The 288358-nt window shown below is 46.1% G+C and overlaps 3 protein-coding genes and 1 long non-coding RNA gene across 5 annotated transcripts; 2 read left to right on the top strand and 2 right to left on the bottom strand.

Annotated features, from left to right (window-relative positions):
* Positions 1–116723: 116723 nt before the first annotated feature.
* LOC142804263 (uncharacterized) lies at positions 116724–123196 on the bottom strand. The gene is made up of 2 exons (XR_012894557.1): positions 122151–123196; positions 116724–117224 (listed from the first exon to the last, which is right to left on the bottom strand). It is a non-coding gene; the product is annotated as an uncharacterized LOC142804263 (long non-coding RNA).
* Positions 123197–137174: 13978 nt separating this feature from the next.
* Positions 137175–162933, bottom strand: LOC119168026 (large ribosomal subunit protein eL22). The gene is made up of 4 exons (XM_037419478.2): positions 162784–162933; positions 162439–162570; positions 150143–150264; positions 137175–137388 (listed from the first exon to the last, which is right to left on the bottom strand). Exons 1-4 carry the CDS (start codon positions 162898–162900, stop codon positions 137241–137243), a joined length of 519 nt encoding a protein of 172 aa, XP_037275375.2. The 5' UTR covers positions 162901–162933; the 3' UTR covers positions 137175–137240.
* A 700-nt stretch (positions 162934–163633) lies between these two features.
* Positions 163634–252604, top strand: AP-2mu (adaptor protein complex 2, mu subunit). Of its 2 annotated transcripts, none has more exons than XM_037419487.2 (8): positions 163634–163765; positions 169568–169651; positions 180204–180585; positions 200345–200592; positions 216557–216679; positions 224402–224537; positions 231733–231942; positions 252265–252604. In XM_037419487.2, exons 2-8 carry the CDS (start codon positions 169578–169580, stop codon positions 252397–252399), a joined length of 1308 nt encoding a protein of 435 aa, XP_037275384.1. In that variant the 5' UTR covers positions 163634–163765; positions 169568–169577; the 3' UTR covers positions 252400–252604. The 2 variants fall into 2 exon arrangements, with proteins under 2 accessions (XP_037275384.1, XP_075747126.1); XM_075891011.1 differs by lacking the exon at positions 163634–163765 and adding an exon at positions 164161–164189.
* An 18735-nt stretch (positions 252605–271339) lies between these two features.
* Positions 271340–273649, top strand: LOC142803205 (uncharacterized). The gene is made up of 5 exons (XM_075888300.1): positions 271340–271880; positions 271943–272002; positions 272069–272131; positions 272282–272429; positions 273634–273649. Exons 1-5 carry the CDS (start codon positions 271652–271654, stop codon positions 273647–273649), a joined length of 516 nt encoding a protein of 171 aa, XP_075744415.1. The 5' UTR covers positions 271340–271651.
* The last annotated feature ends 14709 nt before the right edge of the window (positions 273650–288358 follow it).

The raw sequence follows: 288358 nt of genomic DNA, 5'->3' as shown, positions 1-288358 counted from the left end.
CCAACCGTCTGGCTGGATGAAATCCATTAGTTGGCCCGTCGACATGCATGGACTGACGACGTGACGCTATCGCTAGCCGTGAGCCGACTGCGCGAGTCCGCCAAAACGTGGCAACAATACGATGGCTGCAAGTAAAAATCCTGGAGTGACTGGACTACAGCCTTCGTCACGGCCTTCCCACCACTTCCATCCGCATACGACGACCATTTCATGCGCATGCGATCGCGTCGGCAGGCTCCATTGGAAGACGCCCGTAAATACGTCTACGATAAGCTCGGGCTTCTCGACAAATGTGGCATTACATGGATCTCTCCGGCTGCCCGCCAGTATGTCGTTGATGGCTTGGCTGACCCTACCCATGCTGCCATCTTATCTTGCCAGTCACCTGAAGCGTCACCCCAGGTTTTCGCTCAAAGGGCAGCCGAACTTCAGCAAAACTCTCGTTGTCGGCCTAGCTTGGACACATTACCGACTGTCCGTTCGACTTACGCCTCCACACGACACGGATGCTTCAAGTGCGGTCGCACTGGCCACAACGCCAAGGAGTGTCGTCAACCTTTCCAGACCCGAATCCACCACCAAGCTTGTCAAACTTCTCGGATGTCCATTAATGTTGAGGGAATAGGTGACCTATCTGCTCTGGTGGATACCGGTGCCGAACGAACGGCGCTACACCGACGTCATGCTCCGGACACTATCCGACCGTGGACGCAACCTCCCCTCTGCGGACTTGGAGGAAGTGCTAATGCCAGTCGGAATGCTCGACATTTTAGTCCGGACGGCAGCGGGCACCAAAGTTCTTCTAGCCATTACCGTCTTTGAAGACCTCCCTGCCGACATGATCCTTTGATCCTTGGTGCTGACTTCGTACTATCTGATGACATTGAGCTCACCATACATCGCGGCCACGTCGAGCTCCGGTCTTCGACAGCTGAGACTACCGCCACAACCATGCCACCACCGACAGTTGAGCCGTCCACTCCACCTACCTTATCTTCTATATTGCTCGCCATCAACCAGTATTCGCTAGCAATACAGCAGAACTGCCAGGCACTAATTTGCTACTCCATCGCATACCAACGGGAGATAATCCGCCAATATGCGTACTACTGCGACGATACGCTGAACGAGAACGGGCAGTGATCGCAGAACAAGTAGATGAAATGCTTTCCGCGGGCATTATTAGGCCGTCATCGAGTCCTTGGGCAGCGCCAGTCGTTTTTGTTCGCAAGAAAAACGGATCACTACGCTTCTGCGTGGACTACAGGCAGCTCAATAAGTGTACAATGCCTGACTTCTACCCTTTACCCGCATTGATGACGCTGTTGATACAGTACGCCACTGCAAGTTCTTTTCATCGCTTGATTTACGCGCAGGGTACTGGTAGATTAACGTCGCGGATGAAGATCGATGTAAAACGGCCTTTCGCACACCTTTCGGTTTGTATGAATTCAACCACATGCCGCTTGGAATAAGAACGGCTCCTAGCACTTTTCAACGTGCGATGAATTCAGTGCTCGGACCATTGAAAAACCAAGCCTGTATGGTGTACTTAGACAACATCCTGGTCGTTGGCAGGAGAGAGGATGAACACCTTCGCAATTTGGACGAAGTACTACACAGATTCTATGCAGCAGTGTTTCGTTTGAACAAAGAGAAATGCCAGTTTTGGCTGTCCAAGATTTCGCACCTGGGACATAATATATCTCCTGTCGGTATTCAGCCACTCCCGGAGCGAATAGCTGCCGTGTCGCAGTATCCCACACCAACCTGCTTGAAGCAGGTTCAGTCATTTCTGGGTATGGCGTCGTATTTGCGAAGGTTTATTCCCCACTTCGCTTCGATCGCAGCTCCGTTGAGCGGACTTCTTAAAAAAGACGCGCGGTTTGAATGGGGCGTCTCACAAGAAAATGTTTTTTGAGCTATAAAACAAAAGCTCACTTGTTGCCCCATACGAAGTCACTTCAATGAAGACTGGTCCACTGAAGTGCACACTGATGCCAGCCAAGTCGGCCTAGGAGCTGTGTTAGCGCAGCGTGATCCAGATGGCGTGGAACACGTGGTCGCTTATGCCAGCCGAAAACTTTAAGACCGCGAGCGCCCCTATCAATCACTCCAACGAGCTTGAATGTCTTGCAGTGGTATGGAGCGTCGATGATAAGTTTCGACATTATCTTTTCGGGCGTAAATTCACTGTTGTGACTCATAATGCTGCTATAGCATGGATGTTCTCCAAGCAGCAACTTAAGCACAAATTCGCCCGGTGGATAATCACACTGCAAGAATACGATTTTGACCTGCGCCACCGCGCCGGGGGGCTAAAAAACGTCGCCAATGCACTCTCACGGAACCCCCTTGAATGCGCGCAACAAACCAGGCAAACCCACATTTTTTTCGCCCAGATGGATATATCCCGAGCCCAACAGGAGGATAAAGATTTGGCATCCATTATTGCATCTATCACTGACAAGAGAAATGAGAGAGACACAGTACTTTTGTGATGCGCAATGCCGCATTGTACCGGCGTCACTGGCGAGTAAACCGATCCGAAGAACGTTACCTCCTGGTGATCCCGAAATACCACAGGTCAGAAATATTACGAGCCATTCACGACTCCCCAGAAGGCGGACACACCGGCCAACGAGCCACACTCCGGAAACTACAAGAACGTTTTTGGGCACCGAAGATTCAAAGTAGCGTCCGTTCTTATGTCGCCAGTTGCAAAATTTGCCAGCAGTTTAAGCGACTGCATGGGTGTCAACCTGGATTACTAACACCCATCCAGATACCTGAAACAATTTTCCACACGATTGGCATTGATTACATGGGACCTCTACCCACCACCACTGCGGGAAATCGTTACGTCATTGTAGCAGTAGACTACTTGTCAAAATACGTGGAAGTGGAGGCCATGCCATCTCTTGCATCCACTTACCTAATCGACTTCCTCAAGCACCGATTTGAATGGAGACGTGGCTTACCAAAAAAGTTAATGTCTGATCGGGCTACAACGTTTCGTAGCGGGGAACTGAAAAAAAGTACCTTTGCACAGCAGGCGTGCAGCACCACTTCGCATCCGCGTTTCATCCTCAAGCAAACGGCCTTACTGAGAGAACCAACCAGGGCATCCAGGCACGACTCGCGCCATATACGAAGGCAGGAAAAAGAGGAGAGGCCGATTGGGACGTCCACCTTCCGTCAGCCGCTTTTGCGATTAACACGGCACTGCAGACATCTACCGGCGAAACGCCCTACGAAATTGTTTATGGGAAACTACCACAGCTGAAAGCGGTCCTCAGTCTGGATGCTCCCACTATAATTTCACGTGCCAACGATCGCAAAGCGGCCTGTCAGAAGATCCGAACTGAGGCGATCAAGAAAGCCACCCACGCACAAGAAAATCAAAAGCACCACTATGACAGACGCCGTAGACCCGCTCCTGCTTACAACATCGGTGACGAGGTCTGGGTGCAAAGGGGCACCGGCGGGCCTGGCAAGAAGCTACTCCCTAAGTTCGACGGGCCATTCATAATTACTCAGCGTGTAGGAGAAAATACCTGGCGTGTGAACACCTCAGATGCGAGCTTCACTCTCGATAAACTGAAAAGAAACAACTTTGCCGTGCATGTGTCGCGCTTGAAAAAAGCAGTCGGACCGCTGCACGTGCAATCAAGTGTGATTTCTTTTTTTTTTTTCGTTTTGAGGTCCGCAGTGTGGCTATAGTGTTCTGGAATAACGGGTAGTGAGCCCACTCTACGGGGAGAGGGTACGTTGCCGTGGCGCAAAAAATGTCAACGAGTTTTCGCTTTCTTGAGTGCCCGCGTGGCGGCGCTACCATCGTCAGCTATGGGAGTTTTCACCTTTTCACTCCGCTTCTGTGTTGGCTGTTTGTCGTCGTCGCTGCAGGTTTACGGCCGAGCAGTGCTTTGTCAATACGTTCCATTTTTCAGTTCTTATAGTTGTGAATAATGTAGATTGGTAGTGAACACCTCGCGGTCATCGACACTTAGTGCGGAATGGCACCACGTCGCCAGAACCATTGTTATGCGCCCGGATGCCAGACGGGCTACGTTCACGTGAAAGGTGCTGCAAAACCGTCACTGTTCGTCGTCCCCAGGGATGAGAGACTCAGAAGAGCGTGGGAGAAAAATTTACACCGTGCTGATAAGCCACTCGAAGGCACAGGTGCGGTTTGTGAACTGCACTTCGAGCCTCGGTACGTAATTCGCGATTATGTACACACCATCGGCGGTAAAAAAGTGCGGATCCCACGCGGGAGGCGTATGTTGACAGTGACGCTGTTCCCACTATTTTGCCAAATTTGCTATCATATCTCACCAAAAAAGCAGTGAAAGAAAGGCCGCCTCGAAAAAGGAAATCTGAGAGTCATGCTTCGCCAGTGAAGCGCCGGCTGTGCACGAGTGGCAACTCGACGGTGTTGCACACAAACGCCGTAAATACTCCGGATCCAGACGCTGCAGCATCGAGGCCAGAAGACGAACAGCTGGCCATCGATGTAGAAGTTTCTTCTTCAGAAAATCCGCAGGAAGACCACAAGTCTATGTCGTTATTTAGCTGTCTTGAGGTACCATCGCCGCACTGGACTACGCACATCTTTCCAGATCACAAAGGCATTGTGTACTGCACGTCCGTGTTGACACCGAAGAATGAAGTACGATCGGAAAAAGTGGTCATGTTTTTTGAGTCACGCATTGCGAGCTACTGCAAAGTGTTCATCAGAGGTACCCTGTTGAAAGAAGGCACCGTGGAAAGCAAAGTGTTCATCAGAGGTACCCTGTTGAAAGAAGGCACCGTGGAAACAGAGGCAGCAGCAGAAGAAGTGCTGAAAACAAGTGATCGTATGTGCATTTGAGTTGGAGCAATATCTCACGAAGACTATAAAGAACGATTTTTTACGAAGAAGCTAAGGGACTATGTGGTTACATGCAACGAAATGTACTTCAGCATTGTGTTTTGGCCAGGTTGATAAAAAAAGGGGTTTATAATGTGCATTTTTACTAGTATGACAGCTATAACTCTTGTCGCTACGAAAGATTTCTTGCCAGTTATTGCAACCTAATTTACTGCACCTTTCTTTCAGGTGCACAATGTGTGTCTTGCCGCTATTTGAAACGAGCACTGCAAATCTGATGAGCCCGGGTGAAGCGAACGGCAACAAGGAATTGCCAAAATGCAGCGCTGAAGTTGCGTGTTGTGGCCAGAAGAAACACTAGATTGTTTTCTCGCTTGAAAAGTGTGAAAAAGAAGCTTGAACAAATGCAAATTAGGAATGCTGCTATAAAAACAGAAACTTTAGAAGCACAGATTGCAAGGCTTTCACCAAGACCGCAGGAAGCTGTACGACAGTGCTTTGCAGCTTCAAGAGTAAAACCCAATGGGTTGCGCTATACGAAAAGCTGGATTTTAGATTGTTTAATCATGAAGATGAAGCGCCCTCGCCTGTATGAACACCTTCGTCGCAATAACATCCTAGCCCTTCCATGTAAATCAACCCTGAAGCGCTATGTACATGCATACCGCACTGTGTTTGGCTTTAGTGAGAGAGTTCTAAAGCAGCTAAAGGAAAAGACAGCGGAGCTTGATGTTTGGAAGAAACACGGTGGATTGGTCATCGACGAACTGAAACTGTCAGAACATTTTTCAGTGAAGAAGTCAGGTGCAATTGAGGGTTTTGTGGATTTAGGTCCATTTACAACTTCCAAGGACAAAGGTGTACCATGTGACCACGGTATGGTTATCCTTTTCGTCCCATTTCAAGGCAAATGAAGTCAAGTTATTGGTTACTTTGCTCCACATGGAAATATGAAAGGTGACACACTCGCCAAAGTTGTCATTGAAGCAACCATACTAGCTGAAAAGAGTGGGCTCTTTCTGGATTTTATTACTTGCGATGGTGCAAGTTGGAATAGAAATATGTGGAAAGTACTTGGGATCCAAGCGACAGCTGACTCTACTACTTCGAAAATTGAACACCCCAGTGATGCATCACTGCACCTATATTTTATATCTGACTTCCCACATCTCATCAAATGCCTACGGAACTCGCTGCTGAAGTCTGGATTCAACACCCCTACAGGTCATGTAAGTCTGATGTTTTTTGCGCATATCACACATTGGATTTCATATATTCTTACATTATCTCCAAGCTTAACCAGGTGTATTTCAATATGGTCCACTTAATTTCATTGCAGGTTGATATGCGACATGTAAGGGAAGCTCACAAAATAGACTTCTCCAACGTGACCTTTAAAGTGATGCCGGGCATAACACGGTGTCACCTGGATCCTAATGGATTTGAGAAGATGAGGGTCAGCTATGCCTTCCAGCTTTTTGGGACAAAAGTCCTCCAAGCTTTCCACCTATACAAAGACAAGTTGGAAGCAACACTTGGAAGGATGGATGTAACACAAGAGTTCTTCAGGTGAGTCGTCTCTTGCCATATGCTGGTTAAAATTAGGTAGTGAAATGTCTGATATAACCAACTTGTAAATGAAAATTATATCTTAATAAAATGCATCATTAGCACCGACATTGGACGAGTAGGCTTTGGTTCATAGTTATGAACGGCGCAAAACACACGAGACACAAAATGACGTCCTTGTGTTTTTCGTCATTTTGTGTCTCGTGTGTTTTGCGCCGTTCATAACTATGCAATGTTCATGCAATGTAAACTACAAAATTATGAAAACAGCTGTTTTGCATATTTCAGCAAAATCCACCAGCTCACAAGAGTGATGACATCGCGGTTCCCTGCTGAAGCCCTCAGACCGTGTTCATCAGGAACAGCAGTGCTGCAGGATTTTCTGTCCTACCTCAAAGCATGGGAGCAGCATACGAAAGGCGGAGGAGGCTTTCTGAGCAATTCCACTGCTGCTGGCCTACGTGTGACCATTTCGAGTACACTAGAGTTGCTTGACTCACTGAAAATGTTGGCTTTAAATACCTAATGACTCAAAAACTAGCCTGGATCCTTTGGAAAACCTTTTCGGTATTATCAGGCAATCTTCTGGCAGTAATGATCATCCAACACCAACTCAGTTTTTGATTACAGTAAACTGCATGTCATTCTATGGTTTAGTTAAAGGTGTCAGTCAAGGAAACTGCGAAGAGGGCATGCTAGGTTCCCTTTTGGAAGTTAGTAGCCCACGAGACACATCGCAAAATGCAGCAGGCATGGATTTGGCACCGAGCTCTTCTCCGAATGCGCAGGCGTTGGTTATACCTTCCCAGGATCACAGCCAGCATGTTGCGAGGAGCGACTCGAGAATTATATTTTACATTGCTGGCTACGTGGCACGAAAGTGCATTTTGAAAAGCAATTGTAAAGATTGTTTGATACTACTTACCGCGCCTGCCCCAGACGAAAGCTTTCAGCTTGCAAGGTTGACACTATTTCGTGACAACGGTGGACTCCTCTTCCCAAGTGCTTGCCTATTTCGGTTCATAAAGAAGCTTGAAGACTTGTTCACGGGCTGCTTTTCTTGTGAAAAACTCCATGCAGACAGCATTTTAGATGTGCTGACCATTTTGAAAGCAAGGCTTTGGCAAAGAGGTTGGGTGCCCAAGCCATGTCTCAATGCTCTCTAAAAAATAATACAATTCTATGTTGTTACACGACTTCAATTTTACATTAAGGGGCTAAATACAGACAGAGCAGGCAAACGCCAGAAAGCAAAGTACTTAAAGATAAGCCGCTGTTGTGGCAATATTTAGAGATTTTGCTTTAGAAGATTTTAAAAAATTTAATATTGTTCCTGTGTGGATTTCACAAGTGTAGGTTAAACTTGATGTATGAATCCTTTCTGAATATTCTTTTTCTGTTTCACTGACCCAAATACAAAAGATTGCCAGATTTGAAAAACAAGCAAAATAGTATGTTGCCACTCGCCACGCATACTATAGCAATAAACCCTTGACTAAGTGGCAACTCTGCTTAATTCAATTGTGAATGGTGACTTTGGTCCTTGGCGTACCATCAACAGTGCGATTAATATGATCTACGAGAAGATCTGTAGATCTCTATAAAAATGCATGTTATTTGAATGGAAATGTGTCTGTTATTTGTCATTTTCAGTATTTCTTCTGATTCAGTGTCTTTACTTATTGTGTGAACAATATGTGTTGAGTGTTCATGTGTTTTTGTGAACTTTTTTATGCCAAGTGTGCTATTGAAAATATTTAGCATCTCTTTGTGATTATTTGTAGTTGTGAATATTTTTCTAGCATCTATTGGGCTGTTTTAGGAGACATGCTCTTTGTCGCACACGCTGATAAGTACATAATGGGGCAAGGCCCTCTTCAAGCTATTTCAGCTTTTTCCATCTGCTTTCACTTTGAGAAAAAAAAAAATGAAAGTGATTGATATGCATGGCTTTTGTGGAGTACGGTCATTGTGCTGCCCCACCAAATAAACTTTTAACTTATTCCTGTGAACGGTTGTTGTCTATATTTTTTTCCACACCTTCATTACAAATATTTCTTGGGCATGATTAGGATAGGTCTTTCCTTCTGTGCACTACCACACATTTTCTTGCACTTTTCAGGAGAATATATCAGCTGAGAGCGCGTAAGGTGCTTAAGTTTGTAGTAATATTGTTTTATTTAGCGAGAGTACGACTTCACTAAAGTTACTATTGAGTACAAACGCTAGCATATTGGTGGAGAAATGTATGCCACTCTGCGACTTATTAGTGATCATGAAAACATTAGTCTCTTTTATCTAAAGGCAATCAATGTCAGTGCACGTTAAAATTTCCGGAGTCCTCCACTACGGCGTGCTTCATAAGCAGAAAGTGGCTTCATAAATCAATTATCTAAAGGCAATAAAACTGCGAGAGCGCAATACAAAACTGGTTGTTTACAGCGTATATTGCATCCCGCTGATGACGCGCTCGTGTTTAGCGATACTTCATGCGCCAGAACGACGGCCAAAGCAAGAATATGCTCAGGAAAAAGAAGAAAAGCAACGAAAATGGCTATGAACAGGGGTTGCACAAGAGTAGTTTGTGCTTGAAGCACTGGCAAACTAACCTTCGCGCTGCATTGGCCGAGAGCAGCAACGCGTCGCTTCCATTGCAGGTGGTGGTGGCGCCATCTACCAGGTGAGACAAAAAGTGCGTCAGTGCACGGCCTCCAGTCAGCCCACTACCCCTTTCTAGAACACTTTAGTGTGGCCGAATGTAATGAAGAGCGGCGCGGCAGCTGTGGGCCATGGGCTGGAAATCGAGGAAGAGGCAGAATAGAACAGCTTGCCCGACGAACGGGTGTTGTGTCTGTCTCGCTCATTACAATATATATATATATATATATATATATATATATATATATATATATATATATATATATATATATATATATATATATATATATATATATATATATATATATATATATATATATATATATATATATATATATATATAGCATGTGTCTTCAAAACGAAGCGCTTACACACACTACTTCTTCGTTTTCTTTTCCCTTTTCGGATGTCTAGGGCTTGCCGGCTCACAACTCTAGGTGGCATTAGTCCCCCTCCTTTCGGAGTTGCCGAAGAGACAGCACCAACGCCGACGCATAGGGGTACCGACTGTGGACGAGAGGTGGCGCAAGTTCTGGCGCCCGCTTATCATGTGAGCCAAGCGAAACCACATGGGAAGCACACGAAAGGATCGTCACAGCGTAGATGAGATCGGTGACAGTCAAAGTCCGGTGACATCGTAGGTGAGCCGCGCTCGATTTCGCCACACCTGAAAGCGAGGCATGAGCAGGTGGGGACACTGCAGCGACCAATCTCGCAGCCCACGGACACAGAGGTGTGAGTGAGTGCGACTATCAACGATAGGTGGCGCCGGCGATATGGCGGTGGCTACACGAGTGTGATAGAAGGTTGGGTGATGTAAACATGGTCCCAGGTGTTCACGGCGCCGGGTTGGTGACTTGGACCATGTATGAACTCCGTGCGTCGGACCTACGGAGCGAACTTGATAAGAGAGGTTTGGGCAAAACGGGTTTGAAAGCTGCGCGCATCGATCGACTCTCGCAAGCGATGCGGAATAAAGGCGAGAACACAGAGACCTACCAATTTACAGTTCAAGTAGAAACGACATCAACAACCTTTTTGTCTGCAGAGACAGCAGCAGTAAACACAGACGCTGAGGATTGTGGAGAACAGCTGGCGAAGAAAGCGAAAAACACTCGCAAAACAAGGCCAGAAGAAGAGCCTATCGCTGGATGGGTGATGTGCAATGGATGCGAAATGTGGATCCAGCTCGAACACACGCCTTTCGCGACAAACGATGAGGCGGAGGAAGCCGAGACCTATTTGTGCAAGCACTCTGAAAGGTTGAGGCTCCTGAAGGAGGAGTTCTTGCTGATGATGAGAGAGATGGACAAGGGATGGCGACTGGCCATACAGAACATTGCAACACGACTGACAGAACACATCGACAACACAGCGAAAGAGAGGCGTGCAGTAAGAGAAGAGCTTGCTGAGGAGAAAAACTGGAGGACAGCTCTGTGCGCACAGGTTGAAGAGCTTCGGAAAGCTCCTCGATATGCGCGCTTAGAAGAAGCAGATCAAAACTTAGCCCAGGACGGTGCTGCAGCAGAGGAGAATGCGAGGTGGGTATCTGGATGCGCAACAAGAGGCGACAACACAGAATGACAACCTAAGAGTAGCCTGGACTCAGGCAAGGGAGACAAGGTATTAGAAAGTAATCAGAATGTGGGGACAGAAGGTCCACAAACAGGACAAGCATGGAAAGTTTTAAGCAAGAAAGGCAAGAAGAAGATAGCACAACAGATGCAAGAATTGACAACACCAGGAGGTTCCCCAGCTGCCACTCCACTCACGCAAGAAAACCTCAAGGACAGCACGGGTGTCAAGAGGAAAGAGCGACATGCATTCATCTATGGAGATGAGAGTGCCGCCAGGATGAAACACACAGTCCTCCGTACGGTAAAATGGAACAAGCTGGTTGACTACCGGGTGAGTGATGGTGCCTCTATCCAATAAATCAGCGCTCAAGTGTATTCTGCAGCAGATATTTGGAACATACCTGAAGCCATGGTTGTCTTACACGCGGGTCTCACCAACCTGCACAAAGATGAGGTGCCAGAGGAGGTGGCCCAAACCTTAAAGGCCAACATACTGGCCTGCAAGTCGAGAGGTAGTGGCCACTTCTTCGTTATATACGGGATGCCAGAAACTCTACAAGGACAAGCAAGAGATGCAGCACGGCGTAAAGGCTGACACCAATGTCTTGATCGAATGTGTGCTGAACTGGGAACAGGAGTAGAGCTTGTTATTCCAGGGGGAAGGAGACCTGAAGGTGATCCACAGCAAGCCTATAGACCACAGGAAGTAGGTAGTAGTCTAGGCCGCAGACTTTGCTCTTTTTTAGGACACCGAGCAGCAGCCCGGAGTGGGACGCGGCTTACAAGCAACCCTACTACCCCGATAATGGCAGCCATAGGAAAGGCACTCCTTCAGATGGCCAGAAAGCAGCATTCTCCCAGGCACAAAGTACGCTCACTAGATTCAAGCCAGTCAGAGTGCATGCGGGAGGCAGACGCCGACATCGCAACAGACTTACTTCGACAAAAGTAGGCTTCCTAAACATGCATGGAGCGAGAAAGCTAAGCAGGTGGGAGGAGCTCTACAGGATGTTGAATCTGATGCCATAGAGCTTTACGCGGTTGCAGAGATGCATCTTCGCGAGCTAGAGGAGCCACCAGTTAATTCACAGTGGCAGTGGGCCGGTAACAACCGTGAAGGGGAAGCGCGCAAGGATGGCGGAATAGGCTTCCTATGGCGGAATGAACAAGTATGGGAAAAACTAAAATGCCAGTGTAGTGAACACATGTGGATCCGTGGAACAACCTTAGGTATTCCTACAATAGCGTGTGTACTCAATCTGATGGTCAAGAGTGGACAACACGACGGTAACGTCCGAACTATGCAGTGCATCAGTGATGACATCCAGCAGTGGGGGACGGGGAGTGAAGTGCTGATTCTGGGATACTTCAATGGCCACATACAAGAAATTGATGGATTCCTAGACTTCATGCAGGACCTCATGCAGCAGTGTACAATGGCGGCCTCATGCTGCAGTGTACAAGAAGGCACAACCTAGAAGTGGCCAACCTCCGGCCAGATTGCGAAGGCGAATTTACACGGTGTACCAGAAACAGTTGGACACGTATTGACTATGTACTTGTCTCATCCCGACTGGCACGTCAGGTCAACCACGACAACATTGATGAGGGGGGGGGGGGAACTTCAGCATCGGGAGTGACCACAACAGGATCAGCCTAACAATCTGCTCCTCCGCATGGTTGAAAAAACGAGAATGCCAGAAGTCTGCGCAACGAATCCTGCCTGAAGCGGCCTACGAAGACATTGCCCAGGAGTTCGAGAACAGCCTACAGGTCTCTAAATATCTCAATTATAAAGAGTTCATGGAGGAACTGCGACGCTTAATGCGGAAACACGAAGTCCACTCCAATTCACGAGGAGGGGTGCGACGAAAAGGATGGTGGGATCAAGAAGTGCGGAAAGCCTTCGACGAGCGCAAAGAGGCAAACCGCCAGCACAGGAAAGCAGTGAAAGCCCTTTCCACAGGTGACGCTTTGCATGCATGGCAGGAATACCTAAACTGCAAACAGGCTATGCAGACAATAGTGCAAAGCAAAATCACTGAACACAACAGCCGACAACTCCAATCTTTCACAGCGGACGGACGCAATGGGGCCAGGAAGTTTTGGACCTACGGGTCATCCCTGAGTGGGAAAGCCAAGGTACCCGAAATTCGGCATGAGGATACAGGACTGCCAGTATCAGACATGGACAAGCACCTAGCAGACCACATGCGTAAACTGTACGATTTCAGCAATGGCGATCCAGAGATCATAATAACTGATGATAACCCCATCAATGAATACTGCCTGAGCAACAAGGTGAAATGGGAAGTTACTCATTTCACCTGGACAGAGCAATTAAACGCATAGGAGCACACACCACCCGAGGGCTGGATGACATACCTGCGGGGCTGCTCAAATGCTTAGGAGACGAGACCAGGCAGAAGCTGGCAGATATCTTCTCAGGCATCATGGCAGGAGAACTAATACCAGAGGATTGGCGATGGGGCCGAGTGATCCTGGTGCCGAAGAGAGGAGGAGATGCAGGGTTGCTACGTGAGTACAGACCCCTCACAGTAACCAGCGTGCTACACCGAACGTTCGCACAAATCTTAAAGACGTGGATGGGAGGGTGGGCAGAACACGACAACAAATTGACGGAGCTGCAGAATGGTTTCCGCCGCAGACGGTGCCTTGAGGACAATGTATTTGTGCTCACCCATGCTATCGAGATAGCAGGAAAGGAGAACAGAGGACTGTACACTTGTTTTCTCGACGTCGCGAATGCATATCATAGCGTACCGCATGAACCTTTGCTTCACTGCATGGCGCAGACTGGCATGCCGAGGACATGGGTTTGTCTCCTGTGACGGCTGTACACGGACAATACGGTAGTGGCGTGTTTTGTCGAAACCCAAGCCTAACAAGTGACGGTAAAGTGGGGCCTCTAACAGGGATGTCCATTGTCGCCGCTGCTGTATATTCTGTTTACGGCCAGCCTCGAGAGCGTGCTGCTGACGGATGGAGGTGGATTCCCCCTTGCCCACTCACATGGCGGAGCACCAGTGTCCTGGAGGCTTCCGGGCTTGGTATACGCGGATGATATTGTCCTGATGGCTGACAATCTGGGTGACCTGCAGCACCTCGTTTCATTATTGGCAAAACACCTAAGCAAACATGGACTTTGATTCAATGCCGAAAAATCAGCGGTGGTGGTGTTTGCAGGCACAGATATAACTGCGGCCGTGTTGCTGCCGGAGGGTGGGCAGATTCCATGGAAGGAAGAGTAAAAATACCTCGGTGTCCAACTCAGTACATCAGGGCAAGTTCTAGACATTCACAAGAAAAAAATCCGCCAAACATCACGTAAAGCGGCGAACGTCATGCGCAAACGAAGTCTTTGGGGCTGTAACCGATTCCTGCTGGTTCGGGAAATGTGGAAGTGTGTGCATGTCCCATGCTTGTCGTTTGTCGATGCTGTACTAACCTTCCAACCAGGAACCAGACAGTGGCTGGAACGAGGGCAGCGGGAGGTTGGTCGACTGGCCTTGGGATGCCATGAACGAGTCGCTATAGAGGCCATTCGAGAAGACGTTGGATGGTCTTCGTATGAGGCCCGAGAAGCCAGGAGCAGGATAGCCTACGAGGGCCACCTGCGTCTCATGAATGACAGCAGGTGGGAAAGACGCTTGTTCCGATACACCAGCCTGACAGGAATAACGACTCAGTGGACTGCGCGGGTGTACACCCTGCGCCGAAAGTTTGGTGTCTTCGCGAAACCCATGAAGGCAAGCACAAAGTGCGGATGGGCCTGTGCCGTCCAAGAAGAGGTACGGGAGGAAGAGAACGAGCAGTAGCGGAGGGTGATGAGTTCCTAGGCAACCTTGACGGTATATCGAAGTTGCAAGAATGAAATAGAAAAAGAGCGCATGTACAACAATGGCGGTAGTGGCCTTCTGTTCGAAGCGTGGGCTGGGGCACTACGAACCCTTGTGTACCGTCGTCGATTCGATGAGAATACCGATGACACGAGTGCCATGTGCCGGGTGGGCGGGCAGGAAAAAGAAACCATCCCCCATCTAGTGCTACGCTGTACGTGTTTGGGCCCACACCAACGAAAGAACACCACACTGATCGAGGCTCTGGGATTTGTTCACAAAGATGACCTGAGGCCACCCGCAGGTGATGAAGTGGCTGGTACAGTGAACTATGCGGCAGTACGCACCACCAAAACAAGGCTGGTGCATTGGCGGCGCGCGACGCAGCGGTAATGATTTATGTGGAGAAAATTGAAGGCGTGCAGATGCGGGTGTGTACGCCTGTGGAGTATTTTGTTTATTTACTTTTTAAGTGTTTTTTGGCTAGGGTAGACTAATCTGGCCCGCCCGATACAAAGGGATCAGCCTCAAATCATCATCATAATCATAGAGCATCGACTCGATGCTCATACACAAGGGGACAGCAGGGCCTATAAAAAGTAAGGGAAGAACGATACTTATAATGCTCAGGGCATATGCAGGTGCAAAAAAAGATGTCTGTGGCTGGTCATAAGAAGAAAAAAAAACATTAACACAGTTCGTTCGCGACCCAACGGACAACGTAACACACACACACACACACACACACACACACACACACACACACACACACACACACACACACACACACACACACACACACACACACACACACACACACACATATATATATATATATATATATATATATATCACACAGAGCCATCCAGGGCACCAGCAGTGACGATGTCGCCACTACCACCAGCGAAGCCAGTGAGCCAGCGAGTCCCACCAGTGAGTCAGAGATCGGCGGCAACGGCTTGCACGGCAAACTCCAGTGCCAAACCCACTCAACAACAGGGAGCCGAGGGACACAAAGAGCCATCCAGGGTCCCAGCAGTGACGACGTCGCCACGCCCACCAGCGAGGCCTTACAACACCAGGCGGACGAATGCGGCGAAGACCAAGGCGGCGGCTTCCAAATGACACGGGGAAACAAAAGGTACGGTCAGTTTTAAACACGCATGGTCCCACTCATTTCTATTGATTAGGAAAATGATTGAAAAGCGGGTGCAATACGAAAAACACGCGGAACACCCCTCAATGTCTACACTAACTGAAGCAGAAAGGGGGAAGTGGGAAAAAATATTACTAGAAGCGTCCTTGCAACTTACTCGGGCCATTGCGCACCATAGTCAGCGTAAGGCCACCGAATACAGTGTCACAGAGGCCACGCAGAAATTGGTATCTAATCTCGAAGAGCATGAGGCAAGAGAACTGGAAATATATGAACTAAAGAAGAGAGGCGAAATTTCAGTAGTAAAAGATAGAAAATTCAAGCGGGACTGCAGTAGCTCCACTGCTCTGCAACAGGAAAATAGGGATAAGGCCGTACAAAAACGCCAAGGACCACCCGTACCACAACCTAACTTTGAGGAGAAAAATGCGAACTCGAAACTACAGTGCAATCCTAATCAAAACATCCTTACTCTCGAATATGACGCTGACACTCCCGTGCCACGTGATAGCCAAGAGCAGCCGAAAACTTATGAGAAAAATGTCCTCAATCTGTCAAACACAACACTCACACCCGCTCAGCTTCAATTTTTGTCGAGAGGCTTAACCTTTTGTCCATCATCCGATAGATTCAATGAGTTTGAACTGTACCAAGACCTCAATAACTTTGCGCGTAATCTCCGCCTCCGTGAATACTTTCATGATCGCAAGGACTGTACGGACGAGAATAGAGTGATGAGTGGTGACAAATCATGGTGTCCGGGTGAGCAGAGGGACAAACACCTCGATATGTATAAATCAGCAGTTCAAAAAGATATCATCAGAGCGTATGAAAAAAATCGGCCATTTCGAAACAACATATCAAAGTCAGAACGAAGGGCACTCGATGAACTACGAAAAAACACTGGAATTACTATCAAACCGGCTGATAAAGGGGGCTGCATAGTAATTCTAAACACGTCGGACTACTTAAAGGAAGGGTAACAACAGCTATCAGACACAAAATTCTACAAAGAACTTCCAACGGACTCGACTCCCGAATTTGAAAGGGAGATAAAAGTAACCCTAAACAATCTCCGCCGGGACGAGAAAATTACCGGCAAAATGTTAAAAGCAATGTTACCGGCCCATTCTGTTCCCGTTTGATTCTGTTTGCTCCCCAAAATACACAAGGCAGGTAATCCGGGACGTCCGATAGTATCCAGTAACAGCACATCAACAGAAAATATATCAGAATTCATCAATTCCTTAATAAAGAACATCCCCCCAAATGTTCCCTATTACCTAAAGGACACAAACCACTTCATCTGTGAAACTTCAAGTCTCGACATCTCAGGCGGCAGTTTTCTGGTGACCATGGACATCTGCTCACTGTACACCAACATACCTCACCATGACGGAATAGCGGCTATGGTTTCTGAATATGTAATACCTGACTCATCAACTAGTGTAAGTGGCGAGGTACTGTTTAGACTTCTTGAACTTGTACTAAATTATAACCATTTTGAGTTCAGTGGCAAGCATTTCCTTCAGGTCAGTGGTACTGAAATGGGCACGAAAATGGCCCCAAACTTCACGAGCACCTTTATGGCTTCACTTGAAATCCCATTCATTGAGGGACGCACCTTGAAACCTTTCTACTACAGAAGATACTTAGACGATATTTTTATGATATGGAACCATGATGAGGGAAGTCTTTTCCGTTTCATAGAGGATTTTAACAAGTGCCACTCGTCAATGAAATCCACGCACAAAATTTCCAAAACAAGCATTAACATTTTGGACGTCACTGTCACGGTCGGAAATGACCGCTTGTCAACAAACCTTTACAAAAAACCTACAGACCGTCAAATGTACCTACATTTCAACAGCAGCCACCCAAAGCAATGCAAAACGGGTATTCTATATTCTCAGGCCTACCGGTACCGAAGAATATGCACCGATATGCGGGAATTTGACAGACACGCGGAACACCTAAAGCATTCCTTATTGAAACAAAATTATCCGGAAGACATTATAGACGATGCCATACTACGTGCTCGCAACGTGAACAGGAATGATATAATTAAGGGACCAAACAGAGTATATAAAACGACTTCCCAAACGAACTTTGTACTAACTTACTCCTCATCAGCGCCACGAATCAACAACATTCTTTCCCGCCATTTCAACATAATGAGGCCAAGCAAACGACTAACTTCTATTTTTGCGAAGCCACCTCACGTGGTGTACCGCCGGGATAAAAATCTGAAGGACATTCTTGTCAGAGCAAAAACAAACACCCCCAAATTTCAATCAAGGTGCCATCCCTGCGGAAAAGCTCGATGCAAGGTATGCCCACAGATGGTCACAACACGTGAATCCAAAGCGAACTTCTCGGATTTCTAATTCTGCATAACTGAAAGCCTTAATTATGACTCCAGTAACGTAATATACATGCTACATTGCAACACCTGCGGACAAGAATGTATCGGCCAAACAGACACGCCATTTTGGCTGCGGTTCAATAATCACCGGTACCACGCCACTTCACTGCCGAAGCTACCTTTATCTAGACATCTGCGCCTGCCAAACCACAGTTTTGAAAATATCGGCGTAACTCTTTTGCAGTCCGGTTTCTCAAACAAACGCAAGTGCGAACAGTGTGAGGCATATTTTATTTTCAAATTTCGAACACTAGTAGCCGGCATCAACGAGGACCCCGGAAAACTCAACTGCCACCGAGAAGTAAGCCAGGAGGAAATTGGTGACAAAGATTGATAGCTGGAGACCATGCTTTTTTCTGACTGACTCGTACGTGTACGCTGTCCTTTCTTGTTTTTCCCCCTTCTTTTTCTTCCTTTTTTTCCACATGTACATACAAAGTGTTTACGTTCGCCTACCACTTGATGACCATTGAAGGGAAACGGACGAAGATTAAAGGTAAAGAGCCGACTGACCCATTAACGGGAAACCCTACCTTTACGCACGCCGCACGCCGACTGACCCATTACGGGGAAACCCTTTCTTTACGCACGCCCTCACGTACCCTCCCGGCACCGCGGCGACAATCTTGGGGGGCCCGACACACGTCGAGAACTGAACAGCACGTGGTAAGGACCATATGTAAACGTACACGGACAGTTGGTTTCGTTCTCAGTGTTGACAGTGGTTCTTCCTCTTTTTTACTTTCTTTCTTTTCTTTCTTTTTTTTTCGTCTTTTTTCTCCCCCTTTTTGTTTTTTGTTTTTTTTGTTTTTTTCTTTTTGTTTTCTTTTTTTAGTTCCCTCTCACCCTCGCAAACATCTTTCAAGGCGAGAGGGACGCGGCAGCAACGAAGTTTGGAAGTTCATGTCAGTATAACTCATCCTCTGATGAAGGGAGGACCCCTCCCGAAACTGTTGGGAAATAAATATATTTGTCCTTGTTGACAACGCTCCCGTTGTGCCATACCCCATACCTTCACTATATATATATATATATATATATATATATATATATATATATATATATATATATATATATATATATATATATATATACTGTGAGGAGGTTTATTAGCCGTTAAAGACAGCGACGAGACAGCGTCAAGAACCGTCCAGCGATCGGCACAGCAACGAACCGAAGCACGAGCCGAGAGAGCCAGGCGTTGGCGATGCTGCTCGCTGCAGGCACAACTTCTTCTTCACAATCGCCCGCACTGAAAAAGGAGCCATCCTGGCGACTTAAGAAGTTTCAGGCAAAGGCTCATGGTACGGTTTCAGTCGGGAAACATGGACGATGTCACGTGCACGCCGGCGCATGTCGTCCGATCGGGAAACTGGTTCAATTAGGAAATTAACCGGAGAGGTTTTCTCCAAAACGGTGTAAGGCCCCTCGTATCGGGGGACAAGTTTCGAGGAGACTCCCGGTGTTTGGTATGGGATGGCAAGCCACACAAGAGACCCTGGGGCATAGTTGGGATCCGGAAGAGAGGTGCTACGGGTTTCTTTCTGGCGTTGTTGTTCTTCCGAGGTGAACGCACGGGCGAGCTGGCGGCACTCTTCGGATTGTCTAGCAGCATCGGAGATAGGTGGACACTCGGAAGCATCAGGACGGTAAGGAAGTAGGGTATCAATTGTATGGGAAGGCTCACGTCCGTAAAGAAGAAAGAAAGGTGAGAATCCCGTGGTGGTTTGTATTGCGGTGTTATATGCGAACGTGACGTATGGGAGAACACGGTCCCAGTTGCTGTGATCAGATGCCACGTACATTGAGAGCATATCACCTAGCGTGCGGTTGAACCGTTCGGTTAGTCCGTTAGTCTGCGGGTGGTATGCTGTCGTTTTCCGATGAATGACGTAGCATTCCGAAAGCAGAGTTTTGACGACCTCGGAAAGAAAAGCGCGGCCTCTGTCACTAAGGAGCTCTAGAGGTGCACCATGTCGAAGGATAAAGCGTTGCAAAATGAAAGAGGCGACATCCTGAGCTGTAGCGCTCGGCAAAGCGGCTGTTTCGGCGTAGCGTGTCAGGTGGTCGACCGCCACTATAATCCACCGATTTCCATCTGGTGTCAATGGAAGGGGACCATAGAGGTCAATGCCGACGCGATCAAATGGCTTGGCAGGGCATGGAAGTGGCTGCAATGCGCCAGTCGCACGTGGCAGTGTTGATTTACGCCGCTGGCAGTCAGGACAGCACTGCACGAATTTACGTACAAAATTGTACATGCCGCGCCAGTAATAGCGATGACGAAGGCGTTCATATGTTTTGAACACTCCGGCGTGGCCACATTGCGGATCGTCGTGAAGGGAGGCGCATACTTGCGATCGTAAAGTGCGTGGAATGACCAGCAACCACTGGCGGCCATCGGGAGCGTAGTTGCGTCGATGAAGAAGTTGATCGCGGATGGCGAAATGGAAAGCTTGACGTCGGAGGGATCGAGATACTGGAAGGTTGGGCGTGCCAGATAAATATTCGATAAGAGAGGCGATCCACGGTTCACGACGTTGTTCGGTGGCAATCGAGTCGAGATTCAGCGATGACAAGGTCTGGAGGCAAGTGTTTCCGCACGTCTGATCTGGTGGTAAAGGTGAGCGGGACAGGGCATCAGCGTCAGAGTGTTTGCGTCCGCAGCGGTATACGACGCGAATGTCGTACTCCTGCATGCGGAGTGCCCATCGCGCAAGGCGGCCAGAAGGGTCTTTCAATGTGGAGAGCCAGCAAAGCGCGTGGTGATCAGTTACTAGATCGAACGGGCGGCCGTATAAGTACGGCCGGAACTTTCCAAGCGCCCACACCAGAGCCAAACACTCTTTTTCTGTCACGCTGTAATTAGTTTCGGCTTTCGTCAGAGTGCGGCTAGCGTAGGCTACAACGTATTCTGAATAGCCGGGCTTTCGTTGAGCAAGGACCGCGCCTAGCCCGACGCCGCTGGCGTCGCTGTGCACTTCGGTAGGAGCCATCGGGTCGAAGTGGCGAAGAATAGGTGGGGAAGTGAGCAGACGGCGCAGAGTGGTGAAGGCAACGTCACATGCAGGGGACCAGGAGGTGAGGTTCACGTCACCGCGAAGAAGCTGGGTTAACGGTGACATGATAGATGCAAAATTGCGAACAAAGCGCCGGAAATAGGAGCATAGGCCTGCAAAACTGCGAAGTTCTTTTATGGTCGTCGGCTTGGGAAATTCTGCGACTGCTCGAAGTTTTGCTGGGTCTGGTAATACGCCGTGCTTGGACACGATGTGGCCTAGGATGACGAAATCGCGTGCAGCGAAGCGGCATTTTTTTAGGTTAAGCTGCAGACCAGCGTTGGTCAGACAACTCAAAACGTGCCTGAGGCGAAGGAGGTGCGTAGGAAAGTCATGGGAGAAAACCACGACATCGTCGAGGTAACAGAGGCACATATTCCATTTGAGGCGACGTAGTGTATTATCCATAAGACGTTCAAACGTGGCAGGCGCGTTACAAAGCCCAAAGGGCATGACGTTAGATTCATATAGTCCGTCTGGTGTAATAAATGCCGTTTTTTGGCGATCGGCTTCTGCCATAGGGACCTGCCAGTAGCCAGACCGCAAATCTAGCGACGAGAAAAATTCCGCTCCGTGAAGGGTGTCAATGGCGTCATCAATTCGCGGCAAAGGATAGACGTCCTTGCGGGTTATCTTATTCAAACGACGATAGTCCACGCAAAATCGAATAGATCCGTCTTTCTTACGCACAAGGACGACGGGAGACGCCCAGGGGCTGTGAGATGGTCGAATGACGTCTCTACGAAGCATATCTTCGACTTGATCGTTGATGACGCGGCGCTCTTCAGCGGAGACACGGTATGGTCTTTGACGCAGTGGCTGGTGTAGGCCGGTGTCAACATGATGTTTGACTTGTGATGTGCGGCGCAGTTGAGGTTGCGACACATCGAACGAACTCCTGAACTCATGGAGAAGATCCAGCAGGTCGGCATGTTCGGTGGGAGTGAGAGTGTCGGCGATGACGCTGGAAAACGTATCATTGGACGACTCCCCGAGTGCCGACAGTGCTTTTGGGTGGTCGCAGTAGTCGTCCGGGACATCAAACAAAAACGAAGGGTCGAGATCCTGCACGCGGCCGAGACATTCCCCCGCAAGCAATGTGACAGGTGTGGAAAGCGGATTGCTTACGAACATGTTGCTTCTTCCGGCGGCAAGGTCAATTGTTGCGAAAGGCAGCGGCAAAGCTCGACGACATTTGAAGATATCAGAAGGCATAAAAAGAACTGTAGCGTCAGTGTAGGCGTTGCATGAAACGGGAACAAGGGCGAAATTTCCAGGCGGAATATCGGTATCTTCATGAACGAGCAACTTCGGCGGCTGATGAGGAGCGTCCAGTAATGGGACATCACACAAGGGCGAAAACTCAACTTCGGCGCGTGCGCAGTCAATGACGGCATTATGGCGGGATAGGAAGTCCCACCCGAGGATGACGTCATGCGAACAGACAGGAAGAACAATAAACTGCACGATGTAAAGAATGCCTTCGATAGAGACTCTTGCAGTGCAGGCTGCGAGAGGCGTTACTTGCTGTGCGCTTGCGGTGTGAAGCGACAGTCCCGAAAGCGGCGTCGTTACTTTGCGTAATAAACTGCAGAGATTAGCGGCAATAACAGAAACAGCGGCGCCAGTGTCCACAAGGGCGAAAGTACAATAACCTTCAACAGTTACTGCGACCACGTTAGCAGGAGAGGAGCGAGGGCTTAGACAGTTCGAAAACGGCGCAGTTCTTGCCTTTTGAACTGCGTTGCTTAGTTTTCCTGGTCGGAGGGTCCGGGCCGGCGACGCATGGGGGAGGGCGATCGCCGACGAGGAGAGGGTGCGCGTTGCGGCTGGAAGTCAAGGTGGTCAGTAGGCGCATAGCGAGGTGGCGAGACCGGCCCGTATTGTACGAAGGGTTGGCTGCCGGGATGCGACGACCGGGCATAGTTGCCGAACGTCTGAGGTCGACGGCGGCAGTAGCGAGCAACGTGTCCGGGAGTGAAGCAAGCGTAGCAAATCGGTCGGTTATCGGGCGTCCTCCAGGGATTGGCGATTGGTGCTGCCGCCCAAGGTGCAGTATAAGCAGCCGGGTGTTCGGGCTGTGAGCGCGTTGTGTAGGGTGGCTGCGGGAGCCTACGTACAGCGTCTGCATATGTGAGCGGCGCGGCTACGGGCTGCATCTCTTGCGAAAAGGCGACAGGCGGAGCCACAGGCTGCGTTGCATAGGTTAGGGGCGCGGCCACAGGCTGAACGGCTGGCGGATAGGCGACAGGAGCGCCTACCGGCTGTGCGACACCCGGGCAGTGACCACGGCTTGATAGAGGTGGCTCGTAGTGCGCAAGAGGAACAGCTTGTGCAACCTCTTCCGATATAGCAGTGCGAAGCGGGGCAGGTAGACGGGTGGTGGTCTCGTGAGTAAAGGGCACTAGGGAAAGTTGGCGGGCGACTTCCTCACGGACGAAGACTCGGACTTGCTGAAGCAATGGTGAATTGTCGGGCATGGAGTCGAAGCTGGACAGCGACTCACCACCAGGCTGAGGCTGCCTAGTCAGAGTGCGTTGCTTTTTCAACTCGTCGTAGCTCTGACACAAGCTGACGACTTCAGAAACTGTGCTTGGATTCCTTGCCAAAAGCATTTGAAATGCGCCGTCGTCGATGCCCTTCAGTATGTTTTTGACCTTGTCAGATTCGGGCATGATGTCATTCACACGTCGACAAAGGTCGACGACGTCCTCAATATAACTGGTAAAGGTCTCGCCAGTCTGCTGAGAGCGGACGCGCAAGCTCTGTTCTGCCCTCTGCTTGCGGACAGCCGGCCGACCGAACACTTCAGCACATGACGTCTTGAAGACGCTCCATGTGGGGATGTTGTGTTTGTGGTTATTAAACCACAATTCGGCGACGCCAGTGAGATAAAATATCACGTGGCCCAGCTTGTCGGCTTCATCCCACTTATTGTTGGCGCTCACCAGTTCATAGTGCTCGAGCCAGTCTTCGACGTCGGTCCCATCCGCACCGCTGAAGACCTTCGGCTCCCGTACTTTAGGATGGCCAGGGCAGTTGAACTGGAGCGAAGGCATCGATGTAGTGGCGTTGGCAGTCATGACAGGTGGTAGCGTGCGGCTTCGCAGCTCCAGGGTGTAGCAACGGCGATTAACAGCACCTTCCACCAAATGTGAGGAGGTTTATTAGCCGTTAAAGACAGCGACGAGACAGCGTCAAGAACCGTCCAGCGATCGGCACAGCAACGAACCGAAGCACGAGCCGAGAGAGCCAGGCGTTGGCGATGCTGCTCGCTGCAGGCACATCTTCTTCTTCACAATATATATATATATATATATATATATATATATATATATATAGTGAGCATTTGTTATTACATCGTCATCATCCCTGCATGATCACCATCATCACCTTGTCTCTTTGTCCTCATTACCACTCTGGGTCATCATCATCGTCATCGTCTGTGTACTGGCTCTGCCCGTTCGTTTTGCGAGGTCTTTCCTCAAATAAACGCTGACGCAGCCAAGACTACCAAGACTTCATACGTGGTGGAGGCGGATTTTTGGTCCTCGTGAACTCCCGCAGCCCGCTATACCCCCTGGAGCTTCGTTAAGGCCGCCACTCTCGCCCACAGTCAGGCAGGATGTCCCAAACCGAGCCTGCCGGCACTGATGTCATCAACCACGCACCGCCGCAAGCTGCCACTCCTACTTACATACACGGATATCAGCGGGAACCCCCGCTCTTCGCTGGTCTTCGGGGAGAAGACGTAGAAGACTGGCTTGATGACTACGACCGCGTAAGTGCCGCTAATAGGTGGGACGAGGCCGCCAAACTGCGTTACGTGCCTTTCAGTCTGATCGGAGTCGCGAAGACATGGTATTTTAACCACGTCGTTGACTTACCCGACTGGGCTACCTTCCAGCAGCAGCTGCGACACGTCTTTGGGACACCAGACATTCGATCCAACGTCGCGAAGAGGACACTCGATACTCGCTGTTAACATCCCGGTGAATCAACTTTCGCAACTTTTCTCGCGCTCCGCTGTCCCTCAAAATTCTATTATACCGATCACTAATTCGCCCAAAGCTTGAGTACGCGTCCGCTATATGGGATCCCGTGCAGCAAAATTTAATTAACGCGTTAGAATCTGTTCAGAACCACTCAGTTCGGTTCATTTGTTCTAATTATTCCCGTACTGCTAGCATATCAGAAATGAAATCTAACCTTGACCTACCCAATTTAACTGTCCGGAGGAAACTGGCGCGACTGCATTTTTTTCATAAGATATTTTTTCACAATCCATCAATGAAGCGAGACCTCATTTCACAACCGTCATACCACTCATCGCGCATTGATCATCAGCATAAGGTTGCCATTCCGTTTTGCCGCACCAAATTCTTTTCAGCAGCCTTCTTACCGAAAACAGCCGCCGATTGGAACCACCTTCCCTCTTCCGTTGTATCAATAACAGACCCTTTGTTATTCAAGACTGCAATTTCTCAGCAATGCTTGTAACTATACGCAGTTTCCATTATCTATCTTTGTTTTGTATGTGCTTGAATTCTTATACATTTTTAGTTGACTTATGTTGCCTTCCTGATTTGCGCATCTGATACTTGTTTCTTTATTTTGTCTTTTTTTCTTGTGTGTTATATATGTTGTACCCACCCCCTCTGTAATGCCCTACGGGCCCTGAGGGTATTCTAATAAATAAATAAATAAATCGTACACTTCATACATCGAGGATGTCCTCGCACTCTGCCGGCGTGTCAATCAATCCATGCCGGAATCGGACAAAGTGCGCCATATATTGAAAGGCATTGGGCCTGTTGCCTTTAATGCCCTCGCTGTGCAAAACCCAGCTACCATCGCTGATGTCGTAACAACATGCCAGCGCCTTGATGCGCTGGACTCCGTTCGCCTTCAACCGGACATTGGCGACCACCACTCCACGTCAGATAGCCATCTGCGTGACCTCATCCGGGACATTATACGCGAAGAATTGCGGTCCATGGGCTTCACACCTCCTACACCGCGACCTACACAGCCTTCGGGAATGCCCTTACGGGACATCATCAGGGAGGAACTTGCATCCCTGACTGGCTCTGCGCACGTACAGCCACCTGCTTCTCACCCTTTATCCACGTACCCTCAAGTTCCTGCCGTGCCTCCCAGCGACGCCCACGCGACATTGCCGCGTCCATCCTACGCGTCAGTTGCTGCCGCTCCCCCGGTGAACTACCATTTTGTGCCCCCTGACCCTTCGGCCCACCTGACCGCGCTATCTCCCGGTGCCCCGAATGCCTTCTATTCCCCACCGTGGAGCTCGTCTCGCCCTGTATGCTACTACTGTGGCTATCACGGCCACATATCTCGTTTCTGCCGAAAGCGCCAGCAAGATGAGCATCGGAATGACGTGCGTGAACGGGATTTGTACACTAGGGCGTCTTATCAAGGTCGGCGTTATTCGTCTCCCCTGCACTGGTCTCCATCTACTCCTCCATCGACTGCACCACGAAACATCCGAAACACGAGACGCCGCTCGCCTTCGCCCTTCCGCCGTTCCACTTCTCCACTTCGGCCCGCCTCATTCACCTCTGATATTCAATCGGAAAACTAAGTGATGCAGTTTGTGGAGGAAAAACTTCATTAGGAATTAGAACTGAAATTCCTCCATCAGGCCCGTGTAACATGGTTTCTGTGGAAGTAGAAGGAGTGTGAGTCAATGCTTTGGTGGACACAGGTGCGACATTGTCTGTGATACGTGCTGATATTTGTGAACCTTTAAGGAAAGTAATGACGCCTTACGATGGCCCCACGTTAGTTGCTGCCCAGGAGAACGTCATTCGCCCTTCCGCGTTTTGTACTGTGCGTGTTTTCATCGACGGCATCCACCATCATGTCCAGTTTGCTGTCCTGTCTCGCTGCTCTCACCAACTAATTTTAGGGTGGGATTTTCTATCATCTGATTCCGCGGCGATTTTTGTTGGACAACGCGTCGTTCACCTCGCTGACACCGACTACATGCTTGACGATGACAATCAGAAGCCACTTCGTCTGGTCGCTGCGAAAGACATCAAACTGCCGCCACTACAAGAGCAAATTGTCAGCATTACGTCCAACGACATCTATCACGGGGATGTATTGGTCTCACCGTCACCACTTTGCGTTCGCAAAGGTATAGTTCTTCCGTCCAGTGTCGTTCGTTTTTGCAATGGCTCGGCACTTGTCACTGTTGTCAACTCTACACCGGAGAAGATCTTACTGCCACAGGGCACTACTGTGGCTCGTGTTGCTGACTTCGAGCCTGTATTTGTCACGCCACTTCAGGCCATTGCATCCAAAGAACCTCGCCTCGGTGAGCACGTTTATTCCTCCGCATTTACCACCGCTATCACCAGCGAATTGACATATTCACAGAGGCAGCAGCTGCTCGCATTGTTACAGAAACATGCGAATTCCTTCGATATTTGCTCGTCTAAGCTGGGCCGCACTAATACTACAGCACATCGAATTCAAACTGTTGGGACATCTATCATACACCGCCGACCCTACCGCGTGTCTCTAACTGAAAGAAAAATTATAGAAGAAAGCGTTGCGGACATGCTTAAACGGGAAGTCAACCTTTCCTCATCTAGCCCTTGGTCGTCTCCTATTGTTTTGGTCCATGAAAAGGATGGCTCTGTGCGGTTTTGTGTGGACTACCAGGCGCTCAATAAGATCACACGCAAGGACGTGTACCCTATGCCACGCATTGACGACGCCCTTGATTCCCTACAAGGCGCGGAATTCTTTTCAAACATCGACCCCCGACGGGTTATATGAATTCAAAATAATGCCTTTCGGGCTCTGCAACGCACCCGCGACTTTTGAGCGCATGATAGATACCGTGCTGCGCGGCCTGAAATGGAAAAGTTGCCTTTGCTACCTCGACGACATTATTATCTTTTTGTCAACGTTTCCTGAGCACCTAGAACGATTGGATCAAGTTTTGACGTACCTTGCCGGCGCCGGGCTTCAAATAAACACTAAGAAATGCTCTTTCACTAGCGAATCTATCAAGGTCTTAGGACACGTCGTTAGCAAAGATGGCATCCGGCCCGACCCTGACAAGATTTCTGCAGTCCTTCACTTTCCGCGTCCCGAAAAACCAAAGGAGCTTCGCAGTTTCTTTGGCCTCGCCTCCTATTTTCGCCGGTTTATCCAGAACTTCGCTTCTATTGCTGCTCCATTACACCAACTAATTGCTTCCAACGTCCCCTTTCTGTGGTCTCAAGAATGTCAAACGGCATTCGACCTGTTGAAGCGGGCACTCACCTCTGAGCCTCTGCTCTGCCACTTTGACGAAGCCGCACTGACTAACCTCCATACCGACGCTAGCAGCCTTGGTATAGGAGCCGTTCTTCCACAACGCGCCAAGTCTTCCCTAGAGAAAGTTGTTGCATATGCCAGTCACGTACTCACCCCTGCCGAAAAGAACTACACTATAACTGAGCAAGAGTGTTTGGCTGTGGTTTGGTCGGTCCAGAAGTTCCGTCCCTATCTTCACGGCCGCCACTTCACAATCGTTGCGGACCACCATGTCTTATGCTGGCTTTCTACACTGGGGAACTTGTCCGCACGCTTGGGTCAGTGGATACTACGCTTGCAGGAGTACGACTTTGACATAACTTACAAGTCAGGCAGAAAACATCAAGACGCCGACGCTTTATCTCGTTGCCCGCTTCCAACTACCCATATCAGCGTTGGTGAGAACTCAACCGCCACATCTGCCAAAGTTCATACGCTCGCATCAATAAGGCAACCCTCTTCGGACGACGAGCCAACATTTATCTCCCACCAGCGGTCCGATTCATACTGCAGATGCATGATGGACCACCTTTCGGGAGTTTCTCTCATCCACTTAACGCGCGACTCCGTCGTCAACTTCTGCACTTTAAGCTGGACAATGGAGTTCTCTACCGCCACGTCTATCACCCTGACGGTAAGCGCTGGGTTCCTGTACTGCCATGCTCTCTTCGACTTCAGGTGCTCGAAGCCTTCCACGACGAATTGACTGCTGGTCATCTTGGTTTTAAAAAAAACTCTTGACCGCATTCGATGTCGTTATTACTGGCCTGGCCTTTCTTCTAGTGTAGCGCGGTACGTTGGCTCCTGCTACCCATGCCAGCGTCGTAAACTCCCCACGTCTGCACCTGCTGGACCTCTACAGCCGCTTCCGTGCCCTTTAATGCCGTTCGAGGTTGTAGGTGTTGACCTTTACGGGCCTCTCCCCGTCACATCTGCTGGCAAACGATGGATAGTGACCACCGTGGACCACCTGACACGCTATGCTGAGACTTCCTCTGTTATTACAGGCTCAGCTGTGGAAGTTGCAGACTTTATTCTTCACGCAATAATACTGCGTCATGGGGCTCCTCGTGTACTGCTTAGTGACCGCGGCAAAGTGTTCCTGTCACAAATGGTAAATGAAGTACTGCGCGCTTCTGAAACTACTCAGAAGACAGCTTTAAGCTACTACCCTCAGACAAATGGTCTCACAGAAAGATTTCACCGAACCCTTGCTGACATGATAGCCGCTTACGTCCAACCCGACCACAAAAACTGGGATACTCTTTTACCATTCCTGACATTCGCTTACAACACCGCCGTTCAGCGAACAACTTGCTACTCACCGTTTTACCTCGTGTACGGATGCACCCCGACTACCTTTCTCGACGTCTCCATCTTTAACAGCCATGAGAATTCATGTCAGTCTTCTAGCGAAGAATACATTTCCCGCCTGGCCCAGTCTCGTCATCAGGCTCGCATCAATACTGAAGCGAGACAGCATGAGCGGAAGATCATCTATGATGAATCCCACCACGTTGTGTTTTTCCAACCTGGTGACGAGGTGCTGCTTTTGACACCTATTCGCACTCCTGGTCTTTGTGACAAATTCCAACCACGCTTCATCGGGCCATACATTGTTTTAGAACAGACTTCGCCAGTTAATTATCGTGTCACACCACTCGTCGCCCTAACAGACCGCCGCTACCGCAGCACAGAGATTGTCCACATTTGTCGCATGAAACCTTTCACGCGACGTTCCCCGTCACTTTGACTTACGGCGGCCAGGGTGTCCGCTTCCAAGTGGGGGGAATTAGTGTGGGCATTTGTTACTTACATCGTCATCATCCCTGCATGATCACAATCACCATCATCAGCTTGGCTATTTGTCCTCATTGCCACTCTGGGTGATCATCATCGTCATCGTCTGTGTACTGGCACTGCCCGTTCGTTTTGCGAGGTCTTTCCTCAAATAAACGCTGACACAGCCAAAACTACGAAGACTTCATAATATATATATATATATATATATATATATATATATATATATATATATATATATATATATATATATATATATATATATATATATATATATATATATATATATATATATATATATATATATATGACGAAGGAGGCGTGATGGCTGTACGATGAACCATTTATTTGTCTTCGTCTTCCTCCTATCTACCATTCCACCACACCGTTCTCGTGTGGTTCGTCACACGCTTCCCCCCTCCCCCGAGAGAGACGTAGGTGCAGGGGCGGCTGATATCGTTTAAGTCTCCCGACATGAACGATGTCAGTCTGGCGACCGAGTGAAGCCACGCTGCGGTCGATCTCGTAGTTAACTGCCGAAATTTTGCGTATGATTGTATAGGGTCCTTCCGTGATTGCGCTGAGTTTGCCGCGGTTCGGGTTCCAGGGTGTTTCATATAGAACAAAGTCTCCCACTTGAAGCTCTAATGGAAGGAACTTCTTGTCATATATGATCTTGTTTTTCTCGTGATATGCTACTGAATTGCGGACTGCGTTTGTACGAGCTTCCTGCAGATTTTCGGCAACGCCTGGAAGAAGATAGGGATACGATGGTGTGCCATACATAAGAAAGCAGGGTGGGTAGCTTGTGACTTCGTGAGGCGTTCTATTGTACTCGTCGACAACGTCCGAGAGGAGACGCGGCCACGGTTTTCGGGGTTCATCGTTGATCTTGCATCGAAGGCGAGTAACGATCGTCTGATTAGTGCGCTCGTTTAGGCCACTACACTGCGGGCGTTGTGAGCTTTTTAAAAGCTGATGAATATTGTTGTGCTTGAGGAACTGCTTAAATTTGCCGGCAGTGAATCTTGTGCCGCGGTCGGAAAGGAACTTCCGCGGCTTTCCAGCAGCGAAGATACTCTTCAGGCAAGAGATGTACGCGTCGTAAGTCTCATTCTTGTGTGCGAAAGCCCAGACATAACGGGTGGCATGATCAACGGCAAAGTGAATGAATATTTTGGATGAGCCGTAGTTTCCAAAACCTCCGATAGTGTCCATGGCCAGAAGATCAAACGTTTGTTCCGCTGGTGGCAAAGACTCCAAGGAACCAAATCGTTTGTTCTTCGGTTTTTTGCAGCGCTGGCAGGTATCGCAGTGGCGTATGTACTCGCTCACGTCGGTGATGATGTCGGGCCAATAGTACTGTGGAGAGAAAAACCGCAGCGTCTTCTTTACCTTGACATGACCGAAAGCGTCATGAGCTTTTTGGAGAAGAGAAGACCGGAGGGCAAAGGGCACATAGACTTTTCGTATTCCCCTGCGTGTCACTATACTCAGTCCGTTCTCAATGGTATGCTTTCCGGGTGGTTTGTCGTTGTCATGCTCTCGCAGTTGCTCAGCAGATAGGAGTTGAACTACCGGGCTTCGAGATAGTGCATCAGCTTCAATGTTGTCAATGCCCTTTTGGTGTTTGATGTTCACGTCGTACATGGAGAGTTTCAGGGACCACCGGAAAAGTCGGCCTCGGAGATTCTTGATGCTTTTTAGCCATTGCAACGCTGCGTGATCTGTGATCACAGTGAAAGGTTTCCCATGTAGATAGCAGTGCCATTTATTGATGGCGTCAATAACTGCCAAACATTCGAGTTATGTGATGGCGTAATTAAATTCGTGTTTTAGTAACTTCCGTGAATGGCATGCGATTGGGTGCTCTCTACCTTCATCATCAGCCTACTTCAAGATGGCGCCGATACCTCTGTTGGATGCATTGCAGTATAGCACACACGGCTTAGTGGCATCGTAGATGTTAAGAATTGGCTCTTCTATCACGCATTTCTTGAGCTGAGTGAAAGCCAGTTCACACTCCACATCCCAGTTCCAGGTGGCGTCTTTGCTGAGCAGGCGCGTCAGTGGGTGAGCGATTTGACTGAAGTGGTCGATGTATCGCCGGTAAACATTGACAGTGCCGAGAAAACGCTGCAACTCTTTAGGGCGTGATGGTGTCGGAAACCGTAGGATTGCGTCCACGTTGCTTTGCTTTGGAGTGACGGTGCCATGCGAAACCTTGTGTCCCAGGTACTCAATGGAGGTTCGAGCGAATTGACATTTCTTTAATTTCAGCTTGACGCCTTCGCTTTTGAAAGCTTTCAAAACGCCCTCCAGATGCCTCAGATGGTCTGGAAACGTGTCAGAGTAGACAACAATGTCATCGAAGTAATTCGTGACGTTCTGCAAACGGTGTTTTGCCAATACGAATTTGACAGCTCGTTCGAAGGTGGCCGGAGCATTCCGAAGGCCAAAAGGCATGACGAGCCACTCGTAGTGACCGGTACGTGTGACAAACGCCGTTTTCAGAATGTCATCAGGGTGAATCTTCACGTGCCAGTAACCTGACGTTATGTCTAATGTCGAGAAGTACGTAGATTTCCCCAGAGAATCGAGAACTTCATCGATGCGAGGAATGGGCTGATAATCAGGCACCGTCAATTCGTTCAGCTTGCGGTAGTCGATGCAGAAGCGCGTGCGTCCTTCCCCTTTTTTCTCTGCCAGAAGTGCTGGCGCAGCGTATGGGGAAATAGATAGTCGTATTACACCTTGCTTGAGAAGCTCATTGATCTGTCTGACCATTTCAACGCTGTCAGTTTCTTAGCATCGATAGGGAGCTCTACGAATGGGAACATTGTTGTTGAGATGAATGCGATGCATTTCGCCGTTTATGCACCAAATGTCTGTCTGTGACTTGGAAAAAATGTCATCGTACTTGTGGATAAGCTGCTTCAATGCCAACTGTTGAGTTTTATTTAGATGTAGTACATCACAAACTTCAACACCTTGCAAAGACGCGCCCTTGTTAACCGTGGTTTGGTTCTGTTTACGAGAATGGAGGATGTCTTTCCCTTGGCGTAGAGTCATAGTGTCAAGGTCCAGCGACAAGTTAAAGAGGCAAGCAATATCCAAGCCAAGAAGTAAGTTGCTCTTCATGCCTTGTAGAACATGAGCCTGAATTTCTCTTGTCACTTTTCCTATCTGTACCTTTAGATTAACACGACCCAAAGTTTTGGTAGATGATGCGACTTGTTGAACTGAGATGCATGAATTCCTCATTATTTGCAGGTGAAGTGCCTTCAGCACTGCTTCGTTAATACAGGTAATCGTAGCTCCGGTATCAAGTGTAGCGCTGACAGGGTACCCGTTAATGAGGGCATCAAACTGAATTACATGAACTCTGGGTCACCCTCCTCGTTTCCCTGGTTGGTGGAGAGGGCGGAAATGCTTGCGCGTCGTGGGCATTCATTATGCCAGTGCATCTGTCGGGGTAAGCCATCCATCGCACAGTGTTTGCACTCACGCACGGGTGTTCGTACCGGGGAATTACGTGGATGCTGACTAGTTCTGTCACTTGTTACGTTAATCTGCGTATTCCGAGCTGGTGGAAAGCGATGTAACTTCATTCTCTGCATGGTTGACTCTACACGAAGTGCAGCTGTAAGCCATGCCTCTGGTGTAGACGAGGTAAGCCCAGCAAGCGCCATCTCCATATGCGCAGGAATGCCGTCGATGAGCCCTGATATAAGGTGCGTGTCCTTTAGGTCGGCGAGGCGTCCGAGAGACATTTTTTCATTACAGTATTATTTCAAGCTCTGGCCTGTTCGCAACCGGCAATGAATGAATTGGCGAAAAGGATCCGCGACGCCGCTCGTAAAGCGTCCCTTCATGCGTTCACATAAGCTCTCCCAAGACGCGTCTGTGTCGAAAACCTCGGTGAGAAACCATCGGAAAGCCTCACCTTCAAGGTAATCGGAGAAGCAGCACAGCTTGTCTCGCTCCATCCATGCTGCGGCCGCAGTCGTCACCTCAAAGAGTCGGAGCCACTTGTCAAAGGGGACGTCCATAGATGCTTCCGAGTACTTCGGGATGTTGATGACTTTCCTGGATGTGGCCATGATGAAGGGCACGGTAGATCCTGTCGACTAGTGTGACGCAGGAGGCGTGATGGCTGTACGATGAATCCTTTATTTGTCTTCGTCTTCCTCCTATTTACCATTCCACCAAACCGTTCTCGTGTGGTTCGTCACACACACACACACACACACACACACACACACACACACACACACACACACACACACACACACACACACACACACACGCGCGCACGCACGCACGCACACACGCACGCACGCACGCACGCACACACACACACAAACACACACACACGCACACACACACACACACACACACACACACACACACATATATATATATATATATATATATATATATATATATATATATATATATATATATATATATTCAGAAAAGAAATTCTGTGGGCACACTTACGAAAATTTGATAGTTGTTTACTCTACGTTTCGGCCGTGCCACGGCCGAAACGTAGAGTAAGCAACTATCAAATTTTCGTAAGTGTGCTCCTTTATTCCTAATTTATATATATATATATATATATATATATATATATATATTGTGAAGAAGATGTGCCTGCGGCGACCAGCATCGCCAACGCCCGGCTCTCTCGGCTCGTGCTTCGGCTCGCTGCTGTGCTGATCTTTGCTGGACGGTTCTTCACGCTGTCTTGCCGTTGTCGCTATCGACTAATAAACCTCGTCACATTTGGTGGAGAGTGCTGTTCATCCCCGTAGCTACACCCTGGAACTGCAAAGCCGCACGCTACCGCCCGTCATGACTGACAACGCCAACCTATCGGCATCGTCGACCCAGTTCAACTGCCCTGGCCATCCTAGGCTACGGGACTCGAAGGTCTTCAGCGTTGCGGATGGGACCGACGTGGAAGACTGGCTTGAGCACTACGAGCTGGTGAGCGCCAATAATAAGTGGGATGAAGCCGACAAGCTGGGACACGTCATATTTTACCTCACCGGCGTCGCAGAATTGTGGTTTAACAACCACAAACACAACATCCCCACATGGAGCGTCTTCAAGACGTCATGTGCTGAAGTGTTTGGCCGGCCGGCTCTCCGCAAGCAGCGGGCACAACAGCGCTTGCGCGTCCGCTCTCAGCAGACTGGCGAAAATTTCACCAGCTATGTTGAGGACGTCGTCGACCTTTGTCGACGCGCGAATGACACCATGCCCGAGTCGGACAAGGTCAAACACTTCCTGAAGGGCATCGACGATGGCGCATTTCAAATGCTCTTGGCTAGAAATCCGAGCACAGTTTCTGAAGTCGTCAGCTTATGTCAGAGCTACGACGAGTTGAAGAAGCAACGCTCTCTGACTCGACAACCCCAGCGTGCTGGTGAGTCGCTGTCCAGTTTCGACACCATACCTGACAATTCACCATTGCTTCTGCTAGTCCGAGCCTTCGTCCACGAGAAAGTCGCTCGCCAACTTTCTCTAGTGCCTTTTGCTCACGAGACCGCCACCCGTCTACCCGCCCCGCTTTGCACTGCTATATCGGAAGAGGTTGCTCAAGCTGTTCCGCTTGCGCACTGCGAGCCGCCTCTATCTAGTCGTGTCCACTGCCCGCCTGTCGCACAGCCGGTAGGTGCCCCTGTCGCCTATCCGCCAGCGATTCAGCCTGTGGCCGCGCCCCTAACGTATGCAGCGCAGCCTGTGGCTCCTCCTGTCGCCTGTTCGCAAGAGATGCAGCCCGTAGCCGCCCCGCTCACATATGCAGACGCTGTGCGTAGGCTTCCGCAACCACCCTACACCACGCGCTCACAGCGCGCACACCCGGCTGCTTATACTACACCTTGGGCGGCACCACCAGTCACCAATCCATGGAGGACGCCCGATAAACGACCGATTTGCTACGCCTGCTTCACTCCCGGACACGTTGCCCGCTACTGCCGCCGTTGACCTCAGACGTTCGGCAATTGTGCCCGGCCGTCGCAACCCGGCGGCATACCCTTCGACCAATACGGGCCGGTCTCGTCACCTCGCTATGCCCCTACTGACCACCTTGACTTCCAGCCGCAGCGCGCACCATCTCCTCGTCGGCGATCGCCCTCCCCCCATGCGTCACCAGCCCGGACCTTCCGAACAGGAAAACTAAGCACCGCAGTTCAAGAGGCAAGAACTGCGCCGTTTCCGAACTGTCTAAGCCCTCGCCCCTCTCCTGCTAACGTGGTCGCAGTAACTGTTGAAGGTTATTGTACTTTCGCCCTTGTGGACACCGGCGAAGCTGTTTCTGTGATTGCCGCTAATCTCTGCCGTTTATTGCGCAAAGTCATGACGCCGCTTTCGGGACTGTAGCTCCACACCGCAAGCGCACAGCAAGTAACGCCTCTCGCAGCCTGCACTGCCAGACTGTCCATCGAAGGCAATCTTTACATCGTGGAATTTATTGTTCTCGCTGTCTGTTCGCATGACGTCATCCTCGGGTGGGACTTCAAATCCCGCCATAATGCCGTCATCGACTGCGCTCGCGCCGAAGTTGAGTTTTCACCCTTGTGTGATGTCCCATTACTTGACGCTCTTCATCAGCCGGCGAAGTTGCTCGTTCACGAAGATACTGATATTCCACCTGGAAATTTCGCCCTTGTTCCCGTTTCATGCAACGCCTACACTGACGCTACATGCCTTTTTATGCCTTCCGATATCTTCAAGAGTCGTCGAGCTCTGCCGCTGCCTTTCGCAACAATTGACCTTGCCGCCGGAAGAAGCAATATGTTCGTAAGCAATCCGCTTTCCGCACCTGTCACTTTGCTTGCGGGTGAATGTCTCGGCTGCGTGCAGGATCTCGACCCTTCGGCTTTGGTTGATGTCCCGGATGACTACTGCGAGCACCCAAAATCACTGTCGGCACTCGAGGAGTCGTCCAATGCTACGTTTTCTAGCGCCATTGCCGACACTCTCACTCCCACCGAACATGCCGACCTGCTGGATCTTCTGCAAGAGTTCAGGAGTTCTTTCGATGTGTCGCAGCCTCAACTGGGCCGCACGTCACAAGTCAAACATCATGTTGACACCGGCCTACACCAGCCACTGCGTCAAAGACCATACCGTGTCTCCGCTGAAGAGCGCCGCGTCATCAACGATCAAGTCGAAGATATGCTTCGTAGAGACGTCATTCGACCATCTCACAGCCCCTGGGCGTCTCCCGTCGTCCTGGTGCGTAAGAAAGACGGATCTATTCGATTTTGGGTGGACTATAGTCGTTTGAATAAGATAACCCGCAAGGACGTCTATCGTTTGCCGCGCATTGATGGCGTCATTGACACCCTTCACGGAGCGGAATTTTTCTCGTCGCTAGATTTGCGGTCTGGCTATTGGCAAGTCCCAATGGCTGAAGCCGATCGCCAAAAAAACGGCATTTATTACACCAGACGGACTATACGAGTTTAATTTCATGCCCTTTCGGCTTTGTAACGCGCCTGCCACGTTTGAACGTCTTATGGATAATACGCTACGTGGACTCAATTGGAATATGTGCCTCTGTTACCTCGACGATGTCGTGGTTTTCTCCCATGATTTTCCTACGCACCTCTTTCGTCTCAGGCACGTTTTGACTTGCCTTACTAACGCTGGCCTGCAGCTTAACCCGAAAAAATGCCGCTTCGCTGCACGCGAGCTCGTCATACTAGGCCACATCGTGTCCAAACACGGCGTATTACCTGACCCGGCAAAACTTCGAGCAGTCGCAGAATTTCCCAAGCCGACGACCATAAAAGAACTTCGCAGTTTTGCAGGCCTATGCTCCTATTTCCGGCGCTTTGTTCGCAATTTTGCATCTATCATATCTATCATGTCACCGTTAACCCAGCTTCTTCGCGGTGACGTGAACCTCACCTCCTGGTCCCCTGCATGTGACGTTGCCTTCACCACTCTGCGCCGTCTGCTCACTTCCCCACCTATTCTTCGCCACTTCGACCCGACGGCTCCTACCGAAGTGCACACCGACGCCAGCGGCATCGGGCTAGGCGCTGTCCCCGCTCAACGAAAGCCCGGCTATTCAGAATACGTTGTAGCCTACGCTAGCCGCACTCTGACGAAAGCTGAAACTAATTACAGCGTGGCAGAAAAAGAGTGTTTGGCTCTGGTGTGGGCGCTTGGAAAATTCCGGCCATACTTATACGGCCGCCCGTTCGATCTAGTAACTGATCACCACGCGCTTTGCTGGCTCTTCACTTTGAAAGACCCTTCTGGCCGCCTTGCACGATAGGCACTCCGCATCCAGGAGTACGACATTCGCGTCGTATACCGCTGCGGACGCAAACACTCTGACGCTGATGCCCTGTCCCGCTCACCTTTATCACCAGATCCGACGTGCGGAAACACTTGCCTCGAGACTTTGTCATCGCTAAATCTCGACTCGATTGCCACCGAACAACGTCGTGACCCGTGGATCGCATCTCTTATCGAATATCTATCTGGCACGCCCAACCTTCCAGCATCTCGATCCCTCTGACGTCAAGCTTTCCATTTCGTCATCCGCGATCAACTCCTTCATCAACGCAACTACGCTCCCGATGGCCGCCGGTGGCTACTGGCCATTCCATGCACTTTACGATCACCAGTATGTGCCTCTCTTCACGACGATCCGCAATGTGGCCACGCCGGGGTGTTCAAAACATATGAATGCCTTCGCCATTGCTATTACTGGCGCGGCATGTACAATTTTGTACGCAAATTCGTGCAGTGCTGTCCTGACTGCCAGGATGGATGGATGGATGGGTGCTATGAGCGTCCCCTTTATAACGGGGTGGTGACAAGTATGCCACCAGGCTCGACAAAAAAAAAAACCTTTTTTCTTTTTTTTTATGTTGGCCTAATGCCTCTACTTCGATAAATTCTATCTTAATGGAAAAAAGGTAAATTTTCAGCTTAAGTTCTCTGCCATTTACGGCACACTGTCCATATTTTATTTTTCCAATATTTATTTTTGTCCTTTCTCTCTAATTTTCTGCCACCAATACTCTAACCGTCTCTTACTTATTTCAATCGCGGGTGTGTTCAGCTTTCCATTGTTGTCCCTAAAACCCAAGGCTTCCTGTAGGCTCGTGCCCAAACGTACACCTGGGTGGATATCTCCACATTCAATCAGAACATGCTCCGCCGTTTCCTTATCTTTCCCGCAGCATGTGCATTGTTCTTCTTCTTTACTGAATCTTGGTTTATAACTACGCGTTCTAAGGCAACCCGATCTCGCTTCAAACAGTAAAGCGCTTCCCCTTGAATTATCGTAAAATGCCTCCCTCCTTATTTCATTTTTGCCCTTTCGGTAGTTACTCAAAGCCGGTTTTTTCTCCATAGCTGCCATCCAGTAAATCCTCTCCGCCTCCCTGACTTTTCCCTTAACGCTCTTTGTTGACATATGGCTCACAATACCAGCCGTATATTTACTAGTGAGTCTTCTAGTTCTTTTTCTCCACTGTGTGTCCACGCTCTTCTTATACAAATAACGGAACACCTTCTCTGCCCATCTACTCTCCTTCATATTTCTTAGCCTTTCTTCGAACCTTATTTTGCTCTGCGCTTCCCTCGCCTCAAAACCTGCCCACCCCATATCGCCCTTTACAGCCTCGTTTGTCGTCTTCCCGTGAGCACCCAACGCGAGGCGTCCCACAGTCCTTTGATTTACATCCATTCCCGATTGCACCTCTGCCCTCATGCACACCACTGAGTTCCCAAAAGTAAGCCCTGGAACCATTACACCCTTCCACAGACCTCGAAGCACCTCATACCTATTGTATCCCCACAACGCTCTGTGCTTCATTATTGCCGCATTCCTCTTTCCTTTTGCTGCCGAGGCTTTTTCCTGTACCTCCATGTATCTATCACTCTCATTTACCCATACTCCAAGGTACTTGTATTCACTTACCCTCGGTATTTCTTGGCCTTGTATGGACACCGTCTGATCACAGGGATCATTGAATACCATCAAACCACACTTCGTTACACTGAATCCTAGTCCAAGAGCTTCACCTTCCCTTCCGCATATATTCGCCAGCTGCTGTATATCATCTCGACTGTCCGCAAATAAGACGATATCGTCCGCATAAAATAAACCTGGAAGCTTCTGCTCAATCATCATGCCGCCCTGTTTGTGTGACAGATTAAAACCAATGTTGCTACCTTCTAGCGCTTTTTCCATACTCACCATGTACAGCATGAATAACAGTGGGGACAAAGGACATCCCTGTCTCAGACCCCTGCTAACCTCAACGTTCTCTTTGCTACGCATTCCTTCCCACTCTATGCAAACTGTATTTTCTCGGTATATCTCCCTCAAAAGCTGTATACAGTCGTCGCCCATGCCCATTCCTTTCAATATATCCCACAAAAGTTCCTGATTAACGTTGTCGTATGCCCCAGTGATGTCTAGAAAAGCCACGTACAAGGGCCTATTCTCTATTTTAGATATTTCTATACACTGAGTGAGAACAAACAGGTTATCGTCTAACCGCCTGTCGACTCGAAATCCGTTCTGAAGTTCTCCCAAAATATCGTTATGTTCGGCCCATGTTTCTATTTTCATTTTTACTGCTTGCATCGCCAACCTGTATAGTACCGATGTAATGGTTAGTGGTCTATACGAGCGAATCTTGTCCTTTTCTCCCTTGCCTTTATAGATTAAGTTCATTCTACTTTGTCGCCAACTGTCCGGTATTTGTCCGTCCTTTAAGCTTTTTTCTACTGCTTTTAACAATGCTTCTTTAGTGTTATGTCCTAGTTCGTTAATGAGGCTAACGGGAATCCCATCTAAACCCGCGGCAGTGCGCTTTGGAATTTTTCCTTCGGCCTTTTTCCAGTTGAAATTATCTAGTACTAGCTCTTCCTCTGTTGCTTTCTCCGCCACACTTTTACTCACCGGGGAGATCCCCTGGACGCTCTTTTCCCCAGCGACGAAAATCAACAGCGCCACGAGCGACTGGCGCATTACAGCCACTTCCATGCCCTGCCAAGCCATTTGATCGCGTCGGTGTTGACCTCTACGGCCCCCTTCCATTGACATCAAATGGTAATCGGTGGATTATAGTAGCAGTTGACCGCCTGACACGCTACGCCGAAACAGCCGCTTTGCCGAGCGCTACAGCTCAGGATGTCGCCTCTTTCATTTTACGTCGCTTTATCCTTCGACATGGTCCACCTCGAAAGCTCCTTTGTGACAGAGGCCGCGCTTTCCTCTCCGAGGTCGTTGAAACTCTGCTTTCGGAATGCCACGTCATTCATCGGAAAACAACAGCATGCCACCCGCAGACTAACGGGCTAACGGAACGGTTCAACCGCACGCTGGGTGATATGCTCTCAATGCACGTGGCATCTGATCACAGCAACTGGGACCGTGTTCTCCCATACGTCACATTAGCATATAACACCGCAGTTCAAACCACCACGGAATTCTCACCTTTCTTTCTTCTTTATGGACGCGAGCCTTCCCATACAATCGACACCCTACTACCCTACCGTACTGATGCTTCCGAGTGCCCCCCTGTCTCTGATGCTTCTCGACAAGCCGAAGAGTGCCGCCAGCTCGCCCATGCATTCACCTCAAAAGAGGAGCAACGCCAGAAAGAACACCGTAGAACCACCCTTTCAGATACCAGCTATGCCTCAGGGTCTCTTCTGTGGCTCGCCATTCCACACATAACACCGGGACTCTCCTCGAAACTTGTCCCCCGATACGAGGGGCCTTACACTGTTTTGGAGAAAACCTCTCCGGTTAATTTCCTAATTGAGCCAGTTTCCAGATCGGACGACATGCGCCGGCGCGCACGTGACATCGTCCATGTTTCCCGACTGAAACCATACCATGAGCCTCTGCCTGAAACTTCTTAAGTCGCCAGGATGGCTCCTTTTCCGCGGGGGCGATTGTAAAGAAGAAGATGTGCCTGCGGCGAGCAGCATCGCCAACGCCCGGCTCTCTCGGCTCGTGCTTCGGCTCGCTGCTGTGCTGATCTCTGCTGGACAGTTCTTCACGCTGTCTTGGCGTTGTCGTTATCGACTAATAAACCTCGTCACAATATATATATATATATATATATATATATATATATATATATATATATATATATATATATATATATATATATATATATATATATATATATATATATATATATATATATATATATATATGTGTGTGTGTGTGTGTGTGTGTGTGTGTGTGCGTGCGTGTGTGTGTGTGTGTGTGTGTACCTATGTAACTGCTTCGACGGTACCTAAGAGGCTTCGACTTTCGTTGAAACCAGCAACTTCCGAAATGTCGGGCCACAACAGCGACAAATGGAATGCAATCTTAACAAATGCTTCTTTAGACCTAACACGTGTCGTAATCGACCATTACAAAGAATCCTCCAAAGCATTAGTTAACACTGAGCGACAACTACGCGCCTCGCATCCGATGAGTACTCCAAATATCAGGGCCCTCAACAAATACGAACAAAGTAAATAGGCTGAAATCCACTCAAAAAAGGCTAAGAAGTTGCTCGACAAAATACTTCTTGAGACGGCTGTAAAAGAAATAGCGGATTCTGATAACACAGAAGTAGATAAGTCCACTAACATTGTCAATATTTCTGAGGTTATTCTTTCCGAACCGGAATTAGCAGTACTTGCTCGGGGTTTAAACTTCTGTCCTGCCACTGGCGGCTTTAACGATTTCCAGCTGGTAAAGAATTTAAATAATTTTGCACGAAACCTACGCTTAAGAGAATTCTTTCATGAACGGCCATCTTGTTCGCACATGCCATCCCGCGAGCACTGGACGCCTCCAACACAACGTGACAAGTTTCTTGATCTCTACATCTCAGCAGTACAAGGCGACATTCTGGAGGCCTATAAGAAACCCACGTCCTTTAAACATAATGTGTCTATTTCTGAGTAAAAAGCCCTCCATAAGCTGCAAGATCAGCAAAACATAATGATCAAACCAGCTGATAAAGTTTGCGCTGTAGTAATAATGAATAAGTCTGATTATACTACTGAGATTCAAAGACAGCTGAATGATACTCATTTCTACAAGCGCCTTGATGACGATCCGACAGAGCAGTTCAAGGAAATGGTTTCCAATACCACAAAAGACCTTGTCAAAGAAGACAAAATCAGCGAGAGCGCTATACGCTCCTTAATACCCCTTAGCCCTATCCCGGGGCGATTTTATATCCTGCCAAAAATACACAAAGTAAATAATCCTGGCCGACCTATTGTTTCCGCTGTTGGCACTGTCACTGAACCAGAGTCTAAATTCGCTGATAATCTCATTAAGGATATCCCACCCACTTTCAATTCATACCTGAAAGATACAAACCATTTCTTGCTCGACATCATTGACCTTGACGTGCCACTTGGTGCACTGCTTGTGACACTAGACGTAGCCTCACTCTATACGAACATCCCTGATATTGATGGCATTCAAGCAATAGTGGAGGCTTACGAAGAAAAAGTTTCCAACAAAACGGTGGACAGCAACACACTAGCGCGGTTACTAGAATCAATCCTGACATTGAACAATTTTGAATTTGACGGTGTGCATTATGTTCAGGTTAGTGGCACTTCTATGGGTACAAAAGTTGGACCAAGCTATGCAAATATCTTTATGGGCCAACTCAAAGATACATTTTTAGACGCATGCAGTCTCAAACCGTTTTATTATAAGCATTATATTGACGACGTCTTTCTGATCTGGCAGCGCGGAGAGACAGAACTTCAGTCATTCATTGCACATTTCAACAAGGCTCATCCCACCATCTCTTTTTCGGAATCATACTCAAGCACAGCAATGAGTTTTCTTGACGTCACGGTTACTATACGTGCTAACAAAGTGACGACTAAACTCTTTAGAAAACTTACGGATAGGCAGTCATACCTAAATTTCAATAGTTCACATCGAAAACACTGCAAAACGGCAATCCCATACGGTCAAGCACTGCGTTTTAAGAAAATATGTTCAAACAATTCAGATCTCACAGACAACTGCACCAAACTTCGAGAGGCCCTACAGAAACAAAAATATCCACCACAAATCATTACCGATGCTATTAAACGGGCTGAGAATATTGACAGTAAGGAACTTTTTATTCGGAAGAAGCAAGCCGCAACCTCAAGCACGAGCCTGGTTTTAACACACGCCGCATCAGCACCAAACATCAACAGCATTCTTCAGAAGCATCACAACATACTAATACAGAGTGATCACCTTAAAAAATTCTTTCCTAATCCCCCACATGTGGTATATCGCAGATTGAAGAACTTACGCGACATACTAACCTCATCAAGGATTAGCGCCACCACTTTTTCTGGTTGTCATCCATGCAACAAACCCCGTTGCAAAGTTTGTAACCATATGACGACGACCACTTTGGTTAAGAGCACAGCATCAAACTTTCATATAAAAACTAAAGGGGATTTTGACTGCGACACAAGCAACATTGTGTACATGCTTGAATGCTCTCTGTGCAAACTCCAATACATCGGACATACTGAACAATTCAGATCTCACAGACAACTGCACCAAACTTCGGGAGGCCCTACAGAAACAAAAATATCCAACACAAATCATTACCGATGCTATTAAACGGGCTGAGAATACTGACAGTAAGGAACTTTTTATTCGGAAGAAGCAAGCCGCAACCTCAAGCACGAGCCTGGTTTTAACACACGCCACATCAGCACCAAACATCAACAGCATTCTTCAGAAGCATCACAACATACAGAGTGATCACCTTAAAAAAATCTTTCCTGATCCCCCACAAGTGGTATATCACAGATTGAAGAACTTACGCGACATACTAACCTCATCAAGGATTAGCGCCACCACTTTTTCTGGTTGTCATCCATGCAACAAACCCCGTTGCAAAGTTTGTAACCATATGACGACGACTACTTTGGTTAAGAGCACAGCATCAAACTTTCATATAAAAACTAAAGGGGATTTTGACTGCGACACAAGCAACATTGTGTACATGCTTGAATGCTCTCTGTGCAAACTCCAATACATCGGACATACTGAAACACCTTTTAGACTGCGTTTTAATGACCATAAGTCACATGCCACAAGCCTACCCAATCTACCTTTGTCTAAGCACGTTAACATTCCTGGTCAGTAAACTAAGAGCTACTAAGAGCTGATAAACTAAGAGCTACTATACTGGAATCAGGTTTCCCTTCACACTATGATAGGAAACTGCGCGAGTCATTTCTGATACACAAGTTCAACGCGACCTTACCCGGTATAAATGAAGATCCAAACAAGCCTACGTTTCTTTCGGCACAGAAATAAGTTCTAGTTTCATCACAGTCTTTTCATAATCACTGTACACGCAGATTTTTATAGCACCTTTTCGGTGCATTGAATTTCTTGACTTTGTGTTATAAATTCTGTTTGTGCCCCATGAAATTCTTAGTTATGCATTTTGTTCCATTTGAATGTTTTCTGCTATACTTTTTTGTCTTTTCTGTGCGTGTGATTTGCTGTATGGGTTTGGTAGTTTTGTTTGTAGATATTACTGTACTTTTCAAACTGCTATTCATGTGATCTACTTGATATAAACACCGTTCATGCATGCTCATAAGCTTTCTTTGACATTGCTTTGACATTCTCTGCTGTTCATTACTCGCCAAGTCATAGTAGATAGTGTATGATAGTGATAGTTCACGTGTCAGGGGCCCTTGATATATCATGCCTACTTCAGAAAAGCGCATTTTTGTATCATGTTTTCCCTGATAACGTAGGAAAAATTAAGAGTTTTCGTTTTGCCCGTTTTCCACTTTTTGGTATTTTTCCACTGGATCCAAGGACATCTTCTTTTTCCTATATATATATATATATATATATATATATATATATATATATATATAAAAGTCACCAGATGAAGTGAACGAGCAAACGAAAAACGATGCTTTATTGCCAACGTTATGGCCGGAGACCAGCCTTCGTCAGAGCATACGAATGTATGTCTGTATGTATATATATATATATATATCATCAGCCTGACTACGTCCACTGTAGGACAAAGGCTTCTCTCATGTTCCGCCAGTTAACCCGGTCCTGTGCTTGCTGCTGCCAATTTATACCCGCAAACTTCTTAATCTCATCTGCCCACATAACCTTCTGTTTCCCCCTAACCCGCTTTCCTTCTCTGGGAATCCAGTTAGTTACCCTTAACGACCAGCGGTTATCCTGTCTACGCGCTACATGCCCAGCCCATGTCCATTTCTCCTTCTTGATTTCAGCTATGATATCCTTAACCCTCGTTTGTTCCCTAATCCACTCGGCTCTCTTCTTGTCTCTTAAGGTTACACCTATCATTTTTCTTTCCATTGCTCGCTGCGTCGTCCTCAATTTAAGCTGAACCCTCTTTGTGAGTCTCCAGGTTTCTGCTCCGTAGCTAAGTACCGGCAAGATACAGCTGTTATATACCTTTCTCTTGAGGGATAGTGGCAATCTACCTGCCATAATTTGAGAGTGCTTGCCAAATGTGCTCCACCCCATTCTTATTCTTCTAGTTACTTAAATCTCGTGGTTCGGCTCCGCGGTTATTACCTGCCCTAAGTAGACATAGTCTTTTACAACTTGAAGTGCGCTATTACCTATCTCGAAGCGCTGCTCTTTTCCGAGGTTGTTGTACATTACTTTCGTTTTCTGCAGATTCATTTTAAGACCTACCTTTCTTCTCTCCTTGTCTAACTCCGTAATCATGAGTTGCAATTCGTCCCCTGAGTTACTCAGCAATGCAATGTCATCGGCGAAGCGCAGGTTACTAAGGTACTTTCCATTAACTCTTATCCCTAACTGTTCCCATTCTAGGCTTCTGAAAACCTCCTGTAAGCACGCGGTAAATAGCATTGGGGAGATTGTGTCCCCCTGCCTTACACCCTTCTTGATTAGTATTCTGTTGCTTTCTTTATGAAGCACTATGGTAGCAGTTGATCCCCTGTAGATTTCTTCCAGGATGTTTATATATACTTCATCGACGCCCTGATTCCACAGTGTCTGCATGACGGCTGATATTTCTACTGAATCAAACGCTTTCTCGTAATCTATGAAGGCTATGTATAGTGGTTGGTTATATTCTGAGCATTTCTCTATTACCTGATTGATAGTATGAATGTGGTCGATTGTTGAGTAGCCTGTTCGAAATCCTGCTTGTTCTTTTGGTTGATTGAATTCTAATGTTTTCTTTACTCTGTTAGCAATTACTTTTGTAAATAGCTTGTATACTACAGAGAGGAAGCTAATCGGCCTGTAATTCTTCAAGTCCTTGTCATCTCATTTCTTATGTATTAAGATGATGTTAGCGTTCTTCCAAGACTATATATATATATATTGCCCCTTAGCACAGCTACTATTTTTAGGCGGTTCATTTCTCGTCCGACTACGTGTTAGACTTCAATTAGTTTTGAGACCTCATACTCGAGAAGGTGAAATCTACAGTGCGCATTTGTAGAGACACGCTATGTTCCGCTTCGCCAACTGTAAACTATTGGCGCAGGGCTACCCACGATTATTTAAGGGGTGTGGTGTGCAGTGGGACGCCTAACTTGGGCAATTGGTGGTCGCTGTGAATGCCTGTAACTATTTTAGTATACTCTGAAAAGGTAAATTGCTAAAACATTTCCTGGTGTAGGGGGTTCATATTTCCTTCCTCTCCCCTTTTTCCTTGTGGCTTTCTGGTTCTACGTGCGTGTGACACAGTATTTTTTTTAATCTCATAGCCTTCTGAGCACAACTAACTTCTAATAAATCAGCTCAGTTATTCTGTATATTGTAGACGCCTAACCAACGAAGAAGGAGTTAAGAGAGAAGAAATCAGTATAAGACACACCCTTTCTGAATTATTTTCGATCTTTCTGAAGGGCTTTTATGGAGGTCAAATTCAGTAGATGGGCATGTCATACTTCAAGGCCTATGGCATTATGTGCTAGACATGAATTATGAGCAGGTGCGAAGAAATTTGCATCAAGAAATCGCGACAGAGGAGCCGAAGCGCATAGCAGTTCCTGCACGCGGCGCGTGGCTCTTTCCGTTGGATGGATGGATGGATGGATGGATGTGGCCGTACCCTTTAGATCGGGCGGCGGCTAACGCCACCTAGCCGTGATACTTAGTGAACTAACCATTACATTTATCTTTTTTTTTCCTTTAAATAATGAAGTTGAGGATTCGTACTTCGCAGTGAAGGGTTTAATTTTTACTCGTGCCTTGACTTTAGCCACCAATCAGATAACCTCCTTCTAGTTAAGTCTACCCGCTTAAAGTCTATTTTGCCCTCGCTGTCCCTAAATCCCAGTGCTTTGAAAAACTCTGCGCCATCATCCTGAACTATAGGGTGAAGCTTTTTACAGAACATTATCAAGTGTTCGGCAGTTTCTTCTTCCTCTCCACACGCACTGCATACTGTGTCGACCCCTTCGTATTTGGCCCGATATGTCTTGGTTCGCAGTACTCCCGTCCTGGCCTCAAACAGTAGAGAACTACCCCGAGTATTATCATAGATCCTTTCCTTGGCAATTTCCTGCCTAAAAGTTCGATAGATCTCTAGTGCGGACTTCTTAATCATGCCCATTCTCCACATGTCAGTCTCCGTTTTCTTCACTTTCTTCTTGACCGATAGTTCTTTTTGGTTTGGCCAGCTGCTGTTTTCTAAGTATTTACCAGTCAACTTCCTGGTTCGCTTTTTCCATTTTGTATCGACATTCTTCATGTACAAGTAGCTGAAAACCTTCCTAGCCCAACGCTCTTCCCCCATTTCTCTCAATCGCTTCTCAAATTTTATCTTGCTGCTAGCTTCCCTGCCCTCAAATGATGTCCATCCCATATCACCGTACTATTCGACTGCAGCGCCACCGCTGCGGGCAACACGGAAGGAGTCAGGCGGCGAGGCGTGGTCACGCCACTCAACACTTCTAGTACACTCTAGTCAGGGCCTCTACTACCTTTCCTTCCTCCGTGTACCCAGTGAATTTCATTATTATCAACTGACCTTGAACAATCACCGGAATTCGCCTTTAAAGGAGCACTGACAACAAATTTACTCATGCCAAGATTTTTGCGTCAGCGATTAGCTATAAACCCCGTGGCAGCGATTCGCGACCTAAAACGCAACTGAGGCATGAATAACTATCACTTTTATGGATTTATATCACTGGTATCTAGCACTATTCAAGAAGGCCGGCAATCCCGCCATTTCTAGTGCTGGAAGTATCAGCAGTGGCGCTACCTCACGGTCACCTCCAGATCCCGCCACACCTCCACAGAAAAGAGTGACGTCGGGCTCAGCTGCTCTGGAAACATTTCGTCTGCTAGACAGACACATTCAGTCATGCCTTGTCACCTGCATTGCTGTCGTTGCCGTACAAAGTGTCCACTGGGGTTCTAAGGATAGTCTGGAGCTTGGAATCCCCGCGATTCGCGACGTCGCGAATTGTTTTGGACTCGTCCGAGCATTTGACCTAACGCACAGGAGCGGTCACTTAATTACACTCCAATGGATTCCTGGACACTGCGGCCTCGTTGGCAACGAAACAGCCGATAGCGAAGCAAGAGCGGCAATATACAACGCTCCTATGTACGTCAAAGTACCGTACTCGGGAAGTGACATCAACACATTTTTGAGATCCACTTACTGGTCGCTACCAGATCACCGGAAGAAGCGCCTGCGGGAAATGAACCCCGGTATGACTTTTCGTCTTCCAGATAAAATCAGTCGAAGACATGCTAATATACTGCACCGAATTCGCCTGGGCGTCGCCTTCACTCGCCACTACACCTACCTAATCGGCCGTGCGGACAACCCGAATTGTGAACGCTGCCAAGTGCGCGAAACGATAGCTCACATATTTTGTGACTGCGCATTATATGTGGCTCAAAGAAAAATGCTAACTGCAACGTTGGCAAGCATTGGACGAACACCATTAAGTGAAAGCCACATATTGTCAGCAATGAACGACCAAACAGTGTCAAAAACTATTACAAAGGCTGTTCTAGACTTTATAAAAAGCACTGGACTAGAAACTAGACTGTAGGGTACTATGCTAAGTGGCTACTGTACATACGCACCACTTCTTCTTGTCCCCATCATCACCCTTCACCCCTCTTTCCTTCCCCTTTCCCTTATCCCCTGTGTAGAGTAGCAGGCTAGACCGAACTGGCTCAGGCCGACCTCTCTGCCTTCTAATAAATTCTCACTCTCTCTCTCTCTCTCGATCGACCTTTTGCAGATCATTGATTCTGAAATGGACACCGTTCCAAGCAGCACTGCAGGGGTGCCTGAGGATGCACGCTTCAGCCATGTTCGCTCGTGTGTCTCAGTTAGCTATATTGGTGTGTTTTCGCGTGCAAATCATTCAGGTATATGCACAGGGGTCAATGCAGTATAATTATCGCGAATGAGCATCAGCGGAGAAATACAGTACATTTCCTGCTTGCCAGGTTCTTTTTTGCGCCTCCAGATGGCCCCACTTATCCTGCTTCTCGCAGTTAACTTGGTATTACCACTTTTACGTGGACGCAAAGTCTACAGATGAACTAAACCTCAACAATACCTCTGTGTTACTCGTTAGCGATGATATTTCACTATACGCTGTTCCACTTTTGATGGCTTGTGGTCGTGTTGATGTGTAACACATACTTGATATGAAAAGACACCCTCAATGCGCTTTTTCCGTGCTTCGAACTAGACGACTGCAACTCACCTGCAACTCACAACGATTCCCCGACTTGCTGAGCGACAAGCACACGTTTAATCATACTCTTTTCTTTGGGCGTTCTTTTAAAGGTAGTTTTTATCTAGATAATTTAATGAAATCATTCAAACCAATGCGACGAAGATCAGATGTGATTAGCGAGTGCGTTTCTGCACTTCGGCGCCACGATAAGAACACTCGGATTGTACACGTCATCGCTACTAGAGCATCGTCACTCAGGATGGTATTTGTGGAATGTATCACATCGTACACGTAGCCCTAGTGTCGATGTCGCAGGGCAGCCAATTTTTCGTTTTTTCTTCTTAGCTTTTCTACGCTGTTTGACGTTCAAAAAATAACTTCAACGCGACGGACGCCATTCAAATTTGGCCAAGAAGACCTTACATACCAAGTGGTTGTATGATAGGCACATCTAGATCTTAAAATTTGATGTCAGTGCTCCTTTAAGGCCAAAGCCCGGTGCGCCCGCACGCCAAGTTCCACTGCGTTTTTTGTACCTTTTCGGTTTTTAGCTGGTCTGGAAATGGAGGCTGTTCACGGTGGGGCCGCACTATGGGTGGCTAGAAGGAGAAGTGCCAGCATCGGCGCGCCGGAGAGCGAGCGAGAATTTATCCGGATGCGGCGGCGCTGCGGTCGCTTTCGAGATGCCCCTCCTCGCGCCCGTGCGCGTATCAGTCGTTTTTCGTTCCAAATAGTTCACGCTACCCTGCGGATTGTAACTAAGTCTACCTGTCACAATTCTGGCGGCGTGCTGCAAAGCGTGTATTGACACTGAAAACTAGTGTTTTCAATTCACTTGGTAGTATACAGCTACGAAGCTTAGAAGATAGAGAATCAAGTGATTTGTCCTGAGCTTGACACCAAAACAAAGTCCAAGCAGTTTTCACTTTAATGCCGCAGTGTTCTCCGTGACGTCCCAATGCAGGTAAAGGTATCGTCAACCGTTATTTTTATGACTTGCGCAAGCAAGGTCTACTTTGACAAGCAAGGCATTTATTTTCACGAAAGCGAAAAGCAACATCAAAAATAAACACAGCATATGCATTAAGGTTGGAGAGAACTGCAAGATATACGAAACTCAGCTGCCCCGCCGCGGTGGTCTAGTGGCTAAGGTACTCGGCTGCTGACCCGCAGGGCGCGGGTTCGAATCCCGGCTGCTGCGGCTGCATTTCCGATGGAGGCGGAAATGTTGTAGGCCCGTGTGCTCAGATTTGGGTGCACGTTAAAGAACCCCAGGTGGTCTAAATTTCCGGAACCCTCCACTACGGCGTCTCTCATATTCATATAGTGGTTTTGGGACGTTAAACCCCACATATCAATACGAAACTCAGCTATATAGTAAGTGAATAAGGCTACTAAAAAGAACAGTATATTGTCACGGGGTCGTGACGTGGCCGAAGACAGGAGACTTCGTGTTGGAATTTAACTGTTTATTTGTTTATTTGGGCGAACCTGTGCCCAGTAAACGGAAAGTCCGATTACAGCAGCAGTCTTGCACAGATAGCAGTCTCGGACTGATAGCGGCGAACGGAGCGTCGGCCTTCGTTCAGCAACTGACAAGCGGCGAAGCGCGTCGGCATTTATACTCTTGCCACCGAATGTTCTAGCGTTATCGCTGGCGGTGGCGTAGGTTCCAGAACAATCTGTACCGTTCGCACAGTGGGCGTGATCTTATCGAAATGATCTAATACAGTCCGGAACCTTCTCGAAAACCGCAGGCGCGGTTTGCGCTGAGAATCGTGTGGTGTTTTGGGACGATAACGAAAACTTGGAAAATGGAACGTGGCAATGCCCCCCTCTGAAAAAAGGCATCGTCCCGATGCTTTAACTAAAGATGAAGGTACAACAATAATGCAAAAAAGTACAATGGATAAATTACGATGAAACAATAATACAAAAAACACTGTTTCAGTTTGTTAACGCGCATGAAACGGCTTGAGGCGCGCGACATGCACGACTTCAGGTCGCGATCGGCGTCGATGAGAGTTCGTGATGCCGTCGGGGACAACCTCGTAATCAAGTGGGCCGAGACGTCGAACCACCCTGTACGGTCCGAAGTAGCGTCGCAGAAGCTTTTCACTTAGTCCACGTCGGCGTATCGGCGTCCACACCCAAACACGTTCACCGGGCTGGTATTCCACGAAGCGTCGTCGAAGGTTGTAACGGTGGCTGTCTGTCGTCTGTTGATTCTTGATACGGAGACGCGCAAGTTGTCGGGCTTCTTCGGCACGTTGAAGGTACTCGCTCACATCGAGGCTTTCTTCGTCGGTGACGTTGGGTAACATGGCATCGAGCGTCGTTGCCGGGCTCCTTGCGTAGGCCAATTTGTATGGAGATATCTGCGTCGTCTCCTGCACCGCCGTGTTGTATGCGAAGGTCACATACGGAAGAATGGCGTCCCATGTCTTGTGTTCGACATCGACGTACATTGACAGCATGTCGGCGATCGTCTTGTTAAGCCGCTCGTTGACGCTGTTGGTCTGTGGGTGGTACGCTGTCGTACGGCGGTGGTTTGTTTGGCTGTATGCCAAGATCGCTTTAGTTAAGTCGGCAGTGAATGCCGTTCCTCTGTCGTGATAAGGACCTCCGGAGCGCCGTGACGTAGGACGATATTTTCGACGAAGAACTTAGCTACCTCGGATGCACTGCCTTTTGGCAGGGCTTTTGTCTCGGCGTAGCGGGTGAGGTAGTCGGTAGCTACCACGATCCACTTGTTTCCGAAAGCCGGCGTCGGGAACGGCCCTAGTAGGTCCATACCAATCTGCTGGAAAGGTCGGCAAGGTGGATCAATTGGCTGCAGAAGTCCCGCTGGCCTTGTCGGCGATGGCTTGCGTCGCTGACAGTCCCGGCATGTCCTCACATAACGAGTGACGTCGGTGGTAAGATGTGGCCAGTAGTACCTTTCTTGTATCCTCGCGAGCGTGCGAGAAACACCGAGGTGCCCTGCCGTCGGATCGTCGTGCAGGGCCTGCAGGAGTTCTGGTCGCAGAGCTGAAGGCACCACAAGGAGGTACTTAGCTCGAAGCGGTGAAAAGGTTTTCTTTTGTAGAAGACTGTTTCGTAGAAAGAACGACGCAAGTGCGCGCTTGTATACCTTCGGGACTTCGGCGGTCCTGCCTTCGAGGTATTCTATTAGGGCCTTAAGTTCCGAATCGGCCCGCTGTCGTTCAGCGAAGTCGTCTGTAGTTATCGTTCCCAAGAAGTAGTCGTCATCCGGGTCGTCGGGTAGCGGTTGGTCGACAGGCGCATGAGAGAGACAGTCGGCGTCAGAGTGTTTTTTGCCGGACTTGTAAATGACAGTAATGTCATATTATTGAAGTCTCAGGCTCCATCGTGCGAGGCGACCTGAAGGGTCCTTCAAGGTGGCGAGCCAACACAAGGCGTGGTGGTCGCTCACAACTTTGAAGGGCCTGCCGTAGAAGTAGGGGCGAAATTTCGACGTAGCCCAGATGATGACGAAGCACTCCTTTTCTGTTGTGGAATAATTTCCTTCTGCTTTGGATAGCGATCGGCTGGCGTAACTAATAACCCTTTCAAGTCCGTCAGCCCTCTGCACAAGAACGGCGCCAAGACCTACGCTGCTTGCGTCAGTATGTATTTCTGTCTCGGCGAATTGCTCGAAATGGGCAAGTAACGGAGGCGTCTGGAGGCGATGTTTAAGCTCCTGGAAAGCGTGTTCCTGTGGCGTTTCCCACTTTAATTCCACGTCGGCCTTGGTGAGGTTAGTGAGAGGATCGGCGATGCGGGCGAAGTTTTTTACGAACTGCCTATCATAGGCGCACAGGCCCAGAGTTCGGCGCACGGCCTTCTTGTCAGTGGGCGGCGGGAAGTCGGCGATGGCGGCTGTTTTCTGTGGATCGTGACGAACTCCAGACTTGCTGATAACGTGCCCCAGAAACAAGAGCTCCTCATACGCAAATCTGCACTTTTCTGGCTTCAGTGTGAGTCCGGACGTCTTGATGGCTTGAAGTACAGCTTCAAGGCGCTGAAGATGCTCGTCGAAACTCGAGGAAAACACGACGACGTCGTCCAAGTACACAAGGCAAGTCTGCCACTTCAATCCTGCCAGTACTGTATCCATAACGCGTTGAAAAGTTGCAGGCGCTGAGCAAAGGCCGAAGGGCATCACCTTAAACTCGAAGAGGCCATCCGGTGTTATAAACGCCGTCTTCTCTCGGTCTTTTTCGTCGACTTCAATTTGCCAATAGCCAGTCTTGAGGTCCATTGACGAAAAGTACTTGGCGTTATAGAGCCGATCAAGTGCGTCGTCTATTCGTGGGAGAGGATACACGTCCTTTCTTGTGATTTTGTTCAGGCGGCGATAATCGACGCAGAAACGTAGGGTCCCATCCTTTTTCTTCACTAACACCACGGGGGATGCCCATGGGCTCTTGGACGGCTGGATAATGTCATCCCGCAGCATTTCATCAACTTGTATGTTCATGGCCTCACGTTCTCGCGTCGAAACCCTGTACGGACTCTGACGGAGTGGTCTGGCATTTTCTTCGGTTATGATGCGATGTTTCGTGATTGGGGTCTGCCGAATTTTTGATGATGACGAAAAGCAATCTTCGTATTGCAGGAGCAGGGCCTTGAGCTGTTCTTGCTTATCGTTCGGAAGTCTGGGATTGACGTCAAAAGCTATGGGAGGGGCTTGGTTCCTTAGAGCAGGTTCCACAGAGTCGGCGAGGGCGAAAGCTTTGGTGGCTTCGACAATTTCTTCGATGTATGCGACCGTTGTTCCTTTGTTCACAAGTTTGTACTCATTGCTGAAATTCGTGAGGATAACCGTTGCTTTGCCTCCCCGGAGCTCTGCAATTCCTCTTGCGACGCAAATATTTCGTGTGATCAACATATGCTGACTGCCTTCAACGACGCCTTCCAAGTCAGGTGATTTAGGAGCGCCGATTGAAATAATGACGCTTGAGCGAGGCTGAATGGTGACTTGTTCTTCCAGCACATTCAAGGCATGGTGTCCTGATGGCGTGCGCGGCGGTAGTGCTTCTTCTGTGGATAACGTTATCGACTTTGCTTTTAGGTTGATGACAGCACCATGGAGGCATAAGAAGTCCATGCCAAGGATGACATCTCTCGAGCAACGCTGTAGGACTACGAAGTCTGTAGGAGAAATACGGCCGTTAATGGTGACTCTCGCTGGGATCGAGAGTCACCAGTAGAGTATACAATGATACAATGGGGATACATGTACACATGACATTGAGATTTGATTGGCAAACATAGATACAGTCACAAACAACAAACACAGCCAGACAATGACATCAGAATTGTTAATGGGAAATTCGTAACAATGCTAAAAATACAATAGTAAAATCACAAGAAACAGCACAGTGTGAGGAATGCACAATAACATAAAATAAAGCCTTGTTCGCTGTGTTAACATTATGACAGTTAAGTCATGCGTCTCAACTTCAAGAACTTCATTTTTCCTCTTCTTTATTGAACGCATTTTCTCCAGCAACGAGAAAATACATTCTGGCCAGTGTAAAAAATCTAAATATCTGATTTATCATTTCCAGTTTCTGGTGTTCAGTGTTCACAGCCGACCATATTTAGCCTCTACAGAGAGCATGCTAGGCAAGAAATAAGGTCTGTTATGCTGTCACTTTTCAACTTGTTGAAGCTAAAGAAATAGGTGAATGCATCTTCCATAGCTTTGACCAGGACTCTGATTAGCTTGAAGCCACATTCCTAGTATGCGTACGGTATCTTTCTCCTGTGTTTCTCTGTCTGCACAAACTAAATCAACTCAAAACATCAGTACAGCAGATCTCACGCATGACCTCGCGAATAACAAACAACCATAAAGGCATGAGAGAACAAGATACCCTAAAATTGGTCAAAAGCCTCGTCATCAGTTGCATTACATACTCGCTTCCGTATCAAATTATGAACAGGGAAGAGAAGGAAAAAGCAAACCAAATAATTAGAATGGCCTACAAGACAGCCCTGAGATTACCACGGAATACTTCAAACGACAAGCTGCTGGCGCTTGGTCTTCATAACACAATTGAAGAATTATCCGAGGCCCAGTTACTAGCGCAAGAAAATTGCCTTCTCCAGACCCCAACGGGCAAAGCAGTCCTAACAAAACTAGGGCGCGATACTTTATTACAAACACACCAAGAAACTAAAAAAGTACCAAGCGAATTCAGAGAATGGTACACCGTATTGCCAATACCAAGCAACATGGATCCTACTCTGCAGGCTGGAAGAAGAAAGGCAAGGGCTGACTACATAGACAAAAAGCAAGATTTTTGAACACGGCTAGATTCACTGACGCCGCGCCTTATCAGACCAACAGACCAATGCAAAGAGATATGTGTGTGTAGCCACCGACCATAGAGGGAAAATTACAGCCTGCGCTTCAATAGATCAGGCGTCGACAACACAAGCAGAAGAAGTTGCCATAGCACTCGCAATAAAAGAGGGATGGACGCGAAACGCTCCATTAACAATCATTTCAGATTCGCAAAAAGCTTGCAGAAACTATCTAAAGGACAAAATTGGAGCACAAGCGCTCTGTATATTGGTTGGGACAGGATGGGACCCCACACTGAAATACGTACAGGCTGTGACTTGGGCACCGGGGCACGAGGGCGTGACAGGGAACCTGCGCGCGGACGAGGCGGCTCGAGGCTTCACAAATCACCGAGCCACTCCAGCCAATGCAAGTGATGATCCTGCACCCCTGGACCCTTGCTTCGCAAAAATTTTAAAGTACTACAGAGAAAATAGGCAGCTGTATCCACGTCGTCACAGCAAGCTCAGCGCTGTGGAGGCAACAGTGCTAAGAAAAATACAGACTAACACTTACATAAATCTGCACACTCTTCACCTGATCTACTCCACGGCGTACAGAGAAATGTGCCCGTGGTGTGGAGCCACCCCAACACTCTTTTACATCACGTGGGAGTGTGCAGAGCACGACGAAGAGCACGACACCACTGGCATGTGGGAGTAATGGGAGGCGCTGCTGTCTAGCCCAGCCCTAGTGGATCAGGTGCGGCTGATCCAAAGAGCTGAACGGATGGCTCGCGCCAGTGGGGCCCTGGAATAGGGGCACCACCCTGCCGGACAGACTTTGCTCTCCACCCCGTATATTCTTCGGGGCACTGGAGTTCAAGCCTGTCTGGATTATGTATATAATAAAGTTTTGTACTACTACTACTACTACTACTACTGACCAGGACTCGGACGGGTACAGAAGGCATGTTTCTGCCAGAAGCAAGCTGGAATTCTCAGAGTGAAGGAACGACCTGCTACATTTGTTGCACTTCGTCTTTTTCACAATCTTCCGGGCCACATAGCCACTGACGTAATAAGTGATCCGGGAGTCACTTTTTTTCTTTATTCAGAAATACCCTGCTTAGCCCAAAGGCGTGTAGGCGGAGGGGTTACAGTTTAAAAAAAAAACAGGTCTTCTTTATGACAGCACACTCGGTCACAAGACAATTGATTCCACTGTTGCACAGTATGAGCAAAAAAAGAATTAGCATAAAGGTTCGTTCCAGTCCGGTATTCTTGAATCTTAAGGTCATGATCAGACCTTCTAGACAGATAATGCGGTGGTTTAAGGTAAGTGTCTTCATTGATGCCAGTCTTCTTATGGTATATCTGAAATAACAATTTCAAACACAATTTCCTTCTGCGAGAGGAGAGCGCTTCCCATTCCAACTCGATTTTCATTTCAGTACAGCTGTCACCTCGCTTATACCGACTGAGAACGAACTTTAATTGCCGCTCTCTTCTGTATTTTCTCAATCTGAGCAATCATGAACTTTTGGCGCGGATCCCACACACAACATGCATATTCCGAAATCGGGCGGACAAATGAAATATACGCGTTACTTTTTAGGACAGCAGGGGAGGATCTCAGATTTCGTTGAATGAAATTTAGGGCTCTGGCAGCTTTTGCAACTACAGCATGCACATGCGCAATCCATCAACAGTCGCTCGTAAGTGTTACACCCAAGTATTTATACATTGATTGATGATCAATGACGTCACCGTTTAAAAAGTAACTCGCTTCACCCTTTTTATTTTTTTTAGTAAAAGACACGTGCACACAATTTTTTACATTAAGTTGCATTTTCCACTTATCACACCATAGCACAATTCGGGTAAGGCCAGTCTGCAATTCAATGTGATCCTATTCATTTTTTATTTTTCTGCACACAACTGAGTCGTCAGCGAATAAACGCATTCGAGAAGTAATGCCATCAGGAATATCTTTAATGTAAACTAAAAACAGTAGCGGCCATCAAACAGACCCTTGAGGGACACCCGATGTTACTTCCACCGTAGAAGAAGTAGTACCATTGAGAATGACACATTGTCGACGCTGTGATAGATAACAGGCTATCCAATTCAGTACTTTCTTATCAATATTTGCCCTTTCGAGTTTGCGAAGAAGCAAGGAATGGCACACGGTGTCAAACGCATTTCTGAAATCTAAGAAAACACAGTCTGTTTGACCATTGTCATCAACCACGGACACTAAATCATGGTAGAACTCAATCAGCTGTGTTGTGCAAGGCAGGCCCCTGCAGAAACCATGTTGATCATGAACTAATAATTTATGTTGAACTAAGTGTTTCATGATGTATTCATAGAAAATGTGCTCTAATATTTTGCAGGGAATAGATGTAATGAAATAGGTCTATAATGGTTGGCCTCTTTTTTGGAACCACCGTTATGAATGGGAACCATGAAAGTCATTTTCCAGTCCTCAGGCAGAACCCCAGTAGAGAGAGATTTTTTGTATATTAGGTAAAGATAAGATGCTATTGGCCAGGCAGAAGGCTTTGACACGCGTGGGGAAATACCATCTGGACTAGGGGCCTTGGCTTCGTCTATATGTTTTAAAAGGGATTCGATACCAGTCACACAGAGTTCAACCGGTGTCATTAATGGCTGAGTTCCCAGAGGTGGCTCTGCCAGCGTAGATAATTTCGCAAAATTCGTTTGAGGTAAAAATACGGAGTTAAAGAATTCATTAGGACACGACGCTTTATCAATATCGCTGGACAAGATCTGACCATCATGGAAAATTTCGTTTACTCCGGTTGAATCAGGTCCACAGTTTCTTACGTATCTCCAAAAATGCTTTGAGTTCGTTTTTATACTTTCATTTAGTCAATTGGAGTATTCATCCTTCGCGCTACGAACTTCAGATTTATATTCATTAGTTATCTCGACTGATTTAGGACGAGTTATCTCGCGTCCAATGAGATCAGTGTGGTCAGGCAGGGCTTCAAAAGCAACAATCTTTTCATGAAACTCATTGAGGCACCCCACGTATAGCAGCTCATCTAGCTTATTCTGCAATTGTATTAAATTATTGTCGATGCTCGGACATAGAAGGCTGCTCAGAACTACAGAAGGTATGTTTCCACTGGAGGGTGACTGCGCCAAACTGTAAAAACTGAGGCGATACACAGAGATCAAAAATTGTGTCGGCGAAGGGTGATCATTCGATCCAGACATATGCTTCAGAATTCCAAAAAAAAAAGATTTTAAGCGCGTCTTGACAGAGGCGAGACGTCATCAAGTATTTATAGCCGAAGGTTTTCGTGACATAGTGCCGAATGAAAAGGGTGTTGGTTAGAATGACGCGGAGTCCTTCGGCAGTTGATTCACTCAGGAATCCACCCTTTTTAGGTAGAGCTTTTTCCAAAGTTGCTAAGAACCCGTTGGTAACACGCTTGTAGCTACGGACGACGAATCTTTCGTCGAAATGAGCTTCACACACAACGCAGTTCTTTTCCTGTGATTTGTCAGCGCGAGGAATCGCACGCTCCCAGGCCTTGCGCCGTTCATCTTCGGCGGGAGGAGGAAAGAGAGACACTTTCTTCTCTTGTTTCCGGGCCGAAACATATACCGCATTGCATTCAGGTGCCAAGCAGTGTGTTTGCTGTTTACCCATCGCTATGGCATGGTCACATTCGCCCGAATTGACCCCGAACAAGTCCAAATAGGCAAAGCACCGACGTCGTGTCTTGCGAGCACACGAGCAAGCGACTAAAAGTGCCGTGCTAGCGGCTGGCGAGGGCTCTCGACCGATCACGGTGGCGACTTGCGCGCCGCTCGGCGGCGAAATGAAATACCAGCAAGCCTCCTTTCAAGCGTGGCCGGGACGATGCTGACACCTATCCTTCTAGCCACCATAGCCACACGAGCGGAATGCATGCGCACGCTGATTGGCCGACGTGATGTTCGCGAAGTGCAGGCAACCGTTCGGCAAAAGTGCTCGGTGGCAACTAGAGGTGTGCGCCGCGGGTAGGGTGGCGACCCATGGTAGGGTGGCCATTCTAGCCACCCTACCGAGGGGTCGGCACGCCGCTGCCGACGTGTTTTGTCGGCACGCCATTTAAATAAGTTTTTTTTCAGCTTTCCTACGTTTATTTTGCACCTTCTGTCACCAGTCTGGCCTAATTCTGTCCCCTTCGCAAATGCATCAAAATTGGTTCCCCTACCATTTAACAAAAATAAGTGGACTATAAAAAAACACTTGTCGAGTGCTCCTAATAATTTTGGATTATATTTAAACATGAATTTTAAGATACTTTTCAGTTCACTATATTTCAGCGAATCCCGTTCAGTGACAGCGCCAACGGTGGTGTTTGGCGATGACTGTCGACATATTCTAGCTGACGAAAATATGTCAGGTGGGCTTTGAAGGGCGTGGAAAGTCGGTACTGAAATATTCATAATTATGACTGTGCAAGCGAGTCAAAGAACAAAGGCAGTTCAAATGCGAAGTGTGGGGCCAGAACTTTGAACGGGCAAGGTAGACGCGCGATGTGTATTGAAGGTATTGTTATAACTGAGGAAGGGCTAGCTGTTTAGGGCATATTTACGAAAACAATTGTGAAGAAACTGGCCCATGTGCATGGCCTTTAATGAACAAAGGAAGCTAAAATTAAAATTATGATACAAAATGCTCTAACAAACTGAAACGGTCTCCAGTGTATCAGAAGGTTGAGCAAGATCAACAATATTGGATGAAATAGTGATCACCATAAATTAAGTTTGTATAAACTGTGAAGTAACCCACAGAAGACGAATGCGGACAAAACACTGAAGCGTGGGCTTGTATTTTCAACGTGCTTTGTCATGCACACCGTGCGGTGCTCCACGCCGCGCTATCAAATGAAGTAATCTGCCTTTCCTTCAGCAGTTTTTATCTCGTACTTAATTCAACTAACTATAGATGCCGATTTGTCACAACCTTGTTTCAAAAACGACACCACATATGTAGCTTCCTCGGAGAGTTCGTTTATATTTTTGGAAGAGCAAACTAAGGAGCTCAGCCTTACAGGGCATCAAGCGAAATATTTCATTTTTTTTATTACCTCAAAGGTCCCGTTTGGGATATTACATGAGGGAGTGGGTATTACAAAGGCTAACAATATAATGGTAGTTATGATGGGATAGTTTCGATGAGCCGTTTAAATGCTTGGGTGTCGATGATGGTGGTGACTTCGGTGGGCAGGTCATTCCAGTCTTGGGATGTGCGCAGGAAAAACGATTGATGAAAGGTCACAGTATGCGCTTGTGGTGGATATACTGCGTTACAGTGACTGATGCGGGAAATGCGGTGGGCTCTTCTGATGTATGGGTTATCTAAAGGCAAAGAATGGAAGAATTTATGATAAAGGTTGAGACGTGCGATTTTGCGGCGCTTAGCCAGATCGGATAAGTTAATCTCTGCCTTTAGTGCCGAGATGCTTGATGTGTATGAATAGTTAGACAGTATAAACCGTGCCGCACGGTTCTGGACAGATTCGAGGGCGTAAGTGAGGTTATTGTGGTGAGGGTCAAAAATCGCGTTAGCATATTCTAGCTTTGGCCGGACAAAGGTTTCGAAGGCAACTTTTTTAATAGAATGAGGAGCGAGCGAAAGGTTACGGCGTATATACCCTAGAGTACGATTAGCAGAATTGATTATGTGGTTAATATGACAGGTCCAAGTTAGGTCACGCGAGATGTACACACCAAGATATTTAAATGAAACGACTGTAGTAATCTGGTTGTTATTGATGCTGTAGTTATAAACAACGTGATGTTGACGACGGTGAATAGACATTAACACAGTTTTAGTTACATTCAAGGACATGAGCCAAGGGTTACACCAGTTCTGTATGCGGGTGAGCTCACATTGTAGTATGGAATGATCAGAGGGGTTATTAATTGCGCGGTAAACAACACAATCATCTGCGAATAGACGGATGTGAGAAGAAATATTACAGGGGAGGTCATTAATGTATATCAAGAAGAGGAGGGGACCAAGTACGGTACCTGGCGGTACGCCTGAAAGAACGGGTGTTAAAGGTGAAGAGCGTGCGTTAGCATAAACAAATTGCTGATGGTTGGTTAAAAATCCTCGTATCCAGTTTAAAACACAGGGGTGGATATTAAGACGGGATAATTTTAATAAAAGACGACCGTGGGGGACCTTGTCGAATGCCTTTTCGAAGTCTAAGAATATTGTGTCAGTCGGAATGTTACGGTCCAAGTTTACGAGTAGATCATGCAGAAAAAGAGCAAGTTAGGTGTCACAGGAGTAATGTTTGCGAAAACCATGCTGACTTGGGTGAAAGAAGTTTAGAGATGTTAAGAAGTTAGCAGTATGCGAGTATATGATATGCTCCATTACTTTTTCCGCCATTATTTATGGCGGAAAGTCCACAAACCCATATACGAGAAGCGCATTCATGAAAAAAACGGTTCGTATCACGGCTGCGGCGGCTGCATTTCCGATGGAGGCGGAAATGTTGTAGGCCCGTGCACTCATATTTTGGTGCACGTTAAAGAACCCCAGGTGGTCGAAATTTCCGGAGCCCTCCACTACGGCGTCTCTCATAATCATATGGTGGTTTTGGGACGTTAAACCCCACATATCAATCAATCAATTCATAAAAAATAGGCTGAGGCATTTCACAGCTGCGCACCTAACACTGCAAAGGCAAGAAGCGTGTCCAAACGGTACAAACGGCACACTTACATGATCAATGCCACGTGCACCCGCTTTCTAGCAACGCGCATCCCTTATCTAGCTGTAAAGACAACAGAAGGATCACTTATACACGCATTGCACATTGATCTTTTTATTTTCTTTTTCAAGGTTTCAAAACTTCCACGTTCAATCTATTGCTTCCTTTGCCGATGATACTGATCTATATGGGACGCAGAGACTAGCGAAGAGGTCAGTTTTGTGCCTGAAGGATGTTCACACTAGGCCTCGACCTGTCTAATCTCTGTAGCGTACAAAGCCGCATAATAAAGGAATTTCTTTCAAATCATTGAATGTCATTGGCAAAGAAAAAAAATAAGATTGAACGCTAAACTCGTCAAGCCTTTAAAATAAAAAACAGCGAAATGTCATGTGTGATTGATCCCCCAGCTTTCCTCACAGATAAACTTGGTGTTGATATTTTGATATTCCACTGATATCGGCTGCTTCATACCACCACCTTGGGACATTTGTTGGGAAAAAAATGTACGGTTAACTGTGCAACTGTGCTTTAAATTGCCTTTTTAAGCATGTGCTTCTGGTTAATTTTTGTAGGCGCTTTCTTTATAACATTTAGTTTTATGTGCAGCGCTTGTCTTCTCTGGTTTCTATGCTGCATTCATGTTTTTCGTTGATTTCTTCTTGCGTATATCGATAAATATCATCCCTATTATCGTCATGTGGGCACAGCAACCACCCTTCCACCCTTTCTCATTCTCCCATATTTCACCATCGTCAACGCACAGAAAAGGTTTTCATCAACGCGTGACGTCAACGAGAGATGTGTTCCGATTATAAGTCGGCACACTCCCTGATGAGTCTATCAGAGGAATTGAAAGGCTCAGATTGAGGCATGAGACAGAGTCTGAGTGAGTCCGGCTAAGTTATACTTAGGTAAGCCTCAGTTCGAGTGAGTCCGGCTGAATTTTACCACGGTGAGTCTAAGTTCGAGTGAGTAGCAATAGTTCCACTCAGCAAGAATTTGGTTAGTCTGGATTCTTGTGGGTCCTGTGCGAAAAAAAAACTTATTTACTGAGGTTGTTTTTTTGCTTATCTATGGTTACAAATATCGATAGTCTCATTTTATGGCGTGTCTTGTAGTTGTGTATGTGCCGGCTTGTAAAGCCACAAAATTATATTCCAAATTGTAAATCTGTCTCATTCTCCACACCCTTGGAACTCGTTCCAGTGAAGGTCCTATATAAAAGCCCCTTGCTCATATCTTCGAATAAAAATGACAACTTCAACTTAAAGGCACAGAATGAAACGGCGACATAAAATGCACCACTGAGATGAGATTTCAACATTATAAAATGCTAACGTGACTAAGAAGCTAATGTATACTGCCCACTTCAAAGGTACACAGCTATTTGAAAACTTGTTTGCAGTGTCTTTGGTCCCGGAGCCATTGCCGTTGGCGCCAGCGTGATTCCACAATTTGAAGTTAGAATTTGCAACAAGACGTTAGGAGTATCTCCTAAAAAATTCATAAATGTTTGGTGATGTAATACTGATTTTACGCATCGCACTGGCTTCAAATTTATTGCTAATAGGTAATGCGTTTATAGAGTACACCGTTTGCAGACTATGACAAAGTATAATGAGCAATTTATGCTCATGCATGTTACGAAACTCGTATGATCTTTTTTCAGAGAAGAACGCATATCGGATTGCGATAATAACGAGAGAAAAACTGAATAATTATACGTAACTTCATTATTGTGTATCTAGTGTAATTCACAACTGTTCGGAATAAATGAACATGGCTTTAAGAGGGCATAAAAGTGCGTTGTGTAGCATGTTCTGGCTCATGTGCAACTCCCTGGAATTTCATTACGCAACATCGTGATTTACATGGAGTTTGATCTACAATTATGTCCCCAAACCAAAGGAGAATGAGCAATGTATTTCACCTTCCTAAATCTGCGGCTTCTAAGGTGACAGAGCAGCACGATTCACGAGCATCGAGCGCCCCTACGCTCTCTCTTGCATTGAACTGCTTGTCCGCAGACAGCACATTTAATTTAATATTTTATACATTTAACCAGCTTTAAGTAATACTGCTTAAAGTGACGTCACTTCCGTGCGGCACGGGAGCCGCTGGCTGCTGCGCCGCGCGGTGCAGGAGACACTGCCAAACAAAATATTCACAAGAACGAGAGAGATGGGACGGGCGCTTGTGAATGCCCTTTTAATGTATTGTTTTGCGCTAAAGAAGTTTACATCTCGACGAATTTCAAGTTTTTTAAATCTAGTGACCACACATGCTGTCAGCTTTTATATTGTTACTTAAAAGAAGAGACGCTGTATCGACAAGGCTGAGGATTAGATGTACTTGAAACCAGCGGTAATGGCATGACCAGTTCACCAGCCATCGAGCGGAGACAACCCATTGTCTTCCTCGCCAGGCACGCACGCGCGTCGCCCCTTAGAATCTCAGTATGCATGCATGTAGCGAAATCCCCGGCAGCAGAAGCGCCGTCTCGGTGCATCTAAATGTCAACGTCACTATGAGAGTAGTATGGCTTCAAGCGCGCAACATGTACAATATCGGTAGCGTGTTGGGCACATGAAGGCGACGGAGCGACAGGACCGATTTCATATGTCACAGGAGTAACCACACGAAGGACTCGGTATTGACCTATGTAGCGAGTAAGCAGTTTTTCTGACAAGCCAACTTGACGGGTCGGAGACCAGAGCAGTACCAAAGAACCGGACGGAATGTGTACGACGTGGTGTCGTTGGTCATACAAATGTCGTTGCTTCTTTTGAGAGGTCAGAAGGAGAGTACGGTGGATTTCACGTGCGTGAGCGGCCCGAGTGATAGCGTCCATGACATATTCGCTGGTCGCTACTGCAGGGGACGGTATGACGGTGTCTAGAGGCAATGTTGGTTCTCGGCCAAACAGCAGACAAAATGGATAGTAACCGGTAGTGTCCTGGCGCGAAGAATTATAGGCAAATGTGACGTACGGCAACGCAAGATCCCAGTCGGTGTGGTTGGTAGAAACATACTTAGCGAGCATGTCTGTAAGAGTTCGATTTAGACGCTCCGTGGGTCCTTTGGTTTGCGGATGGTATGACGTAGTCAGCTTGTGTCTCGTTTGACAGGACTGCAAGACGTCAGCTATGACCTTCGACAAAAAGGTGCGGCCATGGTCTGTAAGCAGCTGCCATGGGGCTCCCTGTTGCAAAATCACGTGCTTGAGGAGGAAGTCGGTGACGTCTCTGACGCAGATTGTTGAAAGAGCTCGTGTGATGGCATAACGTGGGGCGTAGTTGGTGGCCACAGCTATTTACTTGTTACCCAAGGAAGACAAGGGGAAAAGGCCAAGTAGGTGCAAGCCAACGCGGAAGAACGGTTCCGGCGGAATGTCAAGTGGTTGAAGGAGTCTGGCGGGAAGTGTCGACGGCGTTTTGTGACGCTGACATTTCTCACAAGCCACAACGTATCTTTTGACTGAGCGTGCAAGCCCTAGCCAGAAGAAGCGTCGGCGTATTCAGCACCAAGGTGACCGGCAGTCGGAAGGTCATGAAGTTCATTTAGAACTTCCGAGCGAAGGTGTTTCGGAATGACAAGCAGCCGGGCCGGCCCATCCGGCTCAAAACCTTGGCGGTATAGTACACCATCGTGGAGCACAAATGAGCGATGGAACTGATTGGAAGATGGCGAATGGAGGCGCTCAATGAGAGCACGCAAGGACGCATCATGGCGCTGCTCGGCACTGATGGATGTCATTTGAGAAAGGGAAAAGACGCAAGGCTCGGTGTCGGTGTCAGGCATAGTGCTCGACTCAGCAACCGGGTAGCGGGACAGGTAGCCTGCGTCCTGATGTAGGCGTCCGTACTTGTACGTCACCATGTAGGTATACTCTTGCAGTCGCAGAGCCCAGCGCCCGAGCCAGCCACTAGGATCCTTCAGTGACGTAAGCCAACATAGCGCATGATGGTCAGTTATTACAGAGAAATTTGTGCCATATAAATATGGGCGAAACTTTGAGACTTCCCAAACAAGAGCAAGACACTCATGCTCTGTAATGGAATAGTTGCACTCAGCAGCTGTGAGGAGGCGGCTAGCGTAGGCGACAACTCGGTCGTGTCCCCGTTGGTGTTGGGCTAGGACGGCTCCGATCCCATGGTCACTAGCATCGGTTTGGACTTCTGTCGGAGCCGATAGATAGAAGTGAGCCAATATAGGTGGAGTTGTCAGAAGCGTTATTAGGTGAGAAAAAGCAGCAGCTTGGTCGGTACCCCACGTAAACGTGACGTCTTTCTTCAGAAGCTCAGTGAGGGGTCGAGCGATGGTTGCGAAACCTTTCACAAACCTTCTAAAGTAGGGAGAAAGTCCTACATAACTCCGGGCGTCTTTGACCGACCAGGGTACAGAAAAACTGATAACTGCATGAATTTTCTCCGGGTCCGGCTGCATACCAGATGTGTCGACAAGGTGGCTCAACACCGTAATTTGCTGGCGTCCGAAGTGGCACTTCGACGAGTTTAATTGAAGGCCTGCAGTGCGAACTATGTCGAGAATAGCTGACAAACGCTGAAGGTGGGTCTCAAATGTTGGGGAATATACAACGACATCGTCAAAATAACAAAGACATGTTGACCATTTGAACCCTTGTAGCAGAGAGTCCATCATGCGCTCTAACGTGGCTGGGGCGTTGGATAGCCCAAACAGCATAACCTTGAACTGATATAGGCCGTCTGGAGTTACCGATCTCGGTTCCACACCACCCATGCAGGACAGTGTGACACGTATAGTTCGACGGGAGCTTGAGGCGCAAAGTCCTGATTTCTTCCACATCCGTTCGACCATGGAGCCGCACCGACGCCCCCGGCGGTTTCCGTTATTCAAGCCGTCGTGAGGCAGGTAATTGAAAAGCTCGGTGTTCCTGTGGCCTGCTCTGCCTCCCGACCCACCTCCAGACCAAGGACAATAAATGCACCACGCCATGGCTTACATCTTTTTCCGCAATCGCGCAATCGGACGGAATCGAGAACTGCAGACGACAGACCGATCTGCTTCCGCTGCCACCGGGTTGGCCATATCTCCCGCTACTGCCGCAGCACTTGGACGCCCTCAAACTGGAGCCCATTTCCCTCTACTCCACCATACGAGGACTCCCGTCGGTATTCGTCCAGTCGTGTGTATACCCTACTTCCGACGCCCCTAACAGCCGCTCCACCGCTCATTCGCCGTCACCTCAACGCCGCCGTTCCCCATTGCCCCAACCACGCCGCTATCCGTCGCCGGTCAACTATGGATCCTCTCGGACGGAAAACTACATCATGCAGCTCCGGGAGGTAGTGCTGCATCAATTGCGACTGATCCAAATCCTCCGTTGACGCTCCCCACTAATACGAACTTAATTGAGGTGTATGTGAACGGTATTTCTTTGACGGCGTTAGTTGATACCGGAGCTCAAGTGTTTATAATGAGTGCTCATGTGTGGCGCCTGCTTAAAAAAGTCCTCACGCCTGCAGCAACTAATGCCCTCCTTGTCGCTGATGGTGGAACTGTGGCCATCACTGGAATGTGTACCACTCGCGTTTATATTGCCGGCCGCCGTGTCCCCCTTTCATTTACGGTGCTTGAATATTGCCCTCACGACCTAATCTTCGGCATGCACTTGGTATCGACACATTCTGCCCTGATCGATTGTGCCGCAGGTACTACCTGCCTAGAACTTCCTCTTCTCCCGGATTCTCACCTTGAACTCCCGAACAGCTTGTGCACCATTGACTTCTTCGGATACCACATAAAGCTCTCATATTCACTGAATTGACATAACCCTCTCCTGTGCTCGAAAGTGATTATATCGTGACGTCGATTCCTAATGTTCTCCTGGTGCGCGACATTACTGTCCCACACTCCGTCGTAACCATGGCCTCTAACCGAACATATTTACCTGTTATCAATTTTGGTTTCACAAAACAAGTGCTACCTCAAGGAATATTGGTCACCACGCTAAGACCCTTAAATGACGACCACGTCCCCTGTTTTGCGGCAGACGTATGTCCCGATCACCCATGTCACTCGCAGGATGCCACGTGCATCGATGCAACCTTACGCTTCATGATCGCCCGGACCTCAAACCATGAGAAGTTAGCCACGCTTTGCCACCTTCTGGCTTCATAACGTGACATATTCGACATAGACAGTCATCCACTCGGAGAGACTTTACTCGTTAAGCACCGCATTAACACAGGTGATTCTCATTCCATTCATCGGCGACCATACTGGGTGTCTGCCGCCGAGCGTAAAGTAATTCAACAAGAAGTCACCAAGATGCTAGCCAAAGGAATTATTGAACCCTCTTCGAGCCCTTGGGCGTCCCCCGTTGTGCTCGGTAAAAATAAAGTTGGCACGTGGCACTTCAGCGTGGATTACCGCCATCTGAATAGAATCACGAAAAGGACGTTTATCATTTGCCCCGCACCTCCACCAAATATGTTACTGAAAAGAAGAGACGCCGTATTGACGAGGCTGTGGGTTAGATGTATTTGAAACCAGCGGTAATGGCGTGAACAGTTAACCAGCGATCGAGCGGAGACAATCATTCGTCTTCCTCTTCAGGCACACACGCGCGTCGCCCCCTAGAATCTCGTATGCATGCATGTAGCAATATCATTTCCTGCCATGTGATACGTTCAAAGCTTTCCGAGTGAATTCCAAGGAGGAAGGGCGCAGGAATTACCACACTACTCCTGCTTTGCGCGACGCTTGGTCACTGAAAAAAATACATATTCCTTTAAACTGTAATGCTGTCAAAGGTTTTTGAGACCCCCTGAGAAATTGAGGAGCTTGTAAACATTTTGCCAGCACGCCTGCAGTTCAGTACTCCGTATCGACACATCTATAGTAGGGCCGTTTTTTTCTTTTGTATTTTTTTCTTAGTCCAACTCCTTTCCATTCACAGTAAGTTTGACACGTGGAAGCAATTTCGGCGGTTCTCACCCATCACTCTGTTCACCCAGTCCATTCTGCGAAAAGCTTGACGACATGGGCTTTTCCAAGGCTCAAGTTACTCATACCTGAGCTTTTGCGTTCTTTGTACGCCCCAAGGAATGCAGACAGGCTACAAAACGCAGCAACTAGCTCTACTCTCCGGGTTTAGGGCGTGCAGCACAGATATCTGTATTATTTCAGAGGTGAGCATTCGGCAGAAGCCTCTACATGGTTATGATAACAGAAAAATAAAAAAACACAAAACTCCCGCTAATATTTATATTAAAAAAACCCGATGTTTTGAAGCCTGATCGGCTTTTCTGTTCAGGGGTGAGAAGACCCGATATGTTTGCCACGACTCAATGCAAGCCCTGGAAGTAGAGGGAGGACAGTGTCCTCAGTGGTGTGGTTGTCTCCCACTATCTGCTGACTGTGCCAGGATCAAAAGGGGAGCCGCCGGCGAAGGTTTCTTTCCGTTTAGATGATCACCGTGGTGTTGGGACTGGTATGGTGGCCAACCCGCTTACAATGTTGTGCCTGTGCGCTCGGTCTATTGCTCATTGGACCGACGTCATTCCTGTGCTGCCAACTTTTTTTTCAAGCTGTAGGACCACTTGATGCCTCCTGCAGCCCCACACTTCCAAGTCTTACGACTCGGGTTGCCCTGCCGTCGGCCCCTATCCGCTTTCACTCTACGAGCAATGGCCGCAGATTCTTCCAAACCTTCTCCTTCTACCAATGTCAAATCTTCCCCCCCCCCATGCGCTGAGCTGTGCTCCCGCAAGAACTTCAACCATACGCATTCATTTAAATTTTTTCATAGAAGTTCTTGGTTTAGTTGGCGCACGTGATCCTGCACACGACGCCTTGCGCTTTTCCCACAGGTCTTTGGATCGGCGGATGAAACTGCCGATGGTGGTAGAAAGCTTGTGGAAACGTCGACTCTTGCCTTTTTTTAACGTCTCTGGCGCCCACGATGTAGGGTATCGACTCATGCCGTTGTTGCGACGTGGTGGTGTCACATTTTCCCCTTTTCTCTTAGGGAGGGTTGCTTAATTTACGACCATCCCCACTTCCAGCTGTACATTATGCCCAACTCCCCCCCCCCCCGCCCCCAACACACTGTGATAGGAGATAAGACTGGTGCGCGTCATAAATAGCCCCTATATTTTGGACTCCATGAGCAAAACTTACGCAAGAAATGTCGCTTTTTTTGGCAACGCACTGCTGGAAAGCTAGTTTGCTCGAGCGCGCGATGTTAATTGTGGAAGTCTTGGTTCCATAGAGCGCCGAGTGAGGCGGGACCCAAAGGGGCTTGTACATAGAGGAAAGGAGTCCTGGGTTTTCGTGCAAAGCTAACTGGCTAGGTAAACGTGCGAAACCGTGTGCACGTGAATCACCATGTCGACAAGTCTTTTCAAGGAAGGTTTTGTGGGCGTCCGGGAGACCCGGGAGACCAAGCACGCAGCTGGTCTCCCGGGTTTTTTTCTTGGAGGAACGGGCCATCGAGGAGGACATAACGAAAGTTGGGGTGTCGGTGAAAAGCCGAAACGCAACTAAAGGTGCGACCGCGGAGGCGCGATAGGCTGGCCCAATAAAGAGAGCCTACTTCGTCGGATTGAAGGTTGCGTGAGCCAAGAGGGCGCACGCTTCCCTTCTCCCGCCGACTACGCGGAAGATACCCAGTGAGAGAGTGAGCCACCGGGGAAAGGGCTTCTCTCTCTAGAGCAGCCAAGAGCGCTGGGAACCGGGTGGATATTCCGTGCGCAGCGCGTGTAATGTTGTTACGAGGGAGAAAGCTCGCCAGGTAGCCGTTACTGTTGCTGCTGGATAGGCAATCGCACAGCAGCTATAATCTCCGCTTCCTTACAATGAGGGGATGACGTCCCGCTACATGCCAGGGGCGAAAATCAGCCTAGGTGCGTTTTCGCAGGTTGTACCAGTGGCGTGGTCTGGAACCAGCCTTATCCCGGTTTCCCTGCGGTTCGGTGACCACCTCCCCCTCCCCGAAGTCGTTGCTGCGGGCAACGAAAGGTTTGAGGTCGGAGACGTTAACTGGACCACCGACTGGTCTCCCTTGGGCGTCAGCCAGCTTGTATACCAGGGGCGACACTTTGGTGTGCACTCGGTATGTGCCCAACCACTTGGCCGAAAGGGAGGCCGAGATGCCTTTGGCGGCGTCACTCAAGACATGATTGCGCCTGAGGACGAGATCACCGACATCGTAACGAACATCCCAATGCGACCGGTTGTATTGAGCCTTCTGACCAGCTCGTGCTTTTGCCAGGTTAGAACGCGCCAGGTCGAGGGCCGCGTCCATCCGTGAGCGCAGTTCCACCGCGTAGCCAGACGGGCTGACCTTCGCGGCGCTAGCCCCGCCTCCGCCCCGTAGGACGCGGTCCATGGTGTTAGGCAGCTCTTTCCCAAAGTTGAGGAAAGCGGGCGTGTACCCTGTCGAGCGATTGACAGTAGACCGCAAGGAGAAGCCGATCTCGTTAAGACAAGTATCCGAATCCCTGTGTTGCTGCGCAAAGGCTGTTAGCAAGGGCTCGAGGTTCCGGATGATCCGCTCGATCGGGTTGGCTGGTGGGTGATATGTGGTTGTTTTATGGTGCTTAATGCCAAAGGCAGCACACGCATCCACAAACACCTTGGCCGTGAAATAGGACGCATTGTCCTTGATCAACTTCGCCGGAAAGCCAAAGCGGGTAAAGACCTCGGTCAACTTGTCCTAGATTGTGCGTGCCGTTAACTTCCGAAGGGGAAACAGTTCGACTCACTTCGTGAAGTGATATGTGACAGCAAGGAGAAAAACATGGCCTCTCCTACTTCTTGGGAAAGGTCCCATAATGTCACAGGCCACGACCTGCCAAGGTTATTGGCTGTCGATCGGCTGCATGAGCCCCGGAGGCTTGCCCCCGCGAGGCTTTACGCATTGACACACGTGGCATGAGCGGGCGTAGTGAAGGGCGCCGCGCTTCATGCCAGGCCAGGTAGCGGAGTGGCACAACTTTTGAAAAGTTTTAAGGCCAGTCGCGTGTCCGGCCAACCGCGAGTCGTGGAAATAACCTAGGGTGGCTTTCCTTAGACTGCGGGGTATCACAACCTTGAAAGACTCCTGGGGAGCTCCTTCATATAGGACGTAGCACAGGAGAACGCCGTCGGCATCAAGCAGGTACGAGTCCAACGTGCCCGAAGCAATATCAGCCTGCGTACGGCCCTCGGCGCCGACAGCAATACCAGCTGTCTGTTCGCTCCCGGAGGCTTGACCGCCACGCTCCGCTTGGCATCTCAACTCTTTGAGCTCGTCAACGATGTGTTGACAAAACGGATCGTCCTGCTGTGCCTAGAGCAGCTTCTCTCTGCTAAAGGCGATACCGGCGGACGTGACAGGGTCTACCAGGTATGCGTCCTCACCCGAGTCTGTCGACTCGAAAGTCACTTCGCCATCGGAGTTCGCGCCTTTCGACCCTTTGGAGCCAGAGGGCCCGGGGTCTACTTGATGCGATTGCTCTCGGGAGTGGTGGACAGAAGTGTCGGACGCCGAAACGGGGGCACGCGACAAGGCGTCAGCCACGACGCTCGAACTACCTTTTCGGTAGCGCACAACAAAGTTGTACTGCTGCAAGGTCAACGCCCAGCGCGCGAGGCGGCCCGAGGGCTCGCGCAAGCGCTTAAGCCAGGGGAGTTCCATGTGGTCCGTTTCCACCACGAATGGCACACCGTCGACATAGCAGTCGAACTTCCGGAGAGCAAAAACTATAGCGAGACATTTCCTTTCTGTGACGCTATAGTTTACGCTCAGTGGCGTTAAGTGACCGGCTCGCAAAGGCGACTGGCCGGAGGACGCCGTCGTGCTCCTGAAGGAGTACCGCGCCGAGACCCAGGTCACTCACGTCCGCTTGGACAACGAACTCCCTGTTCAGGTCGGGTAGCTTTAACTCGACTGTGGCCACGAGAGCTTCGTAAAGCGCCTTGAAGGCTCGCTCTTGTTCTGGTCCCAGCTCCATCGTGCCGTCTTTTTCAAGACTGCAGTCAAGGGCTCTTGGAGGGCTGCACAGTTTGGGATGAACTGTCGATAGTAGTTCACCATGCCCAAAAAGCGCCTCAGGCCCTGAATGTTTGCCGGCATCGGGTACTCCACAATGGCACGTACCTTCTGCTCGCACGGCAGAACACGACTGCTCTGAATGGTAAACCCTAATAGTGAGATGCGAGTCTCAGCTATTTGAGCTTTCTTCGGGTTCAAAGTCAACTCGGCGGCACTCAACCTCCCGAGGACATCCTCCAAGTGGTGAAGGTGTTCCTCGAACGTTCGAGAGAAAATGACGATGTCGTCGAGAAACGCCATGGCGTGTTGCCATTTAGCGTCCCCTAGAACGCGGTCTATCAATCTCTGGAACGTAGCTGCAGCTCCAGAACAGCCAAATGGCATGCGGTTAAACTCGTACAAACCTCTGTGAGAGGTGAACGCAGCTTTCTTCGCGTCAGCCGGCTCTATCTGAACCTGTAGGTAACCGCGGCTAGCATTCAAGGTGCTGAAATAGCAAGCACCGCCTAGACCAGCCATGATCGAGTCAACGTTAGGCATAGGATAAGCATCCTTCCTCGTGACCTTGTTCAGCCGGCGGTAGTCCACACAGAGCCGAAGAGAGCAGTCTCTTTTGGGAACCATTACCACCGGTGAACCCCAAGGACTGTTTGAGCATTGGACAACTCCGGTCTCAATCAACTCATCCAGTGATTGGTCAATTGCTTTCCTCTTTGCCGCACTAACGGGACGAGGATTGCATTTCGACGGTTGTGCGTCTCCTGTGTCAATCCGGTGCCTCACCAGACAGGTGCAACCCGGGCGTTCTGTGAACGTGTCGCTGAAGCGTGTCATCAGCGACGACAGGCGTGCTTTCTCCTGTTTCGACAAGCTGTCCGGCCAAGGCGGCAGCGAGCCATTCGAGTTGCTGCTTAGCGGGGGGGGGGGGGTCACTGCCATAGCCGAGACCTCGTTCACCGCGGCAGCATTATGCTCGATGGAAAGCTGTACGCACGGACCGTTTTCCACCGCGCCGTCCAAAGGACCAGTCTTGGCGTCGGAGGGGGAGGCGCGGGCCGCGGGGGCAACGCTTGGTCTCCTTTCCTCCTTCTTCCGCGTGGCGTCCGGCGACTTACTGGCAGCCGAAACCACGGGAGGGGCAGCGAAAGGCCGTAGGGCGCCGGAAGGGCCACCCTGTAGCCTCCGCTTGCGACGTCAATCACGATTCCTGTGCGTGCGAGAAAGTCGCGACTGAGAATCACAGGCACGGTAAAACCAGGGAGACGCACAAAGCGCTGTCGGCGTGCGCGATTCTCCCAACGCACAACCAACCGCGCAGCGCCGCACGAGGTGGCGGTACCGCTGGTGAGGTGGAAGGCAGTGTCGCAAGCTCGAATACGGACAAAGCGGTCGTGCAAGTGAGCCCTAACTTCTTCGCCGAACAGCGAGATAGAAGCCCCGCCATCCAGCAACGCTGCAAACTCTCTACCAGCGATCGCAAGGGCGATGAGCGGCGCCGGCGTGGCTGGAATGTCATGTCCAGCGCGACACGCCATCGGTGTCAGAGGTTGTGTTACACTCTCGTGCTCTCTTACTGCTGCAGCCGCTGGCAAGGGGGAACTCACCGACGGCTCACCCCGTTTACCGACGGGCGAGGAGGCCCTTGTGTCGGTTGGGGCGCGTTGCACTCACGCGCGGTGTGACCACGCTCACGGCAACGAAAGCAGACAACGCCTTTTCGTCCAACAGGGGGGATTTTGGCGATCCTTTAGAGCTACGAGGTGCCCGTTCGCTAGCCGCAGTGGGGGCTCCGCGATCGGATATCCCCTCGTGCACTGGAGCACGGGGTTTCCGCCATTGTTCACGCTGCCGGGCAACGGTGGCCGCCCGGGCGTACGAGTACGGGTCAAAAGTGCAGTATGACACATCGAGCGCGTCTCGGTCTCTTGCGGCAGAGGCCGCCTCATGGTTCGGGAACCCCAGTGTGATGAGTCATGGCCAGCCCACGCGCAACGAGGTTCGAGAGACGTGGACGGTGGGCGATAGGCTAGCGCCGCCAAAATGTCGCCCTGAATACGCTTCGCATCGGATGCCAGCTCGTTTAGGTCACGATAACGGGCGCTCTGAAGGTAAGTGGCGAAGGTTGGATGAGCCTGGCGTATGACTCGCTCCACCTTCTCGGCGTCTGATACCGTAGGATCGGCAAGGAGGTAGAGCTCCTGCAAAGCCCGAACGTACTCGAGAAGAGATTCGTCGGGAGGCTGTGTGCGAAGCTCTAACTCGCGACGCACGCGGCGCTCGTATTCAGCAGGAAGAAATTCGCTACGAAAGAGCGCCCTGAACTCCTCCATCGAGCGAGCTTGGTGGCCGACGAGCCGGTACAACCTCGCCACTTGGGCTGTCAGCGACATGGGCAAAACATAGCCTAGCATAACGCTGTCGCTCAGCCGCGTAGCCTGCTGATAGCGGTGCAGTGCATCGAGGTACTCTGTGGCACTGATGCGGTCCGAATAACCGCTGTACTCAGGCAAAGGTACCCTTAAGCTACTCGGAACGCTTGGCTGAGGGGACTCGGGGTCTCCCTTTAAAGCACAAGGCTGCGAGCGCACCGCATCCAACAGAACGTTTAGGAGCTGCGCCACAGTTGCGTGCAGCGGTGACTGCTCCGACGCGGGCGCGGCCGTAACAGGTGCGCGCGCCTGTTCCCCGACATACGCGTCCGACCGAAAAGGGCCAGTACACGGCATGGAGGAGGGTAGAGTTTGCGCTCCGACTGGTGCTTGAGGCCTCACGCGACTGGAAAACGGGTCGACAGCGGAGCACGGTGGCCCACGCGAGTCTCAGGCCAGCGAGGGTCGGTGAACGCGGCAACGTTGTCGGTTAAGCGAGCAGGCTCCCAAACGACATCGTCAACCCTTTGCGCTCATGACCACGACGGGTCAGTAAGCGCGTTCCCGCCAACACCTGAGTGTCCCCGGTAGGAAGGACTGGGTGTGGCGATTTGAGCTATCAACCGTGCTGCTGACGAGGAAAGGCCAGCGAGCGGAGACTGCGCCAGGGACGGGCCCGTAAGCGCGTGTGTCTCGAACAGCTGATACAGCACGTTACTGGCTTGGCTAGGACTGTGGTCCTCGTTCAAGCGACTCGCATCACCGTAGGGGGCCCCGAAAAGTGATCTCTCCCGGTGAACGAAAGCAGAGGGTCACCGAGAGGGCCGTACCTCGTGCTGTTGCAGCCGTCCACCTCGAATTCTGAGATCAAGTCCGTCACCACAGGATCGAACAGGAATGAGCGCCTCGAAGGGGTCTGCTCTGAAGCCATGCCGAAACCAAGTTGGGCGCCAGTTATGTGGAGATAGGTTTGCACAAGGCTTACCTACTATGAGCAACCGTGTAGGGATGCGACATCCTCCACTGCCGCTGCGTGCGAAGACGTTGCGGCCGGGTTCGTCGTTTTCTCCAGCACGGCGCAGAAACCACGCACGAGGCAGGATAACAACAACAACAACGGGTTTATTATATTAACCCAAGATACAGCATAGTGCGACACTCACGGGCTTGCAGGCCGTATAGGGATTTCCGCAAGACCGAGCAAGTACGCTTGCCTAGGGCGTTACGACTCCCGCACAAGGGCCGAAGTCGAACGCTCGAACAAGAAGCCGCCTGCTAAGCAGCGCGTCAACCTCTCGTGAAGGCCTGAGAGCATCTGCCGCGACGAGCCAACCGTCGGGCCCAACACATCTCGTAGGAGAGGAGGATGTCACGCGTGCCCAATGGAAAATGGCGCTGCGTTGTGACGTAGGCCGCGCAGCGCACCAGCGTAGCGTGCCCGGGAGTGCCAGCGCGGGAAGAAGCCGACGGTTGACTGGCCCAGACCAAGAGGCGCCCTGGCAGCCATCTTGGCGGATGCCAGTGCTTATGCACGCCTGGGCTACGCTGTTGGCGCGCGTGCGGCAGCTGGGAACGAGGCGCCAGGTAGGAGGGCGCTCTCGATTCCCACAAAATAGCGCACGGCAGGTACAGGCGCGGCCACTACTGCAGGTAACGCGGCTCGCGCCACGTGGCCGACGGGCGCCGCGCAAGATATCCATCGTGGCCTTCGGATGAGCGCGGCCCCCTGCTACATTTTACCTATGATAGTGGTCGTGCCTATACAAATAGAAAATGCATAAATTGCAGGACAAGTTTGTCAGCGAAGTTAATTGGGCCATTTGGTTCTGCATTTACGTCGACGATGTGGATGCGCTTTGAAGACACGGGCCGGGAATGGACAGCGCACATCTGTTTTTTCCCTGTCCACGCCTTCAAAGCGCACCCACATCGTCGATGTGCAGGAGAACAGTGAAGTTGTTCAATGCAGCTTTTCGACAAGAACTCAAAACTTCTTCCTGTTGAACCTCGAACATATTTGTATTTTCGTCTAAACACACAACCTCAAGATAAAACGCCTATTTCTGCGCCTGTGTCACACCGGGCACATTTTAAAGAGATCAGGGGCGATCGGAATCGCTCGCGATCTGAAGTGTTCGTGTGACTGAGAAATTATAAAATTTACTGATGTGATGACGTAAACTGCGGCTGCAAGGTCACGCGAACTATTATGTTTTACTCACGAGTAACCGATTCATGAACCAAATTTTCAAGTTGAACGTACCAGTTACGTTCCGTTTGGTTCTTTCCACTCGCCTCTCGCTTGTTGAGCGACATTCGCTGCTGCCGCTAAGGAAGCCGAAGACGAGAACTTTTCATCTGCTGGCACCTTGAGGAAATGACCGCTCCGACATCATCTGGATATAGAGACGTTTATTCGTTTCTCTTCTCTCTTCACTGTCCCTGCACCCCTGGTTTTATCCCCTGTCTCCCCATTCAACCACTCTTACAGTCCAATCGTAACGCACCACTCTTATAGTCCAATCAAAATGCACAGATGTGTCTCTCCTCGCCACAACCTCGAAGATTCACCGCCTCTTGCCCACTCATCGGTTCTCCGCCGTCGCTCGGGTTTCTTTCACACCGGTTCCCGGAATGGTCGATGACGGGTGTTGCCAGGTCGTGGAAAAGCGCCTCCGAGAAAGTTCCCGCGATGCCGGGTTAACAGGCCATCAATACAATTGGCCCCTGCGCCAATGCCGTCGCCTCCGCTGATTCTCATTGTCCGGCGGACGCGTACGTGTACCTTCCACGTGTACCTTCCACGTGTGCCGGCCACGTGTGCCGGCCACGTGTACCAGCCACCTGCAGCCTGGCTTGGTCTTCTGTAAGGCGCCATAATTGAGCCCTACAGCGGCACAGGAGTTGTCGCGTCCTTTGTGGCCAGCAGACAGTCATCGTCCCGCATTCCGGTGGCCCTGCTTCCTTGTTGGCGAGGGGTCGCCGGCCGCTGGGTGGGTAACATAAGGTATTCGGGGAACGCACGAAGTTCGAGCCCAACACCTCCCCTCCAACTGTGTGGCACTGTATCCATGACATGCGACACAAACACAACCACATATGCACACATGTTCACTGGCTCGACACGTGAGGCACCAACTGTCACTCGTACCTCGTTGACTCCGTCGCGCGCACGCGCTAACAAAGCATACACCCCCCTTAACTCGCCGTTCCTTTTCTGCGTCATCGTTAGGAGTCACTAACCGCGACATTGCGTCGGCATTAACGTTTAGACACCCCTTTTTGTGTTCAATTTCCATGTTATACTTCTGTAGTGCCAACGCCCAGGGTGTCAGCCTAGCGCTCTGCGGAGTGGTTAGAGTCAGAAATTTGAGTGGGTTATGATCGGTAATCACCTTGATTTTAGCGCCAAACAGCCAAACATCCAACTTCCCCAGTGACCAAATGATTGCATAAGCTTCCTTATCCATTGTGGCCCCTCGGGTCTGAGCCGGGCTAAGCTTCTTGCTCAGAAAAGCGATAGGGCGCTCCTTGCCCACCAGATCCTGCTGTGCCAGGCACGCACCAACGGCGTAATCGGACGCATCTGTGGCGAGGATAAATTCTTTCCCCGGGTCTGGTGCCTGCAACGCCGACGCCTGCACTAGACAGTTTTTCACCTTGTCAAAACTTCCTGCGCCTCTGTATTCCAAGTTAATTTCTGCGGAATACGTCAGCCAGTTAGGTTAGTCAGAGGCATAACGACTTTGGAGTAATCGGGCACGTAGCCCCTATAATAGTTGGCTAGCCCTAAGAAACTACGAAGTTGTCCCTTTGTTTCCGGAGCCGGGATCGGCTTTATCGCCCTGACCTTCTCTGGATCGCCTTCGAATATCACTCCTACTGCAGTTACTCGGGCGTGATATGCGCGAAGCTTACCAGCGTGAATGGTTCTGCGTGAACCGTCCTCGAGCTCATCTAAATAACTGTACGGTCGCAGTTTTTCGACCACTGTGATCGGTCCCTTCCACTTCGCCACTAGCTTCCCCTCTCCTTTCTTCTCGAGCCACAGTACTTGGTCCCCTGTGACAAACTGTTTGTCTGTGGCCCTCAAGTTACAGCGTCCTACGTACTCCTCTACATCTCGCGACATCTGCGGCCAGTAAAATGAGCTTTTCACTCGTTGTAGTGTTTTCCGCTCTCCTAAATGACCTGCCCATGGTGAATCGTGAGCAATTTTCAGCACTTCTTTTTGCCTGTGCGATGGTAGCACTAGCTGTTTGCAGATGCGACCCGCGAGGTGTTCCTGATGATAAAATAGCTCGTCTTCAACGAGCATGCCATGCGTTCCGGCCTTTGCCTGCACCCAAGCATCTCGCGAAGCCGGGTCTGCTTCCTGAGCCTCACGAAACTCCTGTCGTTTGCTTTTGACCGGCTCGGAACCTTCGCTGTTGCTCTCCGCGGTTATGGTGCCTGCCATCGCCCGTTGCTCCTCGCATGCCTCATCTGACAGCTCTACTAGAGCTTCGGTCTCCTCGACTGCTGAACACTCGTCTGACCTTATGTCACGTTTAACCCTTTCCTCAAGAAGCTGTGCGTAATCGTTGGGCGTGATCAGCGCATCGGTGCTGTCTAGCAGCTTATCTGTGATTGCACAAAGCACGGCCAACTGCACCGTCTCGGACATCACGTAAGGACTTCCTTCAGTAGCTATGAGCGGCACGTAAGCCAACTCAGCGGTTACCTGTTGCCCGAACGCTCCCGTCAACTTTATCTGCGAACCCGTACCATCGTACTGAGGTACCACTGTCTTTCGAATGACGCTCAACTCCGCTCCTGAGTCTACCACGGCGTTTAATGACCGACCTGAGTTCTTAAGCGTTACAGTTTCCAGTGAGGGTTGTTTCTGCTCTTTACGCTGCCGCAGCCTGTCTGTCTTTGCTATTTCTAACCCGAATGCAGAAACCGTCACCCTCGCGACCACTGGACCGTTTTCTTGTCCTGCTGGCCTAGTGCCTTGCCTTGCACCTGAGCCCTTATTGGGGCAATTCCTGGCAATGTGGTCGGCACCCTTACACTCAAAACATCGCCTTTTCCCGTTTCCGTTCGTGGGTGTATCTACCGCTGTTTTAGCTTTCTTTTGCCACTCCTCTACATTTGCCTTCTTTTGTGCTGCCTTGCACTTTTCGCTCTCCTCGAATCTCTCCGCGAGCCTAGCCACGCCACTGGGCAGCAAAAAGGACTCCTGTTGATTACAAATGACATGCGCTCTCGCTTCCGGGCTCAAACATTCTTTCAAGCGATCCGCGACGACTAGCTGCTTGAGTTCCTCGAACGTGCCTACCTTTGAACTCTGGACATAATAGTCGAAATAATTCTCAAGGCGTACGGCAAACTGATCCCAGGACTCCCTTTCTCCCTTTTCCGATCCCGCAAACAGCCTCTTGTACTCCGCCGCCGAAAGCCTGAGACCCTCCAAAATGCTTGACTTAAGCTTAACATAAGCTTTGCGCTCCTCTGCTGTAAGCCTGCACAGCAGCTCGCGTGCCCTTTCACTCAACTGTGGCAAGACTAGCCCGGCCCACCATTCGCTCGGAACTTCATACGACTCGAGCGTTGCCTCAACATCCTCGAACCACATTGGCACAAGCGCCTCTTGGTTCGGCATTGGTGCCAGTACACCCTTTAACAAGCTTGCGAATTTCAGTCGCCTGTCTTCCTCTGACCTTCCGCCAAGCGCTACGCTGTCATCGCTCTCGTTGGACTCTGCCCCATTACGGGCTCGTAGCCGCTGGCTTTCCAGCATCAAACGCTGCTTCTCCGTTTCCGCCTCAGCAATGTTTAATTGAAGCTGGAGCAGCGCTAGCTGCTGTTCCGACGCCGTATCTGACGTGCCACTACCATGACCCCCCGTGCCGCTGTCGGCGACTCCCAACGCCTGCAAGTTTCCTGCCCCGTCCCCGTTCATTTCCGAGTTGTCCCTTTCTCTGTCTCGCAAGTTGTAATGCTTTGTCATCGCCTGCGCCCAACAGAAAATCAAGAGGTACCCGCCTGAAGTAGCCTTGCGGTGCGCACTTCTTCCTCGGAATCCGGTGGACTAGCCTTGTTTCGTTGATCCCGCAGCGTGGTAGTCAGTTGAAGGTGGTTGTCGTCAGTCTCGGCCGATGTCGCTCCCCGCTGTCCTCCTCAGTTCAGCCATGCAGATCCTGTCGACTGCGCCAGCTACGTTCCGTTTGGTTCTTTCCACTCGCCTCTCGCTTGTTGAGCGACATTTAATTGCTGCTGCCGCTAAGGAAGCCGAAGACGAGAACTTTTCATCTGCTGGCACCTTGTGGAAATGACCGCTCCGACATCATCTGGATATAGAGACGTTTATTCGTTTCTCTTCCCTCTTCACTGTCCCTGCACCCCTGGTTTTATCCCCTGTCTCCCCATTCAACCACTCTTACAGTCCAATCGTAACGCACCACTCTTATAGTCCAATGAAAATGCACAGATGTGTCTCTCCTCGCCACAACCTCGAAGATTCACCGCCTCTTGCCCACTCATCGGTTCTCCGCCGTCGCTCGGGTTTCTTTCAAACCGGTTCCCGGAATGGTCGACGACGGGTGTTGCCAGGTCGTGGAAAAGCGCCTCCGAGAAAGTTCCCGCGATGCCAGGTTGACAGGCCGTCAATACAATTGGCCCCTGCGCCAATGCCGTCGCCTCCACTGATTATCATTGTCCGGCGGACGCGTACGTGTACCATCCACGTGTACCTTCCACGTGTGCCGGCCACGTGTGCCGGCCACGTGTACCGGCCACCTGCAGCCTGGCTTGGTCTTCTGTAAGGCACCATAATTGAGCCCGACAGCGGCACGGGAGTTGTCGCGTCCTTTGTGGCCAGCAGACAGTCATCGTCCCGCATTCTGGTGGCCCTGCTTCCTTGTTGGCGAGGGGTAGCCGGCCGCTGGGTGGGTAACATAAGGTATTCGGGGAACGCACGAAGTTCGAGCCCAACAGTACCTAAGCGGGCAGTTCCTCTTCACACCCAAAAAATCATTGAGCTTGAATGCGGTGATGTTCATTAGCGGCAGAAAGACAGACGATGAGTCATTTGCTCGCACAGATGACAGCCGTCTCGCCGACGTCGCTTTCGAAAATAATCGAATGCAATGACAACGAAACATGAACACCATGGCGTACAATGTGCGGAGATTATACTAAGCGCGGCTACTTTGTGTCCCGTGTTGTTTCGAACAGAACGCATCATTGATATAGCTCAAACTATAAGATAAACACCTTTGAGGTGGATTTTAAGTGTTAGCTTCCACGTTTTGCTACCCATTTCCCGCGTCAGTACACTTATCTGCCACGGGCGGAAGACGAGAGTGACCGATGTGTTCCCAGTAACGGGGGCCTTCGACTAGTCCAACATCTGAGTATCGCGTCTGTGCCGTTAGTTTGCGCTGACATTTACATTACCTTTGATGAAATCGGCAAAACAAACCTATGCGCTCTTGGTGGGAATCCAGCTTTCTCGCGTGATCGCTGCAATGCTGACACTCTTTTTATCGTCATTGGTCAGAAAACAGAACATTTTGACTGGCATGTATATATAATTCACGCATGTAGACTGCATCCTGGCTTGACACAGGTGTGCTCGAGTTGCCAGCACCTCATCGAAATCATTTTATCCGCATAAAACATCGGAACAAAAGCAGTCGCGGCCCGCAACAAACGCTAAAACTACAGTGAACTAGATAGGGTAGTGGGACGAGGGTAGTCCTCCCAGTGAGGCCGTTTGCACGGAAAGCACTAAGCTGCGCTGCGGCGCCTTTCTCTTCAACTAGGGGGGTGGAATAGGTGCATTTATACATAACAGCATGGGTTGGCAAAGAGTCAAGCAGGGATGCAAGGAACATTTATGGCTAAAAGGGAAAGTGGCAGGGCAAATCACACTCCTTGGTTTCGTCTACTTGTGGACAGGAGCAAAAGCCAGAGAGGAAAACCAGGCAATGGTCGAGTGTATATCAAAAGAGGTTGAGGAATTAGGAGGAGAGTGCGAGATAATTATACTATAAGATATGAATGCGCACATAGAAAATATAGATGGGTATATTGACTCAACAGGCAAAACGATTATGGCTATGTGTGAAAGGCATGATTTGATCATTTGCAACAGCACTGAGAAGTGTGAAGGGCAACTAACATGGGAGGTAGGAAGGCTGCAGTCGACAATAGATTATGCACTGATGTCACATAGGATGTATGATAGGCTCAGGGGAATGCAGGTAGATTAATCTGGCCCCAAAAGTCTGGGTAGTGATCACAAACGTATCAAGCTAAGTTTTGGAAGAGCAGCGAAAGTGCGAAGGAGACAAGATGAGCAACTACAGGGAAATTTTCATTCAGAAAGGCAAATAGAAATTGCTACCAAACAAATTGAGAAAGTGATCACTGAGGATAATAAGAGTGTGTGGACATACACAAATATAATTAGACTGTTTGTGCTAGAACTTGCTAAGGCAAGTGACAAGTCACCTCGGAAAAGAAGACACAAGCCCAAGAGTTGGTGGCATGAGGAAGTTAAGAGAGTCCTAGCAAAACGTCAGAAAGCCTCTAGGGAACACAGACATGCTAAGCAACCGGGTGAACCGACTGATGATGTTGAAAGAAAATGGGAAATCTTTCTAAGCTCTAGAAGGGAAGCATTCCTCCTGATCAATGAAAAGATTAGAAGAAAGGGTGCTCAGTGGCTGGCAGAAGTACATAGAAAGGACATCAAGGCAGCTGCAAAATTTTGGAACCATCTAAACTTCCTAAGAAATGAAACAAACCTAGAGCAGAGATTTATAACTACAGCTCAAGGTGCTAGGCTAGAAGGGGACGAAGCAATTGATTATATAAGAAGAATGGTGACAGACCTTTTCAACAAAGAAGTGCCTTATGCACCACAATAGAAAGGGATGGATCAAGTGGCACAATGGCTCCATTTTCACAACGAGAGTGGGAAAGGGCTGAGAAGAGGGTTCCAAGTAGTACATCAACAGGCCCATATGGCATTCCAAACGGGTCCGAAGTCTAAACAGACTTTGAGAGAGGCAGTGAGCAGAACAATTATCGATGGTGAAGTCCCTGATGGATGGAAACTCAGCAGAATGAGCATGATCTATAAAGGAAAGGGGGATAAAGATGACTTAAACAACTATCGTCCTATAACAGTGACATCAGTGGTCTACACGCTGCCAATGCAAATTATAAAGAAAATACTGCAGGCATGGATAGAGGATGAGGGGGTGCTTGGAGAACTGCAGAATGGTTTCGGAAACATAGGAGGTTGGAAGACACTCTGTTCTCACTGACGCAGTGCATCGAAATAGCTGAAAAGGAACTCAAGCCCCTGTGGCTAACATTTTTGGATATCAAGGGAGTGTATGATAGCGTGGTTCAAGAAGATTTGTGGGGAATACTAGACACACTGGGCGTGGAAGATGGAGTCACTAATCTTTTAAAGGAAATCTATAAATGTAACAAGGTAATTACAAAGTGAAAAAAAGAGGTATCCAAGCCCACAGAGGTGAAACAGGGACTTAGGCAGGGGTGTATACTGTCACCTTTGTTATTCATAATGTACCTACAAGGATTAGAGGCCGAATTAAAGGAAAGTGGACTTGGATTCAACCTGTCTTTAGTAAAACAAGGAAAATTCATTGAGCAGGCACTACCAGCATTAATGTGCGCAGATGATAGAGTGTTAATGGCCGAAAACAAGGAAGATTTGCAGAGATTGATGGACATTTTCGGTAATGAGGGAGATGGGTTAGATTTTATATTCAGTAAGGAAAAATCAGCAGTCATGATGTTTAATGATAACGAAGGTAGTGAGCTTAGAATACAGGTCACGCTAGGGATAACAGATAGATACATATATCTGGGCGTATGGATAAGCAATGGGACCGAGTACCTAAAGGAACACGAAATATACGTGACGACTAAAAGTAACAGGAATGCAGCTTTGATGAAAAATAGGGCATTGTGGAATTACAATAGGTATGGTGTTGTGAGAGGATAATGGAAAGGGGTTATGGTTCCTGGGCTGACGTTCGGCAATGCGGTCTTGTGCATGAGATCAGAAGTTCAAGCAAGATTGGAAATTATGCAACGTGGAATAGGTAGGCTTGCTTTAGAAGCTCACGGGAATACACCAAATCAGGGAGTACAAGGTGATATGGGATGGAAATCATTTGAGGGCAGGGAAGCTAGCAGCAAGATAAAATTTGAGAAGCGATTGAGAGAAATGGGGAAGGAGCGTTGGGCTAGGAAGGCTTTCGGCTACATCTACATGAAGAATGTCGATACAAAATGGAGGAAGCGAACCACCAGATTGGTAAATACTTAGAAAACAGCAGGTGGCCAAACCAAAAAGAACTATCGGTTAAGAAGAAAGTGAAGGAAACGGAGACTGACATGTGGAGAATTGGCATGATTAAGAAGTCCGAACTAGATATCTATCGAACTTTTAAGCAGGAAATCGCCAAAGAAAGGATCTATGATAATACTCGGGGTAGTTCCCGGCGTAGTTCTCATCCATCCCCCGAGTATAATAAAACTCGGGGGACGGATGGATGGATGGATGGATGGATGGATGGATGGATGGATGGATGGATGGATGGATGGATGGATGGATGGATGGATGGATGGATGGATCCATCCATCCATCCATCCATCCATCCATCCATCCATCCATCCATCCAAAGCAGTGGGCGCAACACAGTTGCCGCACTTTCAAATGACGGGTGCGACATGTTTAACGTTGAAGTTAGACTCTTCACTGCCTGAATTGTTCACTGAGTCAAAAAAAAAGAATAAACAGTTTGGTTTTGGAAGCTCCAAGACGTGAGATTTTAGGCACAAGCCTGTCAGTGAGAAAGTTTTTGGAACTACGCGAGACTACTTATACAGAAAGAGTGCTGACCCGCATTGCTGATGCCGTCGACGCAAAAACTAAGAGACAGTAACCGATAAACAATTGGAAGAAGGGATCAAATCATTTCAATTAAGGCAAAGACACTCTACGACAACTATATGTGCGAACACAAACCCCAGCTTCTAGGTCGTTCAGCTGAGCTTTTTCTCTTTTTTTTTGGTCTCTGTTAGAGCGCAGGTGCGTGAAGAGACAGACGAAATAATTCTCATGTTTTCCCTCTCTTGTGAGTGTCGCATAGAATAACTATTGGAGCAGAGCAAGTTGTTCTTCACAAGAACAACAATTATACGAATGCTGTTCCTGTGTAACCCCGAGACAATGGAGCGCGTCTGTACACATAATTCAGGACTGGGAAGAGGCACTCATCAAAGTATTCTGAAAGTACAAATATAAAAATGCACGTGCTGGAAGCCTAAAAATAGAAGTACTGAAAAACATTTATAGAAGACATAACGGCATATCATGAAGATAGTTTTGCCAAAAGTTAAATAAGGTGTCCCGGAATACACTTTCAGGAATACATATACAATACAGAAACTAAAATATTTTAAAGTTACATGTGTATTGCTGTTTCGCGTGCACATGGATTAAATGTCCCGTACTATTGTCGATAATGCTGCAGATAATCAAAATGCTGTCAGCCGTATCGCTCTACTCAATAACAAACCACTGGCGAGAAGTATTGTATGTCCTTATTTCACACACAATATTGATCTGTTTTGCCGAGAAGGTTTACACAACTAAAGAAACAGAAGCTTTTAAAATAGACTGTCAGTAGGCAGATCACCTGTAGAGTTTCAATTACAGACTGGCGATATATAGAAAAGATTGTAGGCGAACACAACCAACGTTGAACACAACTTCGTGTTATAACTACTAAATAGCGAAATTGTCCCCGAAAATAAAGCTGACAGTGCTTGACCGGCCTTGAGCGAGATCTAAGACTGCCTCCTCGATTCTGCCGTCAGTCGCGTCAAACACTTAACCATATATAAAATTTTGTACGCATGGAGGATTCCTGGCTGATATCCATGTGTCGCCTACTGGCGGGGCGCTCTTGCCTAGCTATGCGCATTCAAGCTTTTCTCTCTATATTCGTGACACGTACGTCGGCTCAGTTCCGACAAAAAAGTAGTGAGATAACCGTGACTTCGCAGTATTTCGATACACTCCATACAAAAGAAAAGTAATTCACTATTGCGACACAAATACATTTTTCAAACGTATCTCGGTACAGGAACTCAAAAGTATCTCTGAGATACTACTTTATCGCGATACTGGCCAGTCCTGTACTACGAATTTCGTGAAGGGTACAAACGACCACCGCAGTCACTTGGTGTACTCAGTACGGCAGCAGTGTCACTGCTATACCCAGTTTTACAACCTGGCGCAAAAGGATATTTCTTCTGCCATGGTTATTCTATCTAACTCAGCGTTAGTTTAATCCCACTTGCAAAAATACCATGCACAAGCGACTACAATCACCAGTGCCTGTTGGCCGAACGCACGTTCAACGTTGCTGTAAGGGAAGAGGCTTCAGGGGAAATGCACAGTGGCGACACCATGCCTATTACCTTTAGTCGATCCGTATATTTCGTGTTTCATTAGGTATTCGGCCCCATCGCTTATCCATCCGCCCAGATATTTGTATTTATCTGTTATCTCTAGCGTGATTTCCTGTATCCTAAGCTCACCACCTTCATTATCAATAAAAATCATGACTGCTGATTTTTTCTTACTGAATCTAAAATCAAACCTATCTCCCTAATTGCCGCAGATGTCCATCAATCTTTCCAAATCTTCCCTGTTGTCGGCCATTAGCTTTATATTATCTGCGTACATCAATGCTGGTAGTGCCTGTTCAATAAGTTTTCCTTGTTTGACGAAAGAGAAGTTGAAGCCAAGTCCACTTTCCTCTAATTTGGCCTCTAATCTTCGTAGGTACGTCATGAATAACAAGGGTGACAGGGGACACCCCTGCCTAAGCCTCTGTTTTACCTCTGCAGGCTTGTATACCTGTTTTTTTTCTACTTTATAAACTACCTTGGTAATTTTATAGATATCCTTTAAGAGATGAGTGACTCCATCTTCCACTCCTAGTGTGTCAAGTATTCCCCACAAGTACTCTTGAACCACCTTATCGTACGCTCCTTTGATATCCAAAACGCTAGCCACAGGGGTTTGCGTCCCTTGTCTGCTATTTCGATGCACTGCATCACTGAGAACAGGTTCTCTTCCAACCTCCTGTATTTTCGAAACCCATTCTGCACTTCCCCCAGCACCCCCTCATCCTCTATCCATGCCTGATGTCTTTCCTTTATGATCTGGATTGCCAGCCTGTAGACCATTGATGTCACTGTTATAGGACGGTGGTTGTTTATGTCAGCTTTGTCCCCTTTTCCTTTACAGATTATGCTCATCCTGCTAAGTTTCCATCCATCGGGGACTTCACCATCAATTATTGTTTTGCTCACTGTCTCTCTCAACGTCTGTACACTGCGGACCAAATGTCTTCATCAGTATAATATGAATGCCAGCTGGGCTTGTTGATCTACTACTAAGAACACTATTCTCAGCCCCTTCCCACTGTCGTTGTGAAATTGGAGCCATTGCGCCACTTGGTCCATCCTTGTCTATTGTGGTGCATAACGCACTACTTTGTTGTAAATTTTCTGTCACCCTTGTTCTTATATCCAATAGCTTCGTCCCCTTCTAGCCGTAGTTATATACCTCTGCACTGGGCTTGCGCGATTTCTTAGGGAGCTTAGATGGTTCAATAATTTCGCAGTCCTTTCTGTCTTTTTTATGTACTTCTGCCAGCCACTGAGCACCCTTTCTTCTAATCTTTTCATTGATCAAGAGGGATGCTTCCCTCTTAGAGCTTAGAAAAATGTCCAATTTTGTTTCAACATCATCTGTCGGTTCCCCACGCTGTTTAGCATGTTTTTGTAACCTAAAGGCTTCCTTGCGTTTTGCTATGGCTCTCTTAACTTCCTCATCCCACCAACTCTAGGGTTTGTGTCTCAATTTACGGGGTGACTTGTCACGTGCCTTGGCAAGCTCTAGCTCAAACAGTCTTATTAGATTCGTGTATGTCCACACTATTTTGTTATCCTCAGTGATTACTTTGTCAATTTGTTTAGTAGGTATTTCTATTTGCCTTTCAGAATAAATGTTTTCCTGTAATTGCTCATCTTGTCTCCTTCCCTCTTTACTGCTCTTCCAATACTTAGCTTGATACGTTTGTGATCACTACCTAGACTTCTGGGGCCAGATTAATCTATCTGCATTCCCCTGAGCCTATCATACATCCTATGTGACATCAGTTCATAATCTATCGTCGACTGCAGCCTTCCTACCTCCTTGTTATTTGCCCTTCACACTTCTCAGTATTGTTGTAAATGATCGAATCATGCCTTTCACACATATTCATAATCATTTTGCCTGTTGGGTCAGTATACCCATCTATATCTTCTATGTGTGCATTCATATCTCCTAGTATAATTATCTCGCACTCTCCTCCTAATTCCTCAATGTCCTTTGATATACAATCCACCATTGCCTGGTTTTCCTTTCTGGCCTTTGCTCTCGTCCACAATACAACAAACCAAGGAGTTTCATCTGCCCAGCTACTTACCCTCTTAACCATAAATTTTCCATGCATCCCAGCTTGACTTTTTGCTAACCCATTCTTTTAAGTATGAATGCACCGATTACAACCCCCTTTTTGTTGCCTTCTGTTCTATTGCCACATTCTCATACGTAGTCCGGATTGCAAGGTCGTTGCTTCATGTCCCGAAGATGTGTCTTCGCTGCCCCATATACCATCAGCTCCTCCTGTCTCAACTGCTCTTCTATCTCTTTCCTCTTTAACCTATTCCTGCCACCCTGCATGTTAATATAGCCTATGTCGGATTAGCACGGCCCTTGTGCTTACGTCGATTTTTTCTCCCATGGACTCCATGTGGCTTGAATATTTGAGCCCCTTTAGAACCGTATTTGGCTACACTGTTTGCCTCAGGGCTCTGGGTCCCCCTGAAAAGCTGTGGCTTGACGACCCATTCTAATACCAACCCTCCTGCCCGTCGCACCACTGTAGTGAATGCCATCCTGTGCAAAGGGGCGAGCGCCGGGCTCGTACACGTCTTGGTTCACTTCCATTACGCTGTATCCGAGTTGCCTGCTCATACCCTTGATCACACAGTTGGCCTCCACTACCTTCCTTTCAATCCCACGAGATTGCCCCCAGACTTCTGGGACTGTGCATATGGTCACATGCACACTACCAGACGCTTTGCGGAGCTTACTCATCCCATCCTCTAACTGTCTCTGACGTTTTTCATCCTTGCCCTTTAACACATCGTTGAGCCCAGCATGAATAATGACGAGATTTTTGCCCCTTATGCTGTCTTCTACAACCTCCTGAGCTTTGCCAGTGCATCCACCATGCTCTTCCTTCAGTGGGCCTCCACCCTCAATCTTCCATCTTTCTTCACTGTTTTGAAGACGTCATCCCTAACCCTGGCCACGCTAGAGTCTCCCACCACAAGGACCCTTCTATGCTCCAATCACTGGCTTCCTGTTAGTGATGGCGCCCCTGTTAGTTTCACGACCTGTTTCTCTGCAGTCTGTCCTGTGTTCCTGCCCCGCTCGAAGACTGCCGCGCCACCGAGATGTATGTTCCCAGGGCCCCTGTGCTGTGGCCACACTCTAAAAACTTTTACACCCATAAGGGTGTATTTGTTTTGTACCATGAGCAACACTTTTTTAGGGTGTCTAGGAACAACCTAAACAATAGGGTGTTTAGAAACACCCTGAAACCGTTGTGTGTAAAGAGACGTTACACCCTACTTTAATAGGTGTTTAGGAACACCCCTAAACTATGGGTGTTAGATGAAGCTACACCCATGCGAGTGGGGTGTACACTGAAAACCCCCTTGAAACGATGGCAGTTGTATGGATGAGCATGCCTGATCAAATGAAGCGCAATTAACGGGCAGCGAAAGCAGAGACACAGGAGGTGACGCTTAGACTTGTGTGTTGAGGAGAGCCGTTCACAGCACTTCATTCTATCAAATATGCATCACCAACTGGCCCAAGCTTCAATTGTTCTCAGGGAGAAGCATATGTCAACCTTCTCTGCGGCTGACAAGGAAGAAGGAAGATACTAGTCTCACCCACTGCACTTATACCTGCATGCATGCAGCTGATAAAATAAGGTGCCATGGTCTTGAATGAGATGCATGAGACCAGTGTATATATGTGTACGTAGACTGGGCCTTAAACGACAAATACGCGGAAGACACACACACACACACACACACACAGAAAGAAAGAGAGAGAGACAGACAGACACACACACACACACACCACAGTAGTGCAAGCAGTAACCTGTAGCGTAAGGTCCAACAGAACATAACGCCGAAGCAAAAAAAAACAATTAAGCCCAAAAAAAAACAATTAAGCCCATATGTTACCATCTGCCTTTATTATAGCAAAACTGCAAATCTGACAAACAGGACTCTGATGGCATTCTGCAAAATTTTGAAATATGTCACGGGACCAAGTTTCTTTCTCTCTATATTAAAGATTCATTGTTTCCAATACAATAAATCTCCACAACTTTCGAAACATTTGCGCTAGTCGGGCAAACGACTGAGACGTATGGCGTTTGATTGACACCTATACAATAGAAGAAAAAAACACGTAGAAAGAGTAAGCGAGTTTCTGGAGTCACATTTACAACCTATTACATCTCGCAGTATAAGTTTCGGCATTAAAAAAAATTCAACAAGGTAGTGTAATTGGGGTTGTATTAATGTAATGTCAGTGTTGATATACTTCTAACTGCAAAACCACTCGTCACTGCTTCTTGCACAATCATCTTCAGCTGCTGAGATGACTGGTGTCTTCAAGAGAAGTGGGGCGAAGCTGTTCTTTCTGTACAGGAAATTCGATCCCGGAAATCTAAAATAAGTACACAAGGAACAATGACTGAAATTTCACAAAGAGTGCAACGTACAGTGTGCACCATGCATAACTAACTGCTTTTTCATGTGTAAGTATAAATTGAGTGCATAGCAAGCATATTAACAGAGGCTCCACTGCTGTGAGAAATGGTAGAAAAGGTATGCTGAGCAATAAACGAAATAAAAAGCGCGATGTTGCAGAATCATTATACCTTTCGTGCCATAGATATGAACCTTACTTTACCCTTTCAGCTTGCTCGCGCAGGCAAATAAAAAGATGCTGCTCCAAGTTGATAATGTTCCATTAGCTGCATGCAACGCCCAATCTAAATGACTGTCAAGTTCTATGCTTAAGTATGCATCAACACAACTGCATGTGTATTTCTGTAGATCTACCATGGTATTCATTCGATTAGTTTATTAAAAGGAATACAGTACGACGCGCAACAACATATACATATTTTATCTGTATTGCACAAAAGCACAATTCCACTGAGCATACATGACGGTATGCGCATTGAGAAGGTATTCAGTGCAGGTAACTTGTAAAATTAAGTACTGTACAGTTACGTATTGAAATGCGAATGATACTAGTGTTTTTGGACAAGCTCACTTTGACACAATTTTATAATGGAAGAATTGGCTATTGAGTCATTCCACATCAGACGTCCCAGCCATTTTGGTGACCACCGCCAATGTAAAAAAAAATCGCGCTGATTTTACTGCATTAAAAAAAGGTAACTGCTAGAATATTTCGCAAACAAATAATTTATTGGTCACGTGGCTGACTCCTGAACTTCCCGGAATCTCGTCTGGATGTTTATGAAAAACCTATTTCATAAGTATCCCTTCTTCCGCGCCAAATTTGCTCTCCAAGTTAAGTGAAGGGCTTGCGTAAAGTGTTTGAAGCTCAGTAATATTATTACCATTTTTCGACTACATACGCCTCAAATAATTTAGCCGAAATGTGTTATATCTGCGTTTGTCTATATCAATACTGCACTTTGAATGAATATCTGAGGAGTGAATACTTGATACACATAAGGTATATTTGGAGGAAAAATATTTTAGACCTCTCAAGCTGTCATACCTTAGGAGAAAAAAATCGCGAATTTCACAAAATAGTTGTTTTGTCTATAATGAGACGCAACTTGCACCATGTGGTGGTTGAATTAAAATAGAATTTTGTCATAGCAATTTATGTTTTGAGAAAAAAATCACAGCATATCCGCGGAGTGAATGACGATGAGTGGGGCGTAGCGTTCGTCCATCCGGACGCACAAACGGATGGACAGACAGTCTGACGCCAGTATAGACGAAAAGAAAGACGGACGGACTCACGGACAGACCGACACACCGAAGCCCGGACGGATGGATGCACAGACGAACGGACGAAAGCACGAATGTACGGACGAACGATTCGCCCCACGAATCATCATTTTGTCCGTGTATATGCTGTGAAAACCACCAACGCTATCTATTGTGCAACTCATCAAGTGGCCACATAATACTAGTACGACTACAGAAGAGGGAACGACCCACGGCTTCAAGAGTTTTGCCCCTAAATGATTTTTGAAGTTCCAAGTTCTCCATTCGCCATTTGGTCATACAGCAGCCGACGCCTCGAAGTTCCCCATTGCCGTTGATGGGAAATTTCAGAAAATATTTTATTCCTTGAAATAAAAATTGTAATGATGAAACTTGTCACATACAAAGAACTGTTTGTTTGCTTTCAATTTAGATAAAAGGTGATTCTTATTTGGGCTACCACATGGTGCGAATTGCGTCTCGATACGGACAAAAATGACAATTTTGTGAAATGAGTGATCTTTTCTTGTAGAGGCTAACAGCTTAAGATGTCTAAAAATAATTTTTCACCAAAATACCTTTTCTGTGAAGTAAGTAGTCACAGCTCAGATATTCATACAGAGTGCAGTATAGCAAGGAGAAAATGCAAACATAACACTTTGGCCAAATTCTTGCATACGTATGTGGCCGAAAATTTGAATTAATATTGCTGAGTTTCAAACACCTTACATAAGCCCCATTACTTAACACGAACCAAAATTGGTATAAAAAAAGGTGCGGTACTTGTAAATTTTTTTCACAAATAACACTCAAACAGCAGCCTGAAAGTCTGAAAAGCAACCACGCGACCAAAAACTTTTCTCTCCGAAATATTCAAGCAGTTCACTGTTTTCAGTGCATTAAATCAGCACGATTTTTTTTTTCAAACACATTTTCCATAGCCGAAAAATTGGCTGGGAAATGTCGAATGAAGTTACCCTGTTACCTTCACTCAATGACCATTGCATACTGCTAAATTAGGGCCATTTGTTTCAATCATGCTGTCAGGGGGAAAAAGCATAACTCCTTCCCGGTGCAGCATAGGTTGTTCAGTGGCTGTGCGTGTTGTGTTCCCCGATAGATATGCTGCCCAGTCTTACATTTTGGCTGCAACACATGCTTAGATACCATGCAGTATGTATAACATTGAAGTGTTTTTGTGCAACAAAAAAACTAATAAAACGCTTCACATAGCGAAAATACCTTTAACATCTGAAGTACTTAGCGAAGTTAAACGCCAAAGCGAGGCGATGGCAATAAAACTCTGAATAACAAGAATATTTTCCAAGTTACACATGATGGAAACAATCTGAATATAAATGTGCTCGAACGTTAGCAGTTATGTTCAAACACGCGTTTGCGCTGTTCAAGTAGGCAATTCGACCACACACACAGACTAAAGGTCTGTTCAAACAAAAGTCCAGCTTCAGTGCTCGATCCGCTGCATAGACACGGCTGTCGGCAGTGTCGCGCTACGTTACGGGTGAACGAAAATACCGGTGCAGACAAATTTAACGAAATTGAATGTATTAGCGAGTAGGCAAACTTCGCGGGAAGCACCTAACGCGAAGCAACATGCTGTGTTGTCACAAGATGCATCAACCCGAGTTATCACTGTAGTGTTACCGCACAAAACGAAAAAGAACCGAAAAGAATGACATGGACACCATGCCCTTGTTTTCCGTTCTCGGTCTTTTTGTGCAATAGGAAAAAAAGAAAGAAAGTAAATGAACTACCGACATGCCCAAGCATATGCGTCTTACATACGGTTGATGCTTAGAGCTAACAGGCGCCGTACCCACACATGTATTATTTGTAAACTAAAATTGATGAGCAGATCGAGCGGGCGCCATTAAAAACGGCTGCCAACAAAGGGTACCGCAAAAATCTGTTCAATTTCTTCGCTGAACCTCCGCGGCGCACGCTCCCTCTGATTTGTACTCCAAACAATCTAAACAAACAAAAAAACTTGCCCACAATCCCACTTCGCCACCATCCCCGTCAAACAGTTCGGACAAATATTCTCGCTAAGTAAACAAATGCTGATTTGTCATCAACTAGTAGAAAACAAAACTGCTTGAAGGCGTTATTCTTGTGCCCACGCAGTTAACAAAGCACTGAACGGAACAACGTGAGAGTGGTACTCACTATTTCACTTCGAGTGCTCCACAATATGAATCCACAGGTCCAGTCTTCAGGATGGTGCACCTTCGCAATAATCAGCCCTGACAGAACACACAGGTCGAGCACAGAGCGCAGGCACATTTCAAGCTCAACACCGACTAATAAACTCTACCGATCGAGAAGCCACGCACACCACACGCACACACACGGGAGGGTTTTTCGCCAGCGCACGCAGTGACATGTAAGGCGATGTCGACCCCTTTCCCGCGCTGTGCGCCCGGCGCGCAGCAATACCGGGCAGCCAAGGTTGTCTAGGCGACGAGACTTCATGGCATCAGCGCGTTTTCAAACCGGCTAGATGCGGTTTAACGCTAGCTCCAGCCCTCTGCTGATAGCGCGGGCGCTGCTTTTTTTTTTTTTTTGCGGCAGCGATTTGTTGCGTTATACTCGTTCTTTAATAGTGCATCTGAATCTCAGTGAACTTTGTGACGGTGCAGTGCGGCCAGTTGAGCTACTAGTCAGAACGCGCATTCGTAATATTCAGGAGCAATGTTTAGCGCACCTTCACCGACCTAATGTAGTGAATTTTGGTAAAAAAGCTAAGCTGATGCTTTTTGCTTAGCTCTATAGGTCTTTAAGGACTGCACATTCAAGGTCACGCAGGTAATATTTTATCAGCACTTTCATTTCGGTAAGGACATTGCAACATTGCATGCATCGGTCGTCACACTATTCGATGAGAACATATTGCCACGTGCGTACTGTTAGGAAGACGAAGACGACAGCGCATACGCGCATCTGCACGCTCTGATGCAGCAAGCAATAACAAGAAAGAAGAGGAACGCTCTGGCACGCAGTAAATAAAAATACTGAGCTGCTGCTACTTTCTCAACCTGTTAATTACTACTTCTGTCTTCACGTTGCGGCAATACATTTGTACTTAGCTTGCAGTCCTTGGAACAAGACCGTGCACGGCTGAAAATATTTCATCAATGTTGTTTCCTCACTACCTACAAAGTCAAGGCTTTGAGCGAAGCACGTCTGCTGGGAAGTTACATAAATTAAAAGAAGGGCATCCACAGAAAAACGGAGAGAGAGAGAACCAGAGAATGCGTTTCGGCTCCCCTGATGTGAGCTTTGTTCGCAATTTAGTCCACAATTAAGGCTCCCGTCATTGTGAGCAAGGCTACGTCAAGGTCACCGATATGTCCTTATTCTGCATTTTTCTTTATGGTCGGTGTCCTCTTCGTAATTTCCATGACGCACTTCTAAGGACACATGAAGAGGAACATTCGCTACAGTATTTAAATAAAACGTGCCTACTAAAAATACATGACGTCAATGTTCGTTTTTAAGGGACCTGATGACCTTCTGACGTAATGGTTATGGATAAACAACTGTGATGTTGTTTTTTTTTTTGCAGGTGGTGGACGTTTTATCTCCAGCTTTAAAAGCTTCGATCTTATGGGGGACGGGGGGAGTGTTCTATGCATGGCTACACCAATGTGTGCCACATTACCTTGTTCAGGCAAATCAGTGCACTTTGTGAGTGTTGATTAATCACGCAAATGACACAGATGAAAGAAACAGGTACAGGATAATTGGCCCTTACTCTATTGAACAAACGTCGCTCCTATTGTATCTTCCATCTTGAAGTAGTTTGCGTGCTTTATCGATGAAAACTGCGTTTCGCTCACATTACTTTCTGCTTCGATTTATTACAAGACTCGCAAGCAGCTAGTAGTGGGAGCCTTGCTTGTATCAAGATGGTTAACGTATACTAACAGTATAAGCAAAACGGCCCGAAAATGTCGTGCATTTGTAGCCTTGCAGGGACGTGTGCTCAGATTTGGGTGCAAGTTAAAGAACCCCAGGTGGTCGAAATTTTCGGTGCCCTCCACTACAGCGTCTCTCATAATCGTACGATGGTTTTGGGTCGTTAAACCCCACATATCAATCATTTGTAGCCGTGTTCATTACACCCAAAATATAAGGGTCTAAATAGGGTGTTTTAATTAGAAACATCTCAAAGTATAGATATAGGGCGTAAAAAAGGTGTTCATATGAGTACTTTTAATGCGTACACCAGTTTTACACCTTTTAGGGTGTAAAAGTTTTTTAGAGTGCAGACATTGCGGCCCCCTGACCTCCCTTCTCACCTGTTCCTTCCCGCCTGTCACCTTCTCCATTACCCTGCCTCCGTCTCACACCGCTCGGTGCCGGGGCAAAGCGCCATCAGCACCTTTGCCCACTGCTCGAGCTCGATCCGCCTTTCACGTTCTTTTCGAAGGTCACCCTTCATTTGCTCTAATAGGCTGGCGGTAGCCTCCTCCCGCTCACGCGACGCTCCGAGCTGTTTTTGGAGTTCTATCCTCAGCTCCCGTTCCTCCCTATGCCCCCCTAAAGCCCCTCGATGCTAGCCTCCGTGCGCTGCACGGCCGCTTTCAGTGCCTCGCACAGCCTGCACACGAAGCTCCCCTTCTGCGCGTCGGCCAAACTCGTGAATGCTGTCTCGTCTAAGCAGCCCTAGCGCTTGCATTCTTCGCACTGCACAAGCTCACGCTCGCTCGTGGTTTTCCTAGCCTCCTCTGCCATCGCCCGCCCGACCACCGAACCGAGCGCCCAACAGCCCTAAGCTAACCATAATTCCTATATCCAGCCGCCTCCGCTAACTCTCCTACCTCAACAACTGTTAGAAGCTGCCGCCTACACTGCATACATACGTGTTTACTTTCGCTAGTAGCCTGTCACTAGGTCCCCTTCGCATTCGTCTATAGCTTTTTAACAACTAACCGGGCGCCCCGAACTTATTCAAAACAGCCGCCTACCTCATTCACGTGGTCAACGTCACTACAACGTTGCCCGTGTCCCACACCTACAGTACTCGCAACGCTAATTATTTAGGAGAGAAAAAATAATAATAGTGTCCACAAACGCAAAGAAATGAAAAGAAACTTATCTCTCGTTGCGCGCTGCTTCTGCACCAACCGAGCTTGCACAACCTTGCACGACCTTGAATTTGCCGAACAGGCAGAGCGCGCGAAAACACGTCTGCACAGCTCGAAAGTAGGGCGAGGAGGATGGATGGATGAATGAATACGGCTGTACCCTTTAGATCGGGCGGTGGCTAGCGCCACCAAGCCGTAATACTAAATGAACCAAAAACTAGATTTATTTTTTGAACCTTTAAACCGTGAGATTGACGATTCGTACTTTGCAGTGAAGGGTTTAATTTTCACTCGTGCCTTGACTTTAGCCACCAATCAGATAACCTCCATCTAGTTAAGTCTACCTGCTTAAGGTCTATTTTGCCCACCCTGTCCCTAAACTCCAGTGCTTTGAAAAACTATGCACTATCATCCTGAACTATAGGGTGAAGCCCTTTACAGAACATTATCAAGTGTTCGGCAGTTTCTTCTTCCTCTCCACACGCACTGCATACTGTGTCTACCCCTTCGCATTTGGCCCGATATGTCTTGGTTCGCAATACTCCCGTCCTGGCCTCAAACAGTAGAGAACTACCCCGAGTATCATCATAGATCCTTTCCTTGGCAATTTCCTGCTTAAAAGTTCGATAGATCTCTAGGGCGGACTTCTTAATCATGCCCATTCTCCACATGTCAGTCTCCGTTTCCTTCACTTTTTTTCTTAACCGATATATCTTTTTGGTTTGGCCACCTGCTGTTTTCTAAGTATTCACAAGTCAACTTCCTGGTTCGCTTCCTCCATTTTGTATCGACATTCTTCATGTACAAGTAGCTGAAAACCTTCCTAGCCCAACGCTCTTCCCCCATTTCTCTCAATCGCTTCTCAAATTTTATCTTGCTGCTAGCCTCCCTGCCCTCAAATGATGTCCATCCCATATCACCTTGTACTCCCTGATTTGGTGTATTCCCGTGAGCTCCTAAAGCAAGCCTACCTATTCCACGTTGCTTAATTTCTAATCTTGCTTGAACTTCTGATCTCATGCACAAGACCGCATTGCTGAACGTCAGCCCAGGAACCATAACCCCTTTCCATATTCCTCTCACAACATCATACCTATTGTAATTCCACAGTGCCCTATTTTTCATGACTGCTGCATTCCTGTTACCTTTAGTCGTCACGTATATTTCGTGTTCCCTCAGATACTCGGTCCCATTGCTTATCCATACGCCCAGATATTTGTATTTATCTGTCATCTCTAGCGTGACCTCCTGTATTCTAAGCTCACTACCTTCGTTGTCATTGAAAATCATGACTGCTGATTTTTCCCTACTGAATCTAAAATCTAACCTATCTCCCTCATTACCGCAGATGTCCATCAATCTCTGCAAATCTTCCTTGTTGTTGGCCATTAGCACTATATCATCTGCGTACATTAATGCCGGTAGTGCCTGATCAATAAGTTTTCCTTGTTTGACTAAAGAGAGGTTGAAGCCAAGTCCACTTCCCTCTAATTTTGCCTCTAATCCTTGTAGGTACATCATGAATAATAAGGGTGACAAGGGGCACCCCTGTCTAAGCCCCCGTTTTACCTCTGCCGGCTTGGAGACCTGTTTTCTTTCTTCACTTTGTAACTAAATTGTTAGCTTTATTGATATCCTTTAAAAGATTAGTGATCCATCTTCCACGCCTAGTGTGTCCAGTATTCCCCACAATTCCTCTTGAACCACGCTATCGTACACTCCCTTGATATCCAAAAATGCTAGCCACGGGGAACTGTATTCCTTTTCTGTTGTTTGGTCTCTTGGGTGGTGAAAGAGAGCGTACCAACGTTCGAGGCAGGTCACGGCTGGATGTCCGATTGGAAGAACTCGTGGTCGTCCTTGGTGTGCTGTTTTGTTATTGGAATACGGCTGGGTGACAGGCCCAAGGATCTGGTGGTGCGCTGTTGATCCGGCGCCCGTCCCTGACTGTTGGGCAACCGATGGACGAGACCTGCAGTCTGGCTGGGCGACTGACCCAGGGTTCAGGTAGGGTGCCACAGTTCCTGCTGCCATGCAAAGTGGCTGTGAGATCAGTCTGCTGTTCCAGATGGCTGGTATAACCCTGGTGTGCTGCCAAAACAAGAGTGGTGGCTGGTGAGCTACCGTACTTCTGTAGGTGCAGAAGACAGCCATGCCATGAAATAGCCAGACTCAGGGCGAGAACAACAACGAGCCGGAGGTGCACTGTCCCGAGCGAGTGGCAATGAAAGAAGCCACGGGCAAAACACAGCGAGAGACATTCAATTCAGACGCGCATTTAAAAAAGGACGGCACAGGACAGCCTAACGTTAGCTATGCGTCATTACTATTTTGACTATAAAAATATAATAAAATTTGTTTTTGTGTGCACACTCGTATATCGGTTGACTTCCTTAGCTAGCGGTCTTGGGCCCATTAATAACCCGGTATTACATCACAGAGTGAAACGTACAAGCATTTTGCGGTGCCATTAGTAGAGTTACTGTCTTTACAACATTGGAACTGACCACAGCCATCACACCAAGTTCGGCCATTGCTTGTTGAATCTGATGCATAAAATTTGATACGGCACCAATCACGCCGAAGCTGATGCAATTCTGTATTAGTGCAATTGAGAGATATGCTATATGCACATCTTCCAAGAGAGAAATTGTTAAAACTCCCGAGCGGGGAAGGGGTTGGTATTTTTTAAAAATTGTAGCTGTGATAGATTTAACTTTAACCATAAGCATAATGATGTTTTGCTGCCATAAGTCACATTAATGTGCTGAATTACCCCCCTCCCCGCTTGGCAGCAAAAAACAAAACAAAAATAAAAAAACAAAAGCAGAGGCGGGGGGGCAAGCTTAAATGTTTATCGCCGTTGCATCTAATAATGGCTCAGAGTGACCGAAAACACGAGGGTAGCGTTTCTAGCTAAGGTGAAAGTCTCAAAGGGGGAGCACAAATGCTTCGAAATTTTGCGTCATCAAAACAACTAGCAAAAAAATAGATTTGCGTGAATACACCTCTTATGTCTTGACACAGCAACGGTGAAGCTGGCTACCGCGAAAGCGCGGGTCAAAGCTTTTGCTTTGCTCGATACTACTTTGGAGAGGAATGCCAAAGCCGTTTGAGTCTTATTTACGTCTTTACCACTTTTAATCTACCGCTGAACCAGCCATGTTCCCTCAGAGCTCATAGATCGCATCGCCACGAGCGCAGTTTTGTGCGCGGCTTTTGCGGTTAACGGTAGTTTTGTTTTTAATCTCCGTGCCTACAAAACTAAGTCCCTTTATGCTAGCTATGATTGCAACTGCCACAGTTTTGTCTGAGTTTGCTGAAAGCATTCGACTGGTCGATCGTTGGCGCCACACTTTCGGAGTTCTGCCACTAACGTGGCCATACATGATGTGTCGAATGGCCATCGTTTCATCCACAGTGGTTGTGGCAACAACCACATCCACTGTAGATGACGGTGCGTGCGGCTGTCGCATGCATACTTCCGAAGCTACGATGGAGCACGATGCTCTTGACCAGCTTTTGTACAATGGTTTGGGTACTGCAGTTCATATCACACCCTGCGATTAGGACAAGTGTTGGGAACATTCGAACTTCGGCCCGATGGACACACGAATTTAGCTGGGGAAATTTAACAAATTTGTCTCAATTAATCTGAAACGAATGGTGTTTGCCCATTCGCACAGCCAGTATGTCACTTTGCAGCACAGACGCGAGGAATAGAACCGCAATGTACCCGGAGGTTTTACCTAGCTTGGGTTCGAGCTCTTTTGTACTGCTGCAATTTCGCATCACTGAGAGTCTACTGTACGTTCAGATGAACGCCTTCCAAGTTAGTTTATAAAATGCGGTGGGCTCACAAACAGCCTGGAACAAACTGACCTGCATTTTTTGTCAATGTGGCCAGATCTCGCACACAAATTTCAATTTCCGGGATATTTTCATTGCAACTATACAAGCCGAAGAAACGGTTGAAATCCGGGAGTCTCCTGGACAATGTGAAAGACTTGGCAAATATGCACATACCTGCCAATTCTTCCGATTTTCCCGTAGAATGTACACACTTCGAGCACGCTTACAAATCTTGCCTAAAACTAAAACAAAACTAGATTTATTCCATCCATCCATCCATCCATCCATCCATCCATCCATCCATCCATCCATCCATCCATCCATTCATCCATCCATCCATCAATCCATCCATCCCCGCAGGGGCGCCTGCGCAAGTAGGCGTTTGGTGTGTAGCGACACCACGGACCCGAGCTAACGGGGGAGTTTCTACTCCCTCCCACGCCTAGCCGTGCGTGGCTTTGCCGTGTCCGGGGAAAAGGGGATCCTGGGGGTTGAGCTGACGCTGGGCGATTGGACCTTTAAGGCCCCCCCGGCAGAGGCAGCACACCCCTTTGGCCCCGGCTTCACGTAGACGGCACCCCTGGGCTGACCCTCCCAAGGGAAATCAGCAGTCGCCTTTTCCTATCACTCTCTCCCTACATCTTCGTCTTTCTTACTGTTTTAGCTTTCCTGTCTACTTCTCTCTTCTGTTTACTTCCAATTTTCCTGGCGGCAAGGATTAACCCTGTGCAAATGGTCTACCTTGGTCTAGGCGCATTGGGTTATGGCAGTGTTGTACGGCTGACGTCTGCAAGCTTTCAGCACCTGCAAACTTGCAGCGTCCCCTTGTTGGTCTTCGTGGTGGGTAACTGCCAACGCTGCTGAACAAAAATAAGACCGGCATGCATAGAGCATTCCCTCAACTGTCTGATCGTACCGGCCTAAAGCGGGTACGCACCGACGACATAAATTTCTTCAACCAGCCAATAGAAACTTTTCCCCACTTCCACGTCATTCACTGCGAAAAAACCGGAAAGCAAGCCAGGACCGTATCTCCTTTCGTAGTTGCCAGGTGTCTTACTGAAACTCTCGGGTCTGGATACAAAAAAACGAAAATGGCTAGCGGAGACCTTCTCGAAATTCGGGACAAAGCACAATTTGTAAAGCTAGACAGCCTCTCAACGTTTGGGGACGTACCGATCACCGTAACACCACACAGATCTATGAACATCACTCGCGGAGTGGTATCTGATGCAGACTTACTTGAACTCACCGAAACTGAACTTTTGGAAGGGTGGAAGAGCCAAAGTGTCAATGTACAGAGAATTATCATCAGAAGAGATAATAAGGAACTACCAACGAAACACTTGATACTCACGTTTGCATCCAGTAAACTACCAGATTCCATTCAAACAGGGTACACAAAGACATCTATCAGGCCATATATACCAAACCCTCGTTGTTGCTTCCAATGCCAGAGGTATGGCCATGGCTCTAAAACCTGTCGTGGTCGCCAGACTTGTGCACAATGTGAAGTCCTAGGCCACCTTTCTGAGAACTGCAAACAACCGCCACACTTTGTAAACTGCGAAGGAAACCATGCCACATATTCACGCTGCTGCACACACTGGAAAAAAGAAAAAGAAATAATTACATTAAAGGTGAAGGAGAACATATCATTTAAGGAAGCACGGCGAAGAGTCGCTCCATTCTATGGACCTACATACGCTGATGCGGCGCGTCAGAGGGCACCGCCGCACCAGCCATCGCCACTCCTTCGGCCCGCGCATACCGAACCGGCGGTTGTGGCACCTGCCCACAAGGCGGCTCTAGCCCAGGCTACACCGCCTACTCCCAAACAGAGAACGGAGACTCCAGAGTCTTCGGGTCTCAAGGCCTCCCCTCACCAGGCGAGGCCCGAAATCCGAACTAACAGCCCGCACGTGCGGACATCCAGTGCCTCCGAGGAGGCAATGGATACGTCGGCACCCTTGGTGCCGAAAGAGCGGCGTGGCTCCTTGGAGCGCGCCAAGAAAACAAAAAAAGTAAATAACATGGCCTGGTGACGGCATTGTTAAGTGAACTCAAACTCCCCATATAAACAGCCACTCGTTTTTCGTACACACAGCATTATTTTACATTCACCATGAACACTCAAATTATACAATGGAACGTCAGGGGCCTTCTCAGAAACCTTGACGACATCCAAGAACTCTTACACGAACACTCACCAAAAGTGCTGTGTGTACAAGAAACACACCTTAATTAAAACACACAAATTTTCTTCGTAAATACGTTATTTTTAGAAAGGACCGTGATGATGCCATGACATCATCCGGAGGTGTTGCCATCATAGTGAATCAAGGAATTGCATGCACACACTTACAACTCCAAACATCCTTTGAGGCAGTGGCTGTTTGAGCGGTTCTTTTTGATAAACTGATCACAATGTGCACTATTTACATTCCTCCTAGCTATCAGCTGCAAAAACGTGATTTACACTCTTTAATTGATTAACTTCCGGAACCTTATGTTCTCCTTGGAGAATTTAATGCGCATAGCAGGCTATAGGGTGACTCTCGGTATGACGCGCGAGGTCGACTGATCGAACAGTTCCTTCTCTCGTCGAGCGCGTGTCTCCTAAATCGAAAAGAACCAACCTATTATAATCTTGCCAATAACACCTACTCCTCCATAGACCTAAGCATAGTATCTCCATCTCTTGTGTCTCGTCTCCAGTGGAAATTCGTCAGTAATCTGTACGGAAGTGACCACTTTCCCGTAGTTTTGAGCACAAATAAAGTAACTGGGTGTCCACCACGTGTTCCCAAGTGGCTCATAAACAGAGCCGACTGGGAACAGTTTTATACCATCGCTCGTCTAGGTTGGAATGACATATGTACTTTGAACATCAATGTTGCTGTCAACTTCTTCACAGCGTTTTTGATTGATGCTGCAACAAAATGCATCCCACAAACAAATGGACACCCTGGAAAACGGCGTGTGCCATGATGGAACTCTGAATGCTGAAACGCGCGCAAACAGCAAAACAGAGCTTGGAGTCTGCTTCGGAACTCACCGACAGCCGAAAATCTTGACTCCTTCAAGAAAATAAAGTCTCAAGCTAGGAGAACGCGTTGGCAGGCCAGAAGAGAAAGTTGGCAGAAGTTTTTGTCAGGGATCAATTTATACACACAGGAGGATAAAGTCTGGAACATGGTCGGTAGGATAGCAGGGAAACAAGTACACACACTTCAACTCGTAAACACTCAAGGTGATACCTTGGAAGATCAGGCAACCTTCCTCGGGGCACATTTTGAACGGGTATCCGGCTCGTCCCACTATACTGACACTTTCCAAAAATACAGAACTAGAATAGAAAAGCAGAAACTCGAACACAATTCCACTAGATACGAGGCATATAACCAAGCTTTCAGTCTAGCTGAGCTCCGAACGTCTCTTAACTCCTGCAGTACTTCTGCCCCAGGTTCTGACCGTGTGGTGTATGAAATGTTAAAAAACCTGCCAGCCGAAACACGAAAAACCTTACTTTGTTTGTACAATGCTATCTGGTTTTCTGGCATTATCCCTATCTCCTGGAAAGAGGCTATTATTATTTCCATTTTGAAAGAGGGCAAGGACCCTTCTTTAGTTTCAAGTTATAGGCAAGTTATAGGCCTATTGCACTTACAAGCTGCTTGTGCAAAGTATTCAAAAAAATGATAAACTGCCGACTTGTACATATCCTTGAAACAAACAATTTGCTCGACCCATTTCAGTGCGGGTTTCGAGAAAGTACATCCACCACAGACCACCTTGTTCGTATCGAGGCACAGATCAGAGACGCCTTCGTCCGTAAACAATATTTTCTCTCTGTGTTCCTCGATATCGAAAAGGCTTATGATACAACATGGCGTTACGGAATTCTAAGAGACCTGTCCCACCTTGATGTGCACGGAAGAATGTTTCACATAATCGAAAGTTACCTGTCAAACCGGACATTCCGTGTCCGTCTGGGCAGTGAGCTCTCTCAAACATTTGTCCAGGAAACAGGCGCGCCACAAGGTTGTGTGCTTAGTTGCACTTTTTTATTATCAAAACGAATTCTTTGCACTTGTCCATTCCCCGCAATATGTTCTATTGTACATATGTCGACGACGTTCAGCTTGGCTTCAAGTCATGCAACTTGGCCATGTGTGAGCGGCAGGTTCAGCTGGGTATAAATAAGGTCTCCAAATGGGCAGATGAAAACGGATTTCGACTTAACCCACAAAAAAGCACGCGTGTCTTGTTCTCTCGAAAGAGAGGCATGCACTCAGAACCTGACATTCGACTGAACGGGCAACGTCTGTCCGCCAAAGTCGAGCATAAATTCTTAGGCTTAATCTTGGACAACAAGTTGACCTTCGTACCGCACATCAAGTATTTAAAAACAAAATGTTTAAAAGCCATGAATGTTATAAAGGTGTTGTCACGTACTACTTGGGGTAGTGATAGGCAATGCCTCATGAATCTGTATCGAAGCCTCATTCGCACCCGCTTAGATTATGGGGCCGTTGTTTATCAGTCTGCAACTCAAAGTGCTTTGAAGATGCTGGACCCCGTGCACCATTTGGGCATTCGCCTTTCTACGGGTGCTTTTCGCACCAGCCCCGTAGAAAGCCTTTACGTTGAGTCAAATGAATGGTCGCTTCATCTACAGAGAACTTACATGTCCTTTGTATATTTTCTTAAGGTGAAAGCAGACAAGAAGCACCCCTCGTACTCTACTATTAATGATCTGTCGAGCTCCATTCTGTTTCGAAACAGGCCTTCGATGAGGCAGCCCTTCTCAGTTCGCCTTAAGTGTCTAGCTGAAGAAACTGAAGTGTCACTTGAACACAGTTTAATGGCTCCTGTAGCATACCCGCCACCGTGGCAGTGGCAGACTATAGATTGCGATGTGTCTTTCCTAGAAGTTACAAAACATGCACCTATTGCCCATATCCGAACATACTTTCTGGAACTTCAACACAAATACACACGTCCTGAGTTCTTCACAGATGCCTCCAAGACTAACTCATCTGTGTCCTACGCTGCTGTTGGCCCATCCTTTTCGGATGCTGGCCCTCTACACCCAGGCACAAGTATCTTCACAGCGGAAGCTTACGCGATACTTGTGGCAGCTAAACACATCAAACAATTACAAATATAAAAAGCAGTAATTTATACAGACTCCCTCAGTGTGGTAATGGCTCTGCACAGTCTTAAAAAACAAAAAAACTCGGTCCTTGTCTCACTTTACTCCATTTTGTGCACACTCTACACACTCAAACAACATGTTGTAGTGTGCTGGGTGCCAGGGCACCGTGAGATCCAAGGCAACGTGAGGGTGGATCAGCTCGCTGCATCCGCCCACGAAAGCACTGCCACTACACCCATATTGATCCCGGCCCTTGATATTAAGCCGTCTCTTAAACGAAACCTTAGGGACTACTGGCAGAGCAAGTGGGATACACACACACAAAACAAACTACACGTTATCAAGCCACACCTTGGCCATTGGCCACCAGTATCAAAATCACGTCTAACAGAGGTAAAACTAACAAGACTCAGGATAGGACACACATACACGACCCACACACATCTTTTGTCCGGTGGTGATCCACCATTGTGTGATAAATGTGGTGAGGCGTTAACAGTTCTTCACGTTTTAATTCAATGTAAACATTTAGACACTCTAAGAAGTCAACACTTTCCATTACCCTACCGACAACATATACCTCTACACCCTGCAATGTTCGTTGGTAAGGAACCGCTTTTTAGTAATAAATCATTGTTAGCGTTTTTAAAAGAAATTCATAATTTTCATATCATATACCCGGGCATTCCGTAGCACAACCTCTCCAGAGAGGTTTTTGCTGCGGTGGCTACACAGGAAAGCACTTGCCTCACGGCCCTTGGACGCAAGGGTATGAACGAGTGAGGTACTTGCGCTTATGCCATTCATGTACACCATCGTTTTTCATTATCACCAACTTTTGTCACCTATTCACACCACCCGCACTTTTCACGGCATGGTCATCATTTTATTACTTGTATGTTTTTACACGCCTTCATGCGAGGAAATTTATGGCCCTTCTACAGCCGCTAATCACAATAATTGTCCACATTCTTTGTCCCTCGATCTGGCGCTCTTTGGCCATCAAATGGCCCTTGTGCCAAAAAACACCATATACCATCCATCCATCCATCCATCCATCCATCTATCCATCCATCCATCCGTCCGTCCGTCCGTCCGTCCGTCCGTCCATCCATCCATCCATCCATCCATCCATCCATCCATCCATCCATCCATCCATCCATCCATCCATCCATCCATCCATCTTTAAAGCGCAAAGCAGTGGGCGCACCACAGTTGCCGCACTTTCAAATGACGAGTGCGACATGTTTAACGTGGATGTTAGACTCTTCACTGCCTCAATTGTACACTGAGTCAACAAAAAAAGAATAAACAGTTTGGTTTTGGAAGCTCCAAGACGTGAGATTTTAGGCACAAGCCTGTCAGTGAGAAAGTTTTTGGAACTACGCGAGACTACTCATACAGAAAGAGTGCGGCCCCGCATTCCTGATGCCGTCGACGCAAAAACTAAGAGACAGTAACCGATAAACAATTGGAAGAAGGGATCAAATCATTTCAATTAAGGCAGACGCTCTACGACAACTATACGTGCAAACACAAACCCAAGCTTCTAGGTCGTTCAGCTGAGCTTTTTCTCTTTTTTTTTGGTCTCTGTTAGAGCGCAGGTGCGTGAAGAGACAGACGAAATAATTCTCATGTTTTCCCTCTCTTGTCAGTGTCGCATAGAATAACCATTGGGGCAGAGCAAGTTGTTCTTCACAAGAGCAACAATTATACGAATGCTGTTCCTGTGTAACCCCGAGACAATGGAGCGCGTCTGTACACATAATTCAGGACTGGGAAGAGGCACTCATCAAAGTATTCTGAAAGTACAAATATAAAAATGCACGTGCTGGAAGCCTAAAAATAGAAGTACTGAAAAACATTTATAGAAGACATAACGGCATATCATGAAGATAGTTTTGCCAAAAGTTAAATAAGGTGTCCCGGAATACACTTTCAGGAATACGTATACAATACAGAAACTAAAATATTTTAAAGTTACATGCGTATTTCTGTTCCGCGTGCACATTGATTAAATGTCCCGTACTATTGTCGATAATGCTGCAGATAATCAAAATGCTGTCAGCCGTATCGCTCTACTCAATAACAAACCACTGGCGAGAAGTATTGTATGTCCTTATTTCACACACAATATTGATCTGTTTTGCCGAGAAGGTTTACACAACTAAAGTAACAGAAGCTTTTAAAATAGACTGTCAGTAGGCAGAGCCCCTGTAGAGTTTCAATTACAGACTGGCGATATATAGAAAAGATTGTAGGCGAACACAACCAACGTTGAACACAACTTCGTGTTATAACTACTAAATAGCGAAATTGTCCCCGAAAATAGAGCTGACAGTGCTTCACCGGTCTTGAGCGGGATCTAAGACTGCCTCCTCGATTCTGCCGTCAGTCGCGTCAAACACTTAACCATATATAAAATTCTGTGCGCGTGGAGGATTCCTGGCTGATATCCATGTGTCGCCTACTGGCGGGGCGCTCTTGCCTAGCTATGCGCATTCAAGCTTTTCTCTCTATATTCGTGACACGTACGTCGGCTCAGTTCCGACAAAAAAGTAGTGAGATAACCGTGACTTCGCAGTATTTCGATACACTCCATACAAAGGAAAAGTAATTCACTACTGCGACACAAATACATTTTTCAAACGTATCTCGGTACAGGAACACAAAAGTATGTCTGAGATACTACTCTATCGCGATACTGGCCAGTCCTGTACTACGAATTTCGTGAAGTGTACAAACGACCACCGCAGTCACTTGGTGTACTCAGTACGGCAGCAGTGTCACTGCTATAACCAGTTTTACAACCTGGCGCAAAAGGATATTTCTTCTGCCATGGTTATTCTATCTAACTCAGCGTTAGTTTAATCCCACTTGCAAAAATACCATGCACAAGCGACTACAATCGCCAGTGCCTGTTGGCTGAACGCACGTTCAACGTTGCTGTAAGGGAAGAGGCTTCAGGGAAAAGGCACAGTGGCGCCACCATGCCTATTACCTTTAGTCGATCCGTATATTTCTTGTTTCATTAGGTACACGGTCCCATCGCTTATCCATCCGCCCAGATATTTGTATTTATCTGTTATCTCTAGCGTGATTTCCTGTATCCTAAGCACACCACCTTCATTATCAATAAAAATCATGACTGCTGATTTTTTCTTACCGAATCTGAAATCAAACCTATCTCCCTCATTGCCGCAGATGTCCATCAATCTTTGCAAATCTTCCCTGTTGTCGGCCATTAGCCTTATATTATCTGCGTACATCAACGCTGGTAGTGCCTGTTCAATGAGTTTTCCTTGTTTGACGAAAGAGAGGTTGAAGCCAAGTCCACTTCCCTCTAATTTGGCCTCTAATCTTTGTAGGTACGTCATGAATAACAAGGGTGACAGGGGACACCCCTGCCTAGGCCTCCGTTTTACCTCTGCAGGCTTGTATACCTGTTTTTTCTACTTTATAAACTACCTTGGTAATTTTATAGATATCTTTTAAGAGATTAGTGACTCCATCTTCCACACCTAGTGTGTCCAGTATTCCCCACAAGTCCTCTTGAACCACCTTATCGTACGCTCCTTTGATATCCAAAACGCTAGCCACAGTGGTTTGCGTTCCTTGTCTGCTATTCCGATGCACTGCATCAGTGAGAACAGGTTCAACTTCCAACCTTCTGTATTTTCGAAACCCATTCTGCAGTTCCCCCAGCACCCCTTCATCCTCTATCCATGCCTGCAGTCTTTCCTTTATGATCTGGATTGCCAGCCTGTAGACCATTGATGTCACTGTTATAGGACGGTAGTTGTTTATGTAGCTTTGTCCCCCTTTCCTTTACATATTATGCTCATCCTGCTAAGTTTCCATCCATCGGGGACTTCACCATCGATTAATGTTTTGCTCACTGCCTCTCTCAACGTCTGTACACTGCGGACCAAATGTCTTCATCAGTATAATATGAATGCCAACTGGGCTTGTTGATCTACTACTAGGAACACTCTTCCCAGCCCTTTCTCACTCTCGTTGTGAAAATAAAGCCATTAGGCCACTTGATTCATCCTTGTCTATTGTGGTGCATAATGCACTTTTTCGTTGAAAATTTTCTGTCGTTCTTGTTCTTATATCCAATAGCTTCGTCCCCTTCTAGCCGTAGTTATAAACCTCTGCACTAGGCTTGCCCGATTTCTTAGGGAGCTTAGATGGTTCAATAATTTCCCAGTCTTTCTGTCTTTTTTATGTACTTCTGCCAGCCACTGAGCAACCTTTCTTCTAATCTTTTCATTGATCAAGAGGGATGCTTCCCTCTTAGAGCTTAGGAAAATGCCCAATTTTGTTTCAACATCATCTGTCGGTTCACCCCGCTGTTTAGCATGTTTGTGTAACCTAAAGGCTTCCTTGTGTTTTGCTATAACTTCCTCATCCCACCAACTCTAGGGTTTGTGTCTCATTTTACGGGGTGACTTGTCACGTGCCTTGGCAAACTCTAGCTCAAACAGTCTAATTATATTCGTGTATGTCCACACTATTTTGTTATCCTCAGTGATTACTTTGTCAATTTGTTTAGTAGCTATTTCTATTTGCCTTTCAGAATAAAAGTTTTCCTGTAATTGCTCATCTTGTCTCCTTCCCTCTTTCACTGCTCTTTCAATACTTAGCTTGATACGTTTGTGATCACTACCTAGACTTCTGGGGCCAGATTAATCTATCTGCATTCCCCTGAGCCTATCATACATCCTATGTGACATCAGTACATAATCTATCGTCGACTGCATCCTTCCTACCTCCTTTGTTATTTGCCCTTCACACTTCTCAGTATTGTTGTAAATGATCGAATTATGCCCTTCACACATATCCATAATCATTTTGCCTGTTGGGTCAGTATACTCATCTATATCTTCTATGTGTGCATTCATATATCCTAGTATAATTATCTCGCACTCTTCTCCTCATTCCTCATTGTCCTTTGATATACAATCCACCATCGCCTGGTTTTCCTTTCTGGCCTTTGCTCTCGTCCACAATACACCAAACCAAGGAGTGTCATCTGCCCAGCTACTTACCCTCTTAACCATAAATTTTCCATGCCTCCTGCTTGACTCTTTGCTAACCCATACTTTTATGTATGAATGCACCAACTACAACCCCCTTTTTGTTGCCTTCTGTTCTATTGCCACATTCTCATACGTAGTCCGGATTGCAAGGTCGTTGCTTCATGTCCCGAAGATGTGTCTCCGCAGCCCTATATACCATCAGCTCCTCCTGTCTCAACTGCTCTTCTATCTCTTTCCACTTTAACCTATTCCTGCCACCCTGCATGTTAATATAGCCTATGTCGGATTAGCACGGCCCTTGTGCTTACGTCGATTTCTTCTCCCATGGACTCCATGTGGCTTGAATATTTGAGCCCCTTTAGAACCGTATTTGGCTACACTGTTGGCCTCAGGGCTCTCGGTCCCCCTAAAAAGCTGTGGCTTGACGACCCATTCTATTACCAACCCTCCTGCCCGTCGCACCACTGTAGTGAATGCCATCCTGTGCAAAGGGGCGAGCGCCGGGCTCGTACACGTCTTGGTTCACTTCCATTACGCTGTATCCGAGTTGCCTGCTCATACCCTTGATCACACAGTTGGCCTCCACTACCTTCCTTTCGATCCCACGAGATTGCCCCCAGACTTCTGGGACTGTGCATATGGTCACATGCACACTACCAGAGGCTTTGCGGAGCTTACACATCCCATCCTCTAACTGTCTCTGAAGTTTTTCATCCTTGCCCTTTAACACATCCTTGAGCCCAGCATGAATAATGACGAGATTTTTGCCCTTTATGCTGTCCTCTACAACCTCCTGAGCTTTGCCATTGCATCCACCATGCTATTCCCTCACTGGGCCTCCACCCTCAATCTTCCCTCTTTCTTCACTGTCTTGAAGACGTCATCCCTAACCCTGGCCACACTAGAGTCTCCCACCACAAGGACCTTTCTATGCTCCAACCACTGGCTTCGTGTTAGTGATGGCGCCCCTGTTTGTTTCACCACCTGTTTCTCTGCAGTCTGTCCTGTGTTCCTGCCCCGCTCGAAGACTGCCGCGCCACCGAGATGTATGTTCTCGGGGCCCCTGTGCTGTGGCCACACTCTAAAAACTTTTACACCCATAAGGGTGTAATTGTTTTGTACCATGAGCAACACCCTTTTAGGGTGTCTAGGAACACCCTAAACAATAGGGTGTTTAGAAACACCCTGAAACCGTAGTGTGTAAAGAGACGTTACACCCTACTTTAATAGGTGTTTAGGAACACCCCTAAACTATGGGTGTTAGATGAAGCTACACCCATGCGAGTGGGGTGTACACTGAAAACCCCCTTGAAACGATGGCAGTTATATGGATGAGCATACTTGATCAAATGAAGCGCAATTAACGGGCAACGAAAGGAGAGACACAGGAGGCTACGCTCAGACATGTGTGTGGAGGAGAGCCGTTCACAGCACTTAATTCCATCAAATATGCATCACCAACTGGCCCATGCTTCAATTGTTCTCAGGGAGAAGCATATGTCAACCTTCTCTGCGGCTGACAGGGAAGAAGGAAGATACTAGTCTCACCCACTGCACTTATACCTGCATACATGCAGCTGATAAAATAAGGTGCCATGGTCTTGAATGAGATGCATGAGACCAGTGTATATATGTGTACGTAGACTGGGCCGTAAACGACAAATACGCGGAAGGCACTTACACACACACACACACACACACACACACACACACTCACACACACACACACACACACACCACAGTAGTGCAAGCAGTAACCTGTAGCGTAAGGTCCAACCGAACATAACGCCGAAGCAAAAAAACAATTAAGCCCATATGTTAACATCTGCCTTTATTATAGCAAAACTGCAAATCTGACAAACAGGACTCTGATGGCATTCTGCAAAATTTTGAAATATGTCACGAGACCAAGTTTCTTTTTCTCTATACTAAAGATTCATTGTTTTCTATACAATAAATCTCCACAACTTTCAAAACATTTGCGCTAGTCGGGCAAACGACTGAGACGTATGGCGTTTGATTGACATCTATACAATAGAAGAAAAAAACACGTAGAAAGAGTAGGCGAGTTTCTGGAGTCACATTTACAACCTATTACATCTCGCAGTATAGGTTTCGACATTAAAAAAGAGAACATTCAACAAGGTAGTGTAATTGGGGTTGTATTAATGTAACGTCAGTGTTGATATACTTCTAACTGCAAAACCACTCGTCACTGCTGCTTGCACAATCATCTTCAGCTGCTGAGATGACTGGTGTCTTCGATAGAAGTGGGGCGAAGCTGTTCTTTCTGTACAGGAAATTCAATCCCGGAAATCTAAAATAAGTACACAAGGAACAATGACTGAAATTTCACAAAGAGTGCAACATACAGTGTGCACCATGCATAGCTAACTGCTTTCTCATGTGTAAGTATTAATTGAGTGCATAGCAAGCATATTAACAGAGGCTCCACTGCTGTGAGAAATGGTAGAAAAAGTATGCTGAGCAATAAACGCAATAAAAAGCGCGATGTGGCAGAATCATAATACCTTTCGTGCCATAGATATGAACCTTACTTTACCCTTTCAGCTTGCTCGAGCAGGCAAATAAAAAGGTGCTGCTCCAAGTTGATAATGTTCCATTTGCTGCATGCAACGACCAATCTAAATGATTGTCAAGTTCTATGCTTAAGTATGCATCAACGTAATTGCATGTGTATTTCTGCAGATCTACCATGGTATTCATTCGATTAGTTTATTAAAAGGAATACAATACGACGCGCAACAACATATACATATTTTATCTGTATTGCACAAAAGCACAATGCCAATCAGAATCGCATGCGACACCTGATTCACAAGACCGACCCCCGCTCACGTCGACCAGACTTCAGCCGACGTCGATCTCCTTCACCCCGTCTTCGGTCTCCTTCCCCCATGCTTGCCGTTCCAACCACGCCCAGGAGGAAAACTAACAGTCGCAGTTCCTGAGGCAAGAGCTGCGCCACCGACGAAATTTCCAAGGCCTCATCTATCGTCCCCTAACGAGATTGCCGTGTTTGTGGACGGTTTCGCCACAACTGCTCTTGTCGACACAGGTGCCGCTGTTTGTGTAATCAGTGAAGTGTTATGCCGCAAAGTGAACAAAGTGACGACTCCACTGGTTGAAATTTCTTTACGCACAGCGAGTTCGCAACACGTCCAACCTTCTGCCACATGCACTGCTCGTGTTGTGATTCAAAGAGTGCTTTGCATCGTTGAATTTGTCGTCCTTCCTCATGCGTCTCATGAAATCATCCTGGGATGGAACTTTCTTTCCGCTAATCACACGGTTGTTGACTGCGCTCGTGCTCAACTCGTTTTCTTTCCATTCAGCACGACATTCATAGATCTCCCTCGCTCACCCAAAAAGGTGATCGTCGCCGCTGACGTCGTCATTTCTGCTTTTTCGGTCGCCGCGGTATCTCTTTTGTGCTACTCCGTTTCCGATCCATCCATCCATAAATGACGGTATGCGCATTGAGAAGGTATTCAGTGCAGGTAACTTGTAAAATTAAGTACTGTACAGTTACGTATTAAAATGCGAATGATACTAGTGTTTTTGAACTGGCTCACATTGACACGAATATATAATGGAATAATTGGCTATTGGGTCATTCCACATCAGACGTCCCAGCCATTTTGATTGATTGATTTGTTGAGTTTAACGTCCCAAAACCACCTTAAGATTATGAGAGACGCCGTAGTGGAGGGCTCCGGAAATTTCGACCACCTGGGGTTCTTTAACGTGTACCCAAATCTGAGCACACGGGCCTACAACATTTCCGCCTCCATCGGAAATGCAGCCAGCGCAGCCGGGATTTGAACCCGCGACCTGCGGGTCAGCAGCCGAGTACCATAGCCACTAAACCACCGCGGCGGGGCATCCCAGCCATTTTGGTGACCACCGCCAATGTATTCAAAAAAAAAAATAAATCGCGCTGATTTTACTGCATTAAAAAAGGTAACTGCTAGAATATTTCGCAAACAAATAATTTATTGGTCACGTGGCTGACTCCTGAACTTCCCGGAATCTCGTCTGGATGTTTGTGAAAAAAAAATTATTTCATAAGTATCCCTTCTTCCGCGCCGAATTTGGTCTACAAGTTAAGTGAAGGGCTTGCGTAAAGTGTTTGAAGCTCAGTAATATTATTACCAATTTTCGACTACATACGCCTCAAATAATTTAGCCGAAATGTGTTATATCTGCGTTTGTCTATATCAATACTGCACTTTGAATGAATATCTGAAGAGTGAATACTTGATCCACATAAGGTATATTTGGAGGAAAAAATATTTTAGACCTCTCAAGCTGTCATACCTTAGGAGAAAAAAATCGCGAATTTCACAAAATAGTTGTTTTGTCTATAATGAGACGCAACTTGCACCATGTGGTGGTTGAATTAATATAGAATTTTGTCATAGCAATTTATGTTTTGAGAAAAAAAATCACAGCATATCCGCGGAGTGAATGATGATGAGTGGGGCGTAGCGTTCGTCCATCCGGACGCATAAACGGATGGACAGACAGTCTGACGCCAGTATGGACGAAAAGAAAGACGGACGGACTCACGGACAGACCGACACTCGGAAGCCCGGACGGATGAATGCACAGACGAACGGACGAAAGCACGAATGTACGGACGAACGATTCGGCCCACGAATCATCATTTTGTCCGTGTATATGCTGTAAAAACCACTAACACTATCTATTGTGCAACTCATCAAGTGGCTACATAATACTAGTACAACTACAGAAGAGGGAACGACCCACGGTTTCAAGAGTTTTGCCCCTAAATGATTTTAGGGGCGATGCTCCTTAGGGCGTGGGCTGTGCGTCCCCTGTAGCCTGTATGTAGCCACCTCTATTTTAGTTCTTGCAGTGTTCACTAGATGGCGGTACCGTCCCCTGTATGTAGCCACCTCTAGTTTAGTTCTTGCAGTGTTCACTAGATGGCGGTACCGTCTCCTGTATGTAGCCACCTCTCGTTTAGTTCTTGTAGTGTTTACTAGATGGTGGTACTTGTAGCTGATGATGAAAAGATGCAAGATGTTATAAACTAGAAAGCGGTACTTGTAGTTGATGAAAGACGCGAGATCTTATAAAATAGGAATGATGTCACATATGGCGCGTGTCATTGGTTGAAGGCAATCGTTCGATTTAGTGCGGCGACGTACGCTAGGGGGAGCGATGTAATAAAATCGAGTGGGCAAAATGTACAGAGGATTCATGGTTTACCAGGTTTACCTCCGGAGCTTCGCCCACTCATCATCATTTACTTCGTGGATATGGCGGAATTTTTGAAGTTCCAAGTTCCCCATTCGCCATTTGGTCATACAGCAGCCGACGCCTCGAAGTTCCCCATTGCCGTTGATCGGAAAATTCAAAAAATATTTTATTCCTTGAAATATAAATTGTAATGATGAAACTTGTCACATACAAAGAACTGTTTATTTGCTTTCAATTTAGGTAAAAGGTGATTTTTAATTGGGCCACCACATGGTGCGAATTGCGTCTCAATACGGACAAAAATGACAATTCTGTGAAATGAGTGATCTTTTCTCGTAGAGGTTAACAGCTTAAGATGTCTAAAAATATTTTTTCATCGAAATACCTTTTCTGTGAAGTAAGTAGTCAAAGCTCAGATATTCATACAGAGTGTAGTATAGCAAGGAGAAAATGCAAACATAACACTTTGGCCGAATTCTTGCAGACGTATGTGGCCAAAAATTTGTATTAATATTGCTGTGTTTCAAACACCTTACATAAACCCCTTTACTTAACACGTACCGAAATTGGTATAAAGAAAGGTGCGGTACTTGTAAATTTTTTTCACAAACAACACTCAAACAGCAGTCTGAAAAGTTTGAAAGGCAACCACGCGACCAAAAACTTTTCTCTCCGAAATATTCAAGCAGTTCACTGTTTTCAGTGCATTAAATCAGCACGATTTTTTTTCAAACACATTTGCCATAGCCGCAAAATTGGCTGGGAAATGTCGAATAAAGTTACCCTGTTACCTTCACTCAATGACCATTGCATACTGCTAAATTAGGGCCATTTGTTTCAATCATACTGTCAGGGTGAGAAAGCATAACTCCTTCCCGGTGCAGCATAGGCTGTTCAGTGGCTGTGCGTGTTGTGTTCCCCGATAGATATGCTGCCCAGTCTTACATTTTGGCTGCAACACATGCTTAGATACCATGCAGTATGTATAACATTAAAGTGTTTTTGTGCAACAAAAAAACTAATAAAACGCTTCACATAGCGAAAATACCTTTAACATCTGAAGTACTTAGCGAAGTTAAACGCCAAAGCGAGGCGATGGCAATAAAACTCTGAATAACAAGAATATTTTCCAAGTTACACATGATGGAAACAATCTGAATATAAATGTGCTCGAACGTTAGCAGTTATGTTCAAACACGCGTTTGCGCTGTTCAAGTAGGCAATTCGACCACACACACAGACTAAAGGTCTGTTCAAACAAAAGTCCAGCTTCAGTGCTCGATCCGCTGCATAGACACGGCTGTCGGCAGTGTCACGCTACGTTACGGGTGAACGAAAATACCGGTGCAGACAAATTTAACGAAATTGAATGTATTAGCGAGTAGGCAAACTTCGCGAGAAGCACCTAACGCGAAGCAACATGCTGTGTTGTCACAAGATGCATCAACCCGAGTTATCACTGTAGTGCTACCGCACAAAACGAAAAAGAACCGAAAAGAATGACATGGACACCATGCCCTTGTTTTCCGTTCTCGGTCTTTTTGTGCAATAGGAAAAAAAGAAAGAAAGTAAATGAACTACCGACATGCCCAAGCATATGCGTCTTACATACGGTTGATGCTTAGAGCTAACAGGCGCCGTACCCACACATGTATTATTTGTAAACTAAAATTGATGAGCAGCACGAGCGGGCGCCATTAAAAACGGCTGCCAACAAAGGGTACCGCAAAAATCTGTTCAATTTCTTCGCTGAACCTCCGCGGCGCACGCTCCCTCTGCTTTGTACTCCAAACAATCTAAACAAACAAAAAAACACACCCACAATCCCACTTCGCCACCATCCCCGTCAAACAGTTCGGACAAATATTCTCGCTAAGTAAACAAATGCTGATTTGTCATCAACTAGTAGAAAACAAAACTGCTTGAAGGCGTTATTCTTGTGCCCACGCAGTTAACAAAGCGCTGAACGGAACAACGTGAGAGTGGTACTCACTATTTCACTTCGAGTGCTCCACAATATGAATCCACAGGTCCAGTCTTCAGGATGGTGCACCTTCGCAATAATCAGCCCTGACAGAACACACAGGTCGAGCACAGAGCGCAGGCACATTTCAAGCTCAACACCGACTAATAAACTCTACCGATCGAGAAGCCACGCACACCACACGCACACACACGGGAGGGTTTTTCGCCAGCGCACGCAGTGACATGTAAGGCGATGTCGACCCCTTTCCCGCGCTGTGCGCCCGGCGCGCAGCAATACCGGGCAGCCAAGGTTGTCTAGGCGACGAGACTTCATGGCATCAGCGCGTTTTCAAACCGGCTAGATGCGGTTTAACGCTAGCTCCAGCCCTCTGCTGATAGCGCGGGCGCTGCTTTTTTTTTTTTTTTTTTTGCGGCAGCGATTTGTTGCGTTATACTCGTTCTTTAATAGTGCATCTGAATCTCAGTGAACTTTGTGACGGTGCAGTGCGGCCAGTTGAGCTACTAGTCAGAACGCGCATTCGTAATATTCAGGAGCAACGTTTAGCGCACCTTCACCGACCTAATGTAGTGAATTTTGGTAAAAAAGCTAAGCTGATGCTTTTTGCTTAGCTCTATAGGTCTTTAAGGACTGCACATTCAAGGTCACGCAGGTAATATTTTATCAGCACTTTCATTTCGGTAAGGACATTGCAACATTGCATGCATCGGTCGTCACACTATTCAATGAGAACATATTGCCACGTGCGTACTGTTAGGAAGACGAAGACGACAGCGCATACGCGCATTTGCACGCTCTGATGCAGCAAGCAATAACAAGAAAGAAGAGGAACGCTCTGGCACGCAGTAAATAAAAATACTGACCTGCTGCTACTTTCTCAACCTGTTAATTACTACTTCTGTCTTCACGTTGCGGCAATACATTTGTACTTAGCTTGCAGTCCTTGGAACAAGACCGTGCACGGCTGAAAATATTTCATCAATGTTGTTTCCTCACTACCTACAAAGTCAAGGCTTTGAGCGAAGCACGTCTGCTGGGAAGTTACATAAATTAAAAGAAGGGCATCCACAGAAAAACAGAGAGAGAGAACCAGAGAATGCGTTTCGGCTCCCCTGATGTGAGCTTTGTTCGCAATTTAGTCCACAATTAAGGCTCCCGTCGTTGTGAGCAAGGCTACGTCAAGGTCACCGATATGTCCTTATTCTGCATTTTTCTTTATGGTCGGTGTCCTCTTCCTAATTTCCATGACGCACTTCTAAGGACACATGAAGAGGAACATTCGCTACAGTATTTAAATAAAACGTGCCTACTAAAAATACATGACGTCAATGTTCGTTTTTAAGGGACCTGATGACCTTCTGACGTAATGGTTATGGATAAACAACTGTGATGTTTTTTTTTTTTTTTGCAGGTGGTGGACGTTTTATCTCCAGCTTTAAAAGCTTCGATCTTATGGGGGACGGGGGGAGTGTTCTATGCATGGCTACACCAATGTGTGCCACATTACCTTGTTCAGGCAAATCAGTGCACTTTGTGAGTGTTGATTAATCACGCAAATGACACAGATGAAAGAAACAGGTACAGGATAATTGGCCCTTACTCTATTGAACAAGCGTCGCTCCTATTGTATCTTCCATCTTGAAGTATTTTGCGTGCTTTATCGATGAAAACTGCGTTTCGCTCACATTACTTTCTGCTTCGATTTATTACAAGACTCGCAAGCAGCTAGTAGTGGGAGCCTTGCTTGTATCAAGATGGTTAACGTATACTAACAGTATAAGCAAAACGGCCCGAAAATGTCGTGCATTTGTAGCCTTGTAGGGACGTGTGCTCAGATTTGGGTGCAAGTTAAAGAACCCCAGGTGGTCGAAATTTTCGGTGCCCTCCACTACAGCGTCTCTCATAATCGTACGATGGTTTTGGGTCGTTAAACCCCACATATCAATCATTTGTAGCCTTGTTCATTACACCCAAAATATAAGGGTCTAAATAGGGTGTTTTAATTAGAAACATCTCAAATTATAGATATAGGGCGTAAAAAAGGTGTTCATATGAGTACTTTTAATGCGTACACCAGTTTTACACCTTTTAGGGTGTAAAAGTTTTTTAGAGTGCAGACATTGCGGCCCCCTGACCTCCCTTCTCACCTGTTCCTTCCCGCCTGTCACCTTCTCCATTACCCTGCCTCCGTCTCACACCGCTCGGTGCCGGGGCAAAGCGCCATCAGCACCTTTGCCCACTGCTCGAGCTCGATCCGCCTTTCACGTTCTTTTCGAAGGTCACCCTTCATTTGCTCTAATAGGCTGGCGGTAGCCTCCTCCCGCTCACGCGACGCTCCGAGCTGTTTTTGGAGTTCTATCCTCAGCTCCCGTTCCTCCCTATGCCCCCCTAAAGCCCCTCGATGCTAGCCTCCGTGCGCTGCACGGCCGCTTTCAGTGCCTCGCACAGCCTGCACACGAAGCTCCCCTTCTGCGCGTCGGCCAAACTCGTGAATGCTGTCTCGTCTAAGCAGCCCTAGCGCTTGCATTCTTCGCACTGCACAAGCTCACGCTCGCTCGTGGTTTTCCTAGCCTCCTCTGCCATCGCCCGCCCGACCACCGAACCGAGCGCCCGACAGCCCTAAGCTAACCATAATTCCTATATCCAGCCGCCTCCGCTAACTCTCCTACCTCAACAACTGTTAGAAGCTGCCGCCTACACTGCATACATACGTGTTTACTTTCGCTAGTAGCCTGTCACTAGGTCCCCTTCGCGTTCGTCTATAGCTTTTTAACAACTAACCGGGCGCCCCGAACTTATTCAAAACAGCCGCCTACCCCGTTCACGTGGTCAACGTCACTACAACGTTGCCCGTGTCCCACACCTACAGTACTCGCAACGCTAATTATTTAGGAGAGAAAAAATAATAATAGTGTCCACAAACGCAAAGAAATGAAAAGAAACTTATCTCTCGTTGCGCGCTGCTTTTGCACCAACCGAGCTTGCACAACCTTGCACGACCTTGAATTTGCCGAACAGACAGAGCGCGCGAAAACACGTCTGCACAGCTCGGAAGTAGGGTGAGGAGGATGAATGGATTCGGCTGTACCCTTTAAATCAAGCGGTGGCTAGCGCCACCAAGCCGTAATACTAAATAAACCAAAAACTAGAGTCATCTTTTGAACCTTTAAACCGTGAGATTGACGATTCGTACTTTGCAGTGAAGGGTTTAATTTTCACTCGTGCCTTGACTTTAGCCACCATTCAGATAACCTCCGTCTAGTTAAGTCTACCTGCTTAACCCATTATTGCCCCTTGTTGCATATCTGCAACACCCAGTTCCGTGCCCTGCCGATTGCAAGGATCCTAATGCACCGGTAAAAGTTGTCCGTACTGTGTTATTTTGAGGATTCTTCGTTCCTCGCAGTACCATTTTCAGCCTCTTGGGGGCCACATTCGTCGTATCGCGCCACTTCTTCTAAGGTGCAGGTAGTGATATGCACGATACCGGAGGTACCGGTGCGTGATAGCAACCTGCAAAGAGCGGTGGTCAACGCAAACAAAGAGATATGGCGGATGAGTCGAGAGAAAAGCTTTGAGGTGGTGGAAATAAACAGAGAGGTGCATAGGTGGGGGGGGTTTCAACGAGACAGAATTCACTTCGATGGGCGGCTAGGTCATGAGGTGGGTTGGCGACTTGCAGGACGCGCAGTAGCTTTTTTGGGGGGCAAGCGAGCCCTTCGGGGTGCAGGATAGCTAGTAACGAGGAAAACAACCAGGGAGACTCTTCGACAGGTGGTATGGACAGATACGATCCCAAAGTGGCACCAATATCTAAGATACGTAGAGTCCGGGGCATAAATAGACGTAGCCACGAGCGCCGAGCCAATTCCGACATAGGGTATATTAACATGAAGGGTGGTAGGAACAGGCTGAAGTGGGAAGAGATACAAGAACAGCTAAGGGAAGAGAGGCCGATGGTATACGGTTTTGTAGAAACACATCTCAGGGACATGGAACAACCTCCGAACAATCCGGACTACGCGTGGGAGTATTGTAATAGAACAGAAGGCAGCAGAAAGGGAGGTGGTATTGGGGCATTCATTCATAAAAGTACAGACTGGCAAAGGGTCAAGCAGGAGTGCAAGGAACATTTATGGCTAAAAGGGAAAGTGGCAGATCAAATGACACTCCTTGGTTTCGTGTACTTGTGGACGGGAGCAAAGGCCAGAGAGGAAAACCAGGCAATGGTAGAGTGTATATCAAAGGACATTCAGGAGTTAGGAAGAGAGTGCGAGATAATTATACTAGGAGACATGAATGCGCACATAGAAGATATAGATGGGTATACCGACCCGACAGGCAAAATGATCATGGATATGTGTGAAAGGCTTGATTTGATCATTTGCAACAGTACCGAGAAGTGTGAAGGGCAAATAACATGGGAGGTAGGAAGGCTTCAGTCGACGATAGATTATGCACTGATGTCACATAGGATGTATGATAAGCTCAGGGAAATGCACATAGATGAAGGTGGCTCCAGAAGTCTGGGTAGCGATCACAAACGTATCAAGCTAAGTTTTGGAAGAGCAGTGAAAGTGGGAAGGAGACAAGATGAGCAACTACAGGAAAATTTTTATCCAGAAAGGCAAATTGAAATAGCCACTAAACAAATTGAGAAAGTAATCACGGAGGATAATAAGACAGTGTGGACATACACGAACCTAATTAGACTCTTTGAGATAGAGCTTGGTAAGACGCGTGACAAGTCGCCCCGGAAAAGAAGACACAAACCCAAATGTTGGTGGGATGAGGAAGTTATGAGAGCCATAGCAAAACGTCAGGAAGCCTCTAGGGAACACAGACATGCTAAGCAGCGGGGTGAACCGACAGATGATGTGGAAAGAAAATGGGCAACCTTTCTAAGCTGTAGAAGGGATGCATCCCTTCTGATCAATGAAAAGATTAGAAGGAAGGGAGCTCAGTGGCTGGCAGAAGTACATAAAAAAGATAGAAAGGCAGCTGCGAAATTTTGGAACCATCTAAACTCCCTAAGAGATGAGACGAGCCTAGAGCAGAACTTTATAATTACAGCCCAAGGTGCTAGGCTAGAAGGGGACGAAGCTATTGAATATATAAGAACAAGGGTGACAGAAAAATTTCAACAAAGAAGTACTTTATGCACCACAATAGACAAAGACGAATCAAGTGGTGCAATGGCTCCATTTTCACAACAAGAGTGGGAAAGGGCTGAGAAAAGGGTTCCTAGTAGTACATCAACAGGCCCAGATGGCATTCCAATTAGGCTGATAAAAACATTAGGTCCGAAGTCTAAGCAGGCTTTGAGAGAGGCAGTGAGTACAATAATAATCGATGGTGAAGTTCCCGATGGATGGAAACTTAGCAGGATGAGCATGATCTATAAAGGAAAGGGGACAAAGCTGACATAAACAACTACCGTCCTATAACAGTGACATCAGTGGTCTACAGGCTGGCGATGCAGATTATAAAGGAAAGACTGCAGGCGTGGATAGAGGATGAGGGGGTGCTGGGGGAACTGCAGAATGGGTTTCGGAAACACAGGAGGTTGGAAGACAATCTGTTCTCACTGACGCAGTGCATCGAAATAGCAGAAAAAGAACACAGGCCCCTGTGGCTAGCATTTTTGGATATCAAGGGAGCGTACGATAGCGTGGTTCAAGAGGAATTGTGGGGAATACTGGACACACTAGGCGTGGAACATGTAGTCACTAATCTTTTAAAGGGTGTCTATAAAGGTAACAAGGTAGGTATAAAGTGGGAAAAACAGGTATCCAAGCCTGCAGAGGTAAAACGGGGGCTTAGGCAGGGGTGCCCCTTGTCACCCTTATTATTCATGATGTACCTACAAGGATTAGAGGCAAAATTAGAGGGAAGTGGACTTGGCTTCAACCTCTCTTTAGTCAAACAAGGAAAACTTATTGATCAGGCACTACCGGCATTAATGTACGCAGATGATATAGTGCTAATGGCCAACAACAAGGAAGATTTGCAGAGATTGATGGACATCTGCGGTAATGAGGGAGATAGGTTAGATTTTAGATTCAGTAGGGAAAAATCAGCAGTCATGATTTTCAATGACAACGAAGGTAGTGAGCTTAGAATACAGGAGGTCACGCTAGAGATGACAGATAAATACAAATATCTGGGCGTATGGATAAGCAATGGGACCGAGTATCTGAGGGAACACGAAATATACGTGACGACTAAAGGTAACAGGAATGCAGCAGTCATGAAAAATAGGGCACTGTGGAATTACAATAGGTATGATGTTGTGAGAGGAATATGGAAAGGGGTTATGGTTCCTGGGCTGACGTTCAGCAATGCGGTCTTGTGCATGAGATCAGAAGTTCAAGCAAGATTAGAAATTAAGCAACGTGGAATAGGTAGGCTTGCTTTAGGAGCTCACGGGAATACACCAAATCAGGGAGTACAAGGTGATATGGGATGGACATCATTTGAGGGCAGGGAGGCTAGCAGCAAGATAAAATTTGAGAAGCGATTGAGAGAAATGGGGGAAGAGCGTTGGGCTAGGAAGGTTTTCAGCTACTTGTACATGAAGAATGTCGATACAAAATGGAGGAAGCGAACCAGGAAGTTGACTTGTGAATACTTAGAAAACAGCAGGTGGCCAAACCAAAAAGATATATCGGTTAAGAAAAAAAGTGAAGGAAACGGAGACTGACATGTGGAGAATGGGCATGATTAAGAAGTCCGCCCTAGAGATCTATCGAACTTTTAAGCAGGAAATTGCCAAGGAAAGGATCTATGATAATACTCGGGGTAGTTCTCTACTGTTTGAGGCCAGGACGGGAGTACTGCGAACCAAGACATATCGGGCCAAATACGAAGGGGTCGACACAATATGCAGTGCGTGTGGAGAGGAAGAAGAAACTGCCGAACACTTGATAATGTTCTGTAAAGGGCTTCACCCTATAGTTCAGGGTGATGGCGCAGAGTTTTTCAAAGCACTGGGATTTAGGGACAGCGAGGGCAAAATAGACTTTAAGCGGGTAGAAATAACTATAAGTGGGTTATCTGATTAGTGGCTAAAATCAAGGCATGCGTGAAAATTAAACCCTTCACTGCGAAGTACGAATCCTCAACTTCATTATTTAAAGAAAAAAAAAGATAAATGTAATGGTTAGTTCACTAAGTATTACGGCTAGGTGGCGTTAGCCGCCGCCCGATCTAAAGGGTACAGCCACATCCATCCATCCATCCAGCCGGAGTTTGCAAAATGGCAGCATCCACGTCGTCGTCGAGCTCCGCAAACAAGGTACTGTAAATATTTTTTTATGAGCCCTCAAGTTAACCTGCGCTGCTTTTTTCACTGAATGTGTGTTCTAAACACTCTTTACAGTAATCTAGAATCCAAAAGTTAGTTTTTTCCTTGCTCTGTCGAGAAAATATTTTTTTGCACGAGGTGTGTTGCACATATGCAACAGTGGGCACTAAATGCCACAATTTTCATTGTTGCAAATATGCAACATGGCTTTTTCTGCTTGAAACGCGTCTTACATATCGTGACACGCATTCATTTGGAGTGTGTGAACGGATGTTTGTTTGCTAATTTTGCTGTTTTAATGATTTTTCAGGGACATACTGCAATTTCAACCTCAACATTCTATTCTGTTCCAAAAGAGAGGTCGAAGTGTTTTGTTCATGCAAACCTGCTGGATGTTAGAACCCTAATGAGAGCAATTTTTCCGCTGATGAAAAAAGTGACGAGGAAGTGTCTGGAGACAGCAGTGATGAAAGAGATGCCATCCAAACTGAGGTAGAAGAAGCTGAGGAAGAGGTTGCTACCTCGAAAGTTGCGCCTCCGGTAGATCGGACACCGCGGAACATGAAAAGGCGGTACACATGGGTGAAGAAGGATTTTGATACCGAGGCAGGTAGTTTCGAAAACAACTTTCCGCTGCCACCTGCAGAGCCGCTGAGTGCAGTGGAATACTTTGACATGTATGTTTCTCGATCCATGCTAAAGGCTGTCGTCGATGAAAGCAATAAGTACTACTTTCAAAAACATGGAACCACTCTAATCCTCACCGTGCTGGGCATGTTTTTCAGGATGGGACTCGTAAACATGCACAGGGTTCGTGCTTACTGGGAAAATGGAAGTAGATATGAATTAGTAGCCCAGGTAATGTCCCGTAACAGATTTGAAAAGATCACAAGCCACCTGCATTTTTTCAATAATGAAACGGCCAATGACAAAGTAAAAAAAGGTAAATGCTGGAAAGTGCGCCCATGGCTCAGTTCCTTGCGCAGCAACATGGTTGTCTTGCCCCAAGAAAAAAATCTGCAGTGGACGAAATCTTGATCCCTTTCCGTGGGCGGTGTTACATTCGTCAGTACATGCCTAATAAACCAAAAAGTAAATGGGGTCTAAACCTTTGGGCCTGTTCTGGGGAATCAGGTCTGTGTTATGATTTTGATGTCTACCAGCGCTGCAACAAAGGTTTTTATGGCAGCCAGGGTGGCTACCAGCTTGGGTTGGGAGCTGGTGTCGTGCTCCAGCTGTGTTCCAGCCTACCGAAGCGAGACGACAACCTAGTCGTCGCTGATAACTTCTTCACAGGCCCTCCGCTTGTAGAGGAGCTTTCAAGAATGAGAATTTCCTATATTGGTACGGTTCGTGAAAACAGACTCAGCTGCAGCAAGTTGATGGATGAGAAATCGATGAAAAAGCGAGGTCGGGGCACCTGTGATACTTCAGTCACTTTTTGTGACCAAAAGACAATGGTGGCAGTGAAGTGGCATGACAACTGCACTGTTACTCTTCTTTCGAACTTCATTGGTGCTGACCCGCATACATCAGTCAAAGGGTGGGACAGCAAGGAGAAAAAGCACATTTTTGTCGATTGTCCAGCGATCATTCTTTCCTACAACAGATCAATGGGCGGCGTGGATCTTCTTGACAAAATGTGCTTCTTCTATCGCTTTTCTATCAGGTCTAAACGCTGGTATATGTATTTGTTTTGGCACACGCTCAAAATAGCAGCTGTTAATGCATGGTTCATGCACAAAAGAATTCTCCAGCAGCACAAACGGCAGCCTACACCCTTGAGAGAATTACCCTCTGAGCTCGCAACGAGTCTGATCTTATTCAACAAACGATCACCAGGGCGCCCTTCGATTCAGAATGTCACACCATTCAAGAAAGTGTGCCTAAATGCCCCCCGGGATGTCAGAAGAGACGGCAAGGAGCACTGGCCCACATGGAATGAAAACGAAACCGCTGCAAGGCATGCCCGGGAGGGTACACCTATGTTTCGTGTGCGAAGTGTAAGGTGATGTTGTGTTTCAACAAAGACCGTAACTGTTTTGTTAGTTTTCACCAGTAGGCGCCAAACAGCTATGCTTCAGTTTTGTGATTTCTTCAATTTGAAAATTCGCCAAAATAATTGGTGGCAATAAAAAGTTTTTTTCACCTGGCTTGGCCTCCATTTTATATACTACTGCCCATTGTTGCACATATGCAACATCCCATTATTAATTCGCAGACTATATCTTCGAGTTTTTTATTGAACACTTGTACTTCTAGTGAATCTAAGAGCATGGCCAAGAAATATTTTGAACTTTGAAAAAATGTTTTTCATACTGGGAATTAATGGGTTAAGGTCTATTTTGCCCACCCTGTCCCTAAACCCCACTGCTTTGAAAAACTATGCGCTATCATCCTGAACTATTGGGTGAAGCCCTTTACAGAACATTATCAAGTGTTCGGCAGTTTCTTCTTCCTCTCCACACGCACTGCATACTGTGTCTACCCCTTTGTATTTGGCCCGATATGTCTTGGTTCGCAATACTCCCGTCCTCAAACAGTAGAGAACTACCCCGAGTATCATCGTAGATCCTTTCCTTGGCAATTTCCTGCTTAAAAGTTCGATAGATCTCTAGTGCGAACTTCTCAATCATGACGATTCCCCACGTATCAGTCTCAGCTTCCTAACTGATAAGCCTTTTTGGTTTGGCCCCCTGCTGTTTTCTAAGTATTTACGAGTCAATTTTCTGGTTAGCTTCCTCCATTTTGTATCAAAAGTCTCCATGTACAAGTAGCGAAATGCCTTCCTAGCCCAACGCTCCTCCCCCATTTCTCTCAATTGCTTTTCAAGCTTTATTTTGCGGTTAGCTTCCCCGCCCTCAAATGATGGCCATCCCATATCACCTTGAACTCCCCGATTTGGTGTGTTCCCGTGAGCTCCTAAGGCAAGCCGACCTATTCCACGTTGCTTAATTTCTAATCTTGCTTGAACTTCTGATCTCATGCACAAGACCGCATTGCCGAACGTCAGCCCAGGAACCATGACCCCTTTCCACATTTCTCTCACAACATCATACCTATTGTAACTCCACAGTGCCCTATTTTTCATCACTGCTGCATTCCTTTTACCTTTAGTCGTCACGTATATTTCGTGTTCCCTCAGGTGCTCGGTCCCATTGCTTATCCATACGCCCAGAGATTTGTATTTATCTGCTATCTCTAGCGTGACCTCCTGCATTCTAAGCTCACTACCTTCGTTATCATTAAAAATCACGACTGCCGATTTTTCTTTACTGAATCTGAAATCTAACCTATCTCCCTCATTACCGTCCATCAATCTCTGCAAATCTTTCAGAGATTGAGATCAATCACCTTGCAGATGATTAGCAAGATATCATCTGCATACATTAATGCTGGTAGTGCCAGATCAATGAGTTTTCCTTCTTTGACTAAAGAGAGGTTGAAGCCCAGTCCACTTCCCTCTAATTTGGCCTCTAATCTTTTTAGGTACATCATGAATAAGGGTGACAGAGGACACTCCTGCCTAAGCCCCCGTTTTACCTCTGCCGGCTTGGAGACCTGTTTTCTTTTTTCACTTTATAACTAAATTGTTACCTTTATAGATATCCTTCAAAAGATTAGTGATCCATCTTCCACGCCTAGTGTGTCCAGTATTCCCCACAATTCCTCTTGAACCACGCTATCATACACTCCCTTGATATCCAAAAATGCTAGCCACAGGGAACTGTATTCCTTTTCTGCTGTTTGGTCTCACTGGTGGCGAAAGAGCGTGCCAACGTTCGAGGCAGGTCTCGGCTGGATGTGCGATCGGAAGAACTCGTGGACGTCCTTGGTGTGCTGTTCTGTTAATGGAATACGGCTGGGTGACAGGCCCAAGGATCTGGTGGTGCGCTGCTGATCCGGCGGCCGTCCCTGACTGTTGGGCAACCGATGGACGACACCTGCAGTCTGGCTGGGCGACTGACCCAGGGTTCAGGCAGGGCGCCACGGTTCCTGCTGCCATGCAAAGTGGTTGTGAGATCGGTCTGCTGTTCCAGATGGCTGGTATAACCCTGGTGCGCTGCCAAAACAAGTGCAGTGGCTGGTGAGCTACCGTACTTCTGTAGGTGCAGAAGATAGCCATGCCATGAAATGGCCAGACTCAGGGCGAGGACAACAACGAGCCGGAGGTGCACTGTCCCGAGTGAGTGGCAATGAAAGAAGCCACGGGCAAAAAACAGCGAGAGACATTCAATTCAGACGCGCATTTAAAAAAGGACGGCACAGGACAACCTAACGTTAGCTATGCGTCATTACCATTTTGACCATAAAAATATAATTTTGTTTTTGTGTGCACACTCGTATATCGGTTGACTTCCTTAGCTAGCGATCTTGGGCCCATTAATAACACGGTATTACATCACAGAGTGAAACGTACAAGCATTTTGCGGTGCCATTAGTAGAGTTACTGTCTTTTACAACATTGGAACTGACCACAGCCATCACACCAAGTTCGGCCATTGCTTGTTGAATCTGATGCACAAAATTTGATACAGCACCAATCACGCCGAAGCTGATGCAATTCTGTAACAGTGCAATTGAGAGATATGCTAAATGCACATCTTCCAAGAGAGAAATTCTTAAAACTCCCGAGCGGGGAAGGGGTTGGTATTTTTTAAAAATTGTAGCTGTGATAGATTTAACTTTAACCATAAGGATAATGATGTTTTGCTGCCATAAGTCACATTGATGTGCTGAATGTGCCTCCCCGCTTGGCACCAAAAAACAAAACAAAAATAAAAAAAAACAAAAGCAGAGGCGGGGGGGGGGGGGCAAGCTTAAATGTTTATTGCCGTTGCACTCTCATAATGGCTCAGTGACCGAACACACGAGGGTAGCGTTTCTAGCTAAGGTGAAAGTCTCAAAAGGGGAGCACAAATGCTTCGAAATTTTGCGTCATCAAAACAACTAGCAAAAAAATAGATTTCCATGAATACACCTCTCATGTCTTGACACAGCAACAGTGAAGCTGGCTACCGCGAAAGCGCGGGTCAGAGCTTTTGCTTTGCTCGATACTATTTTGGAGAGGAATGCCAAAGCCGTTTGAGTCTTATTTACGACTTACCACCTTTAGTCTACCGCTGCACCAGCCATGTGCCCTCAGAGCTCATAGATCGCATCGCCACGAGCGCAGTTTTGTGCGCGGCTTTTGCGGTTAACGGTAGTTTTGTTTTCAATCTCCGTGCCGACAAAACTAAGTCCTTTTATGCCAGCTATGATTGCAACTGCCACAGTTTTGTCCGAGTTTGCGGAATGCATTCGACTGGTCGATTGTTGGCGCCACACTTTCGGAGTTCTGCCACTAACGTGGCCATACATGATGTGTCGAATGGCCGTCGTTTCATCCACAGTGGTTGTGGCAACAACCACATGCACTGTAGATCACGGTGCGTGCGGCTGTCGCATGCATACTTCCGAAGCTACGATCGAGCACGGTGCTCTTGACCGGCTTTTGTACAACGGTTTGGGTACTGCAGTTCATACCACACCCTGCGATTAGGACAAGTGTTGGGAACATTCGAACTTCGTCCCGATGGACACACGAATTGAGCTGGGGAAATTTAACAAATTTGTCCCAATTAATCTGAAACAGATGGTGTTTGCACAGCCAGTATGTCACTTTGCAGCACAGACGCGAGGAGTAGAACCGCAATGTACCCGGAGGTTTTACCTGGCTTGGGTTCGAGCTCTTTTGTACTGCTGCAATTTCGCATCACTGAGAGTCCACTGTACGTTCAGATGAACGCCTTCCAAGTTTGTTTATAAAGTGCGGTGGGCTCACAAACAGCCTGGAACAAACTGACCTGCATTTTTTGTCAATGTGGCCAGATCTCGCACACAAATTTCAATTTACGGGATATTTTCATGGCAACTATACAATCCGAAGAAACGGTTGAATTCCGGGAGTCTCCTGGACAATGTGAAAGACTTGGCAAATATGCACATACCTGCCAATTCTTCCGAATTTCCCGTAAAATGTACACATTTCGAGCACGCTTACAAATCTTGCCTAAAACTTAAACAAAACTAGATTTAGTAAACTAGCATGGCCTCCGCAATTGGCTACGGTGCATTGCCTTAGCTAGTGGCAGAGGCCACAAAAACGAAGTTGTGCTATATGCGCCACCAAGAGAGAACAATATCTATTGGTGTTAATGTGTGCATGAAGCATCTTTGGCACAATATATTGAAGTGTTCCATGTTGACTGCACTGAGCAAGCCTTGGTGTCGAGACTATGCATTTTTCAGTCAAATGGGTTGTAGTGAAGGCGTTAAGGCAAATGCCATTCGATATCCGAACGTGGCGGCACATAAATGGCATTAAATATTACGGCAAAAGGAGCTTAATTGCATTCTTTGCGCCAGTGTATCAGGAGCTCTGGTGCAGCCGCTCCCCTTTGGCCTACTGGGAAGGGGGCCCAGCGTGTCCCGGAGGCCACCACACGGAGGCGGGAGCGGCAGGGGCCAACAGCCCCGGACCCCCTTCTCTTCGCACAGCATTTGCCAGAGCTCTACTTTGTTGCAAGCTAAGTTTTAGGAGCGAAGCTCCTTAAGGCGTGGGCTGTGCGTCCCCTGTATGTAGCCACCTCTTGTTCAGTTCTAAGTATTACGCTAGCTACCGCCCGATCTAAAGGGTACAGCCATATCCATCCGTCCGTCCCTCCATCCGTCTGTCCGTCCATCCAAAAGATGCAAGATGTTATAAACTAGACGGCGGTACATGTAGTTGATTATGAAAGATGCGAGGTGTTATAAAATAGGAATGATGCCACATATGGCGCGTGTCATCGTTCGATATAGTGCGGCGACGTACGCTAGGGGGAGCGTTGCAATAAAATCGAGTGGGCAAAATGTACGGAGGATTCATGGTTTACCAGGTTTACCTCCGGAGCTTCACCCACTCATCATCATTCACTTCGTGGATATGGCGGCATTTTTTTCACTCACAACACTGTCACATGATCTGTCTTTTTCCGTGCTGCATATGACGTTTTCTTCAGACAACTAGGAGCTTCCCCTATACTGTTGAAACTCGCACAGATTCAACAGTGACCCGTATAAAATTCAAACACAAATACCCATGGCACACGAACTGCCTTGACCGAAACTGTGGTTATGGCCAACTCAAATGATTACAGACAGCCCACATAGCTGGGTATGGCAGACAAGCTGCAACAGTGGGATGGTGCAACAACTCTGGACAACATGTTAGTTGAGAAATTATAGAGAAAGCAACTGCAGTTGGCAAACGATGAGTCAAACGAAATCCTTTGAAAGCGAAGAACCATGCAATGGCCAAGACAAAGACATTGGCTACAGCAAGGGTCTCGACAAAAGAATTTTATCTAGCGATGCTTAGCCAATGCACATAGCCACAAATGCTAAATATGTAGAAGACAGCGGGAAAGTGTTGCCTTGTACGACACTTGTTAGGGGTGTGGCCACATGGAATGTTCGTGGGAAGTACTAGAACTTCTATTGCAACCTGTCAATATGCCATTTCATCAGCTTGCTCAACTGAAATAATAGGGCCCTGCTATCAGTGCAACGCATGCAGACATTTATTTTGCTAACTCTGTGAAACACTGAGGCACAACAAAGCTGTCTGCGTGAGAGGGATATATGACAAAACGATGTATTATGTAAAAAAAAGGGTGCAGAGAACAGTCCTGACCATAGCAAAGTAAAGAGAACACTGTGCCTGCCTGGTGGGCTCCAGACGGTAATGACACGTTTTTATTAGTCTTGAATCAGTCATTGTCCTCATCATCTTCCTCTTCCTCATTGTTGATCTGGAAGTACCGCAGCTCAAAGGCATCCTTTGTGGTGGCCACCACTCGGAGCCAGTCCCGAAGGTTGTTCTTCTTCAGGTACTTCTTTGTCAGATACTTTAGGTACCTGCACAAGATTGCATTATCACTTGGCTTAGCCTTTACTATTGCAAACAAAAAACAAATCAAGCATTTTAATAAAGGGATGAAATTCGAAAAGACAACCATGAAGATCACCTATGGAATCTTCCAAGGAGCAGCACGTTTGCCGTTTCGTCGCAGGTTTGAGGCATAGAGCATGACTTAAGGGAAGACGCGGGTCTTAGAAAAGTAAAAAATGGCCAAAAAATCGATTTTGAGAAAAACGCATTTTTCGAATCTTTGAACCTATAAGCACCTCTCCTCAAATTTTTAACGCTAAATTCGATAAAAAATAGGTTAAAATCTATTTTCAAACCATCACGGGAGTCACAAAACGACCCGCCAAACAGAAAATTTGTTCGAACTTCCCGTGCGCGCCGCCAGCGAAGCAGCCTGCGGATCGGCGCCATCTTGAGCTTGTTTTGAAGCTGGTTCCTTTGTACGCGTTTTGCGGGCTCTCAAAATGGCGTAGCTCCAACACAACGACTGCCCTCCCAAGTTTTGCGAAGCTGTCTGCCGGACCGCTGATTGGCTAGAGCGCGGCGGCGCGGCCACGGTTGCACGCTCTTTTTTTTTTGTTTGGTTTTGCTCCATCGGCGCCTGCTCTCGTGCGTGTTGTCTCGTCTGCTACCCGCTCGTGTACCGACGTCGCCGACGTATACGTCTTTCTGCATTTCGCCGGCATGGCTTGGGAAGCTCGCCTGAAGAAGAACACTCGTCAAGCTTTCGGCAGGAAACGAAAGCGAGCGTGGAATGCGCGGCAGAAGGGAGCGGCCTGCGCGCCGCCGAGAACCCCGGAGATGGCCGAGGCAGCGCATTGATGAAGGATGTCTGGGACAAAAATGTGTGTTTTACTTGAAATAGTGTTTTATGTATAAAAGGGCGATGTTTTTATATATAACATGTGTTTTCCTTTGGTTTTCAGTGCACTAGAACATCCACAAAGTTGTAGACTGGGTTCCTTATACTGATTCAACGGCCAGTACACAGTTTTTAAATGAGCTGTGGCAAATATTTTGGGAAGGTGCATTGACACATTTGGTACAGCCACACTCACATAATGTAGAGCTATACAACGGTGCCATTTTTACTGCTCTAGCTTCACTTTAGCAAAAGTTACAGTTATTAGAAACTTTAAATGCGTTTTTCTCAGTTCGATGTTTTTGTGCACCACACTAACCCTTAGGGGTTTTTCTTATATGTTACTGTTGATTGAGAATGGCAAACTTGGTATCATTTTATTTGTAATAACATTACCTATGGGGTGATGCTATTTTGATTACTCTAGAAGCATACTGTTAATTACAATTATGGATAGTAATGAGCGAAAATTGAACAGAATATCCCTTGTAAGTGCTGGTCTGTTTTCTTATCTATATAATGCCTAAAAATTAATAAATATAGCACCACCCCATACAGAAAGCCCTCAGCATTGGGGCTATGCATTTATTTTTTGGATCTGGCTTGATTAAGTTGCCAAAAAGCCCCCAATGAAGTGCATAATTAATTAAATTACAGATGTTAATATCTTTTTATCCACTGAAGCTATATCAGAAACAATTACATATTTGAAATCAGCATGAAAAACTGTCCAAGATGGTGAGGTGTGGTCAAGATTGAGCCAAAAACAAAAAAAATTTTAGACCCATGTCCCCCCCTTAAAGGGGTACTGACATAAAATTTTGGGGCAGAGATAGCCTGCGGGGTCGCTTTTCGTGAGCATTTGTATATCATCTGCGAGATATCAACAGCGAATATAGCTTGAAAGGTATTTGAAATTCATTTTGAAGTTTGCGGGAGCGGCCGATTCCATAGCGCTAGAGACACCATGGGAGGGGACCCCGAGGTAACCCCTACTTCCGTTACGTCACCACGCTACGGTTAACAAAACAAGTAATGATTACGTCATAGCCGCCATTTTTCTTTTGCTGTGTTAGTTCTCGCAGTCTATACTTCTCGACGGCCGGTTGCGAGTGCGTGGTCTTGGCACACGCTTATAAAGTTATGTGTTTGGGGACATTCCAGTCCCAATTCCTATTCGAAAGTAATTCTTCATACGAATCGTGCGGAAGTGCGTCACGGTTTTGTGTGCTGACGTGGTCAAGAGCTGCACATGCTAGGTGGCGACAGTTGCACCCAGTTTTTGGAGTTCTCTCATACTGAAACGAATTGATAATAAGGGGCCTGTAAATTATTATCTGTCGTGTGCTGCATCAAACGACGCGTCGTGTCACGACTAACAGGAGCCCAGCAACGCATTGCAGCAGAAAACGCGAGGCCAAAAAACCTTGGCCTTGCAGAGTGTTAGCAGAGCTAACACTCAGCTTGTAACTTTTCTTACTCTGACACCACATGTTAGTGCCATAGCGGCCAATGGTGTCGCATGGTCGCCAGGAAGTCTAAAAGTGCGATTTCATACGGGCGCCACATTGTGTCGAAATATTTGGAGTGTCTAATGCTCATTGAAGCAGAGAAAATTGCAACAAAGAAGTTTAAAGGGACACTAAAGGCAACTATAAAGTCGACGTTGATTGTTGAAATAGCGGTCCAGAAACATGGTAGTGATACTTTTGTGCCAAGGAAGAGTTTATTTTGAAACAAAATAACGTTTTAGTGGCCGGCAACCGGTTAGCGCACTTCAAGTTACCCGCATCAAGAAGTGGTCCAGCTCACGTCACTGTTGCCGTGCACAACATTACCTGGTTTTACTGCGTGGTTGCCGACACTAGTAGACAGAATGAAAGCAGTGCGATACAGCAGAAACAACAGCCATTGATCAATTTCCCGCCATGGGCTCCGAGATGGCAGAGGTATTTTTGGTTCAACTGCGCCTTGCTAGATGACACAATCTGCCTAGTGTAACTACGTGAAAAGCGAATTTTCGAACCACTCGTGCCATTCTTCATAGTGCAGCGGTTATTTTTGCCGTAAATCAAACAGTAACGATCAAGCAGCATTTTGTTACGTCTTTTGATGCACGGAAGGTTCTTTATTTAGTGCTGCTAGATTGAATACTAGTGATTATTGTAGATAGTTCGTCTGATGTGACTGGTATTGTAGCGTACTTGCCCCACGGAGGCGCGAAAAGAAGGCACCTACACTCCTTGAAGCTCTTCCGCGCTTCACATGGTGCAAAAACAAGAGTCTGGTGACTGGCGGCCTCGTGGTGATTATCGGGCACTCAATGCTGTGACAACGGCAGACCAATATCCTCTCCCCCAAATCCATGATTTCACCGCTCGCCTCGCGGGAACGACGATCTTCACTAAGCTGGATCTGACGGCCGCTTATCACCAGATTCCAGGAGAACCAAGCGACATCCCAAAGACGGCCTTGACAACACCTTTCCGCCTCTGAATTTGTTCGTATGCCGTACGGACTGAAGAACACGGTACGAACTTTTCAGCGTTTCATGAATGAGTTCACTCGCGGACTGCTCTTTGTTTTTGTCTACTTAGACGACATTTTGGTCGCCAGCAAAACGCCGGAGGAGCATGAAAATCACCTGCGCCTCCTCTTCAAGCGTCTTGACAAGCACGGTCTGGTTTTGAAGCCCCAAAAGTGCATCTTTGGTGTTAAAGCACTAGATTTCCTATATCATCGAATCACTCCCGCAAGGCATCTTGCCGCTCGAATCACGGGTGCAAGCAGTCAGGGAATTCCCCTCGCCTACCTCTTTCCGCAAGTTGCGCGAGTTTCTCGGGCTAATCAACTTCCGTAGGCGCTTCATCTCATCCTGTGCACACATTCTACAGCCACTAACTGACTTGCTGCGCCAGGACGGCAAGAAAACGCCCGAGTTTCACTGGTCAGCGGAGCACAAAAAAGCCTTCCAGGATGCGAAAACTCAACTTGCCTCCACAACACTTCTGATGCACCCGCTTTCCGACGCGCCAACGCGGCTCATGGTTGACGCTTCAACGACGGCAGTGGGAGCAGTGTTGCAACAATACGACGGCAAGGACTGGAAACCGATAGGTTTCTCTTCTAAAAAACGCCTGAAACAGGCAGAAGTGCGCTACAGCACCTTTGGAAGAGGGATGCTGGCCATTTATTCTTCTGTACAGCATTTCCGTCTCTTCCTAGAAGGCCGCATTTTCCCCATTTTAACGGACCACAAGCCGCTGACGTATGCGTTCAAGAACAACAGTTCCTCATATTTGGAAAGAGAACTGCGCCAACTTTCTTTCATTTCCGAATTTTTCACGGACATCCGCCACATAGCGGGGAGCGAAAAACAAGCAGCCGACGCACTCTCCCGTACCGACACCGTTTCAGCGTCCGTCGACTTTGAGACATTAGCCGCCGCCTAGCGGGAAGACCCAGAGGTAACCGAGATGAGGCAAAATTCACTGTCACTAGTGCTCGAAGAGATCCCGCTACCATACACAACGACTATGGTCACATGCGACACATCGCAGAAATCTCCAAGACCCTTCGTCGCCGTCCAGTTTCGGCGTGCAGTGTTTGACAGGCTTCACGACCTCAGCCACCCAGGAATCAGTGCGACGCAGAGGCTCGTAACTGACCGCTTTGTGTGGCTCGGAATTAACGACGACGTTCGCATTGGGCGAAGACGTGCCGAACATGTCACGCAGTCAAGGTAACTCTTCACACGCACACAGCACTCTCCAAGAATTTTGGCCACCAGAGAGTCGTTTCGACCACGTGCACTTGGACTTGGTGGGACCTCTTCCTCCTTCTCAGGGTTACAGATACCTGCTCACTTGTGTCGATCGATATTCACGGTGGCCCGAGGCGGTGCCGATTCTGGACATCGCAGCCGGGACCGTCGCACAGGCGTTTGTGGTCATATGGGTTTCACGCTATGGCTGCCCACTGCGCATAACAACCGATCGTGGACAAGTCCAGAGCAACCTATTCTCTGCGCTGGCAAGGCTTCTGGGAACATGGCTCCAGTACACCACGGCTTATCATCCAGCGAGCAATGGAATGGTGAAGCGGCTACACTGTCAACTGAAGGCATCTTTAACGGCCAAATTTGATAGAGAACACTGGGTGGAGAAGCTCCCTCTCGTTCTTCTGGGCCTGTGGGCCTGCGTACGGCGATAAAAGAAGACCTCGGATTCTGTGCAGCAGAAATGCTGTACGGCTCTACAATCCGACTATCGGGAGAATTCTTCGGTGAGAACCCAAGCGCTACGCCGACCTCTTCAGAACATACGGAAAGGCTGCATTCCTGGTTGGAGCACCTGCAACTCAGCGCGCTATGCGTCAGCCGCAAGCCGCAACCCCCAAACCCCCAAAGAGTGTTTTCTTTCCCAGACATGAATGAGGCAACCCATGTGTTCGTGCGACGTGACACAGTGAAAGCGCAGTTGACTCCGGCCCCTTCCGTGTGCTTTCGCGGTCGCACAAAACTGTGACCATTCGTGTTTGCGACAGAGAGGACGTCGTTTCGATCGCGTGAAACCGGCTCACCTCATGGACTAACTCGCACATTTGCTCGTTTTTTCCCCAGGCTCCGCGGTCTAGGGGGGACCCCTTGTAGCGGGCGATGACGCCGGTGATCGCGATAATTTTATTTGTGTGCGCATACCAATTCGTATGCCGAGGCGCACGGCGCAAACGCGGCCAACATGCCTCACGTTATCTCCGGATGGCCGCAGAAGATACGCAGCCACGCCCCTTTAGGTTGTCGCTTTCGAAGCCTGTTTTTCTGGGAAAATAAACTGGTCTTGTCCCAAACTTCAAGGAGTGTAGGTGTCTTCTTTTTGCACCACCGTGGGGCGAGTACGCTACAATATCATTTTGAGGATGTCCTACTGTGGCGCATGTACTCTTGTGCACTTGCCTTAATTTCTCAGCAAATAGTGCACTGCTGTTGAAAATATTGTCGTTTAGTATGTTGTCATACATTGAGCTTTCACTGTGATGTAAATTGTTATTTGACTTTAGTGTCCCTTCAATTTTCGTTTTAAAGTTCTTTAACGGGAGAAGCAGGTCCGATTTTTTTTCAGAAAAGTCGATTTTGTGTTTTGTATACCTCCAAGCCTTCTAATATATTGAAAAATCAAAGCTGAGAATCAACTAGAGGTTATTGAAAAATACAATTAAGGGGTCTTTGGGACCAAAAAGTGACAAAAAATTCATTTTTTAAAATTGACATATTTAGATTCTACAAGTATTTTTCTGTCTCTGTGCAAATTTTTACACACCAGGAAGTGGTTATTTTTTTGTAATCTCATTCTGATTGTCCAGATTCTTGGTGCCGTTAACAAGCAGAACCTGCAAAAAAAAGTGGAACCGACTTCGAGGCTTCTTTATATATGACCGGCACCTGTGTTAGAAGCTCTGCTACGAACTTATGAGCACCTTTATGAGGATTGCAAAACATGCGCACCATAATTGTTGCTTTTTGAAGAAGCTGTGTCATTTCAGTTTTTTTCCATTTTTTTTTCTCATAAAGTAAATTAACATCTGTTCAATTTTGAGGCCTCAATATCTCTGCAGCTAGGGCGGGTACTACAATAATTCTTTTTGTAATGGAAACCTGTATGTGTGTAGAACGCAAGTATGGGAGCAGAATTTGGAGCACAAGCCTTTTTAATTAATTACCCATCAAAATTGTAATATAGTTTTAACTGCATTTGCAAATGGACAGTTCATTTTGCTGTAAAATAACCAAGGCCCAGAAAAAAAAAAAACTTTTGCATACTTTCACTCTATAGTCATTAGTCTATGTTGTCATATCTTAAATATCAGTTAATTAAGCCCTTTTTTCTATGGCATTTTGTTTTTGAGTGGTAGGCCACTCAAAAACAAAATTTTTTAAGGGCGGGCAGCATTGAAATAACTTTTTCCTCAAAACCAGCATGTCTTATTTAAATTCTCCAGCTATTTACAGTGCAAAATATAGAATATTTATTTATAGAGAGGTAACCTTTGTCAAAAATTGCATTAAGAAAGCTAGCCACACCAGCTGTGATAAGTGACTAATGGGTGGCTTTATTCAATAAAGCTTTGACGTTTGTGTAACTAATTGCTGGAGCTATGCAGTGAACTAAAATAAATAATATACAGTGAATATCAAGGAAGTAATGCTTAAAAAAAAACGGGAAAAAGAGCCAATTTAGACTGAACTTGTTGGAGAAATCAACCGTGAACTGCAAAATATTTGATGGATTTCTTTTATTTCAGTTCACTGCACAGATATATATGTTGCAAGTAATTGTGCAAAATTACAGTTCAAAGTATATGCTGAGAAATACGTTATGAAAGTTTGCGTCGCAACATTTGGAGCAAATTATCTTCAGAAAAACGTAAATAAAGATTTCTGAGCTTGTAAAAATGGTCAAAATCTTCGCATGCAGGCCTAAAATGCACCAGATTCATAGCTGGACCCTTCTGCGGAAGCATTATCGTCTCCTTTTGTTCGGGTGGCTGCTCGTCTTTTCTTCCTGGCCTGTTTTGTCCCATCCGCTGACTTGTGTTTAGCATTGGGCATGCGCAGATGATCCCTGGCGATGCAAGCTTTCGTCGTGTGGTACCCTGGTTCTATCCCAGCTTGCCTCAGCATATCTAGGGTAGGGTGCTTACACTGCCATTAATAAAGTGTGCCACAGCATCACGCAAGGCAAACATTACTGTAGGCAAGCTTACGTAGACCTCTTTGGGTGCCCGCTGCCATATTCGACCATTGAAACACTCATTAGCATTTTGAGTCTTTCCATGAAGGCACTTCATTAGAAGTTCTTCAGAGCACAGGTCACTGTAGATAGTTTCAACTTTGTTGAGCACATCATTTGGAAGTCCTCCTTTGTGTACATATTTCCCTTGGCCGAGTGCTTCGACCCTTTGGTATCCGCACCAGCTTTTCGGTCCAAGTGGACACAGGCCATGTCTCTGCTGCTTGTCGGTAGAGCTACAATGAAAAAGACTGGCAAGGATAGCTTTTTTCTTTGTAGAAAGGTTCCCCACATTATCCCTTATGGCGATGCCATAGTAGTTTTGCAGGCAGTCAATGAGGGCATCAGTGAGCTTTTCCTAACCACCGAGTCCACGCACTGTCTTCAGTTTTCTGAGGCGGCAGCCAACACGCTTCTGGACATGCCCAATACATTCTAGTTTCTGCACACTGTTCTTTCCATACAAGTCTTTAACAGCAGCATAGCTCTTAGAATCACCATCGCCGTAGTACTGCAGGTACTTCACATCTCTTCTGCCTTTCGACCTTTCAAATATTCGGTATAGACCAACTGTCTCCATGCTGCCAGCACTTCATGTTTTGCTTGACAGGAAGTGTGGTTTGCCTTCCATTCCTGGTACGAAGCACTATCTTGTCTCAACTTGCTTTTCGTTTTAGAAGACTTACACGAACTAGAAAGGGCCTCAACAACAATATCCTTTCCCGTGTCAACAGAAATCAGACACACAACCATTCAAAGATGAATGGCCACGCTTCTGCCACGTGCCATCACCTTAAACACCACACTCAGCACTCCCCACAACACGACGAACTCCCACGGCAAGCATCAGTCACCGACTTCGACGCCACTTCTCCTACCGCTGCAGAAAGCCGAGATGACAATTTGTCCTAGGCGGAGTGACGTGGAAGAGCAGGCATGCTCATCACTTTCGAAAAAGTTTTCGCACCAGCATGCCCATTTCCTAACTGACGCATCGCGTAAACCAGACGGAAATTGTTCTCATTGGCACCACCCACCTTTCTCGACGTATGAAATGGACGCCTGAACCCACAGTCGGTACACTTGACCGCACAAGCCGAGCACATCCCTTCGTGAGAGCATTCCTCGAGCTTCAGTGTTCTGTTCACGCATTTGGAACATGCCAGCGATGAAAACACTGAAGGAAGAATACCAATGTCCATTATCCTGTTCCCTTGGAGCGCAGAATTCTCTAGTGGAGCCTGGTACGCTTTGTTTATGTCCCCAAGCTTTTTCGCGGTCGCCGAAATGCCGGCGTCTGTGTCAGTAGGCAGCCTCGTCGTCATGTAGCGATTCCCAGCAAACTCGCGCTTCCTCGTCTTCTGTGTTCTGCACTTTCCCATGCTGGTCGTAATATGGTCCAGGTGGCCTAAGGATACAGGCCTAGTAGCGTTGACACGTGGAAGAAATGCAGAACAAAGCCTGACCAAGTCAAACAACAAAAATTCCGACGATCATCGTGCGTCCCCCTTGTGGCTGTTGGTAGAGATTAACGAAGACTTTTAAACACAAAGTTATATTTAATGACAGCATCTTATATAACAGTCACAATAAAATGCATAAACTATTTTGAATAGCATTAATACATACGAAACAACACTTGATATTGAAAGCGATTTTTCTAAACCGAAACCACAGTTGAAAATGTGGTTTCGGTTTTGCTATCGGAGCATAGGGTATAGAAAACTTGCTGTAACGTGTAAAATTAATGTCGCTAGGAGGATAATTTTTGTTGCAACATATATGTGAATGTTTGGGCGTGCAAGAAAAACAAAACCCCGAAATTAATTTCGCGAAAAAAAAAAAAAAGACTTTTGAAGGTGGCCTACCACCTTAAACAATAGAGGGTGAACTTGAGTTATCTCAGGAACAAGATGCATTACAGGATGAATATTGGAAATAAGCAGGGAAAAACTGCATAAGCTTGTGCCGTTTGATGAAGATCACTGAAGAAATAAAAAAAAATGTCTAAGACTAGTCTGCCCGCCTAATGTACTTGTAGTGTCTCACAAAAGTGCTAAATCACCTGATTTTCGCGTACACGGCACTTCGCTCTGCGGCATCGCCGGCTCTTAAAATTTCGCGGGCATGTAGGCCTAACCCTCTTCTCCCAGAGCCCACTTCAACAGCGCGGCATTCGCGCTGAAAATACAAAAATAAATAAAATTTCTTAACTGCATTTTTGCAAATGCGTGGCGAATGGGCCTTTTTGAAGTCACGTGGTATGACCGGAGCATTGGTTGAGAGCATTCCGACGTGCAGTCGGACGCGAGCGCTTTCTTCGTTCTCTTGCTTTTGCCAAGACAGACGAACAGAATAGCCCGAGTTACTTTTTCTGCACTATGGATGCCGGCGAGAAACTCTGTCGTACACTGAAGTTCCTTACGTGCTGCCAGTAAAATGGAAGGTGCCCCAAATGCTAGCGGTGAGTGCTGGCGGTGGGAGGTTCGTCTGCTGCTAGGCCTAGCCGGGACAGTGGCAGCACACCTGATTTGGATTGTTTGAGCTGCATTCCTAGCGTTCATGACTTCGTCAGTGCTTCAGAGCGAAAGATAAAGATATTCGACGACCAAAGCAAGTGTCAGGACAAACGTAGATGCACATTTATTTGTGAGGCCGATGCGATGCAGAACCCCGTCAGTCACACAGTATGCCTCAGCTGAGGGCCGGGTCAGCTGTTACATTTGAGTAGTAGTATCGGCAAGTAGACAATAAGGACTGGCATTGTTTTCGAAACTTTGTTGCCGAAATGACGCATGCCCTGCAACTGTTCTTTCGTCCATGTACACGTAAAGCCGCGAGTATCCGTCATGCATTGGAAGCGAGGAGACGTCCAACAGCGGTAGTGCACGGGACAGCTTCTCCATGAACGTGAAGTCGGTGGTCGCATCGAGTGCAATCGGTGTCTGACACGAGCAGCTTGCGCGGTTTTGTGCAATCCTTGCTGTTCAAAACCCAGCACACCACAAAACTTCCACTTCCATTGAAAAAAAAAAAAAAGTGCATGCCGCCGCCAAAAACCTTGCACGAGCCATAGCGCAATGCCGCAAAAAAAAAAAAAAAAAAAAGCCTGCCGGGAGGAGGCAGCTCGCAGAGACTGTCAGGGTGAAACATATGGTGCTGGGTCATTCTAAAACTGTGAACTTTTTCTGATAGCCTTGCTGACATTCTCTGTGAATTTCATGCAGATAAGTTCACAAGTGTAGCATTAAACATGTTGTTGAACTTTTAGACCTGCTTTTCTCAGAGTCTTATTTTTCAGCATTTTAGAGCTTGTGCACTAAAATTTGTATGCTTTATATGTAGTCGGATTCTAATAAAACTTAGCATGCTAACATGTCCTGAATTTAAAAAATCAACTTTCAGGGGTCTCCAAAGCATATCTAGCTAGATAACCTCAAAAGCTTGTTCCTTGAGTACGGTAAAACAAACTCAGCATTAGAATTTTTTTCTAGGCCAGCATACATATGTTACACAATGTTTATTTTATAGAGCGTCCTTGTGCTTATTATGATTGCCTTAGCTTGCAAGAAAATTCATTGTTTATAAATGCTTAGTCTGCAAAGAATGAACTGAATGAGATATTGAAAGAAATAAAAGCAGATTTAAATAGAAGAGCTCAAACTCTACAACTGGTGAAACTTTCATTGAACTGTCACAAATATCAGGAAAAAAATTTTTTTTCCTGAGGAGCATCCTCCCCCTTCAAGGGTCACTCACCAGGCCCCATAACAAATTTTAATTAGACCGTGGAAATTGTTGGATGTCCGATGAGGGTCATTTTGCCACAAAATTTTTTTAATCGGTTGATTACGAGCCGAGAAAACTTTTTTTTAAGAAGCTACGCAAAGGAGAAAGAGGAGGTCAGCTCGGAACCCTTGCCGCTCCTCCACGTAGCATTCGAAAGCCAAATCCCTTCCTTGCCCTCTCCAGCATCTGACCAAGTACGCCTGACGTGCCCGAACAAGCGCAACCCCTGTACACGCAAGCGGCATTTTTTTGTTGTTGGCCAGCATTGTTTTAAAGTCTACTGCCTGTTTTTGCGAGATGGTTTGGAAACGCTGGCTTATACGCGGTAGAATAGATGAGCACAATGAGTGCGCAAACGCATAGGGGCATTTCACGGCTGTTGTCAGCTCGTTGCGCTGACCGCGGCGACACGAACGCATGCGAAACACCGGCACATGAGCCCCACATCTTGTTGCGATTCACGGGAAAAAACGAAGAAAAAAAAAAAAAAAAAAAGAGCGCTCATATTCTCATATTGCGTCTCATTACTTATTTAGAAATTTATTAATCCCTTCAAGCAACAAATAGATATACTATGCATGTAAATAATTATACTATGAATGTAAATAATAATAAATAACGTCAGAGCATAGTCGTCTACATAGAGGACCAACGTCACTGCATTGCCGTGTACGTAGGGCCATTCATACGCGCACGTCATGCCCTCATCCTCTGGGCGCGCTCGCGAAAGCAAGGAGGAGCAGCGATCTTGAAATTTGACCTAATTTCGCGGCGCGTGGCATTGCAAATTTTGGTAGACGTGATCATAAACGCCTCATCTACGCATTGCACTTGTCAGCTCAAAATTCTCAAACCTGGCGAGTGGCTCTTTAGAAGTGCACAGTAGGCTCATGTGGCGCTACGCCATGCACGTAGGCTAGCGATTGACTATAAGTCCGACTGGCAGGCCTTTCGGTAGTTGCCGCATCACCTTTGTTCTTTGGTGATGGTTATCAGAAGGACCACTACAATCACGCGCAAGTCTAAATAACTGATCAGCTGTTTCCGTGATTTTGCAGTAGCGTCGCTGTATCAAAATGAAGCAGCACACGTGTACAAGATGGCAACTATCATGTAATGCCTGCTCACTATGCGTGCTGTCAACAGTATTTTGGGTTACAAAACCACAATGTGGTGCAAATTTAAAAAGAGATACTTTTGGAGCAGTAATTTTTAGTTGACTTAGGTTTCCTACCCTTATTTAGTTCGACATGCAGTCATGCTATGCTATGTCGAATTTGGTATAGAGCTGTGCTCACTCACCTCTTTGAGAAGGGAACCTCGGCGGTGACAGTGACCTTGTTCTTGTCCTTGTCCACTGTGATCACCCCAGACAGATTGTTAGTCTTCCCATTGTACTTGATGCGTTCACGCAAGTAGCTGTCCTGCACAAATGATCATGCCACGGCTCAGGCAAAACTGTGCGCCCTAAAAAAGTCAATGATGGAGCACAGTACTTTTTGAAAAGTATACTAGCTACACAGAACTGCCATTCAAAAGCTTGTCTGGAAACTGCGCACCATCTCCTGGACATGCACTTAGAAGTAAAGCGTGGCCAATAATATTTGCCCCTTTGGATGCTTGACTATGGCAGGATGCTCGACTATGCCAGTTATTGAAACATTAGTGGTCAAAATGATAAAAAAATCTGCATCAACATTTAATCGAGAAGCTGAGCGAAATTGTGCAGTTACCCCTAGGAACACGTTTAGAGTGCACTGCTCCCGATGTCACCTGCTAGCCATCAAAGCATCTTCTGTACAAGTGAATTTCGTAAATAACCTAAAACAGTGGTGCACACAAAATGACTAACTAACCAGCCGTTTACGATCGCCAATTGACTACTTGGGCTTCATTTTCGAAGTCTACATTACAATGCATTGCTCGTCGCAGCCAATGTATCGTCTTTGGATGTTTTGAGCATGGTGCGCTCGGTCGTTACAGGGGCCCCCACGGGACTTGTTGACGCACGCACTGAAAAACTGAGTGCCCAAAGTCCTGATGCACATGAGGTATTTTAGTACTTGCTATCCCTCCCGGCTTAGCTTCCAACACCTTTGTCAGGATAGAAGAATGCAATTGCAGCATGCAACTACTCTTTGTAACTCCACTCGTTCTAGACTAATAAATAAGTAGGTGTTGCTACTGCATGACTTAGGACAATTCATGAAGTGCAGAAATATTAAGAACGTGATAAATGGTAAAAAAGTCCAAAAGAGACAAGACAATTGAAGAAACACAGGGCTAGCACCCAGTGTGGGTTTTTTCGGTTCTCTCATCTTCTCTGTGCTGTTTTTTACTTTTTTACAATATGTATACTTTTACTTTTTTACAATATACCGACTAGCCCAATGAAATAAACTTCTGAGATTCAAAATGGCATGTAAACATTTCCAACACAAATTGCTATGCATTAAATATTACAAGGTAAATGAAACAAAAATATTCTCACAGTAGCTTTTCCTTCACTAGCTCATTCTTTAGTTGACATCAATGCTGGCTGACGCGGACATTATTCTTCCAGAGTCTGAACGAGGCTGGGTTTATTCACAGCATAGCTAACAACATGTCTGCCGTGCTATGTTCTTTCGAAGGCTGCCTATCATGCTCGACATTTAACCCGAAGCACCTTCAAAAATGGACAGCACAGTCCCTGGGGAGCCCAGCTCTCTTCTTTCCCAACATTAAAACGTAACTGCCTGTCTCTGATTGTGTATCGAGGATAAAATGGGCAAGAAAGTGCCCTTTGCACAAACTGTATCTCCTTTGCAGTGCGTGGTTTTTTCGCAGTATTGGATGAAAAGGACGTTTCTGTCAGAAGACTTCATTTCTACGTACTTCTCTATGCAAAATTTATACCTAATGATGGATATGTGGGGTTTAACGTCCCGAAACCACTATATGATTATGAGAGACGCCGTAGTGGAGGGCTCCGGAAATTTAGACCACCTGGGGTTCTTTAACGTGCACCCAAATCTGAGCACACGGGCCTACAACATTTCCGCCTCCATCGGAAATGCAGCCGCCGCAGCCGGGATTCGAAACCACACCCTGCGGGTCAGCAGCCGAGTGCCTTAGCCACTAGACCACCGCGGCGGGGCGCAAAATTTATACCTACTGTTGCAAAAGGGCACAAAGCACTTGCCCATTTTCCTGCAGCACAAAAACACTTCATTAAACTTACAGCTACCTAGCATTATTTCTTCCGTGTTGGTGTCAATTCTGGACCCAGAGTCCAACTCTGACCACTAGAGGATCGTCATTGCTATAGATTGTGCAAGCAGGTATGCCAACACTCGAGCGCTCTCTACCAGCACTGCTAGTGACGTTGCAGACTGTCTCGCCCCCCAATGTCATAACATCATGGGTCTCCCAGCCAACTGCTCACGGATCGTGGCCATGCATTTTCGACCTGAGTATTCGACAAATTTCTGCGCTCTCCATAAACGCAGCACAAGCTGACCACTTCCTTCCATACCCAGATAAATGGTGCCACGGAGCGCCTGAATCACACCCTCGCGGGCATCCTCTCAATGCAAGTCTCACCTAATCACCGTGACTGGGACTTGGCATCACCTCAAATGATCTTTGCTTACAATTCCTTGCGCAATGCCACTACTGACTACTCACATGCTCTTATGGCCGTAATCGAACCAAAAACAGTTACTCCTCCACCTAGCAAATATGCACGTGATGTCATCGCTCATGCCGACTGCACGCGCACCAGATCGTCGGCCCTAGGGTGTCGGCATGTTCACATCATTCATTCCGCACCCGCTCTCTAGTTCTGTGGTGCCCACTTGGTCGTGTTGGCTTGACAGAGAAGTTGTCTCAGTACGTGGGTCTCTACAGTATTGTTTGCCAGGGAAAGGACATCACCTACGAAATCGTTCTATTTCCTGCGACCACCCCACCGAAAATCAAATCCAGAGATGTGCACATCAGAAGGCTAAAACTGCACCCCCTCCTGCTAAATACCAAGTGCAGTGAGACTGTGCTTTTACCGCCAGGGGTCATGTCAGATATTCTGCCTACAGAAGAGGACTGAGAGAGGTGGCCTGCTCGGTATGCCGGCTGTTTTCCATCTTGGTTGATGCTGTGCATATCAGTTACATAACCCGTAAACAAACACGTCTCTTGTTAAGTAACAGTATACTGCAATTACTAATCTAACGCGCACCATTTTTCTGGTTAAGCGAGTTCATAAATCGCATGCGCATTAGAATATAGTACGAAAAAAGAAAAGAATACGGTCATTCTATTGCCATCGGCATTTCCAAAATGGTCGTCCCTTACATGCGTCGACATGGCGCGTCAGCCATTTCTGCCTACGTGTTTCCCATGTGCAGCACTTCGTACGTGTTCTGAGGTGTTGATCATCTTGTAGTGCATTAGCATCGACAGCATGGAAGGACCGACTCCAAAAACTCGACGAGTGCACCACGATGCCGCTTTTAAAAGAAATGTCATCGCGTGTGCCAAAACAAACAAATCGGGCCGCATCGTGGTCATTTGGAGTTCCCGAAATGTGCATGCGGGACTGGCAGAAATAAAAAGCACAAGATTGTCGACAGCAAAGATAACGGCTTCAGTGGACCACAGCAGGATCGGTTTCCGCAAATTGAAGAGCTGCTTGGCGAGTATGTGATTGAGCAGTGAGCGGCACAGCGGCCTGCGACGACAGAACTGCTCCATGTGCAGGCTATGCGGTTAGCCTTAGAAAAAGGGCTAATGCGGAGCCAGTTTAAAACGAGCAGGTGCTGGATAACTAACATTATGAAGAGGAAAGGATTTCCCTCCGAAGGCGAACAGGCATATGCGAAAAGTTTCCGGAGGAGTACGACGAAAAGCTTCACAGTTTTTCAGAGGTTCGTCCTAAACTTGCGGCACAACAACGGCTACCTGCTTGGGCAAATCAGGAATGTCCACCAGATGCCTCTTTACTTCGACATGCCTGGCACCACAACCGTCAGAAGAAGGGGAAGAAGCAAGTTCGCATGCCGACATCGGGCCACGGTAAAATTAGAGTGACGGCAATGCTTCGTTGCACGTCAGATAGGCACAAGCTTCCCCCGTACCACAAATTTAAACGGAAGACGCTCCCGAAAGGAGTCGTTTTCCCGAGTGGTGTGATCGTGCGTGCCAACGAGAAAAATGAGTGCGCGTTGCAATCGATGTCTTACCTTTTTTTTTTTTCCGTCATGGAAACCGGGTGTGCCTTACAATCGAGGGCGCGGTAGAATCGAGTAAACACGGTACGCGAGATGGGACCTAAATGAGTTGACTGCCAGCCTCAATTCATATATCAACGCCGTCACTACCCACGAGCCCTGTTGTGGTAATCTACCGTGGCCGCCCTGCAGAAAACTTGGTGACTTAGCAAGTGCATGTTCACTACAATTATATTGCTTCTAAAATTGCTAGCCTTGGTTCGCGCACAATACCGTGGCTTTTGCGGCAAACGGTAGTTCCTTGAACAACCCCCGTGCTCTTGGCTGCGCACGCGGCTTCAAAACGAGGTCGTATACTATCTACAATTGCATCTGCCACAGTTTTATTTGCAGAGTTTGTAGAAAGCAGCGTTGCTTTGACTGGTTGAGTGCATGCTTTCCGGGTTCTGTCAGTTATATCGTCACCATACATGATCACGTCAAGGGCAACAGAGGTTTCGCCCACGGCGGTTGTGGCAACGACAATCACCCTACTGTAGAAGACAGTGCGCACCCGTCGCACGCGTACTTCAGAAACCGAGTACGCTGCTCTTGGCCTTCGTTCGGCGGCTTCCGTACTAAAGTTCGTTATCACCCGCCACAATTACGAAATGTGTTAAAAACATTCGAATTTAGGCCCAATGGGAACAGTAGAATTTGGCTGGGGAATTGCAAGAATGATTATCTGCCGTGTTTTCGCATCACTGAGATTCCACTGTACGTTTAAAGAAACGCCTATCAAACTCATTTATATAAAATGGGATAGGTTGGAAAAGCCTGGAGTTGATCGAGCTGCTTTTTTGTCAATGCAAATAGACCACACACAGAAATTTCGATTTCCAGGAGACTTAGCAGGTATGTCATTTTCTCCACATAATTTTTTTTTGCAACGTTGGAGAGGGAAATTTGGGAGCTACTCTATTCGTGCGCATGGAGGTGAAGGCTTGCGAGAGAATTGCCTTTGTGGACGCTAGTGGTCGTGTTGCACGAGATCACCAACAAGGCCCGCCTTATGAGGCTCAACCTACGGCGCCTGCTTTCATTAGCCACGCAAGAATTGCAAAAGGTACCTGCTTCTTTTTCATTTTTTGCAGCACACACTACAGAGTCACGCACAACCGATATCAGCTTGCATGAAAAGAACCGCTTAGCAAAGGCCGGTCGTGCACCATAAAGGACATCCGTTTAAAGATTGCCACGATGTGTAACTTGTTATAACTGCAATGGAAGGCACGCAGCAGTTGTTTGCAAACCTGAATACGCTCAAAGGAACCACTCAAACGAAGCAAGGGCCCCCATTTCGAATGTGAAAACAAATTAATCATCATCGCAATGTTAAGAAATTGCGGCACTACTAAAGACGTTTCGGGCATGGTTGATAACCGAAAGTGTCTCGTTTTATCAGAGCTGTATTTGAGAATGGAAACCAACAGACAGACATTCATCAGGCAAGATATCTCTAAGAAGCTAGGATTTTTCCATATTGTGCACTATCGAAATCTATGTAACGACATTTGGAGGAGTGAGCCGAGCACCAAGACAATGACTGAACATTGTCAAAGCGATGCTAATGAGTCAATCAGATCATTGAAAACATGAAATAGAAGCCATAGAAATACCGTTTATTTGTGAGCACCTAATTTAAATGCCAGCAACAAACGTATTTTTCTTCGCTAAGGCACGTCGCCAGGCGAGTTAGTTGGTATTCATCATTTATAAGGGTATGACGCACCTCGACAAGACACAAAAAGAGACACACACAGTGCAGTGTGCGTCTCTTTTTTCGTGTACTCGACGTGGTGAGCTATACCCTTATAAATATGAGTATGTTTCTTAGCAGAAAAGAAGTTCATTGCTGATACAGTGCACATTCCCGGACTAAATAGTGAAGACGGCATATGCATGCTCCTAAGAGCAGACCAAATGTGAAAATTTTTGGACAATGTTTTCCCTCACGAGCACCAGCAAGGCCTAATTTCCATCAGCACGAAACTGGAATGAACGTCGTAAGGCCCAATACACTGCGAAGAACAGAATTATACTGGGGCTGTTATGCACACCTGCGTTCATTGTACGAGCTTTGATGACTCGGTCAAGCCTCACTGATTGCGACTATTCTCACAACCAGAGGTCGAATAGCTACGAAAGTTACAAATGACAACAAGAAGGACACACCCGGACCATTCAACGAGGAAGTACCGCACAAAGATTAGCGATTTGAAGTCGTACTTCCTTCGGCGAATATGAACTAGAATTTCACAAGTGACTGAGCAGTTGGTGTTCCACTACTTAAGATTCAAGCACGACCTAAAACGACACGACAAGGTGATAATACCTTAACAATCTGGCATAGGTGTTGGTCAATTTCTTTTAGAAGACGAACACTCATTCATCGACGACAAGCGCAAGCCAACGATACGAACGCGTACTGAAAACGCCAATTCGATGTGCTGTGAAAAAGCCTTGGTGCTACTTCCAAACCATCATCAGGTCATTAACCTCACAGTTATGCGAGCTCACGAAATACTGTATTTATTCGCATAATTTGCATACCCCTAATGTATTGTCAGCTTTACGGAAAAAAAATATTTACTCACATATTTAGCCCTCCCCTACTGGCGCACGGACGAAAACTTTTGACCTTCGGGTTCTTTACGGGCACACGCGCACCCCACCAATCAGGCGAGCGCAGTCAAATTGGTTGCAAGTGCGAATTCCCTTCTTCCGAGGACTTCCCCTGGGCTACGGTTACTAGAATGCTGTACCCAAACCTATTGACGGGTCTACGCTGACGGGTCGCCAGAGCCCCTCGAGCATTTTTCCTGTTCTTTTTTCCACGGTTTCCTCCTTCTATCTTTACATCTCTACCACCGTGGGCATACCCGCTCACATCACGGCACAGATAACTTTCAGTTTTGGAGGCTTGTGAGGGACTGCCGCGCCAACTGTTCCTCTCGTTCTCTGTGTCCGCACTGCAATGCATGCTTGGTTTCGAAAGTTTAGGTTTTGTCATCTGTCCACTGCGTATTTACTGTTCTCTTGTGACAGGCTACAGTAATTATACATACAACAAAAACCAAGCTCGCTGTTATAAACTTTGTCGAAGAAAATGGAAATCTTGCCATTGCCAAGCACTTCAGTGTGAAGTGCTTCAACGCGTGACTGGCGCGATCGGTACTAGAGAAAGGAGAACCCACGCTTGCTAATACGAATTTCCTGCCTATTGAAGGCCTTTTCAATTATGTGCGATCGCATAGGTCCTCTGGTATCGTGTCAGTATTGTCAAGAAGGGCTTCAAGAAAATGGGACTATCAAACGAGTTGAACACAACCAAGGGCGATGACAGCGGCGGCGACCATGCTTCTCAATGGGGCCTCTCGATCAGCGATTCCGACAAGATTGCGCTTGATTGGATCTGACTGGTTTGAGTACGTCACTGATGGAAGCGACATTTTGTTTTTTGGTGTAGATTCTGGAGCAGGAAAAATGGTGCTTTGGAGAAGGTAAATGCTATAGCTTAGGGCTGCTTTCGGTCTTTTCAGAGCAGATGCATGTTCCTAACGACTCCTGCAGTCTAAAATATCCCATTACGGCCCAGCCCGCACAAACGTGTGGGTAAGCGAAAACAGTCACTGAACGGTACCTATTTCAGTTTCGGTTTCAGAGACCTCTGTCAGCAATGTCAATGTCCCGGAGAATATCTCATTTTCAGTAGTTCATCAATTTGACCACCAGAGGGCGAGGAATTTCTCAAAGAAGCATGGCGTCTCAACATGTGCGTCCACGCCGGCTCCCTCCAAAACGTGAGTCAGCATTTTTTCTTGATATTCGTATTTTTTTCCGAAAATCTTCTATAGCATAGCAATTTTAAGACGTCGGGAAACACGTAGCACTAAAAAATTTACTCGTTCTGATTGCGGGCGTTTTGTGGTCACGCGCGAAAAACCCACACGCACGTTTGTGCGGGCTGGGCGTTTGTTGTCGTGAAATGCGTCGCGGCACAGTGCTAGTTGGCGCCCTCGTGCGCTGTTGTGACAGCGCGGTATATCTTTTCATTCCGCAAAATTTTTGCCAATCGTATTGGCGGGTCCCCTATTCGTGTTTTAGAGTTTACTCATGCGTCAAGTTAGCGACACAATGTGACTTTGCGTGAATTATGAGTACAATTAGTGGACAAATTATGGATTCCGTGATTGCATGAAACAACAGCTGTACAGCTGTATCTGAAACAGTGAGGAACTACATTTAGCGTCGCATAGCTGTACAGTTGTCACATGTTATTTGTTTATTACCTTTCATGAATCACAGTGAGGATCAGAATTGTTTTGGTCAGGTTTCTGGTGCAATATTTCAACGCCATAGCTGTCATTTAACCTCGGCAACGAACTTTGTGTTGTTGTGATGCATAAATTTTGCACTGTTTTCACCTGCAGGAATTTTCAATCCCGAGGATGAAAATGATATGGAAGAAATTTTGAAGCTCCTGGATTCCTCTGACATCGAATTCAGTGACGACGACGACGACGAGCTAGCAGAAATTCAAAATCGTGAACCAAATCAACCCGGCGGTGATAGCAACAGTGACAATGATGAAGATATTGATCACTCTGTTCCCGCACCTTCTGCCTCAGGTGACCAGTCAACAACCCCTGCCAGCAACAATAGAGGTCGCACCTTTTGGATGAAGAAGCCCTTCCCCAAAAAGCCTGACCCGCCTGGAGCCATCGAAAGGGCCGATGTTTTGGTAGATGTCAAAAGTCCATTGAGCTACTTTTCAGAGTATTTTAGCGAGCAGTTTTTTGAAAATGCCGCTGAAAAGACCAATATGTACCACATGTCAAAGCATGGAAAAGCTCTGCAAGCGACCGCGCAAAAGGTAAAGCAGCTGTTCGGTATGCATTTAGTCATGGGCTGCATTCGATTTCGGCAGTTACACATGTATTGGAAAAGAGGGTACCATTTTGATCTCATCAGCAGCGTAATGACACGTGAAGAATTCAAGAGGTTACGGTCAAGTCTGCACTTTGTTGACACGGAAAAACCGCGAGAAGCAGACGATGTGAACAGGCTTTGGAAAGTTCAGCCAATAATTGATGCGGTTAGGACCCGATGCACGCAACTGGAGAGAGCTCCCCGTTGCTACTCAGTTGATGAGCAAATGATACCATTTACTGGTAGGTGTCCTCTCCGCCAATACGTGAAAGGAAAGCCCAGACCACTCGGGCTCAAAAATTTTGTTGTAACCACATCTGAGGGTTTAGTAATGGACTTCGAGATCTATCAAGAAAAGTCCACTCCCCTTGCTGAAACGTCACTTGGCTTGGGTCCAAACGCTGTGCTGAGACTAGTGCGCACATTGCCAGAGAAATCCTCGATATTTTTTGACAGGTACTTTACCACCATTCCTCTTCTGGACGAACTGCTGAAGAAAGGCATTGATGGTACGGGTACTATCATGGCGAACCGAATCCGTAGTGTCCGCTTCAGAAGCGACTCAGAAATGAAGCAAGGTGACCTTGACGAACTCACTCGAAACGATGAGAAAGTAGCTATTGTGAAGTGGAACGACAGCAAGACGGTGCTACTGGCTTCTACTTGTGCCGGGGCCACAAATGTCGAACCTGTGAAGCGGTGGTCCAAAAAGGAGAAGAAGTACATCGATGTGCCCGCACCGGAAGTTGTCAGGCGCTACAATGCGAGCATGGGAGGTGTTGATACCTGTGATCAACTAATTGAATATTACAGAGTGGCAGTGAAAACTAAAAAGTGGACCTTGAAGGTCAGTTTGCACATGGTGGATCTTGCAATTGCCAACTGCTGGCTAGAATACAGGGACGCCTGTCGAAAAGATGCGGTGCTCAGACGCAACACAATGAGCCTCTTGGACTTTCGTCTTGCTGTCGCTGAGGCACTTTGCGCGTCGCCCAAACGCAAGAGACTCGAAAGCAACAACGAAAATGTGCAGCCAAATCATTCTACCGAGAGATCCCCTGGAGCTGCGAAGATTCCCGGCGTGGACAAACGTTTGGACTCGTATGACCACTGGCCATCAGTGGACAGCTTGTCTGCACGTTGCTGCAGGCTTGCAGGGTGCACTTCTCGCACTCGGACGCGTTGTGAGAATGCAACGTCTACTTGTGCCTTTCAAGTGACAAAAACTGTTTTAAAGTGTTCCACACACGGCACTAACAACGTACTTTCTGCTCTAAGTCCAGCAAATTTAGATGCATTCTTAACTGCGCGGTTCACATGAATAAAAGCCCAGCCCACACATATGTGCGGGTATGTGTTCTATGTCAAATGTGCCGATTTTTGTGTTCTTACTTTTCAAAACGCTATTAGTATACAGCAATAAGTAATATTATTCGATAAAGTTACCAATTAGTCTTTTATATTTTTGTCGGGCAGGAAAGGGATATCACTAAAGTATCTAATATTTATAATTATTATTAAACATGCCATATGCTAGTATACATGCCATATAGTAGCATCATTGGTGTAAATCATGAGGGCGGGGCAGGGTCAAAAGGAGTCCGGAAGTTTCTGTGTTCAGGCTGGGGAAGACAGCCTTTGCAAGAGGCCCCGCCGCGGTGGTCTTGTGGCTAAGGCCCTCGGCTCCTGACCCGCAGGTCACGGGTTCGAATCCCAGCTGCGGCGGCTGCATCTCCGATGGAGGCGGAAATGTTGTAGGCTCGTGTGCTCAGATTTGGGTGCACGTTAAAGAACACCAGGTAGCCGAAATTTCTGGAGCCCTCCACTACGGCATCTCTCATAATCATATGGTGGTTTTGGGACGTTAAACCCCATATATCAATCAGCCTTTGGAAGTGTCCCCTTTGAAACTTAGCTTGAGCATCTGATATAATTGAGCTTATAGTTAAGTATAGAGCAATTAACATTTTAAAAGACTCTTTGTCTGTTATTGCGTACCTGTGTTAAACTCCCTCAGCTGTGTGAACTATGGAAATTACGAAAAGGTGAAAAAAAAAAAAAAAGACTGAACAGAAAAGTGCAACCACTATAGCTCAGATACCGTGCTTGTTTTTTTAATGTCCCATTTGAAAGCAATTTTTAATTCTTATATATATATATGAATACAGCCCATAACAGAAATACGAATTGGCCAACATGACCTGTTGTGTCACCCCTTGGGATTTTTCAGGATTTATGCCACTGAGTTGCATACTAGGACGACAGTGTGTATACAGCTTGTTTTGGTTTCGCTTAGGCTCACGGGATGGTCTCATGGTTTAACTTAATGCTTTTTAGTTTGCCAACACCATTTAGAAACAGCAGTTCCATCACTGGTACGTGATAATTCTTTTAAATAAACAATTGCACTTTGTTAGTGCTCCAAATCATTAACTTTTTTTAAATTATAGATGGCGCACATTAGGACTATTGCACATTATTTTGTATGCATTTGCCAGATCTCCGCGTAATTTGCGCACCCCCTTCTTGGAGCCGCAAAATCACGAAAAAAGAGTGCAAATAATGCGAGTATATACGGCAGTGCTTGATGGTGTCGGTGTAACGTTAGCCAAAATTCATGCTAGGTTGTGTGCGCTGAGAGCCAGTCAAGCTGTGAGATGTGCAAGTAAAAAACTACCTGGCGTGTGCTCAGTTTCGAACAAAGGTGACAAGTGCGCCAGTCGTGTCCAGATGATCGTGTCGCAACTATTGGCTTTTGGCAATGACAGATGTGGATTTTGTAGGGTTGTACAAGGCTGTTGTGGGGCTCAGAGATCATACGTAGTGATTTAATTTTTATTTGTGCAAATAACGCCATAGCTTATAAAAAAGGTTTAAAAAGGATTATAATACATGCACTAAGCACTAGAAACAACGAGGCCATCAACGATAGCATGATGATTAGGATAACAAATGCACAGCCGAAGAGCTTCCGGGGGGTGGTTGTGAAAAATCGTTATGAACAGTGCACTTTTAACGGGTGCACTGTTCCGCGGCGGGTGTTAAATATTTAACACAGAAGAGAAAGAAGTGTGGGCAGGAGGGGAGAGCCGTGCCTGGTGTGTGCCGAATGTTTTGCCGGTCATGGACACGTTTTTTTTTTTCTCTCGTAGTCATTAAGCCTTTGTTTTGCTTCACTCTACCGGCGAAGACACCTTTCTTCTACAGGTACCTCGGGATACCGTTTAGCAGCAACAGTCGCTACAGCGAGCGACCACGTGTCCGGCAATCCGAATGTTAGCGCCTCTGAAACAAGTCCCTTACCAGCTGGCAGAACGCGTTCCGGGCGGCTCCTGTACGCGCTTCTCACAAGTGCGGCGGCGACTCGCTTGCCGTGCTCACCATATTGCAGCACGGGCGAAATCAATCTAGACTTACGAATTCCGCCACTTTCATGATGCCATCTTCGACTGGATGCGTGCAGTCGATGACGAACTTGGTCTGCACCTTTTTCTTCTTGCCTTTGGACTTTGCCTTCGTGGGCCGCTTGACGTTTTTTGCTGGCTGTGTCTGCGAGGAAGACAGACCGGGAACGCATTAGGACTAGCGAAGACAACGTGGTCTTGCTTCGCCAACACTCCGCAACGGATCACGTTGCTCAGCAATGCCTGCCTCGAACATCGCGCAAAGGACATGAAATGCTAGACCATATACGACGACCAGGGGCACATATTATCCAACTTTAACGCGAAACGTGCTCGATTTTGAGGAACCGTCACTCACCACGGCCATCTCGATTGCTAGACACGTTGAAAAAAGGACTGACGCAGGGACGATGGGAGTGATGATGATGATGATGAACCCAATGAATGATTCTCGCATCAACGTCACATGAACCATGACCTACTACACTCCTGACCTGCCCAGAGAGCACCTCTTCCAGCGCCCACGTTCTAGTTCAAACCTTCTGCCGCTAGGGCCGTCACCTACGAGCACTGTGGCGCTAGTCAGCACCTGTTCGCTGACGTCAGCTTCAGTGTTCGTGGTCATATTTCGGCCAACAGAGCACTCATATTGCGTAATTATTATGCACTAATGAAAAATAATTTTGAAACAAATATTTCAAAAGTCATTCACAAATTCTTTGCAATTAAATGGACGCAACATCACATATGCTGTCCTACACTATGTAAGTCTACGGATTCTCGCATTTGTCCACCAGTGTGCAATAAATTTTTCGTCACACTGAACAGCTTACTTGACCAGTCATCTAAGTGAAAAAATAGTCACATATATGCCGGCTGTTCATCACGGAATGCAGCCGTTCTTACTCTAGCGCCGTCCAAACAGCCGTAAAGTAGCAGACGAACAGGTTATAGGTAGCGCCACCTACGGCGAGCGATTGAACGAGAGCGGGGACACGCGCTCCCATAGGAACCCCGCTATCTGAACAGGTCAGGAGTGTAGTAGGTCATGACATGAACGACACTAGTTTACCAATAACTCAAAATAATTTATTTTAAACCAAAACACTTAGTAAAATGTTTCAAATAATTGTTTGGCTTTATTATGGTTGTATATTTGCATACAAAACAATATTACGTTTACAGCGCTTTCTTCTCGCTTTTTTGTTCCCGTGTAGCTGGCCTTGCATGTTTAGGAGTCGGGTAGGTTAGTAGGGCAAAAGCCGAGTGAATCGTCGCGGGTAATCTACGGACGAGGAATGCTGGCCGACGTCGCGAGTTCTGGGTAGCCGTGTTGTCAGGCAAGTAGTGCTGAAACTTTTCTCGAGTGCAGGCGCATCAAACTTCGCCACCGTGCACCGAACGATCGTGGCTATGCGGTGCCCGATGCGAAGAAACCGGCGTCTCTCGTCTGCCGAGGAAACTATGGCGGTGATTCAATCGATGGCGTTCGCCCGCTGTTTTATTCCCCTCGGCTCTGGGGTTTCGTTTCTCCACGATTTACTCGCTCCAGGCGTGTCCTCCTCGTCGGGCGAAGCTGAGTCGCAGTAGATCGTTCACGGCCGGAAACCCGTGAAACCTCGGTACGGAGGGGGCGTCTCGGAGTTGCAAGCATGCGAGCCGGTGCCGCCCACCAGACAGTCGTGCAAACATTCCCTGAACCACGACCTGAACTTGCGGCCACGCACGGCCTCGCGCCAGTGCCTCCGAGATGGAAACGCGGCTGTGAGGTTTCGCTTCGCAACTTATTGCGTTGCAGGAGAAGGGCCCGCTGCTGGTCGAGTGACATGTCGACTGGGCGTTGCAGCAAATGTCTGCGAGCTATGCTGGCAGAGCACTGTAGTGTTTTCTTGAAGTAGACCGCGTGTATACTTCGCCAATGCTTTGAATCCACGACTAGCTGCGCTGCTTTGGGATGCTACAACTGAAATGCATATACGTACTCGCATCCAACCTATTACTTGAAAAGTGTTGCAACCGGGTCATTTTCTTTCTTTAAGCTTTTTAAAACAGCAGCACTGTGCGCTATTTTGTGCGCTGTACCTACCCGCTGTGGCACCTCTCATTATTTTAGCAGAAAAGGTGGTAAAAGCTGGGGTAAGAGGTGCCAAACGGGACCTTGCCAAAGCTTATTTCCCATTCTCTTAATAGCAATGCAGAGCACAGCTGCCAACACAGCCATGTTTGCAATTACGGAGAGCTCAGCTGCTCGGCAGGCATTCGTGCTAAAGCAGTTGGGACGCACACACACACAAGAGATCTCGTGCTCATGTGCTCTGTGGCAGGCTGAACGACTCCATCAAGGCCAGTACTAGCAGCTAGATGGAAAGTTGGGCCTGTTGGATTGCATTCGTAATTGAAAATTTTGTTAAAGCGCACTAAAAAGCAGACTGACAGAAGAGGCTGGCAAGGACAGCGCTTGCTCTCACAACTGAAGTTTTATTAGAAAGAATTTAAAGCGGTTACATGGTCTTTCGTGCTTGTGCATCAGAGAAGGCTGCAACAGAAACCACTCTTGTCAGGATTACAAGAATTGTACATATTAAGTGTCATTTGTTATATTTTACAAGTACTAGGTGTCGAAATACGCGTACTCTTTATCATGCAGAACAATTGTAGCTTGGCTAACACAGTCATGCCCCGCTTTCGGATGTGGTAAGATTCCACTATCTCGCGTGTAAGCTGATCCTTGTGTCGAGATTTCTGTTTCTTTAAACACAAGATAACATCCCCAGTTTTTACAGTGACCTGCAAGATGACTGTTGCCTGATGCCTTAACAGATGTGCAATGTTCTCTAAGGCGTTAGTTCATGCATCTTCCTGACTGGCCTATGTAGACTTTTCCACAAGAAAAGGGTAGCATATATACCACTATTTTCCGAACTTCAGGAACATGCTTCTGTGTTTTACGGAGCAAGCTTTTAAACCAATGGGCTTATTAACGGGTGGACATAGGCTTTCTGGTTTGGTTCTTGCGAAAACGTTACATCTAAGCTGTACCTATTTCCAACGTGCTTTAAGTTATATGCCAATTTTTGTACGAATGGAATGGCAGCCATTTTTCCTTGCTTCTTTGTCTCTGAATTGGATCTTTGTTTTTCGCCTTTTATTTCTCTGGCTAGGACCGTCCACACTTAGAAAATTCACTGTTCCGGGTAACCCGCTTGCTGAAATTTTTCCACCTGACTCCTGAAACTTTCATTGATTAGGTGCCCATACAATTTCTGCAAAGCTGACATAATACAAGACTTTGCTATCCCCCTCAACACCATCTTGGAGTGCCCAGACACGTAATCTAGTACTGGCTTGGCAGTTCTTGGTTGATAACACCAGCAAATGTGTTCCCTACCGAGTTTCAATTTTGAATCCAAGAATTGCAATTCTTTATTTTTAGGCTACCCGGTGGTGAACACAAGGCCCATGCTACTTTCCTTCAACACCTTTACCACGTTCATTACCTCTCGGGTAGGGTCACTGCCATGTGTGAATACCAGGAAATCTTCCACATACCTGAAGATATGTTTAACAATTCCAGAAATCGCTAAGAATAGGTGCTACAGATGAGCCTATACATTTTCCAGATCGCAAGATGAGACCTATTTTCCCATGAAACAAAAGTGTACCTTAAATAAAACCACAGCAGCTCTAGGAATGATGCTTTGTTGACACAGGGTTTCATTTTGGACAGTAATGCAGTCCTTTACGGTCACCATCATTTTGTCGTGAGATATGGAGTAGAAACAATCTTGAATGTCAATGCTGAAGGCATAACTACAACATGGATTACATTCTGAAAAAAACTTTGCCAATTGCATTGAATTTTTAGACAATAGAAAAAGTGGTGTCCTGTTATTTGCAGAAAAACTCTGAAGGCCTCTCTGTGGTTGATCCTTATTCGCGAATTTCTTAGCGCCTATTCTTAGCGATTTCTGGAATTGTTAAACATATCTTCAGGTATGTGGATGACTTCCCGATATTCACACGTGGCATTGATCCTTCCCGAGAGGTAATAAACGTGTTAATGGTGTTCAAGGAAAGTAGCATGGGCTTTGTGTTCACTACTGCGTAGCCTAAAAATGAGTTGCAATTCTTGGATTTAAAATTGTAACTTGGTAGGGAACACATTTGCTGGTGTTATCAACCCAAAAGTGCCAAGTCAGTGCTAGATTACGCGTCCGGGCACTCCAAGATGGTGTAGAGGGGGATAGCAAAGTCTTGTATTATGTCAGCTTTGCAGAAATTGTGTGGGCACCTAATCAATGATAGTTTCGGGAGTCAGGTGGAAAAATTCCAGAAGGCGGGTGACCCAAAACAAGTAATTTTCTCAGTGTGCACGCTCCTAGCCAGAGAAATAAAGGGCAAAAAACAGAGATCTAGTTTAGAGACAGACCAGCAAAGGGAAATGGCTGTCATTCCATACGTGCACAAGTATGCACACAACTTAAAGCATGTTGGAAATAGGTACAGCTTAGACGAGAAGTTTTCGGCAAAGACCAAGCTAGCAAACTTGTGTCGACGCGTTAATAAGCCCATAGGTTTGAAAGCTTGCTTTGTAAAACACAAACATATTTGTGAAGTGCGTAAAGGGAGTGGTATATATGCTACCCTTTTCTTGCGGAAAAGTCTACATAGGCCAGTCAGGAGGATGCATGAACGACCGCCTTAGAGAACATCACACATCTGTTAAAGCATCAGGCAACACTCATCTTGCGGATCACTGTAAAAACTGTAGATGTTACGCAGTGTTTAAAGAAACGGAAATGTGATTTCGACACGAGGATCGGCAAACACGTCAGGTAGTGGAATCTTACCACATCCAAAAGAGGGGATAAGACTGTGTTAGCCAAGCTATGATTGTGCTGCATGATAAAGAATACGCTTATCTCTGCACCTAGTACTTGCAAAATATGATAAATGTCACATTATATGGACTATTTTGTAATACCAATACGAGAGGTTTCTGTTGCACCTTATTCTGATGCACATGCGCGAAAGACTATGTAACCACTTTAAATTCTTTTTCTGACTAATAAAGCTTCAGTTGTGAGAGCAAGCGCTGTCCTTGTCAGCCGCTTCTGTTCGTCAGTTTTTTAGTGTGCTTCAACAAAATATTCAGTTATGAAGTACTAGCAGGGTTGACTGGTGTTTAAAATCCCCGTAAACTGGACGAGGGAATGACCACCACTGTAGCTCAGTTAGTAGAGTACTGTTCGCGTTATTCGAATGTTGCAGGTTCACTGCCTGCCGGCGGAAACTTATGTTTTCATTTAAATTTTCTTCTGGTTTAAATTCTACTAAGAGCATCCCCAATGCATCGTTGTCTGTTCTCATTATTTCTGTTGCCATTCGTAGGGTGCTGTCACTGGTGTGAAAATAGCCTTGTAATTGGCCTTAACTGTCCCTTCTAAATATTCTTGCCTTGCGATAAGCCCGTGGACAGTGCTTCACAACTCCTTGCATTGCTGTGCAAATAGCAGTGCGTAGTATCAAATCCACTAAAGCATAATAATTAAAAAAAACATTATCTTACAGGCTTGCTGATGTTGTATACGTCTTTCACCATGAATATAGAACAAATTGTAGTTCTTTTTGCATATTCAAGTAGTCTGCTGTCTCAAAGCCAGTCTTGTTGGTTGTATTGTACATGTTATTGGTCATGTAATGTGTAGACCATCCTGATCAGCGGTTTGTGCTGCCCTCTATTGGTAGCAGGGTGCCAAAAAGCTTTGTACTTGAAAAAGTAGTGCCGGATAAAGCCACTGTAGTATAATCAAAGGCTTCTGCATTTCATCTTGTGAGAGTACTGAAGCATTTTTGATTGCTGCCTAAAGGCTCATAGTGCATAGTCAACGTTTTGTTGTGTGAGATCTTGTTCAGCCGAGAAATTGCAGCTGTCCACACAAGACGGTCTACTGCACAGTGGATATGACAAAATTATGTTTATGATGCAGTCCAACTTTTGGTGCTGCGACATTGATTATGCAAGATATTAGTTCAGCTATGCAGAGCATCGTGAGGAAACTCTAGATCAGGGGTATCACATCAGCTGCTGGGCCACAATCACAATTTAGTCCTGCAAAGGGCCTGGACAGTGAGGGGGAGGGGGTGTTGAACAAAATGTCTGCTAACGTTATTTCGCAGGGCTTTCCCATATATCATATACTGGCTCCATTCTCGTACATGGCTCGGGAATATATCGTTACCAAACTTCACATTGACGAAAATATGGACACCGATGCAGCAGTAAAGTTTATGTTGGAAGATGAGGTGCCTTGCGAGAAAAAAAAAAGTACAATACCAGTCACGCATGTGTAGCTTACCTGAACATAACATTATTAATCACAATAGGTGAGAAAATAATGTGGAAACCATATAGCAGTGTTACACAGTTGCAATGTCATGAAAAAGAATATGGGGCGAAATATTTCATGTGCGGGTAGGAGGTGAAAGGTTTGTAGGCCGCGTTTTTGAGACCCCTGCTTTAGATCGCCGAACGTGGCAACAACGAACTTCAAGGTCAGCTAGAAACTGCTCTTGCTATGATGGACTGGCTGGGCTGCATCATGGGTAGATGAATATGAGCATTCGTGTGCTGCTATTACACAAAGCGCATTAAAAGGGGTCATAAAGGGCACTGGCCTCATTTTGCCATCCTTTGTTGCCTTCTGTGAGATAAAAGGAGTGTCACCAATCACTGTACGTACTGCAGTCATCCTTTAGTGGTGAACGTATGAGCTGAGAGTTCTATTAAATAGCCTTAATTTGGGAGACTATATGTAGTTGTCACACTTGTACACTTCTCGTGACTTAGTAGTAAACTCGAAACTCTTGGTGATCTTCAAGAGTTGGATGGTTGGGATGAACATGGAAGGCGTGCAGCATTGACGAAAGTAAAAATGGATTGGTAAAGGTGAATTGAGCGAGGCCTCCATACGGAACACCTTTGGCCAGCACTGTGTGTGTCATCATTCATAATGGCTTTGTGTGTCATCATTCATAAAAGCAGGAGACATTTGAAAATTCAATGCAGGACATTGTTCAATGTGGCGTGAAGCTCGCTGTATCGGTTGGTGTTGATCACTGAGAGATGTGTGTTCTTCCAGGTGTTCCAAGATGATTGGGGGCCTGTTCATTTACAACCACAAGGGGGAGGTTCTCATCTCTCGGGTCTACAGAGATGACATTGGGTAAGTGTTCCTGCCAGGGAGAGCATTCAGGGATGGTCTTGCAATGCTAAAGCTGTGCTTGAATGAGGGTGAAATGTTGCAGTTGGCTTTAGGACATCCAGCCACATAATTGACTAGTGACTTGGCATTAAGTAGTTGCTTATTTATCGTAACTTCTGCCTGAAAGTCCCTACTCTGCCATTTAAAGGAGTACTGACTCAAACTTGAAGTATTCTCTAGTTGCTTCCCTTAATCAAAACTCGTGGGTTGAGAACCCTCAAGAGTCTTAGATTTTGGGGATGCAGTCAATATATATTTAATACCGCTAACTTAAAACAGCCATTTCAGTATCGAGGGGGTGGCTTTTCTTGTTACACAAGTCGGACGTTACAGAAACTCTGGACAACTAGCAACAACAGCTGTCGGTCAATCGAATGTGGCGCACCTAAATGGCGAGTGAATGCTCATCCAGAGACTCGCTTTCTGTGGCTGCATACTCGGCAAATTTCGCCAACCCAGGGAACTGTTGTCTCGTAGTGTCCATTCTAATGGGGCTGGGCACATTTCAAGTTAGAATATTTTAAACATGTTGTCTGGCTTTGGTGTGTGGAGAGCGTCGATAGTGCGCCCTGTGAGAATGAAAAAGGTCCCTCCTGGGCTGCTTCCAAAGCGTGTCCTCTAGAGGTTCATCACTCTTTTTAGATTCCAAAAGTGGTGCCCGCGTTGTTGAATTATTGCAGCTTGTAGCAGATGCAGATTCCGAAATCGAGCCTGCTCAAAGTACGCAGTTTAACTAGTGCCCTGGAGGATTATTGTCATTTGAGGACCTACCTCTGAGGCCGTTCAGAGGGCTCCTGAAAGAGATAAGATTATCATTCTGGTACATAGATTTTGCACAGACATTCTATAGCAGGGAACTCAATGAATAGCTTCATTGTCAGCCACGGCACCCTGCATAAATTTGTAGCGATTTATGGTGGCTCCAAGGTTACCATTTCATCATCAGCCTGACTGCACCCACTGCTGGGCAAAGGCCTCTCCCATGATCTGCCAATCAACCCAGTCTTGCACTTTCTGCTACCACATTGTAGCTGTAAACTTCTTAATCTCATCGGCCCACCTAACTTTGTCTCCCTCTTGTGCGTTTCTCTTCCCTGGGAATCCAGACAGTTACCATTTATGACCAGCGGTTATCCTCCCTGTGTGCTACAAGCCTGGCCAATGTCAATTTGTTCCTTTGATTTCAACTATGTTGTCTTTAACCCGGGTTTGTTCCCTGTCCCACTCTCCTCTTTTCTTGTCTTTTTAAGAGGGCCTGCAACATTTTCCGGACAGCCTTATTTAGCACTGGAACGCATGTAGCGATGATTACTGAGATGAATGCATCAAGTATGATGGAAATTGGTGCACTTAAAGTCAAGTTATGAGTCTTCAAAGTTCAAAACTCGAGCAGACGATGACAAGAAGTTCTTTCGCATTTCACTCGCCTGCTGACGTGAAAGACAGATTCCAATCACAGTGCATGTTTCATAAAGACATACCGGATATGTCACCTCATGGTGGCCTTCACACAATACCTCGCTACCGCTCTTTTTGACGATGTCGTTAGCACGGGTACTACGAACCTTGTGCGTCGGGTAGCAGATGCTCCCACGGTCACTCTGCGTAAGATACACACATACATTTTGAGTGGGGTCACCAAAAATAGCCGATGTGTGTTGCCGTAGCCTGAACTCAAGGTAATTTTCCAGTGAATTAAAATTATAACAGTGTCAATTTCGGCATTGCACTTGCACAATGATATCGGCGCATACCACAGCACCAGAAAAACCAATGAAAAATGTTCAAATAGTGTCGCAGTGCCCTTCTAAGGATACAGCTGTCATTGTCCTTTCCATCGCTCGCTGCGTCGTCCTCAATTTAGGCTGAACCGTCTTTATTCTCCAGGTTTCTGCTCCATAGCAAGTACCAGCAAGATGCAGCTGTTGTATACCTTTCTCTTGAGGTTTAGTAGTAGATTACCATTCATCATTTGAGAATACTTTCCAAATGTGATTCACCCCATCCTTATTCTTCTATTTAACTCTCACGGTTCAGCTCCACGGTTACCACCTCTCCTAAGTAGACATATTCCTTTACAACTTCCTGCCCCGCCGCGGTGGTCTAGTGCCTAAGGTACTCGGCTGCTGACCCGCAGGTCGCGGGTTCGAATCCCGGCTGCGGCGGCTGCATTTCCGATGGAGGCGGAAATGTTGTAGGCCCATGTGCTCAGATTTGGGTGCACGTAAAGAACTCCAGGTGGTCGAAATTTCCGGAGCCCTCCACTACGGCGTCTCTCATTATCATATGGTGGTTTTGGGACGTTAATCCCCACATATCAATCAATCCTTTACAACTTCCAGTGTCTCTTCACCTATCGCAAACGCTTTTTTTTTTTTGTCGACACTGCCGCACGTTACTTTAGTTTTATGCATACAGTAAAACCTTATTATTGCGAAATCCCCACTTAACTGAAAATATTTCCGCAGTCCGGTATTTTGCAATGTAACGTTGAGACTGTAATTTAGAGCGGCGGTCAGCAACAGTCCAGTTATTTCGAAAACTTTAAGTGCACTTTGCCGATTCCCGATCCATATTTCACTGCAAGATAGGCAATGTACTTTAGTGATACTAATGAGCTACAGCTGAAGTACGCCAGCCTTTATACTTCCAGCATGAAAAATGAAAATGTAAATAAATAAAAGAAATGGTCGCGTGATCAACTGCAATGTGCTCCTGCTAAAAACAACACATTCTTCACTGCAATACAGTGAGGAAGTAGGGACAGCTCATTGCATTTCGCAAGGTCAGCATGTCATGATTACCAATTCTTTCTGGAAATGTAAAAAAAATGAAGGACATTCTGGCGAAATTCGGGATGTATGCAAACATCCGAGGGCCAGTTACTCCAGCAATTTTCGATCTTGCATTGCTGGCGGAGTTCTTGCCTGCAGTGCCCACTTTGAAAATTCGGTTGAAAAGCTTCAATGACCATGTTTTCCAGACAAAACGCATCCCGTATTTCTTCACTGTCCATTAATAAATTCTTTATTTTACCAGAAAGCGTGGGCGAAGGGTCGCGTCATGATGGGCTGACGCAGCGAGAGGCAGGCGACATGCTGCCCCCATGTCGCTAATGTGTTGCAGTGAAGATTTCTTGTTTGTAGCAAGAATGTATTTCAGTTGATTATGATTTTTTTTTTCGGGGGCAGCAGCGAGGCGCAGCATTCCTCCTTGTTTGCGGAGAAATCGTGACCTGGTATTGTTAAAACGCATTACCCTTGGAGCCGCCTACTAGCCGGCACAGGATCAGCCCTGATTGCTTTGAATAATTTCAAGTTTCTCGCATCCCACTTTTTTGTGTGTTCTGCTAATTCAAAAAAACACTTAATTAGGTTTCCCATGGTCCAAGTGACTGTGAAATAATGAGGTTTTGTTGCATTGATTTTCAGACCTACTTTTCTGCTTTCAGTGTCCAGTTCAGTGATCATGAGCTGTAATTCATCCCCTCAGTTACTCATTTAGGCGATGTCATCAGCAAGTCTCAGGTTACTAAGATACTTTCCATTAACTCTTATCGCCAACTCTTCCCCATCTAAGGTCCTGAAAACCTCCTGTATAAACGCGATGAATAGCATTGGAGAAATCGTATCTCCCTGCCTTACACGCTTCTTTATTCGGATTTTCTCTTACTTTATCGAGCACTATGGTAGCTGCGGATCCGCTGTAGATTTCTTCCAGTGTGTTTATGTAGGGTTCTTCTATACCCTGGTTCTGAAGTGTCTGCATCACTACTGATGTGACTGAGTCAAACGCCTTCTTGTAATCTATGAAGGCTATGTATTGGGGTTGATTGTATTTCACGGATTTCTCCATCACCTGGTTGATAGTATGAGTGTCATCTATTGTGGAGTATCCTCTACAAAATCCTGCTTGGTCCTTTGGTTGATTGAACTCTAATGTCCTCTTATTTCTAGTAGCTATTATTTTTGTAAATACTTTATAGAAAACAGACAGTATGCTGACCAGCTTGTAACTTTTCTAGTCCTTAAAGTCTGCTTTCTTATGGATTAAGGTGATATTGGCATTCTTCCAAGATTCCACTGCTCGTCCTGTCAAGACACTTCGCATATAAGGTGGCCAGTTTTTCTTACACAATTTCTACACCATCTTTCAGCAGGTTCGTTGTTACCTTATCCTCACCAGCAGCTTTGCCTCTTTGGATTTCTTCTAGCACTCTCCCTATTTTCTCTGTCATTACTGACTGGATGTCGGATTCCTCTGGACTATTATTGTTTCTCACAGTATCATCCTGGTTGTTTTGACTTCTGTACAGCTCTGTAAAGCTCTTCCGCCACCTCGACTATTCTATCCATATTCGTTATGACATTGCCTTCCTTGTTCCTCAATGCATACATCCGATTTTTGCTTACGCACAAGTGGGCCTTCGCAGCTTTTAGGCTTCTGCTGCTTTTTACAGCCTGCTCAATTGTTTTCATGTTATACCTCCTGATGTCGGCTACCTTACCCCTAATGATTAACTTTGAAAGCTCCACTAGCTCTACTTAGTTGGTTGCATTTGAGGCTTTCATCGTTTGTCATCTTTTAATGAGTTTTTTTTCTGTCTCCCGAGATAGTTTGCCAGTGTTCTGTCTAGTTACCGGACTTCTGACTTCTAGTACACACTCTTTAATGATACTAGTAAGATTATCGTTCATTGGGTCAATGCTAACCTCGGTTACTTCGTTTAAAGCTGCAAATCTATTCTAGAGTGAAACTCTGAATTTCTTTACTTTCCCTCTCACTCCTAGCTCATTAATTGGCTTCTTGTGTATCAGTTTGTCTTCGCTTTTTTTAAATCTTGGCGATTACGAGCGCTTACCACTCTATGGTCACTGCATCGAATCTTGCCAACTACTTTCGACATCTTGTACAACGCCTAGGTTACACAGAATGAAGTCTTATTTTGTTTTTAGTTTCACCATTAGGACTTTGTACAAAAGTAATGACGTGTTTGTATCACTTGCCACATAGCGTCAGCTTGAATTGGAGACCCCGGCAACTCTCAGAACAATGCAGACACAAGGATAAGTCCACGTGACACGTTCGGCTCCAAGTGTTCGGTTTATTTATTAATACGAGTGCCACACGTGTCCCAGGTAGAAGCAGTGTGTGTGTGGGGGAGGTTACATATATTTCTTTTTCAGAGGGTAGTCTAAGCAAGAGGAAAAAAAAAGTCCTAGGGCAGTCGTAGCCATAGGGTTCCTAATCTAGGGAACCCTCCCACTTTAGGGCGACACCGGGCCTCGCTCGGAACACTGTTTTTTAAATAAACATTTATGTCTCTCTCTACTGATACATTCTATAGTCCGAGTGGTAGAAATATACAAATTCTAAGCAGAAGTGAAACAAAACATTTATTTCTCTCTCTACTGATACATTCTATAGTCGGAGTGGTAGAAATATACAAATTCTAAGCAGAAGTGAAGCATTACACAATGTTAGTGCTTCAGAATATGGTCTATGGACCCTTGCTTGAAGAAAAGCCAAAAAAAGTGAGCAAGAATAAAGAGTTGCACAATCTTTAAGATGTCTTTCATGGAATAAGAATCAGTAAAAACTGCAGTACATAAGTATACACTCCGTTCGGGACAAATAGGGGCGCTCTGAAAGCCGTGCACAGCGCCACTTGTGGTGCGCCGTGCGGGCAACGTCGAGAATCTTATAGCAGAGCAGCTCCTCATTCCTCATTTGTGGTGGCAAAAGCATCTATGGCCTGTGCGTTGGTTCCTCGAGCAGGATTTTAAAGTATCTTAGGGAGACATCCTTCTGCTATGCTGTTATAAATAAGTGGAAAAACTTGCCCAAAAGTGGCCATGTTTTCCACGCTAATGCGTGCTGAGGTGTCTGCCATGCAAAATGCTTGCTTCATAACTGTCGCGGTAAGCTGTCATTTTTTTCACACTTGGAATATTATTGGTGCATGGCCACTACCTGCATACTTGCAAAATACTCTGAACATTTAGAAATATCGATGGATTCATGGCCCTTCGCTATGGAAATCATAGAGTGGCCAGCGGCATGCTCATTTGTTGCGGCTTTGTGCCTCGGCGATTTCAAGCCACATTCTCTCGAATTGTTTTGCTTGAAATGTTGCGGCATAATCCTTGCTCATCATGATCATAGTCACTGCTCACACAGCTATGCTAAGAGCATGAGGAGTGGGCGAGAATGAGCTACAATTTTTGCCAGAGAGTATGCCGCAGATCCATTTTCTCTTTGGCTTCACCTTGTAAAGTTGTGATCACGTCGGCCACTGTGACGTCTCTCTCGTTCACTAAGACCTCTTGCATTGTTCATGTTGCTTTCCGAAATCCACATCCACCGCTACAGCATCGTCGAAGCTTCATCTTACACCCTGTAGTTCTGCTACACTTCGCCCTGCATCATTTCTTCCTAACATGCAGGTTGGCTACCAATCAAAGAAAAAGGCTTCTGGATGAACCACTCCAAAAGATCGGGTTCAGTTTAGCCCTTCCGGGGGTGGTTTTCTTTGGGTCTACAGCACTAGGTTTTAGCCAATGGAGTGTTTGTGATGACGAATGCTATTTATTACGTGAGATGAAACAAATTGAATGCTAATCAGGCTTATTTTTCGACATTAGTGGATTTGTTTTGGGAAATAAGCTACACTTACTTGTTTCAAAAACTATCTATTGCTGAGCATTTGAGATTATCAAGATATTCTTTTATATATATAAACAAGGTGCCACCCCTTTCATGGCTGATCTCCTGTGGTGGGTTGCGGCAGTTTATTAAGAGTCAACTAACCCATCAAAGTCTTAGCTTGGTCCTTCAGCGTTCGCATAGCGCTACTGGGCAGCTTTTTTTTGTTTACAGTGATATACTGTGTAAGTGTTTGCTCCTTAAAGGGCCACTCGCTGGTTCCCATTGCAAATATCAGTTAGACCGTTGACATTGTTGTGTGTCCAATGATGAGCATTATACCACAAAAGTTTTTTCTATCAGTTCATTACGAGCTGAGAAGTTTTTTTTTTTAGAAGCGGCACGAAACGAGAATGAGAGAAGAGAAGGTGAGCCTGAAACCCTTGCCGCTACCCCGCATAGCATTCCCAAGCCAAACTTCTTTCCTACCCTCTCTGGCATCTTACCAAGAGGTCACGCGCGCATGACGTGCGCAATTAGGCCCAACCACCGAGCACACGAATGGCGTTGTTTTGTTCACCGGCGTTAATTTGTGGTCTTCTGCTTGTTTATGCGGGATGGTTTGGAAATGCTGGCATAGACGCGGTAGAATGGATTAGCACAATGTATGCGCGAACGCGTAGGAGTGTTGCTTTCGCTTTTACGGCTGTTGTCTGCTCAATGTGCTGACTATGGGGATGCGAAACGCTGGCACATTAGCCCCGCATCTCGTTTTGATTTACTGAAAATAATAAGGTAGACACGCGTTTTCTCTTATTGCATCACATTATTTATTTCAAGTCTTATTATTCTCTTCAAGCAACCCATTACATAAGCTACGCATGTGGTGCTAAATAATTTTCGCCATGTCGCGTGCCACTGTTCGCAACGTCAGAGCAGTCATCTACGTGGAGAACCAATGTCACTGCACTTGTCGTTGTGGGGTCTCGATGTGGAGAGCGCACCAGGTGCGGTCGCACCGAACTGAAACACACATTTAACTACCTTTAGAATGACAATATCGTCAGCCGAATTATTATAACATCAATTGTGATCCACACACTAACAAACCTTACACAGCATTACACAACATTGAAAAAAACATAACACAAGAACTCTCAAGGCGCTTCACCAATGCTTGACTTACCATAAGGGCACCCGGTGTGTAACCTGCGGTGCCGCACACCAGAAACCCGCCGCTAGAGATAACCATTTGTGCAAACCGCCACCCAGGCTTCCTGCCAGGCCTCACCGCCGGTGCTATACCATGATGATAATGGTGGTAATAAACGCTCATGAGCACAATACCACCTACTGCACTGTAATTGTGAACCATAAATGGAGACGCGTGCGGCATGAGACGCAAACATTACTGGGGATGTTAGCACCCCCACACTGTGTACGTAAAGCAATTCATGCATGTACCTCATGCCCTCTTTCTTCCAGCGCGTGCCCGCGAAAAGAAGAGGGAGCAGTGTTCATCTTGAAATTCGACCCATTTCCACGGCTTGTAACATTACGAATTTTGGCAGACGGGATCGTAAATGCCCCATCTATGCATTGCGCTTGTCATGTGAAAATCGTCAAACCTGATGAGTGGCCCTTTTTTTGATGGTGCTATCAACCCAGCAAAGCACAAATCGACCTCGCATTGCATTCCCCAAAACTGTGAAGAGTAGCTGGTGAGTTATAATTAAGGTCCAATAAAGCATTTTATCAGCCTGGAGCTGAATTAAAATACCTTGCATAACTTTCTTTTCTCACCAGCTGTATGGCAGCAGGAACACCATGAAAGAACATTGCATCTGCATAGGTGGTGTCCGAGACCAGTTCAAGCATGCAGCGACAGAATGTGAGACGGCGGAGGGAGCGGGAATCGCACTTTTAACGTCCCGCAACCATTATCTACCTATTTCACATAGAAGCATATTCAACTTCAGGGCCCACAAATATGGTATGCGAGCTTGGGTGTGCGAAATGAGGCATTGTGACGATTGTACTCAAGGTTAGAGTGTGGGAGACTCATCAGCTGCTGGTGTTAATGAGTATGCCTAGAAACTTATAATATGGAGATATATTTGAACATTACTATAAAAAGATGTAGATCAATTCCCTTTGAATGAGCCGTTTGGTTGCTTTTGTGAACACTCATTGTTATCGGCCAATTTGAGCACCTTTCTATTAGGTGCTATGATGAGATTTTGATGTAGATGTGTAATCTTGATAAATGTGTATAGATGGTGGAATTTCTGATGTAATTCTTAAAGGCAAACACTTTTTTGTGCACAAAATGTAGTGTTTCAGGGAAGAATTGAGATGAAATGGTGTGCTCTGTCGAATATCAAGTTTTCACCGAAATGTCTTTTATACAAAAAAGGGTTTTCATTTAAGAATACAGTATTGAGTAGCTACTCTGATGCATACCTGCCAACTCTTCCAATTTTCCCGTAAAATGTACGAATGTGACAGCACTTACGATTTTACGAATCGTGCCTGAAATTTTACGAAAAATATCCAATTTTCAATGGAAAAAAAGAAATAGTACAATAGTGTGGCCTCCGCGATTGACTATGGTGCATTGCTGTAGCTAGTCGTGGAGGCCACAAAAATGGCGTTTTGCTAAAGACCTATTCCATGTTTGTGAAGATGGAAGGCGCTGTGTGACGTCACGGCGCATTGGCTCCACCCAGTCGTCCCAGCAGAAAGCACCACACCAGCCTCTATGAACACGTGACGACGAGTGCAGCAGGTGCACAAGCTGCCTTCTAGAACAGCGTGTCGAGGCGCTCTTCGCATGTTGACAAGCTGCGGCAGCAACAGAGGAAGTTGGAGCGGCTGTAGAGGGGTTCTGGAATGAACATATGTGCTATGTTGACGTGTAGCTCCAGCTTTGAGAACCTCATCAAAACATATGAGGTACCTCAACTGCGGCAATGTAGCTCATTTGCGAAATGTCATCGTCGTTGCTGCAGCCTACATCACACGTGCACACTTTAATTTGTACTAATTCAAGGACAGACCCAGCTCAGCAAGAGGTTCTAAAGTACAATACGAAAAATATGTGGCCATGAATCGTTACGGTAAATCCTCGCATATAATAATGTACCGGAGAAGTTATCCATGCAAATGACCAAAACCAACCTCGGCAATACTTTCATTGGCAATACGCTTGCGATAATGCTTCAACAACATTCTGTGTACAATACGGTTACGTACTTGTAAAGTCCGTGACTCAATTCGTACGGTCAAGCCGACGCCGCAAAATGCGTACGACTGAGCAAGTTTCCCGCGTGATGTTTTTCTGTGAATTCACACGGGCATGAAAATATAGTGAAGCGCACCAGAGCCAGAACAGCCCTCTCTGGTACACTAGTGTCAGGTGTGTCATCGCAGCTGCGTATAATCAGAAAAAAGCATAGTCTAAGTTATGCTTTCGTTCACTGTTACTTTAATGAACCGTACCCGCGCAAAAAGAAACAAATGCTCGATCAATGGCTCGATGACCGAGGGACACCTTTAGTTCATGCCAATAAGGCGATACCATTTCACCGTGTTGAAGAACTTTGTGGTTATATCAGCAATGGCAACTGTGAAAAATGTTTCGCATATGGCAATGCTATCCAGAACGTTAACGTGCTTCGAGGCAATGTAAGCTCTGCTGGTAGAATCTGTTGTGTTGTTCATTCATTTTGCTAAAGATCTTGCTTATGTATTGTGTTTTCAACAAAAAATTGTTGCAGAAGTGCTTCAACTCTAAGAAGTACTAGTTATTTTGCTCTAATTGGAGAAGTAATGTGCTTGGGTGACCGGATGACCTGGATGCATGCAGGCGCAATGCGGTGGATGCGTTTCGGGTGAACGTGATCCACGCGAGGCAGCAGGTGCGCAGCCCAGTGACGAACATAGCGCGCACCTCGTTCTTCCACATGAAGCGGGCTAACATCTGGCTTGCCGCGGTGACGCGACAGAACGTCAACGCGGCCATGGTGTTTGAGTTCCTGCTCAAGATGTGCGAGGTGATGCAATCATACTTTGGCAAGATCAGCGAGGAGAACGTCAAGAACAACTTTGTGCTCATCTACGAGCTGCTGGATGAGCTTCTGGACTTTGGCTACCCACAGAACACTGACACGGGCATTCTCAAGACCTTCATCACCCAGCAGGGGGTCAAGTCACAGACCAAGGAGGAGCAGAGCCAAATCACTTCACAGGTACTACTCCCAGTAATTCACTGGATTGTTGTTGTTGGAGCCACAGTTTCTTACTTGTGTTAATTCATGAAGGACAGCTGTGTTACGTGAGTGGCCACAATGAATGCAACCCACTACCGTTTTACTGCTTTAGTTTATTTATTCATTGAGGGGGGAACCAGCGAATCGACATTGCATTTTGCATTTAAGGACACTGAATACAAAGGAGTTGTCACCCCCCCCCCCATCGTTTTCGATTGTCTTTATGCTCCAGAAAAATTTTGGGCTTCCATGGAACTCTGGGGAAGCTGGTGGGGTTTTCCAAGGCCAGAAAGTTTGAGAAGCCCTGACCTAGTGAGAAATCTGGCACTGCGACTGTTCAGCTTGCATGGGAGTGATGCAGAGAATTTGTCCAATCAACATGCTTGCAACTTTTGAGCGCACCTTTACTTGTGTTTTTTGTTGGTTATAAATAAAAGAACGAATCATTGTCAACTTCGTGACCCGATTTAAATTGGTAAGTCTAAAAAGTTAGTGAAGTGCAACTGCAGAACAGTGACCAAACGGAGCCAGTAGAACAAAGATTAGACAAATCCATGTACTACCCATCGTTCCCATGCTGGCTGAAACAACATGCATTGTAGCTCCCATAGACACATGTGCCAGTTTCAAGTGGGTTACTAGGGAACCTTGTGGTTGTGGCCTCACGTGTGGAATCTTACAAAGTGCTACATCGTGCCCATTGGCTGTGTCATCATTCCGTACCTCATCTACAAAGTTATCATAGAATGAGGGTCTATTGTTTTTTCTTGCATTGTGTCATGTTGTCCTTGTGGAGGTGCATTTTTTGACATTAATAACAAATTCTAGTTCCTTCCAGCTCTAGAAATAATATGGAGCTATCACGCGTTCACCGGGTTGAAAGCATGCAGGTGAGGGGGGCTTGGGAGGATATCAATACCCACGCGTAACACTCAGCTGTCACCAATTTACCTCATGAGCACTTTCAAGGGAACGTATTGAGATTGACGGGTGACTGGCGTGGCAAAAGCACACTTTATGCAAAGAACGGATGGAGCAAATACACAACTCGTAAAAGCACCCAAGAAATAAACTAATACTCGTGTACATACCAGTCTACAACGGACTGAACTAACGCCACTTTGTGTTAGAGCTAACTCTAGCCCTAGCCGGTAGATATCCAAGACGGCATTTTAGTACTGAAACATTCTAAGTTTGTTGTGTTGCTACGTCGACTCGGTGCCCTTGCTGTGTCGATGGTTCGTTGCTTTTGTCTTAGTCTTCCCCAAGTTTCTACCGTTGTCGTCCTGTTTCGCCAAACGAGACTTTCGACCTCATTGCTGGTTAATTCTGGTCTTCGTCGTATGGTCTGGTCATCGTATGCTCTGGCTCAGTTAGGCTACGTCTAACCCAACAGCGTCTTCACTGTGGTGCAGGCTGCATATTTTTATTTAGCAATACTGCAGGGTCACATGACTCCAAGCAGGAGTGGACACATAAAATTGCATCAAAAGAACGCATCAACAAGAAATTACACAATCGTAAATGAAAGATCTACACATGTAACAGTTCAATTCCATAACAATGAAGTAAGGACACCTTTATGCAAGTATTTCCCTCAATTCCATTTCGAAAACTTCAACATTGGGCCACGCCACGGTGGTCTTGTGGCTGAGGTACTCGGCTGCTGACCCGCAGGCCGCGGGATCAAATCCTGGCTGTGGCGGCTGCATTTCCGATGGAGGCGGAAATGTTGTAGGCCCGTGTGCTCAGATTTGGGTGCACGTTAAAGAACCCCAGGTGGTCAAAATTTCCGGAGCCCTCCACTACAGCGTCTCTTATAATCACATGGTGGTTTTGGGACGTTAAACCCCACAAATCGATCAATCAGTCGGTCAAACTTATATATTGGGACTATTCACAAATTCCTCGAGTAGTTTGTTCTAGGCGCTTATGGTTCTCGGAAAAAAAAAAGGAATTCTTAAATGTATTGTTTGAACAGCTGTATTCCTGTATCATTTTCCCGTTATGAAACCGATCACTTGTGCACACTGTGTGGTGCCTAATATATTGGCAATTGTTAATTTGTATTAGATCATTGTATATCAGATACAAGTATTTTAATCTGCATGTCTAGCTGTAAGTGTAACTAGACCAATAGAAAAGAGTGGTTACTTGGACTGGCTGGTATTGCATTTTTTGAAAGAAATATACTTTCTTAGTGTGCAGGGAACTTCTCCAGAAGGTGAAGCCGAGAGATAGCACAGAGCGCACTGTCCTATCTCTCGGCTCCATCTTCCTTCTGAAAACATTCCCTGTGCACTAAGAAACTATATTTCTTTCAAAAATAGACCAATGGATTTCACCATATCAGTCACACTATAGGTGCGTTTGCAGTTGATACAGATAAATCGGACAGCGGATCTTTGAATTCTCTCTCAATTTTAACAACATTCCTTTCTCTGTAAGGATCCCACAGGCATGAGGCATACTCGAAGCATAGCCGGACGAGTGCTTTATGCGCTGCTAGTTTGGCGTTACATGGTGAACGCATATGTTCTGGCTCGAAGTGGAGGAGCTGTGACAGGTTGTGGAAAGTCCAAGCCGTTTCACTCGAGTGTTATGAGATCGACGGCCCCTCCCGAGCCTCTTCGTCGACAGCCTCAGAACCTGGCTGTTCTACTGCTTCTGTTGCGGTAGCGACGCTCGTTTCCCACATCTTTGCAGCTCGGTGTGCCAACACTCGGTGCCAAGTCACCCTTTGCGATTTTTCTTCTCGGCTTTGGTCGCGTGCCATGGCCTTTCTCCGACCAATCTCTTGCGTCTACGTAACTGGTGCGCGTGCCCTCGGTGATTCTTTTCTTCTCATGCACTGTTGCCGAGCTTCCACATTCAGCAAGCGCCTCGTGCCCCTCCTTTATTCATCGCATTGGGCACTTTTTTGAAGAGTTTTTCCTCAAACAACTGCTCTTGTCCTCCTTCGGGATGCATTCTTCTGTTTTGCTGTGGACCTCACTTGACATCACTCCTGCACAGGCTGGTATGTCACCCTTCATCGTTGCACGCTTGTCACTGTCATGAGCAAAAGCCCTTCAGAAGGAAAAAGAAAAAAAGGAAGAAAATGAAGTATAGATGACGGTCGGCACTGTGCGAGCGCGTGCACCTAGAAGAGAAGCACTAGGTGCGATACCCGAGCGGCGATCGTCGTGTGAGCAGCGGCGAGCTGGCATTGTCGATGTGGGCTTGGCAGGAGAAGGTCGCATCGCCAGCAAACGCACTGGCGATGGGAGCGGCAGGACAGCAACTCGAAAACCTGTGATGCGGGCGTCCCGAGAAGTAGGAGACCTCGACGTGCTTCGTGGGAGGCTGCTCACGATGCAGCCGCCACGCACAGCAAGCGTTGACGTTCCTGGCACAAACCCCCTTTGAAGCAAGCGGCCGAAGACACTCCTTGGGTGGCCACATCACCGTGCAGCACCGGGCCTCGCCAGCGGCCGCTGGCCCAACCACACAGACATATGCCACGTCAGCAACGACGTAAGGCGACAACGGCAGGTGAGCACGTTGGCAGCGGCATGAATGGTGACGTTTGTAGACGGCCGAGAACCCCGTCAAAGAAACGATGAATCAGGACATTGGCGTAAAGACCATCACAGCTGACAAGCAAGATCGGCCCTAATCTTGAGCGGAACTTTCAGGCTAGAGATGCCTGGCGTTGACTAGAACGGTTTAGCGTGTAGTGTGGTTGGAGTGTAAGATTACTGGGTTCGAGTTTGAATCTGAAGGTATTAATATTGGTTTTTGTATATTTGTATATAGTGTTAGGAGAACGTGCGCCCAGCAGCCCTTTCCCTTTTACGGTAGCACGACAGCCTAGTTGCGAGGAGACTTTCTTTTCAAGACACGAGTCAGTGAAGCCTCTTACGAAAGGATGGAACACCCCCGTGGCCCTGCACTTGTGATTCCCCCTTCCCGGCTCACTGAACAGGGTTCCCCTCCCTCAGCGAGGGAACGCTTTCCCGTCAGGTAAGGGAAAACCAGGACTGTGAAGAAAGCTAGCATGCCGACGATCGGACGCTCTCTGGCACGGGCGACGAAAGGACGAACCCAGAACCCCCTGTGAGCCAAGGACGACGACCCTGGTATACTAAAACATTAAACCGACTAAGCAACAAGAAAAAACGCCTTTTCTGCCAGGCAAAATCTAAAAGAACGCCATGCGCATGGGATAAATACTACTCCGCCGAAAATGACTATCTTACAGCAATTTGCAACGCCAAGCACGCATTCTTTAACACGAACCTACCTAACATGCTAAGTGATAACGTAAAAAAATTTTGGCAGACCGTCAATCCAAAACCATCTCGCACTATCTCCCTTACTAACGAATCCGGTGAAGTGACCACAAATGCCGAGTGTGCTCATATTTTTAACATTGCATTCTCGTCGGTGTTCACCAGAGAACCTAGTATGCCTGCCGTTCCCACAACTACCCTGATAGGTTCCAGCATGCCTGCGCTAGCATTTTCCGCAGACGGCATTTCTTCCCTAATAAAAAACATTAAACTTTCCTCGTCATGCGGCATTGACGAAATTAATTCTAAACTGGTAAAGAACATTACCGATACAATTGTACCATACTTGCACCTCATATTCTCACAGTCACTCAGCACCGGCGACCTTCCGAATGACTGGAAAATTGGTAAGGTCATTCCAGTCTACAAAGCAGGCGACAGCAACTCCCCACTCAATTATCGTCCCATTTCATTAACAAGCATCCCATTCAAAATCATGGAACATGTCATATATTCTCATGTTATCAACTTCCTCGATTCCAATAGTTTCTTTCACACCTGTCAGCATGGCTTCCGCAAGGGACTTTCCTGTGAAACACAATTAGCACTCTTTCTTCACGACATACATACAAATCTTGACACCAACTTTCAGACTGACGCCATTTTCCTTGACTACGCAAAAGCATTTGATACAGTTCCACACAACAAACTAATACAGAAGTTATCCGGGCTAAATCTTGACCCTAACGTGTTAAGATGGACGTAAATAATGAATCCTCTGAACCTCTCGAAGTAACGTCAGGAGTACCGCAAGGGTGCGTCCTTGGCCCCTTGCTATTTCTAATCTACATTAATGACCTACCACTAACTATGTCTTGCAAAATCCGCATGTTCGCCGACGATTGCGTGATCTACCATACAATAACTAATGCTTCCGATCAACTAACCCTGCAACACGATCTGAACAACATTCAAGAATGGTGTGACAATTCGCTTCTCAAACTTAACCCCAACAAGTGTAAGGTTGTCTCATTCACTCGCCGCAAAAACCCTTTCCTATTCCCATACCAAATCACTAACGCCCCTCTAGAAATAGTACAGTGTTTCAAATATCTAGGTGTCACTCTGTCCGCCGATCTAACTTGGAATGCGCATGTCGCAAACATTATCTCATCTGCAAACAAAATATTGGGATTCGTGAAACGTCATCTGCGTTGCGCACCTCAACACGTAAAACTTCTCGCATACACATCCCTCATCAGGCCAAAACTGGAATACGCCTCTGCTATATGGAATCCACCTCAAATTTACCTAATCAATGACCTTGAATCAATTCAAAATCGCTCAGTCCGATTCATACATTCGTCATATTCTTGACATCAGTGTTTCATCCTTAAAAGCCCAATCTGGATTGCAGCCACTTGCCCTTCGACGCCGCATAGCCACTCTTTCCCTGTTTCATAAGCTGTTTCATTCGCCCCTCAACCATCCTCCATACGTCATCCCTCCGACGTACATTTCGCACCGCACCAGCCACCCCCTCCAAGTCTCCCGTTACCGCACTAGGACTGCTACCTCTCCGCATCTTTCTTTCCGCGTGCTGTGAAGGACTGGAACGACCTCCCAAACCACGTCGTCACAATCACCTGCCCATCAACTTTCGCTAAAAATGTAATAACTCATCTCTGTCAGTGAAACTTTATGGCAATGTATATACCCACACCTATGTAGCATATTTTATATTTTGAATATAGCAAAAGTTTTATATCCTGTATACCAGCCCCTTATGTGGCAAATGTTTTTTTATATCCTGTACATCCACCCCTTATGTAATACCCCCTTGTGGGGTCTTTAAGGAAATAAAATATGATGATGATGATATGATGCTGAGCTCAACACTACGCTCACTATCTCGAGCTTTTCTTCTGGCTTTAGTGCACATGCACTCCCTTCGCCTGATCGAGACCTCCATTCATTGGCCTTGTGTCTCCATTTTCACATGGCTGGCAAACTACTGCTGTTTCTTGTCTACTGCCTCTTGTTCGGTAATTCATAGCTATATGGCCTAGTGGATTGCATAGGAAACACTGCTGCTACACTATTGCCTTACTACCTGGCACCTCAGTTATGTGCCCTTTCCTCAGGATTGTCGCGCGTCGCTTTCTCGCGATTCCTCCGCCCTTGGGCCTCCAGAAACTGATCCGCCTGCTTGGCCATCTCCTCTACTGTGTGCAGCTTCTATTTCAGAAAAACAGCTAACTTGCTGCTACTACAGTTCAGGAACTGTTCAGCTACTATCCTGCAGTGGACCCCTTCATATGTTTTTTGTTTCTGACAGCTCGATCCATCAATCAAAATAGTTGGCAAGGCTGCTTGCCCGTCTCTGAGTTCTCAGCTCTACGCATTTGGAATTTCTCCTGAAACTCGTCGGCCATCACCTGAGCAAAACACTCATCGTAGGAACTTGTCATGTGCTGCCTTGCTTGGGAAGCAATGAGGACGAAGTGGACGTAGTCGCAAGCAGGCAAGCGCGTGGGCCATCAAAAACTGACGTGGATGAATAGGTGGATGGATGTATCCGGCTGTGCCCTTTAGATTGAGCGGCAGCTCACGCCACCTAGCCATAAAGTTAAATACTATCACTGTGTGTTTAAGGGGGGACATGGTGTGTGGAGATATTTTCTGTATTTGTGGACCAAACATGATGTAAATATATATGCTGATTTCGAATATGCAAAACTTTTTATTGTAGGTCAATTAATTTAGAAGATACACAATGCTGCCACTATTTGCCATGAGACGCTGAGTGTGTAGCGTCTCGGGGGTATTGCTGTATCACGGAGCACTTCTTGAAATTCGCTACTAGTGTCCTTCGCACCTTTTTCGCACCAAACTTGTGCTGCGTGCGGAATTTGCGCTCAGGATTTGACATCGTGAAACTTCTCTGCTGACACTGAGGCAAAATGGTGCGCATGGACGCGCGCCTCAATACCCGGAACAGACGAAGCCAGGAGCCTCCACCGATAGGGAGGCAAGCTCAAGTCACGTGCACGAAATAGCAAATAGGAAGGTGCTCTGATACTACTTTTTGCCGCTCATTTTACAAGCTGCCAATGGTTGAATTGGACCTATTCTGGCGGGAATTTGAAGGCGAAAGACAGCTCTCTCAAATAAGACCAGGCGGGCCACGCTGGCACACATGAAAGAGCAGGGGTGCGCCATGAAAATGTGCGATTTCAACGTTGATTTCAGCGCAGATTTAGCCAGAAAGTGCTGTATAGAGGGTTTCAGCGGCTGAAATATTATACGTATGAAATTCACGATATAAGGGCACTAGTAGCTGTAGATTTCAAAAACGCAATAAAAAAGTTTATTTCGTGATTTTTTGGTCTCCACAACCCGTGTCCCCCCTTAAGGATTGAATTTCACTCCTGCCTCAATTGCAACCACCAATCAGTTAGCCTCCTCCTGGTTATTTCAACCCGTTTAAAGTCTCTTTTGCCTTCACTGTCCCTAAACCGCAATGCTTTGAAAAATTCGGCACCATTATCTTCGACAGTAGGGTGGAGCCCTTTACAGAACAATATTTAATGTTCAGCCGTTCCCCTCCTCTCCATACGCACTACATACCGTGTCTGTGCCTTCGTATTTTACTCCGTACGTCTTGGTCCGCAATACTCCCGTTCTAGCCTTGAAGAGCACAGAACTACTCCGAGAATTATTGTAGATCTTTTCCCTTGCAATTTCCTGCTTTAAAGTTCGGTAGGTCTCCAGTGATTTCGTAAGCATTCCCATCTTCCACATGTCCCTCTCTGTTTCCTTCACCTTCTTCTTACCCGATGTTCCCTTTTGGCTTGGTATTCTGTTGTTGTCTAAATACTTGCTTGACAGTTTTTGAGTTCGTTTCTTCTGTTTAGTATCGACATTCTTCATGTACAAGTAACTGAAAACTTTCTTAGCCCAATGCTCCTCTCCCATTTTTCTCAATCGCTCTTCAAATTCTATCTTGCTGCTAGCTTCCCTGCCCTCAAATGAGGTCCATCCCATATCACCTTGTACTCCCCGATTTGGTGTATTCCCGTGAGCTCTTAAAGCAAGCCTACCTATTCCACGCGTCTTAATTTCTAATCTTGCTTGAACTTATGATCTGATGCACAAGACCGCATTAACGAACGTCAGACCAGAAACCATGACACCTTTCCATATTCCTCTCACTATGTCATACCTGTTGTAATTCCGCAGTGCCCTATTTTTCATGACTGCTACATTCCTGTTACCTTTAGTCGTTACGTATATTTCGTGTTCCCTTAGGAACTCTGTCCCATTGCTTCCATACGCCCAGATATTTGTGTTTATCTGTTATCTCTAGCGTGACCTCCTGTATCCTAAGCTCACTACCTTCATTATCATTGAAAATCATGACTGCTGATTTTTCCTTACTGAATCTGAAATCTAACTTATCTCCCTCATTACCGCAGATGACCATCAATCTTTGCAAATCTTGCTTGTTGTCGGCCATTAGCACTACATCATCTGCGTACATCAATGCTGGTAGTGCCTGTTCAATGAGTTTTCCTTGTTTGACGAAGGAGAGGTTGAAGCCAAGTCCACTTCCCTCGTATCTAGTTCGGCCTCTAGTCCTTGTAGGTACATCATGAATAACAAGGGTGACAGAGGACACCCCTACCTAAGGCCCCGTTTTACCTCTGTGGGCTTGGATACCTGTTTTTCCCACTTAATAACTACCTTGTTACTTTTACAGATATCCTTTAAATGATTAGTGAATCCATCTTCCACACCTAGTGTGTCCAGTATTCCCCACAAGTCCTCTTGAACCACGTTATCGTACGCTCCTTTGATATCCAAAAATGCTAGCCACAGGGGCCTGCGTTTCTTTTCTGCTATTTCGATGCACTGCATCGGTGAGGACAGATTGTCTTCCAACCTCCTGTGTTTCCGAAACCCGTTCTACAGTTTTCCCAGCACCCCCTCATCTTCTATCCATGCCTGCAGTCTTTCCTGTATAATCTGCATTGCCAGCTTGTAGACCACTGATGTCACTGTTATAGGACGGTAGTTGTTTATGTCAGCTTTGTCCCCCTTTCTTTTATAGATCATGCTCATCCTGCTAAGTTTCCATGCATCAGGGACTTCATCATCGATTATTATTTTGCTCACTGCCTCTCTCAAAGTCTGTTTAGACTTTGGACCCAATGTCTTTATCAGCATAATTGGAATGCCATCTGGGCCTGTCGATGTACTACTAGGAACCCTCTTCTCAGCCCGTTCCCACTTTCGTGAAAATGGAGCCATTGTGCCACTTGATCCATCCTTGTCTATTCTGGTGCATAAGGCACTTCTTTGTTGAAATTTTTCTGTCGCCCTTGTTCTTATATATTCAATACCTCTGTCCCCTTCTAGCCTTGCACCTTGAGCTGTAGTTGTAAACCTCTGCTCTAGGCTTGTCTCATTTCTTAGAGAGTTTAGATGATTCCAAATTTTCACAGCTGCCTTTCTTTTTTATGTACTTCTGCCAGCCACTGAGCCCCCTTTCTTCTAATCTTTTCATTGATTAGAAGGGATGCTTCCCTTCTTCAGCTTAGAAAGATGTCCCATTTTCTTTCAACATCATCTGTCTGTTCACCCCGCTGCTTAGCATGTCTGTGCTCCCTAGAGGCTTCCTGACGTTTTGCTCTGACTCTTAACTTCCTCATCTCACCAAATCTTGGGTTTGTGTCTTCTTTTCCGAATTGACTTGTCACGTGCCTTTGCAAGCTCTAGCTCAGTCTAATTAGATTTGTGTATATCCACACTGTTTTATTATCCTAAGTGATTACTTTCTCAATTCGTTTACTAGCTATTTCTATTTGCTTTCTTAATAAAAATTTTCCTGTAGTTGCTCATCTTGTCTCCTTCCCGCTTTCACTGCTCATCTAAAACTTAGCTTGATACGTTTGTGATCACTACCCAGACTTCTGGAGCCACATTCATCTATGTGCATTCCCCTGAGCCTATCATACATCCTATGTGACATCAGTGCATAATCTATCGTCGACTGCAGCCTTCCTACCTCCCATGTTATTTGCCCTTCACACTTCTCAGTACTGTTGCAAATGATCAAATTATGCCTTTCACACATATCCATGATCATTTTGCCAGTTAGGTCTGTATATCCATCTACATCTTCTATGTGTGCATTCATATATCTTAGTATAATTATGTCGCACTCTCCTCCTAATTCCTCAATGTCTTTTGATATACACTCTACCATTGCCTGGTTTTCCTCTCTGGCCTTTGCTCCTGTCCACAAGGACACCAAGGAGTGTCATCTGCCCAGCTATTTTCCCTTTTAACCATAAATGTTCCATGCATCCGTGCTTGACTCTTTTCCAAACCATATTTTTATGTATGAATGCACCAATTCCACCCTCCTTTTTGCTGCCTTCCGTTCTATTGCAATATTCCCATACGTAGTCTGGATTGCAAGGTGGTTGCTCAATGTCCCGAAGATGCGTCTCCATAACCCCATATACCATCAGCTCCTCATGCCTCAACTGCTCTTCTATCTCATCCCACTTTAACTTATTCTTGCCACCCTGCATGTTAATAAAGCCTATGTCTGACTTAGCTGGGCCATTGTGCTTACGTCGATTTCTTCTCTCACGGACTCCATGTGGCTTCAATATTTGTGCCCTTTTAGAACCGTCTTTGACTAAACTGTTGGCCTCAGGGTTCTGGGTGCCCCTAAAGAAGCTGCTGCTTGACGACCCATTCTATTATCGACCGTCCTGCCCTCGCACCACTGTAGTGAATGCCATCCTGTGCAAAGGGGCAAGCGCCGGGCTCGTACATGTCTTGGTTCACTTCCATTACGCTGTATCCAAGTTGCCGGCTCATACTCTTGGTCTTGGTCACACTGTTGGCCTCCACTACCCTCCTTTCAATCTTACGAGACTGCCCCCAGGCCTCTGGGACTGTGCATATGGTCACATGCACACTCCCAGAGGCTTCTCGGAGCTTACGCATCCCATCCTCTGTCTCTGAAGGTTCTGATCCTTGCCCGTCCACACATTATTGAGCCCAGCATGAATAATGACGAGATTTTCACCCTCCATGCTGTCCTCTACAACCTCCTGAGTTTTGGCCAGTGCATCCACCATGCTCTTCCCTGACTGGGCTTCCATCCTCACTCTCCCATCTTCCTTCACTTTCGTGAAGACGCCATCCCTAACCCTGGCCACGTTAGTCCCCCACCACAAAGACCCTCCTACGCTCCAATCGCTGGCTTCCTGTTTGTGATGGCACCCCTGCTTGCTTCACCTGTTTTTCTCTCTGCAGTGTGTTGTGTGTTCCTGTCCTAGTAAGCAAAATGCCAACTAGTGAGCATTGTTGGAATCGCCGAAGAGGCACCCTTGAGCGGTGACCCGAGGTGCACACGCCGGACAGGGCACGAGCATGAGAAGCTTGCTGAGGAAGCTTCTAACTATCTGTCCTTAGCTTCAGCCTCAATTTCAACATGAGAGCATCAACGGACAACAAGAAGTTCATATCTGCTGTAGAGAACACCGCCAGTCAAGTAGATCTCCCGCGCCACGATGAAGCCCGCACACGTGGTGTCGGTTCTTTTGCAGTTCTGGGCACCTCAGAAGCGTGTCAAGTGGTCGAAGGCTTCGTGGCAACTGTGAGGCTGTGATCCATCCTGCTGAAAAGGGGAACACAACTGTTCTGTTAGACAGAGCTGACTACTCATGGCAGATGTTGACGCTGTTGGAGGATCCCCATACGTGCCTCTTGATCCCTGCACGTACGGGCCTCTTAGGGGGGATGGAATGCTCATAATGCGAAAGACGTCCAAAGGCTCCTGGCTGATGTCTTCCAAGTGGTTCCCCCTGAATGAAAGTCACTGTATTTCACATTACTTTGTTACAACAATTTAGCACCGGCTTTTTACGGCCTGCCCAAGGTCCACAACAAGCTAGACACTCCTATGCGTCCAATTGTAGACTCTGCGCGCTTGCCTCTGCACATGCTATCAGAATCTTTCCAGTGTTATTTCACTCTTGTAGGACACCGTGAATCCCACATCCGGAACTTGTAATACTTAATGGACAAAGTCCGTGACGTCGACCTCGATCAAGATATTTTGGTGTCCTTTGATGTGAAAGTGCTTTTTACCAGTGTGCCAGCAGAACTGGCTGTGGGTTTGTGCAAGACAGATCTGGAATTGGATGCATATCTAGCGGAAAGATCGCCAGTCAACGTACCCGGCTTAGCTAGGCTTTTAGTTATGTTCGTCAAATACTTCTTTTCCTTTGAAAAAAAAGTTATACGAACAGATCCTTGGTATGGCTATGGGTGCTTCTGTATCGATTACTGCTGACTATGGAAGTGATTTAAAGTCAAGCCCTCTCCTCACTTTGCCCAGCTCTGACGGTGTTCTTCAGAGATTTGGACATCATTTTTTGCATCATTCACCGAGAGGCGGTTCCGGGGTTCATTTCACACCAGAACTGCATGGAAGCAGCAATTCAATTCATGGTGGAGAAAGAAAACAAGCTCTTATTTCTTGATATGCTCATTGCAAGGAAAGGGCCTACTTTGTCATTTGGCGTGTTCAGGAAGGTGACCGCACAGGTCGTTACTTCATTTTGATAGCATGCAGCCTGCTTCTCTCAAAAGGGCAGTGGCTTCTACATTTTACAACGTGCGTCGAAAATGTGCACAAGATTATGCAGCCAACGTACGTTTGGTGCGGCATGAATTGTCAGTGTGTGGCTATTCGAATTACTTCGTGTACGTTGTCGAACTACAAATTGTACGTCCACAATTGCCGTGTGCTGCATCTGGTCAAAAGCGCATGGGAATACCGTATATTCCCTCCATAAGCGAAGCCCTCAGCTGTGTTCTGCGTTCCTACAATGTCCTGGTGGCACATGTTCCAGACGAAAAACTGTGACAATCTCTCGTAAATGTGGAGAACAGATTAGCAAAAGTGAAGTTTCCTGGTTTGCTGTATACCGTCCCATGCGCTGGTTGTGACGATGTGTATATCGATGAAACTGGTGACTTTGAACGGCGTCTCAAGCAGCACAATCATGATGTGAAGAAAAGAAGTGTGAAATCCAGTGCTTTGGCTGAGCACGTGTCAGGTGGTCACAGGATAGACTGGGAGAACGCACATGCTCTCGCTGGAGAAAAAGGACTGTCACGGCATCTTTATTTTAAGTCGCTAGTGATACAAACCACTCCGCGCACTCTAAACAGGAACGATGGTAATCTACAATCAGTAACACGCTGCCTGCGTGATATATTGAAATGTACATAAGGCGAACTGCTTGACACGTTTTCATTTAACTTTTGAACAAGACTAGCGTGTGGGAGCCGAAACATCTTTCTATGCATTTCTAACCTTTTACTTTGGTCAGCACTGTGCCCGCGGGTTCTTTTCCTTCAACCAAGCTCCTAAAAGTCCCAGTTGCACTGCAAGGCTGAAGCAATGAATGCAATAGGAGCAAATTGTAAAGTAGATGAAGTGAGGCTGGCAGCTAACTCTTTATGATCTGATCTGGCATAACTGTACGAAACCCTTGTGTAGGAGAATACGGCCACTTCAAGGAAAGCAAGACTTCTCGCACAGTCTCTTCGCGATAAGAATGCTGCATGTGGAAGTGTTCGCAAGTCGCCCACTGATGACTGCCGAGCTAGCCAGAGCTAGCATGCGCGCCAGCGATTGAGACCATGCCCTTAGAAGCAAAGTCCATAGTTGTTGCTCCAGCGACACCTGCCCGCCCTCCCTCGTTTTTTTTTTTCCATGCTCTTCCTAGATGGCCGGAGTACTTCTTCTCTGCTTCAACTACAGGCCTCTCGGGTCGGGGTATCTAATGTCACGGCACGCGCCCTCCGAGCGGTGGAGATGGGCCGGAACATTTGAACTATGCTTCAACCGCATTCGCCGCCCATGCTCGCATGCATTTACTTGCAGATAGAACATACAATGCACGAGGGTATGTTATCAATTAGAAATTTATACGGGATATGACCTCGTCGTCATAAACACGTCGGGAGTTTTCATATAATTTCTATCGCAATGCTGAGCTTATTGCACATTTTAGCCGATTGTTTATAAAATGCAGCACTAAACTTGCTTGAAAAGGCCCTTGTGGCTGCTCCAAGGCTGCTAGAAAAAGCACTTTTGCCTGCTCCCAGGACTGATCCCAAACCCACGTGCCTTGTTTCACCTCTGTTTTGGACATAGTCTGCTCGAGCTTTGAACTTCGAATACTATAATATACGTTTTTGTGCGCCATTGTTGATCATTCGTTTTGTGTTTGTCTCTGCATTTATTACTATGCGCAATCTAGTGCTAAATAAGGCAGTCGTAAAAATCCCGCTGGGCTCTTTTAAGATGTTGTTTTGTGTTTGTTCTTTTTTTTTTTTTTTGGAGATGCTTTCTTGAGGCACATGTGGTTGCTGCCGAGTGTACTTACCTATGCAAGTCAGTCAGTACAGGGCAGGTTGTTCCATCTTGTGTTCAGATGCCCAACAAGCTGTAAACACTACGCCTTGTTTCTTTATGGAATGGAAAGCATGCTTTGCTTCATAACTTTTCATGTCTACATGTGCGAGATTACCCAGCAGCTTTCATTCCTCGAACTCGTGCATGCTGCCGTTCCTTAGGTCAGGCATCCTGTGCCCACTTGTATTCTCGCTAAAAGACACTTCACTTGTACAAAGCCACTACAGTAAAGTCTCGTTAATTCGACACTCGTTTATTTGGAATTTCGGTTAATTCGGCCGTGGCATCTAATCCTGTCCAAAATGTGCCTTGCTCTATTACTGAAAACTCTCATTAAATTGGACAAATTTGGCAGCGCTTCGGTCAATTCAAACGCCCGACCGCCGTCGAGTCATGACAAGGAAGCAGCAGGAGATTCTGCTGGCCAAATCGACGGCACATCTAAACTTTGGGATTGGATTGCAGCCTCTGAGATTCATAACTTCGTCCATGGGTAGTACATCTTGGAGGCACCCCCCCCCCAAAAAAAAACAACAAACAAATGCACATGGTGGTTTACACAATTAAAATGGAATGCAGTGCATCGCTACTGCAATCAACAGGCAACCTAAGGATTTGCTTTTCCTTTTCCCTGCGCATCAAACATGTTTGCGTGACAATTGAGTTGGATCACTCACCTCTAGTGTGCTTTAAATTATTTATCTGTTCGTGTTCAGTGCCGTCTGCAGTCTCACTGTTTGCTGTTTTTGAAAATTTCACCGGTTTTTATTTAGTTTTTATCACTGTGCGTTTTTTTTGTGTGTGTGTGGGCTGTCCACTTCGTGCGCGCGCGTCTACTGCGCAAGCGAGGCTGGGATGCGTATTTTGGAATGCTGGCGCGGCATCGCATGTGAGAGAGAAAAGAGAGCAAGGAGGAAGTTGGCCGCTCCCTCAGGACTGCTCGCACGTTATTGGTCCTTCCTCTCAAGGTCATTTGACTGGGGATGTGCACACCTGCAAAAGCACGCACTTTTGAAAAGTTAATTCGAGCGCGAAAACTTGACACGATCACTCACACACGCACACACCCATGCATTAAACACACACAGCATGTTTGATGCATGGGTGTGTGCGTGTGTGAGTGATCGTGTCAAGTTTTCGCGCTCGAATTAACTTTTCGAAATGCTCCACCAACTAGCCCAACAAGTTCTTTTAAAAGCACGCACACACACATGAAGTCTTCACCGCTGTTCCATCGTGCAGAAGCACCCTTACTACTTCACTGCTGCCTTAGGATCACGCGGCCGCTCGTTCCAATGCGCCACCGTGCGGTGAGGCACCTGTGAGTGGTTTCGATTAGGTGGTGATAGTTTCAATGTGCGAAGTCGCTTTAGCTTATAAACCTGAAGTGGCTCCGCGTCATGTGCATGGACGGCAATGTGCACGAGTGAATCGCAAGCTACAACCAGACATCAAACACGAGGTGAATCAACAACAATACCAGAAATCCAAAGAGGCAAGTTGGCATGCTGTTCGTTTTCGTCCCAAGGGGCAAAAAGCCAAGTAAATTTCATCATATCGACTATAATTGTGAAGCCACACTTGATCCGCGCTTCCCAAAATGCTTTCTGCACTCGGCATGGTTCTCGACTGACCTGAGGTCAATGCATTGGTAGCATTCTGCACCTGATGAGGTTCTGTTAATTGTGTATCCGGGGTGCTAGCGAACCAGGGAATGTTACATTAGCCTCGACGTTAACCACCTACTTCTTGTTTACGCGGGGATACTGCTGGTTGTGAAACACATGTGGCTTATTTACTTACAGGACGGACATGCTGTATGCCAGCTTATCGTATTGAAATCAGTGAAAACAAAAGGTTCTTAGTTTCAGTTAAAAGCAACATATTAAATGCGCTAATTATGCCAGTGTTTAACACTTTCGTGGATTTCAGCAGCGGCATTTCCACGCTTCAGCTGAGATTTTAGTGTACAATATTATGACATTTAATCATTAACAGAACGCCGCAGCTTTCAATATGATGAGCGAGCATGCACATGTCTGTCCTGAAAATAAATAAGCGACATGTGTTTCACAAGCAGTATTCCCACGAAAATAACTAGGTGGTTGACCTCGAGGCTAATGTAACATTTTGTCGTTCAGTAGCACTAGTGTGGCTTCCCAATGATCGTGGATATCATCAAATTACATTAAATTTAGCTTTTAGCCATGTGTAAACGAAACAGAGAGCAGCCGAACTTATTTCTTTGGATTTCTGTTTTTCTTATTGATGATAGTCGTATTTGTTGCCTGGCTGTAGCTGGCTATTCACTAGTGTGCGTCACCGTCCGTGCACATGTCGACGCGAAGGACCTTTAGTGCGTTAAGTGATAATTTCGAACTGGCGTCTATTTTGTGCGTGAATGTCGGTCGGACTGATGTCGTTCACCAAAACGCACCTGAAGTTCGCCATGCCAGTTGGAAGCACGTTGCTGATCAAAACCACCTCGAAGGTCAAGTGGTACGTTGGAACTTTAAATCGCACGTGAGTGTCGACCGTGCTCACGGCACGGATGAAGTGGTTGATTGAAAAAAAGAGGCAATCTTTTCGACAATCCTTGCGGATGAGTCATTGTTTATTCATTAAAAAGGAAAAAAAAAAGCAAGAATGTTGGAGGGAAAAGATGAGAAAATGAGGGAGGAATGCACAATAACTGTTCAAGAGAGGGCACCCTAACAGAAAAAAGTTTGAAAAGGATGGGGGATAAAAGAGAAAACGATTGGATTAAAATAAGAGAAGTGAAAAGAAAAAGGTTCTGACTCGTGAAAAGGAGAAATGCTAGTTAACCGTGGCGAGCAACGTAAAAAAGCCGCAAAGTTCGATGAACCCTTGCCGAAGCATGGTTCAGCTTAGCTCCTCGAGATAGAGAAGGGGGACGCAGAAAGGAAATGTAGAGAAAGTGGCGTGTGCAGTTCCCCCTCAGGGTACAGGGGGGGGGGGAGTTCCATCAACCCCCTCTGTTCACCTGAGCCCCTACTTATTATGTCAATGTAAAGTGCCGACTATGTGCTCCCTTCCTCCAAAGGTGATCAGCCGCAACCCCACCATTCGCATGCCAAGAGGGTGGGGGTGCTTCCATGCATTCCTATGTACGTGCGCACGTTCATTTGCAAATGCGCGCTTGCCCAGGCACGTCACCTCAAGTGACGTGCCTAGGCAATAGCGCTTGGTGAAAGTGCTTGAACCCTCCTCACTCTTTCTCTTCTCTTTCGCGTGGAATGCGGCACCAGTATTTCAAAAATGCCGCCGAGATGGCTTTCCTACAGTCTCCTGTGGCACCAACCGCCCCAACTCTCACATTGAAGAGGGCGAAGCAAAGGATTTGGCTGCGAAGGTGAAAATATTGAAGGCATTGCGAGTGGGAGCATCTAGAAAAGAAGTGATGGAAAAGTTCAAAGTGAAGAAAAGCACGTTCAGCACTTAGAACGAAGAGCAGATTATGCAAGCGTATGACGGAGACGTGTTTGGCGACCAAAGGAAAAAGCTTTGAACAACAGCGCATCCCAAGCTAGAAGCGCTCTTGCATTGGACTGCCGTTTCGCGCGATACACATATGCCCTTGAGCGGCCCCCTTTATCTGCGCACAGGCAGAGAAGTTCGTGGTGACCATAAACATTGACTCCTTCAATGCGTCGGCTGGTTTGACCGCTTCAAGAAGCGACACGGGCCGGTGTTCCGCTTTGTGTGTGGTGAAAGAGGTGCGGTTGACAAAAGTGTTGTGCAGGACTGGCGGTCTGGACTATCCGTGGACCTTTCTACGTATGAGCCGTGCAACATTTTCAACTCTGATGAGACAGGGCTGTTCTATAAGGCTCTGCATGACAAGACAATCGTGTTTGTGCATCGGTGGAAAATGAAGTAAAGAGCGGGTGACAGATTTCTGGCTGCTAATATTACCGGCACAGAGTGGTTGCCGCTGCTGGTGATCGGGAAGGCTGCGAAGCTGAGATGTTTTAAGAATATTAAGCAGCTGCCTGTCAACTACCGGTTTAACAGAAAGGCTTGGATGACTGCCAAACTCTTTCAAGCTTGGCTGTGTCAGCTCGACCGCCACTTGGCGGCCAAGGCTTGGAAGGTATTGTTCGGCTAGACAACTATAGTGCACACATGAAGGTGTACGGGTTCGAGAACATTGAAGTGCTATTCCTGCCTCCCAACCCAATGGCTTTCCTGCAGCCGATGGACCAGGGAATTGTACAGTTCGTCAAAAGCTGCTATGGAGTGCAGGATCTTGAGCGGTTGTTGCTCTGCATGAAGTCAGGCAAGCAATACGAAGTAAGCCTGCGAAGCCCAATCCACATGCTGACACACATGGGGAACACATTGCTTGCAGTAGTCGCAAACTGCTTTAGGCATAGCGGCTTCATGCACAATGCTGCTGATTCGGAGGTGGTGGCTGATGAAGAAACCGGCGAAGAGCAAGACGGCCGCTATGTGAGCATGATGCCAGCTGATGTGCCCCTGGGCGAATCGACAGTGATGTTGCCGTGGCCGGCACAGTCACTGACAGCGATACCGTCGCCGAAGTCTTGGACGGTGAAGGGGAATCTGCTGATAAAGACATAAGTGATGCCGAGGACCATCCACGCCACACTATGAAGGAGGCTGCGTATGCGTTGGCCGTTTTGGAGGGCATATGCATGCTTTCCTCGGACAATGTGCGCGGACTAAGCCACCAGTAGTAAATTCGCAAAATTTTGACTTCATCGTACATTGCGTCCGTGAAGCAAACCGCGATCAGACTTTTTTAAGAAATAATAGTCTGATGGTGTAGGAGACATTTTTCAAGTGTTTAGTTCGTACTCGCAATAATTCATAGCCTCGGTTTATTCAGACATTCTCTCTGGTCCGGTGAAGTCCGTATTAACGGGGTTTTACTGTATATAAAAGACTTTTCAATTTGGTGCAGGTAACGGGCCAGATCGGCTGGAGGCGCGAAGGCATCAAATATCGCCGCAACGAGCTGTTTCTGGATGTCCTGGAGTACGTAAACCTTCTTATGTCTCCCCAAGGCCAGGTGCTCAGCGCACACGTGGCCGGGAAGGTCGTAATGAAGTCTTACCTCTCGGGCATGCCCGAGTGCAAGTTCGGCATCAACGACAAGATCACCATGGAGAGCAAGGGAAAGGTGTCTACCCTGGACGACCCCACGCGCAGGTAGCCCAGTCTTTCTTTCTCTCCTTTGCTCATTTCGCCCCCCTTGCACAACTGCGGAGGAGGAGCTCAATCGGCATTTAAACATTTATTGCCAACAAGCAGATCTACGAGAGTTGCTCGTAATTACTACATATAGAAGTCGTGATACTTGAGAAGGAATTTCTTTCAGCTGCAACGGCTAAGTTTGTGTTTGCAACATTATTATTATGCAAGTTGTGTGGCAGGAGAGCAACATACGTGGCTCATTGGTTGAATGGAACTTTCTCCATGGTCGGTAGGTCTTGACTTAACATCAGTATAGTGCATGACTCGCTTGGTGAAAGAATTAAGACTTTTCTTCTCTCAAGATGAATGCAACCAAACAGGAATTGCTTATTCGATGCCTATGATTTAATTCTTTTTATGTCAAAGTGGCTGACTGCACAATGATTATGGTAAGTACTTAATTAGGTGGTAATTGCAACTGATTGTGTAACTAAAGCACTAATTCATTTTCTTTGTTGGAATGCAATATTGAGTGGATTGAAGTTATGTGAATTAGGCATTTTTCTAAACAGTGCATCATAAATTGTGTCTGGAGGGTATAAATTATTACGTATTGTATTATAACACGTTATTGTATTTATATTCAACTGAAAAAACTTGGATACCTGTAAAGTCTGTGTGAATTTTTTTTATCCTGTCAGATAGCATTGTTGTCTTATAGATCATGCTTTACTCTTTCATTACCACGCCTATCCAAATATATCAACGGTGATTGACGTCTTTGGATCATCGATTTTGGCATGTTAAATTTACTTCTCGTGCACCCAGCACTTTCTACTAGTTAGTCCTGAACTTTCAGAATCAATTTGCATTGGCCCGTTTTGGCAACACAGTGATTTTTGACAGACCTTTGCGCAAACCAATGGGCTTGTATTGTTGGAAAAGTGCACTAGGCTGGTGAACTTGACAAAAGTGTGTGTACCTCGTGATTATGGTACAGTAACATTGAAGTTTTGTAATTAAAAGAACCTTTGCAAGCCAAATATCGAATTAAAGTGTCAGCTTCGCAATTGGACTATGTTGAGCAGTAATGATAGCCAGAAATTTATGCCATATATTCAATAGAAAGCTGTTCCTAGAAGTCGGGCAAAATTTGTTCCACAAGAAATATTTGCGAAGGTCCACTGCATGTTTAAGGTGTTTAGGTGGCCGTCTATGACAATTTTTAACAACTTTGGTTTTGTTCTCATCGTTACTATATCAGACACAGGGTCGCATCTAGTGTCACTAGTCACTCCTATGATGCCGTCACGCTTGCATTGGTGCGCATCAGCGCTGAAAAACACATGCGCTGCTTGAAACTGTCTTGCAACCTCACTTGAATTGAGTGACGACGAGCTTAGCGTTCGAGGATGACAGCACCTCAGCTTCAAGTTTTATGGCGACGATGTTTTTGGTCAGCTTGATACATCTACTGCCGTTCATGGGTTTGTTGTTTACATTGCGGCAGAGGAAAATAATCCTTTGCCGCAAGTGCGCATAATTTCTGACATTTGCGCACAATCTTACAAATATTCTGGTTACGTGCGTGTTCCATACTTCGCTGGGGCGCAATGTGCTGGCACTGGCTGCAGAGCTTCTCCTAACAACTAGAAAGCCCCTGGAGCACATCTTGGCCCGGACTACAAAACAGTGCGAAACATTTTAGAACTGCGGCGATATTGTCCTTTTTTTTTTAATACAGTACAAGGGAAAATTCAGAAAGATATGCTTGGATGCATATATTGGAACGCCAACCTATGCGGTGTAAGGTGGCTCATGGAAAGAGGTGACGCTAGATGAAATAGCGAAGTTCATTGGGAATCTCGTTTATAGAGGGATTAATCGCATCACAGGCATCCATCTAGCTCTATTGGAACACCGGATGACTCTTATCGCAACACAACAGAAATTTACTGAGAAAAATTGTACAAGTACACTTGTCTCACAAAAAAAAAAACACCATGCAATGCTTCACCGCATGGCACGAGCAACAAAGCAGCACCTCGGTACCGATTTTCTTTGTCTAAGTTATTGATAAGTGGGGTGTAACATCCCTAAACCACCATATGATTATGAGAGACGCCGTAGTGGAGGGCTCCGAGAATTTCGACCACCTGGGGTTCTTTAACGTGCGCCCAAATCTGAGCACACGGACCTACATTTCCGCCTCCATCGGAAATGAAGCCGCAGCAGCCGGGATTCGATCCCGCGACCTGTGGGTCAGCAGCAGAGTACCTTAACCACTAGACCACCGTGGCGGGGCTTCTTTGTCTGTGAAGAGAAACATTTTTGTACAACAATCATTATTTTTTATGCTATTCCTGGGTCATTTATCTACAAAATGTATATTCTGAATTTCTTTTGTTTTCCACATTTTTGCCTATATAGTGTTTTTTTATTGTAGTGTTTACCAGCTTGTGACCAAATTTTCTACACTTTTCACTTTTTTATTTATTGTAAAATATTTTTGTTGCTCTACAACACACATTTTGGGAAAAATAGATTTCGTTGTGCAAAGCTTGGAATGCTGCATTGCGTGCTGGAGTACTTTTCCAACTGGCAAAAGCGATCCTCCCAAGACATATGAAAAACAACCATTTTCGTGCGGTAACGAAAGAATGGTCTATAACTGTGGCTGAGGTGGCCCGTTTGCATCTAAACATTCTAACACTTCCTGCAGTGAACTTTGTAAACCATATTGTAGACAAGTCCTTCATTGCACTGAAATACTGTATTTACTTGCATAATTTGTGCACCCTGTTAAATTTTGTCAGCTTTACAAAAAAAAAAATTTGAGCAAGATGGACAACTGGGCTAGTTGGTGCAGATTCATCGGGGCTTACAGTGTGAAACATCTGGACATGGACTAGAGTAGAACTAATCAGCAATGTAGTACGAAACATGCTCTAAAGCTTCTCCCATGAACGCAGAATGTTGTGCACTCAATCCCATTTTCATGCGGCTGAGAGTACATTGGTCAGACAGGATGTACATTGGTCAGACCACAGTTCCTTGCAAGGCTTTGCACATTCACATGTCTATGCATTGTCGCGATTGTGAGTGGCAACCACTTTTTGAAAAAACAAGTCCTCTTCAAGCACCTAGACAAGCTATCAAGAGAAATTATGGTGTTTTTTTTATCAATAAGAAGGGGTCTCAATGTGTCAGCCAACTATGGTATCACTTGATAAGGAAGTTTCCATATCAGATAGCAGCTAAGGATCATTTATCAATTAATGCCTGGTTTCTTGTTGACGTTCATCATGTTCATTGTGTGTTTTTTATTTGTGGCAGGATTGCATACACGTGACAAAGCCTTCTTGCGCGGTGTATAATTTTGATCAAAGGAGTGGGCCAGCTCAGTCACAAGGTCTTCTGTTGAGTTGAGTTTGAGTTTATTCAACCACGTGACAAGTACACGAAAACACAATGTATACGTGGTTTGGTGCGAAGGGAAAAAAGCTGCATTTCACAGCTTGACTGGTCCTTTCACCCAGAAAAAAATCTAAACTACAAATTTACAAAAAATTACAAACATTACAGACAGCGGAAAGCGACAATACAAAAAGAAACACGCATGTGGCCCATGACAGCAAATAGAATCACAACTCTAAAATACATACAAAAATATTCATAATAAAGCAATGCATGAAAGAATAAAAACTGAATAACCATTACAGAAATCACCCAACATTCATTTACAACACTATCAGCACATCCGATTTAACACTTCAGTTTTAGACAATATACGCAGATTATCAGTTGTTAGTTTCCATTTGTTAATCACACTTGGAAGGCGGTAACGTAGTGTTTCAAATCCATAGTTTGTGCGAGGACAAGGTACGTGCCAAGTCTCCATACAGCGAGTAATGCGACTGGCAGGATTTGGTTGCAAGGTGGCCAAGGTGCGTAAAAAGATACTTCCTCTGCGTATTTCTGATTTAAAAGCTGACAGAAGCTGGTATTCGTAATAACAGGTAATTCTTAAAATTCTATATTTTGCAAATATTGAAGCAGTGTGTGCGTTATAGGATACACCTTCAATGCACCGCAAGGCATTTTTTTGTAACACGACCAGGTTCTTCAGAGATGCTTTAGAGCCTGTAGACCAGACCAGATGACAATAGTGTAAATGTGAAGAAAAAAGACCATTGTGCACTAATATTTTTTGTTTCACCGGTAGTATGTTCTGGCATCGACGCAACACACCTAGAACTTTACAAAGTTTGTGACTAATGTGTTCTGCATGGTAATTCCATGCCATATGTTCGTGAAAATGAACACCGAGAGTTTTAACTGTTTGGCAAAGTTTAATTTCAACGTTAATAAGTATTAGCTTGTGAGACGTTTTAAATGACCTGGCTTTCGCACGGAACAGTACAGCCTTGCTTTTAGAGCAATTAATGCGTAGAGAATTTGCCACAGTTCAGGCATATATTTTATTTAGTATTTCATTAGCAGAAACAATGAGGTCACCAGCCGTTTCCCCAGAAAAAAATACACTAGCATCGTCCGCGTAGATTACATATTCTACAGAGCTGTCAATACGCACAATATCGTTGATAAAAATATTAAATAATAGGGGTCCCAAAATGCTACCTTGAGGTATGCCATTCTTAACGTTCATGGATGATGATAGCACCCGATTGATTGATACACATTGTTTCCTATTACATAAGTAGCTTCTTATTAAAGCTAAAATGGTACCGCGAACTCCATAACAGTGAAATTTTTCTAGCAAAATATCATGGTTTATTCTATCAAAAGCTTTCGAGAAATCTAAAAATATTCCTAGTGCAAGTTTTTTTGCTTCTATATTTCTTAGAATCAATTCCTTTTGGTATAGTAAGGCACTTCGGTTGAGAGGCCTGACTGAAAACCGAACTGTGACGCCGTAATAATGTTGTGTTTATTAAAGAAATTTGATAACCGAATGAAAATAAGTTTTTCACACCCCTTAGAGAAAACTGATAAAATCGAAATCGGTCTGTAGTTTCCTAAATTGCTTTTGTCCCCATCCTTATATATAATCGTTACTTTAGCGTTTTTCATTCTCTGAGAAAACAGCCCAGTGGTGAACACGAGATTATAAATATGTACTAAGCAGGCACGTATGAGATCTAAAATGTATATTATAGGTTCTAATTTTAAGCCATCTATGTCCTCGCTTTTACTCAATTTGAAATGCTGAAAAACGCTGATGACCTCTTGCGCGTCTGTAGGATTTGCAAACACAGAATTATTTAAAGCAGGAGGCAAATAACCTGATGAGCCCCACCGCGGTGGTCTAGTGGCTAAGGTACTCGGCTGCTGACCCGCACGGCGCGGATTCGAAACCCGGCTGCGGCGGCTGCATTTCCGATGGAGGCGGAAATGTTGTAGGCCCGTGTGCTCAGATTTGGGTGCACGTTAAAGAACCCCAGGTGGTCTAAATTTCCGGAGCCCTCCACTACGGCGTCTCTCATAATCATATAGTGGTTTTGGGACGTTAAACCCCACATATCAATCAAATAACCTGATGAATCACAATTATGACTACTGTTAACTAGTGAAGTAAAGTACTCGTTAAATTTGTTTGCTAGTACTGCACCCTTGTATATCTTATTTTCGATCACCAGCTCACTAATATCATTAGACACTTGTTTGGTAGATATAATAGCATTAAGTTTGTTCCATAATTGCTTAGAATCGGTGACACCGTCAAACATCTTGAAGTGATAATCGCGTTTAGCTTGTTTTTGTAGTTTAGTGAGTTTATTTCTGTATACTTTAAAAGCTTTAAATTTATCCGGGTCTCGCTTTATCAGAAACTCTTGATACAACCTATTTTTTTCTTTTATCATATTGAGTATTGCGGAAGAAATCCAAGGTTTGCGCGCCCGTTTTGGTCTCTTCAAAGCTTTGTAAATAAAATGTTTTTTATACACTGAACATAGAGTATCAATAAAACAATCATAAGCAAGATCAGCAGAAGAACTAGATAGAATGTTGTTCCAATTGAGAGTTCTAATTTCCTCTCTAAAAGAAGATAGCGTTCGCGGATTAATTTGTTGAAAGTGAGCGGCTGGAAGGATTTGACTCCTTACACTGGTGATGTTTTCTATGACTAGATATATGGGCAAATGATCACTTATCGGGGCACGCAGGACGCCTGCCTGTAAGGTACTGTTTATACTACTTGTGATAAACTAGTCTAATAGAGTAGAAGTGGTATCAGTAATACGTGTTGGAATTGTAATTACGTTTGTTAAGAAAAAAGAAGCAAGAAGGTCTGAAAGTCTCGTCTGTTTATGTGTGTCGCTCAACATATCTATGTTAAGATCACCTCCCAGCACTAGTTTGTAATTAAATTGGTTTACAACGGAAAATAGGTTTTCTAAATATTGAATAAATGAATCAAAATTGCCACTTGATGGCCTGTAAATTGCAACAAAAATGTATTTGTGATACTGTAAAGTTAACGCCTCAAGGTCATCGGTGCACAGAGAGAGATCTTCACGATACTCATACGTTATTTCAGCTTAGACATACAAGCATACACCACCACCAATTCTCAATTTTCTATTTTGGTACACATTATATCCGTCAATACAAAACACGTCTGTTTCACTACGGTACCAAGTTTCAGTCATCATAATAACGGAAAAGAAAAAATTGAACTCGTCAAGAAACAAAAGAGTTTTTTTTCTTTCGAACGAGCTGACTGCCTATTAATGTGAAGGAATGTCATGGGCTGCCTATGACGGCCACTTACATACGAGTTCAATTCAGAAACGCTGGAATACATCGCCATTGTTCACAGCAGAAATATGTCTACTATTAAGCTAGACTACTTTAGCCAGATCCGCCTCAGAAGTTACATTTAAAACAGGTGTCCTGTCTGCTTTCCGCATGAAAGTCCTGCCCTGTGATATCCATACATATTTCCATTCTCTTTCACGCCTTGCTTGCCGCGCCTTACTGAGCAGAACCTTCATTTCCATGCACAGGTGTTCATTTATATATACAGGGTTACTGTTGTGAAAACCAGGACGAGTGCTATCTAGTTTAATCTTTTTTGCTGCGGACATCTCGTCTCGCACCGTTCTGGTGAGAAATCTGACAACCACATTTGATTTTTTTATCTTTTGATAATACACGGTGCACGATGTCAATGTCGTTATCTGTCACATCAGTTCCTAAGCACTTGGCGATGTTTGCGACAGTTTTCTAAGTTTTCTTTTTCGATTAGCGGAAGACCTTGGATTTCAGTATTCATATTTCGGCTGTATGGCTTCAGTTCTACAATTTCCCGTCTAGCTTCTTTCAGGTCCCTCCGCAGCTCTTCGTTTTCCTTACGACACTGCTTACTCTCAGCCTTTACCACGTCGATCTCCTTGCGAAAAGCCTCCACGTCAGTCCTAAAGAGCTCAAAGCTCTCATTCATGAAAGCAATAGCATCTCGAACACTTCCAAGTTCAGTGACTATTTTAGTGTTCGAGGAAGCGACCTTAGCTATTTCACATTTAACTTCAGTCGAGAACACGTCAAGTCTTTCCACCAGATCACCTAGAAATTTCACGACTTCTTTAATGCTATTAGGCTGCCTCTAAGCAAGGGTCGCCGCAATATTGCCCATGTCGCCCGAATTTTTATCCCCCATGGTTTCAAGCACTTCAAGTAAAAAATTGCACGAGAATGCTCTTGTGCACACAAAGCAAGAGGCAGTTTGAAGATTAAAAAGAAACACTGTTGTGACTACAATGCCCAATAAAACTGCAGCAGCAGCAGCGACGAAACTAGGTGCATATAATGTTCAATATGAAATTAACCAACCTGCAAAGAGTGCAGACAGTAGGTTAGCGTGCGTTCTTTCGTCGTCGCCGCTGCTGCCTGAGTTAATTAAGCCAGTTGCAAAGAGACAACGCCCCCAGCACAAACTAGATAACAGCTTGAAACTGCAGCAGGCTTAGGTAGATGGCGGTTTGGGTAGCGCTGTCGAGGTCCTGGTAATGGTAAAGCCACAGCAACACAATTGTATAAACGGTGTGGCACTCGGGTCTGGTGGCAGAAGACGACTCCGGATGGGATGGCTTACACTTTTCTTGACGATATGCCGGTATCTGCAAAGAGTGCAGACAGTAGGTTAGCGTGCGTCCTTTCGCCGTCGCCGCTGCTGCCCGAGTGAAGCCAGTTGCAAAGAGACAACGCCCCCAGCACAAACTTGATAACAGCTTGAAACTGCAGCAGGCTTAGGTAGATGGCGGTTTCGGTAGCGCTGTCCAGGTCACTTTTCTTGACGATATGCTGGTATTTGCAAAGAGTGCAGACAGTAGGTTAGCGTGCGTCTTTTCGCCGTCCCCGCTGCTGCCTCATATAGTATATATTCTTTTTCCAATAAGAATTTCAGTTGAAAGTCGGTGCTGTACTGTGCCCTTTTTTCTAGTCTATGTCGGCATGTTTAGTGCTGTAAGCCACGATGAAGAAAAGTTTACTCGCATATTTTGCGCTCCCCAACCCGCCCAGGCCAGCTTGCCGGCGCACGCACGAACAGGCTTTGGATTCTTGGATGCTTTGGACGGGCATGTGCCCTGCCAATCAGGCGAGCACTGTCAAACGTGCTGAAAGCGCAAAGTTCCTTTTTCCGAAGACTTCCTCCAAACTAATATCCCCCTTTAGAACCTCATTGATCGTCTTCCCGTTGGCGCTCAACGAGAGACGTCCCACAGTCCTTTGATTTACATTCATAAACGCTGACGCGCACACTACCTACCGCTTGATAGTTGTGAACCTTAAATGCGTCTTATCTGCGGGACACGTGGGTGCCATGAGGCACAACCGACTTTACGATGGGTGATAGCACCCCCACACACTAATGGAAACAACCTTCTTCGTAGGCTACACTATTGCAAAATAGGTTGAGTATGCAATCTCATGTTTCCGAGAATTGCATCCGATGCGGTGTGCTTACAAGTATCTAAATTTCTAAAAATTAACATCGAAATACCCACGTTGCCAACCGAATGAACGTGGGGAAAATTGCATATTTGTTCTCTCCATCATAGAAATTCGTAAAATACAAAAGTAAAATGTGCCCTCACAAAAGTAGTTTAATGGTTACTGTACATTGATATGAGAGAGCTCGTGCAGTGTCTATTTCTGTTTGACAGGCATTACACCGCTCAACGTGGATGCATGCACGTTGATATGTTAACGCACCAACATTCATGAACCCACATCCACGGATGTGGGCGTGGGTTCGAATCCCACTTCTGGCACCATGTATCGTGTTCAATGTAACGAAGGGCGGTGACACTTTGCTGGGCTAGGAATGAACCTCTGTTAGTCTATTTATATAGCTTATGTAGCCTCATGGGCAGATAGGGGAAGGGAGAGCAAAAGGAGAGCACACATGCGGGATAGCCTGCTCTAATACAGACATCTCCATCCCAACGACTAGCATTCATCAATAATGAATAAACAAACCCTTGTGATCGTAGCTGAGTGCAGAACCAGAGAAAGGGATGTGACAGCCAGAAGAACGTAATTGATTGCACGCCGAACTTGGGCTAAGGTCTTCCATTGGCGGCGTGTTGGATTTATTGAACGCCATGACCCCATCGGAGGGAAACCCAATGCGCATTGTCTTGCCTCTTGGCCGGCGACAATTTTTCACAGGGCGAGCGTATGCAGCAAACACGGAGTTAGTGCCCCCCTTCGAAGCAGGCGCGTTGCTCCATGCATTGCAGAGCTGTTTTTTTTATTGTGATAGCAATTATATGGACTCTCTCAGCTGGATATTGCTGCCGGCGTCGGCATCGCTGTCAGTCGCCGTATATGTATTTATATATATGAAAATGCAAGAAAAAAAAATAATTCAGAAAAGGACTTCGGTAGGTCATTGCCACTTCAGGAATAGACAGACAGGTCAAGTACATTCGTACAATTGCTCAACGTAAAAAAGGCATACCTTGATAGCTTCATCAAGCTAAGAATGATTGCAACAACATAAAGTTGACGTCATCAGATGCATAAGAGCTCAAAAGCATGCAAAACATGTTACCACTAGAGGCCAAATTTATAGGCACTGAAAAACATGGGTTTTAGATGCTAAAAATAGGCTGGGAAATGTTGTTCTATGCCGCAAAAATCATAAATATAGGTACAATAAACTTTAACAAAATTCAAATTTTTGAAGAAATACTGTGGTATCTGTGTCTACGACAGGAAAGCAAACATAAATCTTTTAGTTTATGATGGTACAAATGTGCTGATGGTTTAGCGTAGACATTCATTTTTTTTTTGTCGCAGGGCTTGCAGAATACAGTATATTCTTTTCTAGTCTAGCGTGGTGAGTCAAGTGTGCACCATCAAATAAACATGCTTCTGGGTCTCTTTCCAGCATGACTGAGAAGAGCAACACAAGAGCAAATAGCCAGGGCGCTAGTAGGCCAGAAGGGTCATTTTGCCTTGTATTAACTTGGTCAAACAGCACAGGCTCAGTTTCTCTTGTCTATGAACACCTTAAAGGGCTCCTCGCCAGGTTTGAGATTTCGAGCTCTGGAAAGAGGTGAAGTGTCAGAGTGAATGCCGCTTGACCTTCATCTCGTGAGCGCTTGCCCCAGCATGGTGGAGGTGACGTATACAACGATGGATGGTCCTGCTTACTTCGAAGTAGTATGTGGCACTGCAAGAATTGTTTGAGGTGACGTGTGTAATTTGTGCAGTCTGTTGCCTAAATAGATGTATGAAGGTTCACAGAAATATTAAATCATGCAAACAGAATCTATGAGCGTTATTTTTCTTTTCTTCGTATCGAGAGAAATTCGACACTAAGCTGCCTATATTTCGTTCATGATGTTCTCGCTGTCTTCGCATCGTGCCACACGTTTGGTGCGTTTTTGGTGCATCATCCCTTTGTGCCGTTCCAGCGTTCTGATGCTGTGTATCGTGGTAAGGAGCCTCTCAAAACATTCACGCTTATAGGGATTCATTGTACAGAAACAGGCGGTACAATGCAGAAAATATCGAAACAAAACGACACAACACTGTTTGAGTGCACGACCTGGCATAGGCATATCATATCAATGTAACCTAGCCTGCGTATGACGTGTTGATGTGTCTGCATCATGCGATTTCCCGGCTCTGGGTTGCTCCCATACCAAAGGGGGCAAGCAAGGAATTTGGCTTGCAAGGTCTCACCTGGCGAGTGGCGAAGGTTTAAAGCTCACCTCCTAACATCAAGCTTTCGGGCGCTTGTGATGAACCAATTAAAAAAATTACAATGGTGCAAAGGTTTTCATTAGGTACGCAACAACTTACGGTTTGTAAGTAAAATTTCTCACATGACCTAGTGAATCACCATTTAAGAAGTAAATAACAAAACAAAAACCACGTGTGCACCTTTTTTGTTTTATCTAAACTGTACTTTATCCTAATGACACTCCACGATTTTGCATTAGTTCTCCATCGTCTTGCGGCTGCACAGAAGTACATCCTGCTCCCCACGCATGCGAGCAGACGCCAGGGAGATGCCAAGCAGATGACGTGACACGGATGAACAGTTGTGGAGGCTAATCTGCCTTCCTATTGGCTCAGAGGCTTTGTAGCATTAACAGTGCTGAAAGGAACTTATGAAGTGGAGTATGTGTTGAATCCCACAGAGTTTCAAAAGCTTAGTCTTGCCTGGAAAATGAATACCGGTATCCAACTGAAATGTGATGTTAAAAAGCGTTCATATAGGCACTGATTTCAAAATTGGGCATTTATAGGTACTTATAAAAAGGTCTAAATTGGGCCTTTTTATAAGTACAGGCACTATAAAAAAAATAGATAAAAGATCTTCTTAACCTCTACTACATGTTCATATGTCAAAGTGGCACGATAGGAACGCAAGAAACAAAATAGGCATTTGCCTATAGTTAGTTTCCTAGTTGCCGTGGTCGAGGGATAGTAGCTTCGGGACCTGTCTGGTGCTGTATAATCACACTAATGGTTAAGGGCCCCGCCACGATGGTCTAGTGGCTTAGGTACTTAACTGCTTACCCGCATGATGCGGGATCAAATCCCAGCGGTGGCGGCTGAATTTCCGATGGGAAGGAAATGTTGTAGGCCCGTGTACTCAAATTTGGGTGCACATTAAAAAAAGCCCAGGTGGTCGAAATTTCCGGAGCCCTCCACTACGGAGTCTCTCATAACCATATGGTGGGTTTGGGAAGTTAAACCCCACAAATCAATCGATAGTTAAGGGGAGTTCTCCTGCTACCCATAGTATATTAGTATGATCAGCGCAGCCTTGGCGAAAAAGTTAGTAAGCAGTTGGCAATGCTTGTATTTACTTGTTTCGAGCGTAATTTAATACCTTTCCATGACTAACCAGGAATACTTTTTTGGTCTTTTTAACTAGGTAACTATTAAGCCACATACACTGCTAGATCTCTCGCAAACACCACCGTATATCTTTCAGTAATTGTGACACCCTTTACAAAATTGAGAGCGATCTTAATTTTGTTGATTACTTTGCAATAAAAAATTTCATTCTAAGTGATGACACATATATAGAAGGGCAGACGATGATGTGTGCAAAACGTCCATTATTTCTCTAAATTCTGTGGCTGCTAAGCAGTACACAGTATGCTATTCTAAAGTAAGAGCATAAATAGCCTCCTAACGGCTGCTACAATATATACTGGCTTAGTCTTGATGTTCTAGGTGCACATTTGAGTGTATATATCCTTGTCTGTGATTCATTAATGCCTGCGTACTTGCCATGGTAATATCATGAATTAGTTATCACTAATTAATCAACATGCACAATGGCACTTCGCTGATGATCTTATATATCCTTCTGTAAAAGTCGTCGAAGTTCACAGAGAAATGCTTCGCATTTAAAAACGCAGAAGAAAGGCCGTTGCGAAAATTCAGATTACGTTTCGGGCCACCTAGACTATGCATATTATTACGACTGAAATTTCGCTAGCTGAACTGTAGCAAATGTTCATTTCACGGCCTTGCACCCCATATTCACGGACACTGCAATCGAATCTCAAACCACCATTTCCTTCAACTAGAGCCACCGCAAAGATTTGCGTTGATTCGTATAAAACCACAACTTTCATCGCCCGCGACAACTACAGTTAAACCTGCTTATAGCGAATCTGCATCTAGAGAATTCCTTCATATAACAAAATTTCTCTATTTCCCACCATTACTCCATAGAAGCACGTGTATTTGCGACCTCAATGTAACAATATAACATCGAGAGGCAACCTTAATATAAATTTTTGCTCGGACAATCTAGGAATTCGGCCCCCTATTTTGTCACTTTTTGGCACTAGCATGCATCTTCCGTTGTTGTCCTGCCACTGACGAAGCGGCTGCACTGCGCACAGTGCACTCGTGGCTTCAGCAACTCTCATGCGCGAGCGAGCGCTCGTTGCGGGCAGGCGTGTCCGAGGCGGGCCTGCGCTCCACGAGCCGGGGTTGCTGCCATTCTTGTCGCCACGGGTGCGTATGTGCCCTCCCCTCCCTCAAAGAAAAAACTTTCTCGTTAGCATTGCCACGCCTTTAGTTAGCGTCACATGTGGGATCGCATTACATATAAAGGTGCTTTACGGAATAGTTTTCGTGGTACCAGTGTCATTCGCTCTTCGTTTTCGACGCCGGGCTCACGTGCATGGTTCTACTGCGCGGGCATGGTGCGGCCCCCCGACAACATTCAGCTACGCTTTTCTTTCTTTTTATTTTTAATGTGGACAACCGTGTTTTAACTGCCGAGGGGGATGTCAGATTAGGTGCTGATGGAAACATTCAGAGACCTGGGTGATTACACATCTTTGGTAGACGGCTCGTCACGCGCTTCTGTTTTGCGCTGCACCGCGAGTTCGTGGGACTGTAGCCTTCGCAATTAGTTCTGGGAACAACACGATGGCACGTTGAATTCAATGCAATGAATGCGATAGAAATTGTAACGTTATATGAAGTAAGGCTGGCAGACAAATTCTTTATATCCTATATCACGAAAGTCGTACAATATGCAGGTGTAAGCAAATACGAATGCTCCAGGGAGAAGTGCTCTTTTCACACTCTTTTTGCATTGAAAGCACACTGATGCTTGCTGAGACAGCGCGCACGCCAGCAATCATGACCGCGTCCTTATAAAATAAAGTTCACCGTTGCTAATCGAGCAACGTCCCCCCGCCCCCCAGAATTTATGCTCGTCCAAGCTTCTTTTTCCTGCTTGTTTCATGCTCGATGGGTGGTTTCCTTTTTTCTGAGCATTTGACCGCAGTTCTAACATGCGGGGAGATGTTATCGTATCCGCCCTCTAGGCGATAGAGATGGGCCACCTCATTTGATCGCTCCTTAGCACAGCAGCGCTCATGCCCTTTTACCCGCTCGTGAAAGTTAATGCGTGAAGGCACATTATCGATTTAGACTTGTTATAGAAGATGATGGTGACGGCAAAAAACCGCTGAGTGTCCACATGATTATCGCAGTAATGCAGTTTTTTACCGCTATATGTGTATTAGGTTAGCTCTACCTTCAATCCCTTCCCCTCCTTTTTTAAATTTGCATTTATTTTATGAGTTTTCAATTGAACCTGCATATAATAAATCCTCTTTATAACACATTTTTTGGGAATTGGTTAATTTGCTCATATCCAGGTTTGACTGTACTGAAAAGCAACAACTGCTGATTAGGCTTCGTCTACGGTTTGGCGTGTTGTTGCAGGAAGTTAGTACGATACATGAAAATCGGCCATTGAAAAGATGCTCGAGCACTGATCCAAGAGTAGCACTATGTGATGTTAAGTTCGCTACCGGGATATCAATGGCGACAAAAGTCTGCCAAGCTTGTGCGTAGTGGCGGCAAAAGTGAAAGCTTGCGTCGCAAAGCTGGAAAGTTTTGAAGTTTGTGGACGAGGTAGCAAACGCGATAACATCGCTTTTCCTGATAGGAATTTCCAAGGGCTCTATGAGAGCGCAATCGCACGTTCCAAGCAAAGTGCACGGTCACTCTGACGCCCAGGCAACTGCCCTTCTTCACTTGGCGAGCTTGCACAGCCCTGCCACAGTCTTTTTTTTTTTTTTTGCTTCATTTAAGTGTGTCGCGTTGCAACTGTGAAAATTGCCAAGTTCGGGGTGCACGTATTTAAAAAAGACCCATTCGTTGTGCAGAAATAAAAAATAAAATAAAACCCTGATTAAACAGGGGGTGCGCCTTTTATGCGAGTAAATACGCTATGTACGTGTTATTGCATGTTCCATATCAACAATGATGGACATTAAGATTAAGTATAACAGGCCAATCAAGTGGTGTTAACACCGCGGTCATGCGTATGGAGAAGTCAGATTTTATTCAATGTAGAACACGAAAAAGTTTCATCATAATCTGGAGAAGCCAACCGTGGGGGTTCCGCAAGTTTTCCCTAGTATAAAGTTCACAGCCAGTGTTGGACTTTCCTCCCTGGCCTACAAGTGAACGCTGAAGAGCCAATTGGGTTGGAGGTATGCCTGTGATGTCCCAAATGCAGTGCCGATGAGTGTGCATTTAGTCTTTGGCGATGGGTGTAAAATGCCTTGTTCATTGTTGTTTACCATGCTATCATTCTCTAAAACAGTTGCACTACTGGCTTTGGGAGTTTGTAGATTCTGGAGATAGTTGTCAATATTGGTCCAGGGTGCGCACTGACAGTGTGAGCCTTGTATTTCTTCATGGAGCATGGAATTTGCCTTATAATTACAGAAATTGAACAGTAAGGGCAAACCAACAGGCTATAATCGTTGAAAGAAACCAGAACTAGATTGGACAAGTTGACCGGTGCCGCTTATTTTTCCCCCTAGTTTCTTCATAGAATTGTGTATTTCATTAAAAGTGCGGCATACTTATTAAGTCACGACGTGCATTGAAATTTTCCAGAATTCTGTGCCTATGTGTGCCTTTTTCTCTTATGCAGCACGGGGAAGACGTCCATAGCGATAGACGACTGCCAATTCCACCAGTGTGTGAAACTGAGCAAATTTGAAAGCGAGCACAGCATCAGCTTCATTCCCCCAGACGGGGAGTTTGAACTCATGAGGTGGGTGTGCAAACGGCGAGGTACTGCCTGCTTACTAGGGGTCTCATTGGAATTGAAAACATATAGAGATTTTTGAACACGAATGGATACCATACAGTCAAGTAAGGAAATTCTTTTCACGAGTAATATTTTATATTGCTACATATTTTGTTAAAAGCACTACTAGTACTATACTCAATTGGCACACATGTTTTTGTGAGAACCAAAAAAAATTGTATTTGCTATAAAGTGCAAGACTATTATATTTTGGTGAGCCTGTGAATAATTTGGGGGCTTAGGTTTGCTTCATGTGCTGAACGAACTTCTTATATTCTTTTTTATTAATTGAAATGGCATCTATGTATTAAACAAATTACAGCATATCAACGAACTGAATGATGATGAGTGGGGCAAAGGGTCTGTTCGTTCGTGCATCTGTCTGACCGTGTCTTAAACCGTGGGTCGATCTGTCCTTCCGTCTAGTGAACATTCCAAAGTACCATCATCTTTTCATCATCATCACTTTAGTGTTGAATTTTTCATGTACAGTAGCTTAAGAAATTCAAGTACCCCCATCTAGCGGACATTTCAAGAACTAAACCAGAGGTGGCCACCTACTACGTACATCGAAGACGCACGATTTACAGCTTAAAGAGCTTCGACATTCCAAAAACTAAACGAGAGGTGTACCTACATCGAGGACGCACGACCCACGGCTTAAGGTGCTTCACCCCTAAAAGTCTATCCCCCACCGGTGGTTACAAACAATAACGGGACCAAAGGTGTAACGCCATAAGAAGCTTCGCCCCTAGAAAACATAAGAAATGAAACAAAATAGGCTTCTATTCTGAAGGGTTGGCACCTCCGCCCATTGTAAAGGTGTTTATTGAACACTGGCGTAAGAGCCGAAAATCATGGACTGCGAGAGCAAGAGGATGTATGAGCACGTACCCAGTAGATGTCACTTATGGGCGTAGCGACAGAAATGTAGACGGAAAACAGAGCCACATAAGATAAGCGCTTTGCAATCTGTTTCTTGCGCTACGCCTCCATGGAAAGGCTAGCGGTTCTTCCCCATCGCAACACTAATTTGTTTATTTCAATACCCTAAAGCCACTATCGGGCATAACATAGGGGGTGATGATTTTAAACGGGAGCTCCAGCGCATTTTTACTGTATTGAGCTAATGCTGTTTTCAAATAAAGAAAAAGCTCATTAATTTGAACTTACAGGTTCAAACTAATGCGCTGGTCCTGGCACAGCTTTATGTATTTCTACGGGGGGGGGGGGGGGGAAACTTCTGATGATTCAAACATGTCGGTATCAACAGTTAATTTGTACTAGGAGCTCCCTGGCTTTCGTCGCTCCTCACATGATCACAAATCGGCCCAGAGGGATCACACTAACTACTCATTACTTTCACGTAGTGTAGTGATTGAGTTCCATGTATGCTCTTCCGGTTGTAAATGTCCTCTGTTTGCTGCTACTGCTATATGGGTGGCACGACGCAGTCAGGCAGTGTTTGCCTCAAGCTGTGGCCCCTTGGACAATTTCAATATCGTTCAAACAAAGACTTTAGATTGTGTTAACTCTGCCATGTAAATGAATGTGTTTTGGAGCACAAGTAGCTTCGTATATATTGCAACCAAGACTCGCTGCACACCTGAATGTAAGTCTCTGCTTGTTTCTGGTGTGTCGCTAACCATTGAATAGATTGTGTTTACTGGTAGAACAGGAATCTAATTTTCGAAATTACCTGCTACAAACACGTCACCATCAGCCTAAATATGGGCACTGCAGGCCAAAGGCCTCTCTCATGTTCTGCCAATGCTGTGCTTTCGGCTGCCACGTTCTACCTGCGAACTTAATCTCATCGGCCCACCTAGCTTTGTCTCCCCTTCTCGCATTTGCCTTATAGTATTGCTTGATTTGCAGCAACGAGTCCAGAGGTCTCTGGGTTCTCTCTGCAAAGTGCGGTGCAATGCCTGTTCATTATGGTGCCTGTCTGCTAATGAAACTCTGCTTAATTCGAATAATTTTAGTCAGTCCCCTTTGAGTTTGAATTAATGGCATTTTAGTGCAATATTACGCCGAGAGACTGGTCAATAGTTTAAAACGAGCAATAAATGAAGAGTCAAAACGGAGAACTGCTTCGTGCTGGGTATGCGATGACATCATGAAGTTGCAGCGACATGCCGTTATGGCTAGCCAAGGTGTAAACATAGCATATGCGCTTCTTCTGTCATGCCAAAAACAAGCTGCCAACATCATCCGAAGCTATGCCAGCTCGTCTGAACTTACCATTGACGAGTTAAGGGGGGAGGCTACCCTGGAGACCAAACTTTTTTATTTTTTAAGATAGCTGGATGAAACTTTCAGGGGTTGTCCACTACAATAAAACTAGCACAACTGCTAAGTTTCACGAAGCTGTGTTTCTTAGTTCCAGAGTTATTGAGGTTTAACTGGGTGCTTCACATGGGTGCCTGAGGAAGAGTCGTGAGAAATCCCAGGACATAGTAGAAAGTTGAAATTCAGTGTGGTCATTCCTTGATAGCTATCCCAGGGCGCTACAAAGCCGTTTTTTTTTTTAATTCCCCCCCCCCCCCCCCCAAAAAAAATTTTCACGCAACTTTGAATTTGATGTAACCAGTAATGACCAGATTCATCAAAAATTAATTGTTTATTATATATTAACAGCACCAATTTTCAAAAAAAGGAGCTTGTTACGCCCTTGCAAGGTCATTCAGGAACAGAATAAAAAAAACGGCACTCAAATCTGATGAACGGTTTTCGAGTTCTTGCTTTCCTCAGCACCACAACTAGCAAAAAAATCCGTTCTGAGAAAACAGGCCAAGAAAGTTCAAAACACGTGTTTTCTTCAAAAAGCTCCAGCACAGTAGCTAGAAGTGTCCTGGCGCACTCTTTTCTTCTTTTGCCTGGCCTCCATCTTCTCTTGGTGTCTTTTAGAATTCTTTTTTAGGCGTAAAGCGTCTTTTTCACGAGCTCGCTGGATGGCCAGATGACCTGGTTGAAGTCCAATGGAGTCCGACATCACTTGGGTTGCTTTGCAGCAGCCGGCATTGTAGCGCAGCACTGCTTCATGCAGTGCTGTTTCTACCGCGATCAAGGATGAGTGTTGTTCCTTCGGCATCAGAGACCACAGAATGGAGTGGAATGATTCTGATGCATTTTGCGTCTTCGCTCCCAGGCAGCGCTGAAGAAGCGACTTTTGTGACAGTCTTTCGTAGATGGGCAGCATAGCTGCAGCGACATAGTCCGGTAGGCTGTGTTTATGTTTTGGCTGTGGCTCACGCTTTGCCTCTGCAGCTCTATGGCAGCACCACAATTGAGCCCCCTCTGGGCAAAGTTCATGGTGAGGGTCCTGGTCAGTCGATGTGACGTGGTGATATGTTACCATCACTGCACGCTGCATGGCTGTTAGGTTAGTTGAATTGTTTCTCAGGGCCCAACTATAATATCCTGTCAGCTTTTCAATGAGAACTTTAGTCAGCTTCCCCTTCCCACTCAGTGGCTTATCACTTTTCTGCACAATGTTTCGAAGAGCACTTCCAATCCTTTTCTGAACATGGTTCAGACATTCTTCTTTTACAATTGGCACTATCCCGTACACATTCTCTTCTGTGAAGGCAGCGAAGGTACGGCTGTCTCCGTCGGACACAAGAGTGGTGTACCGCAGGCCATGCTTGGATACAGACCGCCCAAAGAGAGTCAAGCCTGCCTCCACTTCCATGCTTCCCGATTTTGTGTCTGTGTTTTTCTGGCAAATGTGGTGCTTCTGCCAGCTTTCGTATGCTGCATCTCCAGGTTTGGGCCCTGTTTGGCATCCAAGGCAGTGGTTTGAAAGAACTACAGCATCCAAGATGAGACCTGTAAAGAAGTCAATTACCGATCCCCCTCCGATGTGTGATGTGTGACCCCCCGCTTATGTTATGTGCCATCGTACACCACGGTGATGTCCTTGCAGAAGCTGGGGTCCATTTCTTTATATGTTTTGTGATCACTGCTGTGGCAGAATCAGCATAAAACTTCTCCAAAGCGGTGGCCTCTGGCTTCCTGAACGTCTCTTTCAAGTGCTTTTGAAACGTCTTGTGGTGAAGACCTCTGTAAGAGACTTTCATGGCAGCCCAAAAGTCATTAGGAGCTGTTTGCCCCTTGCTTATTTGCTTTATAGCCATTATGGCGCGGACATTTACATCGAAGGCCTGCGTGTCCTTTTTGCAAGGTGATGTCCATAATTTATCGACGGTGCCACAAGAGGCGCACACGACTTCAAGTTTTGTTCCAAGTCCAAGCTTGGTGCTCTCTCGGACAGTCATAGCACCTTTCAAACATTCTTTGCACACTGTGCGGCTGAGCACGACGTTAAAGATGTTCGTTTGAACGAGCGAAAAACGTTCGCCCTCACTTGTCACTGCAGGTGCAAGAGCCGACTGTATCAGTTGAAATTTCTTCTGCGTCGCCGGCGTAGACTCGAGTTCAGCGCGAACGGCGTCACGACGTTTCGCATTCGCATCGATTTCTTCCTTCGTTAGGAAACGCGTCCGCAGATGAAGCGACGGTCCACTCACGCTCGATGGCGGCACCGATTCAGACGAAGTGCTGGGTCCGGCGATATCAGAAGCACTCCGTGTCACGCTCGATGGCACCAATTCAGACGAAGTGCTGGGTCCGGCAATATCGGAAGCACTCGGTGTCACACTGGATGGCATCGATTCGGAGCACGTGTCGAGCCCGGTGATCTCGGAAACACTCGGTGCATTTGCGGCTCCAGCCACACTCGATGTGTCGGATTCTCGACTGGCGACAGCCGACAACACAGTTCGGTCGCGGCAAGCGTCTACGCAGTCGGCACTCGCAGCAGAATAGCGGAATTCCGATGATCTTACAAGCCGCATAGCGCGCCTCCGCGCACCGGACTTTTGCACTGACTTCGGCTTCGTTGCCGGCATCGCCCGCAACAACAAAGACGAAGGGACAGAACTAGTGCAAAAAGAAAAAAAGAGAGAAAATGATCGAAAAGTTAGCACGAGGCGAAGAGCGGCTCGTAAGCAGACGTCTGTCGAGGCGGACAGAGCAGAGAGCAACAACGAAGCGAGCGCGCTGGACGCGCCATCGAGAGGAGCGACCGCCCCCGCTGCTGCACAGCAGCCAATGGCGGGCACGCTTTCTCCCGCGAGATATGAATGCGCTGCTCTAGCCAATCAGCGCTCCGCATTGCATCGCGGGAAAACGCCGATAGCGTCTCAACTGTGCTGCCGACGCCATTTTGCAAGGCGGTGAACGAGAGAGAAAGAATTCACGGTCAAAACAACACCAAGATGGCGCGGGACGACCGCATGGTCCGGGAATGGCGCGCGCGTGAAGTTTGGTTTGATTTCGAGATTTGCGCCTGTTTTGGACGCCGCGGCAGCCTCGAAAATAGTATTTTTTTGCACTTTGCGGTTGAATTAGGTGCTGATAATTACAGAGTAGGTAGTTTATGAGACATACAACCCAAAAATGTGGTTTTTCAAAAACCGACTTTTTCGCGATTTTTCGGTTTTCAAGGGCCGCGTCCCCCCTTAAGCGATGATTGCTGCTACTATGTGATTGTGGAAACATCGCCGGCACATGAAGCAGCTGACTTGACCCACATCAATCTCTTCATTGCGCGATGTCACTGCAAAACCCTATATCGATGACGACTAATGCACTATGCAGCTGACAAAATGACAGTTCTCATGTCATTGTCACCTTATAGATGAAAGAATGCACAGCATTCGTCTTCTGGGCGAGGCGGGGTAGAAAATGTCGCATACACAGGGTTGTCCACATTTGCAAAGGTGACTCCGAAATCGGCTGCATATTTCAAAATTAGAGTTCTGAAAGACTAAATCACTTGTGGTTGTATAATCAGGATGTCAGAGAGCATACACTCCGTTTTATCAAAATTGGTGTATATAAAAAAGATCGCCAGAGTTTCTCTTATGTGAGTGAGTAAAAACAGCACGAAAAGGACACAGAAGCAGGGCCCGTTGTATTAATCACGTGTTCCAATGTCTTTTCGGCGTTATTTTCTAAGCGCATATATACAACTGTAATAGAAAACAAACGCATGGCATGTTGACCTAGTGCCTGTGGTGTCACAGAGACAGGTTTGATTCTTCAGTTGCAGCTGCATTGTGAAGGGGTAAAATGTGGCAACGCTTATTGAGAACCATAGGTGGTCACAAAAATAATCGATATTCCACAACTTTTGGCATCATGTCGTGCTTTTGATGGTTCTCGCACTGCAACCCCCCCCCCCCCCCCCCCCAAAATAATGTTTCTTTATATATTATGCCCCACCCCCTGGTTTCACCTGCAAATACAAACTGCAGTACTGGGGTGTATTCTGCTGCACAACAATTATCTTAGTGGCTTGAATTTTTCTCTCAATTTGTGCACTGGCTACATTCTGATTCTAAGTCACGAACAACGTGCAGCTATCGGCATGCCCTCGCGTTCGTAACTGGGAATTACAGGGTGCGTGATAATAGTGCAGGGAAAGCTTGCAAGATGATGCCCCAAAAATGCATTCTTGTGCAAATCGATGGAGCCATCACTTGATCCTATTCAGAGTGCGGTGTCGGTGGCGAGTGTGCCACTTTGAGGACCACCTCGACCACCTTGGCACACTCATTGCCAAGGAGTGAACTGAAGCTGGCGAAACAGCAAGGTTAGGGAAATCGCACGAACGATGTGCCAGGTGCACGTGCGGCGGATGTTAGTTGCACCAATGAGAACTTGGCATAACTGTGCTGTTAATCTGCATCTGACGTGCTCTAAAAGAAAAAGCAAATTTATGTGAGGACGATTCCACAGTAAATGTTACCAAAAGCACCTGAAACTGTGCACTACCATCAAATCATTCCAGGATTTAACAAGTAGAGTGGGTGACATCATGGCACAGCACACAGGTGACTCATGCAGCTTTTGTTGATGTGTGTCTGTGCCATAGAACCGAGCACCCCTAGTTGTGTGCAGTGCAGCCCACTAAGCTAACCCAGTCATTGCTGGGATCCTAACTGCAGCATACACCTGTGTGCAGCAACATTTATTCACGCTTGCATAGCACCAGAGTGAGCAAAGGTGCGATGACTATGTTGTCAGGCAAAGGTGGAGACTTCTGCAAGCTGCTTAAATTTCTGCTAGTGACATGCATTTAATTGTAGAGCCTTGAACAAGGGCGTGGCAGCAAATGGCATGTTTACTCGCACCAGTGGCAACAGAACTAAACCACTGAGCCGCACGAACTGTCTGTCAGGCAGTTCATCGTGCAGTTTACTTAAGGTGCATTTGAGGGATAAATTTGTCGTGTATAAGTACCTCGGTGGGTTCGTCGGTAGCAGTCATCACGGCCCATATGTTCTCGATGTTCATTCATATGTCCCCAAAGCCGAAGCAATCATGCACAAAATCAGAGGTTCTTATTCAGTCACTTGGAATACTTGAAACTTCCAAATAGGTTTCCGAATTGGATATAAATACTAAATATGTAAGTTTTTGACTGTTATATCATACTTTGGGGCACTTACGCGCCCCTACTGCTTACCTTAAAAGGTCTTGCCAACAGTGGCAGTAATGGTAGCTAGCTGGAGATTCAAATGTCCCAGTTTCAGTAGAGGCAAAATGCCTGTGTACTTAGTCGTCCACTATGACATGTAAAATGCAGCAGCACCTATTGCATGCTTCTGGTGGCAGGTACCGCATCACCAAGGACATCAGCTTCCCGTTTCGCATTATCCCCCTGGTCCGAGAAGTGGGCCGCACCAAAATGGAGGTCAAGGTGGTGCTCAAGTCCAACTTCAAGCCATCTCTCATTGGGCAGAAGATTGAGGTCAGTATCTTAACACTGCATGTGGGACTTAAGCCCCTGATACAAAGCAGGAAAGATAAGCAGGAATGATACAAAGCAGGAAAGATAACACAAGTGCTGTTATGCAACAGAGAAGCTAGCTGCCTGGCATACACAGTCTGGTATGCTGAGTGATCAGTCACAGATTGCACTCTTTTTATTTGCTGTACTCGGCTGCTGACCCGCAGGTCGCGGGATCAAATCCCGGCTGTGGCGGCTGCATTTCCGATGGAGGCGGAAATGTTGTAGGCCCGTGTACTCAGATTTGGGTGCATGTTAAAGAACCCCAGGTGGTCAAAATTTCCGGAGCCCTCCACTACGGCGTCTCTCATAATCAAATAGTGGTTTTGGGACGTTAAACTCCACAAATCAATCAAATCAAATCTCTTTTCATTTGCCAGAACAATGTAAGATTGTCAAACAGATTCGTTTTAGTTATGTCAAACCCTGAACACATGAAGATGTTTCACACGCTATGGTCCTTGCGCTTATGATTGAATATATAGGGCAGTTTGAACGGAAACGCAATTTCGAAAGAGATAGAAGGCTTTTTTGAGATTCCTTTTTATTTTACTGTTGCTTTTTTAAAACTTCTACTGCTGTCACTTTGTGCATGCTTATGAAGGCAAAACAACACGCAACATAAAGTATTTATTTTATTTTTTTATCAAACACTGGACACGTAGTCGAAGCAGGCAGGGCAATATAATGGTACAACAGTGATCATGTTAAAAAAGAAAGAATCAACGAAACAAGAACACTAATACAGAAATAGATTCAATATGTTTGGCAAATGCTATATGAACAAATCAATAATAATCACCATTATGGTGTCAATTTGATTAATGTACGAGGGAATAAATAATTCTTAAATGTGTTTGTTTTTGCAAAGTAGGATGTTAATGCATTTTGTCAAAGGTGAGGCGGGGTACGGGTTAGTAAAGGCGATAGAGATGACTCTAGTGTTGAATTTTTCATGTACAGTAGCTTAAGAAATTCTAGTCTCTGCTTTTGTCTCCTCATCTCCAGAGGTTCAATGTGCTCTGCTTTCATAAGTTCTGTAGGTGAAGCCTGTCTTGAGAATTCGTTAAACTTCAACAAAATATATCCAAGTAAGTCTTGAAATTACATTGCAGAGAAAAAAGAAAAATAAATATTACAAATGACTGTGAATGGACAGATAGTTACTGAGAAGCTGCAACTTGCCAATCACTTTAATGCATGTTTTCACAGTGTTGTTCCTATTTCTAGTTATTGCTCACACAACTATGCAGTGCTACAACTTTCTGATGTAAATTTTATATTGGAAATATGGTTGATTGGGCGAGTTGGTGATACATGACTGTTTTGAAATGAGAGTGCACCGCTTAGAAGCGGACAGAAAGACAGGGACAAGTGCTTTATATTGGAACTGGGTGCAGTTACTATGTTGCCACACCTCAAACCCAAATGTTGTAGTTGACCTGACAATATCCCTAATTCATTTCTTCATAGGTATACAGTAACTTTATCATAATTTCTTGTTGAAATATTTTGTACATCACTGGTGTTGTCAGAACTATGGAGTGACTGCAAGACAGCCCGCATTGTACCAATTCATAAGTAGGGAGACAGTCTTCTTGTAGAAAATTACCGTCCTATTTCTTTAACTTCATTATGCTGCAAACTTATTGAACATATCATCATAAACAGCAGAATTACATATTTAGAAAAGCATTCTGTTTTAACCAATTGTTAGCATGGGTTTAGAAGGGGGCATTCGACTGTAACACAGCTGATCGCTGTTGTTCATTCCTTCGTGTCAACTCTTGACAAAAACGAATAAATCAACACAATTTTCTAGACTTCTGAAAAGCCTTCGATGCTGTCCCTCATGATAAATTCTTAAACTTGATGATGCAGGAATTCCAGGATTGTTTCAATTCCAGGACATTAAAGTCCTCTTTTTTTTTTTTTTTGCTTTTGGACACTGTCCCCGCAGTTGGCGCAAATCATAAGTCTGAGAAGGTAATTAAACACTCAAGTGTACAATAGAGAATTTCGTTCCACCCTCACTGAAGTTCCCCTGTTCCGTGTCGATGCTGAGAAGTTCAAATTTTCGTTCGGTTTCCGACTTAACGTCAAGTGCTTTTTCACATCGGCCGCACTTGCTGCACGCTGGCTATTTTCTTCGGCCAATAAGTTATCGACGCGTTTTCTGATAACACTCCAGGCTTGGGCTGACAAAATGTACACACTACACGTGCTAAGTCGCATTTTCGTACACAAATTGCCAACCAATGATCCTTGATGCGTCTTGCAGCAGCACTCGAGGCATGCCTGAACGAGGCGCACGCGCTCGATGTAGTAGGCTGCGACGCTGTATTTGATGCATCAACAAGCAATTCCGCAATTATGATGAGTTCTTCCGTGCTGGCATTCAAGGCGTTCACGATGAATACAGATGCGTGTTCAATCCATCCAGCGGCTATTGCGGAACATGCCTCGCCGAATTTCGTCAGGCATTCTATGGTCACTGTCGTTTCTTTCCGAATACGCAGCATGTATTGAGCTGCTCCGAATGTCCGAATGTCTTCGGACATTTGAGCAGCTCAATAATCGCAGTAGCATAGAGTAACATAATAAACGGAATGAGCAAACACTCTCATTGAATCATGCGGCCCACTTGACTGCTAGCACTCCTAGCGGTAAGCATTAAACTGTCACAAGGTTCCTTTTCCGGCCTTGCCATTGCGCCTCAGTGGTTTTGGTTTTGCTTTCGGCATTATTGTGTGAAGGTCGGGTGTTTCTTTTGTTATTCGGGAGTGCTTTCGTTAGCTGTTTTTTTAGGGTCAAATAGGCCGTGGGCACGGCTATTTTAAACACGTTCACCTGTTGCCAGTTCTTGCAGAAAAAAAAAATGCACGCCCAATTTACTAATGAATCATGTTTATTCAGACAGCAGTCCCTAAAATTCAATATAAAACAGTTAAACAGGCGCTTTTAAATAATACATCATCTCCCTGCTGAAAATTTGAGCATTCAATGTGTATCTTTAATATTTATTCAAGCTGCAGTGTATTGTTTTTTCAGAAAAAACATTGCTATGTAGAAAAATCACCATCGCATCGAGCAAGCCGTAAAAAAAAAAGGTACACAATATTCGCAAGCATATTCATTGTCGACAGGAACATTTCAACTCATCAGTAAAAATTTAAGTATTGTAAAATTTTTTATTAATTTTTACTTATTTATTTATTTACAGGTACTGTTGGTCGATTCAGCCGTTACTGGGGTGAGGCGTAAATCTAATCATTGTTTACATGAAATAGCAAGGAAAATCTTCTAAAAACCACAGTGTGTCAATACATATAGACAGTGAACAAAATCTGACATAACTATCATGTCAAGCATAAAGAAGCAATGCATAGTAAAAAAAAAACAAATTTTCCATCACAATATTTTGCTCCACCACCTGCATTATCCATACATTATTCATTGCAGAACATTAAGCTTCACAATACACGTCTCACAAAATTTGTGGGATTCGGCACATTCAATGAAATTTTAAAAAAAGCTAGCTTTCAGAAGATTTACTTACAAAATTTTCTATAGTGTTGAATTAGCATTTAACATTTCACAATTCCGTACAATCTTTTATGGTTCTAGGAAAATAAGAGTATGTGTATGTGTTCATATGAGATTTGGGGATCTCAATGTTTCTGTGGTAGTCACTTTGTAGGTTCTGGACAGGTCGCGGAATGAGGTGCTGTACTACATTAAAGTTAATTGTATTTTGAGAAAGCAAAGGTAAGTTTAGTTGCAGCATCTCTGTCACGGAATTAGTTCGAGAGTATGTTAAAAGAATACATCTGGCCGCTCTTCTTTGTACTCGCTCAATTTAATAGATTAATATGTGTGGTTTAACATCCCAAAACCACCGTATGATTGAAAGACGCCGTAGTGGAGAGCTCCAGAAATTTTGACCACCTGGGGTTCCTTAACCTGGGCCCAAATCTCAGCACATGAGCCTACAAAATTTTTGCCTCCATCGAAAATGCAGCCACCGCAGCCGAGATTCGATCCCGCGGCCTGCCGGCCAGCAACTCGTTCAACTTGATTGATTGGTCCTTTCTGATAAGGGTCTCATATGATACTTGCATATTCTAATGTAGGTCTTACTATAGCTAAATAGGCTGTTAACTTTACTGGGTCTTGATGCAAGAATCAGCGTGAATAATCGGACAAGCTGTAAAGAAAGCAACATGAAGACCAAAATTCCATGAGTATTGCTCTTAAAAATGATCTAGCTCTCACTGCCCACGACAGCAAGGTTATAGCAATGTTTGATGGTGTTGGCATTGCCGTCCACACAGTGAACTCCTACTTCTTGGCCATAGGTGCGCTGTAGCTCCTTGGCTCTTTGTTCCCGGCGGTTGAGGTGAAATTTAGGGTGGGTGTTTCTCGGTAGATCTTGCATGCATCTTAGGAGGAAGTTGATGTCATTTCTTCTGATTACGGTGAAGCGTAGTGGAGCTGTCTCCTAATGCCACGGCCATTTTCAGCGGTGGTGAGCCTGCGGTTTTGTGATGATAAATTAGCCTCAGTTAAAATATATATGTATGCTTCATTCGTTCGGCTTGAACACGGAACCATAATGCGCTGGAAGATTATCTTCAGTATTCTAGGTGTTGATATCAGCATTTTTCAAAATTTTCTACAACACTAGAGCGCACGGCTGATCCAAGATAGCTAAACAATTAACACGCTACCACGGAGAGCTATCGCCCGTCAGCGGAAGCCAAAGAGAGTGCCTTTTGTGTGCCCAGCCGATGCAGAAGAATAGAGGGGAGAGGGCATTACCACTCACTCACGACATGTTCGGTTAGTATTCCATAGGAGAAGAGGAGAGGAGAGCATCTACCCATGAGTTCTGCCCTTCCCTTCCGCTCCTCTTCACTTGCGCGCAGAGGAGGAAAGAGTTGGAGGAGGAGGCCACCATGTCACTATTGGCTATTGCGAATCATGCCACAAGATCGCACGCACCTGCGGCCAATGACAACATAAACCGTGACCGTTTCGAGCTCGTTGGGAACTCAGCTGAGCTGGCGAACCCGGCTTGAGGCGTGAGATGTTTTTTGTCTCAAGTGGTCGCAAAGCGACTCAAAGAAAACGGCTAACATGGTGGCTACTTCAAGCCGTGTGTCGCCCACTTCACTATGGCCTTCCGCAAGAGAACTGCGTGGCATGCACTGTTGCACTGCTGTCCGCGTCTGTTTATAGTGTGTGCATGGTGTATTTGCAACTGCATTCGCGCTATCGTACAACTGCTGCAGCGTGGTTCTTGTTGAAAGTTCTGTGCCTGCCTTCGGGCATTTGTTTTGGCCGCTGATTAAGTGGTGATGCCGCCTACAGTGATTATTATGGGCCTACTTGGAATTTATATTGGCTCTATGAATCAAGCAAGAGGGGTGCAGTACTCGGGATATTAGGTGCCTCGTATGATATGGATGTGTGTGCTGTGCCGTTGATTTTTCAAGCGAGGAGGCCAATTTGTAAATATTCCATCTTGATCGCTCCTACAGGGACTGCTGAGATAGGCGATCTGGGGCAAACATTTAATTTTGCGAAATTCTACCGACTTATTGATCACGGTGCAATCACCGACCTAATGATCACGGTGCAACAGGACGTCCAGGTATGGTCAGGCCTAGTAGCGATGCATTCAAACTCGCCGTAGCCACGGCAACTGCATTTTTAATTTCCGAATAATTATTCTACCCATTATTTCATTATATTTCTACTGCATAAGTTATTTAATAGCAACGTCGTGATCGATCAGTACATGTTCAGTTTTTTGTGTGCGCCACCTAACAGGCGGCAGTAACCCTATGACCTTGGGCCACCACAGGCAGCCATCGACCACTCTTTGTGTTTACCATGTTCCTCTATGGCAGTAGTTCAAACGTGGGAGTGAAGTTGTGAACCCGAAGAACGTCGCAGAGCAGCCGAAAGCCTGAGCCGAGCGAGTGCACGATCAGAACGCGAGACTGGGCAAAAAAACAAAACAAAGCAAACACGGCAAACCATTAGGCCAGTGCTCGGGGCGAACGTTCGCTTTGACCAATCACGCGTGCGCAAGGGACCTACGGAAAAAGAGTGGTAGTGTCACTCTCGCTGCACCGCCGCCATTTTGAAGATGGGGAAAGACGCACAAAGAAAGCAGCTTCAAAACAACGCCAAGATGACAACGCCCGGTCGCCGTGTCCAGAAGTTACGAGCGCGCGAACTTCGAATGTAATTAGCCTGTTTTATGTCATTTTGCTTCCACCTAAGCATGTAAAACGCTGTTTTTTTTAAAATATTTCTAGATTGAATACAGCTTTCAGATTTCACCAGAAGATTATTAAACGTTTGAATGACGCGATACTGCACTTCTGCAAAAATCTACTTTGCGATTTTTTACCATTTCAAGACCGGCTCTCCCCTTAATGACACTGTTAACATGGTTGAAGGAGGTGTCCAGATTTGATTATTCGCTGATGATTGCGTGCTCAGTTGCGGAGGCTCAGTTGCAGACTCTGGCGGTGATGGCAGAAATGCTCGAGGCCCGTGTACGTAAATTTAGCTGAAGGTTGAAGAGCCCCAGCTTGTTGATTTTTCCAGAGCCCTTCACTATGGCAGCCTTCATAATAATAGTGGTATTAGATGCCAACAAAAAGCCAAGTCAGTGCATGTTAAAGGAAATTCTGGAGCTCTCTATCGCAGGGTTTCATAATCGTATCATGGTTCTGGCACATGTAATCCCAGCTGTTATCATTAATATTCGTCTCTTTAGCTGAATATTTGGTAGTGTCTAAATGTTCTGCAAAATTTGTATGTGCATCTTTCTCATCACACATTCTTTTAATCCCCCATAGCTCTGCATTGGCTGCATGTGTTGCTAAAGAAATTCCGTGTTTCCTTTACAAATTGTCGTGCCTGCATACAAAAGGCTCGGTGCGAGCTGGAGATATAAAAAAAGTGACATGCACTGACCAATCAGCTCACAGATAAGGCAGTGTTTGAGGGATGTACTAGACTAAAGCTGCTAAAACTTTAGTGTATCAGGGTGTTCTGTATTGGACCTTGTGGGTAGCTGCAATTGTGGATTTTGCTTCTATGAGTAACGAGTGATGTTTCTACTGCCACCTTGCAGGTTCGCATCCCGACACCCCTGAACACGAGTGGGGTGCAGCTAATCTGCATGAAGGGCAAGGCCAAGTACAAGGCCAGCGAGAATGCCATTGTGTGGAAGATCAAGCGCATGGCTGGCATGAAGGAGACCCAGCTTAGTGCAGAGATCGAGCTGCTGCAGACGGACGCCAAGAAGAAGTGGAACCGGCCACCAATCTCCATGAACTTTGAGGTCAGAGCTTGCGGTAGGGTGGTAAAAGTAAACCTGTGCAGAGCACATGAGGTGTGCATTTACAGATACAAACTGCTCGCAAGATTGTAGAATGTCTGCGCTTCATTGTTCTGCACAGTCTTTCGTACTGGGCCCCTCTGTCTTTAAAAGGCGTGCGTTTTTAGGGGCGAAGCTCCTTATAGCGGCACCCGTTCGTCCCGTCGTAGTATGTAACCAGTCTTACGCTTTGACCTGCAAGGTGGTGCCGGTGGGAAATTTTTGACCTCCAAGGTGGTTCCGGTGAGAGATTTCTTCTGTGCGTTGTTGAACAATAAGAGATAGTGCTCAATGCACATGTTAATGGCTGCTAAGGGGGAATAAGAGACAGGAGCATTCGGCCTCTAGGTAACGCGCACGCTGCGATCCCCATTAGCAGCTATTGGCATGTACATAGAGCACGATCTGACAAGAAAGGGTTGCTACGTTATACTCGCTGGGTGTAATCTCCTTGGTTTTAGAAAGGTTTAGCGAGCGATGGGCCGCATAGCCATGAATACAGTGAACTAGTAGATACCATGAACTTGAGGTGGTTAAAGGTGGGAAGTAAACCCGAAGCGCAAGCCGTAAGAAAGTGTGCATGTGCCACCTCCCGTTTAGTCCTTGAAATGTCCGCTGGATGGCGGTGCTTCTATATGGATAATATATGATGAAAATATGCGAGATGGTGGTACTTGGAGTGCTGAATAGATGGACGAACAGACATACAGACAGATGCATGGATGGACGCATGAACGGACGCAGGCGCGGATGCATGGACGAACGCAGGGACGGACGCACGGACAGACGCACGCACGGACGGGTAGATGGACGCATGGACGGTCACACAGACGTACGCATGGACGGACGGAAGCAAGAACGAATGGACGAACAAATGCTTTGCCCCACTCCCCATCATTCACTCCGTGGATATGCTGCCATTTTTTAGAGCTCTTCACAACTTCGCTTCCAAGTGTGTCCAGACTCTCTTCTAAATAGGGAAACATTTACTCCAGCTAAACCATCCAAAATATCGTACTACAGGATGTCACTTGCTACAAGGTTTTACTGTAATTGAATACTCTGTAAACACCCCTCTGGACATGCAGCCTTGAAAAGGTTTCAGCATATTCTGCTTGGCCCACCTACAAAGCAGCCCTGAAAACCTGTCGGAACATTGTCGGGAAATCTCTGGTTTTTAGTGTCGTCATACAGTGAAATGTGACTAGAATGAATGCCATATTAAGCTTTTGTTGAAAAGGACTGTCCGGTTGTTTTATAGACAAAAACAAACAGGCGTAGAAGAATGCGTGTGGATTGTTAGACGAAAACAAGTGGGTGTAGAAGAATGCGTGTGGTTTGTTGTACTCTTAGCCTGCTTGGAGTGATAAGTCACAGCCTCTATTAATCTGTAAAATGACTATTGAATTCAGCACTTTTGAAATGTCTTCATGCGTTGGCTCCAGTGAGCACGACATGACATGGCCTCCGGGCATCCTATGTAGCTGCATGAGTGCAAACATCCTTGGCAACACTGGAAAAGACCTGCAGTGATTTTATGTGTGCAGCTGGACCCCTTTACAAAAAACATGCAGCAATTCTTGTGTACAATATCCTTCCTTGGTGCAAAAAAAACGGATCTCTGAAGAAAAAATCAAGCTGCCATTTGAAAGGAGAAAAGGGATGTACAGGTACTCACTTAGGTACATCAGGCTGAAGCAGACTAAAAATCAAGAAAGCTATTTTTGTTTAGAAGGCAAAGAATTGGCTTCGTTTTAGTACATTTAACATGGGTTTCTGTGCTGTTATCTTCATTGCGGCATAATATCTGAAACTTTGATGTGAAAAATGTCCCTGCTTGTCAAGTGACACCTCATTAGGTGCTATTGAAAACTTCTTGCTACGATTTGGGGCTGCCAGAGGCTCACCAATTTGAACATCGAGCTCTATTTCACTTTTTAATCCTTCTATTTTTTTTTGCCACTCTCTTCTTAAACTCGAATTGGTCGAGAATGTCTTTGGCTGGAACATCAATGAGCTTGCATCTGTTCCTGTATTCGATCCTTGAATTTGCTTCCACTAGGTCTAGAAAAGCGGCAAATATCCTGATGGCCCACTTCGTGTGAATATTTGTCCTGAATTAGGTACGTACGTTTCTGCAAGATTCACGCCACCCATATTCTTGCTGTACACTTTGATGCAAAGTGGCTGCAATACATCTACTTTATTTGCTCCTATTTTGATTGGCACGTACTACCTGGACTACTAATGGGGCTTACTTTGCCCCCTTTCAAAATCGAGCTGCAATGTTGAAACTCGCTGGTGTCACCTTGATTGTCATCATTATCAATACCATCACTGCTAGTATCTGTGCAGCTTGTCAACAATGTCGGCTTCATCAGAAAAGTCAGTATCACCCTGAAAAAGTAGCTGTTGTATTTTAACACAAGTTTTTTATGCTGGAGTTGCTAGACTTCAGTGCAAGACGTATGTGACGTATTACCGTCTTAAAGCGAAGAAAAGTTTCGTCAATGGGAGTCGAATCTACGACCTTTCGGTTTGCGACAACATAGGCCGCGCACACTACCTACTGCGCCACGGCTGCACAAAAATTTAAGCTCGAGTGAGTTCATCTTGGTTCAAGCTGGAAGCTTTATAAATACACATTTGGATCTAACACTGTCCTTTCACAGTGCTTTTGGTAAGGCGATGCATCATGGCCATGACATCCACGATTAGTGCTTCAGTGCGTTGTTTCAATGCGTCCGTCCCATTCGTCGTGTTTCCAGTATTAGTTTAGTTTTGTCGATTCATTAATAGAACGCCAGTCGGCGACATTATCCCTAGCATCAGTCTTGCTTGTAGTATTCAGCCATACCAAAAATAGCTCTGTGTTCTATACTTGCACTTGCCCTGTGAAAAATCGCGGCTGGCCAACAGCTTAGACATGACATGCATCGTGTTTGATATCATCAACACGCATATATGATATCATCAACACGCATATTTGACACTCATGTTTGAGGTCGCATACTCCCATTCTGCGAGTACGCGACCTTACTTCAAGTTCGGTGTCAATTCAGTGACGTCTGTATTGACTGTTGTATTGCTTTCTTTGATTTCGTTCTCACCATTAAAAGGGGGGACATGGGTATATGGGATGTCTCAACTATTTCTGAACCGAATATGGTAAGAGTTGGCATGCTTACTTACTTTTTTCTCCTGATTATAAAAATGCAGTTATTTTTTCTGTAGCTTTATTAGTTCATTAAATAATTATGATGACAATCTCTATTGTTCTTATCACAACAGAAAAATAACCACCGGTCAAAAGTTTACAAATGGCATAGGGATTAACAATAGAAAACATAAGACACACAACATAGGAAGCACTTTTTAACTGGGTCACTATTTGTTACATTACAGTACATTAAACTTCATAGCTCTGAATGTGGCCTTGGTGTGGTCACACAAGACTAATTTCATGTAATTTCATTTTTATTTCCTTAAGGACCCCACTGGGCGGTATTACATAAGGGGTGAATACACAGGAAGAGAGAACATTTGAACACGTTAGTTTTTGCAGCACAGGTGATTTGTAACATTTGTCGCGAAGGATGATGGGCAGGTAGTTGAAGCAATGAAGCAGGGAAGGTCGTTCCAATCTCTGACGGCGCAGGGGAAGAAAGAAGCTGAAAAAGTGGCAGTTTTGTTGTGATAACGGGACACTTGAAATGGATGGCTTGTGCAATGTGAAATGTATGTCGGGGGTAGGATGTGAGGAGCTGCATTGAGAGAAAAGTGAGAAAATTTATGAAAGAGAGAAAGGGTGGCGATACGGCGGCGAACAGAGAGGGGTGATAAACCGGATTGTGCTTTCAAGGATGAAATGCTGATGTCGTATTAGTACTGGGAGTGAATGAATCGAACGGCGCGATTTGAACAGATTCGAGGTCGTTAATGAGGTATGTTTGGGGCGGGTTCCATATGGGGGAGGCATATTCGAGTTTCGATCTGATGAGGGACTGATATGCCAGCAACTTCACATGTTTTGGTGCATGACGTAGGTGACGCTTCAAGAAGCCCAGAGTTTTATTTGCCGATGAAATGACGTTAGTAATATGCACATTCCAAGTGAGATCGCAATAATTTTAAAAACTTGCATCAACAGAAATTAATATCTCCTTCCTATGTTCTGTGCTGCAAAGATATAGCTTCATGCTGCAAAAAGAATTATTCTATCTGTAATAGTTTCCAACATATTGCAGGAATTGTCATGCAGGGTGTACAAAAGTGCCATTTCGAGAAAATTGAGAAAACATTCTAACATTTCTAACTGTAAAAATGTATGTAAAATGACAGTCATTAACATATATGGATGCTGAAAAGCTTAAGAAGTGCGACGCTTCAGCTGATAAAAAATTGAACAAGTACCGTATTTACTCGATTCTACCGCGCCCTCGATTGTAACGCGCACCCGGTTTCCACGACGAAAAAAAAAAAGTAAGACATCGACGCGCACCCATTTTTCTCGTTGGCCCACACGATCACACCACTCGAAAAAAAGGCTCCTTTCAGGAGCGCCTTCCGTTTAAATATGAGGTACGGGGGAAGCTTGTGCAACTGAGCATTGCCGGCACTCTAGTTTTACCGTGGCCCGATGTCGGCACGCGAACTTGCTTCGCCCCCTTCTTCTCGCCAGTTGTGGTGCCAGGCATGTTGAAGTAAAGAGGCGTCTGATCGGCATTCCCGATTCGCCCAAGCAGGTAGCCGTTGTTGTGCCGCAAGTTTAGGACGAACCTTTGAAAACTGTGAAGCATTTCTTCGTACTCCTCCGGCAACTTTTCGCATATGCCCGTTTGCCTTTGGAGGGAAAAGCCTTTCCTCTTCATAAAGTTAATTATCCAGCACCTGCTCGCTTTAAACTGGCTCGGCATTAGCCCTTTTTCTAAGGCTAACTGCATAACTTGCACTTGGAGCAGTTCTGTCGTCACGGGCCGCTGTGCCGCTCGCTCCTCAATCTCATACTCGCCGAGCAGCTCTTCAATTTGCGGAAACCGACGCTGCTGTGGTCCGCTGAAGCCTTTGCGTGAATCTTTGTTGTCGACAATCTTCTGCTTTTGTTTCTGCCAGTCCCGCTAGCACGTTTCGGGAACTCCGAACGACCGCGATGCAGCCCGATTTACGTCCGTTTCGGCACACGCGAAGACTTTTCTTTTAAAAGTGGCATCGTGGTGTGCACTCGTCGAGTTTTTGGAGTCGGCCCTTCCATGCCGTCGATGCTAATGTACACCAAGATGACGAACTCCTCAGCAGACGTACGAAGTGCCGCACATGGGAAACACATAGGCAGAAATGGCCGACGCGCTATGCTGACGCACGTAGGGGGCGGCCATTTTGGAATGCCGATGGCAATAGAATGACGGTATTCATTTTTTTTTTTCGTACTCAATTCTAACGCGCATGCGATTCATGAACTCGCTTAACCGGAAAAAAGGTGCGCGTTAGATTCGAGTAATTACGGTATACTTCTTGAATTACAGCACAATGAAGTTCATTGCAATGAATAAAGTTGATTGTAACCAAGAACAAAAAATTTTACGTAAAAATACATAAAATTGGAGGAACACATTAAAAATCGGCTCTCAGCATTTTTTGTGCACATTCAGCTACATTGTGGAAAAATGACAGCTTTAGCGGTCCGAGGTCCACTTTTACAGAACAAACAAACAAGGAAAGTCAAAATCCGCGTTTCGAGAAAAATACTGTTAAACCTTTGTTTTGCCATTTCGCGTGAAAAGTATCATGGTACGCTTACTTTTAATTAGTTATTATGCACTGGGCATGTTCTCGGACTGATTGTGTGCATGAACGTGTCGTTTTTCAAGTCCTGCTGCAAATTGTCACTGTGTGCTCGTCTGCCGACAAGGCCGCTCATCAGTTCGGTGACTGTAGTGACACCGATATGCGACGAAGTTGCACGCGTCATCCGCGATCCATCGAATGACACAGCGAAGCTTTTTGGCTTGTCCAAAACAAGTTACACGTAAATGTCGCGAACAGAACTTGTACGCTCTCTCATCGATTTCGAGGCTACATGAGTGCTGAGGTGTTAGTTTCCTTTTTTCTGTAAGACTGCCGCATGTTCGAGTGGAGACCGTGACATCGTTGTGAACACGTCGTTAAAAGCACTTCATCTGTTGTCGGTAGCCTTCATTGCGCGGGCGGCGAGCACGATCACTGCAGATTCCTTTTCTGTTGTTCGTCGAGGCGCGGCGTATTCCACTCTGACGAACAGTCGCGTAATTTACACACAAACGAGGTCGTTTCGTCGGATGGGGTGAACCTGCGGCAGCGGCGCGTTCAGGGATAAGACTGCACTTCCGTACCATCGCTGCAAAAATATCTATCTCTCGTTGCTTCACTCATGCTTTTTTTACTTGCCATCCTGTAACTGTTGAGGCTCTAAAACACAGTCGCTGTGAGCGACGTTGTCGCCAACCGACGGGCTCGTACGTGAGTTAGACCTACGCCCCTGACTCTGCGACCGTCGTTGACCACCGCGAGTTTGTTATCCTTCTTGTCCTGAGCCACAGCAGAGCTCTTTCTGAAGTTTATGGCCAACGAACGATCGCCACACCCACTTCATGAATTAGTGTGGCGCAGAACTTCTTTATTGCAGCAGGAAGTCGACAGCACCATGACAAAATGCCGCATGTCCGTGCGCGTCACGATGGTGAAGTAGACGCCGGAAACGCCACTTGGGCAATCGGACGCCTAAGTTTTGTCATGTGCCCCAAGCAGCCAATAAAATCGTATGCTGGTGCTTTTCGATGATGTGTTTTTGCTGAAAAACCAATGATCAAGGCGAACCAGCGGTGGCGGTGAAATTGAAAATGAACGACCCTTCCAAATGAGACCTAGATGACCACGAAAGCTCGTGTGTACCGGCAACGGTTCGGCTGGGAAAAAGCACGATTTTAGCGTCTATTTGCGCTCACAATCATCTCACAGGGGTGTTCTAAATTGATTTTCCACCAGAAATAATGATGCGAGAAGCTAGAAACTTCTCAGATAAGTGTAAAATAGGTGGATTCCGAAAATGTGAGCTTTTAAAAGACATTTTTTTTTGCAATTTTCACGAAAAAATTGCGAAAAACTTCTACAGCTACTAAAATTGTCTATGACCTCAAGGGTTTGTTAGTTGATGGAATGGAGATCACCAAGTGTCAATGTGGCTCGTTCACAATAAACGGGGCTATAGCTGTCAAGAAAAACGTTATTTGAGGTCGGACATGGGTCAGACTAAGACCTATATTCTTCCATTGGGAAGACCGTGGCCAGTTGTCAAACATCAAAAGACATTGCGCAAGCTTTTTTATGTCACTGTACAGTAAACATTCAACTGCCGTAATGACAAGTTTCACTTTCATGTTATACAAATTCCTGTGACGAAGGGATCAACCATGTTTTTTTAGTCACTGAAAAATCTGCTTGCAACGCAGAACAAAATTGAATGTACAAGTCGAACCCCGCTACAGCGAATCTAATGAGGTGCAGAAAAAATTTTATTTAAGCGAAAATTTCGTTGTGAAATAGAAAAAATATGGCTGATCTGAGCTAGCAAAACAAAGGAACCTTTATTCTCAAAATTCAAGAAGTGTCCTCTGCTTCCTATTCTTAGCCAGCAGCCCCGCCGTGGTGGTCTAGTGGCTAAGGTACTCGGCTGCTGACCCGCAGGTCGCGGGTTCAAATCCCGGCCGCGGCGGCTGCATTTCTGATGGAGGCGGAAATGTCGTAGGCCCGTGTGCTCAGATTTGGGTGCATGTTAAAGAACCCCAGGTGGTCGAAATTTCCGGAGCCCTCCACTACGGCGTCTCTCATAATCAAATGGTGGTTTTGGGACGTTAAACACCACATATCTATCAATCATTATTCTTAGCCAGCAGCGGCACATTGCAAGTGTCACCCATGCATGGTGAAAAGCATGCTGAAGTAATGCCTACAACCGCTTTTGTAAACGAACCAAACAAGTGCATTAACCCGTTAACACCGGCAGCTGTCCGCCGTCAAAGTGTCTCCGACAACGCCGAGATGGAGGCAGGGTATCGTGGAGAGGTGAATTTTGCCTTATTCTATGCCATTCTTATCGTCCACCACTCGCGGCTAGCTGATTGTGTTGATAATGCTGGCTAACAGCCACTCTGATTAGTTACCACACTGGCCAAGCGCGAACGAAACGATACGCATTGGCATCGAAAAAGGCATTGTTCCGCGGTTGCACCCAGCAGCTGCTTGAAGCAAACCATGAAATGAGCGACTAAGCTTCAGCTTTGGACCGTCTGCGACTCAAAAGCAAGCCAGTGGCGAAAGCAGGGCAGTCTCATTGGCATAGCTATCAAGCAATGGCAGCGCCCACGCTTGCTGAAGAGAGGTGGTTTCTGGTGGTGCAAGCGAGTGTTTTAGACTTCGTCGACATATTTTCAGGTGTTGAAAATGCATTAAAATGCTAAAGACAGTGTTTGCTTTATAGCAATAAATATCTGAGCCTGGACTTGCATTGCAAAATTTTGTTTAAGCGGGAAAGAAAGTGTTCGTTGTGGTGACATTATTTATGCATTGACTCGTATGGACTGTTGATGGGGAACCGTAAATATTTCATTTTAGTGAAAATTTCGTTGAAGCGGGGTTTTTTGTAGAGGGGTTCGACTGTATGGTCAGCAATTGCAAGTTGTCCTATCTCAGAGCCAACTCAAAGCAAGTCCGACATTTTGTGTGCCTTATCTAGTCAATCGGATTTTCCTACTCACTGCTTAGCAATATATATTTAGCAATATATATTTTATTAAGAAAATTTGATTTCACCTGAACAACTGCACATGCTTTCGTCGCGTGATGCCGCCATACTTCTGTTTACTGTGAGCATGTACATGGGCATATGGCGATATATTGTGGGCGTTTTTGTTCCTGAATCTTCCGCTTGCAAAAGCATCTGTTCCTGTCAAGAGGCCTTCAAATATAGCACAGCACACGCTTTTCAAATGTACCCATTTGGTTCCCCCTGGGCCAAAGTGGTTATATGAGGTGTATATTATTAGCAGAATATGTGTTTAATCAACCTTTATATCAATCTAGGTACACTTGTTTCTCATACTCAATTGTTTGTTACATCATCTGCTCTTAATAAAGGGTTTGACTGTATTAGTCTACGCTCATTATAACAGATCTGGGTACAACACTTTGATACAAAAAACCACTATTCGGCTTAAGTTTGGTCTGTGTATTAAATTAATGGTGTGTAGTTGCTTTTAGTGGACTGCAATACTATGGACTATTGGCTACAGTGGACAAAATTTTGGCCATTTCTTTTTGTGCAATAGGGTGCATAGGGTGTAGCGTCGACACAGGCTATCGACAGACTTGATTATGCGGCTTTCTATGCGCTAAAGTCACGGTAATATTAAATTGCTGCTGGCAACAGTTCTAGCTTTGTGTCAAGCCAAGTTTCCAGACAAGCCAGCCTGAGGTCATGCTGGTGCTACATTCACACATATAGTTGAAGTATTGCAGCTGACTGATATTCAGTGCAAAGTGATTGCATCATTGCTCAAGCGAGCTTGCCAATCTCTAATCACAAATTTCTTTTTTGAGCTAAGAGTAAATGAGTTTGAGGCAGATGTGTGTCACTCATTCCTGTTAGGCATTGTGGCCAATGTTTTCAAAGTAAAATGGCCTGAAGCTCCAAGCAGGTGAGCTTCACTATCAAATTAGAATACAGTGAAATCTCAGTAGAATGAACCCCACATTAACGAACTTTTCAGAATAACAAAATTTTAAAAAATCCCGCGCCGACTGCTACTAGCTTCAATGTAACACTATTTTGCTGCTGTATACTTTAGAATAACAAACTTTTCAGAATAACAAGCGTTAATTTAGTTTCACATTATATTAATATTGCCTCAGTACTACTAACTCATGTTCTGAAATCCTTTGTGATCACCGGAGCAGTACGCAAGCAGACAACAAAGCGAACGGACGCCTTTGCTTCTCAGAAGTGTGGCAGTTTAGGCTGGTTGGTATGACATGACGATAGTTATAATGCGACAACAGAATGACAAGGAGCGCTCATGTCCTTCTTGTCTCTTTGTCGCCGTTCTGTTCTCGCGCTATAACTATGGGCTTCTCAGAAAACGCATGACAGTGCGGAGGGAAAACAAGCGCAGAGGCGAGGGCAACACAGGGCAAGGTCAGCGAGGCAGAGGGCAGAGTGGGAGTCTCTGAGAAGGAAGCATATGCGCGGAAAACCTGAGACAGCGAGGGAGCAGAAAACGAAACGCGAGGAATTTTCTTTTTTAGCACTTTTTTTCTTCGAAAGAGGTGATGACAGCCACGACGTTTAGGGTTTTTTTTTTTTTTTTGTCACTTCTAGATGTGCTCTAGGGCTAGAAGGCCTTGTTTGTCCGTCTGGTTTGTCTCTTTTTGGTGATTACTTATCGCGTCCGCAAAACAAGTCGGCGTTCACGCTGGGGTGCTACTACGAATGAGTTCGTCTCTGCTTGCGACAAAGAAGCGGAATCTGTCTTCGCTAAGCGAGGAAGTAGATATTCTTCGGCAACTGGAAGGCAAAAAGCAGGCTGTTGTGACCAAAGAACCGAATCGCACCACAGGAATGTGGATGAGCTGGGGCCCTTCCCGCTGCAAAGTTTGTGCTGCATGCGTTAAAAAAAAAATGACCTGGTGTTTATTTGTGCGTTAGTTTTTTTATTGTTAAAAATGAGTTCAAGGAGCCACCGTTGTGAAGGTATGTTGTTTTGGTTGGTGGAAAATAAGTATTTATGGTTAATTTTTGGATTTTCACTGTAATGGCCTTTCAAAATAACGAACGAATTGTCGTAGCCCCTGAAGTTCGTTATACCGAGATTTCACTGTATTGATGTGGCAGGTTCAGTGGCACTGCCCAGTTTGGAACTCTGACCAACTTTCAATCACCCAGCGAGCCACAGAGGCTGCGCAAGAGCAACAGCTCCCACCTGTCAACAGGCATTAAGCAAATATGCCTACCCATCTGCACAAATAGGACAATTTACAGTAGACTCTTAGTAAACAGAAATCTGTTTAACGGAACTACTGCCTAAACGGAACTATTGCCTCTGGAATGCTTGGTGTTTGGCTTGTACTCTGCACCCATGTTCACCTCTCAGTAAACGTAACTCCTGTTAAATGGAACATATTTTTCCGATTCCTTCAGGTTCTCTTTACTGAGAGTCTACTGTATTCCCAGCCGAACAACACAAGCGGCTAAAAAAAGTACGATAGAAACCCTTTATTATTGGACTAAGCTTTGCAGCTGCGCAGAGGATACAGAGTGCCTACACTCGCTCATTAATTAAAACCTGTGATGCAGTTTTGTTACATGCTCCTAGTGATTGCACTTTGATAACCATTCTGTCGATTACATCTAGCATGTATCAGCCAACTAGCCTGCCCCATACCACTGAGCGAAATAGAAACAGTGGCATGGCGATGCTACCCCCTACACTCGTGTAGTTTCGATATTACTAACGTTCGATAATATAAACTTGTTTTGCTGGATTATCAGTCTTTTGTAATGAGAGCAGGATTCGCTCAACGTGGCTGTTTCAAGAGTCTCCCGGAGACGAGAATCTGCAGACATAAAGGTTTCTGCCGTCTGTTGTAACACTTGAGGCTGAAGCTGGCAATTTCTGGGCACAAGTGTTTATAGGGGGCTCGTCCTATCTACGGCTGAGGCAGAAGCCTAGATAATGTTCCAGTTGCATACAGTCGTACCCTGCACAATTAATGTCCCTTTTCCGTAGCTCGAGTCATCGCAGCTACACAGGTTCGGGCAAATGAGGCAACAGCCTATGTCAACAAAACAACACTTTAAGGCTACGGTAGCAATAACGCGCAAATGTCGCGTAGAGGGGCTTCCACTTTCGGCAGATATCAAAGGGTAGACGCTGACGCGTCGGTCGTTGATGCCTTTGGCTTGCAGGGAGTTCTGGGGGCCGTCCTCCCTGCTTGGTCGCTGATGCCAGAGAGAACGTCTGGCAGTCGCGATGCTCCCGGTTTTCCTCTCCCTGACGAGACTTCGTTCTTTCGCTAAACGAGGGTAAACCCGTTCGGCGAGCCGGGAAAGGGAATGGCGTGGTTCGGCCGTGAGGTGCCCCATTCCTTGCAAGAGGCTTGATTGACTCTTTTCTCGAAGGGACAGACATGTCCTCGCAGCTAGGCTGCCGTAAAAGGGAAAGGGTGGCTGGCTAAATTGGGCGTAGACACCGTAGCTACCAGCAGCCAGCCTGTACAACCCGGAACTTCACTTTCTCGCTTTGGAGAAACTCTAGCAGCTTTTCTAGTGTCCCAGAACCACAAAGTTTGTGTAAATTTAAGTGGTTGGCAGCTCATGACCCTTCTCGATGCTTGGAACCACAGCATCTGGGCTGTTGCCCCGTCTTCAGGGGACTGTTGTCTCTCATCCCGAAGACCATTGCTGTGGAGGAGGCAATGGTGAGAGTGCATGGACTTTGATTACCCTCGTCTCCATTTATTCTGCTCCACAAGTCACTTAAGGGGAGATGCTATTTGAAAAAAGTTTGTTTAGCCTGTAGCCTTGAGCAGCACCTCTTTTTTTTTCAATGGCCGGGCGAAGGAGCGGATTTTAATGGGAAGCGGCCGTCGGTACTAGTGCAACGTTTCACCGCCAGGCACCGCAACTGGAGTAGAGATGCTGCCGCGTCATCTTTCGCGCAAACGAATGCCGCGACTGCGTTCGAAACTGCTAAACGGCTCGGTTTTCGGCTGTATTCGCATTGTTTAAGGTGTAATGGAAACTTGAAAATGAGAATCGTGAAGCACTTGTTGTTCTGGGCACTCAGCTCATTTCAAAGAGATGAGTCGTTCGCGACAACTTGGTCGAGGCTCTTGCGCGTCAAGTGCTAGGTCGATACCAGATAGCTCATGCAGGTAATCCGTAGAAGATCATTTTGTTATTGTGGCAGTCACTTAACTGAGAGTTGCTTCTTTAACTAACTGAAAGTCGATTTTTAAGAGAAGCCTTTGCCAGGAGCTAATATTAAGGGGGCAGACTGGTCTTAGACATTTTTTTGTTTATTTCTTCAGTGATCTTGATCAAACTGTACAGGATTATGCAGTTTTTTCTGCTGAACTCAAATAATGAATTAGTCTTTCTGTAACTCGTCTTGTTCCTGAGGTAACTTATATTCACACCCTATTGTTTAAGGCTGCCATAGAAAAAAGTGCTTAATAAAAAGAGATATTTAAGGTGCCAACAAAGACTAATGACTATAGATTGCAAGTATGCAACAGTTTTTTTTTTGTTTTTGGTCCTTTCTTGGTTATTTTACAGCAAAATGAACTATCCATTCTCAAAAGCAGCTGGAATTGTGTTACAATTTTGATAAGTAATTAATTTAAAAAGCTTGGGCTCTAAATTCTGCTCCCATACTTGCATTCTACACACATACAGGTTTCCATTGCAAAAAAAATTATTGTTGTACCAACCCTAGCTGCAGAGATATTGAGGCCTCTAAATTGAACTGTCGTAGATTTACATTTTTGAGAAAAATGGAAAAGGCTGAAAACACACAGCTTCTTCAAAAAGCAACAATCATGGCGCGCATGTTTTGCAATCCTCACAAAGGTGCTCATAAATTCGTAGCAGAGCTTCTAACACAGGTGCTGGCAAATAATAAAGAAGCCTCGAAGTCTGTTCCCCATTTTTTTTTTTTTTTTTGCAGATTCTGCATGTTAACAGTACCAAGAATCTGGACAGTTAGAATGACATTACAAAAAAAATTACCACTTCCTGGTGTGTGAAAATTTGCAGAGAGAAATACTTGAAGAAACCAAATATGTCAATCTTAAAAAAATGAATTTTTTTGTCACTTTTCGGTCCTCGAGACCAGTCTGCCCCCTTAAAAGCTTGGTTGCCTCATGTTCCCGGATGCTTGCTATGCTCCAGTGGCGCTGAACATTATGCCTGGAGTACATGCACTAAATAGCTCAAAACGCCACTAGACTACTTCCAGGTATACAAGTCTTTCCTTCTCTTCACAGAGCATTACATGCGTTGCCACCGAGAAAAAGCAGCCTAATACCAATAATTTTGCCTAATATACTCAAGCCTCACTATAACAAAGTTGCATCTGACACAAAAGTAAGTTTGTTATATCTAAAAATTCGTTATAAAGGTTCAGTGGAATTTCGATTATGCGTGCCTCGGTTTTGCGACGACCCGCATTTTACGATGAATTTGTTTCATCCCGGCGAAATCTCCATAAAAAGATGTATTAACTTCAGTTATGACGCACTTTTACGCTGACCCCGCATCCTATGGCGACTGTCAGATTCCGTGCGAAAGAGAAAACCACCTTTAGTCAAATCAAACATTGACCAAATGATAATCACGAGTGCAAATAATGAACTTGTTTTCCTAGGTTGATGATTGGAGAAGTAGAGTGAGACAAGATGTCTTCTTAAAATGGAAAATTTATTCGCCTGGAAGTTCATGCGCTTCTACATATGCCTCGATTGCATGCTATGCATCCAGAGTAGTTCCCTTGTCAAGCTCTATCAGTGCAGAGTAGCTTCAGTCACGTTTCCGGTCTGTGACAGTTAACTTAGCATTACAGTCTGTTATTATTTGAAGGAGCGGGGGCGATGCAGAATTATTGTAAAATGGACCATCGGTAGTATCGATAGTTCAAATAAAAAAGAACTATCAATACTCTCGATATGCCATGTACCAATAGTTCTACGTAGAACACTCGCAACTATTTGGAGTACTCGGATCCTTTCATTTGTGAGCAATTTTTTTGTGAATGAGGTTACCTCCGTGAAAATGTCGGAATATGTCCAGTGGTGAAGGAACACGAGCATGCCAACCTTCGCTCCAATTAGCCTGCTCTTTCTTTCTCAAATGACCTGTTCAGCAGCACAGAACACGCGCTCAGCAGGTATTGACATTGCTGAGATGCACAAGTACTTCCTAGCCATTTCAGAGAGCGGTGTTGTTGCGCTTTGCCAGGAGTGCCACAATTATAAAGGATTGCTCTTCCTTTCCTCTGAAGGTAATTTCAAGTACTGCTGAATTATTAGTTCTGCGTTTGAAGTGGTAGTTTAGAGCTCCAGTTGTTGCCTCTCAAAGAACCACAGAATTCAGCATTACAAACCATATGCTTTTTATAGTTGGTTAAGCCGCAGTACCAACTGACTTTGTGCTTCATAGTAATGCGCAATAGTTGTCTTCAGAATTCCTGGCGTTCAGCGCCGAGGACAGGTAGGTCGGGACACATAAGCATTGCTACCTTTTTTTCATGCTTGTGCTCTTGAGCTAGGTCCCTTGAAAGTTTCGTTTCTACACCCAAAAAGCAGTTCCCTCACTTAAAAGAACGAAGAATCAGTCTCATGATATGAAAAACCGATGTTGCTTTCCTTGCTCACTTTTGGGTGCCCTGGGTGGATGGTTTTGTATCAAATTCTCGTACAGATATACCTTTTTCGTGGGCGATTTCTACATTTATTTGCTAACTTGGTCTTGTTTTGCTGATATGTATGTAAAAAGGATCTATTAGTTTCTTTAGACTGATCTTTATTTACTTTTTTCTAACCGATACTTCGTTATATCAGTTTTAGGTCGAGGTTTGCATGTATTTGCACTCGTGCTGCCATATGTGGCACTTCCATTTTTTTAACACCGGATAATGTTGTGTCCATAAACAAAAAAATGCACATCGCATTAGTTGCCAGTGCTTGAGAGCTTTTACTCGATGGTAGGTCATGCTATGCGCAGGGTGATAGCATCTGTTTAGACTTTATAAGGAAAATAGCGGTTACGGCTAAAAAACAGTCGAGAATGTGTTGTTGCAATACAGCGAAATGAGGAGCCATTCCACTCTGAGGTGGATGATCAATAAAGCTGTTGGACCGACAGCACTGAGGTGACAATATGGTCGAGGCCCGCCTGGTGTGCAAGGGCAGGTGGGTAACTTTCAGTAGCAGGATTACTGTGAAGGCCTTAGATGCCTCAACACGAATATTCATCATCGGTGTTGGCAGCGTCAACACAAGGCATGGGAGAAATTGCCATGTCATGGCATTATAATGATGTCGCAGATTGCCATAACTTGTGACTCCACCAAAACATTGTACACCGCGACGTCATCGCATGATTTTCTTTTTGGACTGTCTCGTTCATCTGTGTGCCGATCAAGGAGGCAGTGCAAAAGTATGTTTGGTGCAGAAAGCTTTTGGAGGGTGGCAGGGACAGCTCAAAACATTAAACCTTTGCTGGATCTGATCTTCCATAACTTTACAAAAATGTATGTAAAGCAAAACGGCCGCTCTTGGAAGAGGAGCACTTTTCACAGTCCGTTTACATTGAGAGCGCAGCACGTTCAAGGCTGTAGGAGCTGCCTGCGACGCCTGCAGAGATAGTGTGCGTGCGAGTGATAGCTGACATATCTGCCAAGTCTCCCGCATTGTCTGGGAGACTCCGGGATTTTGACAGTTTCTTCCATTTGAATGGTTGCCATGAAAATCTCTCGAAATCGAAGTTTTTGTGCGAGATCTGGCCTGCATTGACAAAAATGCAGGCCAATCGGTCCCATACTTTTTGTGACCCCACCGCATTTTATTATACACGGATTTAAGAGGCGCTCATCTGAACGCGCAGTAGTCAGAGATGCGAAACTACGGCAGATACGAATTTGTGAAATTCCCCAGCCAAATTTGTGTCCATTGGGCTGAAATTTGAATGTTCCAAACAATTCTTCTGATTGCGGCATGAGATATGAAATTTAGTACCAATACCGTCGAATGAAGGCTGATCGGGAGCAGCATGCTCAAAGCTTCGAAAATATGTGTGCGACCAGCGCACGCACTATCTTCTACAGTGCTTGTGGTTGTCGTTGCCGCAAGCAAGCTGTGAACGACACCGCAATCGTTCAACACGATCATGTATTGCGACGAAGTAACTGACAGAACATAGAAAGTGTGCGAACGCCAACGCTCGACCAGTCAAAGAAACGCTGCTTTCTGCAAACTCTGTGGACAAAACCGCGGCAGTTGCGATCATAAATAGCATAAAGCGACTTAGTTTTGAAGGTTCTTGGATTGATAACTGTACTATCGTTTGCCGCAACCGCCGGGCACAAAACCACGGTTGCGGTGATGCGATATAATAGCAGCGGTGACAAGACATCCCTGTCTTGACGCCTTGTTAATTTCAACGCTGTCATTGCTACTTATTCCTTCCCATTCTATGCAAACTAGATTTTCTTGGTATATTTCTCTTAAAAGCTGTATACAGTCATCGCCTATGCCCACTTCCTTCAATATGTCCCACAAAATTTCTTGATTAACGATGTCATATGCCCCAGTGATGTCCAGATAAGCTATGTATAAGGGCCTCTTTCCTATTTCAGATATTTCTGTACATAGAGTAAGAACAAACAGGTTATCGTCTAACCACCTGTCGATTTGGAATCCATTCTGCAAGTTCTCGCAAAATATCATTTTGCTCTGCCCACGTTTCTGTTTTTAATTTTTCCTGCCTGCATCGCCAACCTGTAAGCACAGATATAATGGTTAGCGATCTATACTAGCGAATGTTAACCTTTTCTCTCTTGCCTTTATAAATTAAGTTCATTCTACTTCACCTGTTAGCACTTTTCTACGAATTTCAGCAGTGCTTTTTTAGTGATATGATCTAGTTGATTAATGAGGTGGACGGGAACCCCATCTAAGTCGGGAGCAGTGGGCTTAGGAATTTTGCCTTCGTCCTTCTTCCAATTGAAATTCTCGAGTACTACCTCTTCCTCGGTTGCACTCTTTTTAATACTTTCACTCGCCAGGGAAGACCCCTAGGTGACCTTTTTAGACGAATCTTCTGTTACCTTTCGTACATAACCAAGTGCTTCGAACCCTTTCAATTGATTTCCTCCTTCATGTTGCTACATTGTTGTTGCTACATTGTTGTTGCTACATTGTTGTTGCTACATTGTTGTTGCTATATATGTTGCTACATTGTGACAGACTTTCTACCTAGTGCTTTTAGGTGGCTCTAAAATAACCTAAGTAGGGCCTTCTTTTTTTCGCGAATCTGTCATCCAGCGTTCACTTTCAGCTTTAATTTCCAATTTCTACACAATAGTTTTTTTTTTGTCTAAATATATTTCCAATATTTGGCTGACTTCATCTTGCGACCGCTTCTCCAATTTTGCTTGTCTTTACTCCCGTGATCCCCTTGCAGCCTCATTGTTGCGGCGTCCCTAGTGGCACAGCAGAGGGACCTTCTCTGGCAAGGGAAACGTGGAGCGCTCTGCACACCTCACCTTTCTAGACACCCTAGTGCTACTGTTTGTTTGCGGTAACCTGCAAGGCGGTGAAAATGTTAAGAAAGGAAAACGACCACTCATTTGTTGCATGAAGGCACAAGTAAGTCCTTAAGGATTTCTTTGTGGCTTCCTGCTACAAATGGATAATTGTATTCTTTTTCTTTCTTCGCTATTAGTTTAGTAGCTGTTAAAGACACGGCAAGGCTAACGAGGTGGCATTGAAACCCCTAAGGTAACTATAGATTTTCCCGCTCACTGTAATTCAAGTACCAGCTTAAATAATCCTTGCATGATGCTTCATTGAAATATTGTGAGTGCCAAGCTATTCCATGTGGCAAACATTTAATCCAAGCACCAACATATTTAATCTGTGCGCCAAATCAGTTAGGCCGCATGTCAGTGAGTTTAATCCAAGTGCCACCATGTTTATACCAATTACCAACGGCTTCAATTTAGGTGCCAGTCAGTTTAATCCATGCACCAGAAACACATGGTTTCCCACTTTCGTGCAGTTTAAATGTCTGAATAATCTAAACATGGAGTGACAGGAAGAACTTCTCGCTTGCGAATACATGCTAGCGCTTATGAAATGAGGTGCAGTGCTATATTCTCCTAACATATTGTTGTTATATAGCTTCAAATTTAAAAAAAGTGCATATTGATTGCATTTGTGGGTACAAAATGTTTTTGCTCATAGTCTGTTAGCCTGCGCTTCATCGCTACTGCATGATTCTGGCTAATCATCTACACCATCGCATATGCAGAGACTCGTGTCGTCTGCTCAGCAGACGGCATTTGGCTGCTTATTTGCTAAGGTGTTCTCAGTAATCTGCTCAGCCCGTTGAGAACGATGGTGACCGACAGATGATATTAATCCATTCTTGAAATCAGAAATGACCATTTAAAAAACTAAACTTGCATTAATTTGGGTTCATGTGGAATTGAGTTTTTTGTAAAAGCATCGGAGGGGATATTCCTGTTTTCATTAACAGATGATGCTAGTGTTGCTAAAGCATGTTTGCTTGAAACATGCGTGTTTCATTGGACACAATAATTTTGTTTCAATAAAATGATAACAACTAATATGAATGTAAAATATGACTCTCATTGTCCACATCAGGATCATGCCTTTGTCTTATGTGCAGTGCAGGACGAAAACCTTTTTTGTTATCTCTAATTCGCTCTGCCTCCTTTTTTCTTGATTATGTACCTGTTTTTAGCCCATCGCTGCCCCCTGCCATGTTTTCCATATCTTGGTATGCGTTCCGGCACTCCAATAACCATTGTCTGTCCTTCGCATTACATGACCTATCCCGGTCATGCAATGCTGCGCAAATCCAATTATATGCTTTAGGGACAAACACAATATATTTGTTAACACGTTCCTGCTTTTTCTTTCGTTACCATTAAAATGATTTCACCCTGGACAAGCACACATCTACAAACTTGTACATAGCTAAGTACAAACACTGCTCAAGCGAACAATGGCAGTAATTTTTTTTCACAAATACTGCAGCGAATACAAAAAATTATGGTTTGTTCTGCTTTGAGACTATTGTTATTAGGAACTGCATTTCAATTGTAATGCCTTTTTAGACCCCGTATTCTGCTTTTTGTGCATGGATTCTGACACTTGAAATAAAGCCATTGGCAATTGGATTAAACAAGGTGGCACTTGGATTAAACTCATCTGCACGCAACCTAATTTAGTTGGCGCTCAGATTAAAGATGTTGGCCCTTGGATTAAATGTCTGGCACTTGGATCGAATAGCTTGGCGCTCAAATATATTACAATGGCATGCGGATTATTTAGGCTGGCTTTTATATTAAAGTGAGTGGGAAAACCTGTAGAAACAGTGGCTTTAAGAGTTAGCTGCTGTCGTCTTCACGGAGACGTCTTAACAGGGAACGCCTGGTTTTGCGTGTGCAGGTTCCCTTTGCACCGTCTGGGCTCAAGGTTCGCTACCTGAAGGTGTTTGAATCGAAGCTGAACTACAGTGACCACGACGTGATCAAATGGGTGCGCTACATCGGGCGCAGTGGCCTGTACGAGACCCGCTGCTGATAGCTGGGACGGTGCCTGCGGGACGTCCCTCCTAGGGAAGCGAGTGTTGCCTGCATGTTAGCTGTGTTGTATAAAAAAAAGTGTTGCTGCTGCTCCTGTGAAGATTCCTTCTTGTGCCACCATTGGCTGAGGATGCAGAGCTGCCTGGCTTTTTGTCCCCCTCTACCGGTGTTGTTGCCTGCATAATAAAGGTTTCCCCAAAGACTGCGTTGCTCTGCTTTCACACCTTGCATAGCATCTACATAACCTGCTCCTGGGAAACATTTTCAGGTAATATCGCTGTCACACAGCCACCAACAAACTCTGTCAAACTCCGTCAACGTAAATCTCCCCGTGGGAGTTCCCCGGAGATGGAGCTCTGGCAGTGTCGCACGGCAATGACAAGGTTGTAACAGTTGCCGTGAGGGGCTCAGCTGGTGCTGTTTGATTTTCGCAGAAAAAGTCTAATTTTATCTCTAGTTGATTTTCCTCTAAATCATCGTTATGTGGTCTTTCAAAAACACAAGTAGACCAGAAGCGAACAAAGCATTGAAAATTATTTCAAATGACAGTGCATTCGCTAAATGTAGCAATGCTGGGAACGACGCTGGCCACCTTGTGCCTAAACTGTTTGCTTACAATTGTGCTGGGCTCGTTTTTTAGCCCATGTAAGATAGTTCTTGTTTCCTTGCCTCATGAGTGCACATTATCCTCTATATTCACAATGTTCATAGACTGTGGCAGCGCATAGCAGTATTCAGGAGCGTCCTCTCTGGGATGATCAGTAGGCAGACTCTCCCTTGTTTGGCTGTGCGAGCCTCAATGTTAATGGGTTAGCAAGAATTTAACACAAACCACGCTGTATGTTTCATGCATCAGTCAATATACTGGACAGTCTGTAATGCGATAAATCTGATCCAGTCTTGCAAGATGCAAAGTTTTCGTGAAAATATGGCAACTATAGCCCGTATTTTCCACTATTGCCAGTAGAGTACACATCAGCTTCGCAAGATTTTCTGCAGATAGTTCAATGTTATCGTCTGACCATTGCAGTTGAAATACACCTTGTTTTTTCGTTAGTGCTTTTCTAGTGCATGAATCCCGAAACATTCATTGTATGCAGAAAGGAGCGCAGGCTCGCGATACGCTCTTCCAAACCTTGGCAAGCGCTGCTTCGCTTGATATTCACATATGTTTATAGATGGCAGCACACTGCAAGAGATGCGCTTCTTGGGGGGTGGGGGTGTCTGAGCGAATAGTTCTCAGGGCCCAGATAAGTGTGGGAGTGATGTGTTGGTGTTGTGGGAGGCGAATGACAGGTTGTTGGTGTTATTGAAGTTACTCCGTGGAGAGAATTCCCGAGATTAGTTTCAGCAGTGGTGTTCAAAGAAAAATTGTCTTGACTTCGAGGATATTTCACTGGACGTAGAATGCACAGACATTGACAGAGACGATGAACGATCAGCGAGTTGCACTTCACATCCTCTCGTGTGTTATTGTTTCTTTTGTCATTGCAAAGCATTACTTGGCAAACTTTGGCGAATTGGAGCCTATCCACCTATCTAGCCACCTACGACTTTTAGCTCTCCTGGCAGTTTTGGTTATGGTATCGATATTAAAATTAGTATGGCATAACATGACTATGACGAGCATTAGCGACTAATAACATGAAAGTCATGACATATGTCATGAATGTCATGATATAAACTTCATGGTCTTGCTGTTCTTGTGGTGGTTTCTTTCACATGACAGGTTGCAAAACTGGTATGGCGTGACATGACTGCATAGCAAACACAAGTGATGGACCGTAACATGGAAATCGGGACATGCATGTCATGCAAGTCTTAACTCGTGAATACACGTCATGCTCGTGGTGCGCTTGCTTCGCTAGCTTCACATATACCAAATTTGGTATTACGGAACATGACTAGATGACGAAAGTATATGACTGGTGCAAACATGATAATCATGAGTTGAGTGTCATGTAAGAACATGACTACATGCCACGCCCATGATGCGCTCGGGGCCGTTTCGCTGTCTTCACATATACAAAACTTAGTATTACGGGACTTAAATGGATGACTAAGGTACATGACTGGTGCAAACATGACAATCTTGAGATGCATGTCATGCGATAACATGACTGCGACACTCGTGAAGAGCTGGTGATCGTTTTGCCAGCTTCACATGTACCTAATTTGGTATTACATGACGTGAATGGACGACGAAAATAATTGACATGTCCAAACATGATAATTATGACATGCATGTCATGTTACATGACTACATGCCACGCTCATGATGCGCTCACAGCTCTTTCACTAGCTTCACATGTACCGAATTCGGCATTACGGTACGTGAATGGATGATGAAGGTATGCGACTGGTTCAAACATGATAATCATGGAATGCGTGTCATGTAGCAACATGACTACATGCCACGTTCATGATGCGCTCGCGGCCGGTTCGCTAGCTGCACATATACCAAATTTGGTATTACATCACGTGAATGGATGACGAAGGTATGTGGCTGGTGAATACATGATACTCATGAGATTCTGTCATGTAAGAGCATGACTGCATGCCACACTCATGATGCACTCGCGGCTGTATCGCTAGCTTCACATACACCAATTTTGGTGTTACGGGACGTGAATGAATGACGAAGGCATGTGACTGGTGCGAGCATGATAATCATAAAACGCGTGTCATGTAACAACGTGACAACATACCATGCTCATGATGCGCTCGTGGTCGTTTGGCTATTTCTGCATATACCAAATTTGGTATCACGTGAAGTGAATAGGCGACAAAGATAAATGACACGTCCAGACAATCAAGACATTGAAGTCATGTACGGCATAATTGACTTCCGTCTCGCAGCGTGTTCATTTTAAAGTGACATATCAATCTTCCTGATTTGTGCTTCGCATATCGTCAATTCCCACTGTTCGTGGGATGTGCCTGTTTTTTTTTTGTCATGCTCGTAAGTCACTTAGATTGCATTGCATAATATCCTTCAGCGAGCCCAAAGTAAACGCATAGTTTTTATTGTGTATTCAATGTAGCCCAATTACAGAGGGTAGTACGGATCGGCCCATGCCAGAAACGTCTGCACACTCATGCTCGACCAATGAAGCAAAGTAGTTAAGAGCAACGGAATGTGCAGTTACGGCTACAATTCACGCCTCTCTGCTAACTTCTCCTGCACTTCTCCAGTACCATCCGAATAACTCCTCCTGCTGTCGTAGTGGAGCATACGCACCAATGCGTATTCACCTTCGGAAGAGAATGAAAGCCCTGCGCTCTGATTGTGCGAGAACCTGTGTTGCATTTGCCTGATTTGCCGTACAGCCATTTTCCATTGCGACTTCTCTGGTTGAATAAACATAATCACATTTGGTGAAGGCTGCTGAGATCCCCAAGCAGACCTGGAGCTCCGCTCTCGCAAGTTGGCCGAGAGACCACTGCACAACACGACTGACGCAGTCACCAACCAGCACATCCCAGCACAGCCAGCATCATCGGCTGCCCTGTCTACCTGCCCCGACGCTCTCGTCAAGGGGACCCAGCAATCTTCAGCGGTAGTGGTGAGCAAGACGTCGAAGACCGGCTCTCCACGTGTAAGCTAGAGCCAGCAACAAGTGGGACGACGACTCTAAGCTCGCCTATGTTGTCTTTTTTCTCGGCTGGCGTTGCTAAGCTTTGGTTTACCAACCGTGAAACCGTCATCGCCTACTTATCCACCTTTAAGACCCTCGTGACCGAAGCGTTCGGGCGACCAAAGGTCCACAAGCTCCGCACTGACCAGTGTCTACGCCACCGAGGCCAGCAGCCTGGCGAGACGTTTACTAGTTATGCTGAGGATGTGCTCGATCTCTGCAGGCATGTTAACCCATCTATGCCTGAAGAAGAGAAACTTCGACAGATTCTCAAGGGCATCGAGGATGGCGCATTCCAGATGTTGCTGGCGAAAAGCCCCACCACGGTGGCAGTCCTCGTAAGCTTGTGCCAGAGCATCGATTAATTGCGCCATCAGCGTTCCATCGCCCGACAGAGTGTCCCACCACCAGATTCGATCTTGGCCATCGCACTCACAAATGGCAACGTTCGCCAAGGAACTCTGTCCAACCAGATCAAAGACTTCATCAGGGAGGAAGTCGCTCGACAGCTCTCCCTGTTGCCGCATAGCGACGCGCCCACCGCAAGCTTGCCTTCGACACTGCAGCAGGCCAAACGCACTGAAATTTGCGATGCCCTCCCTATAGTTCCGGCCCCTTACACATGCACTTCGGTACCATCTGATCTCTCAACTGCCGGCTACGCACCACTTGTGCCACCTTCACCTTTCAGCTACGCAGCTGTGGTCGTGCGGCCCTCACTGCATCCAGTCTCCTTATCAGCTCCTCCTCCATCGAGCTCGCGTCCAGTTTACAGGCCCCACCTTGCTTTTTCCGTCCATCTAATAAGCGGTGCACCCATCACAACCGTCCTATCTGCTTTGCGTGTGGAATCACTGGCCATATTGCACCCTTCTGCCGCGGCCGTCCCACACCTGCGTACGCCTCCTTTGGAACTCCCACCTACGCGCTGCAGCAGGCCACCACGTCTGCATATGAACAGATAGGTACTGCGCCGTGCTCCCGACCGGGCTGCAGACATTAGGTGCCTTTCTCCTCTTCTAACCACTACTACCATATGAACAGAGGCACTCCGACTCGGATCGCCGCCCATAAACTGCTCGTTTCCCATGCCCTTGTCGCCGATCGCCATCGCCTATGCGTCGTCGACCACCTCCAAAGCAGGGAAACTAAGCAGTGCGGTTCCGTAGGCAAGAACTGCAACTTCTGCGCAATTCTCAAGGCCTCCATTTTCGTCGCAAAATGTTATTTATGTCGATGTTGAGGGAGTCGCCCCACTATCGTTAATTGATACCGGGGTCGCCGTTTCTGTGATGAACGCATAATTTTGTCGAAGACTGAAGAAAGTTACCACATCTTTCTGTGGCATGGTGCTGTTCATGGCTAGAGCGCAACGCGTTCATGCCTCGTCTGTGTGTGCGGCACGCGTCGTCATCCAAGACGTTTTGTACATCGTCAAATTTTTGTTCAACCATCTTGCTCTCACGACCATTTATTATCACGTCATGAAGTTGCCATCGATTGTTCACTTGTGGAAGTGTCCCTTGTGCCAACATGTAAATTTCCATCGCTCGACCATTCTCCTCTGCTCTGCAAACTTATCGCTGGCGACAACATCAGCTTGCCTCCGTAAGCTTCAGTCCCTATTAGCCTTTCATGTGTGGCGCAACCTGACGCCACGGTAATGTTTACGCCACATCTGGTTTTTACTGAACGCTAGGGCATTGTTCTCTCATTTGCCGTTCTTACAATTGCGTCAGGCTCAACCGTAATGCTGGTTACCAACTACTGCAACGACCCCATTGGCTTACTTCGTTGTGAAACCTCAGTATATGTACAACCTGTCGACCATATCGATGGTATTATTTCTCCCGATGAAACCCCATGTCACATTGCCGCAATCACTCATGCGTCTTAGCCATTAGGTTCGTCAGCCTCCGACAATGCTATTGACGCAGACCTCCCCCCCCCCCCCTCGCATCGCCGCCAACTTGTTGCTCTCCTTAACAAGTTTCGCTCTTCTTTCGACTTTAAGGAACCTGCTTTGAGCCGCACCATGACTACCACTTATACTATTGACACTGGCTCACACTCGCCTCTGCGACAGTGTCCTTACCGCGTTTCCGACGAAGAGCGCCGCGTCATTACGGAGCAAGTAGATGGCATGCTTAAACGTGGAGTCATACAGCCTTCTCGAAGCGCTTGGTCATCACCTGTGGTTGTGGTTCTGATAAAGAAAAAAAAAAGGCACCGTTCGATTTTGCGTGGACTATTGCCGCTTAAAAAAGATTACGAAGAAAGATGTCCACCTGCTACCACGAATAGACGATGCGCTTGACTGTTTACAAGGCGCCGAGTACTTTACATCCTTGGATCTGCTTTCTGGGTATTGACAGGTGCCAATGACTGAATCAAATCGCCCTAAAACAGCCTTTGTAACGCCGGATGGCCTATATGATTTCAAAGTCATGCCATTTGGGCTCTGCAACGTGCCTGTGACATTTGAGCGCATGATCGATACCATCTTGCGTGCCCATAAGAGGAAAACTTGCTTGTGTTACCTGAACGATATCGTAGTCTTTTCAGCTGATTTCTCGACACAACTTGGTCGCCTTCGCAAAATTCTGACGTGTCTAACTTCTGCAGGCGTACAACGTTAACACCAAGTGCCACTTCCCAGCGCGAGAACTAACCATCTTGGGACATGTCATCACAAGAGACGGTGTTCTTTCACATCCCGATAAGCTTCGAGTTGTCACTGACTTTCCAATGCCCACATAACTGAAAGCCCTAAGAAGCTTTGTTGGTCTCCGCTCCTACTTTCGTCGTTTCGTGCGCAACTTCACGTCCATCATCGCATCTCTGACGAGTCTGCTTTCCAACTGCAAAGGTATGTCTGCATGGTCACCTGCATGTTACGACGCATTTCGCCAGCTGCGCCACCTGCTGACCTCACCACCTATTCATCACTACGACCCCACTGCTGCCACAGGAATTCACACCGATGCAAGTGGCATCGGTCTTGGTACAGTTTTTGCACTACGGAAAGGCACCCAAGCCGAATACGTAGTCGCTTATGCAAGTTGTGCTCTTAAGAAGGCTGAATTGAATTACTTTGTGACAGAAAAGTGTTTGGCCATAATCTGGGCATTGACGAAATTTTGTCCGTATCTTTACGGCCGTCTTTTCGACGTGGTCACAGACCACCACGCTCTATGTTGGCTGTCCAGCTTGAAAGACCCATCCGGAGGCCTGGGGCGTTGGGCACTTCGATCGCAGGAATACGACATGCAAGTCGTATATCGTTCCGGTCGCAAGCAAGCGGATGCTGATGCACTTTTTCGATCGCCCTTAACACCAGATGTGGCTTCTCTGTCACCCCTTTTTACCACCTTGTCACCACTCGACACCACTGACATGCTTTCTGAGCAGCGTAAAGACCTTGCCTTGTTACTCGACTACCTTACCGATCCGTCTGCTGTCCCTTCCACGAGAGCGCTACGCCGGCAAGCAGCCTGCTTGATTGATTTGATTGATTTGTGGGGTTTAACGTCCCAAAACCACCATATGATTATGAGAGACGCCGTAGTGGAGGGCTCCGGAAATTTTGACCACCTGGGGTTCTTTAACGTGCACCCAAATCTGAGCACACGGGCCTCGACATTTCCGCCTCCATCGGAAATGCAGCCGCCGCAGCCGGGATTTGAACCCGCGACCTGCGGGTCAGCAGCCGAGTACCTTAGCCACTAGACCACCGCGGCGGGGCAAGCAGCCTGCTTTTCCATGCGAAACAGCATTCTGTACCGCCGCAACTACATGCCTGGTGATCGGAAGTGGCTCCTTGCTGTCCCTACTCATATGCGGTCTGACATCTGCATGAATTTCCATGCAGATCCCCGAATTGCTCCGGCAAGTGTCCTGAAAACCTACGAAAGGTTACATCAACGATATTACTGGCGAGGAATGTATCGCTTTGTGCAGAAATACGTTCAGTCTTGCACCACTTGCCAACAGAACAAGACAGCTCCGCGGCACCTTACTGGCATGTTACAGCTGCTCCCGTGCCCGGCTCGCCCATAGAACCGCGTGTGTATCGACCTCTATGGCCCCTCCCTTCCAGTGGCTCTGGAAACCGGTGGATTATTGTCGGCGTCGATCATGTGACACGCTACGCTGAGACTGCAGCTCTCCCGGCAGCGACCGCCCATGAAGTTGCACTCTTCATTCTACGCCATAGTGCTCCACGGGAATTAGTCAGTGATAGGGGTCGAGTGTTCCTGTCGGAGGTTTTCCAAGCTATCCTCGCTGAATGCAACATCATCCACCGGAAATATACCGCATACCATCCACAGACAAATAGTCTCACTGAGCGGTTCAACCGCACACTTGGCGATATGCTAAGGATGTACTCCTCCTCCGACCACACTAACTGGGACGCTGTATTACCTTTTGTTACCTTCGCTTACAAGACCGCGACGCAAGCGACTACCGGTTTTTCCCCGTTCTTTTCATTGTACGGCCGCGAACCTTCCCACCCACTGGACACTATACTCCCGTACCGCCTGTATGCCAGACGAGTAGCGTGGAACAAAAGCAGTTAATTCAGTAAGGCAGCCGAGTATATAAGGAGGCTTGTGATAAGTGGAACGAGTGTTGCACATGCGCGGTGGTTGCCGTGCAAGCGTGACTTGCACTCTACTACATCTTCCCTTCTTTGGGGAAAAAAAGGAGACATAACACACACACACACACACACACACACACACACACACACGCACACACACACACACACACACACACACACACACACACACACACACACACACACACACACACACACACACACACACAAAACGTTGAGGAAATTTTTCGTTTGCAAACATGGATAGCCTTGCGATTTGTGACTTTCTGGCAATGGATAACGTTGCGGCTCTCGGCGTATGCGCTCACTTTTTCGAAGGACCTGAGTTGAGTCTGATGGTGCTGCTTGGTTTTCTGCTGGGGACTCACGGGCAGGCGACGAGACTTCTGTGGACCTAAGATGTTCTCTTGTGCGGCGTAGCCGCTGCCCATTGTCTGTAGTCACCACGTAGGATCGCGTGGGCCCTGCAGGACCGACTACTATGGCTGGAGCCCACGTTCTGCTGCGTGTGTCATATACGGACACTCGGTTTCCGCTATGAAGGTCCGACTGGCTCCTTGTAGTTCTGTTGTAGTAGAAGCGCTGTTTGTATCGAATTTCTTGCAGTGGCTGATGAACAGTTTCTGTGGGAACCGTCTTCGGTTCCAAGTGTCAGTTTAGGACCGGGAGTTGGCTTCGGGTGTGACGTCTCGTGAGCCTTTGAACTGGTGATCAGCCATTTGTACCTCTGAGTGTTCCGCCATTCCAGCAACGCACCGTAATATTCAAGGGTGGAAAACGGGCACTTGTTTAACAGATGCTTAGCTTCCTGAACAGCGCATTCTGCTAAGCCGTTGCCGCGCGGGTAGTACGGGCTGGACGTGACGTGGTTGATATTAAATTTGCTCGTAAAAGCGTGGAAGTTCGTGCTGTTGAAAGGCGGGCCGTTGTCACTGCACAGCTTCGCTGGAATGCCATGCGTCGCAAAGATTTCTGCACTTGCTTTGATTACTGCAGCAGCGGTGGCATGACTAAGCTTGCGAATCTCAAAGAAAAATGAGTAAGAGTCAGCGATTATGAAGTATTCATTGCCTTCGCGGTGAAAAAGATCCACCCCTACAACCCATCATGGCAGAGTTGGTAACTCGTGGCTGATCATGGGAAGCCTTGCATTTCTTTTTTGTATTTGTCGCAAACAGCACATGTCTTCGCTACATCTGAAATATCAGCATTCATGCTTGGCCAGTACATTACCTGTCGTGCCCTTGCCTTCATTTTATCTTTGCCACAACGTGCAGCGTGGAGCAGGCCGAGAACTTCTATGCGATTTGCTGGCGGAATGACAAGCTTGTTACTTCTGAGAAACAGCCCGTCCTCGACGTGGAGCTCCTCCCGGAAGCTCCAATATGGCTTTAAGCCATCCGGCAACTGCTGCTTGCTTTGGGGCCACTCTGTACTTGCGTAGCAGCAGAGCTCGGTCATGAGTGTGTCCTTCTCGGTCTCTGCTTTCATGCTGAGTAGCTGCGGATCTGAAACAGGTAACGAAGAAACAGCGTTGGCTTGAAATTGTTCCGTTTCATCCACCAGCTCTGTTTTGCGAGGAAAACGCGAAAGTGCGTCGGCCAAAGACAGTTCTTTTCCCGGTTTGTATGCCACGGCGATGGGAAATCTTTGTAGCACGAGGCGCATGCGCTCAAGACGAAGAGGGCAATCGCAGAGTATTTTCTTGAAAATTGATTCGAGCGGCCGATGGTCGGATTCAACTGTGACCACTGGCTGTTTGAGTATGTAGTCCTTGAACTTCATACAGCCATGAACTATGGCTAGGGTTTCTTTTTCTATTTGTGCATATTTCTGCTGCGTGGCCGTTAAAGAGCGGGAAGAGGCTATGGGGTGGTCATCTTGTAGGATGACTGCGCCGACGCCGTACTGACTCGTGCCAACGGACAATTTCACTGCTTTGGACTGGTCAAAGCAGGCTAGTACTGGCACTGTAGCAAGACTAGCTCACAACTTTTGGAAACTGTTTTCCTGCGCTTCTGTCCACGTCCATGCGACGTCCTTCTTAAGCAGCTCTCGCATATGCGCGGATGCAACAGACAGGTTTGGCATGAAACGCGATGCAAAGTTGACCATTCCAATGAATATTTGAAGCTCCTTACGGGTTTACGGCGCAGGTGTTTGAATGATGTCTTGTACTCTTTCTGTATCCAATGAGAGTCCTTCTGCAGTGAGGAGGTGGCCCATGTAACGTACACTGGACTGCAAAAATTGGCACTTCTTTCTGTTGAGCCTTAAATTGCATTCTCTGCAGCGTTCAAGCAAGGTGGTGAGGTTTCTGTCATGCTCCTGCCTCGTCTTTCCCCATACCAATATATCATTCATCACGACCGCTACGCCAGCCAAATTTCCAACCACTTCATGCATGGCACGTTGAAAAACCTCTGGTGCCGATGTGATGCCGAACGGCATGCGTAGAAAGCTGTGACTTCCAAACGGTGTGCTCATAGTGAACACACGTGAATTTTGTTCGTCAAGGGTTATTTGCCAAAAAAAAAAGCCTGAAGCAGCATCGAGCGTGGAAAAATATTTGGCTCCTTGCAGCCGCGGCAGTACGTCGTCCAAAGTCGGCATATGGTAATGCTCTCGCAAAATCGCCTTGTTTAAATCTGAAGGATCTAAACATGCGTACCATCCCATTCTTTATCACTACAACCATGTGGCTGGATCACACGCACGGCTCTTTCACCTTTGTGATGACGCCGTTGCGTTCCATCTCATCTAGCTTTGCTTTCACTGGCTCTTGAAGGGCGACGGCAATTCTCCTTGCTGGTTTGATGGTTGGTGGGACATCGAGTTTAAGCTGCAGGCGATAGGTAAAGCCTTCAAGTTGTCCTAGGCCCTGGAAAATATCATCAAAGCTGGATACCAACGTGTCAAACGCTTCGAGGTTGACTGCATCTATGTGTTGTATTAGGCCCAGTCTCTCAGTGACTTCACCACTTAGTGTAACTGGCACCTCTTGGACGACAACAAAAAACGTAACCTTGGTGCTCTGCGTGCTGCTAGAGACAGCAAGGTTTATCTTTCCGATTGCTTTTTGTTTGTGACCGAAAAAAGCACGCAAGGTAGCGGAACTGTTTTGCGCAGGAGCCACTGATAACTTTCGAAAGACAGATTCTGGTATGACACAACAGTTCGCTCCCGTGTCTATTTTGCATCTGATCATAGCACCGGCTACACTCAACGTCGCCACACAGTGCTCATCATTCTCGATCGCGTGAACTTCCAACGTTTGCAGGAAGTATTCTTCGTCGTCGGTCATTTCTACACGTATGTGCCGTCCTTCTGACCGCGTTTCCATGCTTCGAGTGCGACACACACTTGCAAAATGATTTAGACCGTTACATTTCTTGCAATATTTCCCCATTGCCGGACATCTTAGAGATCTGTGAAGTTGCAAGCCGCATTTCGAGCAGGGGGTGGTTTTTTCTTGTACCGCGTCAATGCTTTTTTCAAATTCAAAACAAGTGCTGCCTCGGATTTCAGCGACCTGTTCTTTACTCTGTTCTTTAGCACGGCAAATCTCAACCGTTTTGGCATAGGAGGGATCATCATGGATAAGTCTCTGCTGAAGTTCCTTGTCTCGTATTCCAAAGATTATTCTACTGCGTAAGAGCCTATCTTCAAGCTCCGCGAATTCGCACTGCGCTGCTAGAATCCTGAGCTCCGTGATCGAATTGTTAAACGACTCGCCTTCTCGCTGGTTTCTGGAACCAAACCTGAACTCGTTGAAGGTGAGGTTTGTAACTGGTTTGTAGTGGGCTTCGAACTTTTGGGTTAGGGCATTCAGATCTTTCTTGGCTTCCTCCTTCTCAAATTTAAAGGTTCGAAAAACCCGCCTCGCCTCTTCGCCGATGGTCATGATAAATGTAGCGGCTTGAACATCTTGCGGCTGTGCCTTCAGATTCGTTGCTATTGCGAAAAGTTCGAACTAACTTTTCCACATGTTCCAGTTATGGTAAACGTCGCCAGTGGTGTCGAGCGGCTTGGGGGGGTTGTAGCAGTGTCGAACTCATGGTTGTGTCTGCAGTTCTGGGTGATCCGGACTTGTCTCGCGGGCTTGGGCGTGAGGGACGCTCGTCCCGTACTGTCTCCGTTAAGGCTGTGGTTACATGAAAAACCTTGCTGCAGGGCAGAAACTAACTGCCGTGCCCACTTCTGACACCATGTATGCCAGACGAGTAGCGGGGAACAAAAGCAGTTTGTTCAGTAATGCAGCCGAGTATATAAGCAGGCTTGTGATAAGCGGATCGAGTGTTGCACATGCGCGTTGGTTGCCGTGCAAGCGTGACTTGCCCTCTACTACACCGCCCTGATGCATCTGGGTGCTTTCCGCTTTCTGAAGTCGCCAGATACGCTGAAGACTGCCGTCAGTTGGCCCGGTCTCTGACAAGTGAGGCTCAAGGTCTACAAAAGACTCGACATGACGACGTTCATCACATAGCGCCTAGGTTTCGTGATGGCTCCCTTGTGTGGCTTTGAATGCCCCCACACGTCCCTGGCCTTTCTTCTAAACATCTGGCTCGGTACCATGGTCCGTACCGTGTCATTGACGCGACCTCGCCGGTGAATTACATCATCGAGCCCCTAACACAATCGCCAGATTTGTGCCGTCGAGGATGCGAGACCGTACACGTCGACTGTTTGAAACGCTACTACGACCCCTTAATTGTGGATTCAATGGCAACTTGAACAAATGTGAAGCTTTCTACGGGATCGACCACATCATCTGAAGTGATTTCAAGTGAGTGCTTCGCATTTCGCGCCCACAAAGGTCGACTTTTTGGGAGCGTTCGACAACCTCGGCGGGCCTACCGGCTAGGCCTACCAACATGGTCATCCACGAAGCAGAGGGAGAGGAGCTTCCCTCCGCCGACGCTCTCGACGATGATGAAAGCAGCTGGCGTCAAGTGTATGCCAGGGCCAGAAAGCCCGCTTCATCCCCGAAGAAATCGACACCTGCCATGAACACTTCGCAAGAACAGTCACAGAAAGCTCTCCCATCGATCCGTTGCAGTGCCCCCAGACCCCCTCCACTTCCTGTGGACTGGGAATACGTGGAGGCCTCAACTGTGCTGACACTCCACTTCCGAAGCTCATCCATTCTGTCCTAAAAGCGGCAGCGCTCGCAAGCTCCCTACACGACCAATACCGCATTAACTCTGTAAGCAGCATTCTGCTCATAAGCACACCGGACTCGGCACGCACCGAAGCATACCACCGTATCAAGTCCATCAAGATGGATGAGCGCAGCTTTGAAGTTGTCCCCCACATTACCGATCCATCGAATACCTGCCTAGGGGTCATCCGTAATATTCCTATGGAACACACATCTGAAACCATCTTGTCAAGTCTATTGGACTATGACAGACTAGGCCTCATCCTGACCGGATGTCGCATGGGTTCCACAACGTCCATCTTAGTCACCTTCAGAGGTACGCGCGTGCCTTTCTACATAAGTTATCAGGGTGGCATCACCAAATGCGTACCCTATCGTCATAAGACGGAAGCCTGTAATCTCTACCGCAAACTTTGCCGCAGACCAGACGTATGCCCAGGCGTCCCTCAGCCTTTATGTCCAATGTGTGGCATTCCGAACCCACTCCTTGATCTCCATTCGCAGCTCCATTCCTCGACCCAAGCACATCTTTCAAGAACGCCCCTAGAGGACGCTCACCCAGTATCACAAGACAGCAAAGCCGAAAAAGCCGCAGCCGAAGCCGCAACAAAAGCATTCATCAAGACCCCAGCCCTCGGACTGGCCCTGGACACGAGGTGAGCTGGGCTGATGTAGCCTCCTCTGAAAGCTCCATTCAAAAGCAGCTCAAACTAATGCAGGATGAGATGGCTAAATTGAGGGCAGCAAATGCAAAACTACGCCTAGAGCTTCAGACCTTCAAACAACTATCTACTTCCCCACATCTCCCCACCTCATCCTTCACCCCTACACCTATCTCACCAGCACCAGCTCCTCTCTCAACCACCCCTATAGCTAGGCACCCCGCTCAACCACTTGCGCAAAAACGAAAAGTCTCAACTCCCACATTGTCATTCGATGAGCAAGTAGGCCAAGTCAAAGCGAAGCTAGAGAAGGTTGATAAAGTTAAAGAAAAAGTAACCAAACTGTCTCGTACGTCTGTCTCGCGTGAGACAGACGTGCGATTTTTTCTGCGATTCGGCGTGCGGTGCGACGATTCGACTGCCGGAGTGGTGACGTTTCGTGACGTATTATCGCGTCGCACTGCCGCATAGCCGGTGCAGCGAGCATTGCACCGCCGCATGGCAGCAGCCAATCACAACGCGAGCAGACGAGTGACGTCACGCCGCTAGTGGCGCCATCTCTCTGTAGCCGCTCCCGTCACCCGTGATCCTGGCCATTTCAAGCGATTCTATGGAGTGGTGCGAGCGTTGCTTTGCTGGCATCGCCGACTGCGGCGGCGTGACAAACATCTAGTACATTTCCCTGGTGACTTGATATCATTCCGGATTGAATAAAGGGATGTTTGAAGTGTGCCAGCTCTGCACGACAACACCAGTTTTGAAACCGTAAGCGAGACCGGAGATTGTGACCAGCGATACAAGGTCATTCCGCAGGTAAACACGGCTACCAGTGCCCGCCCCGCCGTGGTGGTCTAGTGGCTAAAGTACTCGGCTGCTGAGCCGCAGGTCGCGGGTTCGAATCCCGGCTGCGGCGGCTGCATTTCCGATGGAGGCGGAAACGTTGCAGGCCCGTGTGCTCAGATTTGGGTGCACGTTAAAGAACCCCAGGTGGTCTAAATTTCCGGAGCCTTCCACTACGGCGTCTCTCATAATCATATGGTGGTTTTGGAACGTTAAACCCCACAAATCAATCAACGGCTACCGGCGCTTCTGCGCTGGCTCGCTTCGCTTCCACCCTTGCTCTTCACATATCGATGGCATCGAGAAAGTAATAGCGTATGCAACGCATTACAACCGAGTGCATAACTTAATAGTGTTGTCAAAAACAAGCGCTCGATGACGAGCTCGCGTGTGAATGGCGTAGGCGACTACCGGCGCCCGCCATGCTAGGCCTACCTGTCGGAGTCGTGAATAATCAGCTGTTACCGCTGTTGCGACGTGCTTGTCATTCACGAGGACGTTTTATTCATTATTTTTTACGGGATGAAGCGTGGCTGTGCAGTGCTGTTTGTTTTGAGCTTCATTACAAGGATACGAAGTCGTCCAACCGCGCATGCCGAGGCGCCGCATGGGGGTGGAGCCAGCCGCTGATAGCTCCTTTGCCTCTGTGTGTCCCAAAACGTCACATGCGGCACGCCGCACCATGCGACACCGCACGCCGCATCGCACGGAAAATCACACGTCTGTCTCGCGCTTGTTCGGTACAGCGCGGTTCACGAATGATAATGATGCGAGTGTAGAGACATCGCAGCTGATAAGCACACAGCGAATGGTCACGAAACTGCCCGCGCCGACTGACGTGGCCAGTTCCAAAGCCCAATTACGTGCACGCGATTTTCTAACGACGACGACAGGATCTGCTGTCGTGAAGGGTCATTCGTCGCTATAGCGTCGCAGGTTTCTGGAAAAGCAGACAAAATCGCTTGTCATCCAGAAAAGGTCGTAATGTGATAGTTTTCGCAACACGGTAGCACCCCCGATTCTCACTTCGCTTGTTATCAGTGCGTAGAGGAAATTCTCATGTAGAAGCGAGGCGGCGGCCGTATTTTGTCGTTTATCTTGTTATCGAGGGTGTGTTTTGATGCTTCGGTGGTAGCCTGCTGCAATGTTGGTTACTTGCTACAATGTTAACGGCGTCGTCACGGTCGTTGTGTGAGGCATGATGATAGTTATAGCGCGAGAACAAAACGACGACACAGAGACAAGAAGGACATGAAAGACACGAAAAGATCATGTCCTTCTTGTCTCTGTGTCGTCGTTTTGTTCTCGCGCTATAACTATCGTCATGCCATACCAACTAGCCCAAGCTGCCACACTTGTACGTTGTGCGAGGTTGGCGTGAAGTGGCAAAGTACGTCGTAGCGCACGCTTTTGGGCGCCCCTCGATATCTCTGCAGATACCACTCTTGCGGTTAAACGATTGTGAGAAAGGATAGCCGCGAAACGCTATTATGGCGTGCGTGGGCGGCCCGTGGACAGCTCGCAGAAGATAGCGCCATCAACCACCTAATATGAGTAAAGTGCAAGAAGCTATTTTCAAACAGTCTACGCGTATGTCAATTGCGAAAGGCTAAGCGACCTAACGTTTGTTTGCATTACTGCATTTTTTACTCGTCTTAAACAAGTTTTCATAAAATTCAACCCACGTGATAAACGCACCCCCGAACTTAGCTTCGATTTTTCGAGAAAAAGTGCGTTCACTACGCGAATAAATACGGTGTTATGTGTCTTCAGCTCGCGACAATGATGCAGCGCTGTCAGTCATTCCTCTCACGGGCATATGCAAACACGGCGACGACAACGATCGCACGCGCGGATGAAATATTGCGACCCTACTCGCCAGTAGGGTGGCTTGACTGGTGAAGTGTCATCTCCATGGGTAGAGTGACTCTAGCCATTAGAGGCGTGAAAAGCGACCCGTGTTTCTCTAGACATTTATAACCACTATAGTGCTTTCCATGGAGGAAAAAAAAAAACTGAGGAGAGGCCCTATAGTATCCCAATGCATTGCGAGATGTGTGGCGGAAGTGACGTCAAATTTATGGGGCACACAAGCCGGTATGGGGCAAACGAAATAGCAAACGCTGCGCGGCTAAAGTAATTAACTAAAGTAGCGCCATTCGTGTTAATGTGCAGCCTCCTCTCCCCTCGCGTGCATTGCAGATAGTAAACGACGCTAGTTGAGGGGCTGTATGGCTCCTGGCCGCAAAGATGAGCGTGTGCTCATGTTTCTGTTAAAGCGTATCCGGCGCTGCGGTTTTAGGCGATGCACCAAAAGAGTGATTGAGAAAGAAAAAAAATATAAGAAGTAATGTTCAATACGACGATGTCACGTGTATATAAGCAAGTGGCATGCAGTGGCAAAAGACGTCACCGCAAGCACGCAATACTCAACGCGATAGGTGCTAAGAATCTGCAGCATGACGCACTAGCCTTTGTGAAGGTATCGCAAACGCCATTTTGTTTGTCCACTTTCGCGGTGTTTGTGGCTATAGGCGTGCGCGCTTGGATTGTTGAGTAGCCGGAGTTCGACCGCGCGTGAGTGTGTGCACGGTAATCCTGCACGTTTCGGGATGCCGACCTGCTGTGCCAGCGGTTGCAAAAGCAGGTACAGCAGAGGAAAGACGCTATTTTCGCTTCCGCGAGGAAAAGACAATGCCGCTCGGCTAGAAGTGTGGCTCCAGCGTATCGGAAGGACTGACTTGGACCCTGTATCGTCGCGGCTTTGTGAGGTGAGTACCGGTGAGCTAAACTCTATCGTTTCGGTTGTATTCGTGTTTACAGTGTTGCGGTACTGTCAAGCTCGAGCATCACACAAAGAGAGTAACCGCGTCGATGGTAAACGTGCATGCCAGTCGAAACGCGTGCCGCGTTTAGTGCCGTGTAAACGTTGCGTCTCTGGCTTGATCCATGCCGACCCCGGGGGCTGCATTTTCGATTGAGGCGGAAATGTTGGGGCCTGTGTACTTAGCATTATATGCACGTTATTGAATACCAGGTAGTCGAAATTTCCGTAGCCCTCCAAAAGGGCGTCCCTCATAATCAAATTGTGGTTTTGGAACGTTAAACGCCAGATATTATTATTATTATTATTACTCGTTTGATCCAGAAATAATCGTCGACTATGTTACAAAGTAAATGTAATGGATACATTCAAGTGCTAAACTAAACTTTGTTGGCTGACGTATAGTTAAATGACTCCCGCGTGTATGTGTGTATGGGTGTAAGGACTTTATGTATAAAGGCGTGGGCAGCGACCTGAATGTCGCATCATTTCGTTTAAGCATGTGCTCCAGCGCGCTCAGTATTCAGAAGCTCTGTGGTTGAAATAAGGACACGCTAGGCTAAATGGTGCGTATTTCTACATACTGTACCCAAAGTGTGCTAGCCTGGTGGGAAGAGAATGTGGCAAACAGTGGGTAGTCATGTACGTGTTGACACTAAAGGTTATTTTAGTTTCTTTTAGAGCGTGCTGTTTCATTGTGTAACAGTAGCCGCGAATATTTCCTTACCTAGGACCACTTCACTGAGGACCAATTCGAGCCGATACTGCTGCGCAAGTTTGGTACCAAAAAGTTGATGAGAGACGCGGCGCCTACGATCTTCAGTCAAGAGCATTTGCCAACGTCAGGTAAGCCAATCGCGTTAAAAAACTGGAGAATGTTTAGTCTGTCTTCATTGTTTTCTGCATCACCCATAATTACTTCTCAGCCTTTCACTAACCTGAAACATGTCGTCTTGCATATAGGTGTTGTGCACTGTTTGTGTATAGCTAATGGCTTTTCTTTGGTATAATTAATGCATTTTTTTTCATTCTCCAGAACGCAATGATTCAGCCCGCTCATCTTGCGGCCTTAATCTACTACTAACAGCAGGTGCTCTTGTTGATGGTGAGTTGACGGTTAAGCACATCTCACGCCTTTTCCCTCTTCGTTATCATTAATACATGTTTGGATTATGCAGAAGCCAAAGAGACACACTGCCCATCGGCTACGAATGTGCTTCTGACACCAGCTGCTGTTGATGGTGAGTTCTTACTGCATTTATTACTTACCGTAATTACAAACATGCTTTATGCCTTCATTGATGTTTTATAATTTGCAGGCTATGGAGCCAACAGTGATGCCACTAAAGCAGGGTTAGGTTCTTCACAAGGTAACGTAGCTAACACACATGCTGCATGTAGTCGAAGCATTGTAACGGCTTGTAACTTGTATCCATTGGTTTATGTATTTTACAATCATGTCTGTAGGGGTGTGCTGCAGATCCACAACATTTTGCTCCGCAGTATGGTGTTCAGCACATTGCAAGCATTGAAAGCATTGCCGCTTGGGTTTTGGCATGCATTCTTATTACTGAAAAATTGTAATGCACCTGTGCGTATTGTAAATGCTTCAAGTAGTGTTGATGCTTGTTTGCCAAAATGCGATGTAACAGAGATGATGGTCTTCTTCAATTTGTCTTTATCTTTTTTAGGTCACACTGCCACTGATTCAGCACCATCGGATTTTCCAGAAGGTAATGGCAGTGACATGTTGCTTTGAAATTTCACATAATTTATTGTTGATCTCATGTTGCAGATGCACCTTCAAGTTCCAAATGTGACGCACTGCCAGCTTGTTCAACAGCTTGTTCAGCAGGTGAGTGCTACTTTTCATGATTTGTATAGGCATGTGTCTGCCAGATGGTTTTGTTGGTTCGCGCAGGTGTGGAAACCACCCATGAATCGAGCTGCCAGCCATTTCAAGCTTTGACGGTGCCTGTTGAGTGTGAGCGAAATTTCTGTTCAGTATCATATACATTTTTTAATTTTAGTCACTGGCCATCCCTCATTGGCTGTGCTGCAACTGTGCTAATTTAAAGCTTTGGTGACTGTACCGGTCTTCAGTAATACTAATAAGATTATCCATCATTTACAGCCCAGCAGAACTTTTGTGCTGCCTGTGGAGGATTTCTGTCTGCTGAGGGCACAGCTGATGTCACCGGCAAGTGTTCAGTGCTAGTGTTCTCACACACTATGCAATATACACCTGAGTGTGACACATCGCCGCCTACAGGAAATTACATGCACGCTCATAAGAGATTGATATATTGGTGCATTTAATTGTGCAGATGCGCTCCAAGTACTGGTGAGTGAGTGAGTGAGTGAGTGAGCAAACTTTATTTAACCAGCGGATTGAGGCGTGGGCCTAAGCCGCACCAGGAGCGGTGGAGAGACCCTGTCTCTCAGCCGCCTCCCGTGCTCGCTGGATGGCCCATATTGGATCTGTCCGATCTGAGCTGATCAGCGCGGCTCTCCACCGCGCTCCAAGCTGTTCTGGGGAGACTGCATTGGCGTCCTGTATCTGTGTGCATTCCCATAACATATGCTCTAGGGAGGCGCGTATCATGCTACATAGTTTACACGAGTCATCTGGGTATAGTTCGGGGTAGATGCGATTTAGGTGCTTCGGGTTGGGAAATGTTCTAGTTTGAAGTCTCCTCCAGTCAACCTCCTGAGATCTGTCTATTGTGGAGCTAGGTGGTGCCCTGTTTTGTTTCTTTTGCTGGTATGCTCATTCTTGTAAAGCGAGAGTAGTCGCACACAACGTAAGTTTATTGGAGGAACATGTAAGCTGTGTTTTGTGTACAGTAATGCATAGCACACTACTACACCTTGCGCAACATCATCACACTATCACTTGTGTCACGCAATTAGCTGCCGTCTTGTAGCAACTCTGTCAAAAAAAGCTACAACAGTGGAACCATGGCACTCTCCCCACTTTGTTTGAAATAGCCACCGCCATTGATAACCCTACGTCATAACCGAGAGTACGTGCCATATATTTATGTGCCATTTATTTATTACTCATTACTAACTATTGGCATAGCTAGGAGGTTGTACACCGGACACTTGCTGCTCCCAAAATGTCTTTCTGCCTTCACACGCAGAGTACAAAGTGAGACGTGACCACACTTGACTGTCCTGCCCGTATTTCGGATCAAGGACATGCCCCCACCAAAAAAAATAGTTTAGCTGCATGCATTGCCGGTTCTGCGCAGCTCCATTTGTCCCTCTTCATTGAGCAACAGTGTCAGCTTATGCTGTTTGTTAAAACCAATGTTGTGTTCTCAAAAAGTTAACGCTTACACTTTTCTGCTGAATAATATGGAGTGGCACTGATTTTTTTTGTTTCTTTAAATCATTATGGTTCTCCCTCACATGGTAGTCTGGGTTAAATAGTGAGATTTTGAAACTCTTGTCACTTCCTGCTCAATCTGTGCTTTGCAGGCTCCAGTTCAAGTAGTTGGGATGCTGATCAAGCAGTAGTAGCTGCCCTTCACAAAAGAATAGCTACATTGGAAGAGTGCTTGAACAACATGAAGCGGAAAGTTGCTACACTGCAACAACAGAAAAGCAGAGCAAACCGTAGAAACCATGAACTCACGTGAAACATCAAAAAGTACCTTTCACCAGATCAACTGCAAAGCATGTGGACTTCCAGTATGCGAGGGAAGCAATGGTCTACAGAGACTATAGAGAAAGGCCTCCAGCTCCGTTTTGCATGTGGATCCAGAGGCTACAATGCGGTCAGGGAGCTTGCTGTACCCCTTCCGAGTGAAATAACTTTACAACGTCGTGTTGAAAACTACAAGTTCTCTCCAGGAATTCTACATGAGGTTCTAAAGTCCCTTGCTTTAAAGGTGAAAGGATGGTAAGCTGAATATATTTGTTACATTTATTCTCGTGAGCATCTCTTTCAGCAGTACACCTTGAAACCTTTTCCAGAGCCTTCCACTATGGCATGTCTCATGATCGTATCATGGTTTTCGCACGTAAACCCTAATATTTATTAAGCTTTCATGTGTTGCTAGTGCCAGTGTTAGTGCATGTCACTGCGCTCTTTGTCGTGCACGTTTTAGCGGCTATTCGTAAGGTATCCACAACATATTCTCACCTTTCCTTCACTTATGATTTCAGGTCCTCTAACTAGGCACAATTCCACATAAATTTCAATAGGTGATAATCTTCTTGCATGCAAACATCGAAATACAGCTTGCACTGTGCACTGCCTGTTTATTCTTGAAAAGCATTGTATTTTAAATGTCTTTATTAATGCCTTTGTTGCCTAATGCATGTTGCATATTCAAGATAACCACCATGAAGGAGCATGAGAGGCATGCAGTTCTGATGCTCGATGAAATTCAGTTGAGCTCAGGGCTTGCGTTTGACCAAACGACTGACACTGTTATTGGAAGGCCAACTTTACCTTTGGCCGACGATTCTCTGCCACATGCTGCAGTGGCAACGCATGGACTTGTTTTCATGCTGGGTGGGGTTACACAAAGATGGAAGCAGACAGTTTCTTATCGTCTTACTGGAAACTCGTTCAGCAGTACTGCAGTTCAAGAACAGTTGATTGAAATTATTCAGGAATGTGAAACAATCGGGGTTCGTATAGATGCAGTCGTTAGCGACATGGGTGGTGGAAATATGGCGCTCTGGAGAGAATTTGGCATAGTTGTGGGAAAGCATTCTCTGTCAAGAGTTTCTTGTTGTCATCCTGTTGACCAAAATCGCAAGCTTTATTTTATGGCAGACACCGCACATTTGCTAAATAACTTGAGGAACCACCTCACACGTGGTCAATCGATTTTACTTCCCGAAAATGTGGTCGAAAAGCACAAGCTGCCTTCGAATGAGGTTAACCTTGTGCCGATTCAGAAGCTGGTAGAAATAGACTCTGAACTGCAATTAAACACAGCACCGCACTTAAAACGATCCTTCTTGGACCCAGGACACTATGAGAAAATGAAAGTGGGGCCTGCATTTTCGTTGCTAAATCACGATACTACAGCTGCATTACGTTTCCTGCTCCAAAGGGGAGATTTACCCCAAGAAGCGTTGACAACAGCATGGTTCATAGAAACCATTTATAGGTGGTTCAAAGTACTGACATTACGTAGAACGAAGCTTGGCATCAGCAAGTTAAATGATCAGAAATATGAGGACTCACTGATTTTTTTAAAGGATATGGTAACTCTTTTTACAGATCTGAAGATAGGCTCTCCATCGAAACACGTGTGGAAGCCTGTGCAGACAGGCATAATTTTGGTGTGTAAAGTTGCATTGGAACTGCAGCATTATATTATCTTAATGAGAAGGGCTTCTTTTTTGTTTGGCTCAGCCGATTTGCCCAAGGTGCTCTTGAGAATTTGTTCTCCACTCTGAGGGCGAAGAATGCAGTACCAAAAGCTCTTCAATTTCGTAGTGCTATTCGAGCTGCTACTTTGGCACAGTTCTTTCGGCCCAGTAGAAGTGTAAGCTATGCTATCGACGATGCTCCTTCCCTAGTTGGCATCGAAAATTGCCACGCAAGAGCTCCTAACAGCAATGATACAGAAGCTGTTGAATATCCCAGTGATCTTCTCGACATAAACATGATGGAGCATGAGTCTTTTATTTACCTCGCTGGGTTTGTGGTAAAGAGTGTTGCAAAGCACACAGGGATTTGTGAGCAGCGCAAAACTGCCACAGTGTCGAACGAAGCTAGTGTGCTCACAAAGTTAAAATCCTACACTGATGACAGCAAGCTCGTATCACCAGGGCCAGCAGTACTTCATTTGCTCGAAACAGCTGAGAATATGTTTAGAGTGAATAGCAACAAGCTTCTGTGCAATGAAGTTACGATTGGTCAACTTGTGGCCACCACTAATGACAGTGTGCAAGCTGTCAATTGTTTCCCACCTTGCCACAACATTCAGGAGAGGTTGCTGAGAGCATTTTTTAAAACTAAAATTAACATTCTTCTGTGGAAAGAGAATATGCGTTTGGCAGCTGATGAAGCTAAAGATGCAAAAGCTGGTAGCCGTAGCATTGGAAAGCAGGCTGCTACAGCCAATGTAAAATAGTGTGTATGCCTCATTTCTTTCGTGTTTTCCTTCCGTTTTTCTATGATGCATATCTGGTATGGCCTCTTAACCTAGTCTGTAGGTACAGTACTCACGGATTGAAATGCAGGAATTATGATCTCAGTAACGCACATACTTTTGTTGACACTGCGTTAAGTTCGGGTCATATTGGCGTAATTTCGACTAGAACGTGTATATCAGAGCCAAAATAATTCTTAGAGACTATATCACGACATGACGTGGTTATATCGAGCAGGTGTGCATACCAGTTATCCCCGAAAAATTGGTGTTGCGTTTGAATCCCCAAGTACCGTACATGAGGAACTGCAGTGGTTTGTCCTATTGCGATTTTATTTCAACAGTAATTACTTATCTTTGATCCGTACAGTTCAGAGCAGATGTTTTCAGTTGCCGTCATAATGTCATTGAAATTTCTAACACGTTTGCCCTGTTTCAGTGTGTACATTTTGGTCCTTTATAAGCAGTTTCCTTTAAGTAGCTTGGGTGGTGTCTCGATCTCATTTACGTTGTAATTCTGTGTGACTAGAGTTTTTGATGAGAAGCTTTGTTAACTTAGCTAAGCCTATTTTTAATCCTCTGTGTCAAGTGTCCCTGTTTTTCATTATGTTTCTTGTCACTCGGGAAATTTCGCTTACTTTCTGCCTTGGTGGTTTACTGCCTTAAGTTCCTGCTCCAGATGTCAGTGTAGTAATGGTTTTGTTCATTGCCTCTGTGTCTGTTTTCTCGTTTTTCCTCTCTTTGCTTTGCATTTCTTGCCAAACGCAATTCTAAGCTGGTGTATTTTTATTTTGACTTCTGCTAGGTTGGCCTGTGGCTGATTTTCCTCTTGTTGTCTTCAGGCTGAAGCTATTGTTGCCCTATGATTTTACAGCTTTGCACTTGTTGTTGAGGGCAATTATAAGCTCGTGTGTTTTTATTCCAACTACATCTGGGTTGGCCTCTATTTTAGTGGCTAATTTTGCTCTTCTCCTCTTCAGATAGAGCTGTTGTTACCCTCACTAGTCTATGATTAGGTCCGTGGTTTTGCTGTGCCTATTACATCTGTTTTATTATGTCTTTTACGTGTATGTCCTGTTTCATGCCTACATGTCTGCATAATATGTTTTGCATATCCCCAGTAGGGGCTTTCCATGTATACTTCCTATTCCTGTGCTTTCAAAAGTTCAATATGTGTACTTCATTTCATTCGCTAAATTCCACATGTGGAGCACTAATCTTGATAAAGGTGTTTGGCACAAATTGCGTCCACTTGTCGCTAGTTGTGAGTGCACCACGAATGCCATCGCTTTTCTTTACTCTTGTCGTTGTGATGTGCACGTATAGCAACAAGTCACCGTTAACACATATTTCATGTTATTTATTGTGTACACTGCATAATTATCATGTATGATTGAGGCAGTCCTGCATTTTTATGAAATATTGAATAAATGTCATGTTTTGTGCCCTTCATTCAGTTTTTGCATAGAATCAACTGTACTTGAACTTTGGTGTTTATCAATAAAGTGACATTATGGAATGGGGTTTCTTAATGAATATCAGGCCCTTTTGTTCGCGCGACATATTGCATGCTATTATGATGGCATATGCATAAACATGTCATGCCATGAACATCCCAAGTATACGTGTGTACTCAATGCTGCCTTCCCAGACGCAGTCATTCTTATGTTTTCATGCCAGGGAAGACCGAGGTGTGATGGATGTTGAGTGGACTAGAGCCGGTATGTAAGTGTAAAACATTATTTTAAGAGAGATGTATTCTGCTTAAACAATGGGGACAATCATATGTGCAAAGAAGGAACTTCATGTAACACTGGACAGAAACGGTATGGACCTCACCAGAACACAGAGGAGAAACATTATGTACATTATCGCACTACCCCAACTTCTGTCCTTGTGAAATGCGAGCTGTTCGTACCTTATAATAATAACCAAGTGGCTTGAGGTGCGTTATTCTTTATGGAGCAAGCTATGCTTACTCATTTTTATTGATTGTATTTTAACACACCTATTAAAAGAATAAAGACATGGACGAGAACATAGGTAGAAAATTTCATTGGACACATGCTGGACTAACAGCTGCAAGTCTCCAATTGGAATATGTTTTACAGCAATCGCAAATGTTAGTATGGTCGGGCTGCATGCACCCCTTGTATGCAGATTTTTAGGTCCTGTCGAGGAGGTTACTCTCTCAAACACGTTGGCAGATAGAAGAGAAATGCAGGGAAAAAGGACAAAGTTCAGTCTTCATATATGTTTATTTGTTGGGTTGTGCATTCAGCTGCTAGAGAGAGATGCTAAAAAGCACTATGCATACGCGAACGCTACCTTTTTTGTATTCTTCAGATAGTATTTCGTTTGTTTACCGCCTGTCTTACGTAATACTTCTATGGGCTCTATTGCCTCCTCAGCTGCGCTTTCTTTTTTTTCCAATATGAGCGAACTCACCCAGTTTTACACTAGTTTACATATCAATATACGCTCTATGCGGACTGTAACAAGCCACGTCTGTCAATATACGCACACGATGTGCAGTAGTTGTTTAAATTACTGTACATCGAATGATGCGAGCAGCATATAACCTCACAGACCGAAGAAAGAATCAGCATGACCATGTGAAGTGATTTTGTCAGCACTTGCCAGTAGTATCACATGGCCTAACTCGCCCACGCAGTCGCTTCATGCAATTGACGGTGAACTCGAACTGGTCGGCCCCGCGCCGACAACGTATATCTGAGTCTTTCCTTCGGCTGCGCACGGCGCTGTACTAAATATTGCCGCGGCGACCTTTTAAATCTTTTGGTACCAACGGTCTAAGAAGAGCGTGCCAAAGTCATAGTTGCTTTCGTAGTTTTTTCTACAATAGAAAGGTTGGCTTCTTCGCACAAAACGCTTGCTTTGAAAACGTAGAACGATCCATTGCCTGTTTTGCGAGGGGTAGCTAGCTTTCTATTCCTTCGAATCGACCAACGAACGAACGAGTAAAGTGCCAACCACTGGCACGCGTACGCTCGCGTCTACGCGTCAAAAGCGTCAAATGCGCCTCTCGGCGTCGACGTCGGAGGGGCATACGCGAGCAGGCGCGAGGAATCAAGCCGGGCTTGATATTTCGCCTCGCGTACGCTACGTCACCACGCGTACAGCGGCGCCAACCAACCAGAGGCCGCATAATCCAACCGGGGCATAAATAGACGTAGCCACGAGCGCCGAGCCAATTCAGACATAGGGTATATTAACATGCAGGGTGGTAGGAACAGGCTGAAGTGAGAAGAGATAGAAGAACAGCTAAGGGAAGAGAGTCCGATGGTATACGGTTTTGTAAAAACACATCTCAGGGACATGGAACAACCTCCGAACAATCCGGACTACGCGTGGGAATAGTGTAATAGAACAGAAGGCAGCAGAAAGGGGGGTGGTATCGGGGCATTCATTCATAAAAGTACAGACTGGCAAAGGGTCAAGCAGGAGTGCAAGAAACATTTATGGCTAAAAGGAAAAGTGGCAGGTCAAATGACACTCCTTGGTTTCGTGTACTTGTGGACGGGAGCAAAGGCCAGAGAGGAAAACCAGGCAATGGTAGAGTGTATATCAAAGGACATTCAGGAGTTAGGAAGAGAGTGCGAGATAATTATACTAGGAGACATGAATGCGCACATAGAAGATATAGATGGGCATTCCGACCCGACAGGCAAAATGATCATGGATATGTGTGAAAGGCTTGATTTGATCATTTGCAACAGTACCGAGAAGTGTGAGGGGCAAATAACATGGGAGGTAGGAAGGCTTCAGTCGACAATAGATTATGCACTGATGTCTCATAGGATGTATGATGAGCTCAGGGGAATGCACATAGATGAAGGTGGCTCCAGAAGTCTGGGTAGCGATCACAAACGTATCAAGCTAAGTTTTGGAAGAGCAGTGAAAGTGGGAAGGAGACAAGATGAGCAACTACAGGAAAATTTTTATCCAGAAAGGCAAATTGAAATAGCCACTAAACAAATTGAGAAAGTAATCACGGAGGATAATAAGACAGTGTGGACATACACTAATCTAATTAGGCTCCTTGAGCTAGAGCTTGCTACGACGCGTGACAAGTCACCCCGGAAAAGAAGACACAAACCCAAAAGTGGGTGGGATGAGGAAGTTAAGAGAGCCATAGCAAAACGTCAGGAAGCCTCTGGGGAACACAGACATGCTAAGCAGCGGAGTGAACCAACAGATGATGTTGAAAGAAAATGGGACATCTTTCTAAGCTGTAGAAAAGAAGCATCCCTTCTGATCAATGAAAAAATTTGAAGAAAGGGGGCTCAGTGGCTGGCAGAAGTACATAAAAAAGATAGAAAGGCAGCTGCGAAATTTTGGAACCATCTTAACTCCCTAAGAAATGAGACGAGCCTAGAGCAGAGTTTTATAACTACAGCCTAAGGTGCTAGGCTAGAAGGGGACGAAGCTATTGGATATATAAGAACAAGGGTGACAGAAAAAGTTTAACAAAGAAGTACTTTATGCACCACAATAGACAAGGACGAATCAAGTGGTGCAATAGCTCCATTTTCACAACAAGACTGGGAAAGGGCTGAGAAAAGGGTTCCTAGTAGTACATCAACAGGCCCAGATGGCATTCCAATTAGGCTGATAAAGACATTAGGTCCGAAGTCTAAGCAGGCTTTGAGAGAGGCAGTGAGCACAATAATAATCGACGGTGAAGTCCCCGATGGATGGAAACTTAGGAGGATGAGCATGATCTATAAGGGAAAGGGGGACAAAGCTGACATAAACTACCGTCCTATAACAGTGACATCAGTGGTCTACAGGCTGGCGATGCAGATTATAAAGGAAAGACTGCAGGCGTGGGTAGAGGATGAGGGGGTGCTGGGGGAACTGCAGAATGGGTTACGAAAACACAGGAGGTTGGAAGACAATCTGTTCTCACCGACGAAGTGCATCGAAATAGCAGAAAAGGAACACAGGCCCCTGTGGCAAGCATTTTTGGATATCAAGGGAGCGTACGATAGCGTGGTTCAAGAGGAATTGTGGGGAATAATGGACACACTAGGTGTGGAAGATGTATTTACTGATCTTTTAAATGGTATCTATAAAGGTAACAAGGTAGTTATACAGTGGGAAAAACAGGTATCCAAGCCTGCAGAGGTAAAACGGGGGCTTAGGCAGGGGTGCCCCCTGTCACCCTTATTATTCATGATGTACCTACAAGGATTAGAGGCAAAATTAGAGGGAAGTGGACTGGGCTTCAACCTCTCTTTAGTCAAACAAGGAAAACTTATTGATCAGGCACTACCAGCATTAATGTACGCAGATGATATAGTGCTAATGGCCAACAACAAGGAAGATTTGCAGAGATTGATGGACATCTGCGGTAATGAGGGAGATAGGTTAGATTTTGGATTCAGTAAGGAAAAATCAGCAGTCATGATTTTCAATGACAACGAAGGTAGTGAGCTTAGAATACAGGAGGTCACGCTAGAGATAACAGATAAATACAAATATCTGGGCGTATGGATAAGCAATGGGACCGAGTCTCTGAGGGAACACGAAATATACGTGACGACTAAAGGTAACAGGAATGCAGCAGTCATGAAAAATAGGGCACTGTGGAATTACAATAGGTATGATGTTGTGAGAGGAATATGGATAGGGGTCATGGTTCCTGGGCTGACGTTCGGCAATGCGGTCTTGTGCATGAGATCAGAAGTTCAAGCAAGATTAGAAATTAAGAAACGTGGAATAGTAGGATTGCTTTAGGAGCTCACGGGAATACACCGAATCAGGGAGTACAAGGTGATATGGGATGGACATCATTTGAGGGCAGGGAAGCTAGCAGCAAGATAAAATTTGAGAAGCGGTTGAGAGAAATGGGGGAAGAGCGTTGGGCTAGGAAGGTTTTCAGCTACTTGTACATGAAGAATGTCGATACAAAATGGAGGAAGCGAACGAGGAAGTTGACTGGTAAATACTTAGAAAACAGCAGGTGGCCAAACCAAAAAGAACTATCGGTTAAGAAGAAAGTGAAGGAAACGGAGACTGACATGTGGAGAATGGGCATGAATAAGAAGTCCGCACTAGAGATCTATCGAACTTTTAAGCAGGAAATTGCCAAGGAAAGGATCTATGATAATACTCGGGGTAGTTCTCTACTGTCTGAGGCCAGGACGGGAGTACTGCGAACCAAGACATATCGGGCCAAATACGAAGGGGTAGACACAGTGTGCAGTGCGTGTGGAGAGGAAGAAGAAACTGCCGAACACTTGATCATGTTCTGTAAAGGGCTTCACCCTATAGTTCAGGATGATGGCGCAGAGTTTTTCAAAGCACTGGGGTTTAGGGACCGGGAGGGCAAAATAAACTTTAAGCGGGTAGTTTTAACTAGAAAGAGGTTATCTGATTGGTAGCTAAAGTCAAGGCACGAGTGAAAATTAAACTCTTCACTGCAAAGTACGAATCCTCAAAGTCACTTTTTAAGGAAAAAAAAATAAATATAATTTTTGGTTCATTAGGTATTACGGTTTGGTGGCGCTAGCCACCGCCCAATCTAAAGGGTTACAGCCATATTCAACCATCCATCTATTTATCCGCGTGCCAACCAACCAGAGGCCGCGATGACTCCGAAGCTGTGCCTAATGGCCGCCGCTTCGAAGGCACAGCCGAGTACTGGAAGCACAAGCAGGGATACTCGAAACGTTCCTGAATGACCGCTTCGTAATCTAGAACGACAACGAAACGACGAACGACTGCGAGTGCTACGAGCGTGACGTGGTTTCGTGCCGAGTTCGAGCGACGCCGACAAATCCAGCGAATGCCGGCCGGCTATGCTAGCGCCGGTCCCGTATGCGATCGTCGGCCGAGCGAAAGGAGCATGTCGGTGTTCTTGTGCTTTGATCTGTGACTTTCTGTGCTAAAAACGAGTGTAAACAGACTTCGGAGGTTCGAAGGTTTGAGCGTGAGCCCTCGCCTGCCGCGGAGGCAATTCAGATTGGTGTCATCTGCATCCAGCGCAGGCCTCTACCATCTAGTTCGTATGAACCAGCACATGCGAGTCACATCGGCTGAAAAAACTCTACGGTAGTTTCCGTCGCAACATAGACACCATATACGACGCCCGAAATATCGCGTACTTCATACGGAGGAGTTTTTATCTGCACTGTGTTTGTTTTCAACATCGGTATTCATAATCGCTGAAAGGGAACCTCGCACTAGCCAACACATTTCCGTGATGTGAAAACGTACGTACTTATATAAGTGTATTCGCGAATTGTATGACGCGGAAACATTTGTTGGCTTCAGTGCTAATCGTTTTCGTGTGTTGCCAAGCTAATAACAAGCGTGCGCTGGTTGGTAGCAGTGAGATGTGACTTCGTGTCGGGTACCAGCGACGCTGGCACATTCAGCTGTCAGCGGTCTCATTTCCATTCACGTACAAGACAGACACTCGAGCGTGCGTTGCTGTGGTGACCGAAAAAGAAAGTTGCATGATTAAGTGCTGCTGGTAATGCCTGCTATTTCACTTCTCGCTTCTTCTTCTCTGCCACGCTCAGTAGCACATACGTTGTTTGGAGGCATTCTAACACACACATTCTTAATTTATAGTTCATTCTAATACTCGTAGATATAGGCATACAATGGCGCTTCTCCGTCGTTTTACAGTTTACTATAACATAACGCGCGTTTTGTTTACAACTGGACAGATAACTGAAAACCTTGTGAGAAGCACCTGATTTGAAATCAGCTGCGTGATGACACGATTGTTGGAAGAGAAGATCACCACATGTATGCACAGAATGAATGAAGGTGCACTAGTATGGTACTGCACTTTGTATAGAAAAAAGACAAAAAGTACCTCATGTGACTTATGAGACCTTTCAGAGCTATGCATGTATTTATCTGTTCCTCCAGACTGTAATCAGCTGAAGATATTCGATGGTTCCGAACATTGAATATTTGTATGTGTTTCCGAGAAGTCCTTCATTTCTGTTCAGTTTTTTATTATATGCATTAACTTGGATTATATATATGCATGCACTTAAGCATATTCAGTTTAGTTCTGTTGGAAAACTTGCCAAAACTTCTGTACGGTGCTCTGGTGCAATCTTTTGATTGGTATCTGTCCCATCAAAAATTTTGGCATGCTTTATTGCATTATAGGGTATTTTGACAATTGATGACATGTGAAAGCCACAGTGCTTGGCTGTAATCTCAAAACCAATGTCTGTCTCATCAAGAAGTGTCAGATGCATTTTGTAGATGTTAAAGGATATTTAAACTACCAGCAAAGTGCTGAAGTCTTTAACACAGCACTGATCCGCAATCACCACCCAGCCTAGAAGTCATTTGTAGAGCTCTCTAACACGTTCAAATAAAGTTATCAAACACTGTTTATTTATTCATTTATTTATTCATGTTACCCTACAGGCCCCAGAAGAGCATTGAGTAGGGGGGTTACAGAAAAATCACAATAACATAAAGCATAAAAAGAAATTATATCGAAGAAAACAAAGAAAATTGCACAATGGAAGGGAGAAGAACAAACACTATAAGCAAAGGCAGCAAAAAAACAAAATGAAAAAAAAAATAAAGCATCGTTATACAAAATCAAGAGAACATATAAATTTGCAGTAGCTCACGAAATTTGACCGGATCTCTTACAGAAACAATTTCATCCGGAAGGCTATTCCAAACTGCGATGGCGCGTGGCAATGCAGAATTATTGAATGACTGAGTGTTGCCGAAGATGCGTCTGAAACTGAGATGATTATGAAGTCGACTAGATGTACGCGAAGGAATGTCAAGCGATAGACGACTGGTCCACGAGTTGTAGTAGTACTTATGGAGAAGGCATAGACGGGTGACAGAGCGGCGGGAATCCAAGTTAGTAAGGGCAATATCGCGTTTGATTTGGGTGATGCTGGAGTGGCGGTTATACATTGAAGTGATGAAGCGGGCTGCACGATTTTGGATGGATTCCACTTTATCTATTAGGTATTGTTGATGCGGAGACCAGATCGATGAAGCGTATTCCAGCTGAGGACGTACAAACGTTTGGTAGGCCTGCTGCCGAATGGTAGATGGGGAATGATGCAGATTCCGGCGCAAGAATCCCAGAGTTCTGTTTGCTTTCGCGCATATTTTGTCGATGTGAGTACACCAGGCAAGATTAGTACAAAGATGGAAACCAAGGTATTTGTATGTAGATGAACGGGGAATTACAGCTCAACAGATAGAGTAAGAAAAGTTAAAAACCGATTTCTTACGGGTGAAAGAAAGTACGCAGCACTTAGATGTGTTAAGCGTCATTTGCCAACGGTCACACCACTGATTTATTAAGTCGAGGTCCTTTTGTAAATGTACGTGGTCTTCTTCAGAGTTAATAGTTCTGTACACTTCGCAGTCATCCGCGAAAAGACGAATTGAGGAAGAAATGTTACAAGGCAAATCATTAATATAAATCAGAAAAAGAAGAGGGCCTAATACACTGCCCTGGGGCACACCTGATGAAACAAATGAAGTAGACGAGCTGAAGTTATTGACAAATGTAAACTGCTGTCGATTTGACAAAAAATTTCTAAGCCAAGATAGTGTTGATGAGTCGAGCTTAAGTGCAGACAGCTTAGCTATTAGGGGACAATGGGCAACTCTGTCAAATGCTTTCGCATAGTCTAAAAAGATGCAGTCAACAGTTTTATTACTATTCATGCCGTTATGTAAATCAGACGTAAATTCTAATAGCTGAGTATCACAAGATAACGCTTTACGAAAACCATGCTGATTTAGAAAGAAGAAGTTATTTGACTCAAGATGGCTGTATATATGAGAGGTGATGATGTGTTCAAGCAGCTTGCAACAGATGCATGTTAGCGAAATGGGGCGGTAGTTACCGGGCGTGTGTTTGTTACCATCCTTGAATATCGGAATAACCTTTGCTATCTTCCAGTCAGTGGGAAGTTGACCAGAAGATAAAGACTGTTGAAAAATGTGGCATAAAATTTGACTGGAGGAAGCGGATGTGTTTTTAAGTACCTTGGAATTAATATTGTCAACACCACACGATGTAGACAGCTTTAGACCGTGTATAAGTTTGGATATGCCTTCAACAGTAACAATGATAGGAGACATGAAGCAGTACTCACGATCGGGGACACAGGGAACCGAAGAAAAGTCTTCATTGGTAAAAACCGAGCAAAAAAACGAATTGAAGGTTGAAGCACACTCATATGCAGAGACAGGAACATTATCGGCGTTATGTAATGTAATAATGTCACTGCCACGGTCAGGCGAAATGGCACGCCAAAACTTTTTAGGGTTAGTCAGTAAAAGTGAAGACAGGTCGTCGGAAAAATATTTCTTTTTCGCTTCGCTAATCGCAAGACAATAAGATTTTAAACAGTTTTTATACATAGACCATGACTTAGAAGATGATAAACTGGATTGATCTACTTGATTTGATTGCTTATACCAGTGTGTCTGACTTTTTGGAGGCACTTGTATTATAATAATGTCCTATTTGTCTCATTTATTACAGGGGTGCACTCAAGGGTAGTGATATTTGTTTACCTTGGCACACTTAATCTGATATTACTGTTTAAATCCTTTCATTTTGTATATATGTACGCCACTTTTGCAGTAGCCTCACAGTGAGCAGCCGTATTTGAAAATAAATAAATATACCATCCAAAAGTGTTCTACGCTGTGCTCGGTTCCAATTTCGTCACCAATATCTGTTGCATCATGATGTGTTGGGTGTGTTTTATTGCATTGGAGAACATTTTGGCTGCCTTCCATGAAGGGTTCAGTTCCAGTATTATGACCGATACCTGTGACTTCATAAACAGTTGGGTGTCGCTTGTCATTTTAGAGAATACTTTGACTGAAGACAACGCCCAGAAGTCTTCCATTAAGGATTCAGTTCCAATATTATGACCGATATCTGTGACTTCATGAACAGTTGGGTGTCGTCTATCGTTTTAGAGAAAAATTTGACTTAAGACAACGTCCAGAAGTCTTCCACTAAGGATTCAGTTCTAATATTATTACCGATATCTGCGACTTCATGAACAGTTGGGTGTCGTCTGTCGTTTTAGAGAAAACTTTGGCTGAAGGCAACGTCCAGAAGTCTTGCATTAAGGTTTCAGTTCTAATATTATGACCGATATCTGTGACTTCATGAACAGTTGGGTGTCGTCTGTCATTTTAGAGAATACTTTGACTAAAGACAATGTCCAGAAGTCTTGCATTTAGGTTTCAGTTCCAATATTATGACCGCTATCTGTGACTTCATGAACAGTTGGGTGTCATTTGTCGTTTTAGAGAATACTTTGATTGAAGACAACGTCCAGAAGTCTTTCATTAAGGATTCAGTTCCAATATTATGACCGATATCTGTGACTTCACGAACAGTTGGGTGTGATCTGTCATTTTAGAGAAAACTTTGACTTAAGACAATGTCCAAAAGTCTTTCACTAAGGATTCAGTTCTAATATTATGACCGATATCTGTGACTTCATGAACAGTTGGGTGTCGTCTGTCGTTTTAGAGAAAACTTTGACTGAAGGCAACGTCCAGAAGTCTTGCATTAAGGTTTCAGTTCTAATATTATGACCGATATCTGTGACTTCATGAACAGTTGGGTGTCGTCTGTCATTTTAGAGAATACTTTGACTTAAGACAATGTCCAGAAGTCTTGCATTTAGGTTTCAGTTCCAATATTATGACCGCTATCTGTGACTTCATGAACAGTTGGGTGTCATTTGTCGTTTTAGAGAATACTTTGATTGAAGACAACGTCCAGAAGTCTTTCATTAAGGATTCAGTTCCAATATTATGACCGATATCTGTGACTTCACGAACAGTTGGGTGTGATCTGTCATTTTAGAGAAAACTTTGACTTAAGACAATGTCCAAAAGTCTTTCACTAAGGATTCAGTTCTAATATTATGACCGATATCTGTGACTTCATGAACAGTTGGGTGTCGTCTGTCGTTTTAGAGAAAACTTTGACTGAAGGCAACGTCCAGAAGTCTTGCATTAAGGTTTCAGTTCTAATATTATGACCGATATCTGTGACTTCATGAACA

Source organism: Rhipicephalus microplus, chromosome 3 (genome assembly GCF_043290135.1).
Source record: "Rhipicephalus microplus isolate Deutch F79 chromosome 3, USDA_Rmic, whole genome shotgun sequence".
NCBI classification, from domain to species: Eukaryota; Metazoa; Arthropoda; class Arachnida; order Ixodida; family Ixodidae; genus Rhipicephalus; species Rhipicephalus microplus.
The sequence above is the reverse complement of the archived record's forward strand: the minus strand, read 5'-3'. Positions and strand labels throughout refer to the sequence as shown.

Coding starts and splice junctions, on each gene's coding strand:
- LOC119168026 (XM_037419478.2), bottom strand. CDS start 162,900: ATGGTTCATGTGACGTTGATGCGAGAATCATTCATTGGGTTCATCATC. Junction 162,571..162,783: donor TAGCAATCGAGATGGCCGTG/GTGAGTGACGGT, acceptor TCTTCCTCGCAG/ACACAGCCAGCAAAAAACGT. Junction 150,265..162,438: donor TCATGAAAGTGGCGGAATTC/GTAAGTCTAGAT, acceptor TCATTTGTGCAG/GACAGCTACTTGCGTGAACG.
- AP-2mu (XM_075891011.1), top strand. Junction 169,652..180,203: donor GTCTACAGAGATGACATTGG/GTAAGTGTTCCT, acceptor GGATGCATGCAG/GCGCAATGCGGTGGATGCGT. Junction 200,593..216,556: donor CTGGACGACCCCACGCGCAG/GTAGCCCAGTCT, acceptor TCTCTTATGCAG/CACGGGGAAGACGTCCATAG.
- LOC142803205 (XM_075888300.1), top strand. CDS start 271,652: ATGGTGTTCAGCACATTGCAAGCATTGAAAGCATTGCCGCTTGGGTTT. Junction 271,881..271,942: donor ACCATCGGATTTTCCAGAAG/GTAATGGCAGTG, acceptor CTCATGTTGCAG/ATGCACCTTCAAGTTCCAAA. Junction 272,003..272,068: donor TTCAACAGCTTGTTCAGCAG/GTGAGTGCTACT, acceptor TGGTTCGCGCAG/GTGTGGAAACCACCCATGAA.